The sequence below is a fragment of the Ylistrum balloti genome, unplaced genomic scaffold, assembly GCF_031769215.1.
Source record: "Ylistrum balloti isolate Yb309-2 unplaced genomic scaffold, AGI_CSIRO_Ybal_v1 Utg370240, whole genome shotgun sequence".
NCBI lineage: Eukaryota > Metazoa > Mollusca > Bivalvia > Pectinida > Pectinidae > Ylistrum > Ylistrum balloti.
In genome coordinates this window covers 139,214-376,223 of record NW_026782195.1, presented here as the reverse complement: position 1 = coordinate 376,223, position 237,010 = coordinate 139,214, and the positions used below count along the sequence as shown (strand labels likewise).

Sequence of the window (237,010 nt, the reverse complement as noted above, 5' to 3'; positions counted from 1 at the left end):
TGGTCTACTTCGTTGAGATGCTTCGTTCGTTCATGTATTGCTTTCATTTTGATTTTAGTTTTCTGCTCTCCTGTAAATAGAATACAAAAAAAATCTCCATCTAATTCAGTTAAATGTTTTAAAGTCAAATAGGATCGTTTTAATGGTAGAAACATGAGCTTTAATGGTGTTTGTATACAGGGCCATATGTTACCATTGACAGAGGTTGCGTTTAGTATCAGTATTTAACATAGGGCAATTTCAGAGACTTCAATTTAAATAAAAGATGTTTAACCACATAGTTAGATTAATTCATATCGTGTATGAACCAACCATTTGTTAACAATAGATGCCTGTAACATGCTGTTTGGATTCTGTTAACCGTGAGAGTCCATGGAAGACGCGCCATGAACCGATGTTACAAAGTAAACTCCAAATGACAACGTTGAGACAAAAGGTTTGCTGGCTACAAAGACAACAACATTCACAAAGGTGGCTAAAAAGACATCATTCATAAAGATATCTTTAGTTCAAGGCTAATGAGAGCTGTTGGTAAAATCGATATATATTTTCCCTACAGCATTCTACAAGCCTATTACTATATACACGCTTAACATTAAGATTAGTTAATTGAAGAAAATGGTATTTTATATTGAAGTTGAGATATGCAGCCATGCCAAAGTCATTGACACACACCGATATTAATGTGTTTTGTGTTTACAGATCGCGGCCGGACAAAGCAAAGGCAGGGCTGTTATCAACATCTCAACGAAATTGGAGAGACGTTATCAGTGTTCTCGCGGCCGAGACACGCCAATTGCTTCCAATTGCTTTACTGTCGCAAACGGGAGACAAACTCTGGAGAATAGGGACGCTCTCGCATTCTTTGATAACCCTTGAGATATGGAATTATTCTGTTAAGTTATCGACCGTCAGCTCTTCACTCACTTACACACCTTTCAAATATCCACGGTATGTTACTAACATTTAAAAACCTCCCATTCGTTAACTGGAAAACTTCGCTTAGATTATAAAGTTTAGACTACAAGCAATAGTCTTCTCGATAGCAAACCGAGTAATAATCTGTGTGAATTTTTATTCATACACACTGCTTCGTTGAAAAGTCAAGACATAAAACAAACTGAATTAAATTTAACAACCACTTGTCAAAACATTATTTGCGGAGGATAACATTTAAATCAGTGTTGACCATAACTTAATACAAAGTACTTGGAAATAAACCCCTGGACAAAGCCGCTAAGCCAATAACGAGTGAAACTGGATTTACAAAACAACTTCAACTAATCACTCAATTGTCCCCTTTGAGGACTTGTCAATTAGCCACTTTTTAGGGGCTGGACAAATAGGGAGTCCTGACGCCCGTTGCGAGTCAAAACAACTCCACGTGGATCTATAATACATTTCTCACGGCAGGTCCCCTCCTTATTTTTACACACGTTATCTTATACAAACAAATCTACAAGAGATGTAAAGGATCTGTGTACATATGTATATATTATTGATGACTGTAGAGTGTGTTTTAGGGGAACTATAAGACTTTTTTTTTATTACAAGGCGTTAAGAGTACCCAAACCCTGAATAAATCCAACAATAGGTACGTCCACTCACCTGATACTCCAATGGCTACTGAGCTAATTACAACGATAACTTGGAGACACCTGTAATAACAATTACGTATAATTAGAGGTTAAAAAGCAAACAATACATCTATGTAGACTGTTAAAAAGACAAGGTTTTTTTGATATGTTTGTAAACAGAAACCAACAGATATTTTTTACAAGTTCCAATTATCACCGGTGAAGTAATTTTATATCGATTTTCCTCGCGCAATGCAGTCAGGTCAAATATTATTATGGTTATAAGGTTCTTCTGCTCACATACTTCACAGTTTATATATATTTATATATATATATATATAATGCTTACAAATTCTTGCAGTTAGTACCTTAAACAGATATCTAGTAAGTAATGTAATGATGTCTAGTTAGTAATGTAATGATATCCTGTCAATAATATTTTGATGGTTTTATCACGAAAACATATATCACTGGTTAAGTATACGCTGAGATGGTACATCATATTGTATGTTGAATTACAATAATCACTCATAAATAAAAAAAAATATGCATCATTGTTCATAAAGTAAACTGACCATGAATTAATTTGTCATCTAAATTACAAGACAATACCTGTAATTTATACATGCTGAAATAAGAGAAGCGGACAACATAGTAACAAACTAGGAATCGTTATGTGTCGGTATCAGTATCGGCGACGATTTCAAATTCCTTAAATTTTGAGGTTTGAAGTTGTTTTCGATAAACAAATATAGTATATATGTTGTTGCGATGCTGATATTTCCAGTAAGTAAATAACATATGTATACTTACACAAACATGTTGTTTTTAAACTCCATGGTATTGTAGATCCAGAGTAACGCCACAATAAAGTACGTTGATCTTGTATGCTGACACTTTGAAATTATCACTTTTTCTGGTCATTGACGCAAGACATGTGTTCAAAATATAAATAGTTCTCGAGTAGTCAACAATGACTGTGATTGGCTATTCCGAGGGCATGTGATATCATAAACTTGCCATGGCATTCAGCTTACCTGGTGACCTCTACCTGACCGAGCACCTACCTGTCAGTACCAAATAGGAGTACAGGTCGCTAATTAGATCACATGACCCGCTCATAAAGATGTCGCTTTTAAAAATGTCATGCTAATTTGATAAACGATCATTATAATTATGATTATAAGTACTCATGATTTAAAAGAAAGCATCAGGATAGAGTTTGGATATAAAATTAACATGAAAGACAAGTGTACCGATCTTTAGGTTTCATTACATAATTTTATACAGAGTGAATGGCCCAAAACATCCTTTACGTCTACGCGTGATATTCGATTTTTTTTGTCTACACGTTACACTATTAAAGCAACTACAAATTATTTTTAATAACTTTTTTTTGTAAAGTTAAACAACGGAATATATATTGTTTCCATTACGGAAACATGACACAAGAAGAGAAAAAATGTTTAAAATGTACCCAAATGACACGATTATAACACTAGACTTCATCCACCTCCTCCTCATCATCATCATCACCATCATCATAATCATCATCATCACCACCACCACCACTACCACCATCATCATCATCCGTCACGGAACTGTAGATGGATCTTCTACAGTGTCCCGGCTTCACTAATTTGATGTTGTGTCTGTTAACTCTCTGCTTCTTTTTCCCTCCAACGTTCTATCACCCCACATTATCCTTCTTTTGATAAATCGATTAACGAAAATACATCTGCCAGATCACAACTTTTAAACAAATCCATAACTGTATGCTTATACAATATTTGTAAGTCACTTACTGTAAATGAAATATATATAATATGATATAGAGAACTGTCCACGCGGGCTTGTCATTGGTTCATTTGTCTTTTTGACAACAGAATATGTGTACTTAATTTGATGATCTAGAATTATCACTGTCTACCGAATCGCTTATTAAAAGGCTTAAAGATGACAAGCAACAATAATTTATCTCGTCTGCTGACCGACCGAAATGACCAGTAACTGCCAATCGAGGAGCGGTTCACGAGAACTTTGGTTCATAATAGGAGGTTATTTTTATCATGGACTGAGGTGTTTCGCAAAATGAGCATTGTAACGTAATCAATATCGAGATATAGATGAAATTGTGATCCGATTCACCCATTGAATAAAATCTTACCTCACATCACGTAAGTAAGAGAAAAGCCTAACTCAAAGGAATTCTTCTGAACTGATGTGATACTTTCTTATGGGCAATCGGCTAAAAAAAATCCTTCGGTAGAGGAAATTAATGAAACTGGCGCAAGATACCTCCATTCAGGAAGTCAATATGTTGATCCCTGTTTCCATGTGGAAAAATAACAGTTTTATCTTCGGTTATTTTCGTAATTATCATCAAGTCATCGAAACAAAAAAAAAACAAAAAAAGTCGATGTTAGTTCCGTCTACTATGTCTGCCTTAATATCATCACCAGTCGGAAATATTTAGATAATGTTGTCTTTTGCAAGATAAGCTTTGACAGGTACTGATATTGTCCGTGTGGTGATGGCATTGAAGACGCAAGTCACTATTTCCTTAATTTTATATGCATTTTTTTTAATACTTTGTATGATTTACACGTGAATTTTAATAAAAAAAACTATCTTATGGGGCGACAGTGATGTTTACTCATATGAAACTAATTGTAATATTGTGAGATATATTCAAAATCTATATTATCTCTTTTTTTATTCTATTCTTTCTATCCTGTCTTCTTATCTTTTCCTCCTTTTGACAAAAATGAAACCTACAATTGTACGTCTACGAATTACATATATGCAGTATATTAATTATTTGTAATTTCATTAATGGAGAATAGTTTTTAAGTTGTTAGAACTTGTCTCTGATCCATTTATTTCTGCTGATAATAAAATATGTTTAAATGAGGTTCTGATATATCCCGAATATGCAGGAATATCAGTATATATATGAGAGAGGGATAGGAAGGTGAAAGAAATACAAGATTTCATATATTATTGTTTAACATTTGTCTAATGATTTTATCAATTTGAGTAACAAAAATATGTTTTGATGGAATTCTATTTTCAACTGTTCTATTAATATGTTTTCGGTTTTAATTACGTTTTTTAAATACCCACTTTCCTTCCTTTAGTACATGTTAATTATGATATCTTTTAACCATGAGTTACTCCCCTTGTTGTAGTTCTCCTCAGTGTTTGTGTTATGGCGGCCGTTTAGAACAAGAATCGACACGATGTGAAAGAAAAACATTCGGATTTGTGAGTAATGCGCTATTTCATTTACTATTTCCAAGTCATTTTCATTTCATATAGAAATAAACTTGTACAATTACTTTGCGAGAGATGGAAATGACCGTAGAACAAGAACAATCGCTCAATCTATCTCTGATCCGATTACATATGTGATCTGTCAAACGAATAATACGCAAGAAAACAGCGGGCCTATATTGCTACATAATATATTGTGTACTTCGTGTGTGTAAATAGATGACAGGATGCGTCTGCATTTCGAGCAGAAACGAATATTTGAAACGTTATGGCTGATGTAAAGATATCCATCAATAACTCATGAACATAAGCTAGCTAGTGCAGCTATTTTTAGTACTCCCAGTGCCAACAGATCTATTTATGATATTTTAGGATCTAGACATAATGGTTCTACCAAAGGGAGGTGGTCTTCAGCGATTCCAATGGTTACAGAATTAATCAGTTTCTTGAAGTTTTGAATTTCTTCTTGCTCCTGCTCAGGAACCTTCTAAATCTACTCATTGTAATCAGCCATAACAAAGTACCAAACGAATTTAATAAAACCAAAGCAACACAAACGTCCCATTTTATCTTCTTCCAAAATGGAACTCTTAATGTAAAAAAATCACCACTACATAATAAGTGTATGACATGGTAGCACACTGCATGGTTACCGTAATTATTTTTATTGATGACCATGATTAACTTAAGAGGAAGATCAAATGTTAAAGACATTAAATGGACAGAATGCCTAGTGTATGTACTATTTGAAAATATGTGGAATTCATGGACACTGGTGTCACTAACTTTAGGGGTGTTGATGAGATAAAGTGGTGATGACATAACACCTACCTTACATGAGTTGATCAATGAGAATCACTTATTTTAAATCTAAATTTCTGTTATATTTTGTCAGAACTGTCCATGACTATACAAAGTTAAACATTTCTCACATGAGTAAATATTCTGTGTATACAAGACACATACCGGTATAACATGCCTGTATAAAGAGCTCTGTGGTATCTATCCAGAATATCTATTTTGTACCTTTGAAATACCACAAAAATATTTCCTGTAAAAAATCTGTTGAGGCAGGTACTGTTCACTAAATTTATTTTGCTGTATATTTTTTGCTTCCAGGATACCTTTTCCTTAGCAAACAAAAAGGAAGATGGATATCAAGCTTGAGATATTAGCCTCAAGTAGCATAAAGCGCAATAAGCCATGGCCTAAAATACAGTGGCTTGGACAGGTGAGCTTCTTTCATCAGTGTTAGTGTATGTAGTCTTTAGGCCTAAAGTATACAAAAAATATTCTCATATGATCTTAGAAATTTTGGAGAGATGAAATTTGGGAAGGCATAGTTTGATATTGGACAAATCAATTAATGCTACATATACTTGTACTTCATTCTCATATTTTTATCTTATCCATGTTGAAATTTATACTGTCCAAGTGTTACTATAATTAGATTGGATATCCAGATTTGTTATCATGCAGCATCTGAATTGAAGTATTTTGTTTTATTTGATTAATTTTTTCCAGCATTCATTCATCTCTTAGAAGTAAATTATTGTTCCTCTTTTCCTTCAGGAGCGTGAGAGTTTGTTTATGATAGACAATGAATTCCACAGAACCAGTGTACTTTATGTTCCATCAGGAAAAACGAAGAAGAAAATACCAAGATTGACTACATTGGTAGACAGCACAAAATGTGTTGGGACAACCAGAGATGGTAAGTGTTGTTTGATGAATGATTTTAAAATATTTCAACTTCAGAAAAAAAAATTGGGCATATTAAACCTTTAAATGGTGAGAAAGGAATTAGGAAAAATATTCTGATACAGGGGCTTTCAAGGAACTGCTTTGGTTTTTTTTTGCTCGTAGTTAGCCCCATTCATAACTGAATTTTATTTTAATTCCAAGCATTCTTACAAGAAAGATAAGTTACAAAATTTAGTTTAATTCTCCTTAGAACGCTTTCTAATTGGTCATGTATTCTCTCAACTAACAAATGAAGAGTTATACTAATTTGGTGAGACAATAAGCTGCAACCTTTCTGAAAAATACATATACTTCAAACTATGGTATATAAAGTTTGAAAAACTATGTTCTGACCTGTTTTGATAAATAAATCTTTATCTCTAAAATTGACTTTATCAAATATTTACAAATTGTGGTAAAAAGGTTTAGCTCACTTTGTGTAATATTGAAAATATATGATTTTATGCAGGTGCATATTTGATTGGATTGACTCACCATGGTGACATATTCTTCTGGCATAAGGACAGAGACATACTCAAGACCATCCGTGGCCTTGCTGGAATAGTTTCATCAGAGGAACTTCACGAAGGTAAATCAATTTTCAGTGCACAAGTTAATAAAGTTAATATACATTTCCTTTAAAAAATACATTAATTTGCTCATGATGTACTGTAAGTGTGGGATTCTACATTAATTCAACACAAAGCGATTAAGATCAAACTGGATTTCCTGTTCTTGTTTGCTTTCCCGACAACTAGCAGAAATTTAGAGTCCAGATTGCTGCACATAAAAAGAAGTCATGTATAAAGCCAAAGTACATGTATATGTTTGTTTTGAAGGAATTTAAATACCTAGTACATAAGTATTACCAGGTGTTAAAAATCAAGAAGACTTCAAAATTTAAGCAGACACTAGGCTAACTACATATCTGATTTGCTAATAAGTATCTGTTAATTGGTAATAATTCATATTATTTAAATGTAAATATATAACATAGATAAATGATAATTTGAGACATGAGAAACAATACTTATAAAACTCGGAAAACAAAGTGGAGCATTTTCCATAAGGGGAGATAATCTGAGATTGTTTAAAAATAATTGTAACACCTTTCCTTACAGAGCCATGTAAGCTGTTTGCCTCTGTTGACTGTCAGTATTTTCTCCTGGTCATTGGAACACAAAATCTCTTTGTCTGGAGGACAGAACAGAGTGAAGACATCTTGGAGTCCAAACTTCCTGAAGTGCAGGGGTCATGGAGCAAAGTTGCAATTCCAAATAATATTGACATTCCGCAATCTTGTCAAGAATGTGCTGAGTTTTCTATTGATGCTGTGTTTTTTCACCATGAGGTAAATGGCTTGGTCCTTCACAGTAAGCTTCTTATGAACTCTTATCATAGAAAATCAATCTAAAATCTTTCAGATTTTTTTAGCCTACCAGCTCACTGGTAGATTTTGAGGAATTATACTAGTGGAGCCTATATCTTAAATCAAAATTACAGAAAACCTTTGAATTTTTATATAGCCCTTTAACAACATTTACAGTTGGAACTAATGTACCAAGATATTTTACTGAAACTCTGTGCAATGCACTAAAGGTTAGACCCTTTGGATTTGTTTACAGAGCTTGGGGCACTGCTGTCAGATGTCGGTGGTTTATAATAAAGAACAAAGCCTGTGTATTATTTCCCTCTTGCTACGGTTTGGTACAGCTGCTGAATTCTACTCCAGCAAGTAAGTCACTGAAGAAGGGGCGGTTATCTTCTCCTGATAGTGACAACAGATTTATTCTGATTGACATATTTGATGTCGAAACACATATTTGAACATTTTTTTACAAAGAGAATTCCTTATGATGTATTATATGTTTTGAACTGATATGTATCAGATATAATGTTGAAGTATTGGATATGATAAACAAGGAGGATGTACGGTGATTCCTTTGGTACATTAAACCGTTTTCTTTTATAACAGGTCAGCACCATTCCAGGTGGAGTGGACAGTGATACAGTATCCTTTCAAACACATCCATCCCTCATATGAGCCTATCCGGTCTAAAGGAGCTTATGTGAATTGCTATGCTAACAATGGTCAGGTAGTAGCTGTAGCAGCTAATCAGAACACACCTGGCCACAGCAGCATGTTATTTGTTTCCCCTCTTACAGACACTGTCTTGGTGTCCGAGATGAAGGGTTGTGGGGTCAGAGATCGCTATTCAAAGATGGGCAGGTAAGATGTCAGGTTTTTAACTTTCTTCTCATGTCGATGGGATCAAATTTAATTACGATATTTGATAAATATATCCTACAGTTTGATCATCAAAAGTCGTAACCTGAGCGACCATGTGATTTTGATGAATGTTCCTGTTGTGATGGGATCAGAATGTACCACCAACGATGTATTTCATTTCCTTATATGACACATGTGTTTTGTGTGTATGTATTTCACTATCAGCAAAACTGTGTGACAATATTCATTTATGATGTCACATATTGTGTTTTCACACAAAATCTATGACATATTAGATTAGTTGTGTGATCTAAGGGTTGATATCTAAGAGTTCCTGATTGCAGTATGTACTGGCTGAATGAGATGACATGGACATGTGACGATTTGTTTGTGGCCTGTATGATGAACAGTGGTGCAGTGTGCCTCCTCAGTCGACTGGGCGAGCCAGTGTACCTAAGGACTCTTGGACAGTCCATAGAATTAGGTCCTGCATACTTCCTGCCTCTTCATCCATGTCAATATATCAGGTATGTCAATATAATTATGATGACATTTTGTTGTGAGAGTTGGTGATCAGAGTACACATGGGGTATTAGTATCCTGTAGATAGCAGGCAGAAAAAGTTCAGTAGCCTTTAATTGTCTGATATTTAATTGTAGTATTTTCAAATCTTTGAGAATGTGCTGTAAGAAGAGTGATTTATCTTAAGCTATGAAGAGTTAGATAAAGATGATATTGTCTTAAAGCAGGAATCCAGTGTTAATGAAGATAAAATCTTCATGAATGATGACTGATAACATCTGGATCATAATGAGGATGATGTAATTAATAAGCCACTAAAATGTCATTTAACAGTGATGTAAAATGTGAATGCTTCCAGAACTTTTAAGTAAAGCACTCAGAGTGCTGTATTGGAAGGGAGTGAGGAAGTACATGTTTTGATATTGTTAGAATAGAATTTATGATCCAAAATCTCTACTCTCACATCAGCTAAACATAAACGGAATAGAACCTAATGTTAACAATACTGTTACATTCAAATATGAACAAAGTAGAATCTGATATTAATCTTACTGTTACAGTAAGATTGATGATCCGCAGTCTTCACCCATCCACCAGCCGAACACCAACACTGATCCAATGAGACAGCGATTTTCTGTTTCCTCACATCCCAGTCTTCCTATAATCCTTTTCTCTGATGGCTTCATGGTAACCATCGCTCAGTTGCCGATGGACATGACTTGTCTGACTTTGATGAGAGATTTCGTCCTGTTCTCGTCCAAACATTTAAAGGATATGGCTAACCAGGAGAACCTAGCCTTGACACTAGCAGATGCCTATGGAATGCCATCCTCTAGAGGTACATGTTCGCTTTGGCATCCTATTGTAGACCATGGCTTAAGATTCATAAATCTAATAACTGTGATACTTCAGATCATTTGAATGCACATCATGTTTCAGAGATAACAGTTTTGGAAAGAAATTGTATTCACTCGGATAGAATTATATTTATCATGATGGGTTTATATAGAAAAATATTCAGCAGAGTGTGTTTGTCATTTTTTCTGATCAATTAAAAAATTTACTTAATGCATGTTAAAAATTCAGTAATTTTGAACATACACTTCATATGAATAAAGTTGTACAGGGATATTACGGTTCACGTGATTAATTTGTAATGTTTTCTCTGATTACAGAGGAGAAATCTGCTAGGTCAGTGAGAGATAGAAAAAAGATCCAATTTGAAGTGCCGGATGGAAACCTAAACACAACACAAGAGAGTGAGACAAGTTTCTTGGATGAGCAGCAGGATATGTTTCAGGGACTTACAGCAGGAAAGATTGCATTTGCGGAGACTGAGCTAACTGTGATAGATCCAACAGACTTGTCTGGACTGGACCAACTCAGCACAATGTCCAAACAACTAGATATTGCTGAAAGTTGTCTATTTAGTGCCTGGAAGCTGGCGGTGTCTTATCATGAACCATGGACAGTAGATGCCGAAAGTGTATCAAAAATCATTTGTAAAAACCTCATAAAACTGTTTGCAGTGCTGTTAGAATGTCCAGGTGTGGACAAGGTTTTAATGGAGTATCGTAAGGTTTCTCCATCAGCCCAGAATCCACGCCTCTCCACGCTCATCAATATGTACAGGAAGTGTATGGAACTGCTTCGCTTTGACATCCTCAACCAACATTTGATGCCAGTTACACTCCGATTTAGTCACCACACGCTAAACCTGGTGTTGAACAGTTCTGAACTACAGAAAACAGATCCACGATTAAAAACTTTGTCTGGATGTTATGCCCTGATGAAGTTTTCTGAGACAATTCTGAACCGTGTCTATGTTTGGGTGCCAAAGGATGTTGTGTACAGTGGTCTGCCACCAGAGTCAAGGAATGAACAAAAACACACATATGAACCTGCCATCTTGGTGAAGTCACAACTATCCCCGCGCTCAGCTTCCAAGGAGATCCAAACTAAGATTCAACAAGAAAGGACTAGGGGTGTGGTTCTTGACCAGCAGTCACAACTCCCCAGCAGAAGGTAACATGTCCTACCCTTGTAGTTACAGAGCTAGCTGGTATAACTGGTTACTTTTTTAATTCATTTAGCATAAATTTGAGATAATTAACTTCTATGATATAGTGTACATCTATATATAAAAATATTAGATAGTAGATAATATTGAATTATGCTTGGTGAAAGTATACTTAAACTAATCCTCAGAATACAGTGAGTAAGATTTGTTTTCCTAAGTCCTTTTCATCTTTATTTCTGAAAACAATGGGTCTGACAATATTTTCAGAAATTTTATGAATTCTGTCAAAATTTTTTTGAGTACAGGACTCGATTTTTAATGTCGATTTTTAATCTGTGATATTTTTATGTAAAACTTATATTATATCCACTCTTTAACTAGAAGTTTATGGATTCTTCCTATTTTCAACCCAACTTTTAAAATTAAAATCATTAAAATTATATGTAAATTTTTTGGAAACAAATTGGATCAGTTTTAATCGCTGTTATTTGTTATTTTTCCAGTAATTATGTATATGCTGCCTCCATATTCAGTGAACTTTCCCAAGGGTGATTATTGTTCCTGTGAAGGAAACTTTAAAGAATATCTGTGTAGTTGTGACCTTTCTCTGTTTTTTGTTTTTTGAACATGCCTGTGTTGAGTCATTAGTGACAACTGCCATTAATACCGGTGTGTTATATGCATCTGTGCATATGCGTAATGTTTTGATTGTGTTTTGATGTTAACAGTCTCACTATGTTCTTCAAAACCTTGAATTTAATACACATCATAAAGAATTATACATCTGATGTGAAATGGGAATAGGGCATTTGGTGATCTAATTTAAATTTGTGTGTTTTTTTCCCGTTTTTCAACCACTGTAATGCTGAAAATAATTGCACTCAATTTCCTTACCACTTTCTGTTATTACCTTCCTTAATTACCTACATAAGGATAAACTTTAGGCCATGAATCTGTGTTGAACGTATTGATTTACCATGATCAATCCTCTTTTCTTTTTTTGAATTGATTTTAGTTTTGTTTTATCACGACTTTAGAATTATAAGGAGTTTAAAACAACAGAAATCATACATTATGTTGTCAAAACTTGATGATTTCTGTGAAATTTGTTGAAAGTTATTGCTAGTATTATCTTGTATTTATATTATTTTATTTTATATTATTTACAGTATTGAAGATTATTGAAATCGAACACAAAACTGTTAAAGATTGTTGAACATCAAAGAAAATTTATTCAAATTTACATACATCTTTTTAGTGTAAGTTATCTCTGACACCCTGTGTGTGTTTTGGATCTTTAACAGGTAGAAGGCATTCATTGAATCTAGAAACATGATATCAGTTGTGATTGTTTGACACCAACATTGATTTTACTGCTTGTGTGCGAATTATCACTGGTGTCTATAACAACCAATGCACACAATAATCCATTGATTACACACAGTATGATACGTTAGCTACCCATATACCACAGTGTTGTTAACACAACTGTGTCATAAAACACACAATGATACAATTCATAACACATACACACTCTCCTTTGATAACACATTAACACACATACATCATTGATAATACTTGCACACCATATAACACACCACTATACATTTCATACCATCAATAACACATGTGTTACATCATTTCATTGTTGATAAGTTTTATAATTCTGACATACCATTCCAGGTTTGCTGATGTTTACACCATCAGCGTGTAAACCTGGACTTTCATTTCACATGTTATTCTATAATACCAGAGTACTTATATTAGTTTTCTTATCTGTAACTGTAAACAGACAACTGATATATGCAGTTAGAAATAAATCAGTCTCATCTATTTAGAACCTTTGATTAAATTTTGAGTCTCTATAATGTAGAAGTAAGAGTATATTACTGCAGCTATGTAAGATGGTGTAGCTAAATAAGTATACTGGTACATCAGCTATTTACTTATATAGTATGTAGGAAACTAGCATCAAATACAGGTAAGGCATGGTAAAGTTTAAGTGTTTATTTAAAATTTATATATTGATGTAATCAGTTATTGCAGTATCTTTCTATTGATGCTGTCACTACCGCTGTTGATTTCATAGAGAAAACAGGTGTACCTCAATAAGTTGATGAAGGTATAATACATTTAGTTGGTAAGGATGCGAGGTGATTGGGGTGTATCATGTTTAGTTGGTAAGGATGCGAGGTGATTGGGGTGTATCATGTTTAGTTGGTAAGGAGGCCTGGTGATTGGGTGTATCATGTTTAGTTGGTAAGGATGCCAGGTGATTGGGGTGTATCATGTTTAGTTGGTAAGGATGCCTGGTGATTGGGGTGTATCATGTTTAGTTGGTAAGGATGCCTGGTGATTGGGGTGTATCATGTTTAGTTGGTAAGGATGCCAGGTGATTGGGGTGTATCATGTTTAGTTGGTAAGGATGCCAGGTGATTGGGGTGTATCATGTTTAGTTGGTAAGGATGCCATGTGATTGGGGTGTATCATGTTTAGTTGGTAAGGATGCCAGGTAATTGGGGTGTATCATGTTTAGTTGGTAAGGAGGCCTGGTGATTGGGTGTATCATGTTTAGTTGGTAAGGATGCCTGGTGATTGGGGTGTATCATGTTTAGTTGGTAAGGATGCCTGGTGATTGGGGTGTATCATGTTTAGTTGGTAAGGATGCCTGGTGATTGGGATGTATCATGTTTAGTTGGTAAGGATGCCAGGTGATTGGGGTGTATCATGTTTAGTGGTAAGGATGCCAGGTGATTGGGTGTATCATGTTTAGTTGGTAAGGAGGCCTGGTGATTGGGTGTATCATGTTTAGTTGGTAAGGATGCCAGGTGATTGGGGTGTATCATGTTTAGTTGGTAAGGATGCCTGGTGATTGGGGTGTATCATGTTTAGTTGGTAAGGATGCCTGGTGATTGGGGTGTATCATGTTTAGTTGGTAAGGATGCCAGGTGATTGGGGTGTATCATGTTTAGTTGGTAAGGATGCCAGGTGATTGGGGTGTATCATGTTTAGTTGGTAAGGATGCCATGTGATTGGGGTGTATCATGTTTAGTTGGTAAGGATGCCATGTGATTGGGGTGTATCATGTTTAGTTGGTAAGGATGTGAGATGATCAAAGTGGTAGTTATACCAAGTTTAGTAATGAAGGATGCTGGCAATAAAAAATTGAGAAATCTGGACTTTGTACTGTAAAAAAATTCTATGGCACAGTAATAATTGTTGATGACATCCATGCTGATTCTGTTAATGATATCAGAGTTCATATCTAATAGCCCATCATTAACAAATTTAAAGTCATTTCTGGATCATGTATTCTCAAATTTGCTAGAAGAGTTAAGTTCATGCATTAAAATTTTCATGGTATCTAAATGATTTACAGTATTTACTTGAATTTTAGCATATTTTTGCAATTTGCTTAGAATTACCAAACTGAAGAAACGGGATAGGTTTGACTTAATATTATATGTTATTTTCATTCTCAATGCCCTTTTGATTTTGACTTCCGGTACTTCATCTATGTATATATATGTTACGTATAAAGATTGACACTTTCTCTTTCTACATTTGTACAATTGTACTAGTGTCCAGCTAAAAACATGTATAGGGAAACAAGCTTTCAATAAAATGCAAAAGAAGTTGTTACAAATTTCTGAACAATCAAGATATGTTTCTGAAATCCCTGAGAGTGCTTATATTGGAGTGTATATTCTTTCTCTGTCAAATCCATAAATCATTCTGAGACATGAACACAAAATGTTTAAAGGTAAAAAGATAATCAGATTTTAGACTCTAATTAATACAATGTGTGTGTTAAGTTCAAAAGCTTCAAATCACAATTACTATTCAGTCTTGAAACCATTTTGAATGTTCAGGACTTTAAATTTCCTTTTAAGAACAAAAGTGTATATGGCAAGTATAAATGAAAAAATGCATTGAAATATCTTATTTATGCCTTGAAATGTTAAGTGTATTGTATTTGAGGATTTACTACATAGCACAATATGTATGTAGCTTTTCCCCTTAAGTTGCACCCAAGTCTGTCTTAATTAGGATTATAAAGACAAATGTTATTGGACTTTTTGCACAAATATTTTTTTAAATAGATATATCACAGAGTGGTACATAGAAAAATGACAAAATATATAGAGTGTTCATAGTATGAATAGTATATAAACTATTTGACATACAGGTTGTGTGCAAGCTGGAAGCTGCTATATAAGTCTATGGTACAGCACCACACACAGCTTCAGGGTATGGATGGACAGCAGAAACAGGCAGAGCAGCTTGGTGGACTAATGTACACCATTCAACAGACTATTCAGCAAGTGGATGGAGGAGTTTCAAAACTCCCTTCCCCAAGGATCAATAAGGGTAAGTTTTCCATTCACGATGGGCGAATCAGGCTAGCTTCATAACTCCCCTTCCCATGGCTCAATCACTTCAATTTCAAAACAACAGTCAGGGTATGTTTCCTTTATATTCCCTGAGGGTCAATCATACAAGCTTCTTAACTCCCCAACATGGTCAATCAGTTCAATTTCAAAATTTACCTCCCACAAGGCAATAAGTGTAAGTTTCATATCCATTTCTGATGGTTAGTAAAAAAATTAGTTAAGTTTCAAAAGTTCCCAATCCAGGTATAATTGAAGTAAATTAAAAAGTTTTTTCCCTTAGTCTGAAATGGTCATGGGACAATATTCAATTTTTTTTTCTTTTCTTAAAGATCAAGGTGAATTAGAAATCTTCTCTTGGTGTCATAAACAGAAGACCTCCAGATCTTCCCACATTTAATTAGTTTCAGCATGACACTACCGAAATCAAAACACTTTATACAGAAATTAAAATTTCCGACTTTGTAAACAGACTGTCTAGTAAAGCAGGGGAAAAGCTTGTTATTGCATGATAACATATACCTGGGTGAAGCTAAACCCTGAGCAGCATAGACCATCAGCTTATACAAACTATATATTTATTTTTATTGAACATATGCTTTTTAATCTGTAAAAAACTTTCAAGTGAACATTCCTAGAAATTGATGTAACATCTCTTCCTTAACAGGTGATAGACTGAGTATGGATGGTGAACACACCATGGCTATAGAGTCATGGATAACACAACTTTCAAAGATGTCAGGTAAGGTTTACTACTGTATAATTTAACTTGTAGGGAAGGTAGGGGAGGATATAATGTTAGTGTAAACATCCTTATTTTTGTTTCAATAAAATTTGAGCACAGTATCAATTTTTAACAAATAGTGCTATGATTAATTTGCTAATTGGCAGTAATTTCTATATGAACAACATATGCAAATTGCAACTAACGCAATCATATCTTAGTGCAATAGAAATTTTTAGTGTGAAAAGTGTTATGATAATGATAAAATATGTACTAGTCCGTTTCCACCTCAAGACATATGTTGAGACTTTCTCAGTAGATTTGGTTCATATTTACCCAGTAGTGTAAACTATCATAGATAATGTCAAGTTCTACACCTGATCAGATTCTTGTTGGCATAAGAGCAGTGGTTTTCATGTTCAAAAAATATTTCCATGTTTGATATTTTGAAACTGAAAGTAAGCTGACAAGTTTTCCATAGGATGGAACATTTAAGGCATTTAAGGCATTGGTGGTAGTCAGAAGGAGCTTGTAGCCAGCCTATAAACTCCTAACTTTTCCTGTGCAAATAAAATGTCTGAAGTTAATTTATTTTTCTATATATTATTCAACTGTAATGTACACCTGTGAATGTTATTAGAGTTTGTTATAGTCCTGAGTTACTTCCCCTTGCAGACCACCCTGAGGATGTCCAGAAGATGAGTCGAATCCTGCACTCTGTTTTGTATACATATATCATTAAGGGACAACTAGCCAGAGGTCTGGACTTTGTGGACAGTCTGGTAATCCAGGCCAAAGTTAGTACCTATGTCTCTGAGCAGGATGACCGCTCCCTCATGATGACCATTGTCAGCCACTCTCTCAAAAAATCCTTAGTAAGTAATGTAACAGTGCCTTTATTGTGTAGAAAACATATGTGTGTCTTCTTGTACATGTAAAGTTTTTTGATAGATGAAATGTATGATGGGGAAATGAATTGGGGAAACAATTTTTTTTTTCAAATTCAAATGATTATAATCTGCATTCAGTACAATTTCAAAACTCCCGAGCGAGCTTGTGGTGTATCTTCTCTGATGTTTTATTTCTTTGACAGAATGGAAACCAGATGGTGCCTTGTATACGTAATCGTTGCATCAGACAGCTAGTGCAGACCATGGCCAGGTTCATGGCGGCCTACTTCAGTAACCAAACCATCTATGTCTTCCCTCCACATAACCCTCAGTCCCTGCCTGTCATACACATGGGACCAGTACAAATCAGTAAGTATAGTGGAGCCTGTCTGTACTGATCATACAACCCTCAGTCCCTGTCTGTCATACACTTGGAGCCAGTAAAAGTCAGTAAGTATAGTGGAGCCTGTCTGTACTGACCACACAACCCTCAGTCCCTGTCTGTCATACACATGCGGTCAGTAAAAGTCAGTAAGTATAGTGGAGCCTATCTGTACTGACCATACAACCATCAGTCCCTGCCTGTCATACATATGGGTCCAGTACAAATCAGTAAGTATAGTGGAGCCTGTCTGTACTGACCACACAACCCTCAGTCCCTGTCTGTCATACACATTGGGGCCAGTACAAGTCAGTGGAGTCTGTCTGTACTGAAAACATCACTATCTAACTACATCAAAGTGGATAAAACTGTAATTAATTGAATTTTATTTGAAAATTTTTAATACTGTAGACCAAATTTCTGGCAACTTAATGAAGTTGAAATCAGAATTAATAATTTTTTCAAATGAAGCTGATTTTCAAATGTTTTTTATCTTACCAAGGCAGCAGAATCCTTCCCAAGTACCATGAGGATATCACTAACTTGGTGAGACAGGAAGGACTGAGTCAGCAGTGGACCACAGAGCGTGTGGTGGAGTACCTCCTACTCAGTGGCCTTGTTTGTGAGTCTGTCTGGTTTGCTGACAAGATGGGGGATTGGAAGGCAGCTTTCCTTCTCTCAGTGGCCTGTACAGCCCATCACATTGTGGCTCCAAGACTTTACAAAAAGTATGTGGAATGTGGTTTGGTTAAAAATTCTAGTTTTTGTATATAAACTTGAGAACTGCTTTAAACTCCCAATGGTAATGATTTATCTTCACATTAATACATACATTATGTATGGTCATATACAATATTAGAGAGACTTTTTTAACTGTCATCTGTAGCTAGGTAATTCTTCTGGTAAGGAAATTGAGCTGGATCTTATTAGTAGAGAGATGTTGTTAAAGAATGATCAACAGATATTCAAATGGTTACTGGAATCTTTGTGATGCTTGTTGAAGAGATATTGCTTCTTATAATGATCAGTCAGTCTGTGAACCATACAAAACTTGTATCTGAATATATAGATAAGTATTTACAAGTTCCACCTACAAAATTCTGTTAAGATATATGTTTATATGGTAACCAGGAAGAAGAGGCCCCTGATGCTACCAGAAGAACTAAGTCCCACTGCCATACTCCAGGGGAAGCTTGAGGCCCTCATCCACCTTGATAAAAGAAAAGCTGGAGCTACTGTCAAACAGGAGGAAAAACGAGGTAAAGGAGCAAGTTACACACTTCATGTTTTCTTAAAGTGATGACCAATCTTCTTAGAAGCTATTTCAGATTCTTAGTTTTATGACTCCTGCCCCCCGTCCCCCTTCGTTTTTTCCTTAATCAGAGTAAGAACAGCAGAGTATATATAAACACCTAATCAATTGTATTTTTTGATACTGTTGCAGACTTTATCCCAATTGATAACGAGACCAACCTGGTGCAGCTGTCGCGGACGGTGGAGGATATACTGACTGCTGGGATCATTAGTGATGTAGAAACTGTGCCCTGGCTGATGTCAAGTCTGGTGGACAGACTCAAACATGTGGTTTCCAACCTCTCTCCACTGGTTCCCAAAGACTTCTACCTGCCAGCCCCTCCAGTATATTGTCCTCAGCCCTCGGAGGCTGACACGGTAACAGACGTATACTAATTTACCAACTCTTCTTCAGTGTAATTGTAATGACTGTTCAATTCTTTGTGATTTGAACACACTCTTTAACAGGAACGTGTAATATTAATTCATTTTAACTGAGAACTCACGTTTTTTTCTATAAAATTATAAAATTTGTTGCCCATGCTATTTCACAGGAGGACCATATAGTGTTACCTATTTGTGCATGTCCTCTTGCATGGTCATATCACATCCTGTTCCAAATGAATATCCAATCTCGATATTATTTCAATTGATTTGGTTTAGTTCACTTCATCATAACATCTGGCTTTTCAACTGATCACATTCTGGCTTGCAAAGGAGTAGGAGCTTATGTGTCTTACAAATATTTTTTAGTTTCTGATATGTATCTATGTATGCTTAGGAGACTGTTGGTTCCCATGAAGCCAAGAGAGAGAGGAAGCTGCGGTTTCAAATCTCATCACTGGTACAGCTGATTATGGTTATCATGGAGGCCTCCCATATCTCTCTTCCTGCTGCACGCTGGTACATACAGGAACTCTCAAAGGCCCAGACTAAAGCTCAACAGTTCAAGGTAAATACTATATGTTGGTCACATCAGCTTACTGGTACATACAGGAACTCTCAAAGGCCTAGACTTAAGCTCAACAATTCAAGGTAAATACTCTGTGTTTGTGACATCAGCTCACTGGTACATACTGAAATTCTTCAAACCGTAGAACGCTGGTCAACAGTTCAAGGTAAGTACACCATACTGGTCTCATCAGCTGACTGGCACATACTGAAATTCTCAAAACCTTAGAACACTGGTCAACAGTTCAAGATAAATACACTATACTGGTCACATCAGCTGACTGGTACATACAGAAACGGCTTAGTTGTTCAGAGTTTACATTCATAATATCTCTACTCATCATACTTGTACTCTTAAATTATTAGAATGCATTAAGGCAAAAATTAGACTCAGCTGTGCATAGAAAGTGTATCATTGGTTAAATTTTGATGATAGGGAGCTTAGCAGCATCAATTGGTAGATCATTGCGATTATATACTTATAATCGACAATTGTATGAACATGAGGAAATTTTTTCACTTGGTTGTGTATGTTAAGATTTGGATTGATGTAGGTATTTTAAACAAACTATGTGCTGAATGTGTAACATGTTTATTTTTTTGACAGGCAACAACTGAGGGGCCCTGTATAGAACTGCCTGAGGTCTTAGAGCAATACAAACAAAACAAGTCAGCGTTCAGTAAGATGCAGAAGGAGAAGTCGGTACGTCAGGTCGTCAACTGTTTCCGTGATTTCTGTACAATTCTGTGGCTTCTCCATGCTCGGGACAGAATGTCGAAACTACTGCGACAGCGAGAGGAGCGCATGAATGATGTCAAATACGAGGACTACATGAGAGTAAGTTTCTGTGATTCCAAGACTTTGATTGGAATATTTAAAACAAATTGAGATTTTTTAGTTTGGACAATTGAGATGTCCTACTCAGAATTTTTATTATTCTTAAGATTACCTTAAAAAAGCCATTACGTGACTTAATAGTCAGTAGAAAGCTACCTTGCTTTAGTAGTGTGACCATCTTAAACCATGTGCCACGATAAGGTTGATATTTTGAAAGTTTAGATTATGATTTTTGCATTGCCCCTGTTGTAGTGATTATTTCAGAATTTATCCTTCAAATTTAAATTTGAATTTTGTGAATTATAAGATGATTTATAACTCTTTAAGATATTGCCTGAAAAAAAGACTGAGATCAAATCCCTACTAAATTGAAACAGATATTTATGATAATGTTTTGTTGTATTACGACAGTTGAAAAATGTTCTACATTTGGTTTTAGGAGAGTTGGGAATCTAAAGAAGGTGAGAGCTGGGTAAAGGAGTGCTTCAGTAGCCTACAGTGGGCTGTCCACATGGCCGCATTCAGCAGGTTTCTACCAGACGAGGGATTTGTGTACAAAATCATTCTCTCACTACTCTCAGAACTTCCTCCAAATGAAGATACAGCTGACATATTAGCTGAGTTCTTTTATGATCCTGATAATTTGGATGCTGAAGTTCAGGAGAAATTGGACAAGTTGCTTGCTGTGTGGCAGGGTGTCTTTATAGAACCTGAGGATGATGGAAAGTCAGCGAGGCCTGAAGCTTCTCTTGATAACAATGATGATGAAAACGAGGGCAGAAAGTCAGTTACATTCTTACAAGTGTCACCTAGGGGGAAAATTCTGTCTGTGTATTTCTTCAAGCAGTGTGAAGTTGTTATGAAAGTGATGAAAAAGAAAGCTAAAATCTTTGGTAAGTTTGAAGAGTTTGTATATGACCGGTCAGGCAAAATCCATAAAACTGACAGTCTGAAAAGTAACGGCCACAAAAACAAGAATGGTTTCCATATTGGATGTCGACCTTTCGAAACTAAGACGTCATACCTGGAATTTTTGGACAATTTCTTCGACATTTGCTTTACAAAGATACTGGACACAGACACTGACCAGCACAAGTCTTTACCGTTATTATTGCCTTTCTCGGAAAGAGTTTGTGCAAGACAGTTTCGAGACATGGATGAAAAGTCGGGAACAACTATGCACAGTCGCCAATGTTTAGTTCCCATGACACCAACTCACAGAGCTGTCAAACGAACACAGAGTGAGTCAGTTTTACAGTCTAAGGGCTCTAAGATCAACCCCGACTTTTACAGAAGTGTCAGTGCAGTTGAACATAGCACAGGGGCAGATAACTCATCCGGACCTCCAAGTAGCAGACGGCAGTCCTCACCACATGGACGAGCAAATATGACGGACTTGGCCTCCAAATTTGCCCAGTCTGAGGACGCCTTGTATAAGGATTCTACTACACAGGAGGACTCTGGGCTGTTACTTGATGTGGACTTTGGTACCAAGTATCACCACCTGCAAAATCTGTTAGACTGGCTCTCTCACTGGGGAAATAAGAATCATTCTCTTGGGCTAAACTGGAAGAGGGAAAAAGACTTGGAGTTTCGTCCAGTTATGAAGATCAACGTTCCACCCACTCTTGTTGTACTTGGTCTATGGTTGGTTGAAAACAAGTACACTCCCTCAAAGAAAAAGGCAAGCCATAGTTCTGAAGGACAAAACCTGTCTGTGATTGAAGAGGACACGATAAAGACAAACAGAACAGATGTTGAGGCAGCATTGATCCAACAAACACAAGTCAAACAGGTCGAGGTATCAACAGGGTCAATGAGGTTAAGTAAGGACAAAAGTCAAAGGTCACCCACCAGACAGGAACTTGGTATGTCTTCAAGTATGAGGAGTTTCTCCTCACATCACACAGAAAATGAGTATGACCTTGAGACAGAGGAAGTACACACAGCTTATGAGAGAGTTTTAGATGGGTGAGTTAACAGTAAATGTCTTTCCCTCTCATTTCTTTTTCTTTGTTATTTCAAATGTCCTGTGTGAGAAAGTTCTATTTCAACTATTGTTGAGATAGAAGAAAATGAATTCTGTTTATGGTAATCAGATAAAATGTAAAACATGTAAACTCTAAGACATATGTTGCATTTTACAGGGACACCAAAGAAGAGAGCAGTTCCCTAGAAGTGAGTTCATTGGGCACAGATGAATATGAACCAGAAATGCGCCATACTCTGTCCATCATTAGAGGGTAAATATTTGTCTGTCCATCATTAGAGGGTAAATATTTGTCTGTCCATCGTTAGAGGGTAAATATTTGTCTGTCCATCATGAGAGGGTAAATATTTGTCTGTCCATCATTAGAGGGTAAATATTTGTCTGTCCATCATTAGAGGGTAAATATTTGTCTGTCCATCATTAGAGGGTAAATATTTGTCTGTCCATCATTAGAGAGTAAATATTTGTCTATCCATCATTAGAGGCTAGAAATATTTGTCTATCTATCATTAGAGGGTAAATATTTGTCTGTCCATCATTAGAGGGTAAATATTTGTCTATCCATCATTAGAGGGTAAATATTTGTCTGTCCATCATTAGAGGGTAAATATTTGTCTGTCCATCATTAGAGGGTAAATATTTGTCTATCTATCATTAGAGGGTAAATATTTGTATGTCCATCATTAGAGGGTAAATATTTTCTGTCCATCATTAAAGGGTAAATATTTGTCTGTCCATCATTAGAGGGTAAATATTTGTCTGTCCATCATTAGAGGGTAACTATTTGTCTGTCCATCATTAGAGGGTAAATATTTGTCTGTCCATCATTAGAGGGTAAATATTTTCTGTCCATCATTAGAGGGTAAATATTTGTATGTCCATCATTAGAGGGTAAATATTTGTCTGTCCATCATTAGAAGGTAAATATTTGTCTGTCCATCATTAGAGGGTAAATATTTGTCTGTCCATCATTAGAGGGTAAATATTTGTCTGTCCATCATTAGAGGGTAAATATTTTCTGTCCATCATTAGAGGGTAAATATTTGTCTGTCCATCATTAGAGGGTAAATATTTGTCTATCTATCATTAGAGGGTAAATATTTGTCTGTCCATCATTAGAGGGTAAATATTTGTCTGTCCATCATTAGAAGGTAAATATTTGTCTGTCCATCATTAGAGAGTAAATATTTGTCTGTCCATCATTAAGAGGATAAACATTTTCTGTCCATCTTTAGAGGGTAAATATTTTCTGTCCAGCATGAGAGGGTAAATATTTGTCTGTCCATCATTAGAGGGTAAATATTTGTCTGTCCATCATTAAAGGGTAAATATTTGTCTGTCCATCATTAGAGGGTAAATATTTTCTGTCCATCATTAGAGGGTAAATATTTGTATGTCCATCATTAGAGGGTAAATATTTTCTGTCCATCATTAAAGGGTAAATATTTGTCTGTCCATCATTAGAAGGTAAATATTTGTCTGTCCATCATTAGAGGGTAAATATTTGTCTGTCCATCATTAGAGGGTAAATATCTGTCTGTCCATCATTAGAGGGTAAATATTTTCTGTCCATCATTAGAGGGTAAATATTTTCTGTCCATCATTAGAGGGTAAATATTTGTCTGTCCATCAGTAGAAGGTAAATATTTGTCTGTCCATCATTAGAGGGTAAATATTGTCTGTCCATCATTAGAGGGTAACTATTTGTCTGTCCATCATTAGAGGGTAAATGTTTGTCTGTCCATCATTAGAGGGCAAATATTTGTATGTCCATCATTAGAGGGTAAATATTGTCTGTCCATCATTAGAGGGAAAATATTTCCATAATTTTTGGTCTCTAATCTTTGTTTTTATGAAGATGGTATGAAAAAGTTCTGTTAGACTGATACTATGATATTTGTAAATATCTGTCATTTTTTACATTGAAGATGAGTTTGTGACATGATTTACTGTGGAAAATGTTTCTGATCTGTTTAAAAATGAAATATCATTACAGGCCTAGAACGAGTCCTCAAAGGTCACGAAGGTCACTTCGACACACTAGTCCTGACTACAACCTGTCCTACTTGAATAGAATCCACAATTTCCAATCCCCTGACAGACAGCGTCAGCAATCTCCTCACACAAGCACTCCAAAGTCTCAACGGTCTATGCGACGCACTGGCTCTCCCAGGACTAGGTCATCTCGGGAACGTAACCAGGGAGATTTAGGTGGAGACCTCGCCTCACAGCTACAGGGCATAGTCAGGTCTGAACTGCGCCGAATAATGGAGGTAAGAACCAGTCAGACTGCTACCAAACAAAACAAATATGTGTGTAACCCTGTAAACAACATTAAGCCCATTTATTTAAAACTGAATGGCTATTTAAGAACAGTTTACTTGAAATAGGCAAATGGTATTCATTTATCCTGTATGTTTGTAGGTCCAACACACCAACATGCTGGCTATGATGGGAGCACTTGATGATCAGGACTATTCCCACACCCCTCCCCCACGGCGATATCCTCGTAGACCACAGTCCCAGTCTCCATCCCGCGGGGAGAGGCGGATGACAGAGAACCGAGGCACCAGTCCAATAAGAGGGTCGAGGGGTAATAGCCTTGATCGCAGCACCATGAGAATGGAGGAGCTTGATCATTCAAGCCGATCAAGGTCAGGGAAGAAAGGATCAGTCAGAGGAGCCCTGACAGAGTTAAAAGATTTACAAGGCAACACTGATAAGTCGAGGGTGCGGTCAGGAGGCAGGTCACCTTCAAGGAAAGAGAACCTTGACCAGTCAGAACTGAGACTAGGAGGGCCTGGCGGTAACAAAGAAATAAAAGAAAACATCAATGTACAGAATTCTCAGCAATATAGTAATGAGCCCATTCACTTCACTCCAAAATTTTTACGTATTCCAGCAGAGAGGGACATGAATGAAGACCAAATACGACTTCCGAGGATTCCCTCCCAGGCATGGAAGGAAAAGGATGATGAGTATGCAGATAAACAAGGAGAAAACATCAACATTCCTCTGCTCAATGTGCATGGAGCACATGTTCCATCTAGATTATTCCCAGGGGTGAACAAATTCCCTGGAGAACAGTTACCTCACTTAGCCTCACAGTATCCCCCATATGGACCCCCTCCACAATACTTCGAGAGTTACCTAACTCCAGATCAACAGAACCAATCTATTGGCATTCCATTGTTAAAAATGCCCAATGAAACAAAACCGTTTTTGGGCCCTCGACCAGAACCCAGTTTCGGAAGGTTATTGGCTCCACATCTGATTCTGGGTAGTGAACAAGAGAGACATCAACAGGAGATGGCGAAGCAGAAACATGCCAGAGAATTCCACAGACAGCAGGTAAATCAACCTTTAGATATTATGGAATTTTGTAAGGAGTTAATGTACCATGAATTATAATCCCTACATATACTGACAGAAATGCATTGTAATATTTTAAATTTACTTTGATGTCTGTTTGATGATCACTACCAAACTGGAATCAAATTCACATCCGGTGTTTAATCAAATTCACACCCATGGTTTCATCAAATTTACATACAGTGTTTAACAAAAGTCTTATCCAGTGTTCAATCAAATTCACATCCGGTGTTTAATCAAATTCACACCCATGGTTTCATCAAATTTACATACAGTGTTTAACAAAAGTCACATCCAGTGTTCAATCAAATTCACATCCGGTGTTTAATCAAAGCCACAACCAGTTTTCAATCAAATTCACACCCATGGTTTAATCAAATTTACATACAGTGTTTAACCAAAGTCACACCCAGTTTCAATCAAATCCACACACAGTGTTCAATCAAATTCACACTAATTGTTTAATCAAATTTACTTGCAGTGTTTAACCAAAGTCACACACAGTGTTTAATCAAGTTAACAGGCAGTCTTTAAATGGCTGACTATTCTACTGTTGTATTAATGCCAGTTTGGTTTCAAACTTGACCCTACGTATATAAGTTGGAAAATCTTGTTTCTCAATTGCTGTAAAATAAATATTTATTATTATTAATGAATGCAGAAATGTTTTAGTGACAATGTAAATTTTCATAGAAAGACAAATGCATGACTTATGAAATGCTATGTTTAAGAAAATGACTGAAAAATATTTCATATTTACAAGAATACTGGACATAATTAAAACATTAGATGTCATAAATGACAAAAAAAACCTTTCTTTAGGATAAATTGTACTGATATGAACTTTCCTGAATAAATTCAGATAATGAAATATTTTTACGTATTCTGCAATTTATAGTTTTGCATCTCTATAATTGTATATGCCACTTTTTAAACATCGTGGAGAATATTGATACAGATTCTTTGTCCTTAAGGTTGAAAATTTGGAGGAACTAGAGAAACAAAAATTTGGGGAAAATCTTCTCCATATTAATCTTAAACACCAGGAATTGAAAGAAAGGAAGGAAGGGGAGGCAAAAGCAAGGAAAAAACAGAAAAATAGAGATGTCATCTCAAGGTCTGAATCTCTGGAATCTGATACGAGACGTGCTAGAGTAAGTAATTGTATTATCTATATCGTCAGATTACACAATGGACATTTCATCACATCCATCATTTACATAACATCTTTAAGATTTTACAGTTCAAGTTTTGTGAAGTGAAAACGTCAGATTTTCAAATTTTCTACAAGATCTTTCTGACTTTTTCAATTAAATGTATAATTTTGAATAATCATTTGAAAGAAAAACTGATACTGTAGCCAACAATTTTTCTTTCTCCTCTCTTTACTAGTTTGGTATTTTTGGTATAAAAAAATGTCATATACTTGGCAAAATCTACATTCTATGCTTTCCAATGCATCAATATGACAAACATGACAACAACTTACATAGAACCTGGAATAACGATTAAACAATGGTGAATACCAAGATTACGGTAGGATTTCTTATAAAGTTGATAAAATGATTGCATAAAAACTTATGTTGTAGAAGAGACAATACAATTGATTTTTTACAGACACCAAGGAAGGTTGTTACTCCAAGAAAGGTTGTCACCCCAAGGAAATCTGTCACCCCTCGTGACAGAAGCAAAGAAGGTGAGGAGGAGGAAGAATTAGAGGAGGAAGAAAGTACAGATGTTATGGAGACTGGTGAGGATGTAGATGAATCCCTAGAAGAGGATGACGAGCCAGAAAGAATTCATGATGGTTATGCTATTAAACCAGGTTAGTCCTCATATAGTGTCTAACCATGGCGGTGTTAAATTTATTGACCTTGTAATGTGAAATATTTTCTTCAAGTATGTAACTATATATAGAATAGAAATTCTTATATCACAGGCAGTAGGTAATTCATGTGTGATGTTTTACACTGTCACCATTGTCAGACAAAGGACTGGTGTGAAGCGTATCAGTCTAACTTTTCGAGAGCAGGTTAGGGAAGCCATCTCGATATGCCCGAGCAGATCTGTTCTAAACAGGGATGAGGGAGAATTTTGCACACCTACAACTAGGTTTTGAACAAAGCGTAGCTGAAATGATTTTAAGGATAGTATATTTGTAATATACATATGTAATATCATTACACTATATCCACCTCAACATACATAGGATTATAGTCCTGTCAATTCATTTTGATGTGGAACACTCTATATGTTAATGCTAATATGTTCCACTTTTGTCACTTGTCTGAGAAAAGTGTCTTTATCAAATAGTCATGCAGAGTACATTAATTTCTCACTGGTTCTTGAATGAGAGCTTCTGTTTGATACTTTGACCTTCATTGCTTTCGTCCATGGTTAGATGTCAACCATCTTTACCTAGATTGTTTAATTCCAGGGTCATTTGATAACTACCTTGACCTTGATGAGAAGCTGGGTCCAGAGTCTGACACAAATGCCAGGATACAGTACAGAACAGCAATGATCCTGAAAAGACAGCGACAGAAACGCAAAAAGGTTCATTTGCAAATAAAAGATTATTCTACTACCCTTAGATGTTAAAGATATTGAAGTTACATATGATTTGTATCAAATAAAATATCTGAAGCACAATTGTGTCATATACACAAGCACCTTTTGTCACATTCTTCGTACAGGAAACTGAAATTCAAGTTGGTTTTGTTGTGTTGTTTTTCTGGTTCAGTGATATTTACATGGAAAAACTAACTAGTCAAAATTTTATTTTCAAAAATTGAAGAAACAATGTTTGATTGCAGAGTGTAGAATGCATTATATTTTTTGGAGAAAAATCCTTCTGTATTCCATTCTTTTTTGTTTGTATCAGGTTGACTTCTCTACGAACACCACAGAGTATGCTGATATTGGTATTGATGCTGATGAAGCATTTGAGAGTGTCAGGACTGCAGAGGCAGCAACCTCTATCACCAAAGATACAGGTATTGTTATCAAAAAGGTTTTACAAGTAAAACTACAGACACAGCAACCTCTATCACCAAAGACACAGATATTGTTACCAAAAAGGTTTTACAAGTAGAACTGAAGACACAGATATTGTTACTTAATAAGGCGTTACAAGTAGGTCAGTCAATGGTACACAGATTGTTTGTAGTTCATTAACAATAGAATTTATAAGATTCTTGGTTGTATAGAATTTATCACTGTGATTCTGGGTTGTATAGAATTTATAAGATTCTTGGTTGTATAGAATTTATCACTGTGATTCTGGGTTGTATAGAATTTATCACTGTGATTCTGGGTTGTATAGAATTTATCACTGTGATTCTGGGTTGTATAGAATTTATCACTGATTCTGGGTTGTATAGAATTTATCACTGTGATTCTGGGTTGGGTTGTATAGAATTTATCACTGATTCTGGGTTGTATAGAATTTATCACTGTGATTCTGGGTTGTATAGAATTTATCACTGTGATTCTGGGTTGTATAGAATTTATCACTGTGATTCTGGGTTGTATAGAATTTATCACTGTGATTCTGGGTTGTATAGAATTTATCACTGTGATTCTGGGTTGTATAGAATTGATTCTGGGTTGTATCAATTCTGGGTTGTATAGAATTTATCACTGTGATTCTGGGTTGTATAGAATTTATCACTGTGATTCTGGGTTGTATAGAATTTATCACTGTGATTCTGGGTTGTATAGAATTTATCACTGTGATTCTGGGTTGTATAGAATTTATCACTGTGATTCTGGGTTGTATAGAATTTATCACTGTGATTTTGGGTTGTATAGTATGTGATTCTGGAATTTATCACTGTGATTCTGGGTTGTATAGAATTTATCACTGTGATTCTGGGTTGTATAGAATTTATCACTGTGATTCTGGGTTGTATAGAATTTATCACTGTGATTCTGGGTTGTATAGAATTTATCACTGTGATTCTGGGTTGTATAGAATTTATCACTGTGATTCTGGGTTGTATAGAATTTATCACTGTGATTCTGGGTTGTATAGAATTTATCACTGTGATTCTGGGTTGTATAGAATTTATCACTGTGATTCTGGGTTGTATAGAATTTATCACTGTGATTCTGGGTTGTATAGAATTTATCACTGTGATTCTGGGTTGTATAGAATTTATCACTGTGATTCTGGGTTGTATAGAATTTATCACTGTGATTCTGGGTTGTATAGAATTTATCACTGTGATTCTGGGTTGTATAGAATTTATCACTGTGATTCTGGGTTGTATAGAATTTATCACTGTGATTCTGGGTTGTATAGAATTTATCACTGTGATTCTGGGTTGTATAGAATTTATCACTGTGATTCTGGGTTGTATAGAATTTATCACTGTGATTCTGGGTTGTATAGAATTTATCACTGTGATTCTGGGTTGTATAGAATTTATCACTGTGATTCTGGGTTGTATAGAATCTATCACTGTGATTCTGGGTTGTATAGAATTTATCACTGTGATTTTAGGTTGTATAGAATCTATCACTGTGATTCTGGGTTGTATAGAATTTATCACTGTGATTCTGGGTTGTATAGAATTTATCACTGTGATTCTGGGTTGTATAGAATTTATCACTGTGATTCTGGGTTGTATAGAATTTATCACTGTGATTCTGGGTTGTATAGAATTTATCACTGTGATTCTGGGATGTATAGAAGTTATCACTGTGATTCTGGGTTGTATAGAATTTATCACTGTGATTCTGGGTTGTATAGAATTTATCACTGTGATTCTGGGTTGTATAGAATTTATCACTGTGATTCTGGGTTGTATAGAATTTATCACTGTGATTCTGGGTTGTATAGAATTTATCACTGTGATTCTGGGTTGTATAGAATTTATCACTGTGATTCTGGGTTGTATAGAATTTATCACTGTGATAGAATTTATCTGGGTTGTATAGAATTTATCACTGTGATTCTGGGTTGTATAGAATTTATCACTGTGATTCTGGGTTGTATAGAATATATCACTGTGATTCTGGGTTGTATGTATAGAATTTTATCACTGTGATTCTGGGTTGTATAGAATTTATCACTGTGATTCTGGTTGTATAGAATTTATCACTGTGATTCTGGGTTGTATAGAATTTATCACTGTGATTTTAGGTTGTATAGAATTTATCACTGTGATTCTGGGTTGTATAGAATTTATCACTGTGATTCTGGGTTGTATAGAATTTATCACTGTGATTCTGGGTTGTATAGAATTTATCACTGTGATTCTGGGTTGTATAGAATTTATCACTGTGATTCTGGGTTGTATAGAATTTATTACTGTGATTCTGGGTTGTATAGAATTTATCACTGTGATTCTGGGTTGTATAGAATTTATCACTGTGATTCTGGGTTGTATAGAATTTATCACTGTGATTCTGGGTTGTATAGAATTTATCACTGTGATTCTGGGTTGTATAGAATTTATCACTGTGATTCTGGGTTGTATAGAATTTATCACTGTGATTCTGGGTTGTATAGGTTTCTGTATAGAATTTATCACTGTGATTCTGGGTTGTATAGAATTTATCACTGTGATTCTGGGTTGTATAGAATTTATCACTGTGATTCTGGGTTGTATAGAATTTATCACTGTGATTCTGGGTTGTATAGAATTTATCACTGTGATTCTGGGTTGTATAGAATTTATCACTGTGATTCTGGGTGATGTATAGAATTTATCACTGTGATTCTGGGTTGTATAGAATTTATCACTGTGATTCTGGGTTGTATAGAATTTATCACTGTGATTCTGGGTTGTATAGAATTTATCACTGTGATTCTGGGTTGTATAGAATTTATCACTGTGATTCTGGGTTGTATAGAATTTATCACTGTGATAGAATTTATCACTGTGATTCTGGGTTGTATAGAATTTATCACTGTGATTCTGGGTTGTATAGAATTTATCACTGTGATTCTGGGTTGTATAGAATTTATCACTGTGATTCTGGGTTGTATAGAATTTATCACTGTGATTCTGGGTTGTATAGAATTTATCACTGTGATTTTAGGTTGTATAGAATTTATCACTGTGATTCTGGGTTGTATAGAATTTATCACTGTGATTCTGGGTTGTATAGAATTTATCACTGTGATTCTGGGTTGTATAGAATTTATCACTGTGATTCTGGGTTGTATAGAATTTATCACTGTGATTCTGGGTTGTATAGAATTTATCACTGTGATTCTGGGTTGTATAGAATTTATCACTGTGTTGTAAAATTAATAAAATTAATAAGCAGAAAATGAATTAGACTTATTATTTGTTCATTCTAAAAATATCAGTATTTTATAGCGGTATTTTGTTTTACCTGTCCAGGTGTTGACCCGATCCAGGAAGCTATAGTTGAGTACAATCGGGCACGACAAGGTACTGCACTACCTCCAGACATCTATATGGGACTGCGGTTCGGGGACGGTGAGAACCAACCTATGTCAGATGTGGCACCTGACGGAAAGCAGGTATGATAATAATAGAATAGAAAATCATGGTTTGCTTTATAACATTAATGTTTCTGTAGAAAATTGGGATGATCTTGTAAACAAATATATTCTATTGTAATGCAGAATGGTTTTTAAGTCCCGTCATCATTTGATAGGGAGGAGAGGGTGTAATGTCTTATCCATGTCTATCTGTCTCGTCACATCCCTTCATATTTAGAATCAGTGTCATACCTTAAGAACAGATTTGGTTCATATCTAAATTAGTGTCATAACACCAAGTTCTACACCTTGAGGTGGTCAACAGTCAAGATTAAAGGATCAAAGGTCACATTTTTTAACATCAGAAAGTCCATCAATCAGTGATACTTATATGCATGGGTGATGGGGCATTCATGTCTTGCATTTTCTAGTTAAACAATAATTTTGATTCAGAGTCTCATATTATTATTTCATTTTCTCACAATATCTTGTAATAAATGAGAACAGGAATAATTGAGTGATACCATTTAAAGAATCCTGATTGGCCACACTTAGAACAAATGCATTCTATTAACAATTCTGCAAATCAAGATTGTATTCTGTATATATTAAAATATTGCTATTTTTTTACCTATAGGGTAAACCTAAGGGCCGTTCATACCTCAATGTGGTTGATTTGGATGCGGCAGCTGTCCTTAAAGATCTCCGAGCCATCAGAGACGAGGAGAAGGTACAGGAAGATTTGAGTCTACGTCCTACCTCTGAAACACTCATGTCTGCACGAGGTCATCAACAAGGCCAAGAGTTTAGCAATCTAGAATCATCACTTAGAGAAGCTTTGGAGCCACGAGCACCAGTCCGACCATTCAAGCAGGATGCAGTTACTGTCAGTATGTTCCAGCAGCACAGTGGTCCTGTTGGAGAAAGGTAAGTCCGCCCCAGTCTAATCTTCACACTTACCTATACAAATCCTCTTCATAAAATCAAATGGTATGTTATATATTTCACTAAACATATGTTTGTGAAAGTCTACTCTTTAAATTGATACCTAATCTCCTATTGCAGGGTGTCTGTGGCAGTTATGCCACGTGACAGTGTTGTGGACACACGTGCCGGTATTATACAACGCCTGCGGGACATGAACAGCCAGGCACTAGCTATTGACCAAATGTCCACCAAAATTGAGAGAGACTTCCAGACAACTCACATGGTCAGTAGGATACAGCTACGCATATGTAGTAGAAGTATATTTTTAGTCCAGCTTAATGAGATGATAATAGACTTTTCCAATTGTTTTTTGTCTTTAGTCAAACCTATCTGCAAACAGTTCTTGTTCCCTCTACTTTTGAAGAATAGATAAAAGGATTCTTATAAAACATTGATGGTGAGGTCTTTTAAAAGAATTTCGATATTTGAAAGTTTTTTTTTCATTTTTTCAAATAAGTACTAAATGTATTTTTTTGAAACCTCATGGACTTGCTCAGTATTTGTCATACTTTTGTTTGTGCCATATTTCAAGCTTGACCAGATGACAAGATTACTGATGGTCATTGTGAACACCATATGGAAGACCTTATCATTATCGCTGATGTAGGTATCTTGATACTTAGTGACTGATTGATGTATAGGTGTACAATAAATGTTTGTATTTGTAGATGCTAGACACATTAGAGAACTTGGTGGAGGTTGAAGAGCCTCAAGAGAGGGACAGGAGCCCCTCCCCATCTGGTAAGGCCAGTGCTAGGTCCGGAACTGTCAGTTCCAGGAGTCGTAGTCCTGGACCAAAAATGTCACACAGGTCACCGGAGGCTACAGCTCGCTCATCAAGTCGTAGTCCCGGTCCTAAAGTATCTCACAGGTCGCCAGAGGCTACAGCACGATCAGCACGGTCAGCACGGTCGACTGCTCTCTCAGACAGGAGGAGCCGAGGTGGGGAAAGGTATGGGTACTACTACATATATCAGCACCATGTTATTGAAAATAAAGGTATTTAAAATAGCATTGATTACATGGTGATTGATCTGTAAATACTGTGACAATACAGTTGATTACTGAAAATAAACAAATCATACGTACTCATTGATAATAAACATAGATATTTCTTAGATGTAGTTTCATCTTGACTTGGAAATGAAAAAATATGTTGTGAATTTCAGAAACAAAAAGAGAAGTGTTTCCGCTGGGGTTGATATTTTCTATCATGTGACAAATAAATGTCTATATTTTGATTTCTGTGTTACAGCCCTGATATGGTTCGAATGTCTGGGCTCTCCGGCATTAGTGACATCATCGGAGACATGGTCCAGCGAGGTGAAATTGACTTGGAAGATGCAGGTTACACACCCAAGGAGGCAGAGGAGTTTGCCAGGAAGGTCAAACTAAGGTAAGGAAATACTAACTCAGAGTCAAACTGAGATTGACTTGGAGGTCAGCCTGTCTAAGGTAAGGTCAAAGGTCAGACTTTTAGCCACAAAGATCAGCCTTAAGTGATCATCACAATCATACTGATATGAGGTGTAGAAAGTCAAAATTAGGTATTGTAGTTGTTCCTGGGGTTTTGATCTTGGATTCAAACCCTGGACTTTTTGCTTCTTGTTTGGTACTTTAAGGATTCAATGTTTTGAAAATTTCCAGTAATTTCATTTTTCAGCACTAGAATATGTTCCTCTTCAATGAAAATCCTCATCCTTTTGAAGAACAACCATGTTTTCAAAAGTAAGATCAAGGAGATTATTGTAAAAGACCCAGATTCCGGAAATTATCCCCTTTTTTTCTCATTTTCTGCATCGCAGGTATGATTTGATACAGTATATACCTGATGTAATAATTATTTTCACTGTTTCAGTGTGAGGAGTGGTCAATCACCAGACAGAGATCTCGTACAGAAAAGCCTCGAGTTACTGGAAAAAATGGGTGACAAGGTGAAGTCTGGAAAGGATGAGGAAGATGCAGAGAGGAAGGAAGAAATCAGGTCATGGATGAAGGACAAAAGAATTGCTCGTCAGGAAGAATACTTAAACAAGCTGGCAGAACTGCGGGAGCAAGAACATAACCCCTTCAAACCAAGCCAAGATACTAGTTTCAGGGTGAGTTAATTGGTTTTTTTTTCAAAAATTTTTAAATTCCTAACTTTGAGGTCTACAATGTAGAATTTTTGTTTTCGAATAAAACTCTGTAATTTCATTAATTCACAAACTTCTTGATATGTAAAACACCAAATTTGATCCATTTTTTCAAGGGCCCTGCAAATGAATTGAAAAAGGAGAGGAAGGCAACTGGAAAAGGAAATATGGACAAACGTCTTGAGGAGGCCCAAAGTCTTATCGCAGACATCATCACTGACAAGCCTAAACTCCCAAAACAAGTTCCAGGTCGAGAAATAAGTCCCAAGCGAAGTCGATTGGCCAAGGCTAAAATGGACTACAGTCCACAACGCAAAGCTATGACCCCAACACAGCCAATAAGACAGGTTAGTCCCAAACGACAGCCTGTCCAACATTCTCCAGATCGCAGAGACACCAGTCCTAAGAGGCAAACTGTTACTATAACAACAGACCTGCCCACAGAGTACAGGCCAGGTGTGACACAGAGTAGTAGGCGTATAGCCCATGATGACCTGCCAGCCAACCCTGTCAAGAGACAGGGAATCATGAAGCCTACAAGGGACTACAGTCCTCCAGAGGTCTCACGGGTACCCCCAGGAGTCCCAAGGCTGCAGCTGATAGATTCGGGAGAAATGTTACATAAAACCATGGAAACCACAGGTGGTAAGTCAGTTTGATGTTTGGATATTTCTCTGTTGTGATTTTTCCCTCTTATTGATGATATTCTGTGTACAGAAATTGAAGGCAAAATCGCAGTGTTAAACTCAGAACCTGCCTTTGTCTACAACAGGGATACCAGGTCAGTAAAAAAGTCAGAGAATTAGTGAAATGTCAGTGAAATCTCCTAATTCCAGCAAAGTCAGGGAAAAATTATTTTCGTGGTTGAACATCTCATTGTGACGAGAGCAATCTTTTAATTCAATAAAAAGATAAAAACACAAAATAACCCTTCCTAGCTTTCCTTGAATAAATTTTTAAGGTATGGGTGGACTGGACAGCTGTTGGGGCATATGTGGCATCGTTAAAATTAATCAATTTTTGTTAGGGAACAAAGTCAGGGAAAAGTCAGTGAACAGTCAGGGAGTTTCATGTTGTTATGTTGAGTATTATGTATTATATGTGTTTTCTAACATTGTCCTTACAAAGTGGAAATGTAATCTGTTGCTTGTGCTTTAGGTGAGATATCAGCTTATGCCAAGGCTGTTGAGGAAATGGAGGGTACTAAAAGTGATGATATGTTTATGTCCGAACGCTTCGTGCCTTCGCCTGAGCCACAACGTCAGTACAAACCAAAGCCATTCCACAAGATGGTTAGGGTCCAGAGACCAGAAATGACAAGGAAGTACCGCCAGGCCAAGTTAGCCCCTGTGGTCACAGAGGCTGACATCCAAGATTACCAGGATGATGACCTCGCCACGTCTAGATCTATGAATGAGTCAAAGGAACTGACGATACAGGAAAGACAGAAAATTTATGGTAAGGATATTTTTTATCCTTCCTTTATTGAAGTTTCTTCAAATTACCCTTTGTTTTTGGGTTAATTTTAAATTTTAAACTGTTTGGAAGACCTTGGCACTCATTTTTGGTTTTGTCAGTTGAAGATTGTTATTGTAATTTTCCTGTGAGTGCCGAGGTCTTCATACTGGCAATGAAGAAAACTGAGTAAAATTGCCTTAACGGATGGATTGTTACATTCTCACATTAATTATAGGTTCTAAGAGATTACCAGCTCCAAGTCGAATCCCTGTCGCCTCCCCACGAACTGTAAAGACCTATACAGAGCGACTGCAGGAGATGAAGTCTAAACAGCCAGCCTTCACTCAACCCATAATGCCACGCTCTCACCGACCAGGAGGAGGCTCAGGTAGGTAGCTGACTCTGGGGAGCATATTTAAGCGTCTACAGTGTAGTGTCATAGTTACATAATGTTTTATGATAGATAATGTTGTCCTGTTGTAGTTGAAAAATAATTTGATACATACTGATCCCAGCAAATTGATTGTTAACTGGTATATTTGGTCAATCACTTAAAATTGCTTTCGTTTTCAGCTAATATCTTATTATTATCAATCTGAAATGATGCTTAGGCATAGTTATGGGGCAAATTTATTTCTAACTGGATTTCTAGATTTCTTCACTTTTTGTAAAAAAAAAATAGTTTTAAGTATTTATCTTTGCACTGTAAAACTGATGCAATTTTATGATTTGATATATTTTTATCATTTGAAACATAAATTGAAATGCTGTAAGAAATGATAACCTGTCATCAATTGTCAAATGATGACTGCTTCCCAATGTGTGTGCCTGATCTCTGAAACATACACCCGCTAAACAACTCAATTCTTTGATAGAATTCAGGGAATGAAATTGGAGTCTTTGAGGTATTGTTTGTCTATAAAACAGTTTTATTGTAATATTGTTGCAGTGAGGAGTTCCCAGGTGACTAGTGGATCGCGGAAGAAGACTGGACCACCACACAAGCCACTCAGCTACGTTGAGCGGCTACAGAAACTCAGTGAGGGTACTCACAAACCAAGAGGTAAATTCTGTGTGTGGTATTTATCTTGTTAACAGATCTTGCACACGATCAAACCCAGGCATCTGAAAATATAATTAATGTTGTCCTTGGATTTGTCAGATGGATGTAAGATATTTAACTGCATGGAAACAATTCTTGATGCATTTGAACCCTTTTAATGTCACGTCTGTTAATGCCACGTTTTAGTTAATATCATGTTTTTTTGAAACACTTGTTTATTTTCTCCATATATATTTTATGTAATACTACACTGATAATATCACTTACTTTTGTATGAGTAATGCTTATTACCACTTCATTTTGTCAACATGGAAAACGTTGGTAAATTGGGGACAGACAACATGGTTTATACCCAAGGGTCAGTTGTCCTTGTACAAATGTGAAATTTTCTTCATTTACCACAGAATTCTTTTGGCATGTGACTGAAATAATCTCATTAAGGATGAAAATAATAATAAGTCCTCAAACTTGATGTTTTTTGTTTTGTTTAGCTGCCAGTGGAAGGGTGAAGACTGCCACTTTCATGAAGTCCCACAAGCCAATTCACAGACCAATGACTTATGCAGAACAACTGCAGTCCTTGCAGCCTAAACCAGGTTGGTTGAATTCTTCTCTTCTTACTATGCATACTCTAGCATGGTGACTGGGTTGCCGCTAATAGCAAAATCTGTTTCTTGTGTATGGTAATGAAAAAATTTTTCATTTCACTTCTTTCTGTCCTTAGTAGAAGATTCCATTTTATAATGTACTCTAATGAAACATTTATTTTTGTAACCCTTTAGAATAAATTGTTTTCACAAATCATTATAAAAAGTTTTGACAACATTTATAACAACTTAAAATTAATTTTGCTAAACTTTTTTTTAAATAGATCTTTTTAGTTTAAGCAAAACATTTTGTCCAGTATAGAAGCCATGTACAATTAATGATTTTTTTGTATCCTACTCAATTTTACAGTTAAGAAGATCTCACAAGCAAGAGGGCAGACTCGAATACGTCCCTACGCTGACCCATACAGAACGGAAATACCTGGAGAGGGAGACTCTGTACTCAGTGACTGGTCAGTGGATGACAATGTCAAACATTTGCTGTACGAGGATGACGCTAGTTCAGCAGTAAGTATACTGTATTATACCACTTTATCTAGAGTTATTGCCCTTTACGATTCATTGTATACAAAGTCACACTCGTTTACTATGGATTGGGTACAGAGTTAAAGCCACTAATTACTCACTATATGCAAAGTATTTGCCCTTTACTATTCACTATACATATACAGAGTTAATATCCCTTGCTATGCACAATATGCAGAATTGTGACCCTTTACTATTTACTATACAAAGTTATTGCCCTTTACCATACTCTGTTGTATACGCAATAATGGCTCATTAATATTTGCTATACAGTAATATGACCCATACTATATTCTATATACAGAGTTTCTGCCCTTTATCATTCACTGTATGCAATTTAACTGTCCATGGTTATCTTTTATGATCTGTTAGATGTTAAAATTTCTATGAGGATACCATTCAGGAAAGGAGAATGTTGCATATTTTAAATTAGAATTATTTTCCCTACAGTCTTTGTTAAGTTTTTATGCTCAAGTTTGAGATGTGGGAGTATGAATTGCACGTGAATAGGGGATATGGATTTCACAAGAAATATAGCACATGAAAATAAAGATAAAGTCATTTTAAAAAACAGGCAAGATTCTAAAAGTTCATTGAGTTCTTTGTTAGATTAATTTGTGTGAGAAATAATCACAACTTGTTTTATTCTCCTCTAGATGCCAGGCCATTCTGTTGACTACGCGATGTCACGAATGTCCGGTGTTGACTACCCAATGTCTGAAGGAGTTTCCGATTACTATGATGTGATTATGGACAGTAATGAGTATGTGGAGTCTGTAGATATTGACGAGATCAACAAGATTGCTTATGCTGCGTCTGTGAGCTCCGGTAGTGTTATGAGTGTGATCGACTGGGATGCCATTGACAACCTCATCTCAGACGTCAAGTAGAGATGTGACAAGCCAAGATTAGTGTGAATTTTTATCTAAGTGTAGTTTCATATAAACTTGGTCATCTCGGGTTCAAACCAGCGGGAGTGGCTACATATATAGTCTGATTACACAATTAAAAAAAAGATGGTTTACATGTGTAGAAAACTGCTAGAGGACTTATGGATATGATGAATAAATATATAGGGTAGAAGAATGGCATCTTGTGACACACACTAAATGTTGACACTTGTCTCTTGTCAACAATTTGGTGTTCATATCGGGTGAAAAAGCTATCTGTGATAATACAAGATACGATAGACATATCATATATATGATATAGTACCTGTACTGGATAAGATGTATGTTTCAGTGTATGTTTATGATGTATATATATGTTTGTATATATGTATGTATGGATGGATGTGTGTTGACGTTTGTTTTGTGGTAGATGTTATGATAAATAACCATTGGATTTTACATCTGTAAAATGTTCATTAGAAGCTGTGTAAAGTGATCCATCATAACCAGTTCAGCTTTTCGTTTAAGTTCTTCATCTTGGATTTTAAATTGAATGTATATTTCTTAGTAATCTGTATTATATATTACAGAGTATCGTTGAATATTTAAGCAGTAGATTCCGTCCTTTTTTGGTGTTTTATTGCTTCAAAGTTTTGTTCATTCCGTCCTTGTTTTGAAGTTTAGAACCATATTTTTGCATCAATCATGTTTGAAAAATCACATTTCATACATTACGCAAGAACACAATTAAGGTGTACGTTGTATTTATTAAATTTGATATGTATTTATATAATAATAAATATGAAAACAAAAAGAATATTTTGTTACAGTTATCTTTTCATATTTTGAAGACAAACAAGAACAACCAAGAGACTGTCTTATTTACATGAAGTCTTTTATGTCTGCTCCAGAATCATTTTTTACATTGAGCAAGGTTTCTGACAAATAAGTCAAGCCTTCTTTTGCGTAAAATTAACTTGCTCAGTGGTGCAAGCAATTTTGTCCAAGCGGTGATGTTAGCCCAGTGACTCAATGTTACTCCCAATACTCCTGGTCCAAGTGGTGATGTTAGCCCAGTGACTCAATGTTACTCCCAATACTCCTGGTCCAAGCGGTGATGTTAGCCCAGTGACTCAATGTTACTCCCAATACTCCTGGTCCCAGCAGTGGTTTTCTAACTGGGACTCCATGGTACTCTTAATACTCCTGGTCCCAGCAGTGATGTCCTCTCAATGACTAGATGTTACTCCCAATAATCCTGGTCTCAGCAGTGGTTTTCTAACTGTGACTCGATGTTATTCCCAACACTCTTGTTCCCAGTAGTGATGTTCTCGAGTGACTCAAAGTTACTCCCAATACTTCTGGTCCTTGTAGTGATGTCATCACAGTGACTAGATTTTAGATTTGCCCTCACAGTGACTCAATGTTACTCCCAATAATCTTGGTCCCATTAGTGGCTTTCTTACTGTGATTAGATTTACCCCCAATGCTTCTGGTTGAAGCAGTGAGGTTTTACTTGTGACTATATACGTTACCCCTATACTCATAATACCCAAAGTGTTGCTATCACAGCTTCGCCATAAAATAATCGATTTCAATCTTCTCTCGTTAATTTTTACAATCCGGATATTTCATTTATCCGTTTTCCATCTTACCTCACGTCTCTTACTTCCGTACACAACACACCATGGCGGTACTAAGTGGTAGCTCGACGTTCGCCAGTCGTATTTTATCGGCTGTCTTCTACGGTTCAGCTTCATTTTTCATCATTGTGTGCAACAAAGTGGTTTTAACAACATATCAGTAAGTTGTGGTTTAAATAGGCTGTATAGAGGGTAATTTTACTCACTCTTCTAATTCAAGTATCGTCGTAGTCATCAACTTGTTTCACTGGTTGGGAATATTAACTTCTGGTAATTTTGTGAATTGAGAGGGTGCGCTTGAACCGTAACGCATTCTCTCTACCCAGGAAATGAAAATGATGTAAACTTATCATGATAATGTTACACCAACGTATGAAAACAAAGATAAAGATGGTTAAGTGTTTTTCAATGTGTTACATTTTTATAAAACACACCTCACATTGCAATCTAATGAACAACCAGGTGGTATAAGTTCAATTGGACAATTATGATCGTCAAACAACGTCAGATGGTGGACTATTCAAATCCAATGTCTGTGGTCTATTTTCCGTTGTCTGTCTGGAAATATATTTTGTTATTATTTTTATTAAGGGGAACTGGATGGGTTTTTCTCAAATTTAATTCATATGTAGTCTTGTAGATTCCTCTTTGTCCCTTGTTGTGCCTCTTTGGTGTTTTGACTGATCAGAAAAAAACAAAACAGGCAACCTACTTGGATTTGGCAGAGACAGACAAGAGAAGGGAAAAGAGCAAACTTTTAAAGAACAAAAATAAGATCAAACAATGGTGCCATGATCCAATTGGGATCTCCTTTTTTATTTTGTTTTTTTCCAAACAACTTTGGATTTTGAGGTTCGTCTGGGTGCTACATTAAGTGTCAGACATTTGATATTAACAAACAGATGTCTGTCCAAATGAAACATTTGTCAACATCTAAAATGCCTCGTGTGTGTGGAACGACAGGAAACCTGGCTATATTTGTACAGGTACCATTACTCACAGAATATATCTGAAATGAGATGATTGTTATGCTCTGAGTTTAGAGGATGGATTTAAGTTCCAGTTTCTTAACTCAAAATGTTTATTAAAAAAAAATGTGGTTTCTGTAAGGCTAGCAGTTCTATTTTGAATGTTTCTTTGTTGTGTTCATTAAACATATTGTTAATTTATTCTTAATAAAATTGATTCCTTTCTCTATTTCATCAGGTTTCCATCTTTCCAAATTCTGGCTCTGGGACAGGTAAGAAATTCTTGAATTTTGTTTTCTTTTAACATGCCAGGTATACATGATAATTTTACACACATTAATACAATTGGTTTTGTTTTGGTGTAAAATCAGACATTTTTATTCTTGAGGTTTATCCTCAACTTCAATCAGACTCTACAAATTGTACATACAATGTACATATAGTATTTAGCTAGTTTAACACAAAAATGAAGTGAATTTTATGCAATTATGCCACCTGAAAAGGTTTAGCATTTCAACCACTTTTCATAGAGTTATTCCCCTTTTGTGTGAAAAAAATAAACATTTTTTGGTGTGGTTATGCATTTGTTAGTTGTCCAATGATTTTCTTTTTACATTTTTGTGATAAGCACCAATGCTATTTGAAGTTATTCCCTCTGAAGTGACTTTGCATTTGAACTTGTTTTTAGAGAGTTATGCCCTTATTCTGTTAAAAAAAAGTTTTGTCCAGTTGTGCATTCGCTCAAATTCCAATGGATTTCTTTTTTTAACATTTTGTGTTAAATGCCCATATCATATTGAGTTATGTCCCAAGGATGATTTTGGATTTTGACCCTTTTTAAAGGAATCATGCCCCTTTGAAATAAACTTTGTGATGCTTCCTCTAACTCTTCAACATTCTGTTTGAAGTACCAGTACCATATGGAGTTATTCCCCCTGATGTGATTTGGAATTCAACCCTTTTTCAGTGCGTTGGTTATACATTTTGTTAGAAGTGCCATTACATGTACCTTGTAGTTTGTGCTCCCCAAAGTGATTTTGCTGTGAAAAATGAACTTATTTAAGGCCTTGGGTAAAATAAAACAGCAGTTAATGACACAAAACCTGTATTGTCTCCTGAATATTAACATTCCAATAGACTTCCTTAAATCTTTACCTCGAGTGTCATTATTTACATAAAGACACATATGCTACCTGCTTTACAGAGTTCTGCCCCTTTATGTTAATTAAAACAAATATTGTCAACTCACAACTATACTTTTATGCACAATACAAATGTATATCTTCTAAAGAAAACACTTGGCAAAGCAATAAGTATACAGTTACCTGTCACGTTCTTAGTGACAGCTCTGGTTTCTTCTTCCTTGTTTGAAACATATTCTATATCAGCTTTGATGTTAAGTATAATAAAACACATTTATTTTTTTCATTTATCGTGTGAGTGAAAGTCTGTTTGATCGTTTTTATTCTGTCTGTTTTTAATTCGTTTACACTAATTTTAGTTTTATGAATTGATATAAGATGGACAATATTTACAGATGTTAACTGGTATTGTGCTGTTACTGGTTGGAAGACAGACTGGAATGGTACAGTTTCCAGGGCCCTCATTGGATGTAGTAAGAAAGGTATATGTCTGTCTAACCCTATAACACATACAACATGTATTGCATTATCACTATCTAACCCTATAACGATTACTACAAGTATTACTTTTGTCTCTATATAACCCTGTAACAAACACTATATGTATTACACTGTCACTAACTAACCCTATAACAAATACTATATGTATGACATTGTCTCTATCTAATCCTATGACAGATTTAAGATGTATTACTTATACCTTGTCACTAACTAACCCTATAACAAATACTACACATATTACATTTAGCAGTAGTTAGAGGCAGCTGAGGCCATATCAGAATTCATGATTCAGGTTCCAGTACACAAACACAAAGAAGATTTTAATTTTTCTGACTTAACGTTAATAGATCCATTAACTGTGTCAAGGTCAAAAGATTAGTTATCTGCCGTTTAGGACAGGGAAGATGATGAAATTGAGATAATTGTGTAACAGTGTTTTTGGCTTCAGACAAATTTGTTATACTTCCCTGTTGTTGTACATATATAGTTTTTCTCTGCAATCACATATATGCTCAGTGGCTACTGTGCACAATGTACTGAAATTTAGTAAGGGCCTTCAGTCGAAGGGATTATCAAGACACCTAAATTTACACTATTATTATCAGTTTTAGTTTATAACTTTGTATTTGTTTTATGTTCTTTGTATGTGATGTAATTTATGTAGTATTTGTGTCTTGATAAAGGGCCGATTGCCTGGAAAAATTGACTATTAACTTGTCTGTACGGTCGTTATTACTTCATTGATCATATATCTATTCCGGTAATATCCATCCAATGAACATTTGTTTGTTAGGATCCATTTTTAATGGAGGACAGTACCGTCAATATTACTTACTAGAAAGATTGTTATTTATTTGTTGCCTGGAGGAAATACTAAAACGCAGCAATCAGCGGAGTGTATCTCTGAAAAAAGATTTAATTTCCCTACAGGGCAATTTGTTGTGATAGTGTTTGTAGTCTTTTCTCTGAAAGTAGTGTCAGCAACTGATATTACTTACATTTTTCATTTTCTATTTTGAAAGTTATTTACACTTTTTGTATAATATCAGTGTAAAAAACTGTATTTTGATTTTGTAAATATAATGTAATTAATCATATTTATATTTATAGATAATTGTCCGATGCTAGATTATATCATAATTATAGTTAAGTTACTTTACATAAGTATGTCAGATATATGTAAGTTAATGTAAGAAATACTATTCTCTTTAGCCATATAAGATACATAGAAACATATTACATCATTTCATCTATCATGTTCTATCATATGTTGTTGCATATATTTAAGACCTTAATGAACCACACACTTAAGGTGTTATTGAACCACACACTTATTATTGAACCACACACTTATTATTGAACCACACACTTAAGATATTATTGAACCACACACTTAAGGTATTATTGAACCACACACTTATTATTGAACCACACACTTAAAATCTTATTGAACCACACACTTAAGATATTATTGAACCACACACTTAAGATATTATTGAACCACACACTTAAGGTATTATTGAACCACACACTTATTATTGAACCACACACTTATTATTGAACCACACACTGAAGATATTATTGAACCACACACTTATTATTGAACCACACACTTAAGGTGTTATTGAACCACACACTTATTATTGAACCACACACTTAAGATATTATTGAACCACACACTTATTATTGAACCACACACTTAAGGTGTTATTGAACCACACACTTATTATTGAACCACACACTTATTATTGAACCACACACTTATTATTGAACCACACACTTATTATTGAACCACACACTTAAGGTGTTATTGAACCACACACTTATTATTGAACCACACACTTATTATTGAACCACACACTTATTATTGAACCACACACTTATTATTGAACCACACGCTTATTATTGAACCACACATATTTTGAATCTTTTATTGAATCACACACTTATTATTGAACCACACACTTAAGATATTATTGAACCACACACTTATTATTGAACCACACACTTAAGGTGTTATTGAACCACACACTTATTATTGAACCACACACTTAAGGTGTTATTGAACCACACACTTATTATTGAACCACACACTTATTATTGAACCACACACTTATTATTGAACCACACACTTATTATTGAACCACACACTTAAGGTGTTATTGAACCACACACTTATTATTGAACCACACACTTATTATTGAACCACACACTTATTATTGAACCACACGCTTATTATTGAACCACACATATTTTGAATCTTTTATTGAATCACACACTTATTATTGAACCACACACTTAAGATATTATTGAACCACACACTTATTATTGAACCACACACTTAAGGTGTTATTGAACCACACACTTATTATTGAACCACACACTTATTATTGAACCACACACTTATTATTGAACCACACGCTTATTATTGAACCACACATATTTTGAATCTTTTATTGAATCACACACTTAAGGTGTTATTGAACCACACACTTATTATTGAACCACACACTTAAGGTGTTATTGAACCACACACTTATTATTGAACCACACATATTTTGAATCTTTTATTGAATCACACACTTTGAATCTTTTATTGAATCTCACACTTTGAATCTTTTATTGAATCACACACTTTTGATCTTCATCTGAGGTCAGCAATAAACTGAATGAAAACTACATTCATTATATGTGTGAAATGAAAGCATCAGTTGTAACTGAATATTTGATTGTATCAAAGTGTACAAATATTGTGTTTATCTGCTAGATCTGGCCTCTCCCTTTGATCTATATGGGCAACTTGGTGTTTGGATTGGGTGGAACAAAGAAACTAAAGTAAGTAAAACTACATATCTACTTGGTTGTTATGGGTTATCTAGAATGTTATGAATTGAACTTTAACCTTTGATATTTAAATTAATTTCATAACGAGGTAAAATTATGTTACTAAGTTAGTTATAATATATTTTTACCACTGAAGTCTTTAGGACATTTTTTGTTGTCATCTGCCACCACCATGTAGGATAGAAAACAAACTTTCAAAATGAGAGTATGTGTTGTGTTAAAACTAGACTGTCCTGTTGATATTTAGAAAAAAAATATTCTTATTTTATTTAAAGCTCCATCATATTAAACAATTATTAAAGATATATATTTAATATCATTAGATTGATACTAACCTGATATCACAGCATAATATTCTTACCAAGCAAGATTTGATTTGTTAAATGAATTTGGTTATTTTCCAGCTTGCCTATGTTCACCATTCTAAGAAGATTCTCCATCCTTTTTACGATGATAGCAGAGTATTTTGTATTAGGGTATGTAAATCAGGGATTTTTTCCTATTACAAATAATTATGTACCAGTAAGTTTTTAATAAACATCCCAGTCCAGTCACCCTGTTTCGGCTGTAGTAAGTTGTTAATAAACATCCCAGTCCAGTCACCCTGTTTCGGCTGTAGTAAGTTGTTAATAAACATCCCAGTCCAGTCACCCTGTTTCGGCTGTAGTAAGTTTTTAATAAATATCCCAGTCCAGCCACCCTGTTTCGGCTGTAGTAAGTTGTTAATAAACATCCCAGTCTAGTCACCCTGTTTCTGCTGTAGTAAGTTTTTAATAAATATCCCAGTCCAGTCACCCTGTTTCTGCTGTAGTAAGTTTTTAATGAACATCTCAGTCCAGTCACCCTGTTTCTGCTGTATTAAGTATTTAATAAACATCCCAGTCCTGTCACCCTGTTTCCACTGTAGTAAGTTTTTAATAAACATCCCAGTCCAGCCACCCTGTTTCTGCTGTCTAGATATTTTTATTCAGCAATAAGCCCATTTTGTTAATAGGATGCAGAAATGATTAAAGAACTCATGCCTTGTCAAAGTAAACAATTTCATGTTGTATACAACTAAAAATTATTAAGTGTGTTTTGGAGAAGATGTGATGCTAGAATCATCGGTCAAAGTTTCCAAGAAACATTTATGTGTTCTCCTCAATCTCCTGTTTTTTTAAAGACTATTGTTTCATTTACCCTCTTAATAAATGTAAACTTTATTTATTTTACAACCATTGTGAAACAAGTTATTTCAACTGATACTAATCACTCTTGTTGGCCTGGATGTAAGTGCGCGAGGGGTCTTAATATAGGAGGAAACCGGAGTACCCGGCGAAAACTCACGTAGTCAGACAGGTGACCCCTTACCTTTTCACGTCCATTCTGGGAATCGAACCCCTGACGACTAGGTGAAAGGCGAATGTGTTACCACTGTGCCACCCAGCCACATTAACGCTCTTAATAGTTAATGATGTTCAAGTATGTTTTTTTTCTTCAATTTTTCTAATATAAAGAGAAGAAAGAATTAAACATGTAATGATATAATCTGTTTCTCATGCATGTATTTCACCATAATAGTTTAAATGATGTACAGAAGCTGCAGGCAGAAATTTTCTCCAAACCAAGACCTTAAAGTTGCTACAGCATACTTTCTTCACTGAATGGAAAAAAGATTTGTCTGGTAATGCTTTCTGAGAGAAATGTAGCCCCTGCAGAAAGAAATGTTGATTTTATGCTAGTCCAATGCATTGGAATGGTGTTATCTATGTGGATAATCTGCCAGGTGAAGACATCCACACAAAACTATTTTGTCTGATTAATTGTACATACTGTTTGCACTTTTTTAGGCTCTCATTTTACTCTCATCATCAATTCCATAGTGTTTTGGTAACATGGTTGTAAACACTGCTATTTCAGGGTAAAGGCTCCCAAGGTGGTCCAGTTTTCTGTCTTTCTTATGATATTTGGTGCATTAGTAGCTGCGAGGTAAGTCATATACCACTCTATACCACTAACAGTTATCTAAAGGTTATTGATGTACCACAGTATACCACTGACAGTGATGTACCACAGTATACCACTGATAGTGATGTACCACAGTATACCACTGACAGTGATGTACCACATTATACCACTGATAGTGATGTATCACACTATACCACTGACAGTGATGTACCACAGTATACCACTGACAGTGATGTACCACAGTATACCACTGATAGTGATGTATCACACTATACCACTGACAGTGATGTATCACACTATACCACTGACAGTGATGTACCACAGTATACCACTGACAGTGATGTACCACAGTATACCACTGACAGTTATCTAAAGGTTATTGATGTACCACAGTATACCACTGACAGTGATGTACCACAGTATACCACTGACAGTTATCTAAAGGTTATTGATGTACCACAGTATACCACTGACAGTGATGTACCACAGTATACCACTGACAGTGATGTACCACAGTATACCACTGACAGTGATGTACCACAGTATACCACTGATAGTGATGTACCACAGTATACCACTGATAGTGATGTATCACAGTATACCACTGACAGTTATCTAAAGGTTATTGATGTACCACAGTATACCACTGATAGTGATGTACCACAGTATACCACTGACAGTTATCTAAAGGTTATTGATGTACCACAGTATACCACTGATAGTGATGTACCACAGTATACCACTGATAGTGATGTATCACAGTATACCACTGACAGTTATCTAAAGGTTATTGATGTACCACAGTATACCACTGATAGTGATGTACCACAGTATACCACTGATAGTGATGTATCACAGTATACCACTGACAGTTATCTAAAGGTTATTGATGTACCACAGTATACCACTGATAGTGATGTACCACAGTATACCACTGACAGTTATCTAAAGGTTATTGATGTACCACAGTATACCACTGATAGTGATGTACCACAGTATACCACTGATAGTGATGTATCACAGTATACCACTGACAGTTATCTAAAGGTTATTGATGTACCACAGTATACCACTGATAGTGATGTACCACAGTATACCACTGATAGTGATGTACCACAGTATACCACTTACAGTTATCTTAAGGTTATTGATGTACCACAGTATACCACTAACAGTTATCTTAAGGTTATTGATGTACCACACAGTTATCTAAAGGATAGTGATGTACCACAATATACCACTGACAGTGATGTACCACAGTATACCATTGATAGTGATGTACCACAGTATACCACTGACAGTGATGTACCACAGTATACCACTGACAGTGATGTACCACAGTATACCACTGATAGTGATGTATCACAGTATACCACTGACAGTGATGTACCACAGTATACCACTGACAGTGATGTACCACAGTATACCACTGACAGTGATGTACCACAGTATACCACTGATAGTGATGTACCACAGTATACCACTGACAGTGATGTACCACAGTATACCACTGATAGTGATGTACCACAGTATACCACTGACAGTTATCTAAGGTTAGTGATGTACCACAGTATACCACTGACAGTGATGTACCACAGTATACCACTGATAGTGATGTACCACAGTATACCACTGACAGTTATCTAAGGTTAGTGATGTACCACAGTATACCACTGACAGTGATGTACCACAGTATACCACTGATAGTGATGTACCACAGTATACCACTGATAGTGATGTACCACAGTATACCACTGATAGTGATGTACCACAGTATACCACTGACAGTTATCTAAGGTTAGTGATGTACCACAGTATACCACTGACAGTGATGTACCACAGTATACCACTGATAGTGATGTACCACAGTATACCACTGACAGTTATCTAAGGTTAGTGATGTACCACAGTATACCACTGACAGTGATGTACCACAGTATACCACTGATAGTGATGTACCACAGTATACCACTGATAGTGATGTACCACAGTATACCACTGATAGTGATGTACCACAGTATACCACTGACAGTTATCTAAGGTTAGTGATGTACCACAGTATACCACTGACAGTTATCTTAAGGTTATTGATGTACCACAGTATACCACTGACAGTGATGTACCACAGTATACCACTGACAGTGATGTACCACAGTATACCACTGACAGTGATGTACCACAGTATACCACTGACAGTGATGTACCACAGTATACCACTGACAGTGATGTACCACAGTATACCACTGACAGTGATGTACCACAGTATACCACTGACAGTGATGTACCACAGTATACCACTGACAGTGATGTACCACAGTATACCACTGATAGTGATGTACCACAGTATACCACTGACAGTGATGTACTATCCTTGAGGGATTCTCATCAAACTTTACCCACTTTTTAAGCATCAAAATATCTTGGACAACTAAGAGTTTCATGGTTGTTGAGTAAAGGTTAAGGTCACGGTTATTATTTTTTGAAAATCATAACGGTTACAGTGAAATAGCTTTTTGGGATCAGGAGGGGACATGGATTATTTTAGCAATACTAAGTATAACAATGACTTAGCTTTTGACCTGTTGTCAGTTCATCCTTTGAATTTTACAGTAATGACTTGACTTTTGACCTTTTGTCAGGTCATCCTTTGAATTTTACAGTAATGACTTGACTTTTGACCTTTTGTCAGTTCATCCTTTGAATTTTACAGTAATGACTTGACTTTTGACCTTTTGTCAGTTCATCCTTTGAATTTTACAGTAATGACTTGACTTTTGACCTTTTGTCAGTTCATCCTTTGAATTTTACAGTAATGACTTGACTTTTGACCTTTTGTCAGTTCATCCTTTGAATTTTACAGTAATGACTTGACTTTTGACCTTTTGTCAGTTCATCCTTTGAATTTTACAGTAATGACTTGACTTTTGACCTTTTGTCTGTTCATCCTTTGAATTTTACAGTGATGACTTGGCTTTTGACCTTTGGGGATACATCTTCATTCTTCTGAATGACTTTTTCACAGCAGCCAATGGAGTGTATACAAAGAAAAAACTAGATGCAAAGGTATTTGAAAAATAATGTGTGGATTTTTTACTGTTAAGTTTCACATAATGCAGGTTAATATCAGTTAATTAGTGATTAAATTTGTCATTTCATAATATTTGTGATGTAAGATTCTGTTAACAAGAACTAAGAGATATTAGTGATGTAAGATTCTGTTAACAAAAACTAAGAGATATTAGTAATGTAAGATTCTGTTAACAAAAACTAAGAGATATCAGTGATGTAAGATTCTGTTATGAGGAACTAAGAGATATCAGTGATGTAAGATTCTGTTAACAGGAACTAAGAGATATCAGTGATGTAAGATTCTGTTAACAAGAACTGTGGGATATTTGTGATGTAAGATTCTGTTAACAAGAACTGTGGGATATCAGTGATGTAAGAATTTAACTGAAAAATGATGATGTTATTTACACATTTGTAAGTGAGTTTCTGTTAACAAAATCTGACAATGTATTACAATATCAGTAGTAAAGTTAAGATTTTTTCAAAGGAAATAAAGATATGTCAGATTGTTGGTGCTAGATTTTGTTTAAAGAAAGAAATATGTGTGATAACATTTATAAAATAAAGATTGGGTCTGTTAACAGGACCTGGGCAAATATGGTTTACTCTTTTACAATGCCTTAATTATGCTGGTACCTGTGATGCTGATTGCACATATGAATGGAGAGTTTGACAAGGTAAGTAAATTTCATTGTTATAAGTATTTGTTGGTAAATAATATTATATAATTATCATAGTTAAAACATTCCTGTGACCAGACAGTATTAAAAATAAAGCCATGACACTTGGTCACACTTCATCACTTAACAGTGTTATAATGGATGTTCCAGAGCATTCATAACCATATGCTGCATTTACACTGTTGAGTGAACTTTGAACTTATCACATTTTAATCTGTTCCCTGTTTCGTACTTTCTTTATAAGAAAAAAAACATCTGATTTATAGAAATTATAGAAAAGTTCATTATTTCAAATTCTTATAAATCGAAGACCCTGTTTACTTCAAAGCATTTCTTCAGTCCCTTCAAAACTTCACACTAAACATTTGACTTCAATTAAAAAGAATAAATCCTGTCAACTTTAAGATGATGAGATTCGACTTTATGTAAAGCAAACAAATTTTAAGATTATGTTTAATGATATGAGGAGATTGACACGATCAGTTATTCATTTCATCCTAATTATCGTGTAAATGATATTCACAAAACATTACTGAATTTCCTATTTGATAAATAAATTTCAGGTTTTGACGTTTTTATGTGTGATCATGTTTATTGCTTTTAGGCCCTGGCATTTGACAGATGGGGTGAACACTGGTTTCAGCTACAGTTTATGATGTCTTGTGTAATGGGGTTTGTGCTTAACTACTCCGTAGTACTGTGTACCCAGCATAACTCAGCATTAACCACCACCATTGTGGGTGTTATCAAGGTAAAGTACACCCAGGTTTACTGTCCTAACCACCATAGTGTTATATAGGTAAAGTACACCCAGGTTTACTGTCCTAACCACCACCATAGTGTTATATAGGTAAAGTACACCAGGTTTACTGTCCTAACCACCACTATAGTGTTATATAGGTAAAGTACACCCAGGTTTACTGTCCTAACAACCACCATAGTGTTATATAGGTAAAGTACACCCAGGTTTACTGTCCTAACCACCACCATAGTGTTATATAGGTAAAGTACACCCAGGTTTACTGTCCTAACCACCACCATAGTGTTATATAGGTAAAGTACACCCAGGTTTACTGTCCTAACAACCACCATAGTGTTATATAGGTAAAGTACACCCAGGTTTACTGTCCTAACCACCACCATAGTGTTATATAGGTAAAGTACACCCAGGTTTACTGTCCTAACCACCACCATAGTGTTATATAGGTAAAGTACACCCAGGTTTACTGTCCTAACCACTATAGTGTTATATAGGTAAAGTACACCCAGGTTTACTGTCCTAACCACCATAGTGTTATATAGGTAAAGTACACCCAGGTTTACTGTCCTAACCACCATAGTGTTATATAGGTAAAGTACACCCAGGTTTACTGTCCTAACCACCATAGTGTTATATAGGTAAAGTACACCTAGGTTTACTGTCCTAACCACCACTATAGTGTTATATAGGTAAAGTACACCCAGGTTTACTGTCCTAACCACCATAGTGTTATATAGGTAAAGTACACCTAGGTTTACTGTCCTAACCACCACTATAGTGTTATATAGGTAAAGTACACCCAGGTTTACTGTCCTAACCACCATAGTGTTATATAGGTAAAGTACATCCAGGTTTACTGTCCTAACCACCACCATAGTGTTATATAGGTAAAGTATACCCAGGTTTACTGTCCTAACCACCACCATAGTGTTATATAGGTAAAGTACACCCAGGTTTACTGTCCTAACCACCACCATAGTGTTATATAGGTAAAGTACATCCAGGTTTACTGTCCTAACCATCACCATTGTGTTATATAATAAAGTAAACCCAGGTTTACTGTCCTAACCACCATAGTGTTATATAGGTAAAGTGTTACTGTCCTAACCACCACCATAGTGTTATATAGGTTAAGTACACCCAGGTTTACTGTCCTAACCACCACCATAGTGTTATATAGGTAAAGTACACCCAGGTTTATTGTCCTAACCACCACCATAGTGTTATATAGGTAAAGTACACCCCGGTTTACTGTCCTAACCACCATAGTGTTATATAGGTAAAGTACACCTAGGTTTACTGTCCTAACCACCACTATAGTGTTATATAGGTAAAGTACACCCAGGTTTACTGTCCTAACCACCATAGTGTTATATAGGTAAAGTACACCTAGGTTTACTGTCCTAACCACCACTATAGTGTTATATAGGTAAAGTACACCCAGGTTTACTGTCCTAACCACCATAGTGTTATATAGGTAAAGTACACCTAGGTTTACTGTCCTAACCACCACTATAGTGTTATATAGGTAAAGTACACCCAGGTTTACTGTCCTAACCACCATAGTGTTATATAGGTAAAGTACATCCAGGTTTACTGTCCTAACAACCACCATAGTGTTATATAGGTAAAGTATACCCAGGTTTACTGTCCTAACCACCACCATAGTGTTATATAGGTAAAGTACACCCAGGTTTACTGTCCTAACCACCACCATAGTGTTATATAGGTAAAGTACATCCAGGTTTACTGTCCTAACCATCACCATTGTGTTATATAATAAAGTAAACCCAGGTTTACTGTCCTAACCACCATAGTGTTATATAGGTAAAGTGTTACTGTCCTAACCACCACCATAGTGTTATATAGGTTAAGTACACCCAGGTTTACTGTCCTAACCACCACCATAGTGTTATATAGGTAAAGTACACCCAGGTTTATTGTCCTAACCACCACCATAGTGTTATATAGGTAAAGTACACCCCGGTTTACTGTCCTAACCACCACCATAGTGTTTTATAGGTAAAGTACACCCAGGTTTACTGTCCTAACCACTACATAGTGTTATATAGGTAAAGTACATCCAGATTTACTGTCCTTACCACCACATAGTGTTATATAGGTAAAGTACACCAAGGTTTACTGTCCTAACCATCACCATTGTGTTATATAACAAAGTACACCCAGGTTTACTGTCCTAACCACCATAGTGTTATATAGGTAAAGTGTTACTGTCCTAACCACTACCATAGTGTTATATAGGTAAAGTACACCCAGGTTTACTATCCTAACCACCACCATAGTGTTATATAGGTAAAATGTCTCTTCCCAACTGACGTCGCGCCCCAATACAATGTATACACACGTGTACAAATAGTTATTTGCAGTGACTGTTAATACTTTGTTATGATTTTCAAGAGAAAACTTTGTTTGCCAAACTGTAGTTCAGAAAATTCATTTTCTGTGTCAATTTTATGTTTAAATATGATTTTCATGTAAAATGGTGTCCTTGGAAGTACATGTACATTGTCAACGTTAATATTTTGACGAGAAATGCGAAAAAATATTTTTCATATATCAGAGTGTAGGATTAGATATTTCTACCTCAACATCACAAAATGTTGTGAAACCTTGAGCAAAGCCTGAGGTCTGACAACATTTTGTGACCTCTCGAGTGGAATATCCCATCCTACACCCTGACATCTGAAAGAATGTTTCAATGTCGTATTTACTTATTTATATTTATATTGTATAAACTCTTCAAATGTTTATACTTTATGGAACCTAGATAGAAACATTTATATTGTATTGAATCTATAAATATTTGTATTGTTTTGAATCTATAAATATTCATATTGTTTTGAATCTATAAATATTTATATTGTATTGAATCTATAAATATTTGTATTGTTTTGAATCTATAAATATTTGTATTGTTTTGAATCTATAAATATTTATATTGTTTTGAATCTATAAATATTTATATTGTTTTGAAACTATAAATATTTATATTGTATTGAATCTATAAATATTTGTATTGTTTTGAATCTATTATAAATATTTGTATTATATTGAATCTATAAATATCTATATTGTATGAACTCTATAGATGTTAACATTGTATTGACTATGTAAATTTTTATATCAATATATTGATGAATATTTACAATGTATTGACGTAAGTAAATCTTTGTCTACAGAATCTCTTAGTGACGTATATAGGCATGTTTCTGGGAGGTGATTACATATTCAGCATCATCAACTTTACTGGAATGAACATTAGGTAAGTGTGAATATTGTACTGTTCAAGGTTCAATTATAAATGATGATGTAATCTGTTAAGGACATAGGTCACTACAATACATTGGTTTGACCATTTGGACCATTCTTGGCCACAACAGTACATTGGTTTGACCATTTGGAACATTCTTGGCCACAACGGTACATTGGTTTAACCATTTGGAACATTCTTGGCCACAACGGTACATTGGTTTAACCATTTGGAACATTCTTGGCCACAACGGTACATTGGTTTAACCATTTGGAACATTCTTGGCCACAACGGTACATTGGTTTAACCATTTGGTCCAGGAATGGTTATTTATGAGATAAGAAAGGTCATTACAGATTTTATAAGCCAACCATCATCAGATGAAAAGTAAGGAATGGATCTCTCTCATATTTCATATGTAGGTTTCCCTTGGTCTCTAGTTGTGCCTATGTAATTTTGAGACTGATCAGAAAAATAAAATAGACGAAAGGTGGCCATCTTTGATTTTGACTTTGAAAGTTTGTTATTGCTATTTCTAAGAGAAGTACTGGATAGATCTTTCTTAAATTTCATATATAGGGTTTTTAGGTCCCTAGTTGTGTTTATTTGATTTTGGGACTGATCAGAAAAACAAAATGGCCGAGAGGCAGCCATCTTATATTTTTACTTCAAAAGATTGTTATCACTATTTCTAGAGAACTGCTGTATAGATCTGTCTCAAATTTCATATATAGGGCTTTTAGGTCCCTAGTTGTGTCTATTTGAGTTTGGGACTGACCAGATTTTGGATTTTGCCTTGTAAAGATTGTTATTGCTATTTCTTAAGAAGTGCTGAATGGATATCACCAAATTTCATATGTATGTTCCCTTTGGTCTCTCATTATATTGAGACTGATCAGAAGAAACAAAATGGCTTCCAGGTGGCCATTTTGGATTTTGCAGGTAAAGATTATCATAGCTATTTCTGCAAAGGAATGTTCAAATGTCTTATCATTAAGAGCAAAAACAGAGAAGAGAAAAGAAGGGAAAATATCCCAACTTTCAAAGAGCATATAAAGATCAAATGATAGTGGACGCCAAGATCCCTCTGGGATCTCTTGTATTGCTCTCTGATGACAAAGAATGTGGAGGTTAGGTAGGCAACTTTGTCACAATCCATGTCTGTAAATGTTGCATTTGAGACGACCTGTATGTCTGCTCAGATTGTAGGAACTGTAAGGCCTAGCGTGTTGCTTGAAATGATGTGTCTGGTATTAGAAAGTTATTTTCCTTTGTTGCAGCGTCACTGGAAGTCTGGTTTATAGTTATGTCACTTTCAAGAAACCAAGTGAAAAAAGGCCGGAAACATCAACAGAGAGCCAAAAGTCGGAGGTGGACATGGTATGACAGTCACTTCCCTGTATAGGCTGAACAACAAAAGATGTTTATGATTCATCTAGTCATGTATATCTGTTTATATGTATTAATTTGATGTCATGTTGAAAAATCAAAGTTTGCTTCCAATAAGCTTTCATCAGAAACAATGTAGTTGAGATGATCTGTATCTTTTATAAGCAATATAAACATCTGTGATAGCAGGAAATCCAGACACTTATTGTACTGTTTGGAGATCCTTCACTTATGGTACTTTACCAACAAAGGAAATCGACTATAATCATGTATAATCATGTGTCACTCATCTATTTTATGTTTACTGTTGGGCTGTTTAATTCAAAGAACGATAAACAACTGATGAAATATATTACAGAATGAAGTCAAAACTACAGGTAAGTAGTAGGTTACTGCTTCATAAACAAAGTTTATTCGCAGCTTTTTATGCCGGATTTTAGTTCTGAATGCTGGTTACACTGCATGTACTTGTTTGTTAGGGCACATCAATGTTATGGATGCCATATACCTGCAGTACTCAGGTTGCCTGTATATCTGTTTGTCCTTTTTTTGTTTTGTTCGGCATGATATTTCAAGTTCTGTGGAGCAATTGATTCCAAGTTTTACCCAATGCCCCTTGGAAAAAGCGCTTTGGTGAGAGTGATTTTATATACTGAGGTCAAAGGTCAAGGTCGCTTACTATAAATAGAAAATCAGTTTCTGCAAAATATCTGAAATTCTGTCTGGATGATAACACTGAAGACTTTCTCCAATGCTTCTTCAAAGGAAGTGCTTGCTTTTCATGTCCAGAGGTCAAAGTCATCATAACTATATATATAAAAACCCGAATGTTGATCTTGATATCAGTGGTAAATATTAGCTTGCTACATAATAGAGCATAATTGACTGAAATCAAATGAGAAATGATCTACCACAAATCAAAGTTCAAAGTCAAATTTGAAATATTTCAACTGGCAGATATTTTGTTATGACTTAATGAAGTCTGAAATCAAATGAAAAATCAACCAACCACATGTCAAGGTCATCAGATCAAAGGTCAAGGTCAAAGTTTTCTTTCATCATATGAAGGTTAAACATTAAATAGTTATAATACAGAAACAAAGTTTTGTATCTATCAAGCAATAGTCAAAAATTCAATATCAGTGTAACAGGTTTAGGGGAGGAGGGGCCTTCACGTGTCAGTACTTTACTTTACTTTGGTTTAACAAAGTTATCTCCCTTTGTTATGTTATATCCCTGTTAACCTCTCCATTGATTCAGTTGAATTTGGAATTTTTTAAATATCTCTCTGATACTGTATTTGGATGGATAATCTCACATGTTGTAATCTTCCCTCCTAAATTCCTGTTGTAATCTCTATTTTTAAAACGTGTTGTTATTTCTATTTTTAACAGTGATTTTATTTTCTTGTAATATCTCTTCTTCTCTTTAAAAATCCTCTTTTCAATAATAACCATCATTTAACCATTTAACTCCAATCATTAGCTCCCCTTTTTATCACCTATCATTACATCCCCTTTTCTTCACCAATCATTATCTCCCCTTTTTTAACTCAATCATTACCTCCCCTTTTTATCCCAATCATTACCTCCCCTTTTTATCTCCAATCATTACCTCCCCTTTTATCACCTATCATTATCTCCCCTTTTATAACTCCAATCATTAGCTCCCCTTTTTATCACCTATCATTATCTCCCCTTTTTTTAACTCAATCATTACTTTCCCTTTTTATCCAAATCATTATCTCCCCTTTTTATCTCCAATCATTACCTCCCCTTTTTATCACCTATCATTATGTCCCCTTTTATAACTCCAATCATTATCTCCCCTTTTTATCACCTATCATTATCTCCCCTTTTTTATCTCCAATCATTACCTCCCCTTTTTATCACCTATCATTATCTCCCCTTTTATAACTCCAATCATTACTTTCCCTTTTTATCCAAATCATTATCTCCCCTTTTTATCTCCAATCAATACCTCCCCTTTTTATCACCTATCATTATGTCCCCTTTTATAACTCCAATCATTATCTCCCCTTTTTATCACCTATCATTATCTCCCCTTTTTTATCTCCAATCATTACCTCCCCTTTTATCACCTTTCATTATCTCCCCTTTTATAACTCCAATCATTAGCTCCCCTTTTTATCACCTATCATTATCTCCCATTTTTTAACTCCAATTATTACCTCCCCTTTTTATCACCTATCATTATCTCCCCTTTTTTAACTCCAATCATTAGCTCCCCTTTTTATCATCTATCATTATCTCCCCTTTTTTACTCCAATCATGATCTTCCCTTTTAATCACTTATCATTATCTCCCCTTTTTTTACTCCAATCATTAGCTCCCCTTTTTATCACCTATCATTATCTCCCCTTTTTTTACTCCAATCATTACCTCCCCATTTTATCACCAATCATTACCTCCCCTTTTATTAGCAATCATTATCTCATCTTTTTAACACCAATCTGTACCTCCCCTTCTTAACATCAATTATTACCTTCCTGTTTTAACAACAGATATTACCTCCCCCTTTTCATTATCGCTATTATTTATTCTTATAGCTGTTTTTGCCAAGTAGTTATATGGTCAATGTACTGGCCACTTAGAGCCTTAATGTATGTCTATAGCTTGTAAGTTTATTGGTTTCAGTTTAAAGTATCAACCCTTTTATTTTTACAGGTATTGATCAAAACTGAACATTGAACATTGTATGATTGCTATTATCTACAGTTTGATTGTACTGTAAAGCAGCATTCTTTCACATGTGACTCTTTTCCTGAATATTGTGATAGAAATGAATTTGCCATGAATTAAGTACGGATGATGAATGATTAAAAGCAGAGTGCAGTATAGCTTACTTAATCAAAGTTAACGGCCATGAACTTGTTATGATGCAAAAGAAATCACAAAAGTTGGCATTCAGTTTATTTTGATATTGGAAATATTCTAAAGTAAATATATACTGTTGGTATCAAATATTTTGTGATGTCAAGGTATATGGATGTATGAAATATCTTCTATTGTCAAAGTTTATTGTTGGTATCAATTATGTTCTGATGTTATGACATATAGATAACATGACCTATTTTTGGAGGTCAGAGTATATGGTTGGTTTCAAATATTAGAACCAAATATTTTCTGATACCAAAGTAAAATATAGACATCAAATATCTTCTGATGTCAAGGTATACAGCTGGCGAAAATATTTCTTTGTCAAAGTAAATTGGTGCATCGGTGATGGCATCTGTATAAAACACTTTTGATATTTTTGTGTTTAATGTAGCTAGATATCAATACATATGTTTGCAGCAATAGACCAAAATTATATTTATAATGTAAATTTTTTTTTTGCAGATAGTGGATACCAGGGATGAATCAAATTTACTATTTAATAGTTAATGGGATCCAAGTGGTTGATCAACTAATACCATGTTTCTTAAATCAATTTTCATTTTATTTTTAGTGGGTCATGTTAATGGTTATTTCCATTTAAAATGGAAATGTAGTGTTTTTTTTACTTATTGATTTATTTATTCTTCTCAATGTATATTTTCTTTGTGTTCTTTTTTATTTGTTTATTTCTAGATAGGTTTAATGGGAATAGATACCTCTGGTATTCCTACAGTTATCCTACATATTAACCCTCTATCTCTTGTTATATAATATCTACTGTTATAGGTCCACATAACTCTATATAACATCTACTGTTATAGGTCCACATAACTCTGTATAATATCTACTGTTATAGGTCCACATAACACTATATAATATCTACTGTTATAGGTCCACATAACACTATATAATATATACTGTTATAGGTCCACTATATAATATCTACTGTTAAAGGTCCACATAACACTATATAATATCTACTGTTATAGGTCCACTATATAATATCTACTGTTATAGGTCCACATAACTCTGTATAATATCTACTGTTATAGGTCCACATAACACTATATAATATATACTGTTATAGGTCCACATAACACTATATAATATATACTGTTATAGGTCCACATAACTCTGTATAATATCTACTGTTATAGGTCCACATAACACTATATAATATATACTGTTATAGGTCCACATAACACTGTATAATATCTACTGTTATAGGTCCACTATATAATATCTACTGTTATAGGTCCACATAATTCTGTATAATATCTACTGTTATAGGTCCACGTAACACTATATAATATCTACTGTTATAGGTCCACATAACACTATATAATATCTACTGTTATAGGTCCACTATATAATATCTACTGTTATAGGTCCACATAACTGTATATAATATCTACTGTTATAGGTCCACATAATTCTGTATAATATCTACTGTTATAGGTCCACATAACGCTATATAATATCTACTGTTATAGGTCCACATAACACTATATAATATCTACTGTTATAGGTCCACATAACGCTATATAATATCTACTGTTATAGGTCCACTGTATAATATCTACTGTTATAGGTCCACATAACACTATATAATATCTACTGTTATAGGTCCACATAACACTATATAATATATACTGTTATAGGTCCACTTTATAATATCTACTGTTATAGGTCCACATAACACTATATAATATATACTGTTATAGGTCCACTATATAATATCTACTGTTATAGGTCCACATAACACTATATAATATATACTGTTATAGGTCCACATAACACTATATAATATCTACTGTTATAGGTCCACTATATAATATCTACTGTTATAGGTCCACATAACACTATATAATATCTACTGTTATAGGTCCACATAACACTATATAATATCTACTGTTATAGGTCCACTATATAATATCTACTGTTATAGGTCCACATAACACTATATAATATCTACTGTTATAGGTCCACATAACACTATATAATATCTACTGTTATAGGTCCACTATATAATATCTACTGTTATAGGTCCACATAACACTATATAATATCTACTGTTATAGGTCCACATAACACTATATAATATCTACTGTTATAGGTCCACATAACACTATGATATCTATTGTAAAAGTCCATTTAAATATTTTATGGTATTTTTACCAGTGCTGTGATTGATTACTATGCATAATACTTGTTAGAGAATGATGATTTTTACCTCACTGAGTTCCCACTGATGATCTTCATCTGATTGTTACATTATACAAGGGAATGCAGGTGATGATTAATAACATAAAACTTGTTTCAGTTTTATTTTGTTGATACAAACAGTTGTTGTTATATAGGTAAGATATATATAAGTGTCAATATCGAACAATAAAGGCTTTGTTGAGTGTGTTTAAAATGTATGTATTGTTGTGTAGGAGCTAGTACTTTTTATCAGTACAAGTAGGGAGTTTATGGAGATATTTTATACTGCCAAGATGTGATATAAGCCAGAAATAGAGAGAAGGTGATGCTTTCTTTGTATCATCACCTAATGTATTAATCCTGAAGAATTTCCTGTACATGTGAACATTTTTTGTATCCAGAATAATTTCCTGTATGCTTGAACCATTCTTTGTATCCAGAACTATTTCCTGTACATGTGAACCATTCTTTGTATCCAGAATAATTTCCTGTATGCTTGAACCATTCTTTGTATCCAGAACAATTTCCTGTATACTTGAACCATTCTTTGTATCCAGAATAATTTCCTGTATGCTTGAACCATTCTTTGTACCCAGAACAATTTCCTGTGCATGTGAACCATTCTTTGTATCCAGAACAATTTCCTGTGCATGTGAACCATTCTTTGTATCCAGAACAATTTCCTGTGCATGTGAACCATTCTTTGTATCCAGAACTATTTCCTGTGTGCTTGAACCATTCTTTGTATCCAGAACTATTTCCTGTATGCTTGAACCATTCTGTGTATCCAGAATAATTTCCTGTATGCTTGAACCATTCTGTGTATCCAGAACAATTTCCTGTATGCTTGAACCATTCTTTGTATCCAGAACTATTTCCTGTATGCTTGAACCATTCTTTGTATCCAGAACTATTTCCTGTATGCTTGAACCATTCTTTGTATCCAGAACAATTTCCTGTATGCTTGAACAATTATTTACATCTTGTACGGTTTCCTCTTTTAATTGCTCTTTATTTCTTGGTTGGCCCCTTTACTTCAATCGCCCTGCGTACTGGTGGGTATCCAAGCAAGGGATTTAAGGAACTTAATGAACTTGTCTTAAAAAGCACTGCATTGGCTCTATCTTAGTATCTATGTTGTATAATTTCTTGTACGAATGGACAATTCTTGTATCAAGAATAATTTCCAATTTGAGTGAACAATTCTTTGTATCCTGAATAATTTCCTGTACATGTGAACAATTCTTCATGAATGAACATAAAACTACTGATGGTGATACATTCTTTATTAGTTATAATGTGTTACATTCCCTCTTTAGTGAATTAAAACCTTTACCGTCATCAGCTGTTTCCAATAATGCTTGTCCATGTGTCCATTTTACTGTGTCTTAGTCACTGTGAACAATGTTACTGTTAGTTGATAATGAACGGTAAATCCTGTCTTACTATATACTATGTTGAAGGATGTTTTGAATGGTACCACCACAGTGAGAATGTTAGTGGAATAGTATCGAACAATCACAGCAGTTCTGATGAACTTTCATGAATTAATCAAACAGTTTTTTAAACAAGCATTTTGTGATTTTGTCATTCTATAAAATTTGCTGAAATATGAAGTGTACTAATATTTAGAATATTTTTTATTAATCATTTTATAATTGCCATTTCTTGCTTGTCGCTGATATTTATTCTGGAAATGTTGTGATGTACAGATACACACTTGTTGATATACTGTAAAATCAGCCATTTTCGTGGGGGATTTATTTTTGTTTATTTTTAGGAACATTATCCGGGAATTCATATGTACACAATTAGTTCAATTTAGTGTACATAGATTTAATGAGATACATTCATCCACAAAATTTTCTTAAAAACCACGAAAATTGTACCCTTCGAAAATGTATGATTGAATTGAAAGTTTTAAAATGAGTGCCATAAATAGATTTTGTGTGAATAATATCCTTGTTATATGGCATTTCACATTAGAAATGTTAATTATGAAGCTTAGTGAATATGATTGCTGTATATTGTCTTAAAAGTGTTTTTCAGTGAAAAATAAAAATACTTTAATTTTTGACACGAAGATTCAAGTAATCTGATTTGTAACCATGTGTTCAAAAATGCCTTCTTTGTAACATTTGAAGGGTGATTTTTATAATATCTGACATTTTTATATACCACTTCACCACAACAATATCACTGTCTGAAATTGGTTCAGAAACTATAATCCATGATTATGGGCCTTTTGCTACAAATTAAAACCTTTTTTCAAAAACACGCTTGTGAGTACTGTAGGGTGTACAGCGAGAGCTGGCATACAGTGTTAGCAGCTTGCAGCCTCCACTTCCAGCGCTGCCTTATAATTCACTCACCGCTGAATACACTGGAAGAAAGCATCTTGTCCAAGCATACAACACAGTATCTACTGGGTATCAAACTAGGGACCCTTCTATCATCAACCTTACGTCCTACTGCTAGACTGTTAACACATCCTGTGTACAGGGAACTCAGTTTGTAGGCACTGATATATTGTTCACACCAGAATAGACTTTAGTTATCAACAGTAAATCCATTGGTAATTTTTGTCAATAACGAAGTGATATTTCAGTTCCTTAATCAAAATGTTGTGACAAATGACAATTTTTACAATCAATTTTGAGCATAGCATAATAAGAGTATATTCTGTAGAGTAAAATCTCCAAACCTACCAGTATTTAACATTTTTTTCATTGAAATCCAATTTGAGTGTAACAAGTTTTGATCTAGTTTGTAATGAAGTCCCATTTAGTTCAAGTCTCACAGGGTTTAAGTTTACAGGATTCCTGTTCCTATCTTAATATTGTCTGTGTTTGTTTAAACATTGACTGTTTACTACATGGAAGTTTGACTTTGTCAGTATGGGTCAGGACCAGTGAGGTGTGTTGTTTGGTGATCGTCACGTTTGAGACTTATTGTATATGTGATGTCAGTGGTGGCATCTGTAACATTTTTACTATAGAAGTCGTCTTACTAGCCTTGGGTAGTGGAAATTTCCAGTTAAGTATAGAGTGTGACCGAAGGATCACTAGTTTGAACCCACCAGAGGCAGGGTGTTTTTCATACTTTTTATATTACACAACAATATCATTATCTATGATATATCTTTGTATCACTAATGTCATAGGTAAATGAATGGTAAGGTTATATGTCTAAATACAATGTAGTGCTATTATTCATGGACGGAATACAATATATAGTAAGCTGGAGATTTTACTGTCAGAAATACGGTATTTAGTGAGCTGTGTATAATATATAGTAACATGTGTTGTTTTTCACTGTCAAAAATACAATAAATAGTAAGCTGGATTATTTACTGTCAGATATACAGTATTTAGTAAGCTGTGTATAATATATAGTATCCTGTGTTGTTTTTCACTGTCAGAAATACAATAAATAGTAAGCTGGATTATTTACTGTCAAAAATATGATATATACTATAAGCTGTGTACAATATATAGTAAGCCGTGTTGTTACTGTCAAAAATATGATATATATTGTAAGCTGTGTACAATATATAGTAAGCCGTGTTGTTACTATCAACAAGAATTCCTCGGAACTGTATGTGTCGCCTGCATTAAGTGTCACGGTCACCCAGAAATCAAACTGGATGTCAAAACTAATCTGTACCCTTCTAACAAGAAGCCATATACTAAATGTCATTTCTATAACTCAAAGCATAAACCAAAGAAAATCCAAAGAACAATATTCTCAGGGAATGTTCTAAGTTCAAAGGGGCATAACTCTGCCAAGAAAGGTTACAGACAGCAGAAAACTTTGGTACGGACGCCGCCGATGCAGTGATCCATAAAGTGTCCGCCAGCTCTGCAGGCAACACAAAAATATGATATATATATTGTAAGCTGTGTACAATATATAGTAAGCTGTGTTGTTACTGTCAGAAATACAAGACATATTAATCTGTGGTTACTCTCTGTCAGATATATGATATATTGTAAGCTGTGTTGTTATTAACTGTCAGAAATACAGTATATTGTAATCAGTGTGCGATGTTACTGTCAGAAATACAATATATATTAATCTGTTGTTACTCTCTGTCAGGAATATGATATATTGTGAGCTGTGTTGTTATTAACTGTCAGAAATACAGTATATTGTAATCAGTGTACGATGTTACTGTCAGAAATATGTGAAGTAATCTGTTATTCACTGCCATGTTAGATTCACTTTGTTACATAAAACAGCTAATGTATAAATTTTTGTAACTGGGGGAGCTACTGATGAGCTCTGAGTACACCGAGATATGTTTGTTTTGTATCTAAATACAAATATTTTTCTATTGTTGTGAGATATGAATGCTTGTCACAGATGATTGCATGTATTGATTTTATGTGTATGTTTCAGACATTGTGAAAACACTTACTTATTGTTGACCTGGTAAGCTGCCAGATGTCAATGATTGCACCGATATTTGTATACAAAAAGTGATTACACATATGGGATATTTATCTTGGAAGGAAAAAGAGGGATCAGTTTATTTGGATGGGATATTTGAATCACCTTTATCAGTCTGTCCTAGAATGATACTTTTTATCGCTATATCTGGAGAAGTGCCAAAATCTACTTTTTCCTTAGTAGTGCATTGTCTGTTTAGGACTGATTGGAAAACAAAATGGCCAACAGGCAGCCATCTTGTATTTTGGTAGTATAGTAATAGTTGGGTTTTTTTTATCACTATTTCTGCAGAAGTACTGAAAGATCATTCTCAAATTCATTTGTAGGTTGCTCTTTGTCATTAGTTGCACATTGTCCATTTTGGAACTGACCAAAAAAATAAAATGACCCGACAGATGGCCATCCTGGATGTCCATTTTTGGACTGACCAGAAAAACAAAATGCCCGACAGACGACCAATGCGCATTTTGCGAGTAGTGGATTGATATTGCTATTTTGTGGAGATCCACTCACTACTAGTTGGATCATCCTCAAATTTCATATCTAGGTTCCCCATAATTCCTGATTCATTTTCCTTTTTCGAGAGGGAGAGAAAAAGGAGGACGACAGGTTGCCAATTAGACAGTTTGTTATTGCCATTTCTTGAAGTACTGGAGGACTATTTGTCTGCATAGTAATGCAGGTTTCCCTTCATGCCTTCCTGTATATGTTCAGTGTTCATAGAAAATAAGGGGATAAAAGATCAGACTAAGACCTAGTACAGACTGTGTGATGGCGAGCACCAAGATCCCTCTCTGATCTCTTTTTTTATTTTTCAAATATATTTTAATTTAATGAATAATTAAATGTAATATATGTTTGTCTTGTTATTTTTGTGTTACAAGATACAAAAGTATTGTTGAAAAAACGTTGGTCTCTGTTGAACTTAGACGACAGTTTTGGACAAAGATTTCTGTGTCATAATTTAACTTTCCAAGGGCACTTAAGTCTAAAACCCGGGCCCATATTGCCTCCTTACAAAATTTGCTTGCTTGAGATAACCTTCAGGCCTGCAGGTCTTTGGGCAATATGTGTAGCTGTTACACGTAATTGAAATTATCAGACATTGATACATCTCTTCATTAGAGACGATTTCTTGGTCTGAATGATTTTTAAGACAGAATATGATCTTGGCATCATTATTGCATCGCAAATAATGTAAAAAATGCATGTTTGTTCTGAGTTGTTTCTTTACAAAGTGCTCGTATTCAATGCTCAAATTTTCAGATTTTAAGTTTTCAGTTTACTAACTTAACAATAAAACAAGGCTGAGAAAAATGGTTTATTTCAAATACATATTCACATTCACAAGGTGTGTAATTCACATACATAAGAGTAAATGTAAACCAGCTTAGAGAGTAACTTTTATCTGCATACATGTACATATACTATGGTCATCAGACAGGTTCATACCTCCATGAACCACAGCTACATACATATACTATGGTCACTTGACAGGTTCATGACATCATGAACCACAGCTACATGCATATACTAAGGTCACCACAGCTGCAAAATATATAAATATACTGTGGCCACTTGACAGGTTCATACCTCCATGAACCACAGCTACATACATATACTATGGTTACTTGACAGGTTCATGACATCATGAACCACAGCTACATACATATCCTATGGTCATCGGACAGGTTCATACCTCCATGAACCACAGCTACATACATATACTATGGTCACCACAGCTGCAAAATATATACATATACTGTGGCCACTTGACATGTTCATACCTCCATGAACCACAGATACATGCATATACTATGTTCATGACATCATGAACCACAGGTACATACATATATACTTTGGTAACTTAACAGGTTCATGACACCATGAACCACATCTTCATACATATATACTTTGGTCACTTGACAGGTTCATGCCACCATGAACCACAGCTACATACATATACTGTGGTCAGCTGACAGGTTCATACCGTCATGAACCACAGCTACATACATATACTGTGGTCAGCTGACAGGTTCATACCATCATGAACCACAGCTATGTACATATACTGTAGTCAGCTGACAAGTTCATACCGTCATGAACCACAGCTACATACATATACTGTGGTCAGCTGACAAGTTCATACATCAATAAACCAAATGAATGAAGGTAAAACTGTTTACCCGTTCACAACTGATACAAGTTACAGACTTGCATCAGATCAGCTATTGGTCATGCCAGTAATATCTATAGCATTTCACAGGTAATTTTAAATTAAAAGCATAGTAAAAAAAATATCCTTACAAATAAATTACAGAAAAGAAAAAGGTTGATTACTAAGAGATCGACAGCACACCTAAATGGTTAACAGATGAATGTTGCAATTCAGTACATGAAAGGATAGAAAAAATTGGAAACACAGATACAGCTTATAAGAAGAAATTCAATGTTGGTGCAAGAGGCCCATGGATGTGCCCACACCACAGACAGAGAATATCAATTGTCCTTAAATCAGTTTGGGTGCATGACTTTGGTGTATTGTGGAACTCTATAATATACACATATTTACCAAGTAATAGTTCAGGCACAAATCAAAATGGCTGACACAAAAGATTACCATTGGGGAATGAAATACCAGGCAGTAAATATTTCTATTTTTAACCAGCTGTGATCATACAACTTATTTTATCCAAATCAACTTAGCATCCCTTCCAAACAAACTTCAGACCAATTCAGGACAACCTTTTTTTTTTTTTTTTTTGAGAAATCAGAATGTGAAATGATGAAAGATTTAACAAAGTGACGGAGGTCACATGATCATGTTAATCTTAGACAAAAATCATGTCAACAGGTCATGTTAACCTTTGAACCTTTGACAAAGATCAAAGGTCAACACATCATGTTAACCTTTGACAAAGATCAGAGGTCAAAAGATCACATAAACTTTTGGCTAAACAGACCTAAAAAGTACTAAACCACTATTGAGGTTTACATTTATAATCATGATAAATAACTAATGTGAATTACAGCAGATCTCCCTTAACAATGTTAGTTTACAGATCATGGAAGTTGTACACAACAGATACACTGACTAGTCAATTTACTTTTGATTCTTCTACAAAAATAATAAATCTCAATACATTTTATAACTTTCTCCATCAGACAATATGTTTTACAATCCTGAAAACAGTTAAACTCTGTCAGTAAATGTTACATTGATATATCATGTGCAAAAAAACATTTCAGCAAATAAAGGAATAGACTTATTTCGATACATTTACCATTATATAAATAAAATAATATTCAATATATGATGTAACTTTGATTTCATGTGAGAAGATGATGTACTGGTATTTCCCTGTAATTACAGTGAAACTGAGACTTCATCTTGAGAGATGTCATTTCAATCACATCCTCTTCCTAACTAAGTCTTCATAATCATTGCTAAGTTGTTTTGACCAATCATTGCAAACTTATTCAGACCAATCATAGCTAACTTGTTTTGACCAATCATTGCTAACTTATTCTGACCAGTCATTGATAACTTGTTTTGACCAATCATTGCTAACTTGATCTGACCAATCATTGCTAACTTGTTCTGACCAATCATTGCTAACTTGTTTTGACCAATCATTGCTAACTTGTTTTGACCAATCATTGCTAACTTGTTCTGACCAATCATTGCTAACTTGTTCTGACCAATCATAGCTAACTTGATCTGACTGACAATACTCACTTGATCTAACTAATCAGTGATAACTAAATATGATCAATGAACTGGAGAAAATATAGAATTAAGGGGTATCACAATTAAATTCACAGATGACAATATTGGCTGAGGCAAATACATTTTCAATAATATACATTACTACATAACTTCTGATTGTGGTGAGTATGACGTTAGTAAACAATTGACAATTTCTGACACAAGTCAGGGTGAAGGTATTGTGGCATCTGAGTGTCGAGTATTCTGACACAAATCAGTGAGTATGTAAAATTTGAGTATCGAGTATTCTGGAGCAATATTGTCTTTGAAAAATGTAATTTGCTAAAAACATATCTGGGCTCTAATTCACAGCATCCAAGCTGTGAGCGGCCAGAACAATCAAGACTACCCTGTAAAAGCCAATGTATAAGAGTGATCACATGACTCTTTGAAACTGTCACATGACCCTATAAAACTGTCACATGACCCTGTAAAACTATCACATGACCCTGTAAAACTGTCAAACCATTTGTAAAATAATGGCAACAAAGTGTTGTTACAGTAATATTTTTTGCATACAAACACCAACTGACATAATTGTCAACAAAACAAGATCCTGAAAAGGGGGGTGGGGGTGGGGGGGGGGGGGGTGTGGCAAGTGTTAAAACACACTTGCTTCAATACATTGACGCCGAGGTATGTAATTAAGGTGACAAGTAATTTTAAAGTTTTCCTATAACTCAATATCTTTTGTAAAAAAAAAAAAAAATGGAATAATTCATAAACCATTCCATCAGACAGTATTAATATTTCACCTTATTTCCACAAAAATATTCTTTGCAGATCACACCATGGAATACACTGATTAGCTGCAATGACAAAATATAGCTTGGTACTTTTATTTACACAAGGGATACATGTAGTAAGGTTGCCAAAATACACCGGCAAGCAATTTTTGGCATAGTGATAACATGGACCAGGTACACCTATTATACAATAGCATGGGTAGGTATAATACTAATGAAAGCTCATGTTATTGATGTACATAGTACATAAAATATTTAGAAAAGTAAATCTTAAGGAACTGCTGCCTGTATAGAAACCCTTCCTAGTAACCGGTATGTCCTTCACTAACCAGTACATATAAAACAATATCACCCTGTAGTTGTCAAAGTGGTGCCACCATATCAACATGACCCTCGATAACTATGCCAGGTTATAATGCTTCAGGCTTAGTAGAATTAAAACTAGATAGACAATACTGAAATTAAATGGTGTCATATATTTAAAAAAAAAAAAAAAAGTTGAAGAAATTAACTTTTTTTTTTTTTTTTAATAGTATAGTTGAGAAGTATTTGTTGATATGGTGAAACCCTTACAGAACACAAAACAAGGATTTAAGTCATCTATCAAGCTCAGAAACAGTTATTTCAAAACAAATAACTAGTCTGAAATACATTCAAATCAATGTCAAACATTTCAAAGTTTTCATTTTACAAAAAAGCAGAAAATATATTAAACCTTTATACACATATAACCAAGCACCAGTGATAAATGTAGCTAGCACTAACACTATGTTAAAAAAACAACCTGTGAATCAGCATTAAACATTTTATAGGACAGTGTAATAAACATATATTCTTTATAGACCAAAACCAAAACAATGTCTAAATGTTAAATGGCACATTTTAACTTGTAGTTCTTGTAGAAAAATATGAACATGTGTCTAAAAATTAAAATGACAGGTTTGCCTTCAATGTCACAAACTTTATTTTGACTTTCTAACTGACAAAAAAAAACAAAAAAACAATCGCATACTTCAATATTTAAAATGACAGGTTGTTCTTTGATTTTACAAACTTCATAAAGACCTGCACAGTACTTTTGAAAATGTTTAAGCTATAGTTAAGTATAAAGATTACTAAAACATTTGAGCAAGGGTTAAATATATATTTACATTATCGTACAACCTACAATAATTGTTACCACATGTTACCTACAAAACATCGATTGTTACAGTATGTCATCTTCTATGTTACAGTATTGTGGAGAACATGTGTGTTTCATATCATTTTTCATAAATTGTAATGTTGCCCTTGACCTTTGAACCTCGAAAATATAAGCTCTGTGGTATTTCTAAGAGTACATTTTCATTAAAATTGCATCCATTCCCAAAGAGATGAAGTCATTTTAGTAATGTAGAGGTGACTGTGTGGGGAGGATGAAAAATGTAATCCCCCAAAAAAGGTGGAAAATGCATAAAGAGGCTGTGGGGAGGAAGTGGGAGGGGAGTTTTGAGGAAGATATTCCAAACAGATTAACTGTTATCCATCCAAGTTTAATTTACATAGAATGATAGCATTATACAATATTATATATATTTATATATAAGACAGAAGGCATGCACAAAACTGAACCCATAGGTAGGGAATACTGTTATTCAACAACCTCACTGGTCCTATCTGTACCAAACCTGTCCTCCATAGGTAGGGAACACTGTTACCTAACTACCTCACTGGTCCTATCTGTACCAAACCTGTCCTCCATAGGTAGGGTACACTGATACCTAACTACCTCACTGGTCCTATCTGTACCAAACCTGTCCTCCATAGGTAGGGAACACTGTTACCTAACTACCTCACTGGTCCTATCTGTACCAAACCTGTCCTCCATAGGTAGGGAACACTGTTACCTAACTACCTCACTGGTCCTATCTGTACCAAACCTGTCCTCCATAGGTAGGGAACACTGTTACCTAACTACCTCACTGGTCCTATCTGTACCACGTAACTTTCTTCCTTCTCTGAAAAGTTTTGGTATAATGTTTGAAACAGATCATCAATGTTCTTCCCTTGCATTTTGAATCTGGAGATACAGTCAAAGTGTTCCCCTAACAATGTATCCATATAGAAATATAGGACAGTGCTTGAAAAGTGTCTTAAATTTCATCCATCTGGGGTGTATAGTACCCTCATTCAGGGGAAAATGAGAACACATCCCTCGTTGTTCTACATTTCACCAACACCTAAAATTCAATGATATTTGATTCCATACAGTTAGGTAAACATGCAACATTAAGTAAAACAACATTAAAAATGGCTTTGATGTAAAAAGTTAGACTAAAAATTTATCTCATTTATTCTTTAGAAACAAAAAAGGAAAAATGAAATAACTGTGTTTTGACATTCTGCTGAAAACATACATAACAACGTAATTTACACATAAATCAGGCAGGTGCTAGAATTTACCTTACTCTTTTACTCACTGAATTCAACGAAAAAATGTTGAGGTGAAGATTAATTAAGCAGTGTGTTAGAATATTGTTTAAGATGAACAACAACATGGGGGCGTTCACGGTGACTAAGAACTAAAAATTATCACTGAATAAAACTTCAGTATATATATATATATATTATACCATATTGAAAAAATAAGTATAGATCTGTGTCGATATCCAGACTCTGGCAGGCTAAGACCACTTGAATCTCCGATGAACTTGCTGAAAGAATAAATCATTGGCTGATTTGTAATAATTGCGCAGTTGAATTAGAACTTCCGGGTCAACAGCAGGGTGCTTGCGTCCCTTACTCTTTGACAAACACTTGGTCCTCTTCCCAAGTTCATCATCAAGTTTAAGACAATAGAAGCCTTTAGTTCGATTGAAAGTAAAGGTGTCTTTTGAAATTTTATGCTCCAAACCAAGAAAGGTTTCAACATTATAGATTTCCTGAAAAGGATCACGGATCAGTAAATCCCCATCCACGATATGAATCTGATTTAGTTGGAAGTGTTTAAGCCATCGATTCATGAAAATATAATAAAGTGATCGTTTAACTGGTTTGAAATTTTCATTCACTCCGTCTGTGTCCGGATCAATAACTTTTTCTTCAAAAGTCGGAAAATAGTCTTTTTTTGATGCAAGCTGTACGTAACTTGAGATGAGCCTCTGCACTGGCTCCCGGACCACTAAGATTAACTTAATGGAATTATTCATCTTGGCAATTCTCTCAGGAACTCTTAGGGTATGAAAATAAGCTGGTGTCTTCTCAATAGTAAGCTGATGTTTCAGAGAGTAGGGCATCTGTCTGCGGTAGAAATCCAATCCCTGACTATAGTTGACATTATCGTCGAAGAAATGCACCTCATACCCGGCGACGGCAACATCTGGGTGAAGCTGTAGGTACTGCAGAACGGCCCTTGTACCAGCCTTCCTCACCCCAATGATGATACAATGTGGAAGTACCTGGCGTGCCAAGGGACTGTGGGTAGTCACAACATTGTGAACTAGCGCAGAGTCTGTAGGTGTGAGGCACACACTACCTCGGAAGTCCCAGCCTCCATTCAGGCACGAAAGTGTCACAAACAGAACTGCCAATGCTGCTACCACTAAGAATGTAGCCAATCTGAAGCGGGAAAACCTGAGGCAGCTAGAGTTGGGTGAGACAGGGGGAGAAAGGTCATCCTGGGGAATAGGTTTGTAGTAGACAGTCATCACCTTTTTCTCAGGAGCCGCCTCCTGTAAACAAAAAAAAATATGAAGTGTCATAAAACATACAGAATAATCACTTTTTTTTTTAGCTATCAAAGATATTTAAATCATCTTTAAACGAGACAGTCCCATACACAGCCCTCCAAAAAAACTTCGACATTTTTTCAAATCTTCTAAATTTAATAAAACATGATTTTAAAAGTTAAGTCTGGCATTTTGTATTTAATAAAGTAAAACTCTTATTTTTTATTTGCAATGTATTGGTTTGTTGAAAGATAGAAATCCTATAATATATTTTGGTGATATTATATATCTTTTAAAGAAATTTCAATAATTCCTGAGAATTTTTTCATTGGAGAAAGATATTTTTCAATGAAACTTTGTTATTAAGGTAATTTCTAGTGACAAATTATCAAACAAAAAAACACCCTTTTTTTAGTTTTTTGGAACATTTCAGAAAATTAGTTGCACACTCTATTCTCCAAATTCTTTCATGGAGACAATGAATTTTGAAAGCATATATTCCATTATTACATATATACACTCTAAAATAACAATTCGAGACATTTTGGAAAGCAGTGTATGCTTCTGTCCATTTTATTTCTTCCTGTTGACCAAAATACCTAAAATTCTGTAGGAGTTATTTCCCTTTAACTAGAGTTATCACAGTTTTGTGTTCTTGGATAGCTAAAAGCCGATTTACTATACAATACACAATGCTGATATCAAACTATGCAATATTTCTTTGGAACTTTAACTTCATTTACACAATCAAATGTGTACCAGTCTTACAGGCAGCTACAGTGGTGTTGTATTGTTATAATGTAGTGAAATCACCTTTGAAAGTAGTCAAAAGTTTTTAAAAAGGTTATCTTATTATAATAGGTGTGAAACTTTTGAGATGTGAAGAAATTGCTTTGAAGTTCATTTTCATTATAAAAGTATCAATTGTTTATGGTTCTACTTAAGTAAAAAGCAGGATTGTCTCTATCACTTTTTTTTCAAAGTTTATATTTTCTTATTATTTTTTTTCCTATCCTCCAAAAAAGGGGGACTATGAGAAAATCTCAAAATCGTTTTCTTGAAATTTTTTTTCTATTTTTAAAATTCATGTTATATACAATAATTACATGTATTAAGTTTGAAGTACCATGGCATACCATGACGTAGCTGATCAGATTGTGACCTATATTCATGGAAACTGATGTTTTATGAAATAAAATATTACTTTTATTTTACAGAGTGGATCTATTATTTATAAACATTGTCTTGTATCAAAGTCAGTAGTGATGTTTTTGCCCAATATTCCGTGATTATTGAGTACTCTTGTTGACATGGCAAAAACTATGCAAAATTTATAACTGTATGCCATATGTTTTATGTATAGTTATTTTATATTCATAAATTTTCTATGGAGAGCAAAGGCTGTTCATAAAACATTCCAAGTCAAGAGTCAAATCAATATTCTGTACAGAAAAGGAATTCAGTGCAAATGTATGGCATTCTTTTTATTTCTGAAGCTTTGTAAAACATCCCTGGCAGTATATACCTATAACGGTAGTCACTTTTGTCTTACAGAAGTAATTACTGACCAGGAGGTCAGTTATTGTCTTATTTGAAATGATTACAGACCTCTTACATAGCTACATAACAGGTTTACCCTCAGAAGTGCGTAGTTGTTACCACCAGGAAATAAAGTATAATTATGTTGTCACAAAACTGTTTAAGTCATTCTCTATATCATAAAGAAAGTTAATAACAACACTCAAGAGAAGCCTAATTTAAACAATTTTCAATTGAATTCAGAACACTTTCCAATATCATGTACTCCACAAGAAAAAGAAAAAAAAAAATTTAAAAGAAAAACCTGTTTGAAAGCAATGACTTAATTTATCTTACGCAAAAATTCTGTTCAACTCACCATAACTTAAGTTATTTGTTAAAGACTTGATTGTTCTATAATATGAAACACTGTAAATAGGTTCTCAACCACGATGATAACTCATACCTTAACAAGCCTGGAGTCGACGTGGTCTTATAATTTACCCTTCTTATTACTTACGTAATTAATAATAAGAATTTAAATAAGTTGAAATGAACGACCTCATGGTGGTTTTAATTACCTTGGAAAAACATTACACACGCTAATTAAATTCAACTGATAGTGTCTTTAAAAGTCAAGAAAATTAAAGAAAAGCAGCCAACCTTGCTATTCTGTACCTAAGATAAATCAATTCTAATTATTATGTAGCTGTACAAGCCAAACAAAAGCAACCAAACACTGAACTACATTCTTATCATAATTCTTCACACTAACAAGGAATTCAGTTCATCATAATTCTTCACACTAACAAGGAATTCAGATTATCATAATTCTTCACACTAACAAGGAATTCTGTTATCATAATTCTTCACACTAACAAGGAATTCAGATTATCATAATTCTTCACACTAACAAGGAATTCAGATTATCATAATTCTTCACACTAACAAGGAATTCAGTTCATCATAATTCTTCACACTAACAAGGAATTCAGATTATCATAATTCTTCACACTAACAAGGAATTCAGATTATCATAATTCTTCACACTAACAAGGAATTCAGATTATCATCTTCACACTAATTCTTCACACACTAACAAGGAATTCATCATAATTCTTCACACTAACAAGAATTCAGATTATCATAATTCTTCACACTAACAAAGAATTCAGATTATCATAATTCTTCACACTAACAAGGAATTCAGTTATCATAATTCTTCACACTAACAAGGAATTCAGTTATCATAATTCTTCACACTAACAAAGAATTCAGTTTCATCATAATTCTTCACACTAACAAGGAATTCAGTTTATTAATTCTTCATCATTCAATTCTTTCACACTAACAAGGAATTCAGATTAGATTATCATAATTCTTCACACTAACAAGGAATTTCTTCACACTAACAAGGAATTCAGTTATCATAATTCTTCACACTAACAAAGAATTCAGATTATCATAATTCTTCACACTAACAAGGAATTCAGTTTATCATAATTCTTCACACTAACAAGGAATTCAGATTATCATAATTCTTCACACTAACAAGGAATTCAGTTTATCATAATTCTTCACACTAACAAGGAATTCAGTTCATCATAATTCTTCACACTAACAAGGAATTCTGTTTATCATAATTCTTCACACTAACAAGGAATTCAGTTCATCATAATTCTTCACACTAACAAGGAATTCAGTTTATCATAATTCTTCACACTAACAAGGAATTCAGTTATCATAATTCTTCACACTAACAAGGAATTCAGATTATCATAATTCTTCACACTAACAAGGAATTCAGTTATCATAATTCTTCACACTAACAAGGAATTCAGTTTATCATAATTCTTCACACTAACAAGGAATTCAGTTCATCATAATTCTTCACACTAACAAGGAATTCAGTTCATCATAATTCTTCACACTAACAAGGAATTCAGTTTATCATAATTCTTCACACTAACAAGGAATTCAGTTTATCATAATTCTTCACACTAACAAGGAATTCAGTTCACACTAACAAGGAATTCAGTTTTCATCATAATTCTTCACACTAACAAGGAATTCAGTTCTTCATCATAATTCTTCACACTAACAAGGAATTCAGTTTATCATAATTCTTCACACTAACAAGGAATTCAGATTATCATAATTCTTCACACTAACAAGGAATTCTGTTTATCATAATTCTTCACACTAACAAGGAATTCTGTTTATCATAATTCTTCACACTAACAAGGAATTCAGATTATCATAATTCTTCACACTAACAAGGAATTCTGTTTATCATAATTCTTCACACTAACAAGGAATTCTGTTTATCATAATTCTTCACACTAACAAGGAATTCAGTTTATCATAATTCTTCACACTAACAAGGAATTCTGTTTATCATAATTCTTCACACTAACAAGGAATTCACTTCATCATTATGCTTTATACTAACAAGAAATTTGTTTGTGCTGACTGATTTTAACAACTGCTGACAGAGTCATGTTAGTTATCATGGGATGGGCTTATTACAGGACATGGAATTCTTGTCAGATAAATAAGACAATGACCATCATCATTCATGACACCAGTTGTACAGATAAGATTAAAACTCTTAACTCTAGTTTGGAGTGTTAATAAAAATGAACATTAATTTCAATGAGTTTATAAGATTTAAAGATCTTAACACCGGGTTTAAAATTCTAAATTGTTACAGAAAGAAAAAAAAAATCAGAAAGCTAACAAACATTACATTTTTTTTAAAAACAGTATAATAGCTGGTTTCTATCAGAAAAATACCAATACACAAAAGTTTGATGGCTTCTCCAGCAAGACGTCTTACAACGGCAGCAAGCCTGTTGATATGTTACCATGACAGCTGAAATGACATGTTTGAAAACTGTATAATGGACCACACAGATATTCTTATTCTCCTCTATCTTTCATTGTTATTCAGAGTGTTACTTGGTGGCAACACATGCTGGTATTGTTCTTAGGAAACAAAGACAAGTCTAGAATAAATTGTCGGAGAAATTTTCACATAATAAACAATCTGTATGTTGCGTGGAAGATTCCTATCACTGCCAGACCCATTTATGCTAATCTCCAATTTATTTACATTTTAATTTGAATTTTCTCTCCAGCAACATTGTCTGATGCATTTTGTGTTTAATCTGTGGTTCATCAGGTTTATATCGACATCACCTGCTTCAAAACCAATACAGAATAAAGAATACAGAATAAAGAATATAGAATAAAGAATACTGTAACACTGATGTAGATACATGACCACTTCAATATGTATCAATTTATTCCAAGTAGATTTAAGTAGACTCAATAGACAGATTTACACTAGAGGTAAGACTGTTAAGTCAGTAGACAGATTTACACTAGAGTTGAGACTGTTAAGTCAGTAGACAGATTTACACTAGAGGTGAGACTGTTGAGTCAGTAGACAGATTTACACTAGAGGTGAGATGGTAAAGTCAGTAGACAGATTTACACTAGAGGTGAGATGGTAAAGTCAGTAGACAGATTTACACTAGAGGTGAGATGGTAAAGTCAGTAGACAGATTTACACTAGAGGTGAGACTGTTAAGTCAGTAGACAGATTTACACTAGAGGTGAGACTGTTAAGTCAGTAGACAGATTTACACTAGAGGTGAGATGGTAAAGTCAGTAGACAGATTTACACTAGAGGTGAGATGGTAAAGTCAGTAGACAGATTTACACTAGAGGTGAGATGGTAAAGTCAGTAGACAGATTTACACTAGAGGTGAGACTGTTGAGTCAGTAGACAGATTTACACTAGAGGTGAGACTGTTAAGTCAGTAGACAGATTTACACTAGAGGTGAAACTGTTAAGTCAGTAGACAGATTTACACTAGAGGTGAGACTGTTGAGTCAGTAGACAGATTTACACTAGAGGTGAGACTGTTGTGTCAGTAGACAGATTTACACTAGAGGTGAGACTGTTGTGTCAGTAGACAGATTTACACTAGAGGTGAGATGGTAAAGTCAGTAGACAGATTTACACTAGAGGTGAGACTGTTGTGTCAGTAGACAGATTTACACTAGAGGTGAGATGGTAAAGTCAGTAGACAGATTTACACTAGAGGTGAGACTGTTGAGTCAGTAGACAGATTTACACTAGAGGTGAGACTGTTGAGTCAGTAGACAGATTTACACTAGAGGTGAGACTGTTGAGTCAGTAGACAGATTTACACTAGAGGTGAGATGGTAAAGTCAGTAGACAGATTTACACTAGAGGTGAGATGGTAAAGTTAGTAGACAGATTTACACTAGAGGTGAGACTGTTAAGCCAGTAGACAGATTTGCACTAGAGGTGAGACTGTTGTGTCAGTAGACAGATTTACACTAGAGGTGAGACTGTTGAGTCAGTAGACAGATTTACACTAGAGGTGAGATGGTAAAGTCAGTAGACAGATTTACACTAGAGGTGAGATGGTAAAGTCAGTAGACAGATTTACACTAGAGGTGAGATGGTAAAGTCAGTAGACAGATTTACACTAGAGGTGAGACTGTTAAGCCAGTAGACAGATTTACACTAGAGGTGAGACTGTTAAGCCAGTAGACAGATTTACACTAGAGGTGAGACTGTTGTGTCAGTAGACAGATTTACACTAGAGGTGAAACTGTTAAGTCAGTAGACAGATTTACACTAGAGGTGAGACTGTTGTGTCAGTAGACAGATTTACACTAGAGGTGAGATGGTAAAGTCAGTAGACAGATTTACACTAGAGGTGAGATGGTAAAGTCAGTAGACAGATTTACACTAGAGGTGAGATGGTAAAGTCAGTGGACAGATTTACACTAGAGGTGAGACTGTTGTGTCAGTAGACAGATTTACACTAGAGGTGAGACTGTTGTGTCAGTAGACAGATTTACACTAGAGGTGAGACTGTTAAGTCAGTAGACAGATTTACACTAGAGGTGAGACTGTTAAGTCAGTAGACAGATTTACACTAGAGGTGAGACTGTTGAGTCAGTAGACAGATTTACACTAGAGGTGAGACTGTTGTGTCAGTAGACAGATTTACACTAGAGGTGAGATGGTAAAGTCAGTAGACAGATTTACACTAGAGGTGAGATGGTAAAGTCAGTAGACAGATTTACACTAGAGGTGAGATGGTAAAGTCAGTGGACAGATTTACACTAGAGGTGAGACTGTTGTGTCAGTAGACAGATTTACACTAGAGGTGAGACTGTTGAGTCAGTAGACAGATTTACACTAGAGGTGAGACTGTTGAGTCAGTAGACAGATTTACACTAGAGGTGAGACTGTTAAGTCAGTAGACAGATTTACACTAGAGGTGAGATGGTAAAGTCAGTGGACAGATTTACACTAGAGGTGAGACTGTTGAGTCAGTAGACAGATTTACACTAGAGGTGAGACTGTTAAGTCAGTAGACAGATTTACACTAGAGGTGAGACTGTTGTGTCAGTAGACAGATTTACACTAGAGGTGAGACTGTTGAGTCAGTAGACAGATTTACACTAGAGGTGAGATGGTAAAGTCAGTAGACAGATTTACACTAGAGGTGAGATGGTAAAGTCAGTAGACAGATTTACACTAGAGGTGAGACTGTTGAGTCAGTAGACAGATTTACACTAGAGGTGAGACTGTTGAGTCAGTAGACAGATTTACACTAGAGGTGAGACTGTTGAGTCAGTAGACAGATTTACACTAGAGGTGAGACTGTTGAGTCAGTAGACAGATTTACACTAGAGGTGAGACTGTTTACACCAGATGTTGGGGATTGGTCTGTACGTTAGGTCAGAAGACAGATTTACACCAGATGTTGGGGAATGGTCTGTATGTTAGGTCAGAAGACAGATTTACACTAAATGTTTGGTATTAGACTGTATGTTAAGTCAAATGACAGTTTTACACCAGATGTTGGGGAATGGTCTGTATGGTAAAACAGGAGACAGATTTACACTAAATGTTTGGTATTAGACTGTATGTTAAGTCAGATGACAGATTTACACCAGATGTTGGGGAATGGTCTGTATGTTTGGTCAGAAGACAGATTTACACTAAATGTTGTGTATTGGACTGTATGTTAAGTCAGATGACAGATTTACACCAGATGTTGAAATCAGAATATCTGTGAACTTTTGAGTAACCCTAGATTAGCGTGTACTTGTTTGTAGAACTCCAGCAAGCTTCCAAGGCGTAATGGATATAAAGTTGTCCCCATAGTGTCTGACAAGTGCCGTTAATCTACCAGGCAAGGACTTTCGTTGTGTCACCGCTGCGACCATAGAAGTATTGAAAGTATTGGATACAGAAAGGGCAAAGATCTCAACTAAAGCCAGCCTTATAAAACACTGGCTTTTAGGATGGGTCCACTTTCCTGTCTCTTCCCTTTTAAGTCAAAAGTACATCTCAACCAAACAGTTTCATCCAAAATACTCCTCTTGTTTACTGTGTATTTGATTTCTTAACCGTTTTTCATATTCAAACTTCACTTGATTTTTCAGGGATATAATATATTTTTTGAGAAAACAATAAAGTTGAAATGTGATTTTTCCTGTACTTAAATGGATATTATTACTGTGTTTCATATATGAAACAAATGATCCTGATGGATGTCACTTCTTCCCTTTGCGATCAGAAAAAACAACAAAAATGCTAAATGTTGTTCTAAAGTCTGTTATGTAAAATATTACCTGCTTTCAAAACTTATCATATTCTATTCCCTAACTGTCCTGTACTACCTTGTAGAAGGCCTGTCTCGACGGCAAATCAATTTGGCCATTTCCTTTATGAATATTCGTATCAATTTCATCCTATAAATAAATATGACACTTGCCTTAAAATGCTTTTGATATTTCAAATTATTGAACTTAAAACTTAACCTCAATTTTACTAAGCACTGACCGATGATCACTTTCACAAAACCTTCTATAAACAATATTCACTAAAGCTGAATCATAAATACTGGTAGCTGCTCAGAAAACGTTTTTATTTTTACCTTGTGTTAATGAAGTAACTGTGTTTCACCATTTTATTATTTATGATAATTTGTACATCAGGTAATTGATATATAAACTATGTCACTTAAAATGGGTGTGACAATTGTTGAACTTGTTATGTAAATATAGGAGTCCTGTGTATTTTCACTACACAGAGTCATTCAATGATAACACATCCCAGATATGCTGATTTCAGTAATTTATTGCAGTTGAATGACATCCGCATGATGGACGTTGTATATTTCGTATACATGTAACAATGAACAAGTTCAATAGGAGACAGCTTCATACATACACAGCACTTACATATATATCTCAGCAGTACAATCTAGCACTTCAAACTCTCAGAACGCTCACAAACCCTTGTTCATACTTCTGTGATAGAACTGGGATAGAATCAACATACATTTACAATTAGCAAGATATGTTCTTTATTCAGGACAATAACAATCAATCTAAAGCCACATAAAAACTGGACACTGACTGGACAATCAGTGATCTCTTAACGTTCTGGTATTTTTTCTGTAGGAATTCATTACAGCATGAACATTCAGTATAAAAAATCAAGTTTTCAATAAAACTTCGCCTGGATATTCAGAAATGAAAGGAAGGAATTTTTTCATTCTAATTGTCGGCACATTTCATTAAATGGGTAGGGCAACACTCTTTTTGCTATGGTACATTATACATAAACATTATCCTGTTTAATGAGATTTCAGACTCTAAAACGAACCTGATTACTTCAATGCCAATACAGAGAATCTCTAAGCGACTATTTAATGAAGACATACAGCTGATACAGGAAGAGAACAGTCATCAGTGCCAAAAAAATTGTACAAATTTCAATGATAGATTCTGTTAAACTGTTTTAAAAATACGGAAATGGAGAAAAAACAAATAAAGGAATTACAAAAAGGAAATTGTTGTTGAAGTTTGTAGTGATAAGGATGTTATGTACCACCGAAAGATAAATTTGTTCTGTGTCACATTCGTCATCATGATAACGATAATTTGACGTACATGCGGTATCTAACGCCAGGGGTGTGTCCCATCAGCTGTCATTCTTAGCAATGGCATTAACAGTCAATAATTGATAGCGAAAACATTGCAAAAAAGTTAATTCATATATCACTAATTATGCAGGATCTATCAAGAACGCTGGAGTCTATTGATAACTGATAACCAACAGATTCATCCTGCCAAAAATACATCAGTAATAATTTATCTTTCCAAATCATTTTTGATTTTGGAGACGAAACTGACGAGTAAGAATTTGACTGATCTGTGAGACCCTATGTTAAGTGTGTCACTAGATAGCAATCAAGGTTAAAACAATTTGAGCATGTCCTGATATGAAAACACATGGTATCTATGTATTAATCTAGATGGCAATAACTGCTGTAGTAATGCATCGATATACATATGTCCCCTCAGGTGAAATCAACAGACAGAAAGCTCATAAATCTCGAAACAAAATCTTAACGTCAGTGCATGTTTGAATACTTTTTATCTCCCTGTCCAACCTTTGACGTTCTTCAATATTTATTCTAAGGTACACTTTTATGTAAGTCAGATGTGAAGTCTAATAGAAACGTTATAGAAATTATCAATGTTAAAATACACATCTTCTTAAAAACCCTGAAAAAGTACACACACCCAGCCTACTCTCAGCATATCACAAGTAAACTACCCCTTTGAAATAAACCCAGCAAAAGTAAGACGTGATACACAAACGTTTTTTTTACAAGAACCATTGCATTGTGATGACTTTTCAAAACAACAGACTGAAAAACCTGATGCTCCTGTCGAAACAAAACACCAGAAAAGATCATTATGTGGAACGACCAACAAATGTTTAAAACAGATTCGGTTGTTAGGGCGTAAAGTCAACATGGTCAGAAATTGGGAATCTGGTGTGGTAGACATTCCCAATTTTTTCTAACATCAATACTACATTCATGTGTATAATAACAAAACTCATCTACTCAACTGTTTGTGAAAAGATATATGTATACAGTCTTAGAAAAAAAATCTCTGAACGGTGTTTATTTTGTTTTCGTTCTATTCTCTGTCTTCCTTCTTGTTTTAAGAGTTTGTTTCTATAAAAAAATTTACTTGGCTCAGTGTTTAAAAACTTTTTAAGAACATTTACAGTAGCTGATATAGTGTTATTGTTTGCCTTTTTCTGCAGCTGCTTGGAAACACTGAGCAATAAATGAGATTATCAGGTCGTGGCATATTATCTTTTACCAAAACCATGACATTAGTAGGTTTGTAATGAACGTTCTCTGTCAGATTTCTGACAAAGCGTGACCATACATCCAAGAAGTTGTGACATTTGATTTGGTTCCTAAATAACACGCAAGTTATGGGCGATGAATTGAGGGTCCAGGTTGGTGACAGTTAAGTGTGATGAAGAGAGAAGCACCAGGAGTAGTCTAGTTATCTTTAACAGACAATGACAAAGGAACATTCTCACTTTCACCATATTATTGACAAACCTGTATTGACATGATATATGGTACACCAATACCTGACTCGCAGATTGTCCTTCCTGCCTCTGTTACCAAATGACCTTAGCAGTTGTGAAGACATTCTCACCTGTCCAAATGTCTATCTAGATTTATTATTTTTCTTTTTTTTTTCTCATAGAATATAAAATAATAGTTACATACAATAAAACTAGACCTGGAAATGACTTTTAAAAAACCTGTCATACTTAGGTAATATGTATTGCAGTACTTCTACGCGGAGAAATAGAGGCCTGGGTGTTACTTCCTGAAAAAGTCAAATTGAGGTTATTTGAAAACAATTTTGTGATAAAGATGGAGGAACCGTAGTCAGTTTTGATAGATTTTTCCTGTAAACTTGCAGTGTCTGTTTATAATTTGATAGCCCATATAGCAATGACACAAGCTTTTAGTTCAAAGACATGAATCAAAACAGAAATACATTTTTCGTTTTTCACAAGATATCCATTTCTTAGCTCCACCAGAATCATTGGTGATCAATTTAACATTTCCTTTATTAGATGGCACCTATCCATTTCCTTGTGAAAGCACCTGCTAAAATCTGCTAATGTAATTACCACAACATAATAGTGATGGACAATGTTTGTAAAAACCTAACGAACTCTCTCTCCCGATGGACAATAATTAGTATTTCAACCATACACAGGTATTTTGTAATTCTTTTATCTGGCATGATTGTCTGTCTAACTTGTAAACAAGGAAATTCAATACGCTTGACAAATCCCTATTTGCCAGACAATTATAATGTATAGATAAGGGTTAACGCTGCAAAAATAATCTGACCCAAATAACAGCCAATAAGTTAATGGTATAAAAAATATCGCAGAAGCATAATGGGGTTATTCTATTAGATAATGGTTTCAGTAACAATAAACCCAGACAACATATCTTGTTGAACACATAGCAGATCATATCTCCCAGGCTGATTGATGCTTGGTTACACATCTAACACAGCCTCCGAATCCCTACAGTAGCAGAATTCAAACTCAGTGAGAATATATCTTGTGCATCAGTATGTTCCCTGACAACACAGATATATCTAAGAAGTATGTAATATATATCTCCGTGTGATCAAGATCATCAATCAATCAATGAATTACACGGAAATTTCAGATGAAATCAGGAGTTTGTATCTCAAAATAACAAACAACATGCAGTTACTTTCGAAAACAAAAAGTGCAACGGATGTTAAATTGAAAAAAAAATTTAGTTTTATATTCCTTTAAAAGAAATTTGCTTTCCGTTATAATGACATTCTAACTCTTGAAAAATGGAAAATTGTGTGTCAGACAAGTAACAAGAAGAAATATCATTGTTATAGAAGCACTTGTTTGTTTAACAGAGTCAGTTTTTCACAATCATACCGTTTGTTTTACTTATAAAAGCTATTCTAGAAAGGTACTGAAATGATCTGTGTGTGAGATATTAATTCCCTGGCCTGTTAAGACACCTAGATCTGAATTACTGTACACAGCTGCCGTTTCTTGTACAAATGGCTTGTATATTTCAACAACTGCCAAATAGTTGACAGCAAAATTTCTTTTCCATATAAAAACTCTAACACACACCTTGTAAGATGTTGAATGAACTATCACAGATTTGAGATTAATCAGTGGCAGAATGTTTCTTATCAAACCGTTACTTCACAACCTAATTCCCATTACTTAGAAAAACAGGATAAAATTTTCCATTTGTTATATGTCAAAGACAGAACAATTTCCGATAGCTACTGGGATTTGTTTCTTTCTAACTCTAAAGAAAATGATTTTTCAATTCATTTTCAAATGCACCTGACTTAATATTTCTATTATTGCCAAAAAGGGAATGTAAAATGAATCATTTCTTTAAGTGACAAAATTCTCTCTTGTTTTTCAGTTTTATTTTTGTGTGAGAGAAGTAATGTATCGCCACACATAGGTTTGTCACGAAACATTATGGATGATGACTGTCTATATATTTCAAGTGATTTTATTGTTTCGTAGGAAACTACCTTAAATGGTTTGGAAGGCAGTATTGAAAAAAGACGAAAAGAAATCCTACAACAGAACTAATTCATCGATCAGATCAGATACAGACATAGTTAATCAAATTCTACATTAGTAAAAACATAGAGTTGTTTGTTTCCTCGGAAAAAAGTTAGAAAGGTATAAAAAAAAATTATGACATTTGTGAAATATTAACCACAGAAAGAGTTAGACATACAGTGACCTTGAAGCATGTAGGACTTTTGTCAGATGATGCTTGTAGCACAATGCAATATACCACAGCTATAAACAGAACTTGAGGGACACCAGCTCAATATATTATAAAACACATGAAATTAGAGGGACCCAAGCTCTGGTTTTCGGACCAACATTATGAAGTGCCCAATAAAGTAAAATTGAATTTTTTTTTAGATGCAATATAATTTTACTTCTGTACCGTTATAATGAAGTAAATATGTAGTGTTTGTGATATCATATCGTCCTTCTACATGTCATCAGTGTCATACTAACAATACAAAGGAGAAACTGGTATTCAGCTGTTAGCTTTATCTCTATTAAACAGTACAACTTTTTAATCTCACGCTGCTTAAAACTAAAGTCAAGAAGCACAATTTATCCCGTATGAAGTCAATGCACATATGCGTCTTTGTTTTAATACCACAGAAGTATTTTAATTTTACAAATACATCTGGCAGAAATATCATATCATGGATACATGTTTTCCTTCATGTGATTTTTCTTGGATTGGTAGTTACACTGCCATGGTTAGCATCCCTACAGCTGACTGAGGTACAAACGAAAACCTCACATCTGTACACTGGTCTGTCACTAAATGTCTTTGAAGTGGTATCATATGATTATACAAGACTAGTATTTAGTAATTTTATATTGATTAAAGGTGATTATCATGCCAGACTGCATAACATTTCATCTATGTGAACAGTATATCACACTTGGCCCATTATCACACTGTCTCTATAAAACACACTACATACATACATTCTATCTCATCGTTATGATGAATTTATGAAAAATAATTTGTCTTGGGAATGAAAAATAAATAAGTTTTATGAAATTGAAATATTATTTAGGAAAAATTGGCACATTTTGAAGAGAATAGATATTTTTGAGCTGCCTTTTTTGAAGGTTTACAAACCTCTCCCTCACTTCCAGTTGAATGTCCTGTTAATCATTTGAAATAACAACTGATTGTGCGGCTTAAAGAAAGTACGTAATTTCTCCACAGCCACTGGGTCAGTGAAGGGGTGCCGCCTCCCCTTTGTAGCACCTAAACACTTTTCATGTCCTAATTTCATGCAATAAAATCCACGCGTTGAGTTATAATAAAAATGTTCTCGCGTGATCTTGTGCGGCAATCCAAGAAATTCCTCTACAAGAGAAATTTCCTCCCAAGGACGAACAATGAGGTTATCCCCATCCACTATGTGGAACTGGTCAGGGCGAAATACCTTCAGCCACCGCTCAAAGTGTTGGTGATAAATACTGATACGTACAGCCTTGTAGCGTGTATTTACCTCCCCAGTAGAAGGCTCAATAGCTAGGTTCTCCAGTTTGTCATGAACTTTCCCCTTAGCCTTTTTGTTGTAATACACTTGTGTGTAGTCAGATATCACTCGAACAGTTGGATTTCTAAGAAGTACAATAAGCTTGATTGAATTATTCATATTGGAGATTCTTTCTGGAACTTTTTCTGTGATGAAATAGCGTGGACTTTTCTCAATGGTGACTTGATCGGGGAAGGAGTAAGGCATTTGATTTCTGTACCAATCTATACCAAGATCATAGTTCATGTCATCATCAAAGTAGTGTACCTCATGATCGGCCGGCCTTATTTGTGGGTGAAGTCCCAAAAACTCCAGCATGGCTCGTGTGCCACATTTACGAACTCCAAATATAATAGAGTGAGGAAGTCTCTTTTCTGTTCCCGGGGGATGGAGCTTTTCTGTTCCCCATTCCTCCTCCTCGAGGAGTTTTCGAGCCCCAGCAACGGACAGCTCTTCATTTGAAGAGAGTCTACTTGCCCCCATTGACCTCCATACCACACTATTGCTATAGGCACTGAAGCACAACACGACACAAATCACACACATTAACATCCACAGTTGTCTGCCCCTGCCCTTCATTATGATGCATGCTGCATGAACCACACTGTTGACAAGACGAGACTTTGAGCACTCTCTTGAGGTCACATCAGCAGCAAAGATTTGGGGACAGTCCATGTAGATCCTGGAAGGTTGTAGTTCCATGGATGAGTATTTGGTTGACATACTGACTTAAAGCCGCCATCTGTAACACAGAACAAGAATGTTTAATAATTGGGTCACAGACCAACACCAAAAAAAAAAAATAAAACAATAATAAAATACATGATATATATGTCAGTGTGTGATGAGATATTTAAACAAACCAACAGCAATTGGACATAAATGTCATACCATTATACCATTACAACCACTAATTATACTATTAATGAATGGAGACTACAAACATTTTTGACAGAAATTAAACTGTAGTAGCTAATAATGGCTTAAGGATTACCTTAGTATTACTTTCTCCACTAAACAATGGGTTCTGTATGAAACAGATGTATAATGACCACTAAATCATCACATCGTCCTCCTCGTTAATGTCAGTCCCTATGTAAGGTCGCGACCTAGTCGTGACCTAGCTGTGACAGGGCAGGATCAGTACAGTACATAAAACTCTGCCCTATCACCATTACTCAATCATTAGAATTCATTTGTCGAGATTATACCAGTACGGCTCATCATATGCTAGTGACAAACCGACGACCTTTGACACCATTGAAACTTCTTCGCCGTTACATTCATACAAATTCAAAACTATTTATATTTAGGGAGATATATTTGTCTAGTTTCCATGGAGATATTTAAGGAGATATAGTAGACGTATAGTATCTTACCAGTATCTTATCAGGAAACACGTAACCAAATAGTACACAACAACCAGGATCTTCATGATGGATATGTAAACAACACATACATTCATAGTATACCACACACTTACGATAAACAGAACTATGCAGAGATTATCTTGTACAATATGATTACATCATCACGACAAGGAAATGACCTGCTGTATGTTCCACCCACACTTGTGCCTATAGATAGCCATGAGGAAACAAGTCCCTGAAGTCTCCATCATTTGTATGTTTAGATCTTATGACTTTTCCTATGTCAACACTTGAACACTCCTTCATGTAACTGTACATGTAGTTTGACATATCCTGTCCTTATCTAACAGCTATTTACGAGAGTGTTCAAAACTGAAAACTCCTTCCCCAAATATTGCCTGATCAAAGATTCAATGTTTTGGCAAATTACCTGCCAAAACACACAGATCACAAGTAGAGTCTATCGCACCATACTATCCAGATTTATTATACAGTATTTTAATGAAAGTTTCTATCTATAGAATCATGTAATCGTTCACATAATTTATTGGTGAAATAACTGTCGGTACGTCTTTTTTTCTTTTTCAAGATTATAAATCACATTTTATGGTTTCATCAAATTAAAACCGACAGTTCATTCAGATGACTAATATGTAATAAATATTAAGATTTCAAAAGAGTATAAGATATAAACCTAACCCTGCACTTCATTTTAGGAAATTGACAATTATGTGAACCTGAGGTCTACGTATATGGAGACAGGTGACCTACAGGCGTCTGTATCAACTTCTGATTGCAATCTTCGTAATAACAAAGCTGTATTTAATGTCGTGGCACCAGATTTTTATGAAGTAAAATCTTAATTGAGCTCCCGTTCCTGGTACCCTGACACAATTTAAAAGGGTACCTGTCAGCAGGCATTAGTTATCCCTTACACAAACTCATTAGTCTCTGCCAGGTAACTTGATAATTCATGTATTGGCTTAATAACTATAGAAAAGATTATGTGTTGGAAGCTGAACTGTATACAATGCCTGTGTACAGATCTGCTCCACAGTAAACACAGGTCCATGGTCGGACATGTTAGTAAATCACCTCTTATAAACCTGTACTCACAAAAACTCAAGAGCTGGCAATCAAATTTTAAATAACCCAGGAAAAGAAGTCCAACATTGAAAATAATATTAAACAAAATGTGAAATTTTAGAAATACCAAAAATATTAAGTGTTACCTTTGACAGGTAGCCTACAAAATAGTAATGTTCAGAGGAATACAAAAACTTGGTTAAAAGATAGTATTTTCTGTTCTAATGAAAGCAGATGTGATACATCACACAGATCCAAATGATGAAGATGAGCATATTACAGAGTATAATCATTACTTAAACATAGCAATCACAGCTCAACATTCAAAACCCAATTTCACCACCTACAAAAATATAAGCCATTCTTTATCACGCTATTTTGAACCTAACAAAAAATTGAGAAAAATATCATTAAATATTCTAATATATATGGATAAAATATTTAAATGTTGGTAAAGTTTTTCTTACATATAAATGTAAAATGTTCCTTCCATATGAAAACACTTCCAGCACTACTGCAATACTATGGATACAGAGGCTGATCACAAGCTCTCCATTACTACTGAAGCGGGCCTGATACTCTGAGCAAACTCTCCAGTGTGTCTGATACAGGGAGATAAGTATGGCAGTTGGCTGGTACCCATAGGTCAGCCTCATCTCAAGTACCTTACCACTAATTTTCATTGGATAACCATTAAATTGGATCCAAACAGATATTCACTATCAGTAGGCCCATTTTTTGGTTCTGGCCAATAAAACATCTACAAATTAACTGTCACAAATCTTGTCTGATTTCTAGAATATAAGAATTGTAAATTCGTCTAAGCATCATTTCATAGATCACTGATAGGGTACGCTAAAACATTGTGTATATCCTCTGGGACATATCAAAATGTCCTGTGTGTTGCCCCTGGGTTACAATGTCCTGTGTACTACCCTTGGGTCATAAATTTCTGTGTGTTGCCCCTAGGTTACTACAAATTTCTGCATGCTGCCCCTGGGTCATAACTTTCTGTGTGTTGCCCCTGGGTCATAATTTTCTGTGTACAATCCCTGGATTATAACTTTCAGTAAGTTTTGTAACTAAGGGTCACAACTTTTTGTGCACTGTTTCTGGGTTATAAACTTTCTGTGTGCTTTCTCAGAGTAACAACTTTCTGTTTGCGGTCCCAGGCCCTCACTTTCAGTGTGTTCTACCTGACCCAGTATTAACACAGATCATATGCCAATTGGCACTCATAAACTGTTCATTCATCACTTGGCAATCAGAGCCTTAAGACATATTTTTCAAATTTATATGAGTTGAATGAAATATGAATTCCATCTACTTACAAAATAATCCATTTTTGTTTGAACCTTAATAATCTTAAAATGGTTGCCTCAATCTCCCCTGCCTTACCTTAGATGTGTTCCTCACTATTAAGTGTGTGCTCCCTCCTATACTGAATATTTCTCCTTATATGACACACAACCATAACACAATCAACCAATACCCACACTGACGGCACGAACGGGAGAGAAGCGACTTTATATACATACCAGTGTTAAAGGGACAATTCCCATATTTTCTACCTGTAATCCCAGTTTCGATTACCTGGACTAAAAAGCAGGTGCTTTAAACATCATGAATGAGCAGAGATTAAAAAGCATTAGAACACCAATGTCAGCGAGTTGTGGCCTGGTATGATCCCTACACTCCGTGATCGTGATTAGTGACATCGGCACTGTCAGGTTTTTTTTTATGGATTATCTAGTTAATCTTTGTCTATTATCCTGTTAATCTCCTCCGTCCCTGATCCACATTCTAATTTAATAAATTCTCTTCTATATGACTTCTACTTAGAGTCTCTCATTTAGACTTTAATTCTGAAATGTCAAGAGATTAATAAATTCCAAAGATAATTCCACTGACAGAACTGAATACTACATAAATTTAATTGCCAGTTATTCGGGGATCAGAGGTGTTACAATTATTACCTACCGGGTGATAAATCACTTCAGAGCAGTTCTGCGCTGAGGACTGAAATCAGATTGTTATACAGGCAAACAGTATGTTGTTCATGTATTCGGCTCTAATTTGCTAATACTTTATACCTGAAATGATCTGATGCATGAGAAAATGATTTAGTGATAATGTGTCTGTACCTCTTGACTTCAGACTGACAGTGCGTATCACAACCTTCCTTTGTACATTGTTATGATATTGAAGCTGATTAGTATATATCTCACTTAACACATATCTTCAACTTGATTCCACTCCTAGACTGGTATTTCTGCCAATATATATATATATATCCACTAATACATAATCCCAGAAAAAGCTTAGTATTCAGACCATCCATTACTAACACAGGATTTCTTATATACTCACAAGAAAGTAAGGATCTGTGAATCTTGCAGGTCTCATGTCTGATCCAATAGTTTCAATACTATGACCTTCACCTCTGACTGTACATTTACAGAACTGTGACCTTGACCTCTGACTACATATTTACAGAGAACTGTGACCTTCACCTCTGACTGAACATTTACAGAAAACTGTGATTTCATCTCTGACTGAACATTTACAGAACTGTGACCTTGACCTCTGACTGAACATTTACAGAACTGTGACCTTCACCTTTGATTGAACAGTTCCAAAAGTTTTGATGAAATAGGTACAAAACTATGATCTCATCATAATGAGTTTAGCTGCAGGTATTTAAAAATATCTAAAATAAAACACATGAAATGCAGTCTATATATCAACCATTGCAAAGTCCTTCAGACCTTGCGGGTAAAAAATTAAGATTTTTTTTACATAAAACACTTTAACATGTACTGTTTAAAAAAGTTATAAATATTAGGAAAGGTAACAGTCTTCAGGCAGGTTTTTTTCAGAACAAAGAAAAACTTCAGTTTTGTATAATAAATAATTCTTAATGAAGATTCTAAGGCGAAAATGTTGGTAGGATTGTGTGGCTTAGAAGACTGTCAGAAAACGACCCCGTCCCCAATACACTACACAGGTGTTAGGTGTGACAACAGATCAAGGACCATTAACACTGACAGGTCAACAATATAGAAAAACAGCAAACAATCCACCTGACAAGGGCCCTATAATCCTCTAACACAGTTACACACTGGGCAGAGCTGACCATTGTCGTCGCTTATGTCACAATGGTCACTAAGTTTCTAGACTGGTCTTCAGAGTTCCAAGGCATTTTCTTACAAATAGCTACTCCACCAATTGGGGTCATATCTCAAGATACTTGAGATGTTGTTTTGCTCTTTAAAAGCTTGTAAAATAAACTATCTGACATGTTTGAATATGCAAATCGCTTAAATCCCAACAAAATTATTGAAACACATTATATTGATATTGGAATGAATACACACATTCATTACAGCTAGCACTGACACTAAGACCGTTTCAAAAGTATTATCAAGTTCTCTGGCTTGCTGATATGCTTAATCAGCAATTCTATGGTCCTTTACATGGCGAGAAAACGGAGTCGACATTTAAGTTCTAGGACAGATTCAGATACATCTACAGGTAGTTGTCTTCCCTGACTCTCTAATAAAGATGCAAATCTTTGTATAGCATGTTACGAACAGTGTAGAAGTATAAAAAGTATCAGATGTCCATAAGTCAAATGAATATAAAAACAAACTGGCTTAACCTCGACCATCATTGTGAAAGTTGGATTATGTTTCAAACAGAATATAAAGTTCCTGGTGCATTTATCAGGACTTTGTCTACAAACACTGAAATATCAGAAAACCTCCCCTTACCTGTAATTTACCTGTAATTTACCTGTACATTAGATTACTTGACTAATGAGACTTTTTTATGACCTATCTAATGCTCAGATGTAAATTATAGTATCCAGGTGCAGCCTTCGTTTTGATATAGCATACCTCCAGAAACTTGACCTAACCTCTGTGAAAAATGTCAATACATTTGGAAATTAAACAAACTACGCCTATCAAATGTTAGTGAAGAGAAGCAGTAACACAAGTCACCTGTATCTCAACAGGGAATCTAAATAGATTAATTCATGTCACTATTTTTTATGTTCAGGTAGAATATCTTGCATTACAACTACAAGCCAGAGTTACATTTTGATGGCAACTTGGTCAGATGATGTTTTTGTCTTTTAGTTATTCTCAGACAATGTGTTCATACAGACAGCAATAAACAAGAAACAACACCACAATATGGATATTTTTCTCTTGTTCAATAACCACACTTTGGCCTGTTCCTTCTATAAACAACACAATACCACTCTCTGGCCTGGTCCACCGACAAACAACATAACAACCCACACAAATTCTCTTTTCTTTCCCTTAAAAATCCTCGGACAAACCCTAGTTTCTTTGTACTGGGTAAAGCCCGTAAGTAACCATAGTAATTAGCTTTGACAACAGAAGAAACATTAACAGACATTTACAAAGATACACTGAGTATCAATGATAAGTCACCATAAGTACATTATCGTTTCCTTCTGTTTTAAAATCTAAATTTCAAAATCTGATCATGTATCAAAAGTCAATGACAAACACAGTTGTACAATACCCTGACAAACTGAATCAGATCAATCCAGCCTCCAATGGTTCATTACCACTTACATCAGAGCTAAGGTTAACTGTGTCATCTCCGCACCTTACACAAGCTTTGTCCTTGTAAATGACAACACTACTATAATTGCCATATTTACGATCTGGAGTTTTCTCAAGACACCATTCATCCAAACGATGATTATACATGCAATAATTTTCTCACGAATAGCAATTACATGTGCTGGCATCCTTCTGTAATTTTGATAGAGATGTTGGAAATATAAAGAAAATCAGTTTGTGTAAAACAGGTCCAGCATCTCTATATATTTCGTCAATACATTTGCCAGAATAATTAATTGGTCTCAGGACACAGAACTCCAGTAAATTGCTAACAGAAATCTTTCAGTTTGTATAACACTTAAATCTGTGAATTGTCAGTAAATCTTGCTAGAGAAATGTCAGGCAGCTTGTTTGAGCATGTGATGATTCCTCATAGAATTGCAAGTTACATCGAGCTAGAGCCATCAACGTCTACTTTACATCTAATAAACTAGCAATCCAGTCACCATCTAAAACTCCGATATGGTGATACTTAACTGGAAATATCCTTAGTAAAATTTTCTTAAACTAATTGATGATACATGAACGAGAACAGCAACACATCAAACAAACAAAAAGGATGGTATCACTTGAGAAATACAAAAAGAGTGGCAACACATCAGAAATACAAAGAGGATGGTAACACATCAGAAATACAAAGAGGATGGCAACACATCAGAAATACAAAGAGGATGGCAGCACATCAGAAATACAATAAGGATGGTGACACATCAGAAATACAAAGAGGATGGCAACACATCAGAAATACAAAGAGGATGGCAACACATCAGAAATACAAAGAGGATGGCAGCACATCAGAAATACAAAGAGGATGGCAACACATCAGAAATACAAAGAGGATGGCAACACATCAGAAATACAAAGAGGATGGCAACACATCAGAAATACAAAGAGGATGGCAACACATCAGAAATACAAAAAGGATCTCAACACATCAGAAATACAAAGAGGATGCCAACACATCAGAAATACAAAAAGGATCTCAACACATTAGAATATAAAAAGGATGGCAACACATCAGAAAAACAAAAAGGATGGCAACACTCCAGAAATACAAAAAGGATGGCAGCACATCAGAAATACAAAGAGGATGGCAACACATCAGAAATACAAAAAGGATGGCAACACACCAGAAATCTGAAAACAATTGCAACACACCAGAATACAAAAAGGATGGCAACACACCAGAAATACAAAAAGGATGGCAACACACCAGAAATACAAAAAGGATGGCAACACACCAGAAATCTGAAAACAATTGCAACACACCAGAAATACAAAAAGGATGGCAACACACCAGAAATCTGAAAACAATTGCAACACACCAGAAATACAAAAAGGATGGCAACACTCTAGAAATACAAAAAGGATGGCAACACACCAGAAATACAAAAAGGATGGCAACACACCAGAAATACAAAAAGGATGGCAACACACCAGAAATCTGAAAACAATTGCAACACACCAGAATACAAAAAGGATGACAAAAGAAAGAACTTAAACAGGATGAATGACATCAAGGAATATAGAAGTGTGACGTAAACGTTATTGACAGTTAACACATCAAATTTAACCAGAACAAGCAGGAATTGATGAATAAAATGCAAGTACACTTATTGACCTTATTGAAGTTCTCATTCAGTTTTTAATAAAATGTAAGCTCTTGACGCAAAACTTATTGACCTGCTTCAAATTCCAATAGTTCTAATAAACAAACATGAAAACAACTAATTGTAACTGACGATGGCATTCACAGAATCTATAATTTGTATCTGCCAATCTACATTTATCACCGGAAAATATTCTATAGAATCAATTTTAAAACCCATGAAGATTTGAGGCAATTTTCATGCCTGACCGATAAAGTGTAAAATAAGCTCAAACTTCTTACAAATTATAAAAAAAAAAAAAAAACTATATATATGGCAATCTCTCGAGAATATACAAGGCTTTTTCACTTTTCATTTATTTTTTTAGATATTGCTTTCATATCACCAATGTTCAGTCATTTTTACAAACTGGCAGCAGTATACATTTGAAGAATGTAGTTTTTTCTTCGATACTATGAATGATTTATATACACAGAATTTGCAAGTTATGTATCTCAAATGAAATAAAGCAGTTTCCAAATCTCCATGGTTCAACACAAATCTACATAAAATTCAATTTCTCAAGATGGAAAATAATTGAAACAGAACATATACACATTTGTACAGACTTACATGGATTGCCTGGAAGTAGGTATAAGAAATGTCAAACCTCTATACTTCTCCTGCTCCCTATCAATACCCTGGTAAATTCCCACGCCTAGTTTGTCACACAGCAGTTGCGTCCAACAATACTGGACTTGAGCACCCAACTAGCCACTGCCTGTCAAGTAGGACCTTTGTACTTTTCATTGGCTCATTATATAGGTCCATTCACTGGACCCGGGGAAGATACAATGCTTAGACTCCGCAAATTAATGGGGCTCAAACATAACAAACTAATGTCATGCAAAACCGACTTCAATTTGGTTTCCATTTATGCTTATATTGAGGACTGATTTGACTGAACCAATCGTTGGCCTTTAACCCTGGGAGAATGTAATTTAGAGACTATAAATAGCAAACTCTCTCCTGTTCACAAGTAATCTTATTTCGAATTTTCGAACTCTTCGCCATGCATGCCAAGCATTCAACATGCTTCAGTACCCAACAATAAGGAAATAGTGAAGCTTTCAAAATTGATAAACAATTTCCTAGTCTAGCCTTCTGTGTGCTAATTGTTGAGAAAATGAGGTAGTTGATAACTTTTTCTATCATTACTAAATTTTCAACTGTGTAGATAAATGATTAAAGGAAAAGATAGCATACATCAACAAGGGTAAGTTGTATCATTGTTAAGACAACAACATCCCTGACCGAGCAGCGTAATATAACACGCTTATCACCAGATCTACGGAGAATTGAGTCATGGCACGATTTTACACTTTTGCATCAATTACTTTCAGTGTTGAATAAGAGCTTTCCAAGGCTGCTTATTCATATACAAATCCAATTATTTCTATGAACAATACAGCGAAGAGAAGACTTTTCAGTTTCTGTATACCGTCATCCTAAGAGATTGTTAACACGTCTAAGATTAGCATGTACATACTCCTTATTTCAAATTTCATATCTTTTTCAAGGCTGTTTTCTGTAAAAAAAAGACAGCAAATAATTATTTTGAAAAAAAAATCCTGAAGATTCTCATATTTGGAAACTTTATCTTGGCATTGTGTAAACAGGTTATTTCAAATGAATACACAACAGGTTGATTATTCATTCAAATATTTACAAAATCTATGAGCACTCTCTATTGCCTGGCCCTCATCATAGATCTGACCCTTTAGGGTACTGACAATACTTTCTGGGTAAGAATTCAATCGTCTACTCCATCATTCTTTTAAGACATTTGCTACCTACCATTACACTATGAGCTTTCTGGAGCAAAGAGGTCTGTCAATTTTTTTATATTTTTTGGGGGCTTAAAGCACTAAAATTTCTGTGACTTTCAATCATACTTGTCAGTAAATTATTCAACAAATGATAAATACTGCAAAATGCATATGACTTCTGGAGTGTACTTGATTTTTATACATTATAGCAATGAATGTGTGCTGAAATGTTATTCAATCCATCACCATTTAAATAGCATTTTGTTATTCATCACATACAAACTTTACAAAAAACCCAAAGATAATACACTTGATATCTGAGGTAATAAAAGATATTGTGTAGAAACCTTGCATGAAACAGCAAAGGTCACATTTTGGGAATCACACAAATGCTTACAAAGTTTCTGACAACTATCCTTTAAAATGAAACATATATATATCAAGTTTTTGGTAGTTGTACTTTTAAATAAAATAAAAATTTTACATGGAGTCACCAACCTGGATCTCAAATTTACAGTACATCCAATGACATGGTCAGAGGTTTAGCACTCGTGAGACTTGGGCCAAACAGTGCTGTCAGGATTAATGCCTAAATCTAACCTTACCTGTCCTCCCCAGAGTAACATAACTGTTACAACAGCTCTCTTACATTCTATATCGTTGGCCAATCGCCTACCTACCACAAACAAAGGCCTTCCTACTCCCCTTCTTCTGATTTGATTATGGCAAGTAAAGACACAATCCAAATTACAGCTCCATCTCTTGTTTGGTTTGATTGATAACAGTGCTCAGTATGATCCACGAGTTCGGGACAGTGTAGACGATATATCCAAACATGTCAGAAATTATCTCCAAAACAGTGCAAAATAATTCTCTCCTTGAATGTATGTAGGATCATAATTAAACATTCTTCATTACGAGTTCTGTCCAAATTGCCAAGATGTAATGAAAGTACACATCTACACCTCCGCGGCCACTAGTGGAGGGAGAACTGGCAGGCTCGCATGTGAAGGCCCACTCTATTGTAACATCTCTCCTAACATCAATAGCCCATATTAACAAAGGTCTCCACTCAGTTTCACTTATACTTCAGTTACGGTATAGCACATTCAAACACACCTTCTGACAAGGTCGTTTTTATATAATCCCTGGTATTGAATATCAATATAACAGAAAATTATTACAATGTGGAAAGTTTGTATCATGAATTAACATAATAGCACGCCAATCACTTAACAGTATAACAACAACCTGGGACAACAGTGGCCAGCGCTGGAATAGTTAACCTCATACATAAAGTAATATTGACACACAACCTTGTATAGACTTTACATATCAATGCATTAAATGTGCTTTATATATTAGAAATATAAATATTGATTCTTGTGTCAGAAGCGTACATTACTTTAATTACCGTTGTCAACCACTCTACTCAATACGCGTCCGTTTGTTCAAAAAAAAAAAATCATATTCTGAAAAAGCTAATGTATATGATAATCAAAGAGCTGAGAGAAGATTAAAGCAGGTGAGAAAATTCACATGCTATTTCAACTTTTCATTGTAAATAATGCTGAATTTCATTTCCACTTAATTTTCACTTTTCCTTACATCTAATTACAGTTTGTTTTCCTGCCTTACACATCAATAAACACTTTAATATAATAATTAAATATGAATAATGACCAATTCAGCTCCGAAGTAATGCTGGTTGCAACATCTTGCTGGACAAATGAAGGGTGAAATGTTTACAGTGGCAAGCCCTGAATTGAGATGATATTGAGTATATAAACGAAGAAAAATATCAATAAATTGGTCTACTGTTATGATTCTTTAAAGGAAATGTGTGTCGAATCAGAAGTACACAGGATACTGCAGCTGGAGAAATGCATAGACACACCAATAAACCATCAAATCATTAGCCTTCTTGCCTGCTTAACCCCAAAATGTGTGAAGCAATGGTTTAACTGACATCTTCAAAATCATACAGAAATGTGTGAAAGTAATTAGTGATTTAAAAAGCATCAATAAAACGTTTTATCGACACTGTTTAATTTGGTGACGTTTTTTGACCACAAGGAAAGTACTGGCACCCAATTAAAAGTCCATAGCAGCATCAAGCTGACTGTGACTTAATCTACCAATATGCTTGATCAATAGCAAAAGTATTAAAGCTCCCAACATTAGCTAGTTATATTAAGTCTAACACCAGACATTGAGCAGAGCAGCGCACACACAATAATCCCCTTGTCAGTCGTCCATATGATCAATTATGACTTCTTGGGTGACAGATGTTTTTTTATATAATGCTGCCTTTGAATTATTTCAATATTCTGAAAACTTAAAGAAAGCTTTGCCAGTGATAGAATACCGTAGATCACTGTAAACATCATTGCTCTCTGTGGCAATTGCTTTATCTTACCACACAGTATTAACAGTCAATTCCATCAGCTTCAATTTAAGTCAGGCACAACATTTGTTAACCTGCTGTAATACTTACCATAATGGCATACTCTATAATGTTAAATTTCTCAGAACAATCATGAAAATTTCAATAGGAAATAATCTCCTTCAACAGATGTTGCAATAAGCCATCTTTTATTCATATACAATAGAAAACATCGTACATGTGTGAATTTCAAAACCTCAGCAGCCTTGGCTTCTCTTATCAACAACATTTCTCTGCTCAAGCCAAGGTTATCATTTACTTTTCTCTGTTTACAGTGGGATCAAGGTTATCGGCTGCTTTTCTCTGTATCTCTTTCCAGATATCCAACAGGCTAGAAGTTCAAAAGCATCATTAGCAGCGTTTCTCACATCTTCCAGTTTGACTCCATGGTATGCCATAGTTTTTGTGTGTTTAGAAAAAAAGTTCACAACGTTTTCACTGATTAGACATGAAATCCTTTTCTGTGTTACCAAAAAAATCTACAAGTACTTGAAAGCATGCTTTAGAATTGTTTTAAATACTGTATATAGAATAGAGGTCATAGCACTCAAAGTTTTAATGAAGTATACATCAACCTCCTTCTTTAGCACTTGGTGTAAAATCTATTTGAGGTCAAAGAATGATTTTTTTCATGATGAGTGTTTTTAATTTCAATATAGGAAACACAACTTTAAATGGCAAGTATCAGGTGATCACTTAGTTTTATGTGTTTTAGTATGATTAATTATGACATGAAGCAGGAGCACGTTTGTTGTGATCCCTAGGAAAGTTTATTTAATCAACAAATCACACTGCACCTACTGTCTTCATAAAAACTGCTAAACTAATTACAACATACAGGGAAAGGTTGGATTTTCGTCTGGTTGATCCTGTTCAATGATTGGCTGAAACAAAAAGATGGCCTTTTCAGCTGACAATGCAGTATAAAAAGAATTCATTTTGAAATTGTAAGAAAGTTTCCAGTTTCCAAGTACTTCAGCAATGCTTCCGGTCAGCGTATCTCAGGAAGTGGCAGATATTTTAGTCCAAACTTTGCTTGGAAATGAGTACAGATATCCCTGGGTATAAAAGACTTGCAACCTGTAAAACCGGCTGTTATTTCAACATTGACCGCCCGAAGTGAAAGTCGCCTGCCTATTGTATGATTACATGTACGCCTGACCCGCAAAGAGTGCACTCACATGAGAACTTTGAAGTTGCATGAAGATTAACAGTACTTCTCCGCTATCCAAAAATATATTTTAAAAAAATGTTATAAAACTGAAAACACAGCGAACTCATTGCAGTCCATGGCATATAACCTGAAACATGTGCCTATGCACTAAACTCTAGACACGACCAATTTCACTATGTCACTGAAGCGCTTGAAAAATGTCGTATAACATGCGACTATTATTTGTTTATGTTTTCTGAATCTTGGTCATGTAAATGCTTGATTAGCAAAACACATGCAAAGTGGTAAACTGTCAAAGATTGCGTAAACGTTGACTTGTGAATTCTTTTTTCTGAAAGAAATAAGTGGAAATAGTAAAGCTTATAACACAGGGATTTATGTCTGTATTCTGTAAAAAAAAAACCAATGTAGGATTTGCCATAGTTATTCATTTGTTGATATGTTGTGTTTTTTTCCCCTCTAAAACTCACGGATCAAAATGTGTTAATTGTAATGAGAAGATATACATGTATTTCTGTTATTTGGCTAATAATGTGTCTGTTTGTCATAGATATGTGTTCAATGTCCATTTACTTCCAGGTTCTTCAATCACTCAGAAGAAGGAAAAAAAAAATGGAAGTGAGTAAACGCTCTTATGCAATGTACCTATTAGTCGCGTTGCACCGTCATTACAATAATGACAACCTGTTATCTCACCTGACAGAAGATAGGCCTTTAATACACTGGAATGCCCATACATGTTTCCGAGCAATGCTTGGACTAAAATGTCTGCCACTTCCCAAGATAAAATGACCAAAGATATTGTTAGCTTAGGAGGGGAGGTCTTCGAAGCATTCTAAAAATAGATTTTTTTCATCTCAACACGAAAATTGTTTAACATGCATTGTCAGCTTTAAGCTTGAAAAGGATTCTGTAATATGTGTATTTAAGAGCGACTTTAACATATTTTATAAAAGAATGAAAAAATTATCTTAATGAATGTTTCCTGTATATACAGTAAATCAGGATAGAAGAAACACTATTAGTTCCATCTCCTGCCTAAAGACAATCTACGGAGTCAAGGTCATGGAAATGTTTTAAAACTCCTAATAGTGGTTTGTCATGGCTATTTACATCACTTCGTTGACCTTCACGTTTGTTTGAAATTCTAACCATGTCATTACCAAAGTCCTGTAGCTTGTTATAAGAGACATGGGGTGTAAAGTATGAGTGGTAAGTAGCCAGAGTTAATTATCTCCCCTGATAAGTGTCCAGTAGTTTGGGGACGGTTACCATCAAACAGATAGTTCTTGTGATAACATAATCACAATGGAAAGAGTCACTGTGTAACAGTAAAGACACATACTTCATCATATATATCACTGTAATCACAGCCGAAATAATACCCAGGTACCTAGGGATCTCACACACAACTACTGTCTAGACAAGGTCACTTAATTTTCTTAAAAGCTTGTAATTAACACTGCATGACTAAATATAACAGAAACATCAAAAAGTCTTTAACATTTTAAACAGCTATTATTAAATTCATCAGATGTAAAAATTTAGAAAAGTCAACATTATAATTATGTATGTAAAACAAAATGGGTTTCTCTTCTAGATTGCAAGGACAATAATTTGTTTAGTAGGTTCACAAATTTATAACACATTTGTCATCACTACTGTGTAAGTGGGGCATCAAACTGTGTACTATACATAAAGAGAGAGAGAGAGGTGGGATACAACATAGTCGGACAATGACTGTGTTTATCAGAGAGAAAACATATCAGGAAACGTTCCAACATACATGTTTATCTTACCAGTAACTGGTCCTTATGGGCCAAGGAAATTCTTCTATGGTCTCAGAGAGCCTACCAATAAATTGGTGATAATGGTCCCTGGGTGTCTACTAATAATACTCTGACACATATGGTTTCATGTTATAAGCTATTATGAGTAGTAGTTAATAAGTAAGTAGGACTAATGATTCATCAGATCCCAGACATAATTACATTTGTCAGGTCAAACACATGTAATGACTACGTCTTCAATGACTTACAGAAGACATGAAGCCACATACTGTAAGGCAGCCTTACTGACCTTTACTGACCAGTGGTCTTTTTGTATCTTACTGAATAACAGTCCTACTGACCACTACTGACCAGCAGTCCTATTGACTCACTGACCACCAGTCCTATTGACCCACAGTGACCAGCAGTCCTACTGACCACTACTGACCAGCGGTCCTATTGACCCACAGTGACCAGCAGTCCTACTGACCACTACTGACCACCAGTCCTATTGACCCACAGTGACCAGCAGTCCTACTGACCACCAGTCCTATTGACCCACAGTGACCAGCAGTCCTACTGACAACTACTGACCACCAGTCCTATTGAACCACAGTGACCAGCAGTCCTACTGACCACTACTGACCACCAGTCCTATTGACCCACAGTGACCAGCAGTCCTACTGACCACTACTGACCAGCAGTCCTATTGACCCACAGTGACCAGCAGTCCTACTGACCACTAATGACCACCAGTCCAATTGACCCTCAATGACCAGAAGTCCTACTGACTCAGTGACCAACAGTCCTATTGATCCACACTGACCTACAGTCCTACTGACTCAGTGACCAGCAGCCCTACGGAATTTTAATGACAGGCAGTTCCACTGACCATCACAGACAGCAAAGAATCATATCACAACCACAAGTCTGGATACCCAACATATATATAATTTTCAACTAAATAAACCTTTATATGCAAACCACTTCCTAATTGTGTGTTCATATTTAATCCAGACAATAATGGATGACAAAGCAGCCTTTAAGTATGTCTGTAAGCTAACAGACTCCAGCAAATTTCGACAAACAGCATGTACCAAGCAGGCATGTGATGAAATAATTACATAACCAGCAAAAACACTCCAATTTCATGACCTAGACCTTAATAATTTTTTTGTATTCTCTACTCCATGCCAATTAAGAAAATACCTACTAGATCAATACTTCCTGGTCTGAAAAACTCCGACATGTTTACTGATGAAAAAAGTTAACAAAACACAATGAAATAGGAATAGAATGCCACACACATATAGAAATTTGTGGAACTTTAATTTTACAAAATGGATCCAAAATACACATTATGCCTCTGAAAAGTTATCTGCCCTTTTTTAAAATAGTCTAATGAGATTAACAAGTCTGCCAAAGATAATAGCCTGGATATTTATAAGGCTGTGTGGTCCCATATATAGCTACATTTTACTCCAATCAAACTGTAGAAGATAATGTTAGCTTTGAGACTTAAAGGGGTCACCAACAAAGGATAACACAAACAGGAAACAGGAACAAGGCAGGGACATTAGATATATCCCGACATTTATCTGTCTGCCTGGTTAGCTTCTAAATCCACCTGTCAGCGTCAACAGAAACAATCCTACGCAACAACATCTAAATTATATATTTACATTAAATCTGCTATATTTTCTACTATTCAGCATATACAAAACACTTTATGACCTATCATTAAGTGCGGTACAGGTGACTTCTACAGGTGTTACATTTCTGACCCCCATCATTATCATACAGATTACCATATCCACATAGAACCAAATGACCACCGCCCTGTAATATCAAAACTGCACATATCAATCATGTTATAAAAAATCTCTTTCACACAGTTTTATTTCTCTTATTGGATGTGGGAAAGCTACAATTTCAATCTGCGTTTAGGATCAAAGGTTGCAATACTTTCACAAGTGCTTGACCTTTGGAACAAGATATGAGACTTTTAATCATAAACAGAAAGTGTCTGTGTTTATAGAAAAAAGAACCTTTCATTGCACTGAATGAAATAATAAAATCTGCTACACATTCTAATTAAAACTAGAAAGCAAGAAACACTGCTCGCCCAAGAGAACAACATCGAAAAAAAAGTAAGAAATCTTGATTACAAATACAGACAATGAGATGGTAAGGGACAATGAATATGCTCCTTCAGTATAATACTTTTATGTACAAAAGCTAACGCTGACTGTGACATTTTCTAGGGTTTATCCTGTAAAGGCATAAATTTTGTCAGCTTCATCCCAAGAACATATGATCTAAATATCTTGATGGTAGGCATGTTGATTAATCAGGAGTCATTATAGTGTTTTTTAACAGAATTGACCCCATGACCTTCAATACCGGTCAAAGTAATTTCTTTTCAAAAACTCAGTCCTATGGACCAGATAAGCTAATAATCAGAGGAGAAGATGATGGAAAGAGGAAATTCCAGACCTGATGATTGGAAAGAGGAAATTCCAGACATGATGATGGGAGGAGATGATTCCAGACCTGACTGAGTACTAAGTGTATTGGCATGGAGCATGCAACAGAAGGTCAGGAGAGCATTCACGTAATATCCATGTAATGAAGCCTCATTATCCGGGAAGCCACTGATGTAATATTGCCATTTTTTCAAAAACCAATTTCTGACTAAAAACTAAAATAGATCAATGCAATGATAATCGATGACAAGTAAGTGTATGGATAAACAGTAAATTACCAATCGTCAGATCACTGAAAGTCAATCAAGTTGATAAAAGAAAAAAAAAAACATCAATTCAAAAGTATTTAGTCTCCAACATTTCTGGGGCTTTAATCTCTTTTGCATGGCAGGAAAAGCTGGCAAAGACAGTTCCAACAAAAGCATGATGTACAATACCGGGACTAGAATATCTCTCCTGTAGTTGTGACGTCCCATGCTGAAATGCTATTAACTATAGCCTCCAAAGTTTGTGCTATTCAGCATCACACAGAAGATATTGTTATAGCTCCAGCATACAACATACAAACCTTTCTAAGAAGTGATAGCCCCATGAATCACTCCTCCCACTGACTCTTCTTTTATAGTAATTGTTCTTCATCTGTGATCTTGACACTTTTTATACAAAAACCTCATTAGAAGTTTAAGATTGCAATGTCATCAGGAAATTGAATCTAAAGGTTAGAAAAATGTACAATTGAAAGCTATTTCAATCACTGTTATGTAGAGGCTTGAAATTATAACTTGATTTAAATTTGTAAAAAATAACACTAGAATAAAAAAAATATGCAATCTCTCATGATAACCATGTAGAAATCACAGAACAATAAAATTTAGTCTCTCCTGAAAACCATGTATTAATCACAGAACAATAAAATTTAGTCTCTCCTGAAAACCATGTATTAATCACAGAACAATAAAATTTAGTCTCTCCTGAAAATCATGTATTTATCACAGAACAATAAAATTTAGTCTCTCCTGAAAATCATGTATTTATCACAGAACAATAAAATTCTGTTTCTCCTGAAATGCTTGTTCCAATCACAGAAGACTTAAATAGAGTTAAAGTGGTCAGTAAAAACACAAGAACAGAAGCTATTAACATCCAAACTGTAAACGTGATAACACCATACCAGTAGCTAACTGTGGTGGAGTTCTCATCATTGCTTGTTGACAGTCATTGATGACCCGAGTTAGCAGACTCGTTATTGCGTGTGACATTTGACTGACAATTTAGAAGCTTCCTTGGGTAGTCCTGATACCTTTCAAAATCTTTCTCAACTTGTCTAATGTCAGGTTTTAATAGAAAAGATTCAACTTCTGCTAACAGTGTAATTGTTCAATGTGCCAGTGTGAGGAAATGCTTTCACCATACTCAGAAAAAAACCAACAACTCTCAGTCAGAAATAAGATATCATGTCCTTGAATTAAAACTAATTATTTTTTAAAAGAAAAGCATCCCAAAGTGTATTATTTCAAAATCAGATGCATGTAATGATATGTATTAATCTCTTTAAAATGAATTAAAAACATGACAGCCAGCTGAAATTCAGCTGCATTACTTAATTAGTTTTGAGATTTTCAATAAAATTATCGAGTACTGCTTTCACTGCACAAAGGAGACAGAATCAAGACCAAACTATGAAACAGGGAGCGCTGTAGAAAAATTTAACCTTAAACCATTAGACAGGAATGATATAACAAACCAAGACCTCAAATTACTAGACAGGAAGTGATTTAGTAAACCTAGACCTCAAACCCCTGACAGGTGTGATTTAGTAAACCTTGATCTCAAACCACCAGACAGGAAGTGATTTAGTAAACCTCAACCTCAAACCACCAGACAGGAAGTGATTTAGTAAACCTAGATCTCTAACGACCAGACAGGAAGTGATTTAGTAAACCTAGATCTCTAACCACCAAACAGGAAGTGATTTAGTAAACCTAGACCTCAAACCCCTGACAGGAAGTGATTTAGTAAACCTGGACCTCAAACCACCAAACAGGAAGTGATATAGTAAACCTAAACCTCAAACCACCAGACAGGAAGTGATATAACAAACCAAGACCTCAAACCACCAGACAGGAAGTGAAATGGCAAATCTAGACCTCTAACCACCAAAGAAGTAATGTAGGGAACTTAAAGCAATATGGTAATCAGAGATTGGCACTTCTACAGAAAAGCAGTCTCAAAAACATTAATCTAATTGGTCAATAACATACCAACATTTTGTATGCTACAGCTGCTGGAGACAACATAATGTTTGTAATCTAGAAAATGTTAGGATATCTTTGACTAAATAAGATATATAAATGAACGTTAAGAAAACATCTTCCCAGTAAATGTACAGGTGTGCCTTGTTAGTGGACAGGAAATGGCATCTTTAATGAAGTACACACCTGTCGGAGGAGCCATGAGTCTTATAGTGTTAACACTAAGCTGTTTGTGGGCTGAATCCACCGTATATTTCTGTATTGTTACTGGGAGCAGAGTTATCATTACACATTTCTACTAATTCAAACTAACACTTCTGTATAAAACTTCACATTTACACTTTCTTAAAACTTATTGCACACATCACCAAACCAGTACAACCACTCTTTATTTCGATAATCTGATCAATTTTTCATGTATAAAAGAAAATCATTTCAGATAATGATATGTTCCAGTGGGAAATCCGTTGGAAACTTCTGAGTTGACCAGACAAGTTTGTAGTGTTTAGTTTACACAGAGGGCAATAACTCTGTAAACAATTATCAGATCAATATGTCTGATACACGGATATATATCTACACGTCATGTCAATAAACCCCCGAAGTTTACAGGCAATGGGAATCACATATATAAACCTCAGAATTCAATGGGGAATCATGTAGATAAATCTCAGAAATTAATGGGGAATCACGTAGATAAAACTCAGAAATTAATTGGGAATCATGTAGATAAACCTCAGAAATTAATCGGGAATCATGTAGATAAAACTCAGAAATTAATTGGGAATCATGTAGATAAACCTCAGAAATTAATTGGGAATCATGTAGATAAACCTCAGAAATTAATGGGGAATCATGTAGATAAACCTCAGAAATTAATTGGGAATCATGTAGATAAACCTCAGAAATTAATGGGGAATCATGTAGATAAACCTCAGAAATTAATTGGGAATCATGTAGATAAACCTCAGAAATTAATGGGGAATCATGTAGATAAACCTCAGAAATTAATGGGGAATCACAAAGATAAACCTCAGAAATTAATGGGGAATCATGTAGATAAACCTCAGAAATTAATGGGGAATCATGTAGATAAACCTCAGAAATTAATGGGGAATCATGTAGATAAACCTCAGAAATTAATGGGGGAATCATGTTGATAAACCTCAGAAATTAATGGGGAATCATGTAGATAAACCTCAGAAATTAATGGGGGATCATGTAGATAAACCTCAGAAATTAATGGGGAATCATGTAGATAAACCTCAGAAATTAATGGGGAATCATGTAGATAAACCTCAGAAATTAATGGGGAATCATGTAGATAAACCTCAGAAATTAATGGGGAATCATGTAGATAAACCTCAGAAATTAATGGGGAATCATGTAGATAAACCTCAGAAATTAATGGGGAATCATGTAGATAAACCTCAGAAATTAATGGGGAATCACGTAGATAAACCTCAGAAATGAATGGGGGAATCATGTTGATAAACCTCAGAAATTAATGGGGAATCATGTAGGTAAACCTCAGAAATTAATGGGGAATCATGTAGATAAACCTCAGAAATTAATGGGGAATCATGTAGATAAACCTCAGAAATTAATTGGGAATCATGTAGATAAACCTCAGAAATTAATCGGGAATCACACTAATTTTCATAGTTTAGTTCAAATCTTCCACAGATCACATAAATAGACCTTCAGTTCCCAAATTAGTCCATTAAAACACCATGGTTTCAGCTGCTGTTGTCCATGGACAAATTAGATTTAATTCTGAAATTGGGGCCAAAATTTGATCTCTTTTTTAATGAGGGAGAATTGCAAGTATGAATGATATTTATGAAACAATATGTGTGTTCTGTAGGAGGTAAAATGAACATTTATCCTATGAAATAACAGTATAAAAACACATTTTGGAAATGAAATACCTGTAAATCAATAAAAAAAAAAGTTTTGAGCAAATTAGATGAAAAGGAAGATGAGATGAAAGATTTAGAACTGCTCTTCCCAGCTGCTTTGTATCAATAGACCACCATGGAGGGCAGCGAAGGAGACCTTGACTTGAGAACAGCAGGACAGGAGAAATGTAAGACCTCCACGCTGTGAGTCATAGCCTTCTCACAGATACAATGCCATTTAAGAATGGAGGTTTCATATCAATCTTCACAGTGTCCTGTTAGAATAAATGGTATTTATATTTGTGTTAGATAGTTATTTGAGTTGATGTGAGGCTGTGGTTTTCAGAGTTCAGGGGATGATGGTGATACTCCTCTGTCGAGCTGACTGTTTATTTGGAAGACATGTCAAGAACATGATACAACTGTCCATCTATGGTAAAATTCTAGATGATAAGTCCAGTTCACCAAGCTACTTCTGAAGTCAGATATACACACACATTACCTTTGAAATATTCTAAGCTAAAAAGAAGATACCAGTTACCAAACAGCTGAGGCTTGTACTTTCAAAGTTGATTCACAAGTGAGACATATATCTACTATGAAAACAACTTGATAAGATTCGATAAAGCAAGCTTTTTATTCCATAAAAATATAAAAAGTATCTTTTTACAAGCACTAAGAATGAACATAATGTCTACTATTGGGATTTTACTCTGCCCAGATCAGCAATAACAGATCCTTCCTGGTCCTGTATGAAGGCCATGTTTGTCAATACAATTACCAACCATATGATACCAGCCAACCTATCGCAGTGTACGACCAACAGTTACACTATAAAAGAACTAGTTCCTAAAACAGGACTTTACATCAAATTTAAGCTGCCAATAATAACATGCAGTAAGCAATTTCAAGGAAAAACGTCGAATAAGTCTTTCACCCTAAAATCCATTTCCTAGATTATTTGACATTAAGTTGTAAGGTCTGCAATGTTCAGGAGCGCTTAATGTCAAACATTGCCGAGTGTTCTGGACATACTCAAGATAAACATGGTAATCTAGAAGAAAATTAGTCCACAAAGCTTTCAGAATCATTAACCCAGGAATCACTTATCCACGCCAAGGGAGCCATCATTATAATTTCATGAGAATAAATGTAATCAATTGTTTCTTCAACATTCCTGGCACATTTCCTGTGAAGTATTTACAGAATAAATGTAGTTATTCCATACTGCAACAATCAATAACATCTATTATAGCAGTGATTCCAATTACCACACAGAATCCTTTCACTACCTGTGACATACTGGCACATCTAAAACAATGTGGTTTTCACTCGACAGCGGTACTAGCTGCGTAATGAAGACAAATCTACGACACTCCTGTGATTTCATTTCTGTTGACCTTTTGGATGTATCAAATTAAGCATTACTATATTCAAGGTCATACCAATAATTATTTTTTTCCAGCATAACACTAAAATAATACCTTGGTTGTCGCGACAACGACCTCATATACAGACATGATTTCCTATGAATAAAATAGGCTCTAACTCAAGGTCATTAAGCATCCCATTGAAAAATCACTCCTAATGATTGACAAGAGCTCTTACCATTAACAGAAATACCTCACTACAGGACATTGCAGTATCCATCCAAACCGATGAATTTCCTCTTTCTTGAGGTAGCTGTCCTGCAGATTCTTTATGATAGAATTTCCATAAACTTCCTATAAAAGCTACCTTGACATAAAGCTGCCCACTGACTTTCTTCCACACAAGAAGATATCCCAGGGTTAGGTGTTACACATGTTACAAGGTCAATGAGCTGAAACTATGTAGGGGTGACTCAGTGATTGGTCATTTCACACCTTGACATCTGGATTACCGAGCAAATGACCAGTGTCCAAAGACCTGATAAAGGTATCAACTACGCTATCTAAGTAATCCCTGCATCAAACGCGATGGAGGGTTTCTTCTGATAAGGGGAATCCTTGGTCCTCCACCCCGGCCATGTAACATCAGCCTATCTCTGGATATGAGGTCTATATACTATTCTTTAATTCCATATTTCTAGTTCTGTTTACCCATCGAACCTCTGAAGATTACCAGCTTACAGAAGTATTTGATGTATTACAATGACACAAAACAAATATATCAGATCTGTCAGAAATATTCTTCTCATTCCATATGTAACAGAGATAATGTCAGGCTGATGAATGTTAGATGTGCCTGTTCTCTCCTTGTCATTTTAATAAAGCAAAAATTCCCAATTGTAAGACTGGTATTTCTAGTCAACCATAAACAATCCCTAAGACCATAGTTTTATAAAACATTAATGAAATCTTACAGCAATTCAGCGGAACAAACACCAATAAGAAGCCCATAGGCCTGAAGATTTCAGCTGGTATTTATCTCTACAGCACAGCTAATATCCTTAACATATTCCATACCATTAGATAAGAGCACATAATTGTGTCTGAAACTAGAACAGTTAAGTTTGTCAATTGCTTTCTTTAGAAAAGAGTCTAATTTTTCCCCATAGTGTCAATTTCTTCTCTGTAGCACGACTTTTGATTAGATTTTATCCTTTTTTACTATTTAGCCTCACTCATCTGTCTTCAGGTTCCAGCAGAAAACCGTTGTTTACACAACATTTGATTTTCTTGGCCAAAGGATGCTTCATCAATATATACTTGGTGAAATAGTTTTCTACGTTTAGTCTGGCCCTGTCACTTTAATTTGTTTCAGTGAGTTAACAACTTCCCTTCATCCAATATCAACTCATCACTTCTATCCAAATAGATGTTTCATGATAAATCAAGTCAAACTGCCCTGGAGAAGTAGACTTTGGATAAAATCTTGATAAAACGATAGATATACCAGGTAACACATAAACACACAAGCTATTTGTCTATGAATTAACAAAAGATGTCATTGTCAAGATATCACTGGTGACTACGTCACATCTTTCTGGGCTGGCTATTATGTATAAATAAAACTGGTGACAACCCTATATCTCTCTAGACCAGCGATCATGTCTAAATAAACCTGGTGACAACCCTACATCTCTCTAGACCAGCTATCATGTAGAAATAAACCTGGTGACAACCCTACATCTCTCTGGACCAGCTATCATGTCTAAATAAACCTGGTGACAACCCTACATCTCTCTAGACCAGCTATCATGTAGAAATAAACCCAGTGACAACCCTACATCTCTCTGGACCAGCTATCATGTTTAAATAAACCCGGTGACAACCCTACATCTCTCTGGACGAGCTATCATGTATTAATAAACCCGGTGACAGCCCTACACCTCTCTAGACCAGATAAATAAAATGTTTGTACAAATTTTAAAATTTTTCTGATACTGACCTACTGACTGACCTCCTCACACAATCCTGTCCAAGCACTGGATTCAGATCTTGAGAATATAATGTAGTATATACAAAAGCTGTTGGTGATCCTCATGCCTTGTGCCTATAACTGTACTTATATTACTTATGGTGTAAATCTGTAGTGTACTATTACATAATCACGCTGGCCAGATCATACTTAACAACAAGAAGGAAACAGCATCTGGTACATCTATGGTACTTACATACATGTATTCTGAATCATATCCTTGTGAGATTTTTCTAGTAGTTTGTCAATTCATTGCACTGTGTTTCACTCTGTTAGTTTCCAGTTTCTGCCTTGTCATAATAGCTCTTAAGTACTCCACACAAGTTGTAGCTAACTAGACTGCACTAAACTAAGGGTAGATATCATTCTCTTTCCCTTCTCAAGCATAACCTATTTATATTTTTTTTACCTCTGTTATGGTTAAGGTTGTAAGATACCCGTGTATTACAACACAGGTCATGTGATATGACAGCACAGATTATGAAGTAAGTACATTAATATCACAGACGGAAACCCATTGATCACTATGTCTAACATACCCAGGACATTGCATGAGTACATGCAACTCTGTGTTGTATCAATGTCAGCTTGGGATGTAATGACAAACACTATACAATAACTATCAGTAGATCATTAATATTTACTAAGTAAATTGATAAAACAAAACAGTTCAGAGATTTTACTCGATAATGTATAATAATGGGAAAACAGTTCCCCCTGAGAGGCTCTCTACGAGGGGTCACCTTGGACAGGTTTGGGAAGGTCTTTCTAGCAAGTTTTACTCTAAATTTTGCCAAAGTGTATAGCTTTTCCTGGCAGTTTACAGCTTTAAAATATTTTAACATAGTAACTACCAACACAATCTTTTATTTACACTCTGTGATCAAATTGCTTTAGCACCAATCGTTACTTCAGAAACAATTTTCTGAATGACATTTAAGGTCATAATGGTCATATGAAATAATACAACAGGTGTCCATAGTTAGTTTTCATTGCCTCTTTCTTCACCTCACATCATTGCAAATTACTTTCAACTCCAAATAATTATATTCTCAAAAGATATTTGAATTTTCACTGACCTATGGGGTTATACAAACATCATGTGTTCAGTTTACATATTAAAACGCACCTGTACAGGTATTTCAACCTGAATGAAAAGAGCTAGTTATCGTAATCGGGGGAACCATTTTCCGTACACAGCATTTGTACACAGATTCAAATTTGTTTTAATTTTTAAATGTTGATCATAAATCATCACACCTGCACAGATTTTCACAAATATTTTTCAAACGCTTTTATTTACAAGAGGCCCATAAGCATTAACGATCATCTGAAAATGAAAACCCAAATACACTGCAACAGTATTACTTGTAGTGAAAACCGTAATTTAAAATTTATTCAACAATATTGTTATTGTATCACTAGATTCGTTCTGAGAGTTTCCGTTCCATTCTTTAAGTAAAATGAGTAAAAAATCATGTAACAAAGGTGCCAAAAAATACAAATATTTTGTCGACTTTAATTCAGGAACATTACAACCAAATCTTAGCTATATGGCAGAGTGGAACTGCAGAAGTTTGAAAGACTCAAAAAAAGCAGCGACCATCTTGAAATTCTGACTGACTGGAAAAATAAAAACTTACCTGAATAATAACAATTTTTTATCCGCCCGAGGATTCTCCAAGGAAATCTTTAGTTCAGTTGTAATAGTGGAACTTTAAGTAAGTTTAAAATGTGTGTAGTACAAAAGGATTCGAGACTGTATAATTGTATTGCACAACTTCTGACCTAAAGCAGAAAAAGAACATTACTTTGTTCATAGGCTTCTCTAAACCCTTCAAATTATTGACAAATTCATTTTTTTTTTCTTATATGGTGTTCACACTGTTTTTTCTATATCAAAATCTCTAAATCTGAAAAAATATTTCACTGAAGTTTCGAACTGGGATAAAACTGGTCGTACCAGTAATACATTAGAAATACTACCTTAAACATGGTTTCTTTTCAACACAATCAAAACTCTTTTTTATTTCGTACAGATCTCTCTAGTTATCTTTTAATTACAATAGTTACATTTTTTACTTTAAGTTCTGCATCAGAAAAGGAACAGTTGTGTGTGTGAATCATTTGTAAATGTAGGAAGCCTCATCAATTTTACCCTCAGCAAATTGTGGAATTATCAAAAAAATACTCGGTAATTTGTTGCCAATTAATCAGACCGCGAGATAATTTAATAAAATGTTCACATCTGAAAACATGCCACAATGTTAATAATACTGTAATAAAACCATTCAAAATATTTGGAAACTGGCTCTCCATTAATTAGGCTGAAATTCGATAAAATAATAACTAATTGTTCTGTTTCTGATCGGAATGCCAGGCAACCACATAAAGCAAATATTTGGGTTCTTGAGGAAAAAAAAACTGAAGATGAAGACTATTTCCTGAAAATTCTGACAATTTTCCGCTTTATACAGCATCCATGATTTTTCCTACAGACAAATGATTTTGTTATGCCAACCTTGAAAATGATGACACCACTTCAATCTAAAGCATGCAAGAAATGCATTTTATTGCTATTTGATTTTAAGGAAGAAGTGAGAGTCAACAGTCTGCCTTAGAATTTTCTAACATCACATTTTTAGACCATCTTCTACAACCTAATCTCCTTCTCCTGGTGTTACTAGACTTTCCTCTACAATCTAATCTCCTTCCCCTGGTGTTACTAAGCCATCCTCTACAATCTAATCTCCGTCCCCTGGTGTTACTAGACCATCCTCTACAATCTTCTCTCTGTCCCCTGGTGTTACTAGCCCATCCTCTACAATCTAATCTCCTTCCCCTGGTGTTACTAGACTTTCCTCTACAATCTAATCTCCGTCCCCTGGTGTTACTAGACTTTCCTCTACAATCTAATCTCCTTCCCCTGGTGTTACTAGACCATCCTCTACAATCTAATCTCCTTCCCCTGGTGTTACTAGACTTTCCTCTACAATCTAATCTCCTTCCCCTGGTGTTACTAAGCCATCCTCTACAATCTAATCTCCTTCCCCTGGTGTTACTAGACTTTCCCCTACAATCTAATCTCCTTCCCCTGGTGTTACTAGACTTTCCCCTACAATCTAATCTCCTTCCCCTGGTGTTACTAGACCATCCTCTACAATCTAATCTCCTTCCCCTGGTGTTACTAGACCATCCTCTACAATCTAATCTCCTTCCCCTGGTGTTACTAGACTTTCCTCTACAATCTAATCTCCTTCCCCTGGTGTTACTAGACCATCCTCTACAATCTAATCTCCGTCCCCTGGTGTTACTAGACCATCCTCTACAATCTAATCTCCTTCCCCTGGTGTTACTAGACTTTCCTCTACAATCTAATCTCCTTCCCCTGGTCCCCTGGTGTTACTAGACCTCTACAATCTAATCTCCTTCTCCTTCCCCTGGTGTTATCCTCTACAATCTTCTCTCTGTCCCCTGGTGTTACTAGACCATCCTCTACAATCTAATCTCCTTCCCCTGGTGTTACTAGACCATCCTCTACAATCTAATCTCCTTCCCCTGGTGTTACTAGACCATCCTCTACAATCTAATCTCCTTCCCCTGGTGTTACTAGACTTTCCTCTACAATCTAATCTCCTCCTTCCCCTGGTGTTACCCCTGGTCTCCTTCCCCTGTGTTACTAGACCATCCTCTACAATCTAATCTCCTTCCCCTGGTGTTACTAGACCATCCTCTACAATCTACAATCTAATCTCCTTCCCCTGGTGTTACTAGACTTTCCCCTACAATCTAATCTCCTTCCCCTGGTGTTACTAGACCATCCTCTACAATCTAATCTCCTTCCCCTGGTGTTACTAGACTTTCCTCTACAATCTAATCTCCTTCCCCTGGTGTTACTAGACCATCCTCTACAATCTAATCTCCTTCCCCTGGTGTTACTAGACCATCCTCTACAATCTAATCTCCTTCCCCTGGTGTTACTAGACCATCCTCTACAATCTAATCTCCTTCCCCTGGTGTTACTAGACCTCTACAATCTAATCTCCTTCCCCTGGTGTTACTAGACTTTCCTCTACAATCTAATCTCCTTCCCCTGGTGTTACTAGACCATCCTCTACAATCTAATCTCCTTCCCCTGGTGTTACTAGACTTTCCCCTACAATCTAATCTCCGTCCCCTGGTGTTACTAGACCATCCTCTACAATCTAATCTCCTTCCCCTGGTGTTACCCCTGGTGTTACTAGACTTTCCTCTACAATCTAATCTCCTTCCCCTGGTGTTACTAGACCATCCTCTACAATCTAATCTCCTTCCCCTGGTGTTACTAAGCCATCCTCTACAATCTAATCTCCTTCCCCTGGTGTTACTAGACTTTCCTCTTCCCCTGGTGTTACTAGACTTTCCTCTACAATCTAATCTCCGTCCCCTGGTGTTACTAGACTTTCCTCTACAATCTAATCTCCGTCCCCTGGTGTTACTAGACCATCCTCTACAATCTAATCTCCTTCCCCTGGTGTTACTAGACCATCCTCTACAATCTAATCTCCTTCCCCTGGTGTTACTAGACCATCCTCTACAATCTAATCTCCTTTCTCTCTATTATATGATGAATCCTTGGCTCTGCAGTACATGGCTTATCCATGTCTCTCTTCTTTTGTTCTGAATGTCTTTCATTCTGCAACATTACATAGTCTACAACAGGCCCTAAAACATTTTCACTGTTTACATCATATTTTAGGACTTTCTTTGACCTTACTTAATTGGAGACAATAGCTATTGCATTCACACATGTATATTCCAATACTCACAAACAAATGCCTTATTAAAAAAGGAGTTAACCAACAACCATTTCCAACAAATATTTAAAACTCATCCACCCTAGTTTAACACTGAATTTGAAATCTTCCCCGATCAAACTCCTGATGCTATCCTCGTCCTAACCTCCAGCCCTCCCATCCTACCAAATAGCAATTCCAATCCTTACCTAATGCTAACACTTTACCAACTCCCATTTTTACTCAACGTCAGCTCTTTGTCAACTCCTTTCAAGCATCAATGTTAGCTTCTTGTCAACTCCAATACTCAACCAATGTCGACTCCTTGTCAACTCCCGTTCCTACTATGTCAGCTCCTTGTCAACTCCAATACTCAACCAATGTCGACTCCTTTTCAACTCCCGTTCCTACTATGTCAGCTCCTTGTCAACTCCAATACTCAACCAATGTTGATTTCTTGTCAACTCCCGTTCCTACTATGTCAGCTCCTTGTCAACTCCAATACTCAACCAATGTCGACTCCTTTTCAACTCCCGTTCCTATCCAATGTCAGCTCCTTGTCAACTCCAATACTCAACCAATGTCGACTCCTTTTCAACTCCCATTGCTATCCAATTTCAGATCCTTGTCAACTCCAATACTCAACCAATGTCGACTCCTTTTCAACTCCCGTTGCTATCCAATGTCAGCTCCTTGTGAACTTCCATCCCTAAATAACGTTAAGTCCCATCCGAACACAATGCCAGCTCCTCCACGACTTCCATTCCAAAAATCTAACTGTAACTCCCATCACCCATTCCAACTCAATAAAACAGTGAGTCGGTTAAATGAATAAAGATGGTTCTGTAATTGGAGGATAAATTGTTGTAGAGCTCACGATACACTTTAACTGTTAGTTAGTATGGGGAAATAGTCGATCACAATTTGTGATGAAGTACAACAGTCAAGTTTTCGCATCACTTCTGCATAATTGACCACCACAATTATTGAGCAGACTGCCTAACTGGACACACAAAGCAGGCAAAGTTACCAAAGACTTATAAATGGTCAGATCACGCTCTCCATTTCATTTCCTACAGCGATCCCACGTCAGATAAATATTACTGGTGTAACACCTTGACCAGGCATTCAAGCTCCTAAGTGAATCAGATATATTGTTTCTCACTTTCTCGGGTCCAGAGGGCTCCAACAAGGTGCCGTGTCTATCCTGCTCCATTCATGTGAGAGAAAAAGCTAATCAAATGCTAAAATTAGTTGCTGAAGAAAACTATAAATGGACAAGTTTGTTAGAGGAATGGAACTCTGGAGGAGACAGATGCCTTTAAATATAATAATATTCTTACAGACTATAACAGGAATAGTGTTAGATCAATATGATTGTGTCGCCACGGTTTGTGTTGTCCAATGACAATGAAGCCTGGACAATGTGCCCACAGCCCTTTTACACTGTAACATATGCAATAACCTGACAAAGTGCAACCTTTAAGCTGCCACTGGCATTTCCTCCAACATTCACACAATTTCTATTACATTGCCAACCTAGCAATTTTTCATGGATGAAAAAATAAGTAATTCCATTGTTTTATAAAGTAATAAGACAATATCAAATTATTTATAATTTATTTTCTCAGTAATTCTATCATAATCACATTTCCTGCTTGCAAATTTTCATCCATAATACATATTTTGTTTGAAGCAAATTGAATTTTCAAGAATCAATGTTTCATTAGTGGAAGAATGTCTCAGTATTAATGAAGGTGCCAGCAAAGATAACCTTATGCCGTCCTAACTTGCCGACACAATTCCTATGTAACAGTATGTTTGTAGTGACTAGTTTTTGATGAGGAGTATTGATGCGGACCTTTATTTGGAATGTTGATATGCTGCATGTTCAATGTAAATTTAAAGACAAATTAGATTTCAACAGAAAAGAATTGAAATTTAATTATAACTGGAATGATATAGGTATGTGTTCTGTTAAGTGTTGCATGTAAATTTAAAGACAAATATGGTTCCAACAGAAGAGTTGAAATGTAATTAGAACCAGGGTGATATAGGTATCTATGTCATACATGTATAGCCCCTATAGAACATTAGCCAGTTGGTTTACTCCTAATTATCTTTTATTTACCTCCACAGATCTAATAAGCAGTTCTCTGTAGCTATACATTACACATGCCTTCTACTACTTAGCCCTAAGTAAACCATCCAAAAATCCACAGAATACCTGTAGAATATGATGAAATTGACAAGTCTCTACAATCACATGTTGATGCGTTGTCGAATAACTATTTATAGGGCTCAATGAAAACTCTGAAATTGACATCTGATTGAGAGAGAGTGGCGTAAACCAGAGGTGACTAAAGATAAACAGAGTTAGGATAAAGAGATACCTTCGACAGACACCCTTCAATTTGTGGTGTTTTGTGTCCCTATAAAACGCTTAGCGATCAATGGTCCTCGGGTACCGCTGACCTAACTGCCACTTTACATGGATGTATAGTCTTCACTTTCCCCTATACCTATCCTGCTTCACAATTTACGAGAACAGGTGTACATCACTTAAATGGACAAAGGCACCGTTTTATCTCTATTCCTGTCCTGAAAGGCTTTAATTAAATAGGAAAAAAAATCAAACTCTGTTAATCCCTATATATCTACTACAGACATTTCAGCACCATATATAGACTGCAGCTTCAGTACAATTAGAAAATGACCACCAGCATGGCCAAGAAAAAAGTAGCAATAAATATCTGGTACCAACATACCTGATTTACTGGTATAGAGCTATCATAGCTTAGGGAGAATATCAGCTGAGATTCTACCAGTCATGGTTTGGATTGTTAATTCTCAAAATTTACATTAAAAGGAGACAGAGAACAGCCACAGAACAATAAAGAACAATTTTAACTGTGATAAGTATGGCTACAGAACCAGGGTACAATATCAACCGTGACAAGTATGGCCACAGAACCAGGGTACAATATCAACCGTGACAAGTATGGCCACAGAACCAGGGTACAATATCAACAGTGACAAGTATGGCCACAGAACCAGGGTACAATATCAACCGTGACAAGTATGGCCACAGAACCAGGGTACAATATCAACCCTGACAAGTATGGCCACAGAACCAGAGTACAATATCAACCATGACAAGTATGGCCACAGAACCAGGGTACAATATCAACCGTGACAAGTATGGCCACAGAACCAGGGTACAATATCAACCGTGACAAGTATGGCCACAGAACCAGGGTACAATATCAACAGTGACAAGTATGGCCACAGAACCAGGGTACAATATCAACCGTGACAAGTATGGCCACAGAACCAGGGTACAATATCAACCGTGACAAGTATGGCCACAGAACCAGGGTACAATATCAACCGTGACAAGTATGGCCACAGAACCAGGGTACAATATCAACCGTGACAAGTATGGCCACAGAACCAGGGTACAATATCAACCGTGACAAGTATGGCCACAGAACCAGGGTACAATATCAACCGTGACAAGTATGGCCACAGAACCAGGGTACAATATCAACCGTGACAAGTATGGCCACAGAACCAGGGTACAATATCAACCGTGACAAGTATGGCCACAGAACCAGGGTACAATATCAACCGTGACAAGTATGGCCACAGAACCAGGGTACAATATCAACAGTGACAAGTATGGCCACAGAACCAGGGTACAATATCAACCGTGACAAGTATGGCCACAGAACCAGGGTACAATATCAACCGTGACAAGTATGGCCACAGAACCAGGGTACAATATCAACACAAGTATGGCCACAGACAAGTATGGCCACAGAACCAGGGTACACAACCGTGACAAGTATGGCCACAGAACCAGGGTACAATATCAACCGTGACAAGTATGGCCACAGAACCAGGGTACAATATCAACCGTGACAAGTATGGCCACAGAACCTGGGTACAATATCAACCGTGACAAGTATGGCCACAGAACCAGGGTACAATATCAACCGTGACAAGTATGGCCACAGAACCAGGGTACAATATCAACCGTGACAAGTATGGCCACAGAACCAGGGTACAATATCAACCGTGACAAGTATGGCCACAGAACCAGGGTACAATATCAACCGTGACAAGTATGGCCACAGAACCAGGGTACAATATCAACCGTGACAAGTATGGCCACAGAACCAGGGTACAATCTCAACCGTGACAAGTATGGCCACAGATATCAACCGTGACAAGTATGGCCACAGAACCAGGGTACAATATCAACCGTGACAAGTATGGCCAAAGAACCAGGGTACAATATCAACCGTGACAAGTATGGCCACAGAACCAGGGTACAATATCAACCGTGACAAGTATGGCCACAGAACCAGGGTACAATATCAACCGTGACAAGTATGGCCACAGAACCAGAGTACAATATCAACTGTGACAAGTATGGCCACAGAACCAGGGTACAATATCAACCGTGACAAGTATGGCCACAGAACCAGGGTACAATATCAACCGTGACAAGTATGGCCACAGAACCAGGGTACAATATCAACCGTGACAAGTATGGCCACAGAACCAGGGTACAATATCAACCGTGACAAGTATGGCCACAGAACCAGGGTACAATATCAACCGTGACAAGTATGGCCACAGAACCAGGGTACAATATCAACCGTGACAAGTATGGCCACAGAACCAGGGTACAATATCAACCGTGACAAGTATGGCCACAGAACCAGGGTACAATATCAACCGTGACAAGTATGGCCACAGAACCAGGGTACAATATCAACCGTGACAAGTATGGCCACAGAACCAGGGTACAATATCAACCGTGACAAGTATGGCCACAGAACCAGGGTACAATATCAACCGTGACAAGTATGGCCACAGAACCAGGGTACAATATCAACTGTGACAAGTATGGCCACAGAACCAGGGTACAATATCAACCGTGACAAGTATGGCCACAGAACCAGGGTACAATATCAACTGTGACAAGTATGGCCACAGAACCAGGGTACAACATCAACCGTGACAAGTATGGCCACAGAACCAGGGTACAATATCAACCGTGACAAGTATGGCCACAGAACCAGGGTACAATATCAACCGTGACAAGTATGGCCACAGAACCAGGGTACAATATCAACCGTGACAAGTATGGCCACAGAACCAGGGTACAATATCAACCGTGACAAGTATGGCCACAGAACCAGGGTACAATATCAACCGTGACAAGTATGGCCACAGAACCTGGGTACAATATCAACTGTGACAAGTATGGCCACAGAACCAGGGTACAATATCAACAGTGACAAGTATGGCCACAGAACCAGGGTACAATATCAACCGTGACAAGTATGGCCACAGAACCAGGGTACAATATCAACCGTGACAAGTATGGCCACAGAACCAGGGTACAATATCAACAGTGACAAGTATGGCCACAGAACCAGGGTACAATATCAACCGTGACAAGTATGGCCACAGAACCAGGGTACAGTTTTCAAAATGATAAGTCATAACATTTTTCAATAGCTGATATCTGATGTATATATTTAATGCATATTTTTTATTTCAAATTCTTTCTTTTCAAATCGGCCTTTATTGCTTTTTCACCTGAATTCAGTCAAAAAAGGAAGCTATGAAATCTCAAAAATGAATGATTGCAGAGAATACACATTTCCATAATCTGATATCTGAAAGGAAGTGTCTTTTATTTATGAACAAGAAAGAGAAACACCATTTAAAATACACCAGAGCTCAAAGTATGGCATATGTATAACTGATAAAGCTTTGAAACCTAAGGTAGGTTTCCCATTAAAAACATATTATATCGCTATCAAATACTGCAATTTAATTTTTATATATTTTTTCCCCCTATTTCTGTCTTGAAATTTCTGTTTCGAAATATCAGTCTCCGTATTAGAAAGTGGTACACATACTGAAAAGATATAACGAGTTGAAAATATAATAACTTTTTTTTTCTGAATAAAAATCCCATGTATTGCATTTTGGCAAAGTGATAACAACATACTGTGAAATACCCATTAGTTGAACTGCACAAATCTAGTGTTTTATTAACAATTTTGCAATGCTTCTGTTGTTTATACAAGAGACCTATAGGCCTTACCAGTCCCCTAACAATGAAACAACTAGTATATTTGGACAATATATAACATACAAATTTGAATGAAATAAAAAAAATAAGAAACAAAACCTTACTATAACTCCAGGAACATGAACATCCTTTAACGTAAAATTAGACTGTCACCCCCTTCCAGCCCCACCCCCCCTACCCCCACCCCTCATCCCCTAAATGATGTTGGAATTCCTTAGGCATTACAGAGAAATAACATTTCCATGAATAAGGAAAAGTGTATGAAATGCACATCGCACAAAGCATGTTGTAAATAGGTCATCATAACCTGATTGGTCATTCTGATGACCTAAAAACTGGTGACTGCTTGTTTTCTTCCTATTGAGGAGTTAAAGACTTAAGTACACTATTATAATATTCAAATGCGTGGTACTATTATTAGAAGCAGACATCTCCTGATTAACATCCTACCTACAGATATAAAACATGATTAACACACAATATCAGCAAACAGCATTCCATGTCCTACATTTAAATGATATGATTTAAAATTCAAAATCAATATAGATTTAGTATATCCTGATTAAGGAAATACTGTTCCATTAAATGATTGTAGACAGAGTTTTCATGAGTGTAATGGGTTTTTGATAGAAATGCGTGGCTATGACAGGCAAAGATTTCTGATGATTTTACTAATTATATATAAATATACTGACGACAACTGTATTGAAATCAAAATCTAGTTCAATACAAAGGTGCCGTCCAACCCTGGGCCTTTATAAATCACTATTCTTATTTCAAATGTGATGATAAGATGACACTTCTACACAATCATCACACAAAAAAAGTTGAACAAGATTTTAATTAGGTGTACGAAGGTTATGGCTATTTACAGAGACTTTACGGGACGAACAGTCACGACAACCCACAGCCAGAGTGTTCCTAGTTCTGTCATTATCGCATCCAATCAGTCAATTAGGTGACAGGCCTAGCGACACACAGGAAACTGTATGTTGGTTTTTCACATCCCAACCATCCAGCTCTGTACTGATGGAGATTACTTTATCATTAGGTTTCGAGCACGCAAATCGGCAAATCGTAACCGGCAAAATCTGCACATCTGTCAATCAGAACAGTTTTCACGTTTTTACAACCCTGATAATTTCATAAGATGCTATCAACTTTTTCTGCATCAGGCAAGTTTACAGACAGGTAACACACCCAACATAGCCCTGACCTCAAAATCTCAAGGATTTTATATACATTACAATGTTTCTACTTAGTAAGGCAATTCACATTACCACAAAGAAGTGAAAAACTTATTGGGCCCTTAAGACATTTAGTTACATGCCAAAAGGCCAGGATATCTCAATTCCAGACCATTCACTGCAGAAAAAAAGTTTTAATCTTCTGGCACTTAATTTTTAATCAAGTGGAGACTGTGCCAATATTGGAGATGGGGATTCTGTCTGGACTAATGACATTATATTAGTAAGTAAAACCGATTATCCTTAGCTCTGCCTCTCAACGCTTCTTTCTTCAGAATGTAACCAGACTCTCTCAGCTACACCACCCTGTATCAAGTACCTCCCACTCAGAAACATCTCATTCCAGTATTTACTTTAAAATGGTGACACTTATTGCTGGGTGCCAAACCAAATTTCCTGACAGTGCTAAGTGAAGCGAACAGTAGATAAGGATGTTCTTCCCTCTCCTGCCTTCACTCTAATTTCTAATCCAGCCAGGGCTGATCTTTGACAGGGGTAAATCTATCACGCTGTGCTCTGTATAAATCTGGCTATTATAAACCATTATCTAGACAAATTGGTAAACAAACACTTACACACATCAAATTATTTCAAAATTCCTTAAACCTTCCCATATACCAATATCTCTATCTACAGATACTTTGCTTCCTGTAAGAATCTTTTTAATTCTCAATATCACCATTAAGACATTTAATCTTCTCTCTGTGTCACTTTCTTGAATGATTGTCTCAAAAATTTACTAACAGGGCTCTCAGTCAGCAAATCTATGTATGAATTCTCCTTTGTTTAATATCCTGATTTTTTCCCCGATACAGCATATAATGAAAAAAGGCTATTTTTCTCATCGATAAAAGTCCATTTCTTACATTTAAAATATAATGCAGACTGATACACATTCCAGTTTTACGAGGTAACAATCAGGCTCTGTTCTGTAGGCTTACAAGACATACTTACATGTATCAGTAAGTCAGGATAATGCTAGGATCTCAATCACTGCTTACTGGTTACAAATTACATCTGTTAAATGTTACTATAACCATAACAGGGGTGGACCAATGAAAAAAAAAATAAGGTTAAAAAAGTTAAGAAAAGGTTTACCAAGCCAACAAAGGAGGTAATTAACACCATCAAGTGAGATAACCCTACAGTATCAACATCATTATTGGTTGTTAAATATTTAAACTCACCAGAAACATCTGTAACATTTATCAAGTACTGCATGTGACAAGGGGTGACCCATCTAAAGATGCTGTGTGTGCACAACCAGTATTGAATCAATGATAACAAAGCTCAGCATCTGAATAGATTGTTGAGAGAATGAGGGTAACACCACTTTATACATACATGCAATGACAGCAAAAGGAAAGTCCAACAACCTTGAATTACAAGATTACACTTTTAAAACCATTTAATTTCTTTTGAATTAACACAAAAGACAAATAAACATGATCTGAAAGGGAGGTTATGTGGAGGCAGACCACCCTAACTGCAGTGGTCCTCAGCCACCACATTTAAATATGGTGAATGTTATGTGATTGTAATGGGACACGCTACAGATGTGCATCATCAAAGAAAAAGTGCTGAGTATTGTAATGGTCTGTCGTCATCTACACTACAGCTGTGAGCATTATAACTATTTTTGTTATTAACCTGAGTCAAGTACGTCTTTGTATTTGACAAAGCTGGAGCAAACTTAAGACATTTTTTAATCTGTTAACAACAGGACCATTTGAACAGATAGAGGATCTGAGCGTTCACAAAGTTACAATATTTTTGTCATTCCCATTATGATGTTATCACACACCACTTAACAGTTAAACTTATTTCTGCAATATTAGGTAGATGTTATGGAAATGACAGAATCATATCAATTAAAAAGACTTAACTTTACAGGTCTTATACTTGTACCTAATTTGCCATGCGCTTACATGAGCCGAACCAGAACCTTCTATATCCAGCCATGACCTGCCTGTAAACTGACCTATAGATGTTTACATGTATGGTTATACAGAAGTTGAAGACCTGCCTTTTTACGTGGCTGTACAAGTATAAACTATTGCTCCTAAATCTTACTTTCAATGCTGCTCTACACCATAATATACAGCCTCACAACTGAAGTAAAAAAAAGTCATTTCTCTGGTTCTCTGGTTGTATCCTTGGGCAAAACACTCTTCCCCTAATTGCTCTGGTCAAAATGACCTGGTTGTTCACAGAGCAACAAACCCAGTACAAAAAACCAGATTATCAGTGGAACTGATGAATGCTCCCCTAAATAACATTATATAGGACAAAATATTTTAACAAAGAAAAATAATTCTGTAATTAAGGGGTTGCAGGCCTTGAACTGGGTCTTCTGCACATTCTGTTAGTATGTTAATGTATACACCAAGTTTCATTATCCTAGTTTTAATGCAAGCAAAGCTATGCTCAAGATACAAAAGTTTAACAAAGGGCAATAACTCTGTACTGAGGGGTCATGGGCCCTGACTTCGCTACACTACACCTTATTTGTATGACTTGTGTATATGTCATGTTTCAATATCCTAGTTTAAATGCAGGCAAAGTAATGTGCTGGACACAAAATTTCAACAAAGGGCATTAACTCTGTAACTGAGGGATTGAGGGCCCTGAATTTGGTACACAGGACATTGTCTTAGCATGGTCTATACCTGGTCAGATAACTGAAAACTAAAACTAGAACACTGACAAGTCAGCAGGACTCCATTATAAAGTTACTATGATGTGACTTCAACCTTTTTTCTGTTGATTTCTTGTTTAATTGTGATCCACAATTTTTAATTTAACCTTGTATCATCCTTAATTCATCCTTGCTTTATTTCACCTTGTATCCTTGATTTCACCTTGTATCCTTAATTAATACTGTATCCTTAATTTAACCTTGTATCCTTCATTTAACATTGAATCCTGAATTTATCACTTTTTATTCTACAACTGTGACTATAGTAACTATAAATATGTACTTTTCTAGTTCTTTGATCCACGATTGTGTGACAGCCTTCTGCTTCTATTTTGATTAAAACAGAGTTGTTGCGGTTGCATAGATGTGAGTTTAGTGACAGTGATGTTTTTTTTGTCTCCAAACACAATGGGAATGATGTCTATCACCTCACGCCAAACAAATCCCACACTGACAAACTACGCCAACACAGAGTCCCTACTGGGGACAAAACTATATAAACATTTCTAGAAATGAAAGCAATGATTTAAATTTTTATTCTTTTGACTTTGAAGATTAATTGAAAACTTACACAGCTTCCCCAATAATCAGTCACATTTGACAGACCAAGCCTTCTAAAATTTCCTTTGCTTTGCCCCCCAACTTTCCACTGACAAGCTATCCCTGTTTCATCTAATAAACAAAATCTTCATTGAGCACCATAAACAAGTGTTATCTTCATTCTGGTGAACTTCCTTCTCTATCATTGTGCCAATTACTTAAACTGTGATAGATTCAGCCATGAATTAGATAGGTTTACTAATCAGGCCTTCTGCCTCAGGTTCTGTGAGCAGAATTGAAAACAAAACATTATGTAAAATTCATGATTGATCTGAACACCATTAAACCTAATCCATTAAGCTCTATGTTAAAAGTTTTGTTGAAATACCGCATGAAAAATATCGCGTACCTTGCTTGAGACTTTGATGTATGGAACAGTATGCCAAGGAGGTTCCTGATTCTGCTGGCCTGCATATCTGATTTTATTGCCTGTACTAATGAGGATTTGAATTTGGTGCACCTGAACAAACACTTAATATCCTAACCCAAAATAAAGACAGGGTATGGGATCAAACAACAAAAGGCCAACACCATGTCAGACAGCCAGTCAGAGATAAGGCAACACTTTGAAAAACATTCTTTATTCACCTGACTTCACTGTCATTCTATCAATCATTTTCCAATCACATGCAGTGTCTGATTTCAGGGTCTCAATCAAGGCCAATATACCAGGATCGTGTCAAATGGGCCGCGTCACAGTCTACACAGCGCTACACTTGTTGTTAAAACACAACTTTGTCACAATGTGAGCAACTGTAGGAACCCAATGACTTATGACTGGTTTTAGTTAATGAAACCTGTAGACTTGAGTGCTCCAATGTTGCCATTTAAATACATTTGATGAGAAATTAATGTTCTTGGTGTATATGTGTAGATGACCCTAACACTCCAATGCGATCCTTACATGCGAGAAGTTTACTAACCCAGTGAAGGAAGTAGCACAGAGCAGCAGTGTATGTGAGGGAACCTGGTGCTGATCATTGCTGATTGTTTCTGTCAAAAAGAACCCACCACACACCCACCTTTAATGGGTTACTAATGAAAACTAGTCACACCTGCAACCCTTCCTTGTTCATACCTGTATATTCTTATTTTTTTCCAGCTCATAAAACATGTGGAATACTTTAACCCAGCATTTGTAAATGTTATCACTTTTCGTCCAGGTTTGCGGAGACAAAAATTTCTTTGAACTGACACCTCAGTGCATGTATATCTGATATAAATTTCAAATTTGTAATCCTATATTATAGCTTTTTGACAGGTCTCCTAAAACAAAGTAAGTACAGGTACAAGTTCAGTAGCAGTGGTGACAGTCTATGATGGAGGTACTGTTAGGTATAGCCATGCTAGCTGTAATTCTACCAGCGGAGATTGTGACATGGAAACTAATGCTCCCCAATGGCTAAAACCATCTGTGAAATAAGACACCACATCAGATTTTCTATCAAACATGGCTTCAATACTTTTTTATATCTCTTACAGCACCATGCTATTTCTACCCTTTTATCTTCTGTTTCATCTACTGAATTGATTAGCTGATCCATTAATTTGATTTGTTTTCTGACTGGCCACACACACAACAATATAGTTCCTTCAGGGCTACATCAACTCTGTCAGAAATCTAAGGCTGCTCATGTCACCTTCAACTTATCAATCAATGTCCTGAATAAAGTGTCAGAATTCTAGCTTTAGTTTCAATTAAATGTCTTGACAAAACAATCTGCATTAAAATTTGTTGTTGAATAACAATGTTGTTTGGAAATCATGTTTCATTTTTGGGAAATTGTGGTGAGGTTCTATCGCCTTGTAAGATCTGTTATAGCTATGGAGATATTTGGTAAGGCTCTATTTCCAGCTAAGTTTTGTTAAAGCTATGAAGATCTTTGGTGAGGTTTTGTTGACAGCTAAGGTCTGTTATAGTTAAGGAGATCTGTGGTGAGGTTCTGTTGATAGCTAAGGTCTGTTTTAGTGAAGATCTGTGGTGAGGTTCTGTTGATAGCTAAGGTCTGTTATAGCTAAGGTCTGTTTTAGTGAAGGAGATCTGTGGTGAGGTTCTGTTGATAGCTAAGGTCTGTTTTAGTGAAGGAGATCTGTGGTGAGGTTCTGTTGATAGCTAAGGTCTGTTTTAGTGAAGGAGATCTGTGGTGAGGTTCTGTTGACAGCTAAGGTCTGTTATAGTTAAGGAGATCTGTGGTAAGGTTCTATACTAATTTAAGATTTGTTTTAGTAATGGAGATCTGCCATTAGATTAATTATTATAAATACTGTAACTGTATATATAGTGTTGATAACAGCCGAGTCCATACTTTAGAATGTAAGAATGATCATGTTCCTGCCAGCCCAGAAGAAATGTTGTTAATATTCCACAACAGAGTAGGTGACCCAGGAATGGCCAGTTTTTTATGTGAGAAATAATTGTTACATTGGAACCGGTCAGTAGCCATTAATCATATCTGCTAAAGTATACCCTGACTGTCATCTACATTAATTTGTATCCAAGCCAAACAGCTTCTCAATCTTAGCAAGGAGTAATTGTTTGAGTCAGTAACGTGACTATTAACTCACAAAATATACAGGGAAGTACCACACAGAGGCCATCAAATGATGAGGCAGTACCACATACAGACCATCAAATGTTGAGGTATGCCACACAGAGGCAAATGAGGAGGCAGTACCACACAGAGGCCATGAGGTAGTACCACACAGAGACCATCAAATGATGAGGAAGTACCACACAGAGACCATCAAATGATGAGGTAGTACCACACACAGACCATCAAATGATGAGGCAGTACCACATACAGACCATCATATGATGAGGCAGTACCACACAGAGGCCATTAAATGATGAGGTAGTACCATATACAGACCATCATATGATGAGGCAGTACCACACAGAGGCAAATGAGGAGGCAGTACCACACAGAGGCCATGAGGTAGTACCACACAGAGACCATCAAATGATGAGGTAGTACCACACAGAGACCATCAAATGATGAGGTATGCCACACAGAGGCCATCAAATGATGAGGCAGTACCACACAGAGACCATCAAATGATGAGGTATGCCACACAGAGGCCATCAAATGATGAGGCAGTACCACACAGAGACCATCAAATGATGAGGTAGTACCACACACAGACCATCAAATGATGAGGCAGTACCACATACAGACCATCATATGATGAGGCAGTACCACACAGAGGCCATTAAATGATGAGGTAGTACCATATACAGACCATCATATGATGAGGCAGTACCACACAAGAGGCAAATGAGGAGGCAGTACCACACAGAGGCCATGAGGTAGTACCACACAGAGACCATCATATGATGAGGTAGTACCACACAGAGACCATCAAATGATGAGGTATGCCACACAGAGGCCATCAAATGATGAGGCAGTACCACACAGAGACCATCAAATGATGAGGTAGTACCACATACAGACCATCAAATGATGAGGTAGTACCACATCCTTTATCTTATCCCTACAGTTAACACTATTCACTAAGCCATCTCCTGCAAAGTTTAGTGATACACACAATAGTTTTTATTAAAATATTGAAGATTGCTCTCTCCTAGCCCTGCTCCATACTTCTCCTTACACTGAATCACTGCCCTCTAAACTGGTCAGCAATGGTGTCTGTTCTACTGCCATATCTGTACCCCAGCAGTGCACTGCCCTCGCAGTGACACACAATGAAGGAGTGTCCTATCAAGGCCACTAGTGGAATCAGACTTCCCCAAACGTCAACACATCACTATGGGGAAATGTAGAGACAAAAAAAAGAAAAAAAATGGCATGAAATTTGAATTAAATGTGGAAAGGAAATTAACATGATTACACCACGCATGTAGAAATACAATGCTGCTACATTTTATAATTAAAAAAAAAAAGTTAAAGTTAAAATGAAAGAAATTTTGTTTTGCATTGAAAGAGGGTGATGGCCATGAAACTTCATCAGCAAAAAAAGAAAGGCATGTGGAGGTCACAGGGTCACGAAGACGGCAGCACCAACAGACTCTATATTACTTGTTAATGCACGTCAAGGTTAGAGAGTTTAAAAAAAGACAAACAAGTCTGAAATACGTGTTGTCATTAGGAACTTCTATAGTTTGCTATAGTTTGCTATATTTGACTAAAGTAGACATATGCCTAAATACTCCAATACAGACGTCCAACTTAAAAGTGAGACCAGATAGTGACTTTGATAATATTTTATCATTTACTGACAAAATCCCCAAGTTCTATTTGAAGGTTGCAGTAAGCACATATAAAGAATACCACTTACAACCCTGTGTAGTCTGGCATTGCCAACTTTTATTTCCTTACTCTCTAAATTATATACAAAATCAGCCTTGACAATTTAGTGGAGGTGGAGGGGGGGGGAGGGGTATATATTAATATATTTCAGTTATTTAAATCTGACAAAAATCCAGAAAACTTTCTAATAACTTATCAAATCCCTATCTACTTGACAAAAAATCTGAAAATAATTATGCATAAAAAAAATTGACATAGTAGTTAATGACTATCAGTCTTACTCATAGCATGATCTTTTCTGCTATAAACTGTTATCTACAGCAATTTTTTGCTGCAGATTTTCTGATGCCTGCTGGTCTTAGCCCATCTCCAATGATACAGACCTGGCACAAGCCATCTAAGTGGAAATGTCAGGCATAAGCCAGAGTCCTACTCTACATTGCCAATAATATCTTATCTCAATGCGTGTCATTTCAGAAAAATCACATACATGCAACATTTGTATCTATAACATATCTTCTTTTGACAAATCTCAAAAAATAACATGTCAAAATATTTCAAATTTTTACGAATTGGTTTTATTAACAAACATGCTATTTTAATGCTGTTCAGCTTATACGGGATTTCAAATGATATAACTCATCATGATACACACTCCTTCTTATACAACTGACCTAGTCAGAAAACATTTGATGGCATGTGTAATTTAAACATGAAGTATGTATCTGTTGTTGTGGTAAAGAATATTTTGCTGTGTTTGAAATGATTTTTAACATATATTACAAACATCGTGATAAAGAATAAAATTTAGGGACGATTAATCTTAACATTAATTCCGTTTATGCTTTATTTAATCAATCATTTATTTGTTTGATAGATTTGTGTCATAATATTTACAGAGGCCATGAGTAAACAAAATATTTTCAATAAAATCTTTCTAGTTTCAAATTTTGTTACCGAAAAGTGGAATGCATAACAAGTATGACATACAAGAAACAAGACAGTTAAGTGAATTAAACTCTTACCCACACACCACCTTCCCAAGATGAATCCCATCCACCAAGTATGAAGTTCCAGTGACTAGTAGTGTAGGATAAAGAGCCCCAACAAACAGGGATCCACACGTTACCTCTGACTCAAAGTCAGGAGGTGGACTTATTACAGGACATCAAAGTCAGGAGGTGGACTTATTACAGGACATCAAAGTCAGGAGGTGGACTTATTACAGGACATCAAAGTCAGGAGGTGGACTTATTACAGGACATCAAAGTCAGGAGGTGGACTTATTACAGGACAATACAGCCAGGGATCCACACATTACCTCTGACTCAAAGTCAGGAGGTGGACTTATTACAGGACATCAAAGTCAGGAGGTGGACTTATTACAGGACAATACAGCCAGGGATCCACACATTACCTCTGACTCAAAGTCAGGAGGTGGACTTTCCACACATTACCTCTGACTCAAAGTCAGGAGGTATATGACAGTAAAGTACTGTTAGCTGATAGTTCTAGTGAACAACAGTAAACATGGATGGGCTTATTATCAGGTAAGGGCTTATCACTTGATAAATATAGTATATATATTGGCTCCAAGCTATTCTATGTTATGGTCCATAAATTGTTCTCGTTCAATAAACAATAATAACATAACAGTTTTATGACTCATCCTATTATCTTTTGATATTTGATTTTACATTGAGATATAATTTAAGAAGATTTATGTCTTTTATATGAAGTAATGCTGAGTTTTTTCCTGTTCCATGTGTGCACAAGTCAGAAATATATGATGGAACTGTTAAGTCAAATAATTGCCTTCAATAAAACAGGCGGAAAATATTAATCTTATTTTCTAACCAATTCTGTCCTGAGGACAGTCGAATTACGCTGATTTACATCTCTCTGTTCACAGATCATAATTATTTCAGAACAGTCAATTTGCACAAATTTACATCACACTTCCGTTTTAAACAGATAACACTGATATTGTGTGAAAATATCTCCAATATTCAAACAGTTTCACATTCCTCATGCAATATCATGTAATACTCATCCCCAGGGGCTGCATTCCTTCCCTGGAGTTACAATATAATGCATCTAGGTGTTACGCAGGAGATATTTATATAACAAGGTGTCTACTCTGACATTTTATGCAGACACTTACTGTCAGGAGATATTTATATAACAAGGTGTCTACTCTGACATTGTATTGTAGACACCTACTATCAGGAGATATTTATATAACAAGGTGTCTACTCTGACATTGTATTGTAGACACCTACTATCAGGAGATATTTATATAACAAGGCGTCTACTCTGACATTGTATTGTAGACACCTATGATCAGGAGATATTTATATAACAAGGTGTCTACTCTGACATTGTATTGTAGACACTTACTATCAGGAGATATTTATATAACAAGGTGTCTACTCTGACATTGTATTGTAGACACCTACTATCAGGAGATATTTATATAACAAGGCGTCTACTCTGTCATTGTATTGTAGACACCTATGATCAGGAGATATTTATATAACAAGGTGTCTACTCTGACATTGTATTGCAGACACCTACTATCAGGAGATATTTATATAACAAGGTGTCTACTCTGACATTTATGTAAGAATCTACAACCAGGAGATATTTATATAACAAGGTGTCTACTCTGACATTTTATGTAGACACTTACTATCAGGAGATATTTATATAACAAGGTGTCTACTCTGACATTTTATGTAGACACTTACTATCAGGAGATATTTATATAACAAGGTGTCTACTCTGACATTGTATTGTAGACACTTACTATCATGAGATATTTATATAACAAGGTGTCTACTCTGACATTTTATGTAGATACCTACTATCAGGAGATATTTATATAACAAGGTGTCTACTCTGACATTGTATTGTAGACACTTACTATCAGGAGATATTTATATAACAAGGTGTCTACTCTGACATTGTATGGTAGATATCTACCAGGAGATATTTATATAACAAGGTGTCTACTCTGACATTGTATTGTAGACACTTACTATCAGGAGATATTTATATAACAAGGTGTCTACTCTGACAACTGATGAAGACACCTACTATCAGGAGATATTTATATAACAAGGTGTCTACTCTGACATTTTATGTAGATATCTACCAGGAGATATTTATATAACAAGGTGTCTACTCTGACATTGTATTGTAGACACTTACTATCAGGAGATATTTATATAACAAGGTGTCTACTCTGACATTTTATGTAGACACCTACTATCAGGAGATATTTATATAACAAGGTGTCTACTCTGACATTGTATGGTAGATATCTACCAGGAGATATTTATATAACAAGGTGTCTACTCTGACATTTTATGTAGAAATTTAAAAAAAAACCTGAACTAGAATAAACCCACCATTTCTCCTTAAATTCATATGACAATAAAGTGGAACTCCAAGTAAAAATCACAAGAAAACTATTGATCTTATAGAAACTAATTCAGCGACAAATTTGATAACTTTTGCAGCAAAATGTTCATCCTTAATGGAGCTGGATATATATAGTTATCAGGTAATCATTATTGTTGTTTCATTATCAGATTCAACAGCAGGCAAAACCAACATACCCTGTAGCCACAGACAAGATGACAATACTGATTGATGGGGTATGCCAGGAGGCAATCCTTTTCTGGCAGAAAAACATCATGTATATAGTACCAAGAGACAAAACGGTGGCTATGTGACAACATTGATTGAGGTAATGCTGTTAATCCCATAAAGAAACATTAGCTGGGCTCAATAAATAATGTTAGACATAGGTACCCTTATAGACCTATAAATTCTCAATTTTAATCTCCCAGGAGAAAACCAACATAGAGTTCTACAAATTTTTTTTTTTTTTTTTCGTGTGTGTTTGAGACATGTCTAAAATGGCCGAGTGATTGGAGGAAGGACCCAACTTATCACTAGAACAATCTGACTGCGTATACATTGATATTCCAGGACTAATAATGTTTTAAAGCTTTATTGCTGTGTCAACTCAAGACAGTTCATCATGTCAAATACAGCAAATGAAACACAGAACTGAGTAGCACTTTAGGGATTTATTCTAAATCCAAAACAGCACAGAGAACATAGAATTCTTGTAACACTCTGAAAGATTCCTCGGCTGCTTCAATACAATATATTTCATAATCTTAAAACAAATTCAAACAGATTCCAAGATACTATTTACAGATTAAGTTTGTTATTAAATTAGTATAATATAAAAATAATTACAAAAAAAACAAAAAAAAATTCCAATCCAATCCTGGGATGATACCAATTATGTGTGGATGTTACGTAATACTACAGCCAGAAGACTAAATTTGATTGGCGACAAACACCTGAGTGCAAGGGCCCCATACTGATGTAAGTCTTAATCAGGTAAAACTCATCAATCAATCTTTGTTGTAGATATCTTGTCACCTTCACCACATCTTCTGTACATTAATAAAAAAAAGTTTCAAGGGAGATAAATCTCCGATCAAACTATCTGCTTTTCAGAACAGAGGTAACTTAAGCCAAACAGCTTTAGATGAGTCTCATACACAATTAATAATATTGTCATTTTAAAATGAAATTTAAATAAATTTTTTAGATAACAGTATTTCTTGAGGTACTAATATTAAGAAGAATCCCAAAATTAAAAACTAAAAATACGCATCTATACCAATCAATTCAATATGTCATAAAAATAGATTAAACACCATTTCAAGATTGATGCGTGGAATTTCAAGAAATGTACATACAACACAAGATGCATTTTACAGAAATCCCAGATACAAAATGTATCAATCAGAGCGATTAAGTACATGTCAAAGTTATCCAATGTCAAGAAGGATTTATACAGTAATATAACTAATGCTTAAAGTTATCTAACATCAAGAAGGATTTATACAGTAATATAACTAATGCTGAAAGTTATCTAACGTCAAGACAAGATTTATACAATTATACACTCATGGGTCAAGGTCACCCATTGTCAAAACAGATCAAAAGTCATATAACTACCGGTCAAGAACAGACAATGTTGAGACAAATGCATAATTTTACAACCAAAGGTGAAGGTCACAAAATGTGGAGACAGATGCATACAGTAATACAACTATAGGTCAAGGTCACCCATTGTTGTGACTAATGCATACACTTAGACAACCATGGGTCAAGGTCACCCATTGTTGAGACAGATGCATACACTTATAAAACCATGGGTCAAGGTCACCCATTGTTGAGACAGATGCATACACTTATAAAACCATGGGTCAAGGTCACCCATTGTTGTGACTAATGCATACACTTATAAAACCATGGGTCAAGGTCACCCATTGTTGTGACTAATGCATACACTTAGACAACCATGGGTCAAGGTCACCCATTGTTGTGACTAATGCATACACTTAGACAACCATGGGTCAAGGTCACCCATTGTTGTGACTAATGCATACACTTATAAAACCATGGGTCAAGGTCACCCATTGTTGAGACAGATGCATACAACTAAAGGTCAAAGTCACCTAATGTCAAGACAGATATATAGATCTAATATAACTAAAGGCCAAGGTCAACCACTGTAAAGACAGATAGAAACAGTTATATAACTATAGGTCAAGGTCATCCAATTTTAGGACAGATGCCCATAGTTATACAACTACAGGCCAAAGTCACTTAATGTCAAGACAGATAAACTGAGTAATATCACTGAAGGTGAAGGTCACCAAATGTTGATGCAGATGCATACTTTTATACAACTCCTGCCAATCCTATTTGTCTCCAGGCCTCATATTCATGGAACCATGTAATCTATGAGAATATCCAAAACAAATTGCATCCAAACAACAGAAAAACATGTGCACCTGACACGAGCCTTACGCAAACAAAAGCCAGCACTATCTTCCATAGTGAACATCTATTTCCTGGATATGGCAGTTTCATTATAGACAGTTTGGAGTTGGGTTACATTGTAGACAATGTTGTCTGAATTCTAATCAACCACCTCTTCAAAACCTTGACAACACACAGACACAATAACTTCATTTCCTATTCCACACATCATACACAGCAATTTTCCATCAATAGCCAGTCGAAGATGCTCACAGCTTTTTGACATAAAAGCACAATTAAACAGTTTTCATTTCCAACAAATATTTAAAAAAAAATTATTTACGATATTTTTAGTTCAGATAATGAAGTTCAGTATCATATGTAATTACCTCTGAATGTAAAGACCTAATCAACATCCATTCTTTCCTACTAATTCATAGTAAATTGTAAATGATTTTGGTGATGTATCAGGTTTCCCGTGTAGAGCTTCATTTCCATCTTAACAATTGTGTAAACCAGAATCATCCATCATGGAACACTGAATTTCTCAGCCAAAGTACATCACAACAAAGACATCACTCACAAACACACTTTCATGGCTTACCTCTTGTAATTAAAAGCAGCTATTTCACTTTCTACCTAAAATGGAACTCTTCAGTCATAAAGGCAGTAAACAAGAACACAGATTGTCCATTAACAGTTGTCATTGATTTTTTTTTCCTGTTTTGCACTTTTTAACATTAATGTTCCTGAGATGAAGTGTAACTAAGCAAATGATTGAATAAAGTAATAAAGGTAAATAGCACTGAATGAGTTTATTATAGACTTTTCTCTACAATATCAGGAATACCAAATCGAAGTAAACCTGACAGCGTGAAAATGGCGTCTGATGGAGGGTACATATGACCAGCTAAGTACCTACAATACAATTAACAGGCAAGAAAGCTACTACAGTTCTGTCTTTTTTACTTATAAGCAAATCCAAGTTATGAAAGGGAATGTGACGTCCTTCTTGAACCACTTCCTACATTCTTCTTAAAACTCCATATATCATAACCTGAATCAAAATGTGGGTGGATGATATCCAATGAGGTATTACGTATCATGATGCTGTGTATTTTAGGAAATTAAGACAGCGACTGCTAGATTTATTATGAAGTCTGAAGCTAGTATATGTATTGTTGATGATGGAAATGTTTTCAGGAGAGACATCTAAATTACACACAAATACCAGTCCTACCACAGCAGCTGATCATGAGGATTAGAAAGACACTGGTAATACTTAGCAGACATAAAGATACAGATTTTGATGACAAATAGATGTAAGACCCTTGTTTATCACTTTTCATTAGAAAGTGGAATCTGGCTAAAACCAGGCTCTGTGCAATCCAGATATCTGCCTAATCAGGTCAAATAATTAAGTCCCAATTCCAATAATACTATAACAATGGACACTCTACAATCCGAAACTCTCTACAAAGTGGCCAAATTATTCGGTTCCGAAGGTGTCCAGTTTAGACAGATTCCATTGTATAGTTGTCTGACCTATCACACTACCCTGCTGGCCGGCTGACGGTGGTCATACAGAGTCTGTGAACTGTATCATAGCATTGAACTGACAGAAATCCAAGAATCATCCAACTGACAGGGAATTAGGCTGTTTGTCAACCTCAGTATTCCATGTAGGAGGAAAGATTTGATTTTTCACTGAAATCAGATTTTTTCTTTGAGATCAGACAGGTTTGAGGTTTGCTTAGCATCTGTATAACAGTGTCTATGGTTTTTAACACTATAAGTATCGTTTGTCTTTGATCTATTGCTTAATTCCTTTATCACCCACAGAAGATGCTGTTGCAACAGCCGGAAACTTTTTAACAGAAAATAGGTCAATGACGATAGGTCAGTGATGAGACAGATATTTAATAAAATCTTTTTAAAAAATGACCATACCACCCAGAAAGCAGCATGTTTACTATGTGGGAGGTAAATGGTGTCTGCCCTCCCTCACTTTTACAAGTTCAAAACTAGGCATCAAATGGTGCAATTTGAGCATGTAAGTTGAGTCCTTAAGGACCAATTAGCAGCTGTTGCTTTTTTCTCCTTTTTCTTATTTTTCTATACTAAAGAAAGATTGAAAAGTAAAAAAACATGGCCCTCCCCTCCAGAAGAAGTGGCATGAAACTGCACCAATTGACCTGGTGGCTCACCACTTGTTGCGAGGGACAAAGTGGCTGGTTAATCCTGGCCTAATGGGTTTTATTCAGTATTTATGTTAAACAAGCCGTGACCCTTTCTCGAGCAATCAACAGCTTCCTCTACTATTTAACAAACCCTAAAAGATTGGGGACAAAAAATATGACAAATTCTATCTATACAGTGATGGGTGATAATGGCGTTTTAATTTCTGACATTTGCCATAGTAGTTTTAGGGTAATGCATAATTATTGGCAAAAACGTATTTCATAACAATCCAATCATCTTGTTCACCACCATAGCAGATATAGAATTTCAAGCCGTTTGCTTGACATTTAAATGCTGACTGTATACCAGCACAAGTGAGAACTACACATTTTTTGTCAATATCCAAAGAAATTATAAAACAGATGAAACATGAAGTTCTTCCATTAACACCTAGAATTTTAACAGAAGAGGATGTCAACAAATACAACATTTTCGATACATTTCACAAAACACGAAATTGCAAATAATTACAAATATCTATGAACTGCCAGCACCTTAGATACTTTACTTAAGTTATAGGAAATATCCATGTAATTACACAGTGTACATCAATGTAAATACACAGTGCTGTGTACTTACAGGGTACATCAATGTTAATAGACAGTCCTGTGTACTTATAGGGTACGTCAATGTTAATAGACAGTCCTGTGTACTTACAGGGTACATCAATGTTAATACACAGTCCTGTGTACTTAAAGGGTACATCAATGTTAATAGACAGTCCTGCGTACTTATAGGGTACGTCAATGTTAATAGACAGTCCTGCGTACTTTTAGGGTACATCAATGTAAATACACAGTCCTGTGTACTTATAGGGTACATCAATGTAAATACACAATCCTGATGTAGGGTACATCAATGTAGATACACAGTCCTGTGTACTTATAGGGTACATCCATGTAAATACACAGTCCTGTGTACTTATAGGGTACATCAATGTAAAGATTGTTCAATGTAATTATGGGGTACATCAATGTAAAGAAAATTCAATGTAATTATGGGGTACATCAATGTAAAGATTGTTCAATGTAATTATGGGGTACATCAATGTAAAGATTGTTCAATGTAGTTATGAGGTACATCAATGTGAAGATTGTTCAATGTAATTATGAGGTACATCAATGTAAAGATTGTTCAATGTAATTATGGGGTACATCAATGTAAAGATTGTTCAATGTAATTATGGGGTACATCAATATAAAGATTGTTCAATGTAATTATGGGGTACATCAATGTAAAGAAAATTCAATGTAATTATGGGGTACATCAATGTAAAGATTGTTCAATGTAATTATAGGGTACATCAATATAAAGATTGTTCAATGTAATTATGGGGTACATCAATGTAAAGATTGTTCAATGTAGTTATGAGGTACATCAATGTGAAGATTGTTCAATGTAATTATGAGGTACATCAATGTAAAGATTGTTCAATGTAGTTATGGGGTACATCAATGTAAAAATTGTTCAATGTAGTTGTGGGGAACATCAATGTAAAGATTGTTCAATGTAGTTATGGGGTACATCAATGTAAAAATTGTTCAATGTAGTTGTGGGGAACATCAATGTAAAGATTGTTCAATGTAGTTATGGGGTACATCAATGTAAAGATTGTTCAATGTAATTATGAGGTACATCAATGTAAAGATTGTTCAATGTAATTATGGGGTACATCAATGTAAAGATTGTTCAATGTAATTATGGGGTACATCAATATAAAGATTGTTCAATGTAATTATGGGGTACATCAATGTAAAGATTGTTCAATGTAATTATGGGGTACATCAATGTAAAGATTGTTCAATGTAATTATGGGGTACATCAATGTAAAGATTGTTCAATGTAATTATGGGGTACATCAATGTAAAGATTGTTCAATGTAGTTATGAGGTACATCAATGTGAAGATTGTTCAATGTAATTATGAGGTACATCAATGTAAAGATTGTTCAATGTAATTATGGGGTACATCAATGTAAAGATTGTTCAATGTAATTATGGGGTACATCAATATAAAGATTGTTCAATGTAATTATGGGGTACATCAATGTAAAGAAAATTCAATGTAATTATGGGGTACATCAATGTAAAGATTGTTCAATGTAATTATGGGGTACATCAATGTAAAGAAAATTCAATGTAATTATGGGGTACATCAATGTAAAGATTGTTCAATGTAATTATGGGGTACATCAATGTAAAGATTGTTCAATGTAGTTATGAGGTACATCAATGTGAAGATTGTTCAATGTAATTATGAGGTACATCAATGTAAAGATTGTTCAATGTAATTATGGGGTACATCAATGTAAAGATTGTTCAATGTAATTATGGGGTACATCAATATAAAGATTGTTCAATGTAATTATGGGGTACATCAATGTAAAGAAAATTCAATGTAATTATGGGGTACATCAATGTAAAGATTGTTCAATGTAATTATAGGGTACATCAATATAAAGATTGTTCAATGTAATTATGGGGTACATCAATGTAAAGATTGTTCAATGTAGTTATGGGGTACATCAATGTAAAGATTGTTCAATGTAATTATGAGGTACATCAATGTAAAAATTGTTCAATGTAGTTGTGGGGAACATCAATGTAAAGATTGTTCAATGTAGTTATGGGGTACATCAATGTAAAAATTGTTCAATGTAGTTGTGGGGAACATCAATGTAAAGATTGTTCAATGTAGTTATGGGGTACATCAATGTAAAGATTGTTCAATGTAATTATGAGGTACATCAATGTAAAGATTGTTCAATGTAATTATGGGGTACATCAATGTAAAGATTGTTCAATGTAATTATGGGGTACATCAATATAAAGATTGTTCAATGTAATTATGGGGTACATCAATGTAAAGATTGTTCAATGTAATTATGGGGTACATCAATGTAAAGATTGTTCAATGTAATTATGGGGTACATCAATGTAAAGATTGTTCAATGAAATTATGGGGTACATCAATGTAAAGATTGTTCAATGTAGTTATGAGGTACATCAATGTGAAGATTGTTCAATGTAATTATGAGGTACATCAATGAAAACATTGTTCAAGGACAGTATGCTGTATAGCAATGTAAAGATTGTTCAATGTAATTATGGGGTACATCAATATAAAGATTGTTCAATGTAATTATGGGGTACATCAATGTAAAGAAAATTCAATGTAATTATGGGGTACATCAATGTAAAGATTGTTCAATGTAATTATAGGGTACATCAATATAAAGATTGTTCAATGTAATTATGGGGTACATCAATGTAAAGATTGTTCAATGTAGTTATGAGGTACATCAATGTGAAGATTGTTCAATGTAATTATGAGGTACATCAATGTAAAGATTGTTCAATGTAGTTATGGGGTACATCAATGTAAAAATTGTTCAATGTAGTTGTGGGGAACATCAATGTAAAGATTGTTCAATGTAGTTATGGGGTACATCAATGTAAAAATTGTTCAATGTAATTATGGGGTACATCAATGTAAAGATTGTTCAATGTAGTTATGGGGTACATCAATGTAAAGATTGTTCAATGTAATTATGAGGTACATCAATGTAAAGATTGTTCAATGTAATTATGGGGTACATCAATGTAAAGATTGTTCAATGTAATTATGGGGTACATCAATATAAAGATTGTTCAATGTAATTATGGGGTACATCAATGTAAAGATTGTTCAATGTAATTATGGGGTACATCAATGTAAAGATTGTTCAATGTAATTATGGGGTACATCAATGTAAAGAAAATTCAATGTAATTATGGGGTACATCAATGTAAAGATTGTTCAATGTAGTTATGGGGTACATCAATGTAAAGATTGTTCAATGTAATTATGTGGTACATCAATGTAAAGATTGTTCAATGTAATTACGGGGTACATCAATATAAAGATTGTTCAATGTAGTTATGGGGTACATCAATGTAAAGATTGTTCAATGTAATTATGTGGTACATCAATGTAAAGATTGTTCAATGTAATTACGGGGTACATCAATATAAAGATTGTTCAATGTAGTTATGGGGTACATCAATGTAAAGATTGTTCAATGTAGTTATGAGGTACATCAATGAATAAACAATGTCCCAAAGTTATTGGTATTGTTCAAAAGACACAAGTTAATAGCACCTTTTAATACAAATTAAGTGTTAGATAAAGTAAAGCCAATTAATGAATTAAACTGCATCATACAGCTGTTTCATCCTTCCTTTTAGGGACTCACTCATCAGTGAAGCTAAGAGCTTAAATTTTAAAGCCAATGAGGTGACTTGAGGAAAATCCAACATGATCTTGATTGAAGGAAATCAAAATCGAGATTGGTTTATCAACTACATCTGAAAATGTCACACAGGAAAAAAAAACATTTTGACCTTTATGCTGGTCTTACCTTCACTGACATCTAGCAACAAAAGTTATTGGTATCAAAACTGGGCTGAATCCAGTCAGTTTGTTGGTATTCTGTGTACTCTAGATGTGATATTACCGTATGGGATTTTACATTATCTAATAATTCTCCACAACATACAAACCAAAAGGTTCAGAGATATCCCCATTGATTACTGCTGCTCTTCTTAACAGCATCACACAAGTACATGTACATCCCTAACAGGCTGTGCCAGTGTGCCAGTCATTAAAATATGATTTATAATCAAAGGCTAAAACCAGAGTTGTGTTGCAATTTATTATAGCTACTGTAATTCTAATGTTTAAAAGTACAGCTTATCACAATTCACACATGTTAAATAGCAGTTGTCAAGTTCTAAGAATAAATGTATTTCTTGAGATGAAACCTCATATAAAATAGCCATTTACTCTTATCAACATGGTTATTAGACAATGGTGTTCACAAATTGAATGAGATGCCGGTATTTATTAAGTACCACTAAAAATTTTAAGTCAGATTTTTTTTTTTTTAATTTAACACATTAATACAGCAATTTCTGAATTTAATATGTATTTCTCTCAGAAAGTATCTATAGATGCTTTCAAGAGTAGGTATCTATAAAAAGATATCTTTGTTATATTACATTAAGACATCCTTATAATTCAAATAAGTGCGACCGAGAGAAACCACAGGTCCCAACAGTCATAGGTAACATATTACTTATAAATACTTGAAATACTTAAGAATGAAATTTAGGGACTGAAAAATGTGTTGATCTACCTCAAATTATATGGGTCACCTGTTAATTTTAATGTTATCTCTGATAGTCGATCTAGCTAACAAGTAGAGGCCAGAGCCGTGGAGTCCTCAAGTAAAAAAGGATATCCATTGTTGCAAAACTACCGTAAAATACAGCGCTGTCTGACACTACAACTCGAGTGATATCACTTTAGACCTCTGTCCTTGGTGTTAACAAATCAAGTACACATGGAGTGAAGGGGCTTTGTCAGGAATGTCCTGGACCACATTGTTCTTGTTTGTGTAATCACTGTTAGCTTTGTGTTAATATCGTCAATGTGAAAAATCTTTAAAATTTTCTCTTTCAGTGCTAGAATATTCTGTTTGTTCCTTCAGGTTTACTTTTCACTGCTTCTCAATTTACTTTGGCAAGTTTGACAAATGACTTTCCCTTTATGAACATATCGGATCCCTCGACACTGTAAATTGACAGTCTAGTGAATAGTATTGGGAAAGCCGATTGGATATTGTCTTTTTAGCCAAACAAATGACACGAAAACACTGTTAACCCCTAAATTCTCTGCGTACGTTCATTTTTCTTTTCTGACAGACACCTTGTTTCTAATTCAATTCTCCAAAGATTTGTTCTCTGAGCTAAAAACAATTACTATTGTAAACAAGGAGATTGAGTTAAGGTAACGTAACTATTGCTAAATCTCATAATTTGGCGCCACACCAACAATTACACCGAGATTTTTAAAACTTTCCATTAATTTTCAAAGAAAGAAAATCAATTATTGACAACCAAGCAAAAATCAAACATCTGAAATTGCAGAAACATGCTGATAAGAAATGAAATCAATCTTTCCATGTTCATCAATCATGGCGTTTATTACTAGTATAGATATCAACATCTAGTTCTCCTCACTATCTGATCACATAGTAGCATCACGTTGGTTTTAATTACCATTTACAATGCTTCATTAGAAAAGAAGATAACAATATCCTTCATTTCTTTTTCTGTTGATACCATCTAAATAAATACAATATATTCTAGTCTTGATTTGGCCTTTTGATAAGACCTTGTTATAAAACCTGTGTATTCTGACTTCTTATCCAGTCCGCTGTTTTATAAAACCTGTGTAACCTGACTTCTTATCCAGTCTACTGTTTTATAAAACCTGTGTATTCTGACTTCTTATCCAGTCTGCTGTTTTATAAAACCTGTGTATTCTGACTTCTTATCCAGCCTACTGTTTTATAAAACCTGTATAATCTGACTTCTTATCCAGTCTGCTGTTTTATAAAACCTGTGTATTCTGACTTCTTATCCAGTCTGCTGTTTTATAAAACCTGTGTATTCTGACTTCTTATCCAGTCTGCTGTTTTATAAAACCTGTGTATTCTGACTTTTTATCCAGTCTGCTGTTTTATCAAACCTGTGTAATCTGACTTCTTTTCCAGCCAATTTTTTTTATAAAACCTTTGTAATCTGACTTTTCATCAGCCCATTTTTTTTATAAAACCTGTGTAATCTGACTTTTCATCCTGCCAGTTACATTTTCCAGTGATGTGTCCTAGTTAGCTTGCAGTAAAGAACAGTTGCTCCCTGGCATAGTGAATATCCCAAGAGGCTTGTATGACATGTAGTACAGTTCAAATATTGTATATTCAGTTGACAGGTCAGCTAAACTAACACTATCTTGATATTAATTTTCTGTTTTCCACTTAACAGATGTGATATTTGAACAAACCACTTCACACCCAATTGTCATATCCAATGTTTTTTATTGAAAGACCCTTGTACTAGGTCAACCATTTTAATTTGTTTACCTGACCAGGTCACCAAGACTCTTGTCTGTAACAATATTTGACATATTAAGAACAGCTAATTTCTGTACCATGTCACCACCTTAATAAAACCAATAATTTCATCCTTTATCTAGAATATATATCTAATGTTCTAAACAAATGTAATAAAGCTTTCACAGAATGTATGTAGATATCAAGTTCATCAAAAACTGTCTTAGTACAACTTTGTCAGTAAAGTCTGTAGATGTCAAGTTCATCAAAAACTGTCTTAGTACAACTTTGTCAGTAAAGTCTGTAGATATCAATCTCACCAAGAACTTTGTCAGAAAGGTCTGTAGATACCAACTTCATCAAGAACGTTCACAGAAGACCCAAAGACTAGTGAATTTGAACATAAACTGTAATTAAAGATTCTGCATGTACATAACTTCTGTAAAATTTGTAAGAAGACTTGAAATTCTCGGAAATATCAGAGTCAATAATACAGTAATTTGACCATAAAAATTTTCTTCATAAATTGTTCTTGTCACTTCTGTCTACTGCATCTTTATCATTAGCAATCAAAGCTGTATGTAGCAGGACAGGTGAGGTTGCAACATCACACTAAATGTCAGTCTCTCAAGAAGACTACCATGTGACCTATGCCAGAGTAAAAGATAGGTCACATGTTAAATAGAGTTGTGATAACATTTACAATCTTAAAAACTAGCATTCTTAACTGGTAACATTTTAACTTATTACAACCACCCAAAAAGATCATTATTCATTAAGGGTTGTCTCAACTAATTAGAAACATTATTATTTAACGAGAGGCCCAAGGGGCCTTAACGGTCACCTGAGGAATATATGTCAATAACCTGGGGATTTTAAAATGTTGCAAAAATGTAACAACACTTGTGCAGGACCATGTGTAAAACATCTGTACCAAGTTTGAACATGACCCACCCAATGGTTCTTGAGAGGAAGTCCATAATGCCAAACAGAGGCCAGGGTGGCCATCTTGGATTTTGAATCACCTCAAAAAGTTAAAACACTTGCCAGGACCTTGTGTAGAACATTTGTATCAAGTTTCCCCTTTTCCCTGGGGCCCCTATTGGGGCCACGCCCTTTTTCTTTGCGGCTTCCCATGCTGATGCTTTGTGCCAAATTTGGTCAATATCCATCCACTGGTTCTTGAGAAGTAATCATTTAATGAAGGTTTTACATATGGCCCCTTTTACACCCCTTATGGGCCCCAAAGGGGACATTATCACTTTTTTCAACATAATTTCATATGTCCTTCACTAAGGGATACTTTCTTACAAATTTGGTTGAAATCGGTCAAAGTTGAATTTTCGAGCCTTTTGAGTGCCCCCTAGTGGGGCCGTTTTTGACCCAATTTTTTTTCCATTCGCAAACTTTGTAAACCTTGCCATAAGGACCCTTGATATCAAATATGAATTTAATCTGACTGTTGGTTCATGAGAAGAAGATTTTTAAAGATTTACCTAATTTTACCCCCTTTTCCCCCCTCCTGTAGCCCCTATTGGGGCCACACCCTTTTTCTTCGCAAACTTGAAGCAACTTCCCATGGGGATGCTTTGTGCCAAGTTTGGTCAAAATCCATTTAGTGGTTCTTGAGAAGAAGTCAAATATGTGAAAAGTTAACGATGTACGATGCACAAAGCACGACGACAGACAAATCATGATGGCAATAGGTCACCATGAGCCTTCGGCTCAGGCGACCTAAAAAAAAATAAAGATCCTGTTCTGGTTATTTCAGCTCATAACAAACATTCCAAAGAACAGGATTCTCTACTTAACATTTTACAACATCGCAATTACTGAGAAGATCTGTATCCTTCTTGTGACAAACATACAGGAGATCAAGATTCTAGTGGTTACTTTACAATATAACAAACATACAAATGATAGGGGTCTCTGTTCAGTGCTGGTATCCCTATATCAACACAGACAAGATCATTGAGTTACTGGTCAGTTTATTGCCAGCTGACTATGATGAGTGGTCATCTGGGTAATTTCAATTGTCAGTCAGACTCCAGGACAAGTGGTCAAAGCTGAAATTCTGGTACTTATGCCTCATTTATCAGTTAACAAGCCAGACAGCAATATTTCATTCCTTGAACTTCAAGGAAATTGAAAATGAGTTATCATTAAAATGACACTTACTCTAAATTTTATCAATAACTGTGTGATTATTTCATGTATGAACAAATTGATATAAATTACCCTTTCATTAAGAGGCCAGTGCAGAAATTATACTTGCATGCTAAGAAACAATTATATGTGTGTACAATCTGTAGTGGACAGGTTTCTATTCTTGGTACCTGCATATTAAGATTATAATAAGGAAAACACCCTACTAGAAAAATTAATGGCTGTTAAAGTATTACCATTACTGGTACCAGACAGAGGTTGTAATAGACACTGAATGTAAATATTTCAGATACCACACAGAGGTTGTAATAGACACTGAATGTAAATATTACAGGTACCAGACAGAGGTTGTAATAGACACTGAATGTAAATATTACAGGTACCACACAGAGGTTGTAATAGACACTGAATGTAAATATTACAGATACCACACAGAGGTTGTAATAGACACCAAGTGTAAATATTACAGGTACCAGACAGAGGTTGTAATAGACACTGAATGTTAATATTACAGGTACCAGACAGAGGTTGTAATAGACACTGAATGTAAATATTACAGGTACCAGAGAGAGGTTGTAATAGACACTGAATGTAAATATTACAGGTACCACACAGAGAGAGAAGTGTAAATATTACAGTAATTGTAATAGACACTGAATGTTAATATTACAGGTACCACACACTGAATGTAAATATTACAGGTACCACACAGAGGTTGTAATAGACACTGAATGTAAATATTACAGATACCACACAGAGGTTGTAATAGACACCAAGTGTAAATATTAACAGTACCAGACAGTGGTAGAGTAATCCTGAAATATCTATAGATTTGTAAAAGGCTGTAGAATCAGAAGTCTACCTTAAAATTTGTAATGATATGCTAGATTAATGCTATAGAATACATCCATGCACTCTTATGGCCACGGGGAGCTTGGCAATACCATTGTGGTAGCCTTACATGGTAGATTGTAACTATTGCTGAAGCCCATGACGAACGCCACAGCATAAACAGTGCCTTGTATAATCAGTGATAATTGTCACCAGATATTAATTTGTTCACTGATTCTAATTTATTATTCATTCCCAATTCAATCATAACATTGCAGCCAGACTAAAACCCAACACACAGATTGTATTGATTGCAGAAATATAACCAAAATGTAGGCTGATTGTTCACACCAGCATTAATTAAAGCTCTACTGTCAAATACCAACAAGTGTGAACCAACGATTTTTATATCATATCGGTCGGTCTTCTACATCTTTATAACATCCTCCGGAGTTATCAATAGACTTTTCTGGTCGGTAGATAAAACAGGTACAGATCTATACAACATAAATATCGGTATAACAAAATACAACTCTGTATCACAAGGATATTATACCCAGGGCGATCGACATAATGGACGGGAAAATTAATGATAACTTATGAGTTCAAATACTCCAAAGTGTAGTCCTGAAAGGAAGTGTGTATAGTCTGTGACTTACAGTGTTCGAAGATGTAGGCCTGAAAAGGTGGAAAAGTCGACATAGACAGAAAAGTACTGATAGTCTGTGATATAAAATACTCCAAGATGTAGGCCTGAAAAGGTGGAAAAGTCGACTTAGACAGAAAATTACTGATAGTCTGTGATTTAAAATACTCCAAGATGTAGGCCTGAAAAGGTGGAAAAGTCGACTTAGACAGAAAATTACTGATAGTCTGTGATTTAAAATACTCCAAGATGTAGGCCTGAAAAGGTGGAAAAGTCGACATAGACAGAAAAGTACTGATAGTCTGTGATTTAAAATACTCCAAGATGTAGGCCTGAAAAGGTGGAAAAGTCGACTTAGACAGAAAAGTACTGATAGTCTGTGATTTAAAATACTCCAAGATGTAGGCCTGAAAAGGTGGAAAAGTCGACTTAGACAGAAAAGTACTGATAGTCTGTGATTTAAAATACTCCAAGATGTAGGCCTGAAAAGGTGGAAAAGTCGACTTAGACAGAAAAGTACTGATAGTCTGTGATTTAAAATACTCCAAGATGTAGGCCTGAAAAGGTGGAAAAGTCGACTTAGACAGAAAAGTACTGATAGTCTGTGATTTAAAATACTCCAAGATGTAGGCCTGAAAAGGTGGAAAAGTCGACTTAGACAGAAAAGTACTGATAGTCTGTGATTTAAAATACTCCAAGATGTAGGCCTGAAAAGGTGGAAAAGTCGACTTAGACAGAAAAGTACTGATAGTCTGTGATTTAAAATACTCCAAGATGTAGGCCTGAAAAGGTGGAAAAGTCGACTTAGACAGAAAAGTACTGATAGTCTGTGATTTAAAATACTACAAGATGTAGGCCTGAAAAGGTGGAAAAGTCGACTTAGACAGAAAAGTACTGATAGTCTGTGATTTAAAATACTCCAAGATGTAGGCCTGAAAAGGTGGAAAAGTCAACTTAGACAGAAAATTACTGATAGTCTGTGATTTAAAATACTCCAAGATGTAGGCCTGAAAAGGTGGAAAAGTCAACTTAGACAGAAAATTACTGATAGTCTGTGATTTAAAATACTCCAAGATGTAGGCCTAAAAAGGTGGAAAAGTCGACTTAAGACAAAAAAAGTAGTGATAGTCTGTGATTTAAAATATGTTGTGACATCATTAACCAGTCCTATGGTATTTAAATAACGTCAAATTTTCATGGACAGGCAGATGTAATTTATTTGGTCTTAACACGTGATAGCCATGTTATTCAATGAATGCATGCACACATGAGTCACACGTCTATGGCCAATTGTGACAAGTATAACATCACAATGGAAACCTTAGATATAGACCCAAGATGACTTCAAGAAAAGTAGCACGATTTCTGCAACATTTACAAAAATAGTGGATCTCTCAATTAAAAGATTATGTTAAATTTGTTTCTTATTCATATATAAAGTATGAAACGTGTTACAAATTTTTCACAAAATTTAATATTCATTTTGAAATGAAATTTTGAGCCTTAAGTCAGTGCCTACAGACTCCAATTTTCGATTAACCCTCCATAAACACTAAAACAAGGAATAAGGCTCTTCCTACAGCCACGTGATTTTCTTTTTGTTCCACATACAACTCACCTAAACATGGACTTCCTGTATACAAATTGATTTTTATCTAAAACAAGTTTACAGAGCATCAAGCCAAATCCTGGCCATTTACTTCTTATTACTTACTGTACAGATACAGCAATAATGTTCCTTGTAATAATCGTGTATGTAAAGGTTTAATGCTAGCCAAGTCCTCATTATAACTGTCTTAAGGTTGTGTTTTGTCTCCCCAGGATCCTGTCCTCCGCCATAAAAAATCCATAAAACATTCAATTGATGACATAAAGAGTATTTGGAATAACAACACCTCGGTGGAGCAGAATCCTGCTCTCTCTGTCGGCCATGATCAATGAAAAGAAAAATCTTACATCATCGTTCAGGAAACTGTGTGGGGAGAAATATGTAATTATGTATGTATATCAATGCATAATCAGAGCATGGAATCTACATAAGCTAAGAAACCTTTGAATAAAAATTTATGAACTAAATTCAGTAATTTCAAACGAGTCTCTCTACACCAAAATCACACAAAACCAAATATTGTATACATTCAATCAGAACAAAGCGATAATTTTTGTATGAAAATACATCTTGTTAACAATATTTAAAGATCATCAATTTCATCAGAGCTGCACTTAAAACTTACTAGAATTTCTGCTTATCATACAGATTGCTTTTTGGTTGTCCACCAATTGTAAATAAAATATCACTGTTGACATGGATAATCTTTGTAACTGTTATGGTAGACACAGATAAACTTTGTAACTGTTATGGTAGACACAGATAAACTTTGTAACTGTTATGGTAGACATAGATAACCTTTGTAACTGTTATGGTAGACATAGATAACCTTTGTAACTGTTATGGTAGACATAATTTTTTGTAACTGTTATGGTAGACATTGATAAACTTCGTAACTGTTTTGGTAGACATAGATAACCTTTGTAACTGTTTTGGTAGACATAAACTTAGTAATTGTTTTGGTAGACATAAACTTTGTAACTGTTATGGTAGACATAGATAAAAACTTTGTAACTGTTATGGTAGACATAGATAAACTTTGTAACTGTTATGGTAGACATAAACTTTGTAACTGTTTAGGTAGACATAAACTTTGTAACTGTTTAGGTAGACATAAACTTTGTAACTGTTTAGGTAGACATAAACTTTGTAACTGTTATGATAGACATAGATAAACTTTGTAACTGTTATGGTAGACATAGATAAACTTTGTAACTGTTATGGTAGACATAGATAAACTTTGTAACTGTTATGGTAGACATAGATAAACTTTGTAACTGTTATGGTAGACATAGATAAACTTTGTAACTGTTATGGTAGACATAAACTTTGTAACTGTTACATACGTAAATATGTTGTAAATCTTTATGGTGATTTGGATGAGAACAAATATAAGTCAGTATCTGGATTCTAGAGTGATTCCTATTAACGCATTTTTGACTTTATCAAAACTGAAAGACATATTGTCTTTCTTGCCTGGATGTTTTTTCCAAAGTTTGGATGTTACAAGTCATTTGATCAGGTCAGATAGAGGCCAGTGCTGGGCAAATAAAGACATCACAATCGAAATACGGCAAATACCAAAGTTTATCTAGGAAGGAAAGATTTATCACAAAGCCTGGCACTTTGATGGCAAGCATTAGTTTGCCTGGTGATGGTCTAAATCTGGTGGTAACAGGGATCACCTCCAGACCTTCCTACATCCAGTCAACCAATCACAAGGGCCAAGGCATATCTTACTTCAAACAGGCCTCAAAATGGTTGTTTATAAACAAAATACCAAGCAACATTCTTCAGCCACTGATTGCTAAGTTAAGATAACCTCCTTACAGTTTCATTCCAACATCAGGGTAAAAAAAATCTGAATTAGGAACCCTGATACACAAATCTTTCTGATACTGAAGATAGCCTATTCACCTTAACAGAAATTGTTTTAATCTTTAATTAGACTTGCACAAGTCATTAATTATTCCATTTTCTTTTTGTCAAATTCCCAAAAATTTAACAGTTAATTTCAACTTTGATTTGTGATAAAAAATATTTAAGTATATGATTCTGTATATCTTACTAAATCATTAATGTATTAAAATTTTGCAATCTGTGTCAAACAATTGGCTGTACATCAACATTAGCTAGGTCTCCCAAAAACTCAACGTCAGCAAACACAATTGAAATATTCATGTACGTTTTACTTCATTTCAAACACAAAATAAACATATGCCTTGAACTGTATACTGAAAGTTTCAATTTTCAATTTACCAAGTTCAACAACAATGCTAACTTTAAACAAGATGATATATTGATTAAAATAGTGACTCACATTTGCAGAAGCTAGCATTTTTCACAGTCAATACCGTATTATAACAGTTATTTTCATTTGCCTTGTTTATTTGTTCTACTGGCTACTGGCACATGTTCATGTTGATTTACAATTTTTTTTAGACTGAAAACAAACATTTTTGTAATCTTTGTCAAAGACAGAATAAACAGTAGGAAATAGATTATGGCACAATGTGGATGAAAAACAATACTTCTTAAAAAGAAATATGGTTAGTAAAATAATTGTCAGGAAATGTGAACAGATGTGGCTCGGCTGTCACGGGAGGGTGTAACCTTATTAAGAAGATGTCTACTGAACTATCTGGGGAACAACAGTCTATGTTGTGTGTCTGTAGTCTATAGTATTCAGTGTCTGTTTATATTGTTAATGTTTGTTGTAGGGCAATAGTCTATATGTCTGTTTGTAGTGTCTATATTTAATGTTGCATGTCTATGTGTCTGTCTGTGGTGTCTATGTTTAATGTTGTGTGTCTATGTGTCTGTCTGTGGTGTCTATGTTTAACATTGTGTGTCTATGTGTCTGTCTGTGGTGTCTATGTTTAATGTTGTGTGTCGATGTGTCTGTCTCTGTCTGTAGTGTCTATGTTTAACATTGTGTGTCTATGTGTCTGTCTGTGGTGTCTATGTTTAATGTTGTGTGTCTATATGTCTGTCTGTAGTGCCTATATTTAACATTGTGTATCGATGTGTCTGTCTGTGGTATTTATGTCTTATGTTGTGTGTCTTGCCTATGTGTCTGCAGAGTCTATGTTTAATGTTATGTGTCTAGGCTGTGTCTGTCTGAATTGTCTATTTTTAATGTTAAGCGTCTTGCCTATGTGTCCATATATAGTATTTATGTTTAACATTATGTGTCTAGGTTGTGTCTGTAGAGGCTATTTTGTCTGTTTGTAGTGTCTATGTTTAATGTATATATATATATATATATCTGTTTGTGTGTTTTAGTATGTGTGTCTTTAGTGAATTACCATATCCGTACAGCAGGGTAAACAAGATCTGTCACACTAGAACTAGATGAACAAGATCTGTCACATCAGTATAGGATAAGCAAGATCTGTCACATCAGTACAGGATAAGCAAGATCTGTCACATCAGTACAGGATAAGCAAGATTTGTCACATCAGTACAGGATAAGCAAGATCTGTCACATCAGTACAGGATAAGCAAGATTTGTCACACCAGTACAGGATAAGCAAGATTTGTCACACCAGTACTGGGTAAACAAGATTTGTCACACCAGTACTGGGTAAACAAGATTCCTCACACCTGTACAGGAATATCAAGATCAAGTGCAAAGAGGGTAAAAAAATCTGTCACACCAGTTTACGGTAAAGCATCATCTCAAATTTGTTGGACAAAATATTTGATATAGTAATTAAATACTGTAGTTATTCTGCGTGGAGGAAGACAGCTGGGACCAGGAAGACCTTACTTCATGCCAGCGGATCTTCACCCTCAGAGATAGGGAAACTGTTCTGATAGTTACAGGGATAACACAGGTCTTTGAATTACCCTCACCCAGGTGAAAATTGAATTAGAAGACTACCATTATAGAGCCCAGGAGGTAAGCGATGCTCAGGCTAATGAAAGAGTCTTGTATCATAGCCAGCATTTCAATAGAGTGTTTCCTTGTTTTAGGGCCTATGTACTATTCTGATACAGACAGGGCATGTTTGTTTTATCCTGCGAAGAGGACATTTCATCATAACTAAGACACTTCGTTTTTTTTGAATTGGTACAAACCAATTGGCAGCCATATGTTTACTTGTCTAGAACAATGGCCGTCCCAAGTTGGAGTTCAGTTCTAACAGATTGTTCAGCATTCCGGGAGAAGAAACAAGCTGTAGATTCCATCATTCTGTGTGTTGAGGTACCATTGTTCTGTGTGTATCACAGGGGCAATAATTACACTGGATCAGTACAAGTCTATATGTCATTGTCAGCCAAACTTGGGCCAACAGATGGCTAAATCATCACTTCTATGATGTCATAAGCTGTTTGTCATTTTTTGTCTGATTGCGCACTTTCTTTTTCAAGAGTATGTTTACAACAAATAAGATTTGTATATCACTTCAAGTTTACTCACATAAATAAAAAAAAAATGAAAAGCCCATTCTATTTGGCAACCTTTAAAAAAAAACTATTTCCATGCATCTTAATGGTGATAAAAGCAAAGTGTTTTTTGAAGTAATAATAACAAAATATCCACTGTTACAGGTGATGATAGAGTCACCAATAAACTGATATGTTCCGAGATACCAAGTGCCATTACTATGACAACAAATAATGGCTGTTGCCCTAGTGATAAAGACTGGTTAACGGACAAAAATATAACTAAGTATAGCTTTTGTAGCTGACTTTACCTTTAAAAAGCATTTAGTATTAAATTTGAGCGATGGTATGGAAAAGTGCTTTTCACTAGAAGATAGAGGACATGTTATAAAAGTCAATTTTGGGAAATTCAACAACGTATGATTCATCGCTCAACCCGACATTAAATCGGATTCAAGAATTTGTCAATGATAGACCACATTCGGCAGCATATATATAAAGCTTAAGAGTTTGTCTCCTAAATATTATATATAAACTTACATTTATTAAATTGAAATTGAATATAATAACAACAAAGCAAAAACAGCTTTCCTGAAAAGTATCACAAAACAGATAAATCAAACTCACAGGTGGTTTTAAAGATTCTCTCTGTTATAGGCAAAACTAATCAGCCAGATCAGGGTAAAGTCACCCTGATATTGTAGTAGATTGACCACGGTTAGAAGTTGACTGTTAGCCATCTGTTTCGTCTAAATTCTGGTCTCTACGTTAATAATTTAATGAGTTTTCCCCTACCAGGAAGTCCAACTATCTAGCCACCACCCAAAATAGGTAGACTTAATTGTAGTGCTCATTACACACTGCCATAGACTGTTAACTAGATATCAGGGCTGATTTATGACAGGTTATTTATGACACTCTGTTTCTGATAATAATTTGCCAGGATCGGAGCTTAGATTCTATGGCCAGGACTGATAGGGTTCCCAGTTTTACTTTGATACACGATATTGTTGGAAATTAACCAGAAGTCAATAACAAATTAACTGCATTTCAGGTTAACTTCTAAGTGACTTCTGGACTTCAGAAGTCCAATTCAGGCTAACCTGGAATGGCATCAACCTGGCCTGACGTTGACCAGAAGTTTAATTACAAGTTAACCTGAAATGAAGTTAACTTGATCTCAAGTTAACCAGAAGTCCAATGCTAGCTAACTTGGAATGGCATCTACCTGGGCTTAAGTTGACAAGATTCCTGCTGAATCAGGGTGTTTTCTCAACAATAACTACATAACGATTATTGTATTGTTTCGAATATCGATGACAGTACTAATTAAACACATGGTGTAGTTCTAATTGGTTATTGTGAAATAATTTTCAGGCTGTGACACTTGACTTTAGTGTTACTTTTTATGCCATCACTTGTCAAGTTTCTTCAACGTCTCAGCATTAGACATAGTTAAGTCATATAACAGAATTCTTCTTGCAGGTAAACTTCCTCAATGTTCTATTATGAAGAAAACTCTGCCATGTTCCTTCTAACCACTAACAGCTCTATCTCATCTCTGGCCCCAGAAAACTCTGCCATGTTCCTCCTAACCACTAACAGTTCTAGCTCATCTCTGGCCCCAGAAAACTCTGCCATGTTCCTCCTAACCACTAACAGTTCTATCTCATCTCTGGCCCCAGTTATAAGGCATCAAGCTAAATACTGAGATGTTCTGATAAAGGGTCCTACATGCATGACTTCCATTTGATTTCTATACAGGAAGATCTCTCTGATATACTCAGTATCAAGCTCCATCCTTACAAGAAGTAAAAAAAAAAAAAAAATTCAGATCAGTTTACTATATGTGATTGGTACCTTGACTTCTAGATATTTTTTGATTGGACAGTATGTAAGAAATGATGTACTTTTGCTATTTCTGTATTTTCCCTCCAGGATTCAATACTAATCTATTTGCAAATTGAGTTTCCTTGTGTCTTGTACAGCATTTCAAATGTAGATTGCATTTACTGACTTATTCCAACATGTTTAATACATCAAGCACAAGTCTACATACTGTGGCTGTCCTAATACCTGCAATAGTCAAGACCTAGGCCAATAAGCTATAGGTGACATTAACAATGGCTGCTTGGCTCCCGTCACATAAACCAGGATGATTGACGGTAAATCTGCAAGATCTGTATCCACATCCTGTTATGTTTGACAAGTACGTAGAGTAAAAGAAAGGGTGTCCACTTACCCAACACAGCTTGCACAGGAACACATGTTGGTGGATATATAAACAAAATGCCTGTATGACCACCAAGTCTGTGTCAATGATTGGACGTATAATAAATTACACAATGATACGCACAGCAGCCATGGCCGGGCACAAAGTTCTAGGTACAGCCAACTATAAACACTAGAGAAGTTTGAAGCAATGAGAAACTCTGTATACTGTTTACAGTGGGTGAGATGGTATGCTCTGTTTCACATATTCCCCTCCTTACCAGCCCCCCCTCCTTGCAGGTTACCCTTGCCTCCTCACCAGCTTAATCTTTGATACAAAAGTCATTGGCATGCACAAAGGAATATCTGAAATACGACCTTCAATGTTCATTTCATAACATCTTTAGATGATTTCCTTTCACTTGCAGGAGTAATATTGCATTGTAAATTTAGACAAAGAACAAAACTTTTCATCAACACATTTTGAGCGTTTTGTTAAACCTACCAATAATAAAACACTTCTACGACCACTATACCAATATGATGTTTTAACTAATTAGCTAATTAACAAGTTTCAATAATCCTGTTAATTATTTTGTATCAACCCACACAAGTTTTGAGAGCTCCTCCCAGGCATATTGTGGCAGTTTTAATGATTTGTTAGTGTAGTAATAGTGTATTGATATATTGCTTGTGTCCTACCCAGAGCACACCTCTTCTATCTCCCTACAATGAGACTTTAAGGCTTCAGGCACATGATAATTTGTATTGTTTTTATTCTTTAAATTCAATAAGAGAACATTCCCATCAATACACATGTACCAGTATTTCAGAGAGAACATCAGTTAGTATGCGACCAAAAGTGCACCAGTATTCTTTCTGGTCATACTCAAACGAGTCTAGTAGTTTTCTTTTCTAGAGTAAATTACTTTCACTGTCTAAGTTCCAACACGATTAAAATCTAGCAGTTCTAATGGTTTTACTGACATTTTTCCACTATTAACACCTGTAGACTAATTCACTTTGTTGTTTTCACTCTAAAAAGCTTTCCAAATACCAATCTAGCAGATTTGTATTTACTGATCAAAGAATTCAAACAAGGCACCTGATGGGTCAAAACACTGGTATCTAATGCACAGAGAGGGTATTTGGTGGAGTAGTTCAAGGGAAATAATCAACATGAACCTTAAGAGTTATCTCCCTTCAGAAGAAAACATTCTAGGGTTCACCTATAATAATGATGTATAATGGCAAATCAATATACATCTCTTTGATTTTTATATCCAGAATACAACATTATATAGAATACAAATTTTATATAGAATACAATGTTATACAGAATACAATGTTATACATAATACAATGTTATACAGAATACGATGTTGAGGATGTACTCCTCTGATGGGAGATTAATCTGACATTTTGAAAAAATTTCTCTTGTTTACTGCATTTTTGACGGCAAAGTTAACCGCATGATTTGGTTAATACATCAACACTAAAATACTTCTCTTGAGTAAACTCTTGAAGTCTTAGGTAGGATTCATCTAAATTTTGCAAGAATTACCAACACAAATAAAAAGATTTTAAATGAGTAAATTCCAACATGGTGACCATTTTCCCAGATTTTTAGGACCCGAAAATAAATGTTTCAGCTTGCGTCTTGATCTTGGAAAAACTGGTTACTTGGGTTAAAATTGTGTAAAATAAAGCACTTAGAACTTAATCATGAGAAGTATCCTTGAACATTTCTCTATCAAAACTTTATTATTAGAGGATGGTCACATTAAAGTCATTTTGGAACATTTCAATTTTTTGGTAGCTATGCAATTTAAAGCTCTTAAATCGAATGAAAACTTGGTATTTTCATGTTGTTTTATACTTCATATCCAAGTATAATACCCTTACTTTGTAATGAAAGATGAAAGATTTATTTTGAAAAAAAGGTTGCAGGGAAAATAACAGAGATTGTCTGTTATTTTGGGGAAGAAAAGAATAATAAATGAAAACGAATAATTTCATGTTGCACCTATACTGACACCTATAATGGAAAAGGGAGTACAGCAACATATCGGTTTTTTTTAACTTTTAATCTACTTTCTCAAGTCAAATCTTTCCAAACATCATCATCAGAAAAAAAGTTTAAAACTGGATTTTTTTTAATTCTCAGAACACATCATGAAGTTTCTACGAAAATAATTTTGAATTCCTTAAAAACAGAAGAAAATGGGTGGACACCCAACTTCAAATCATCAGTAGATATTTCAATGGTATAGTATGGAGGCAGGGTTGCTCAACAGTCTGTAAATCTGAAGCATTAGAAATTTATTGACTGGTGATAGGTACAGTTATTACCCCAAGTTCTACAGTAAGATCTAGTCTTAGGTAGGTTAACTGTTCCCTTCAGCACATCACACTGCTGCTACACAGCATCGACACAAAATACAACATTCACAGTCAATCCATCTTAGTATAAAATAGACCTTCAGCTCGAAAATTCCATTAAGCAACTTCTTTGTTTCATTTAATGACTATAGCATGATCATCTATTTCAATTTTCTACCAAATATCAGGATTTCTTCCCATTTGATTTAAGTTTGCAACATTCCTAACAGAGTCTAGAACTCATGACATCTAAATCCACCTGTCAACAGAAGTGAATTACTTTAAAATGAATACTGTTCAAAGACTATAATTGGCACAATGCTTAGGGAAATACACTTTAGCAAGGAAAGTTCCTTTTACAATACACAGGAGCTGATGTTTAGTAACATTATTTAAGAGATTTCACATCTTTACCTTAATCTGTTCAAATGGAAAGAGTGAATCTCTTTTCTTTAAAATCTCTGTTGCTAACAACTTCATAAGTTGGACATCATAAATTTGAGATTTCACATAATCAACATTTGGTAATATTTTTTTAAGTCTGAGTGGTCAAGATTTCTCAAGAGATTTATTTTAAACAAGTCATGTTACAGTCAGCAAACATCAGTTTATCAGTATACCATAAGTACAGGGAACCTTTAGAGCAGATACAAAAAAAAACACACATCAGAGATATGGAAAACAGCAGAGTAACTCCAAAGTATTTAGAAACAAAGAAAATAGCAGAGTGGCTCCATAGGAGTCAAACATAAATTAGACACATGGAAAACAGCAAAGAGACTCCAAAAGACCAGGAAATCAAAAACATGTGAAAAAGCAGTGAGATTCAAAAGGACATAAAGACAAATTTGAGACATAGAAAACAGCAGAAAGCTCTAAAAATTAGAGGTGTGGAAAAAAGGGTGGGCGCAAGTAACATAACAGGAAACTTCCAAAGAACTTTGAAACAAACCAGACCATAAAAACATTTAGAAGTTTCCTGAAGTTATGGAAACAAATCAGAGAACGTGAAAAGCTGCCAGGAGACAATGAAACTGTGAGTCTACAATGAAATCTGACCTCTAGAAATCAGTATAACGTTTATGACTAAACTGGGTTAAATGCCAACTCTCGAAAATACCAAGCCAAAAAAAATATATACCAGTACATACTAGAAAGACAAAACATATGAATCTCCAACCCCTAAATCATCATATAAAATGTTAAAATACAACTGATTCATGATGGCTGTCACACAACCCTGCTAAACAAAGCATTGGACATTGAGCCCCTGTAATAGATTGTCCTACCCCTGCAACTTAATGCCACAATGGTCAACATATATACTGCATTCGGAAATATCACAGCTTGAATTTCAGAAACTCATAAAATATTCATACTTTTATTGTACGGCAATTGTCCACATCAACTGAACCAGTCCATTTACTGCACATTGGTGACATATGATATTTTCCGACATTTTAATGTTTTCTACTAATCATTAATTCTGTGGATGTGATGCAAACACGTCAGAAGGAAATTATAACCAGTATTTCCACTTAATTCATTGTGGTACTGAATTCCAATGGGTTTTCCTATAATGCAATGTATTGTGTTAAATACAATAATTATTTTATTGAGAAATAAAAAAAATTGAATATTAGCAAAGGTAGTGCACTATCAACTAGTGTTTTCAATAATCTATATAATCCACCATCGCAACAGCTCCTCAACATTTGACAATCGTGATAGGATTTCACAGTTTATGTCCTGAACCAGGTGACACACCAAGGCGAAGTCAATAATGTTATGTTTGATCACATTTTAGTGTAAGAGGTGAGAAAAATATAAAAATCATTACAAAGGTATCAGGGTAGGAAATTCCTCTCTCAGCTGAGGAACTCACTAATCTAACCCAAATGTTTTGATAAGATTTTTGTATCTCTATTGATAATGTACAATCGACTCTTTTCATCTCTAACATTTCTAGAAAATCAAAATATACAAATTAACATTTGTTTAATGGTATATATCAGAAATATGATAAACAGTTACTACAATTATTTCTTTTATGAACCAACATTTTCAATTGTAATGACTCTCCAACAAGCTGTCCAGTCTTGCCTATAAAACAAGGTTGGATTGTCAAGACAAGTGCCCTTTAACCATATCTTGGCTTCTTCAGATCTGTAATCCCTGAGACTTGGACACTAAATTGTGGGGAGGAAACCCATCAGTTTTGGATGTAAAATCATTACATACAATGACAGGGGAAGTTAATGTGGGGAAAATTACACGACATGGTGATTATACATAGAGTTTATGATACAGTATGAACAAACTTATGAAGACATTTGTTTCCTGTTCCTATTGATCACAGCTCGTACATTTGGTTTTTCCAGCAATGCTTTATACCAATAATAAGCTAGCAGTGCTTGACGCCGAGTCCACAAGTCCCCGAGCTCTGGAAACAGACATCTTCATTATCAGTCAAATGTACCCGTGGGAAAAATAAACGGTCTTTTACTTTTTATTTTGTTTTACAGATTTTCAGTAACTCCGGAGCTTAATAGTGCATTGATTTTTTTAACTATACAACCACAGTTTCTTTTTCTTAAAATTGTAGAGTAAAGAAAAACCCCAAGAAACCAACTCAATGTAATATGCCCAAGCTTAGAATGAAATATTTATCGGTTTCCTTGTTTTTAAGTGAAACTTAACAATAAAAACAAAACATTACAACGTAACATGTCCTACTAAATGATTAAATATTTATTGGTTTCAACATTCTCCGTCGAAACTTAACGATATTCACGAAACATAATTGACCTTAAGACATTCCCATCAAAACTTGAATTTCATTATTAACATTTTAATTAAAACTGCACATAAAGGAAACTGATTACAAATCCAATTTCTTATTAAACGTTTTACTGAACATCAGCTTTCAAGATTAGTTCAAACTGGACTAATTTTTTTTTTTTTTTTCCCCTACCTTTTGAGCAGACATTATCTTGATCAAAATTGATTCCGTTTTTATTTACGGAGTCAATAGATCAAGAGGAGGTGTGGGAAAAATGGTGAGACAGGTAACAGATCTATAGAGGGTATGAGTGAAGATTTGGAGACAGATAACATAAGAGATCTAGAGAAGGGATTAAAGAAGATGATGAGACAGATAACAGATCTAGAGAAGGGATAAGTGATGGTGCTGAGACAGATAACAGATCTAGAGAAGGGAAGAGTGAAGATTTGGAGACAGATAACAGATCTAGAGAAGGGATAAGTGAAGATTTAGAGACAGGTAACAGATCTAGAGAAGGGATGAGTAAAGATTTGGAGACAGATAACAGATCTAGAGAAGGGATGAGTGAAGATTTAGAGACAGGTAACAGATCTAGAGAAGGGATGAGTAGACAGGTAACAGATCTAGAGAAGGGAAGAGTGAAGATTTAGAGACAGGTAACAGATCAGAAAGGGCTAGAGAGGGGTTGAGTGAAGGTGATGAGACAGATAACAGATTGAGAGAAGGGCTGGGTGAAGACGGTAAGACAGATAACTTTACACTTTATAGAAACTGACTATAACCTGTACCCCTAAACCTCCTACCATCCACTCTCCTCCTCCTCCCATGGAAATAAATCTTCTAAAGCAACAAGCTGGCCAATCAGGTGACAGATTGAGTAGACAGGCAATCAAAAGCCAGTGTATGACTGCTGATGCTGGAAAGATAAAGTCATGTGGTGGGACACCAATGCTGGGGGTTAGAGGCATGCTTGTCTGGGATAACCTATACCATCCCACCAGGATATATCAAGGTCACCAATACTCTTTAAGATGAGTGTTGTATGGTATTCAAGTGGTGCTTCACCTTGGGTTTACAAACTGCCCAAACCATAAACTTTAATAACAAGTGTTTAAAGACCTAATAAAAAACACATGGCATATATACAGAGGCAAGACTCATTTACCGGTTGGGTTGAAGTAATGAATAAATACAATCTTTAAGAATCAACAAAATTGTGGTGCTGGCTTCCTATATATAATAAATGTTCTCAAGGTTTGGTCACTAAAACAAGAGTCATACTGAATGAGAAACAGATGAAGAAACACACAGACTGTTTCTCAGAATCTGTGGAAGAATAGAAACGTTATCATCATTTACACATTAAATATTCACATGATCAAAATGAATTTGAATTCCATTACAGATCTCAACCATGTAACTATTTTTTTTTTTTACTCTCTACAAATAAATGACTACATACATCAACGTCAAGTGTCTATCATTCCTGCCAACCAGCACGACCGTGTACTGCCGTAGTATTGACAACGGTAAGGAAGTCAGATGGATTGAACTGTCATAGAGGTGCACACAGTCCCACATCAGCATGGCAGGGTTACATAACATGTAATTAAATGCTGTACAGAAGGATCACTTAATAACTATTGTGATTCCACAAAACTGAACCCATCATTCACTTTATTAAACCCGTTAAACTGATACTTGAAATAGCATTAATGCATTTGAAATCATGTAAATTTTTTTTTATCTAAAAATCTTGAAATGTTTCTGGTAATTTTTAACACAGATGTAAGAGCTTTATCCCTACATTCCACTCTCATGAGCACTTCTATATAACTTCACCATTTCAATGTATCGCTTCTTAAGAATTTGATGGAAAATGATAGTTGCAAGCAGAAAGCTAGTCTAAATATGGGGCTCCCAACTCATATTGAATTTCTAAAGATTTCTTCTTGTGTTGTCCTCATTATCACACAAAAAAAATAAAAGTGAAACATTAAAATTGCAAGATAAGGAAATTTTTTGTTTCAAATATATCCTTGAAAACTAAATCTAGTTTACGAAAATGGCTTATATATGAAGTCAAGTAAAGGATAAATGACATATCTAATAAATGCTAGTTGAATAATTATAATGACAAAAAATGTCACTACCTCATAAATGAGAGATTTTGTAGCACATATATGGCATCTAAAGTAAATTTTAACAAGCAAAATCTTTCCAATTAAAACTACTGAATACATCAATAATGTTTTTTAGAGTATTGCACAAGAGTTGTGTTTCATTGGAATTAATGTATACTGACAGTCACACACAGTCTACAGGTCTACAGACAGTCACATACAGTGAACAGGTCTACAGACAGTCACACACAGTGTACAGGTCTACACACAGTGTACAGGTCTACAGACAATCACACAGTGTACAGGTCTACAGACAGTCACACACAGTGTACAGGTCTACAGACAGTCACAGACAGTGTACAGGTCTACAGACAGTCACACACAGTGTACAGGTCTACACACAGTGTACAGGTCTACAGACAATCACACAGTGTACAGGTCTACAGACAGTCACATACAGTGTACAGGTCTACAGACAGTCACACACAGTGTACAGGTCTACACACAGTGTACAGGTCTACAGACAATCACACAGTGTACAGGTCTACAGACAGTCACACACAGTGTACAGGTCTACAGACAGTCACATACAGTGTACAGGTCTACAGACAGTCACACACAGTGTACAGGTCTACACACAGTGTACAGGTCTACAGACAATCACACAGTGTACAGGTCTACAGACAGTCACATACAGTGTACAGGTCTACAGACAGTCACACACAGTGTACAGGTCTACACACAGTGTACAGGTCTACAGACAGTCACACACAGTGTACAGGTCTACAGACAGTCACACACGGTGTACAGATTTATATCTACAATGACATCCATGCATGTGCACACACATTGACACTCGAGAGAATTGGCCAGTGTCGCTGTACATGTCACTCACTGTATTTGAGAAGAAATTTGATCTGACATGAAGCAAGTTTGTAGGACATCAAAGGTCCCTTTTTTTCTTCCCTACAGAATTTCCATTACTGTAAACAGAAGTTTTATCCTCCTGTGGTACTTCATTTCACTCTTTGACAGGATTCCCCCTCCAAGGCTCTTTGTTCAACACAAATAAAAGCTGTGTCTTACATCATTTTTCACTTGGACTGTGATCAGTTGACATTAATTTCTGACAGTACGCTGTAGATTTACACTGGCAGAAACATGGATAAAACAAAGCCATATCTATGCAGGCCCCCTAACCAGAATCTGCTACCCTGGTAATGAGCTGTCGCCTCACACCAATACACACAGCAGTTATCCAGTCTCTGTGTAAACCATTTCCTTGTTCTGTCAATAACTGAATGATGAATCAGCATTCCATTTTCATAAAACAACTTTTTTTAATCAAATCAGATATTTTTTCATTAAATTGCTGTACAATGCCATTCTTCGACATTCTCTTTCACATGCATCAATATGATGAAGGTCAAATAGGTCACCATTCATGAATTTAGAATTTAAACTTTTCCAAAATACATGGACCAGGTACTTGTTAATTCAAAATAATGTCATGCTCCACAAAATATATTGACTATACTTCTGTGTCTGATGGCATTCTGGTAGCTCAGTTATATGCTGAAGTACAGCTTGTATTCTCTCAATTTACAGACCCGCAATCCTCAGGGAGCTTGCCCATGTTCAGAAGCCTAAGAAAAGTGCTAAAACATTTAACAATCGCTTCAAGCTGCTGTTTCTGGTGAATAATTTGGATTATTGAAATTAAAGACAGTTTTGATGATTAACTAATAATTAAGTCTAAAATATCCAAACTGTGGAGATTGGAAAGGATTTTAATGAGATGAATAAATGATATATACAAACCAAAAGCTGAAAGAGTCCAGGACAAATGTTATTACTTTTAACTTATTATTATAAATAATATAAATAAAACAGCATGTCATTCCAGATGGAACTATATAGACTATAATGTGACCAGAACAGGAACTATATAGAGTATAGTGTGACCAGAACAGGAACTATATAGAGTATAGTGTGACCAGAACAGGAACTATATAGACCAGAACAGGAACTATATAGACTATAATGTGACCAGAACAGGAACTATATAGAGTATAGTGTGACCAGAACAGGAACTATATAGAGTATAGTGTGACCAGAACAGGAACTATATAGAGTATAGTGTGACCAGAACAGGAACTATATAGAGTATAGTGTGACCAGAACAGGAACTATATAGACTATAGTGTGACCAGAACAGGAACTATATAGAGTATAGTGTGACCAGAACAGGAACTATATAGAGTATAGTGTGACCAGAACAGGAACTATATAGACTATAGTGTGACCAGAACAGGAACTATATAGAGTATAGTGTGACCAGAACAGGAACTATATAGAGTATAGTGTGACCAGAACAGGAACTATATAGAGTATAGTGTGACCAGAACAGGAACTATATAGAGTATAGTGTGACCAGAACAGGAACTATATAGAGTATAGTGTGACCAGAACAGGAACTATATAGAGTATAGTGTGACCAGAACAGGAACTATATAGAGTATAGTGTGACCAGAACAGGAACTATATAGAGTATAGTGTGACCAGAACAGAAACTATATAGACTATAATGTGACCAGAACAGGAACTATGTAGAGTCTGACCAGAGTGTGACAAAAAAATTCCATGTGGAAGATTACATTCATTCTAAGGCATGTCCACCTGTTTTTCAAAATGAAATAGAAAACCTATACAGTACATCTATTTCATCTGTTATATTGGCAACTAGTCTCTTAGAATGATTGGTCTACCTGCGTTTTTCTGTATGAATACGAGCTCATCTTTAAACATTGTTGTTACAAAGGTAAACATGACAGATCATTCAGGCCAAACTATACAACGGGTAACCTCCTAGGGATATTTTGAACTCCAGGATATTTTACTGTCAAATGATAGCGTCCAGTTGGAAGCAGTATATACTGAGGACATTTTTGACCCTTGACTGATCAGCAGGACCCTGTTTTGATCTAGTCGTATATTCCTCACACTCACCTGTCACTCCTTTAATCCTCACACAATGTCGGTGAGATGTGAGGTTTGATACATCACACTTCCCCCAATATATACTCATTATGTCCATAACACTGATAAAAGCTATATGGGTCCAGTCCTCAATATAATTCTCCAACATTTTTCATTACAGTCTTTAAAATGTCAAAGCAAAAATAATTTGTTACCCTGATAACAACAGCAACAATAGTGTTGATGACAAAGGAACTGTGCCACAGGCAACAGAGTGCCAATGTTGCTTCGCTTATAACTTCAATCAAACCCTGACCCGCATTGACAGGGGACACAAGTGTTGAGGAACTATCACAACTGATCAAGAATAAGGTCTTATCTAAACACATCAGTGCTTGTTTATGCACCCTCTACACCACACTGTCTGGGTTGATCAAACTGTTTTGTCTTTGTTACAATAAAACAACTTAATCTCTTTCAAGTACAATGTGTATGCACTTTGTAAACCTGCAAGACATGACGAGTTCATTATTGGTATTTTTTTTACATGATTCCTACTTCAGAAAGTGCTCTGTCTTAAACTAACATAAGTATGTTTGGTAAAATTTGAAAATATTTAGATTCAACATTCTTTAACAATGAAGAAGATGAAGGTACTCTGACAAAACAATTTTTCTAACATTGCAAGAAATGATGTTCCCTTGAAGTGATTATAATAACATGTGTTGTACATGTATTACTAATAGAAATGATAACAATGGACTCTGCAGTGACTGTTTCCTGACATAAACTAAACATGATCAACAGTGACTGTTTCCTGACATAAACTAAACATGATCAACAGTGACTGTTTCCTGACATAAACTATACATGATCAACAGTGACTGTTTCCTGACATAAACTAAACATGATCAACAGTGACTGTTTCCTGACATAAACTATATATGATCAACAGTGACTGTTTCCTGACATAAACTAAACATGATCAACAGTGACTGTTTCCTGACATAAACTAAACATGATCAACAGTGACTGTTTCCCTCTCCTCCCATTTTACCTGGTACCGGACATAAATCTATATATGTTATCAACAGTGACTGTTTCGTTTCCCTCCAATCCCTAACTGGTACCTTGACACAGACCCCTTGATACACATGGCAATAACGTAGTGCTCTCCCCGTTGAATGCTCTGATAAATGATATTGTGTAATTTTCCCACTTTCTCTTCCTTTTGTTGCTGGGTAACAAACCTCGACAGATATGATCAGATGTTTTTATTACAGCCCTGGGTGAGATCTTACGGCAACAAAAGCCTTTGTTACAGAATAAGATACATTGTAACTTAATTTGTCAGGTAGATCTACCCGAGAAAGATGATCTCATCAGTAAGAAAGGTGACTATAGATTTCTACTGACAGAGATAATAGCCTCATATTTCAGTTCACAGGCCAGCACAATGGAACAGGACTGGGGCTGTCCCCTTGTGTAACCCTCAGTTCCTTCCCCTGACTTATGGACAGTACTACCACCCAACAAAGTCATTTGTCCATTGATACTGATCCATACCCTTACTTAACTAACACACTAGGATATATGTCACTAGGTTATGAATGAAATGATTTAGCCAAAGCGACCTCATCATTCATCCTTTGACCTGTATGACCTTTTCTGTTATAGAAGAAGGTCTGTCAGAAGCTAAGGTTAATAATATCAAGATTAATAATACTGATGTCATCGTCCTGTTACAGCAGTAGGTAGATAATACTGATGACATCGTCCTGTTACAGCAGTAGGTAGATAATACTGATGACATCGTCCTGTTACAGCAGTAGGTAGATAATACTGATGACATCGTCCTGTTACAGCAGTGGGTAGATAATACTGATGACATCGTCCTGTTACAGCAGTAGGTAGATAATACTGATGACATCGTCCTGTTACAGCAGTAGGTAGATAATACTGATGACATCATCCTGTTACAGCAGTAGGTAGATAATACTGATGACATCATCCTGTTACATCGGTACATCGGTACATCGGTAGGTTAATGATACTGATGGCATTGTCCGTTATAGCATTGCTGCATTTTCAAAGTGAAAATCGTCCTGAAGCAGTGGGTAGATACACACTGATGGATAGTGTTACAGCAGTAGGTCAAAGTTATTCTTGACATCATCCTGTTTGTTACTAACACTTGACATCATCCTGTTACAGAAAATGTAAGGTAAATATGTGACATCATCCTGTTACATCGGTAAGTAAATAATTACATGGGTTTGTTGCTGCATTTTCAAAGTGAAAATGCCTGAATTAGCACACACTGATGGATAGTGTTGAAAGACAGATCAAAGTTATTCTTAGGATTTCAAGTCTTGGTTTGTTACTCAACACTTGCTTCTTCCTTAATGAAAATGTAAGGTCAAAATGTCACTTGCTTGGATTCAGGTAAGTAAATAATTACATGGGTTTGTTTACTCAAATACTTATCACTCTTGTTTAAGGATTAGACGTGAGGATACCATGGGATTGGGTCTTGCTGATTCACAACCATAAACAAGTTTTACATTTACTTGTGCACAGTAACATGTCATGATAAAAACAATAATTTTAATGGCGACTTGTTATAGTGACCTCGTTGAAGACTTGTGTAAAGTAACATGTCATGATAGACATCTCTAATGGTGACTTGTGTACAGTAGCCTTGTTGTAGACTTGTGTAAAGTAACATATCATGATAGACATCTCTAATAGTGACCTGTATACAGTAGCCTTGTTGTAGACTTGTGTAAAGTAACATGTCATGATAGACATCTCTAATGGTGACGTGTATACAGAAGCCTTGTTGTAGACTTGTGTAAAGTAACATGTCATGATAGACATCTCTAATGGTGACGTGTATACAGAAGCCTTGTTGTAGACTTGTGTAAAGTAACATGTCATGATAGACATCTCTAATGGTGACGTGTATACAGAAGCCTTGTTGTATACTTGTGTAAAGTAACATGTCATGATAGACATCTCTAATGGTGACTTGTGAACAGTAGCCTTGTTGTAGACCCCTCAGTGATCATTATGAACTCATTAATGTAAAATATTTTAGTTAGGAATTGGGTAATGCATCTTATCATTTTATTTCTAGATTCCATTAGGGTACAGATATAAAAATATAACTAAAATCTATCAATATTAATTTTGTACCATGTCAATGATGCCAGTAAAATGAGAAAACATTCTACAAGTGGATGGCTATCTATACATAGTCACGGCTGTATTATTGCAGCTCAAATAACGTTATTGTCCGAATGCAGACAAATAAAGACATAAATAATCTTATAACAAGCAAACAGCTCTGCTAGGTCTTAAATGACAACTAAATACACAATCTATTGGACACTTTAATACCATTGAAAAAATCCTGGCCAATTTACTTTCGCAAACCCAATGACCATAGACAATGGGATAAGGAATCTGTCCATTAGTTGTCCATGCTATCTGATGACCGTAGTGTATGGTCTGTTAAAGTGTAGCAATCAATAGCCACATCACATATTCATAAGTTAGTTCATCTCACATCTCTATCTTCATCACACCACATTTATCAGGGACACTTAAAGCTAGGAATCTGTTAGTTGTAATATGTCAACCTCTCACATTAATTGGTGAGTTTAGCCTGGCAAATCGATACATCAATTCCACCGTACAGATTAGAACATGTAGTTGGTGTATAAATGTACCACCTACGACTTCAGCCAATCAAAGGTTAGACGCCAATCAGCAGCCAGGTCCAATCCAATTACATACCCACGATCCCTCACACACAGAGTTCCTCAGTATGTTTTTTTTTTTTTCTAAAAATGACAGATTTATTAAAAGAACATAATCTATACTGATTACTCTGTACCAGTAGGAAGATTGGAAGAACCAGTCAGGTACAATATTACTATAAACAAGAGTTAAAGCAAGGCTTCCAAATGTCAAACAGGAGCTGTAGCAGATCCATAATATAATACAGAGGAGATGCAGCACATTTCTCATACAACACACAGGAGTTGTCCCTAATACCATACACTGCAAATGTCCCCAATACAGATGTCCCCAATACTGTACACTGCAAATGTCCCCAATACAGATGTCCCTAATACTGTACACTGCAAATTTCCCTAATACCATACACTGCAAATGTCCCCAATACAGATGTCCCCAATACTGTACACTGCAAATGTCCCCAATACAGATGTCCCCAATACCGTACACTGCAAATGTCCCCAATACAGATGTCCCCAATACCATACACTGCAAATGTCCCCAATACAGATGTCCCCAATACCATACACTGCAAATGTCCCCATTACAGATGTCCCCAATACCATACACTGCAAATGTCCCCATTACAGATGTCCCCAATACCATACACTGCAAATGTCCCCAATACAGATGTCCCCAATACCATACACTGCAAATGTCCCCAATACAGATGTCCCCAATACCATACACTGCAAATGTCCCCAATACAGATGTCCCCAATACCATACACTGCAAATGTCCCCAATACAGATGTCCCCAATACCATACACTGCAAATGTCCCCAATACAATACACAGGAGCTACAACAGACCCACAATACAATACACAGGAGCTATAACAGACCCACAATACAATACACAGGAGCTATAACAGACCCACAATACCATACACAGGAGCTATAACAGACCCACAGACCCACAATACAATACACAAGGGATGTAGTAAGGTCTATCAATTGATATATGTGATCCTTCACATTATTCCATTTAGGAAAAAGGACAGGAAAAGGGCATGGGTTCTGGAGCCAAGACCGATAGATTTAAAAATTCCTGCTTTCACCATTTTGGATTTTACAAGGCAACATCAAAATAAGATTCGAGAGTTTTTTTGTTTTTTTTTTATTTGAATTTGACTACTGAAATTCATGCATGATATAACTACCATGAAAGCCATATAATAGGCAGGGGTAAAAATACAAGATATCTTTCAGGTCAACATAAAAGTATTCTCCCTCTAAACTAAAACTGAAATACGGGCCCGTTTTTACTGCCCTGACTTACTGATTTATAGCTGTTCACTTATCAGTGGACATAAAATATACAAATGGCAAGCTCCTAGCTGAATTATATTGAATTATGGAAGGGTACTGCATGCAGAAGTGATCAAACAGTAGATTGTCACTGGAAGCAGAACTATCTATAGGGCAGGGTGACCTTCATAAATTCTCATCAATACTTGTTACACAGATTGTCTATCTCACTGAAGAGAAAATGGATTTTCAACCATTAATTTTTTTCACACCTATTAATCGAGCTTATGAATATGATACTAGTTAAATATCACAGAACGCTAATTTTTATGATTCCATAATCCACCGGTAAATACGTCTTTCTTGTATCAATAAACTATTTATTTTAAGATTCAAGCTCCGAACATTTTTTGAGTAAATAAATCAAAGAACAAAAATCATTTTCACCACTTTAGAGGGTTTCTCTGTATTTCTATAACAACCTGAAACAAGGTGTTAACTTCCTTGATTTGGAACCATCGTTTTGTGGGATTTACTAGTAAACATTACAATCTCTGGCAAAAAGTCTAGTTTGTCTGCAAAACCAGTTCAGATTTTCTGTAAAATTCTCCATTAAATGAAAAACATATCTGAATGCTGAAAGAAAACCTGAAAAAATTGCAACATAACAAAAATTTCTGAATTTTTTTCCGACACAATTCTAACAAGGAATGGAAGCATGTTAAAGACTTTTTCTTGTATCATTATATATTGATATATATACTTATGGACAGGTAGTATAACCTTGAATCACATATTCCAACCTTAACATATTCTCCACCATCAATATTGTACTAGGAGATAAAAAACGTGACGACAATCTATGGTTGGATGAGTTAGCTAGAGTACTAGGGTGTAGAAAAACCTCAAGAAAGTACCAACATAGCACCATAATCATAATTCAAACCCAAATTCCACAAAACTAACGCAAAATATGAATATGGAGACTCCCGAAAAGAATAAGATCAGGTGTTCCGGAAGATTAAGCTTCATCTGCTTCATCGACGACATGAAAAATCTTTGTCAGTCCAGGTAAGTAATGTTATGTTCTCGAATGAGAACAAGGTATACAACAATGGAACCAACAAGCAAACTAACGAGCATTAAATGTGTCCAGTTTCATGCCACAGAAAGAAAGTTTATCAAAGAAACAATCACTGATTCTAAACTTGGTTTTACATCACAAACAATTTAACAATTGGAGAAGGTGAGATAATTCAATAATTTGTGTTTCCTGTTTAACGATATTTGATACAATTTATTTTACTTGTAGGTATATATACAACATCATATACATTGTGTATATTAATATCATTCTTGGGAGTCATTTACTGCAAAACAACCTAACACACATGGTCCTTATCTGTGCTCTGTTTCTCAATAAATTTAAATTTTAATCCTAATTCTCTTAGACACAAATTGTCTCGACTCAATTAATTTTCCATGAATACCAGTATTCTACCTGATGAAACATCTTTCAGCAGCTCCATTAAAGTACATCAGTATTCCAGGCCACCATGGTTCTCCTTTGAAATATTCATAACAGGACATGGGGATCAGACTAGATAGGGGAATCTCATGGCAGTGTGGAAGGAGATCTGCTCCATTTTCCCATTCATCTGTTATTTATAGTAAAAATGGCAATCTTTTGAAACATTAATTGCGTGGTGATGATGGGTTTAGTGGATAAAACAAAAAAAAATGTATTTTTAAGATTTCCATTTGTGAAAGTGCAAATGGACTGGTGCAATCTTTATTTTCAGCATAGCTTCACTTTTTACAAAATTACCTTATATTTCTTGTTTCTAACAGACAGGACGCTTTTTGTTAATTAACTTCCTTCACTATAAAAATCCCAAGCTGCACCATGTGCTCATTATACTTTTTCTGATTTCAATTTATTTTGAACAACAGCAGTATGGTCAAAGGGAAACAACTCTTACTAAACAGAAAAGATCACCCTGAAAAGGCCACATGACTTGCTCAAACTTCAAATTGCTGAAATCACTTGATATTTCCTTAACTTTGATTGAAGTAGTACCAAAACTATTTAAAGACAAACAAAAACCCACTAAAATAATGATTTAATACAGAAAAGGGTAATTGTCAATAGGCATACAGATGTGAAAATGATTTAACTTTCAGGCTCCTTAAAACCACTTTTTACTGTTGAATTTGAAAGGCTATGACCAGATATTTGACACTGCTACAGTTTACAACACTGAAAATCAATCTGAAGTTAAAACTCTTGTTTATATAATACACACAAAAACATGCTGTGGTGAAAACAATATTTCCTTTATTTTAGCAAATCATATCATAAACTTGTATTATGACCCAAGTAAAAGAAAAAAGTCCCTAAGAAATTAACCGAAACTAAAAAATATATAATATTTGAAGCCTCTGTATACATGTATGAACTCTTGTAATCTCTGAGACTAAAAAAAATCAAAGTCTCCTTTATGAAAGATCTGATATGATTACATCTTAATACACACCCACTTTTCAACAGTTGAGGAAAGTAATGTATAATAGTGTCTGAGAAAAGCCACAAGTTGTATATACAATGTGTAACCTGGTGCCAATCTACAAACTATATCTGTGGCCTCAGCAAACTTTAAATACATCTCTCCCAAGTCAGTCTACCAGCCTGTTTATACAAGCAGAAGATTGCTATCTGAAATAGGAAATGAACACTTCACAGATTCAAGTTTAAAATTGTTTTTTATGACGATGCCGTCTATCTGAAGCAGGTTGAACTCTAATCCGTTTCTCTGCCCTTTGTTCTACTTGGGGACTTAGGCCCTGAGAATTACATCTATCACTGTTCACTCAGTTACTGAAATACCAGCTCCATAGTAATTTCAGTCATTTTAGAAATGTCTTCATCTTGAAAGTAATTCTATGTAATTTTCGTCCTATTTTATGTTAAATGCGTTGAATAATACCTATCTACAAACTCCTATGTAAACTTGATCACTCTGCAGCACCATAAAATCTATATCTCATTAAATTCTAGGGTTTCTTTTTGTTGTTCTTTACATTTTCCCAAGTGCCATTTTATCACAGCTTGAAAAGAAAATTTAAAAGATAAATAAAGCTTCCCTCTTAAGATCTTAAAGATTATATCTTCGCTCACATTATTTTCGATTTTCAAACTTATAGCAATCCCCTTTCATCAGTTCTTAACTTTCTGTTTCCATAATGTAACAGATATATACATACACCATCTTGTAGAGTTTCTTATTGATTCTTAGCCTTTAGGCTTCATATAGCTATCAAAGTACCACAACCTTTATAACCCACCAATCATAAATACAGCATAACAACCCATTTACCTCACCCAAGTATCACAACTTTTATAACCCACCAATCATAAATACAGCATAACAACCCATCACCTCACCAAAGTATACAACCTATAACCCACCAATCATAAATACAGCATAACAACCCATTTACCTCACCCAAGTATCACAACCGTTATAACCCACCAATCATAAATACAGCATAATAACCCATCTACCTCACCAAAGTATCAAACCTGTATAACCCACCAATCATAAATACAGCATAACAACCCATCTACCTCACCAAAGTACCACAATCTTTATAACCCACCAATCATAAATACAGCATAACAACCCATCTACCTCACCAAAGTACCACAATCTTTATAACCCACCAATCATAAATACAGCATAACAACCCATTTACCTCACCCAAGTATCACAACCGTTATAACCCACCAATCATAAATACAGCATAATAACCCATTTACCTCACCCAAGTATCACAACCTGTATAACCCACCAATCATAAATACAGCATAATAACCCATTTACCTCACCCAAGTATCACAACCTTTATAACCCACCAATCATAAATACAGCATAACAACCCATCTACCTCACCCAAGTAGAAAACTATAACCCACCAATCATAAATACAGCATAATAACCCATTTACCTCACCCAAGTATCACAACCTGTATAACCCACCAATCATAAATACAGCATAACAACCCATTTACCTCACCCAAGTATCACAACTTTTATAACCCACCAATCATAAATACAGCATAACAACCCATCTACCTCACCAAAGTATCACAACCTTTATAACCCACCAATCATAAATACAGCATAACAACCCATTTACCTCACCCAAGTATCACAACCGTTATAACCCACCAATCATAAATACAGCATAATAACCCATCTACCTCACCAAAGTATCACAACCTGTATAACCCACCAATCATAAATACAGCATAACAACCCATCTACCTCACCAAAGTACCACAATCTTTATAACCCACCAATCATAAATACAGCATAACAACCCATCTACCTCACCAAAGTACCACAATCTTTATAACCCACCAATCATAAATACAGCATAATAACAACCATAACCCACCAATCATAAATACAGCATAATAACCCATTTACCTCACCCAAGTATCACAACCTGTATAACCCACCAATCATAAATACAGCATAATAACCCATTTACCTCACCCAAGTATCACAACCTTTATAACCCACCAATCATAAATACAGCATAACAACCCATCTACCTCACCCAAGTATCACAACCTGTATAACCCACCAATCATAAATACAGCATAATAACCCATTTACCTCACCCAAGTAGAAAACTATAACATAACAACCCATTTACCTCACCCAAGTATCACAACCTCTTCAACCCATCTATCATAACTACAGCATAACAACCCGTTTATCTCACCAAAGTATCACAACCTCTTGAACCTGACTATCATAACTACAGCATAACAACCCGTTTATCTCACCAAAGTATCACAACCTCTTCAACCTGACTATCATAACTACAGCATAACAACCCGTTTATCTCACCAAAGTATCACAACCTCTTCAACCCACTAATAACTACAGCATAACAACCCGTTTATCACCAAAGTATCACAACCTCTTCAACCCATCTATCATAACTACAGCATAACAACCCGTTTATCTCACCAAAGTATCACAACCTCTTCAACCTGACTATCATAACTACAGCATAACAACCCGTTTATCTCACCAAAGTATCACAACCTCTTCAACCTGACTATCATAACTACAGCATAACAACCCGTTTATCTCACCAAAGTATCACAACCTCTTCAACCCATCTATCATAACTACAGCATAACAACCCGTTTGTCTCACCAAAGTATCACAACCTCTTCAACCTGACTATCATAACTACAGCATAACAACCCGTTTATCTCACCAAAGTATCACAACCTCTTCAACCTGACTATCATAACTACAGCATAACAACCCGTTTATCTCACCAAAGTATCACAACCTCTTCAACCTGACTGTCATAACTACAGCATAACAACCCGTTTATCTCACCAAAGTATCACAACCTCTTCAACCTGACTATCATAACTACAGCATAACAACCCGTTTATCTCACCAAAGTATCACAAACTCTTCAACCCATCTATCATAACTACAGCATAACAACCCGTTTGTCTCACCCAAGTAGATAACTTCAGCATAACAACCCGTTTATATCACCAAAGTATCACAGCCTCTTCATGTTTGTGTGATTTTGGCACTGTTGCATTTTGGGGATAAAGCATTGTCATGGTTTTCAAAGTTTTGTTGAAGTTGGATAATCTTTTTCTTGAAAAAAAAAAGAAGAAAAAAAAATTCCAACAAAGGGGTATAACTCCACATGAAATGTTGGTGATTGAGCTAAACATGATTAATTGGATCAGTCAAAATCGAACGATGAAAATATTTTCTTCATAACAACTTCATATAATAGACACATCAGAGAAAATAATGGAAATATTTTCTTCCTAACGATTTTTATACATTTGTTTTATCGCAGAAAAAACCAGAAACAAGATAAAATGAATGCTCTGTGGAAAAGACATGAAAAATGGGATGGTCACATCATGTCCATTAATTGTTGTCTGTGTATGAGGTCTCATTATTCATATAAAAAACAGCTCTGACCCTGTACACTTAAATGTATACTTGAAACGTATGTATCTGGCAGCTTGCTTAGTCACATGGACAGATGTCCTTAATGGTGAATCCTTGTTCTGGCTGATACCTAAAGTGTAACAGATGTTCTGGTGGAAAACAACATGAAAACCAGCCACTTACATCAAGCCGAAGCTAACATATGAATTCTCTTCTAATTAGGCTTCTAATCCACTTTGAGCATTATCCAATATTAATTTGACAAAATGTGAAAAAAGAAAAGGAAATTGGTTTTTTTTTTATCTTTACCCTAATGTGTAACTGACCTACCTGGTGTCAATAAAAAAATGTTTGATTTAAACAAATTTTGTTTGCTTATTTGCCAAAATAAATGTTTTAATCATGAAACTATAGCTGGCCAAGTAAATCTTCAAACTTGAAGTATTCATACTGGAAATTTGAGAATGGGATCCTTTAAGGCTGAGCGTTTTATTCTGTCTTTCCTTCAAGGTAGATCCGTTGGAATCAGTAATACATAAACAGGTGTAGGATAGAAGTGAGATGTGGAGATGAAACAAGACCACTTGTTTATTTGTAGAACTCAGTGTAATACATGTTTATATGCTGGAGGTGAGGAATGGGACATATATAGAACAGGATAGAGAGTTGGAGGAAGGGAATACAGTGTATATATTTGTCCAAAGCAGAAGGTGTGGATGGAGGATACAGAGGTGAGATATAGGTAGGAGGAACAAGGCTATTTTTATCCTCCATGGTCTTGGAAAACATTATTTATTTAAATTTTTTTGGATTCTTTTTTTTATTTGAATAAATAAAAAAATAAATTGGAGAATATGTAGAGGCTTCATGTCCAGCTAGTCGACTACCAAGTGGTCAATACATGTGTCTAACAATCCCCATCATCAATTCTGTAGTTGTGCACCTTTATCCTTCATACCTGACCAGAAATCTCGTGAAACAAGGTAAAACGTGTTACCTTGAATACTCCAATCAATCTTCAGACATGCACTGTGTATATGGTATTTGAAAGTTATCTGTGTTATACTGGAATTCAATAGCTGACATGTGACAATGATAGAGGACACTGCCATATATCAGTCAGAAAACAGGCGTAGCCAATACATCTCGCAGCAATACCAGACCATCAGCCAACCTGTAGAGAGAGACTGCAGCATCAAAATACAAAGTTTTGTCTAAATCAACATGTAATCGATAGTAAGGACTGAGGGTTAGGTGTATATATATATATATGGGGAAAGGAAGGTTACAGATAGTAGTCAGTACAGCAAGATTATAGAGATAATTACAGCGTAATTGTAACATATGATCAGGTAATTACTGATACATATGTCTCTAGTATACCAATAATGTCAGTCGTTAAAACCTTCAAACTAAAACAAGCGTTATTTATGTGCCAAATTCACACAAAAAATCAATTAAAACAAAATATTCATTCAATAATAAATTGGAAAATGTTCAAAAGAAGTCATGTTTCATTGTCCTGATGAAAGCCTGACATGCGTTCCTCGCTGTCCACACTTACATATACTACACGACACCAAAAAAAAAGCTTTTTAAAGGTTCGTGTATTGGTAATTTGCAGGCATAAACGAGAGATATTTGTTATATACAACTACTGTATTCTTCATCTACACAACGATTACTATAACGTACCCCTCTGACTACGACGTCTGGTAGATTACTACATGTTGAGTAAGATGGTACGTAGGTGTAATATCATTATCTAGGGGGGAAATCAATGATAATCACTTTATCTTGCAGTAGTGTAATAAAACCTTGTGTTTTAATCTCATAAGACTTCTATAGATAAACCTGGCTTGAACATTAGTTGCAGAAGGCAGGCAAAGTCAATCGCCATGGAAACATGATATGTTCATTTCATGCAACCGTTTCTTAAAAACAAAAAACTGACGTCTCTTGACAATCAAACAAAATGTTTGACATAATTACCATGTTTAAAAAAACATTACAAGAAAACTACAAATACATGCTACTGATTTGTATGGGGATAATATTCATGGGAAAACACTTTAATGACAACACACCTTCTAACGGTCCATTGAATGTGTTTTACTGCTTTTCAAATGATGTCAAAGTTTTCAAAGCATATGCAGCTTCATTAATCTTATCCATTTTTAATTCCAAATAAAAAAATCTTTTTTGTTTTAAGTGTGATTCTATTAAGTTCACTGGATTCAAAAGACACCTATGCATAACTTCATGTTATGATCAATTTGAAAGCATGTATATTGCTAATGTATATCCACTACAGAGTGGAGAGAGGAACAGATCTCCCCTGTAAAAGAGACAGGCAAGACCATGTGTTTTAAATCAAGAAAATTTAGGATATCTAGTGCCAGGGTACTTTTCTAATTCTGCATAAAAACCCTGCAGTTGGTCAATCAGAGAGATAGGTAATGCTGTTAACATGTAAACATCACACACGCTACCACAGAAAACTGCTTCATACAACATCACAGCTGATCTGATGATACCAGTTTGTGTTTCAATACCAAGATACCTCTAATGTGCTTCATCTTCTGTGTAAACAGAGAGTTACAGAGATTCTGATATATTGTGTATGCTGCATGTAGCATGTAGACCAATTACCTCTCTTTATATTATCACAACAATTACACTACCGATCTGTAACTTATACAATCACAACAACCATTAATACGAATATTTACAAATCTTGCGACAACTGCTTGTATTATAAGGACAACTATCATCTAATGTTAGGTCAGAGCAATTCAAGGAATGTAGAGCTGCTTAGTACTACCCTCAAGTTTTTAACAGACTATCTCCACGGCTTGACAAGACTGTCGAACTGTGCTCAATTGCGTTCTTTTTCTACGCGTTCCTCATAAACACTGATACCTATCTTTCCTTGTACAAAGTGAACTGTTTTATTTATGACTGTTACAGTATACCCAGCTGAATGGAAACCAGCACAAAGGAAGGTATTTCTTGGAGATTGTTAGGTTTTACATCATATGAACTAACTAGGTCTTGAACTTAACTGACTTCTTCAGACGATCTGATGTACAAAAAATAAATTGAAATCAGCTTTCTTAAGAAAACCATCTTTCTGGGAAACATCTGTCAAGCTATTGATGTCCCCTGGTTTTATAAGTATTAGACTTGATATTATATCTGGCAGCCAATCAGAATGTCACTCCCTTTTACTGACAGACGGACCAACGTGTAGATATCTTTCCCAGAACCATTTGTCTGGTATAAGGACATTTAAATTATTTTTTATATATTTTTCTCACACACACATACACATTGTTGAGAAGAAATTATCTTGATATTTTCAGCCTGATTGGAGCAGAATAAACTCCCATATCACTGGCGGACCATATCATCCTCTTGTACATTCAAGATAAACACATATATAGATTTATATCAGTCATCTGCATTTTCAATTTTTTGTTTGTGTTATCTTCACAGATCTTTCACAGCATAATGTATTTGAGCACACACAGACAGGCAGCCTACAACTAAGTAAAAGACACCTGTTTACACTTTAAACTAATAAACATGTACTTTAAACAAAAATTCAAATTAAAGTTTGATAAATATCATTTGAGTGTTGATGGTTTGTTTTGTTTTTCTTTTTTTCTGTTTAGATTAATTGATCTTTCTAGAATTGAATACTGGATAGTACTGTGTTGTGTGGTGATAACATAGGAAGTAACACTACAGCAGAATTGTTCCAGAGGGACTGAGCATAATGGGTTTAGTACCAGTCAGAAAATCAACACAAGTACAGTTCCTGAGCAAAAACTCTAGAACATTAATCTTAATGATAACTTCTCAGTCTATATACAGTATAGAGTCCATAGACAGCTGTAGATAACCACACTTCTCAGTCTATATACTGTATAGAGTCCATAGACAGCTGTAGATAACCACACTTCTCAGTCTATATACTGTATAGAGTCCATAGACAGCTCTAGATAACCAAACTTCTCAGTCTATATACTGTATAGAGTCCATAGACAGCTGTAGATAACCACACTTCTCAGTCTATATACTGTATAGAGTCCATAGACAGCTCTAGATAACCACACTTCTCAGTCTATATACTGTATAGAGTCTACAGACAGCTCTAGATAACCAAACTTCTCTATATACAGTCTATATACCAAACTTCTGTATATACTGATAGTCCATAGACAGCTCTAGATAAAAAAACATAACAGTCTATATACTGTATAGAGTCCATAGACAGCTCTAGATAACCAAACCTAGCAGTCTATATACAGTATAGAGTCCATACACAGCTCTAGATAACCAAACATAACAGTCTATATACTGTACAGAGTCCATAGACAGCTCTAGATAACCACACTTCTCAGTCTATATACTGTATAGAGTCCATTGACAGCTGTAGATAACCACAATTCTCAGTCTATATACTGTATAGAGTCCATAGACAGCTCTAGATAACCAAACCTACCAGTCTATATACTGTATAGAGTCCACAGACAGCTGTAGATAACCACACTTCTCAGTCTATATACTGTAGAGTCCATAGACAGCTCTAGATAACCAAACTTCTCAGTCTATATACTGTATAGAGTCCATAGACAGCTCTAGATAACCAAACTTCTCAGTCTATATACTGTATAGAGTCCATAGACAGCTCTAGATAACCAAACATAACAGTCTATATACTGTATAGAGTCCATAGACAGCTCTAGATAACCAAACTTCTCAGTCTATATACTGTATAGAGTCTCAGTCTATATACTGTATAGAGTCTACAGACAGCTCTAGATAACCAAACTTAACAGTCTATATACTGTATTGAGTCCATAGACAGCTCTAGATAACCAAACTTCTCAGTCTATATACTGTATAGAGTCCATAGACAGCTCTAGATAACCAAACCTAGCAGTCTATATACTGTATAGAGTCCATAGACAGCTCTAGATAACCAAACTTCTCAGTCTATATACTGTATAGAGTCCATAGACAGCTCTAGATAACCACACTTCTCAGTCTATATACTGTATAGGGTCCATAGACAGCTCTAGATAACCAAACATAACAGTCTATATACTGTATAGAGTCCATAGACAGCTCTAGATAACCAAACCTACCAGTCTATTTACTGTACAGAGTCCATAGACAGCTGTAGATAACCAAACTTCTCAGTCTATATACTGTATAGAGTCTACAGACAGCTCTAGATAACCACACTTCTCAGTCTATATACTGTATAGAGTCCATAGACAGCTCTAGATAACCAAACCTAGCAGTCTATATACTGTATAGAGTCCATAGACAGCTCTAGATAACCAAACCTACCAGTCTATATACTGTATAGGGTCCATAGACAGCTGTAGATAACCAAACTTCTCAGTCTATATACTGTATAGAGTCCATAGACAGCTCTAGATAACCAAACATAACAGTCTATATACTGTATAGAGTCCATAGACAGCTCTAGATAACCAAACTTCTCAGTCTATATACTGTATAGAGTCTACAGACAGCTCTAGATAACCAAACTTAACAGTCTATATACTGTATTGAGTCCATAGACAGCTCTAGATAACCAAACTTCTCAGTCTATATACTGTATAGAGTCCATAGACAGCTCTAGATAACCAAACCTAGATATACTGTATAGAGTCCATAGACAGCTCTAATAACCACAGTCTATATACTGTATAAGTCCATATCTAGATAACCACACTTCTCAGTATACTTTTCCATAATGATAGACAGCTTTCATTTTGATATGGCATCTAATATTAACAAAATTTGATATGGCAAACCTGAATATACTGTAAACAAAATTTTCTCTTTATCTCAGCAATGATAGAATTTTTTTTAAGAAAGTGTGAATCTTTGTAAATATTTGCTACCCTTATTCAAGTCATTGTAAGAATGGTTAGGGACTGTGTTAATGTCATTAAAATTGCTGCTTTTTAATCTTCTTCATTAAAAACATAAAACTTTTTACAAAGATAACAGAGTACTATAATATGTAAGGCTATATATAGTAACAGTCAGTGAAGTTTGTTAAATTTGACTTTCACTTGGATATATATGTAGTAGTTAGTGTCTGGTTTTTATTTTATCGTACTGATTAGGTTTGTCTTTAAATCAGGAGCGCCACCTGTATCTCACTTCACACCTCTTATCTCCCCTTTCTAATCTCTTTATATCTGGCATTTTCAGTCCACCTGCCAGACACTTAACAACAACTGCAGTTATCAAAACTGGAACTAGAAAATGGATAACAGGACTGTAGAGGGATTGTGGGACCACTGTTGTTGTGTGTTGTTTATCAGTGAGAAAGTGTTTGTTACAATACAGGACTGTAGAGGGATTGTGGGACCACTGTTGTTGTGTGTTGTTTATCAGTGAGAAAGTGTTTGTTACAATACAGGACTGTAGAGGGATTGTGGGACCACTGTTGTGTGTTGTTTATCAGTGAGAAAGTGTTTGTTACAATACAGGACTGTAGAGGGATTGTGGGACCACTGTTGTTGTGTGTTGTTTATCAGTGAGAAAGTGTTACAATACAGGACTGTAGAGGGATTGTGGGACGCCTATTGTTGTGTGTTGTTTATCAGTGAGAAAGTGTTTGTTACAATACAGGACTGTAGAGGGATTGTAGGACACCTGTTGTTGTGTGTTGTTTATCAGTGAGAAAGTGTTACAATACAGGACTGTAGAGGGATTGTGGGACCACTGTTGTTGTGTGTTGTTTATCAGTGAGAAAGTGTTTGTTACAATACAGGACTGTAGAGGGATTGTGGGACCACTGTTGTTGTGTGTTGTTTCTCAGTGAGAAAGTGTTTGTTATAATACAGGACTGTAGTGGGATTGTGTGACCACTGTTGTTGTGTGTTGGTTATCAGTGGGAAAGTGTTTGTTACAATACAGGACTGTAGAGGGATTGTGGGACGCCTGTTGTTGTGTGTTGTTTATCAGTGAGAAAGTGTTTGTTACAATACAGGACTGTAGAGGGATTGTGGGACCACTGTTGTTGTGTGTTGTTTATCAGTGGGAAAGTTTTTGTTACAATACAGGACTGTAGAGGGATTGTGTGACCACTGTTGTTGTGTGTTGTTTATCAGTGAGAAAGTGTTTGTTACAATACAGGACTGTAGAGGGATTGTGGGACCACTGTTGTTGTGTGTTGTTTATCAGTGAGAAAGTGTTTGTTACAATACAGGAATGTAGAGGGATTGTGGGACCACTGTTGTTGTGTGTTGTTTATCAGTGAGAAAGAGTTTGTTACAATACAGGACTGTAGAGGGATTGTGGGACCACTGTTGTTGTGTGTTGTATGTCAGTGAGAAAGTGTTTGTTACAATACAGGACTGTAGAGGGATTGTGGGACGCCTGTTGTTGTGTGTTGTTTATCAGTGAGAAAGTGTTACAATACAGGACTGTAGAGGGATTGTGGGACCACTGTTGTTGTGTGTTGTTTCTCAGTGAGAAAGTGTTTGTTATAATACAGGACTGTAGTGGGATTGTGTGACCACTGTTGTTGTGTGTTGTTTATCAGTGAGAAAGTGTTTGTTACAATACAGGACTGTAGAGGGATTGTGGGACCACTGTTGTTGTGTGTTGTTTATCAGTGAGAAAGAGTTTGTTACAATACAGGACTGTAGAGGGATTGTGGGACCACTGTTGTTGTGTGTTGTATGTCAGTGAGAAAGTGTTTGTTACAATACAGGACTGTAGAGGGATTGTGGGACGCCTGTTGTTGTGTGTTGTTTATCAGTGAGAAAGTGTTACAATACAGGACTGTAGAGGGATTGTGGGACCACTGTTGTTGTGTGTTGTTTCTCAGTGAGAAAGTGTTTGTTATAATACAGGACTGTAGAGGGATTGTGGGACCACTGTTGTTGTGTGTTGTTTCTCAGTGAGAAAGTGTTTGTTATAATACAGGACTGTAGAGGGATTGTGGGACCACTGTTGTTGTGTGTTGTTTATCAGTGAGAAAGTGTTTGTTACAATACAGGACTGTAGTGTAATTACACTTTTTTATTTCATTTTTGCATTTTTTATATTCAGTAAACAACAACTGTATCAATATCGTTGACAAGAGGATGAACAGACATCAGCATACAGGCCCTTTAGGAACTAACTTATAAACACAGTATCGTTGACAAGAGGATGAACAGACATCAGCATACAGGCCCTTTAGGAGCTAACTTATAAACACAGTATCGTTGACAAGAGGATGAACAGACATCAGCATACAGGCCCTTTAGGAACTAACTTATAAACACAGTATGTTGACAAGAGGATGAACAGACATCAGCATACCTTTAGGAACTAACATATTAACATAGTATCTGGGTCCTTACTATGGTTAAATGACAATTAAGACAAACTTTTTCCTTCAAACAATATACTTCATACTTTTACTATAATCTTGCCAGAAACATGAAAGGTTTTTTCAGTTATGTCTCAAGGTGAATAACATACCACACTACTTATTCAGAATATCATTCCTGGTGAACACAATAAATGGCCGTTTTGTTTGCCTTCGGTGCAAAAGCATGAGCTCTTCGAGCAAAAAAAAATACAGTAAGTGATTTTAATTCCGTTTTTCGTAGATTTTACAAAAACCAAATGCAATGACGTTACTTATGGCATATTCAAGTTAAATCTCTATTACTGTCAGTTAAGAGCAATAAATCCTGCACTTTAATCTACCTTCACATAAAAATGCTGCACCATATCACTCAGAAAAAGAATGAAATTCAAGAAATGACCTGTAACAGACTTCCCGTAATATAGATGATAATTTTTTTTACAAATAACTTCTTGCAAATCTTTCTCTGGATGCAGGTTTAAATCCTCATTAGTTAGTTTACAAAACTTTTGGCTCCCTGTGAGTTTTTCTGACTTTCAGAATGGACACATATGAGTAGACATTTTTTATCAACAACAACATAACATAGCTCATTGTACTATACTGTTAGGTTCTGATTTATAGTACAATCCCTCCGGAGGATCACGCTGTAACACTCATTTTTATACTGATGTAACATATAACACACATTACCGGCCATTTCTGTTTGGCTATTAAATGGCTACAATTATATATGCTGCTTGAACCATTTTAACAACTATATACATCTGTTTGCTGTGTAGGACTACTTCATTGACCTAATATGTAAACTTTGTCATTTGCCTCAGACTTCATGTAAACCCTTATATTACACTGTACCATTAGCCTCTCACATGATTTCATATACACACATATAACAATTTGCCATTTCTCTAATTGGTTTCCATGACAATGGTTGTATTTCCATCAGATATCTTGAATGATGGCTATTATTTCCTTCACATTTATTTCACAATTCACATTCTCAAATCACATTATATACAATATCATCATTGGCACTGCATACCGAAGAAAAACTCTTCACATTCAACCTTGACTGATGAACAATAAAAGATGGCCAGGTGTTTGAAGTTTGATATAAATTCCTCAACGAATGAAGCACTTACAAGGATTTTCTGAAAATTGTAATTGTTACCTTGACCCTACCATTCTGAAACTCAAACTCATCCAAGATGTTTTGTATATATGTTCTTTAAGTTACGACAATAAATATGATACTCTTACAGACAAGTACTGTATACTCGTCTCACTTCATGAATACCTTACAATTATCACATCTCTAACTAATGGTATTGGAAAAGTTTCTGCAAATCAACACATCAAAATCATGAAATATGAAAATACGTTTTAAGTACAGGGATACTTTCAACTATTACCACTAGAGTGTTTCAGTACATGACTTTATTGACTTATCTTAACTTTAAGTAACCGTATCTTATATTATATGTAGGTTATGTATATTCACTCACCTGTCTATCTGGCACCTGTTCTTCATTTCTTCTCCACTAGCGATAACCAGTCACAGCATTTTCTTCTTTTGTCAAAACAGCCGCACATTTATTCAAACTTTTGCTAATGTTTCGAATTTCCGTTATTTAAGTAATAAAATGTATTGATTATTTTTCAGTGTGTATTTCTGAGAAAAGTCGTTTTCAGATATCACTGATTGTTATCTCATTGTTTAGAACTATGAAATCTCCATGTTTTATTTGCGAATGTCATATGTCATATTTCAACATTAATTGCATAACTTATAATATGATGAATTTACTTCACAGAATTTGTCAAAATTATCTTACAATAAAGAAATAATTTACATAAAGTAAAGTATATTTACGTCTATAGGCAATCATAGGCTTATTAAATCTACCTCATATTTTACATCTACATGTAAGTTCGTGATACAAAGACATAAATGATTTATATCTGGAGAAACATCATACATTTATGCACATTCATGCAAGCAAGATTAGTGTAAATTTGCCGGGTTTTTCGCAGAATAGTGAAAATAATTCTTATAGATCTTACTCAAAAGCAGAAATTTACTGGGTTATATATTACACATATATTGCCATTTACTTTGAATCACTAGTTTATTCCATTATCAACAGTTTTATTTCGAGGAAATTCCAGAAGTTTTTACATTTGATAAACCTAATTAAGTATTTTAGTCCACGCCCTACATCTAGTATCTACCTAATTGAGTACTAAATACATTTTATGTGGTCAATTCATATTTTTATAAGATAAAATTTATTTTATCACAATGTCATGCATTTTCAAAAACGTAAAAGTACATCAGTCAACCTAGAAAGAATTTCGAGATATTATATCTACAAGTATTTAACACCTGAATTAAATGTAGTAATAATTCAACTATAAGTTACCTGTTATACATGTGTACTTTCTAAGCAGAGGGTTAATATGCCTGGATTTGAACCTGCATATGCATTCTATCATAAGAAATGTATGACAATGGTTTATGTCCATTCTAAGATTAATGAGGCCATAAATAACAGTTTGTCAGTCTTTCTTTGCAGTATACCACAATGATCTCAAATATTATGCTAATATTGTATACATTTACGATGCAAATAAGAAAGATCAAAGTAGTTCTATGTTAACAGTGATAATTACAAGTTTATGCTTTACAAATAATTCACAGGGTAAAAAAAAAGGCTGTTTCCCCAAACTAAACTGTGACTTATTTTTCCCAGATTGTAAGGAAAAATTGGGAATATTTTGTTTATTCCGAATCTATACAGGCACCAAATGCAGCTTTACAATTCTGGTAGAAAGAAAAGGTGACCTAATTAAATCCTGTACTGAAGTATTTGTACTACCACAATATCAATTATTTAAGAATGAAAAATACTGCCATACTATCAATATCTTAATCCAAACTCAAAACCAAAGAAATAAGGGGGAAACATCTATTTAAGAAAGAAATGGAAATCCTTGAAAAAATTCAAAGAAAATAAGACCTGGTGTTCTGGAAGGGAAAGTGGCTTCTACTTCATCAGTGACATGCAACCTGGAAATCTTTATCAATCTATATATAGCTTTCTATACTTAACATATCTTTATAAGTGAGTATATAATGTGTATCTTGATATTTCACAGACATCTACCAGTCATTCATTAATGTTTATCAAATTATCTTCAATACATCTTTATCCATGTCTTTACGAACCTTTACCAGTCAATCATTAACGTTTATCAAACTATCTTTCATACTTCTTTATTTGTGTCTTTACTAACCTTTACCGGTCAATCATTAATGTTTATCTAACTATCTTTCACACTTATTTATTTGTGTCTTTACTAACCTTTACCGGTCAATCATTAATATTTATCTATCTTTCACACTTATTTATTTGTGTCTTTACTAACCTTTACCGGTCAATCATTAATGTTTATCACACTTATTTATTTGTGTCTTTACTAACCTTTACCGGTAAATCATTAATGTTTATCAAACTATCTTTCATACATCTTTATCCATGTCTTCACGAACCTTTACCAGTCAATCATTAATGTTTATCTAACTATCTTTCACACTTATTTATTTGTGTCTTTACCGGTCAATCAAAAGTGTTTATCAAACTATATTTCACACATCTTTATCAGTGCCTCATTAATGTCTGGGTCTTTCTTTGTGAGTCAATGATGTTTATCTAATTATTTCATTTACCTTTATCACTATCTGTGCATCAACATTTATCTTAATATTTGATATACCTTTATCAGTAAGTTAATAATATAAATTTCACCTACCTTTATTAGTCCTTTCACCCATCTAAACACCTGAAGATTGTTCGTCATCAAAACAGCTTCTCAGTTATCAGCTACCACACAGTTTAAATTCCAATTGAAGATGTACTTTGTTGCTGCTTAGACAGCCAAGAATTCTCTGCAGTAGTGTATCTGGAATATAGAAAATCCTTATAGACAACACAGAGAACTTATCTCATTAATTATTGACAAATAAAACAGTAGCTTTAACAAACAAAACTGTAGCTTTTACACAGAAATTTTTAATTTGCATCCACCTCTTTTTTTCTTTTTTAATTTTTTAAGAAAATCTGTAATGTGATGACGAGTGATGAAGTATCATTATAATTACCCTGGTCTATAAGCGGATGTCTGCACAGCATCACTAAACACTTTAATACTTAATCAATACATTTTTCAATTAAGTTCCACATCCTAATAATAACTTTTCTCCACAACACACTTTAGAGCTGCTGTATGTCATGTTTAATCGAGATGAAGCATTCCCTATGCACATGCTTTTTCAATATTAATCCTCTTTGCTAGCACACAATATATTGGGGAGTTAACCCTTGGGACATAAAATGTATTGTCTGTATCTGTACATGGGCAATTTTTTATGACATCTGTGAGTTCATAAGGTTTTGTATCTCTATACATAATAACTCATTATAACAGTTTATGCATGACCACTAAAGTACATCAATGTCCTTTATAACTGAACCTACTTCATGTTTTCACTACATGTGTTATCAAGGGGTTAAGGAGATATTGTTCCCGGTTTTGTTGGTGACTATACACAGTAATGCTGCCACGCATAATTATGCTTAATATTTCATGTTTTGTTGTGGTATATGTGTTACTGGTAATTTGTTCATAATGGGGAAAATGGTCTTGAAATCCTGCCAAAACAACTTTTGTTTGCACTGTTGTTTTCACCTTTTTTTTAAAATATTAATAAGGTATAACATAGGTATGTAACAGAAAAAGATTCAAACACTGGAATTTTAGACAGATGCTCTTACCATCAGCTGGTCAAGTTCTACAACACAGATGTATTTCACTTTTATCCAAAACCCAAAAAGTTGAAAGACTGATTGTCAGCACCACAAGTACAGTAACAGAAGAAGCATAATGCATAACAAACAAGGATTCTAAGCCAACCTCCGACCTTCTGATACACACCAACCACTGATCTGTTCTACACTGAACAAGTATCGTAACAGAAGAAACATAATTTCATATGTAACAAACAAGGATTCAAACCCATGACCTCTAACCTCCTGATCCACACCAACCACTGATATGCTTTGTCAGCTATAGTCACCAATGTACCTACACTAAACATTTTGGTACTGCAATATTAAGACTATCCATGCCACAAAATTTTGCTTTCAAGTATAATCCTGGAGGGAATGAAGAAGCCCTGGGCCCCTCAAAACTGAATTGAATACTAAAGCAATAGGACTTCAATAGGACATGTTTATAGACTCATCAAAGTTGGTGATGTAAAATACTAAGTAGATCCCCTATATTAAATGATCCATTTCCCCCTGGAATAATTGCAAAAGTGAAGCATCATGAAGTGCAAGTCTCCCATCCATTATTTTTGAAATCTTATTTTCAACAAGTTTCTTTTTGTATTAACCCAAACTTGTTTCTTTCTCTATTACATTACATGCTAAGCAGAATAAAACCTCAATCTTCTTTATTCCTGATGCCAAATGAACCTCTGAATATACCAATAAATGATCTTCTTTTATCAAAATTTTAAAAAAATTTAAAAGGATGATTTATCCATTAAATTTTTAATAATAAAGAAAAATAAAATGTTTAAGTATACTTCGCATATCAGTTTCAGACCCCTTAAGAATCGTATCAAGATGGTAATGCTACATCAAAGAATTTCAACCAAACAAATACATAAATATACAGAAATGTGTTCATACTTTGAAATTTATTAATAAAGTGACCAGCGAAAAGCCAGTTATATATATTTCTAAAAGATATCCACAAATACGACCTCAAGTTTGCTCCTCTGAAATGACAGACATACTGCATGTATCAGAAATGTGACTGCACTTTTGTTTCTGGTGACATCAATGAATCACAGAGATGAATTACCGGTAGTCACAGCCTCGCATTGAACTAGAAGTCCATAAATCTCATATATGAAATTATTACTAAGAATTGGAATGACATTTCCATGAAAAAGGAAAATCAAAATAAAATCACATTAAGAAAATGGTGGATATTGATATTTGCCTCTTAGTGTTCTCAAATAAGCCATATTTCTTACTAAACTTTTTTTTTCTTCTCTTTTTTTTTTTTTAAACACAAATTATTTAATCAAGGTTTGCTTTTCATATGACAGTATTTAACTCAATGGCGAATGCAAATCAGAAATGAGTCATCAAAAGTGATAAATTCCACATCAATATTTTCCAATATTAGATGTGCATGTTTTGATTTTCATAGCAGTAAATAATGCAAGGAGGTGTGGCCTTCTAACCGTGGTCAATAGTTACTCCCTCTTAAGACCAGAACAAAATAATGGCTGGCATCTGAGGATGAATTGATGGGCTTTTTCATGACATAATATGGGATATTTGACATGTAAAAATTGAGCATAAAGAAAAACTATCCAATGGAATTTAATACTCAAAGTATTTCTCTTTCTGGAAATGAGACATATGCATGCTACAGTAACCAATATCAACTGTACTATAGGTCACGTAGGTCAATAGTTCATTTAATACAGTTTGACGAAATAATATGTAAAACAGACCCATTGTCGAGACAATCCCATACCTGTATGATGAATGGATGAGATTAAGAAGTAATAAAAACTTATAATGACACGAAATATTTGTATAAACTATAAAACTAAAATATAGCAAATCAAGAAAGCACCTGGATGCTAAAGTCCTATCTCCTCTCTGACCTCTGGTTTCATTTTCTTTTCTTTTTTTTTTAAAAGATTTTTATCTTCATATTTATCATCAATCACAACTTTTCTCAAAATACCATATCATTGTAAAACTCAAGAAACCGGTATGCGTGACACTTGTTCCGGAAGCAAATATGAAACAAAACAACCATTTCAAAAGACTTGTAGTGCTATAGCCCTGTAAAATCTTGACATATTGAGAATAATAATATGCTTTATATCCCACCTTGGACTACCCGTATCAGTATTATTACAGACTATGTGATGCTGAACATATTCATAACATCAACATGCATCTCACCAGACGTCTTGAAATCCGGTGCTTGTCAGATTTGAATGCATAATTGGAAGTATGCAAGTAAATTGCTGCAAGTGAATATAATCATACTTACTTACACCTTTACGTAAATACACAAAACTGTTTCATTCCATAACAATCACAGTAAAATCCATAAACAAATATATCGGTGAGAGTAACTTGACCTCCTATTCATTTCTACCGGAAATAACCTCACAGCCTCCTTTTCAACTCAAGACGTTTTCCGGTAGACATCATTGTAAGAAATGTACCACTCATAACTTTGAAATCAGCTGACATCAGCTTACTTTTTCACTTTTAAAGATTGTTGATTTGGATATGAATTAAACGCACATCTCTGAATATGATTTTTTGTTTATTTTATTTCAGAAGGACGTCCGTATTTGAAAAATGGCGTCGGATACGGAAGGGTAATGAACAGTTTTCACGTGTTACAAATGACTTTTCTGTGAACTGGTAGTTTATAATTGATTGTATACATCTGTTCTGCTGTAAATTATGCTGGCATAATAATACTGGTTATCCATTATACTTGACCAAATGCTTTCAAAGCTGCTGCTGAGTCTCAACCTTAGCCATATCTGATCACGATCTTTTCAAAGTTGTCCATGTTCCTAGTGAAAAAAACTCGATGGTACGGTTCGCAGGTTACAATCGGAAGAAAATTAAAATTGAGCTATGAACATTAATGTGTAAATTGTTTTTAATGTTACAAGACTGGTACCAGCTTCGTCTGCCAATACACGCTTACATACAAAATAGTAAAATCGGATACCAAATCTGAATAAACGCATGTAACATGCACATGATTAATCTTAAATGTAGTGTTAAGAGTGATCATTTCCTGACAGGAGGTTTACGTTTATGCCCTTTTATACAGTGAAATGTATACCAAATCAAAGAAAAAATATTTATCTGTTGATTCAAACCACTCTTGGCAAGTTATCTCAAATGGTCAAGTGACCTTGCATGTTATCAAAAATTGTGTTGTTTTTTCTAGTCTGACATAGTTACTTTTTAGTAGTTGGAGTGTATTGACAGATTAGGCAGGAAGGAACCTGTGGTTACAATAAGTTTATTATATGCCTGTATACATAAGTTACCAAATCATAGACAAAAAATAAGCCATGGGAATTTGATCAAACTGGACATTAGTTGCTATGAAACAACTATAGAGTATTTGATAAACATGGTCCATGTCAATTCTTTGTGTTGGGGTGTAGGATAGGGATATTCAACTAGAGGGGTCAGAAAATGCTGCAACACCTGAGGCTTTGCTGAAGGTTTTACCACATTTGCTGACCTCTGATGTAAGAGATTTTAGCCCACCGGTCTGGACCATCATCTGTCCGTAAATAGTGTTTGTTTTTGCTATTTCTTGAGAAGTACTGAATGGTTCTTTAAAATTGCATATGTAGGTTCCCTTTGGACTCTAGTTGTGCCTGTTTAATTTTTGGACTGATAAAAAGACAAAATGGCAGACAGACAGCCATCTTGGATTTTTTCAATTAAGTTTGTTATCGCTATTTCTTGAAAAGCAGAAGATGGATCTCTCAAATTTCATATATATGTTCCCCTTGGAGTAAATGGTGTCATGCAATGTACCTATTAGTCAAGTTGCGCTGACATTGAAATAACTTGTTTGACCGGTTGCAGGCCTTTGATACCCTCGAATGCTGGTATACAGACATTCCACTTCCTTGGATACATTGATATGAAGATATTGTTAGCTTAGCATGGAGTTTTCAGAAGCATTCTAAAACAAACTTCTTTTTTTATCTCGGCATGTAATTTTTTTAATTAGTATTGCCAGCTTTAATCCACTAACAAATTTTAAGAGTTTAGAACTTATTGTAATTGAAAAAACTATTTGCCAGAATAGTAAGTCACCAAACACAAAATAATCAAATTTGTAAATACAAATTTTTTATTTATTTATTTTTTTTTTCTAAATGATGTTGGATTAATGTGAAACGTTTTCTATTTCTTGATTAACAGAGATGATGTACCAACTGCAGGAGGTTCCATGGACATCTACACTGCCCTGCAGGAGGTTCTCAAAACTGCACTTATCCATGACGGCCTTGCCAGGGGACTTCATGAGTGTGCCAAAGCCTTGGACAAGTAGGCATTTGTTTCTTTCCACTTGGGATTTGAGAAATGACAATTGTCACATTTGACATGTGAAGGCATAAATTTCTGTGGTAAAATCACAATAAATGTAGAGTTGAAATTTTGTTCAATTCAATGCCTATTTCCTCATTTTATATATAGCAAAAATGGAATGCAAAGAAATGTCTCTTTATAAATATTTCATTGATGTATTTGGCAACCCCACAGAGCATTCCTTTTCAAAACACTGGTGGGAGAACCAACAAGCATTTGAAGTAACATTCACCAAATATCTTCCAAAAGAAGGAACCTAGTTCCTTTTAATTTCTGAAATGAAAAAATAACCAAGTTTTGATGGTTAAGCTGACAACAATGAAAGTGGATGCAGTCTCATTTTATCGTTTTGTCATTTTTCCAGACGACAGGCTCATATGTGCATTTTGGCCAACAACTGCGATGAAGCTATGTACGTCAAACTTGTGGAGGCCCTTTGTGCTGAACATGGAATCAACATCATGAAGGTGTGTGGGCTTGGATGAACAATTTTATTTAGATACATTAAGACAATATTACATCAGTTCTCTAGTTTTCACTCTTGCAGTGTGAGGAAGGAAAGTTAGGTATCCTCATGCTTTCAATTTCATGCTTGACAAGAAAGCAAAAATGTCTTCATTTGACATCAATTTCGATAAAGAAATTGATGTAATAGCAAAAATGCATTGGAAGTGTGATCTTTAAGAAATTAGAAAAGAAACCTTTGTTTTGATGCAACTTTTCAGCAGAATCCCCATCCCTCAATCCAAACAAAAAAGAGATTAGAGGTTTGGCAGTTATAGGGGGAAAATGTGAAATAAGGCCACAGAAGCAGCTGTTTACTTTAACCTGACAAACTTGAAGGCCCACTTTATCCTTTATAAAATTGTATAAAACCAGACTGCTTACCTTCCATCCTTTTCTAGGTATGTTTGTGGATATGAATTTAAAGATGCAATACTGTTACATGATGATAACCAATGCTCCCTCTTCTGAGAGACATGAGGATATGCATAACCAGTTGGTTACCTGAAGATGGCAATATTGTGTATTCAGGGGCAAGATGAATTCCAAAATTGCTTTATTTTCTATTCTCATGTGTAGGTTTTCATGGATTAAAAAAATCTTGGTCCTCCGAACCAATTCACGTAATATCCTCAATGATTGTGACTGGTTTTCCTTGCAGACTTTCTTCACCACCAAAGTCATTTGTTTCCCTCGGGGCTTTGTAATAAAAGCTTGTGCTTTGTTTTGTTGTTGACTTACATGCAATATTAGATAATGATTACTGATTTTTGAGTAGGAGGAGGGGAGGGAGGAATATAGATTAAAATGTCTTTAGTTTGAGATTGAGGAAGATCTCACAACAGAAGAAATAAAAATCAAAACTATGCTGATATTGGAAGAATAGATTTTTAATATGTTGCCTATATAATTGCTTTCATGTGATGAGAACCAATGCTCCCTCTTCTGAGAGACATGAGGATGTGCATAACCAGTTGGTTACCTGAAGATTGCAATATTGTGTATTTAGGGGCAAGTGGAATCCTAGAATTGGTTTATTTTTTATTTTCATGTGCAGGTTTTTATGGATAAAAGAAGTCTTCATCGTCCTAACCAATTCAAATCACATTCACAATGATTGAGATTGGTTTTCCATGCAGATTTCTTTTGACCACCATAGTCATTTGTTCCCATCAGGGCTTTGTGATAAAGGCTATTGTGCTTCGCTTTGTTGTCAACTTGTGTCTAACATTAAATAATGATCACTGATTTTTGAGAAGGAGGGTTGGGATATAGATTAAAAGATCTTTAGTTTGAGATTGAGGAAAATCTCGCATCAGAAGATATAATCAAATCTATGCTGATATTTGAAGTATAGATTTTCAAAATATTACCCAGATAATTGCTTTCATGTGATGATAACCAATGCTCCCTCTTCTGAGAGACATGAGGATGTGCATAACCAGTTGGTTACCTGAAGATTGCAATATTGGTAGAAGAGATAGTCTAATTTTCCTACTATAGTTAACATAGCACAATATGACCAGATGACTTGGTGGTTACCTTAGAACATGAATTGTAGATCACACTCACATTTAACTTCTTACAGGTAGAATTAGTCAATTTTTTTCCAGTTTTGTGAAGTGCTCATGTTTTTCCTATGTGAAAAGAAAGAAATCCTAAAAATGGACAAATCTAACTAAAGATATCAATGTAATTTGCTTTTTTTTTTTTTTTTTTTTCTTTTTTTTTTGTCATTTTGTTAATTGAAGATTTACAAGTAAGTCTTGCACAGTAAGAATTAGATCTATCAAGTATCAAAACTTAAAATGTATGAAATGCTTCTGTGTGATGAGAACCAATGCTCCCTCTTCTGAGAGATATGAGGAAGTGCATAACCAGTTGGTTACCTGAAGATGGCATCCAAGATGGAACATATTTTATACTTTGAAATTATCAGATATTGAATATTTTTTTCCTTTGGAGAAGTTTACTTTGAAATATTTCTGACTTGAAATTTCTAAAAGGGATCCTTGTGAAGAAGGCCATCATGTATAACCAATGGTGAATTATTTGTTTGTTCATTCATAACAGCAGATTTATGATTTCATATCATGTTAACTACACAGTAATGTTACTGGTGTGAGAAAGTCATTTATTGTTGTCACATGATGAGAACCAATGCTCCCTCTTCTGAGAGATATGAGGACATGCATAACCAGTTGGTTACCTGAAAACAACACACAAAATATACAAAATTAACAATACATGTATTATACTCTGATGCTTGTATTTGACTTCTTGTAAGTGAAATTGTTCAGTTATTCCCATTTCCAGGTTTCTCCTTATTTTAAATGGACATTTTATTTTCTAATGTTGGCAGGTTGATGATAACAAAAAGCTGGGAGAATGGGCTGGACTTTGTAAGATTGACAAGGAGGGAAAAGCCAGAAAGGTGGTAGGCTGCAGCTGTGTAGTCGTCAGGGTAATTATTCGACTTTGTCTTTTTAAGCAGCTTTACAGACTATGTATATTAAAGTAGCTATACAGACAGTGCTTGTTAAAGTAGCTGTACAGACAGTGTCTATTTAAGCAGCTGTACAGACTATGTATATTAAAGTAGCTATACAGACAGTGCTTGTTAAAGTAGCTGTACAGACAGTGTCTATTTAAGCAGCTTTACAGACTATGTATATTAAAGTAGCTATACAGACAGTGCTTGTTAAAGTAGCTGTACAGACAGTGTCTATTTAAGCAGCTTTACAGACTATGTATATTAAAGTAGCTATACAGACAGTGCTTGTTAAAGTAGCTGTACAGACAGTGTCTATTTAAGCAGCTTTACAGACTATGTATATTAAAGTAGCTATACAGACAGTGCTTGTTAAAGTAGCTGTACAGACAGTGTCTATTTAAGCAGCTTTACAGACTATGTATATTAAAGTAGCTATACAGACAGTGCTTGTTAAAGTAGCTGTACAGACAGTGTCTATTTAAGCAGCTTTACAGACTATGTATATTAAAGTAGCTATACAGACAGTGCTTGTTAAAGTAGCTGTACAGACAGTGTCTATTTAAGCAGCTTTACAGACTATGTATATTAAAGTAGCTATACAGACAGTGCTTGTTAAAGTAGCTGTACAGACAGTGTCTATTTAAGCAGCTTTACAGACTATGTATATTAAAGTAGCTATACAGACAGTGCTTGTTGAAGTAGCTGTACAGACAGTGTCTATTTAAGCAGCTTTACAGACTATGTATATTAAAGTAGCTATACAGACAGTGCTTGTTAAAGTAGCTGTACAGACAGTGTCTATTTAAGCAGCTGTACAGACTATGTATATTAAAGTAGCTATACAGACAGTGCTTGTTAAAGTAGCTGTACAGACAGTGTCTATTTAAGCAGCTGTACAGACTATGTATATTAAAGTAGCTATACAGACAGTGCTTGTTAAAGTAGCTATACAGACAGTGCTTGTTAAAGTAGCTGTACAGACAGTGTCTATTTAAGCAGCTGTACAGACTATGTATATTAAAGTAGCTATACAGACAGTGCTTGTTAAAGTAGCTGTACAGACGGTGTCTATTTAAGCAGCTGTACAGACGGTGTCTATTTAAGCAGCTATACATACCATGTATATTAAAGTAGCTGTACAGACAGTCTTTGTGATTGTTTGAAGTTCAGTTATATAAGATGCTATTAATTCAATAAAAGTCTAGTGTTATTTCACAGAAAAATTCAAGCTATATTTATAAATGAAAAATAGAAGTGAACACTACAAAAAATGTCTGGTGAACTAGATTGTGATATATTCATTAGTATTTCTTATTTGCGATTTCAGGATTACGGAAAAGAATCCCAGGCTCTGGATGTGATGAATGAATACTTCAGGTCAAAAAACAAGTAAACAACAGAAAACAGAAACTGCCAGCAGACATGTGAATAAAAGTGCAGTTTTGAGAAAAAAATGGAAATTGTTTCTTTTGTTAAGAAAAAAGACCACCAAGAGATAGGGTTGGTTGAACTAGGGTTTTTTACCCCACAGCCCGAAAGGGTGTGGGGTATTGTGATCACGCACGGCGTCCGTCCGTCCACAATTGCATGCCGCTTATTATCTCCAAAACTACATCACCAATCATCACCATTTTCACTGGGGATGTTGGGCCAATGGACACAACCCTATTGTTTTTCGTCACAGCGTGATATCCAATATGGCGGTTACGGGCGCCATCTTGAATTTGCATTCGGCTCATTATTTCAAGAATGACAACACCGGTGGTCACCATTTTCACTGAAGATGTTGGGCCTATTGACCTATACAACCCTATTGTTTTTCGTCGTTGCCCAATATTGAATATGGCGGTTACGGCCGCCATCTTGAATTTGCATTCCACCCATTATCTCAAGAATGTCTGATGAGAACAAGAACTGAAACTTCCGTTGGTCAATAGACCCAACATCTCCAATGAAAATGGAGATTTGCAGTGATGTCGTGACATAATGAGCGGAAAGCAAATGCCAACAAAAATCTACAGGCTTATTAGCGTCCGTAGAACCAAAATGCTCAGTGAAAATGGTGATCTCCGGTGATCTCATTCTAGAGATAACTTTCCACTTACTCCAACCATACATTTCCAACTTTATGATAAGGCTGTGGGATATTGCCCGCCTTTGCGGAGCTATTTTTTCATGAGTTAATCAGCATTGGTTACTTTGTCATAGTGTGTTACACACTAGTTCTGAATGACATATCAGGGGTACCGGTATTTCTAGGGTATTAGGAACTGACTTTGCCATCAGCACATTTCATACTTCTGACCTCAATATACAAAGGAGGACATTGACAGTGGTATCACTGGGTAATATTTCTAGTCCCATCTGTTGGATAGCTTTTCAAATGTAACTTCTTACCAATGTCTGACAGAAATGAGTGTTTGTACTGCATATACTTCAGAAGGGATATCCTGAAACATTTAGGACTACTGCTATTTATAACTTCTAAAGGGATATTCCTGAAACATCAGCAACTACTGCTATTTATAACTACAGGAGGAGTACTCCAGAAACTTATTCACAGCTACATCTGTACTTATCTTTAACTACTGAAGAAACATTAGTCAATAGCTACATATATATTTATCATGTACTGATGAAATATTCCTGAAACCTCATTTAAAGTGTTTATAGGTATTCCATTTTAAGCTTCAATGGATATTCAAGGTGACTGCCACCAACAGCCACATTAGATTTCAAATTTTGTTTACCAAATCCTTGCATTCATCCCGGAGAGTCTATTGTAATATGAATTTTAACTTTTCGTCCACCATTATGGTCATGCCTGTTTCTGTATGATTCATCGCTAATCAAATGGAGTTATTCCCCTTAGTCCAAGTACCCGTTCTACTGTGACTATAGAAGATAGTATTTCAGTCACCAAAACTTTTGGGGACATTGAAGTTGAACCTTGAATTCTTGAGATATTTAATTGGTAGTAATTGAGCCATCAGCTCCTTTACAAACTAATATAAAAATTTTTAATTGTTTTTAGGTTTCCCACAAAGTGGGCTGGATAGTGTATCTGACTTTTCATTGAAAATTATTTGTGCAGCTTTGGTGTATGTTGTTGATGTTCAAGAGTAATTGCCCTTTGGATTGCTGGTACTGAATTTGAACAGACATGATGGCTGTAGGAGGATACAGAACCAGATGTGATGGCTCTGACCAGTCGTACTACAAATTTGCAGGATGGCAGAAGACTACAAAGTCTCAAGTCACCTATTTTTCACGACCTTGTGTGTATCTGTTGAATTTGTATCCAAAAGAATTGATGATGCTGCCTTCTCTAGAACCAAATTTGATGACATTTGCAGATTTGCAGGCTTCAAGTCTTTTGGTGCATTGGAGGGAAGTGTCTTTAACCAAAGTTGTGAATTCTACAACCTACAATCATTATGTTTAGTGGAGATAGGGTGGAGTTAGTAATAATTTATACCGGAAAATAACACTTGGGTACATTTTGTCAAATTCTCATGCAAATGATTCAAATTTTGTTTGCATGGAATGGCAGTTTCATGATCTGCACTTTTTGACTTTGACTAACTCTCAGGGTGGAGGTCTGTCAAACTAGCTGTCTGAAACTTCAAAAATCTTTTCCTTCAGACACAAGTATGTTAGAATCATATACTTCCAAATTTGGAAGGGTTTTCTGGTACATTACCAAAATTTTGATGACCTGGAACAACTTGCACGATTTCCATGGTGTTTGTCAGTGACAATATGTGTATGTAATACTTGTCAATGAGACGTCTAATTCCACCATGTTTTACACTCAAATGAAGTAAACCAATTCCTTATAATTTGTCTTTTTTGGAGTTTGCCCCCTCGCATAGGCAAGCCAGGAACAAAAGCAACTAATTCAGACTTTGTTGGATGACAGCATTATGATTCATTCATGGTTAGAATTCTTATAATCATTGTAAGACGATAGCTTGATGGTATGGACATTTTAACCCTGGCAGAGGGGCAGGGCCAATAGGAGTAAGATAGGAGCAAATTCAAAATAAAAAACCCCTTTTAACTCAGTTATGGTAGAATCAAATGCTGTTTAAGATGGAAGGGTCTTGCAGTGTTTTAGAAGAATTATGTATAAGATGACTCCAGAGTCTCACGTGGGGACGACATACTGTAGTTATGTAGGAAAACTCTGTTTCTGAGCAAATTTTTTTAAAATTTAAACTTGATTATAGTCCTTAACATCAGATGTCGGTTGATGTTATGCTCATTTTACATCAGCATAATATATACAATGTGTTAACACAATTATTTCTATGATATTATGGGACTCAAGTGACTATTGAGGCCCGTGGCCTTCTTGACCAGCATTTGTGTACTCAAGATTGTAGTTAATCCAAAAAGTCCTGTTGATTCATTACCTTCTAATACATTCTTTACCTCAACCCAAAAATGCTTCATACTGGCAATTTCTCTGATGAAGTTAACATAGTCATTTAAATCAGGTTGTGAGTTACAAGTTTTACTATGGTATAAAATTTCCTGTCCTTCTGTTCTTTGAAATTTGCTACAAATATCCGCAGCCAAAATAGCTCATACATGTTGCATTACTGAATTTTGCAGTTATTTTTGACAGAGTTATGCCCCTTTTATTGGCAAATTTGAGCATTGTGTAGAAAAAGAAAGAACCATTTTGAGACAGTTTGGGTGGTTGGGCCTAACCAGGGTCTGGTCGACTCATCATGCTGCACATTGTTGTTGCGCCCTCACTGCTAAATCTGCTGCGTCACTGTGGGCAGTGATGCCTATCTTTCTCCCGTCACAATGTGTGTAGCACTGTGTCTGTGCTGTTCTAACCGTGACACAAGAAGCAAAAGGATTTTAAGTATATTACAGGTCTTTCCTGTAAACCTGTATTTTATTGCAAAATAAGGGCATTGTGTACAAATGCAAGTAATATTCAATTATTTATTCAAATTTTGTTGACTTAATCACCATGACATGAAATAGCATTTTTCTGAACAACAATTTCATTTGAAAAGAGTTACTGCCTCTTGATTTTATAATATCAATTAACATTGTCCAGAGATCCCCTCTCTCAGTTTTCAATCTATTCCTTTTAAACTTGGTAGGCTTAATTACTGTGACATGAAGTTGTACAGCAGACTTATTCAGTAATTTCTTAAAGGAGTTATTGCCCTTTAAGGGTTTTTCCTTAAGCATTTTTTTTTTTTTTTTTTTGTATGGAGATCACCTCCCTCAGTTTTATTACCAGTTTGCTGAACCTTGGTAGCCATTAAGCATAACTTAAAATTGTGTAATGCTCAATGGATTCTGATTTTCCATTTTTGGCCTTGGAGTTATTGCCTTTTGTTTTTTTTCTACATTTTTAACTTTGTAGACTTAAAAAGCACAACATGAGATTGTGTTCTCATTAACAGCATTTTGATTCAACAATAGCTCATGAAGTTTTTATCTATTGTTCTTTTCAGTATTTCAATCTTGTTCAGATTTCTTTCCTTTTCCACACATTTGTGTAGAACTTGATATGCTTTAATTTGTTATCAAAATAAAACAGCTCATAACAACATTTCAACATTTGTGACCTTTTCCATACAAGTCCTGAATTTTTCTGGGCCTGGCATATATTGGTCCAGTCTTATTATTCTTAACCACCCTGTAATCAAAGACAACAATATATTGAACTCTACGAAGTATTTAGTCCCAGTGGGCCTTTTCTTTTGAATTGCATCATCATTAATTGTCACATACCAGGTACAGAAATATAATCCTGGGCACAGTACTTAGTTTAAATGGTCTAGTGCAAGATTTAATTACTGTATATAAAAATCATATAAAAGAACATCTGTTTGATGAAAACTTTTTATTGTTGCATCATTTGACTTGTTAAATGGGATAAGTAGACTGGTTAAAGTAGTTAAACCAGTTTGTCAGACCTGCCCTCTTTGTCTTCATATTGTTATAGGTATTTTTTAGGTCCTTACAATTGATGCTCTCCTACTCTGGAATTTGATACTAAGTAAAGATTTGTTTGTATGAGTATCATCCTTTTAACCTTTATACATAAACATCTCCATTGATGGTTAAGATAACAAAAATACACCTGTATATTTTTCTAGAACCAGTTCTATAAGAACGAGGCTAATGCAAGATTTATTGTTATGTTCTGCACAACTACTTATCAAATTGAGGACATAACTCATTTCACAACTATCTTGTGATTTGTTATTATATCATATTGTACTGATCATTCTTACAAAGTATATCAATGATTTTAACATCTGACCAGGTGCTCATATCACTAAAAAAATTAGGTCCTTACAACATTAACACTGCACTCCGGTTTAAGCTGAGACTTAAGATGCTCATATTACTAACACTGGAGCCCATCTGGAGCAAAGCTTGAGTTTTAGCACTTGTTTATTACCAGGTGCCCTCATCGCTAACAAGATGAGGTATCCACATCAACATTGAGTCCAGTTTATGCCAAGACTTGAGGTGGCCACATTGCTACCCTGGAGTTTGTCTCAAGCAAAGTTTGAATTTTGACACATGTCCAAAGACCAGATAACCACATCACTAACAAGATCATGTCCCCACATCACAAATGCTTAAGACCTGTTTAATTTAAAAGCTGAGTTTGAGTTTTGGCACCCATATTATCGTAAAAATACTTGAGAAAAGTTTGAGTAAGTCCATGATATCCTTAACTTGAGCACTAATAGACTTATAAAGTCTATACTTGATGATGGTTGGATGTGATATTCAATTAACTTGTATTAAATTCACTGTTTCTATTGGAGAGAAAGTGCCACTTTTACATAGGATCTGAGACAGCATTTTTCACTTCAACTGTCTTCATCCTTGAAACTTCTGTTTGTTATGATGTTTCAATATTCAATAAACATTGTATCTATTCCACTTACTATAACTTGTTAGTCCAAGGGATGGGGGCTGGGGGCAGGACTATAGTTTTGCATTGCGTCCGTCCTGCTAGCATTTTGTGCAGGGCTACTGGAACTTCATAATTGGGGTATGGTTTCATCTAGGTGAGGCAGTCTGTAATGTATCAAAAATAGGCTATTCTGACCTACATTTTGACCCTTGACCTACATCAAATAAAAAGTTGGTCCTGTCTCTATCTCCTAAACTACTAGTCACTAGAACTTAATACTTGATGTATGGGTTCACCTTGGTGAGGTCCTGAGGTTGTTTATCCTAACAGTCTTAAAAGGATTAGGAAAAAAGAAAAGAATTTTACTATATGAATAAATATCTGTAAATCAATGATGATGATTGAATTTCTTTTTGCCAAGCTCAGATCTTGTGCAAGAAAATCATAGTACTGGTTATAAAAAGTTCTTAATTTTCAGCACACCATCATCAGATGATGGGCTATTCAAATCGACCTTCATCAGTGGCACATCATCTGTAATTTTTTTTGTTTTGTTATTGCCATTTCTTGAGATGTACATAAAAGATTTTTCTCAAATTTTATTTGTTGGCTCCCCTTGGTATCAGAAAAACAATATGGCTGACAGGTGGCCATCTTGGATTTTTAGAATGAAATTTGTATTCGTTATTTCTTAAAAATGTATTGGAAGGGTATCTCTCAAATTTCATGAGTAGATACTCATTGGTCCCTTGTGTCAATTTCATTTCGGGATTGATCAGAAAAACAAAATGGCTGAGAGGTGACACATCTTTGATTTAGCAGTTAGATATATAATTATTGGTATTTCTGCAAAGGAATGCTCAAATTTTGTATCATTAGGAGCAAAAAACTGAGGATAAATGAGAAAAGAATGGAAAATATCCAACTTTGAAAGAACAATTAAAGATCAAACAATGATGGGTGCCAAGATCCCTCTAGGATTTCAAAGTGTTTATCAGGAGAGAGGAAAATATTTCCCTCGACTGTTTGATCACTTGGTACTTCAGTCTTTGACTAATTTTTCATGCTCTTACTGAAACACCTAACAAGAATATTCATTGTAATTTTATGTTTGGAGCAACAACAAATTATGCTTTTTTTAGTCTAATTTCTGTGGTGTTATTTCAGAATTTTCCTTTAAATGGTTGTGTTTGTTTAAATATTCATCACTGTTTTTCAGAACGCACAAATGTAAGTTGCCTGTGATCATGTGGACGGGAATGTTATATGGTATATTTTACCATAGTGTTATAAAAAGGAATGGTTTATATCATAGAGAGTAGGTGGGCCTATAATCTGCTCTCTGTAATCAGGCATGAATTTCAATGATAAATTTTTAACTGGTTAAAAATCCATTAAAGTTTTTGTATTCTCATTATCAATTACAGATGCATATAATTGGGTGAACAGAAAATAAAATGAAAAAATAGGGGTAATATGGATTTTATTGATAAAAGGAAAAAAATTTGTAGTGAATAGCGTGCGAAAACCAATTACAAGATTTGGAATGTTGTACTTTGTATATTCAGGAAGGGAATTAACGAAGGCAATACAAAATGTAGATTTATGTATAAAGGCTATTCATTCAACAGAAAACGTATTGTGGTAAAGTGTTTATTGGGTATGGTCTGGATATATTCTGGGCAAAATGAGAAGATTTTCAAATGTTGACTGCATAATATGGGAAAAAGCATTGAGACCTGTGAACGTCCAAAGTATTGATGTCAGCTTGAGTTTGTTTACTTGATATTTAGCTCCATGAACAACCATTGTGATTTTGAGACAATTTTTCATTAGTAGTTGGTGACAACCTCACTGAACACCATGTGGGAAGCGTGTCACATGTCATGCAGTTCAAATCTGAATGTCAAGGTAATTAGAAATAGCAATCTAGATTTACAGATCAAATTCAATTTTATACATCTTGATTGAAGGCAGTTGTTGGGAAGTGTTATTAAAGTTAGGACATCAAAGATCCAACTGCAAGGAAGACACCTCTAGATGGCATACGATTGGCTACAAGAAGACTCTGCCTCACAACGACTGACTGTGCATGAGAGGATAAACCCAGCCAACGAAAAAATGAAAATCTAACTTCATGCAGAGGAATATCACCAAATAAATGCTTTTAAATTGTTGTTTTGTCCATTTTCAGTAGATCAATTTCATTTTTCTGATTAAATAATCCCTATACTTTTGCTGAAGTAGTTGGTTATTGTTGACAAACAAATAGTGGTTACTAAGTGTTTTCCCAGAAGTACATGTGCTCACTACTCTCACTAATTAGGTTGAGAATGAAAAGATAGCATCAACCCAGTGGGTTTTATACCATTAATCTTTAATAATTAATTGGAATCAATGATATTGATAAGTGTGAAAAAGCAAATCCATAATGGTTTTGATTTCTGATCCTACTCAATATTTCATTACCATCATGTTTGATAGAAACACGAAATCGATGAGTCAGTGATGAATTATCTCTTATGCTACAAGATACAACCTGGGGCATCCGTTATCTGCCCATCCATACAGGTAAAATGGCTTTAAGGACACTCCATTGTTGTACCAAGCGGTAATTGCTGGTCGATGTCATTGCTCAGTAATTGATTTTTGCCAGCTTTGTTGGCCTTGTTAGCAGCTTGTCCAGCTGTCTTGACCTCTGATGGATATATTTATTGACCCTTATGGGCTATCATTGTGTTTTGCAGAAAGAATCGTGTAGTTAACCAGGATATTCACACTGGAATGATCGAGGACCTACCAGTGATGTGGAACATCATGATCAACACAGTAAAAGTAAGTTTGTATATCATCTGTAAACTTTGAATTATTTTACACAGAATTCCATATCAGTACATATACCCTGATATTCTATAAAAAAAAAAAAAAAAACCAGCTTTAACAATCACCTGGATCAGATGTACCAGTTGTCAGAAGGGTTCTTACTTTCCACAACTGTATATTTTTTTTTGTGGTAGTCTATCGACCACGACAATGGAAAAAAATGTGGATGGCTATAAAGGGAGAGCAATTAGGACTAAAATACCAAGAAAGCAATAGCTATTATTGTGATCAGCTAGCAATTTATTTCATGATGAATGTCTAGGTTACAGTTTTTACAAGGACAACATCCAAGGTGATGCATGTACTAGGGTTGTCCAGAGACTTGGCAGCCTATTAGTGATATGGTACTGATATTCTGTAGAAACATTTATGAAGACTGAACATTATTGTTGAGAGATGAAATGACATTATTCTAAGTTTTTGCTTAGAACGATTAACAATGTTTACATACTTGGAAAAGTTATATCTTGTTGATATGGAGAAAAAGATTTTTTTCATTACCAGTAGTTAGTTTCCTGTGAAGCAGAATTAGGCAGGCCTTATTTCATGGTTACAACATCGGTCTTGACCTTGGGTGGGATATTCCTTATGTAGTCTAGTACATTTTCCTATCTTGTCACATTGTGTTTGTTAGCAGCCCTTGTTTCCAATTGTATTTAATTATATGCACTTAGCAATGGAAATCCCAAATCAGGTTTGTATATGGTGTTTTCATCATGTTAAAGACTTAGATATTGGAGTAAGGAGATGAGTGTTTAGTGGAACTGGGCCAGGTGAGTATAGGCAACCCACTGGAAGAGAGCATCTTTGCAGGTTTCAAATGTTCAGGTGAATTTGAATCCTTGTTTTGATGTTTCAATTTTTTTTTTTTCTACAAGCCAACAAAAGAACATAAAACGTTCACTAGTATTCAACAAATCATTATAGAATTCTGTTTTAGATAATGACAAAATAAGTCACATGAGAGCCATAATCATAATGTTCACTCGCCATCTGTTTCACTCTCGGTAACTTTGTAAAGAAGTATACTTGTGATCATGATCCGCTTTATTCCGTTCCTGTAGTCGAGTGACGACGATTGTTGTAGAGGTAGATAGGTGTTGGGGAAAATCTGATTAGCTCATATATAATATTGACAAGAACTGTTGCCTATCGTGCAGACACCTCAGAAGAGTTCCTTACAATTCTAGAACCTGTTGACTGTATCGTGTGATTACTGGGTGTTATACCTTTGTGAATGTCCCGGATTGTACCTGGTGTCCACACAGGTGATATAAGTAGATCAGATGGTGGGAAGTCCTGGCAGGAGAAACACCGAGCTGTCAATCTGCCTTAGGTAGGTAGTTATTAGTGCTCCATCAATTATAGGCATGTGGTACACAACAATGACAGGTGGAGTAAACATCTTATCCAGGTATTGTACAGGTGAAAATCCAGACAAAACAGTATATTCCTTAACGAATCTGGTGAAGTTTGGATGATGTAAGTATAATATTTTGTGCCAGACAATTCATATTATTTACATTCGGGTAAAATTATTTTAGAAGGTAACACAACATACGGTTTTACTTGGAACTTAAGACCTTGTCCCATAGTGACCATTCTAATAGTATCGCTTAAAAGTGAGTTAAAATTGATATTTTATTTCAAACTTTAACAATTTAAAAATGTATTGTATATCCAAGCCTCTGAGTTGGATGCCATTGAATGAAGCTGATTGTGTCTATCATTAATCAACCAAAACTACTTTCTATGTATATTGGACATTGATATCATGTACATTCTCTGTAAATCATCTTCCTTGATCGTCTGTCTAGATATATTCTGAAGGAAAAAGTTACTGATTTGAAAAGAAAAACAAATTGTTTTTAAGCACTGTTGGAGTGCTATTATCATGGCTTATCTAGAGATTAAATTTTAGATAAGTATCAAACAGAGGGTGTAGCAAACATGTAGGACAACTAGGGTTTGATTGTCAGGTTCTCTAGGTATTCTGGTCTGTGTAAGAAACAATACTACGGGGTATTATTAGAAATCACAAATTCTGTGTCTGTAAAACTCTTCTCCTGCATCCAAGTCCCAGCATGCATCTGTGTAAACTAACAAGCTTGAAACTGATGAAAAATAGATGAACAAATTTATTTTGTATTTGTTTTAAAAGAAATTACAGTAAGGAAGACTAGATGGTTCACAATTTTTTTCTTTGTATAAATGTAGATTAGAGAGAGCTGTTTTAGTGTTTTAGTAAAAAGCTGGTTGAGGAAAAGAAATGAATTTATAGTGTATCTGAAAAGACTATAGGGTTGTTTGATTATTTGTCTTATTCAGAAAAGTTCAAGGGCATCTGTTTGAATAAGTTAAAATTGGTTCTTTGATGGAATTGGATTTCTTTACATGTATAACAGGAAGGAAGTTATGTACAGACACGTTTGATTTAAGGATTTAAATTTAATTATGTATATGATTTTGGGAGAAAAATCCAGTTTATGCTATATGGTCTGTAATAGCAGCGTCACCCCTTTAATCATCACAGAGGGTTCTATACAACCTCCAGGTCCCCAGTGTATAGACATGTAGGTAACACCGCGAGATAAAAGATTTCCCGATAGCCTGTAGTGCTGATAGTGTTTACCTGTTCTAGAGGAGATAAAGTCCTGCCAATGTTTCTTACCTACTCTGTCAATGATAGTATCGGTTGATCGAAAGTCCATTCCTTTGTTACGGTTGTCAGTGATCATGTTCTTATGTAACAAACATGTTACCTGATACATGTCAAGTTTGTCATTGTCAATACAATTTTCCTGGTTGGAATGCACATGTATTTCCATTTTACTGGAAACAATGCATGCTTTCTCTCCAAGGACGAGAAAAGACAAATGTTAGAATATATATCTGGTGCATCACATGTATAAATTTCCTTTAAAGCGTATTTCTCATTTAATCTTTAAAAAAAATTGTCTTTCTATAAGGATCTCCGTGTTTTAGTATATCACATTCTACCTTTGAGTGGCTATGTGTAGGTATATCATATTGAGATATGCATCTCTACTATCTAATACGAATCTTAAGATCTGTCAAAAGATAAACCGAAACCTGAAAATTGTGATGTATTCATTTCATTGGATATTTCCTGCTTGGTAAGATGAGTGGCTGAGATGTCAATGCTATTTTCCCTAAGCCGTGTTATACTGCACTGATCAAATATTGAATAAAACCCTGATCAATTATTGAATAGAACTTTTTTTCACCTATAATTCACAAATATTAACATACAGGGAATTCAGCTAACACCTGTATATTGTATATCTATAAACAAAGTAATTTTTTTCATGGTGTATATCCTTTTTATCTATATAATTAACATGGTTATTAAATCACTCGTTTGATATAGTGTCTGTGAAACGGAGTACATATGACAATCTACATAAAACATATAGATGTCTTTTAATAAGTATCAATTAAGTTAAATATGTTAATACCTTACACAAGCTTTTCTTCAGGTAGCTAACATGTTTAGGTCAAGATCACTACATTATTTTGCATTTTATAAAATCACGTTTTCAGAGACTTTGAAAAAAATAAAAATGAAGATCGCCGACTCTCATATCAGACGTTGTTAGGCTCAGTTTTCATGGTTATTTTTAAAAAATCATAATTTCATTGACACAATGATTTCATAATTAAGAAATACTTCATATGTCCTACGTACTAGAGTCAAGCTCACTATTGGCTCATCACTAGTTTTCTTTCATCTTTTTGTAACTCCATCTCATCCTGTTACATATTTGACGTAATACTAGTCACGAATAATAATTTTCGGATTTCTATTTTTTTTTTTTTTATAAATTTTTCTGACAAATTTGTACAATTCAACATTACCAAAAATGTTCTCGTCCACTCCAGAAAAGATTTCTATATCTCTTTGCCTTGCTTTCTTGGTTTAAAACCAGTAATTGTTTTTGTGATATGTCCACATATTTCCATAAAGTCAGCCTGGTACACATTGCTTTACTTCTTTCCTTAATCTGACTTATAATTGGATTTTAGGTGACTGTACCAGGATTTACCGATTAAACACTAAATAGCGCCTTTTACCAGCAAGTTAAGAACACTGAATTAGTCATGCTGATTAAACACATGTATTGTAAACACGCATCACATTCATATGTAATCTTGTCAGAAATGGACGCATTACAAGCCCTTTTAAACCGGTCATTTTCTAATGGTTTTGGAACTGACCAATGCAGAGCCATTGACAAGGGATTTGTGAATTCAAAAACAGAGTCCTTAAGCTTCTAAACAGCTGAAAAACTGTTCTATCATACCTGGGATAAGGAGACTTACACATTTAAAACTACATTTGTGTATAACTCTTATAGGCCATGACATGTTCAGACTGAGAGGAAATTAGGCTAATTCAGACCCTAGAAAGGGTATTGGACAATCCATTTAGAGTCAGGCAGCCATTGGAGAACCAGACAGTAGACAGGGATATAGTTTGTTCTCACTCCACTAACACACAGGACTTTCTTGATTTTCTTCAATCACACAAAAAGGGATAAAAACAAACTCCAGGTAAGTCAAAATTTTCTTAAAATGAGAATGATAATGACAGGTACGAGTAGACAAATAATTTGACTTCACAAGGAAAATTAAAAATCTTTACAAATCTTGTCAAATTACTTTTAAGATTTTAACGAGTTTTGTTGTCATCCACATAGAACAGTGCTGACAAACATGTTACACTCACTGTGGAATTACAATATATAATGTGCTTGTAAAGCATTTTTACTTGTTTCTTAATAAGAAGTTTGTATTTAAAATTTGTTTACCAATATGAAACACCTTTATTAAGAAATTTAATTCTAAAATTCACTTGATTTTAATCAAGACCTAAGTATGCTTTTCTTTCTATTTGATTTTAATGTTTATCTTGCTTTCGAGATAAACATTTGAAGCTTTTAAAGTTTTCTTTTTTTTTTCGTTTTACATTTTTTGTAACTTTAAATGAAATTAAATTCTTTACATTCTATGAACTTTTAATAATTGGTATGTACAGCATATAAAGCAAATTCGGCACTTTTATGTTTACTGTATCGATAAGTGAGACGGACGCAATTTTTACGATATACTTACAGTTGTTTGTAGGTTAAACATTAATGTTGTGGAGTATTTAATGACAGCTTACAATACAGTGACATAATCATGTATATTGAACAAAGTGTCAGCATTATGTTGATGTCCTCTACAGAAATTGATTCATTAATATTCACAAAAGATCTTTTGATTTGTCTGGTCTGGCCACTGGAACTAACTTCAGTGAAATAAAATTAACAGAAATTGGTCATAATCGATAAATTTTGGGACCAAAATGAGTGGCTGCATGTCGTGTTGCTTGTGACTGTTACAAAACAGTTATTATCGGTAGAGGATTGCTATAAACAAATTGCTTGAACAAGTCTGACCGAACATTAAACATTTCCTGTGTTGTGTGACATTTTATCTTCTTTCCTTTTCACCATAGTCAGGGATTCAAATTTAATCCTCAATAAAATCTCATGTTACTCCACTTTATTTCTTCAAGTAATTTGTTCAAATATTTACAAATGTCACTTCATCAGCATAAATATTCAGATTTACCAACCCCGTTTCAAACACGACAGCTACATAATTGATCTTTATAGCACTTATCCCTGTAAAGGTGATGGTGGGGCTCCTTGTAATGTGACTGGGTACCCTTGGTACAGGGTAAGTACTTGTACAGTGTGACGTTATCAATAGCAATGATTTTACAAGTAGTACTCCTAGAGATATTAGTATCAAAATGTCTTCACACATACTCACAAACATGATAAGATTATTAGAAGGAATTCGGTCTGAAATTATATTCAGGAAGTCAAATATATTTGTGTATTGTATGTGATCTGGACAACACATTGTCAGAGTGGTCTGGGCTACATACTTGTCAGTCTGGCCTGGACTTCACACTGTTGTCAGTCTGGCCTGGACTTCACACTGTTGTCAGTCTGGCCTGGACTTCCTACTGTTGTCAGTCTGGCCTGGACTTCATACTGTTGTCAGTCTGGCCTGGACTTCCTACTGTTGTCAGTCTGGCCTGGACTACACACAGTTGTCAGTCTGGCCTGGACTACACACAGTTGTCAGTCTGGCCTGGACTACACAATGTTGTCAGTCTGGCCTGGACTACACACTGTTGTCAGTCTGGCCTGGACTACACACTGTTGTCAGTCTGGCCTGGACTACACACAGTTGTCAGTCTGGCCTGGACTACACAATGTGGTCAGTCTGGCCTGGACTACACACTGATATCAGTCTGGCCTGGACTACACAATGTTGTCAACCCTTGACCTTTGGTGTTAGACTGGCCAACTATTTGTGTTATGTCCTCTACATATGTACAAGAGAAACAGGACAAATGGTTATTAATCATACATTTTGATGTGGAGAGTGATTATAACTTTGACAAGTGGATCTGATACCAATCCCCAGCTCCAAGTAAATTCTTCAGATACCTCATTAATATGTACAGGAACAACTAGAGGTAGATTACAATGAAACTTTTGTGGTGAAAATCTACAACAGACAGAGAAGCTTATTTATATACTTGTTCAACATGTTTGTCTACTTTTGTGTCAATATTTGAACTGACACAAAATGGATACAAATGTAGTGGTAAATTAAAGCTATTTATGGTGTAGTAGCCACAGGCTATTTCATCCTTTATACCTATGTATATAGTTTATCTAGACACCTGTATACAGGTAGGATTATATATGTCATGTCCAGTTCACGTTTGAAGTTAATATTAGTTCAATCATTTGAATTCTTAATCCATTCATATTTAAAGAAGTATTGGGTCAAATACCAATGTTAATCAGAAATGTCCTGAATTGGCCGAGGCTCGGTGGAAATCCCTTCTGGAACTACGTCAATATACTATAACAAGGATATTGAACTGGACATGAGGTGACCCGAGTTTTCAAAGAAGGATGATCACATACTGCCAAATACATTAAATCAATTTTTTTTGACACGCTCAAAAGCAGTTGTTACATCTAAGAATGTAATAAAATTGATTTTTTTCATGTATTTATTTGATTTATTTAATAATGTACTTATTACCCGAGTAGGAGATAAATAAATAAATAAATTTCAGCTTACAGTTGTACATGCAGCATATTAATAAATTCTACTGATGTTTAATTTCCACCTTGTCTATATAGATAATAGTTAGCATGTACTATTTAAATAGCATACGTGCAGCTTGTTACTGATAAAAAAACTGTCATGATGTGTATGACCTTCTACAAAATAAAATTAACAAACTGATTCCTTATGAAAAGGTAAGGAGTCACCTGCCTGACCATAAGGGTTTTTCCTTAAGTACAGTGGTGTCCCCGCTCAGTTCCTCATGAGCTTACATCTTGGCCAACAAGAGTGATTGATTAGCAGGTGGATATCTGAATTCAGTTTTTGGCATTTGTTGTGAAATAAGAAATAAATTAAGCGATGACATGTCACTGTATATATATATATCTTCAACAAGGATATACCCTATAGCGATAAGCTTTGTGAACTCGTCTCAGTACCCAGAGGCTAAAAATCCTCTAACAGCCTTAAATTATCAACCATTTACGCCACTGAGACCAATTTTAACACATTTACGACAAATTTATGACAGCAATGACATTACTTCTTCTAAAGACACTTTTTTATTAGAATATCTCTATATATTCACGGTAATTTCCTTTTGAAGGGCGGAAAATTAAATAATATCTCGGGTATAAATCCCGAGAAAGTCACAGTTTGGATTTTGATATTCATTATTACTTTCTATTCTAGCATTACAGTAATGTTATCACACCCCTGACTTACCGGGGCACGCCAGACTTCTGGTTATTAGTCAAATACATGTAGTCTTTGAAGAAGGCTGTTGACAATAGACAGCACTTGCACATTTTAAAACATCTTTCATTGAAAAAAAAAGTTCAAAGTAAAATGTTGAGTATGATTTAAAACATTAAGTGAAAAATCTGATGTTTTATGAGAGATATATTATATGAATGTAAGATCACTGGTTGCTATGGAAACATAATACATTAATGATATTTATAGAGGAATATTAGATTATGAGAAAATGATTTAAATCCAAACAATCCACAGATTCAAAGTGACACAAGGTTTATTGTATGTTAATTTTTCAACCTAAAAAAATCCATGATTAACCAATCAGACATCAGACGCTAAAGTTTGGGTTTGAGGGATATGCCAGGATTCTGAAATTTTCTAAGACCAGGTCTGTTTCCTGGCCAAAGTGATTAAGCTGAGGGAAATTAGGCCTGGTCAAGGGGAAACCTGAAATATTCTATATTGTTGATGTTCATGCTTCATTAAGGAACTACTGACCATGACCAAGACAAATATAAAATTGTGGATAGGTAGTCAGACCTCTTCAGAATATATATATATACTTATTCAAAGTAAAACATTTCTTGTGGAGGCACTGAGTATCAGTTGTAAATGTAACTTTGAAAAGAAATATTTTCTTAACCAATATCACATTTGAAAAAATATTTTACCTGTCTTGAGAGTTCGACCTGTCTAAAATATATTATACACTGTAGAGAATGATAATGTATTTCATCTGACATCAAAGATATGTCTTATATCTGACCTGTATTTTTTTATATTAAAGTCTTTGTTTAGGAATTTTAGTGCTGTCCAAATTGAATGTTGACTGACAGAAATGTGACTGTTAATCTCCTGTATCTGAATTGATCAGTCTGGACGGGAGACATTGTTTAGGGGTGTGGATCAGCACGGGTAATAGGTGTCTGTATAGCTGAGTGGTATCAGTTGGATTTAGATCACTACTGTGTTATGTCACTCTGGGATTATCAGGACTTCAGGAACTAATGGGGATCAGCTGTCTGATACAAGGGCAAGCTCTGTGTACCTTACAGACGAATCAGCTGTAGAGAGCTCAGTCTGACCATAGACAGGTCAGACATATATTCACAGTGAAATATACCTCACAGACAGGTCACACATATAGACTTAGTCACAGTGTAATATACCTCAAAGACAGGTCACACATATAGTCACAGTGAAATATGCCTCACAGACAGGTCACACATATAGACTTAGTCACAGTGTAATGTTCCTCACAGACAGGTCACACATATAGACTTAGTCACAGTGTAATGTACCTCACAGACAGGTCACACATATAGTCACAGTGTAATATACCCCACAGACAGGTCACACATATAGACTTAGTCACAGTGTAATGTACCTCACAGACAGGTCACACATATAGACTTAGTCACAGTGTAATGTACCTCACAGACAGGTCACACATATCGTTACAGTATAATATACCTCACAGACAGGTCAGACATTCAGACTTAGTCACATTTAAATATGTACATTGTAGACACATAGACATTGTCACAGTTTAAACACAAGAAGTTGCAATTTTAACTCCCGCTGTTTGTAACTTACAATATATATTGTACCAAATTTCTTTTAGAAAATTACGGTAGGAGGTAATAATATTTTGATATCCTGATTAAATCTAAAATATTTCAACATGGTGATAATTGATTGCTTGTTCTTGCCCGTGCTTCATGTAGACTCGTAAAATAGGAGCATTTAATGTCATGCATCATTAGGCAATAGATCCATTAGGTATCACATTAATTTAGTGTACTTCGGGCTCACCTAATTTGAACCAGTTGACGTAGGTGCCATACTGACACTGTTGAAAGGTGTTTAACTGGTCGGTGTGTCACTATAAGCTAGTGTCAGAACGGTAGGTGGAATTTACTAATTAACCTATACATCTGTGGTAGGTAAAATATTGCTCGTTAATAGTCACAGTTAAAGACCTATGTAGTTTACAGTGACCACATGCACAGACAACAGATCAGGTAAAAATATTTTATTTTAACAGTATTATTTTTCAAATTTCATAAAAGTTTGTGGAATAACAACTTTTGTGGTACACTTTAATTTTTCTTTTCTTTGATATCATTTAAATGTTTCAAAATTAAAAATGACTTTTAAATCGAAACGTTGATTGAAATGTAACCTGCAGAGACTAACAAGATAATATTATATTTATCATATATCTTTTTAAAAAGAATTTAATACTTCTTTATAATTGGGCAAATAAAAACAGGAAATCGATATCAGCTGACTAATCAATAGTGAAATCACATATCAAATTCTCAACATTCTGAAATATTTGAAAACCAGATACTACATGTTATTCCAGGGAATGTTAAGTTAGAAATTATTTGTATTTTTTTTAACATTTGATTTTTAAATTAATTTAAGTCCCGAGAGTTTTAGAATTGTGGCATGTGGATGTCATTGATTTTTAAATTAATTTAAATCCCGAGAATTTTAGAATTGTGGCACGTGGATGTCATTTGCATTTTAAGCATTAACTATAAATTACTCTTGAATGTACAAATGTAAGTTTATAGATTTAAATCTGTTTCTACAGAACCAATAGTTTCAAATCATGTAACCTGGATATTTAAATACTGTACAAATAGTTATTAGATTCCAGAACAGTTCTAATGCTGTACTGGTCTTCAGCTATAACAGTCCACATTACTAAAGTTTACAATGCTGTAGGTGGATTTGTGGCAACAAATATACAGAATTTGTCTGGTTTTACTTATTCAGTCATCAAGCTGTCCCATTTATCTGAAATCTACCTTTGCCACAGTAATAATGTTGGATTTGTGTGTTTATTGAAAAATGTTTCAATAAAAAAAGAAAAATTTGGGACTAAATCCTTCACCTAGACCTGACTTGATATTGCTTTGGAGTATTAACTATAACAGTATGTGGAGTATTTACATTGAATTAATTCAGTTTCTGATAATCTCATGCTTTATTCTGTTTAATCATTCGTGAGTTCAAAGAAAGTGGGACTTAAACCTATTCATGTAAAATTTAGATAATATATACGGAAATGTTTGACCTCCGTAACTTTTAAGTAGCGTGTACAAATAAGCAAGTGAACCAAGGTATGACATTGGTTAAGCCTACCGCTGAATGAACATCTTCTTATTCAAACACAAACCAAGCGATTTTTATTCTTCACCTCCTTGAGCTTAAAATTGACAAACTTTTGATAGTGTGGTGTAGAAGTGTTATCTCTAAGTGAGAGTACTATAGACCAACTTTTACTAAGTTGGCTAATGTATTGATAAACTTGGGATTTATCTGTTTAGTACTCCAGTGTACCACATTTCGTGTTGGGTATTGGACTATATTGAAAATCAGAGAGGAATTTCCTTAAAAGTCAACATTCACATAGGTTTGTGTACAATTTTACTCTTGTTGTTTCTACATTTAAAAAAGATGTAGTTTTTCTTACCTCTTAAAAAATAACTTTCTCATTGTAACCTATCTCAGTATGGGGATATATTGAATTCAGGATGTTTATATTTTTCACTATTACAGCTGAATTAAGACTTAGTGTAATTGATAAAGTTTCTTTAATTGAACGGTTTCTTGATACAATTTACCTTGATAATTTGACTGGATTTCAAACTAAATCACTTGAGTAATGGACACTGATGTATTTTTGTAAAAGAGTAATGGACACTGATGTATTTTAGTAACAGAGTAATGGACACTGATGTATTTTAGTAACAGATTAATGGACACTGATATATTGTAGTAACAGAGTAATGGAAACTGATATATTATAGTAACTATTTCTGTGGTAGAGGATGTATTCATATCTGGGTAAACACAAAAGTGTGTCATCTCTAGGACACAAAAAATTCTGTAACATATATTAGCATGGTTTTATGCAGAAATATCTTTTAATTGATAAATGATTAACTTAAATAGATTTTTGGATGTTTTTAATATCAATTGTCTTCATTATCATTGTGTACTTTTTTTCTTGAAATCTGAAAAATAACATGTAAAACTGCACTAAACATGAAGCTTTAAACCTACTGCTTATACAAACATTTATATTTGTTTATCATTTTTCCAGTTTTAAAGCATCCAATTGAAGGAGGTGTATTTGTTGGTGGATCAGTGTCAGAGGGAAGCTTGGAGCAGCCTACAGGTAAGCTGTGCTATTGATTTCTATTAGGATTAGTTTCTAACTGAAAAGAATTTATTACTCATAAAAATCTGTTTGATGAATTATTGATGTTTCACGAAGAACGTGGAATTTACTTCTAGAGACCTCATGTATTCAAATTGTGTAGTCAGAAATCATAAATAACCTATAAATTTTCTATATGTATTCTCCACATTTAAAGTCTTATTTATCAATGAGGTTACAGCACCATTTTCAAAAATTTTGAATAATGGCTGTGACATAAAAAGATTTCACCGCTTTCTGTTTGACACACCAGTTAAAACATCCCATAGTTTGATAACTTTATTTTCGTAAGATATTGCCTGTTGTAATGTGTTCTAAACATGAAACTGAGTAAATCCCATTCTCCCCCCATAAAAAAAAAAAAAAAAAACACACATACAAAAGTTTTATTTTCAGAATGGCAATTCTTTCGGTTATCATTCCTGTCCTCTATAAGTTGAGACAGCTGGGAATTTTAAAATGTGTTGTACGAATGAGGCAGAGAGTCAAATACTTGGTAACATATGAGAAACCCATTTTTATAGCTGGATGGACTTTAATAATTAGGTACCAAGTAATTGATATCGAACGACCACAAAGAAACAGAGGACAATTGCCCAACAAAATATTTGTTATAATGTTTGATGATTTCTTTGATAAGGGATGGTGGCCTTAGATAAAGTTACAAACGGTTTATGAAATGTAGGTATGTACAAGGATTGGTGTGAACTGTTTGGAGTTAGACAAACACCTGTCCGTTTTTCTACCTGTGATGCCTGATCCTACCCTTGCCTTTCCCCTGCTTTGATGTTTGTAAATATTGACCCACCTGAGTTAGCGATCGCTGTACACCAATTATTTGATACAGAGGGTACATATAGCAGGTGAAGTTATACACCCGGTCACGACATCCACATACCACAGTGTTAAAGGTTACTATCACAACAATAAATGACTGCTGTGTCTTTTTGCAAACTTTGGCAACATGGACTGATAAATTGCCTACATGTCAAAGGTCAAAGTTAACATATTTTTATAAACCTGTAAAAACTTTTGACAGGATGTATTAAATGGTAGGACATTGTCCTTTGGTTAAAGTTTTGTTTGTCAAGAAAACTCCTTTCCCAGTATTTAATTCCTTTTTTATTTAAAAGTTAGTAGACGTTATGACTATGACATGAAGTTGTGTTGCCCTGATCAGTATTTAAATTCAAGGGGGTTCAGGGAGAATTTTGTTCTTTTCAGCATTTTGTTCTTTGCTTTAAAGATTTTTCTCACGATTTTAAGTCGTTGAAACTTTGACAGTTTTTTGAAGGTTATTGCTCTATGTTGTTTTTTAGTATTTTATTTTCATTTTTTTTTTATTGTGTTGTAAATCTCCTTCCTCAGTTTTCGATCTTTCTTTTTATTTTTCTTTTCTTTTTGTTTTCTTTCTTTCTTTCTTCCTTTCTCTCTCTCTCTCTCTCTCTTTCATTCTTTCTTTCTTTCTCTCTCTCTCTCTCTCTCTTTCGTTCTTTCTTTCTCTCTCTCTTTCGTTCTTTCTTTCTTTCTTTCTTTCTCTCTCTTTCTTTCGTTCTTTCTTTCTTTCTTTCTCTCTCAGTCTCTCTCTCTCTCTTTCTTTCTTTCTCTCTCTCTTTCTTTTCTTTCTTTCTTTCTTTCTTCTTTCTTTTAATTAACCTCAAATCATAATTTTACATGACAAATGAGGATGTCAACAAATGATTTAAACAACATGGTGTAGTCAACATGATATACAAAAAAAATAGTTGAAATTTCATTACAGTTGTAACATTTTAAGTGTTTGCCCAGAACTTCAGAATATGAGCTATTAATTTACATAGCTTTACAGTACATTGTTATCTGTAGTTGTTATCAAGCTAACAAACTTATACATAGCTGGAACAGTAGACACTATCAATATATAGGCGTCTAGTATCAGAACAGTGGACACTATCAATATATAGGCGTCTAGTATCAGAACAGTGGACACTATCAATATATAGGCGTCTAGTATCAGAACAGTAGACACTATCAATATATAGGCGTCTAGTATCAGAACAGTAGACACTATCAATATATAGGCGTCTAGTATCAGAACAGTAGACACTATCAATATATAGGCGTCTAGTATCAGAACAGTAGACACTATCAATATATAGGCATCTAGTATCAGAACAGTAGACACTATCAATATATAGGTGTCTAGTATCAGAACAGTAGACACTATCAATATATAGGCATCTAGTATCAGAAAGAAGTTTTTTAACCTCACATCTTGGAAGCTTGGCAGACTTTATGATAATAACAGGAATTTCTCAGTAACGTTTTGATGGGATTCTTACTGTTAAATGTCTATAGTATTATTTTGGTTATGCTATTTCACTTTGGCATGGGACAGGATGGGCATATATTGTTCCACCCAGCAGTATTGTTGAATTTTCATCTCATATAAGATGTACCTGGTATTTAATTTTTCAATGTTTTTACCAAAGTTTGAACTAAGGACTGTAATAGCTCAATTGTATTAGAAAATAAGTGCATACCTAACCTCAGGTGAAGATGTGAGGTACATAGTTCAATGTATCTACCAGGCAGTCAAGAAATGGACTGGGCCACGCTGATGTGACTGTTCAGTGGGCAAGACACTTTAACCCCTAATTGCTCTGAACAACATGTGACGGGCCTTCCTCATGTTATTTAGTGAGTTAGCCACCAACTACAAAAGGAGACCCTGCCTCAAAATGATTCTGGTTGTTTATAGATGATTTAACCCAGCAAATAAACAACTCTGAGAACTCTGATTTATTAAACTGAAGTTTCATCAACAGTTAGGTTTTGTATCACACCTTTATAACCTTCAAAGTCACCTTTTGTAGAATAGAAATAATTTATCATTTTCATGCAATTATCAGTTTACATATATTTCTGAATCAATCATCACTTTTCTACATGTAATTGATTTAACAGCTGTGGTTCTGGTTTTTTTTTTCAATAGATATTTTATCAAGCTGAATTTTTTTGTTGCGATAGAAAGACTGGTCCATGGTTTTGTTATCAGATCTTCTATCTCCACATCAAGTGTTTTCTGTGGTTTCGGGTGTAAATGGAATATTTCAGAGTTTGACACAGGAATTTATCAGCTAAAAGGTTCAGACATTTATGTGTGATGTCATTCATTGTTCAGAATTAAAATCATTCAAGCCTACAATATTCGGATATTCGTGGGATGGGATAAATAGCCAGGCTAATGGACCGTGGATTTCAATTACGCCAGGTAACCGCTACAATACAGAAATATCTACTTCACAAGGTAACAGGCTGCAAAGACAAATCGCTGGCCTGCTTAGATTGATTTGTCTAGTTCTGGGGAAATACAGGTTGTACTGGAGTGGTTATAATTAGTAATTTTTCATTGATTGCTGCCTGTGGCACTGTAAACAGGTCATTCCTTTGGTAATCAGGATGAAAATTGTAAAGCTATTTGTTGACTCTATAGAACTGTCAGGACTTGATTCAGCTTTGTTTATTTTGTTGTAACAACTTGTGAAGTGACAATAGGAACTGTGTGCCTGTTACCTGTACAGGTTAATTACGACAAGAACCCTCAGGTAGTGTCAAAGGTGTTGTGAGCATTCCTGACTAACAGATGGATTGGGACTCAAGTGCATAGGTGCCTGAATCAGGTAGAACGTTTAGAGGAAAACTTACTTATACAACCAGAGACATTAATGTGGTCCTCAGACCAACTCAGGACAGCGGTAGACTATAATATGGAATAGGGTTTACAAACTTACCTCTAAGAAACCTGCATGATATAGGTATGTATTGTGTTTGTACTTACATAGTATCAATTATGAATTTTCAGTTCCTTACAAATACAAATACAAAGACTTGACTATGGAATATGTTTTACAAACTTACCTCTAAGAAACCTGCATGATATAGGTTGTATTGTGTTTGTACTTACATTATAGTATCAATTATGAATTTTCCCTTACAAATACAAATACAAAGACTTGACTATGGAATATGTTTTACAAACTTACCTCTAAGACCTCTTCATGATATAGGTATGTATTGTGTTTGTACTTACATAGTATCAATTATGAATTTTCAGTTCCTTACAAATACAAATACAAAGACTTGACTATGGAATATGTTTTACAAACTTACCTCTAAGAAACCTGCATGATATAGGTATGTATTGTGTTTGTACTTACATTATAGTATCAATTATGAATTTTCAGTTCCTTACAAATACAAATACAAAGACTTGACTATGGAATATGTTTTACAAACTTACCTCTAAGACCTCTTCATGATATAGGTATGTATTGTGTTTGTACTTACATAGTATCAATTATGAATTTTCAGTTCCTTACAAATTTATGAAAATGATATAGGGGATTTTTTTTATAGATTTGTGAGACAACTTTACGGCATTTTATTTTATATGCCCGATATCAAAGACGTACAGGTGTAAAAATACAAGTTTCCTACGTATGCGACTACTGTTAACCATGTTTATTTCGACATCACAAAATGTCATGACACCAAGATTATAGTATAAATGAAAAATCACTTAATATCTCTATAATGATGTAGAATCAGACAAATTACAAAAAATTAATAATATTAATTTTAAAAGTGAGCATAACATTTAGATCTATTTACATGAACAGGTTACTAATAGTTCTGCATGGTATATTAATTTTAATGACTTGTATTAAAGTTTACACATCTATAATACAAATCAACAGGAATAGATAAGATTTAGTAGAGCAGAAAATGAAATAAGTTATAGATATGAAAATATGATTAAAAATCAATCAAGAAAACAATTTATCAATATTAGTGGTTACTGGAGTAAGTGATAATGATTTGATAGATTTTCATGCATTGTAAAAGTGCATTGAATTAAAAAAAACATTTAAAGAAGCTTTGTTTGTGATAACAACTACAAGGAAATAGCAATTATTTTGTATGAAAAGTCACTGAAAAATTCTGTCATGTTATACCTGACGAGAACGTATGACGTTTAAAGTCCAAAAATTTCTTTTATCCTACAGGAAATAATTATGTCCATCTAAACCTTCAGTACGTGGTTTTGAAAGAAAATCCCAATTAAAAACTCCATGATATTGTGATATCATGTCACCTTAATATGACAAGATTTTAAATGAAATTTGTACTTCGGAACCTATTCTTTTCACTCTGATTGAAAAGCTGAATTATGAAAACTCGTTAAGGTGATAGGAAAAGCTCCTGATCATTAAAGCTTGAAATTTTTAAAGGTTGGGTAGCTATATCACACCCAACAGAGAACGCTGGAGTATAGTAAACTATACATAAATCAATGTTTAATCAAGGATCGCACACCGTGTTAGGTACAGCATACTAGCTTGGTCAGGTACGGCACACTGGCTTGGCCAGGTACTGCACACTAGCTCTGTCAGGTATGACACACTAGCTTGGTCAGGTACAGCACACTCACTGGGTCAGGTACAGCACACTAGCTTGGTCAGGTACAGCACACTCGCTTTGTCAGGTACGACACACTAGCTTGGTCAGGTACGGCACACTAGCTCGGCCAGGTACTGCACACTAGCTTGGTCAGGTACGACACACTAGCTCGGTCACGGCACACTAGCTCGGTCAGGTACGGCACACTAGCTCGGTCAGGTACAACACACTAGCTCGGTCAGGTACGGCACACTAGCTCGGTCAGGTACGGCACACTCACTTGATCAGGTACGGCACACTAGCTCGGTCAGGTACTGCACACTAGCTTGGTCAGGTACGGCATACTGGCTTGGTCAGGTACCGCACATAGCTTGGTCAGGTAGACATACTAGCTTGGTCAGGTACGGCACACTAGCTCGATCAGACAAAGGGCACTTTGCTCGGTCATCTACAGAACACTAGCTCAGTCAGGAACTGCACACTAGCTTGGTCAGGTAACGCACATAGCTTGGTCAGGTACAACACACAAGCTCGGTCATATATGGTACACAAGCTCGATCAGGTACGGCACACTAACTCGGTCAGGTACGGCACTCTAACTCGGTCAGGTACGACACACTAACTCGGTCAGGTACGGCACTCTAACTCGGTCAGGTACTGCACACTAACTCAGTCAGATACGGCACACTAACTCGGTCAGGTACGGCACTCTAACTCGGTCAGGTACTGCACACTAACTCGGTCAGGTAAGGCACACTTGATGATCAGGTAATACACACTAATACTGACCAATTATTAGTAGAGTAGAAAATGGTCAGTTATCACACACTAGATCAGTCAGGTGCATATGTACCATACTCTAGTTCTGTCAGGTACAGCACACTCATACTGGCCAATTATTGGTAGATAGAAAATGGTCAGGTATCATATACTAGTCCATGTAATGTAAGCCTATCTGTTAGTGGAGTAGGTTACCTATCACAGTTTGTGGGAAGTCATAGGGGCACCTGTCACAAGGCACCTTTTCAATCAGAATACCTTAAAAGACAGATCTGGGTCCTGGTAGGCCCCACACAGTGATTTCTATAGTTTGTTACCATGCTAAAGAATTCAATTATATCGTAAACATTGACAGGCCTTTTCCATGGAATATTTTATCATATTCTGTATAAGGACAAACTGGGCCAAGTTTGACCATTCTCCTCCAAGTCCACTCCAAAATGGACTTCATATTGGGTTCTGATATCTGACTTTACAAATATCAGGTATGATAAGAGATTTAACTATTATACAAATTAATTGAGTCTATTTTGTAAGTATGTTAACATCATTGGTATATTAACTCTGTCATTGTCAACAAGTTGTGTTTGTCCTCTCGTGCTGTCTGTCTGTAGTTTGTTGTGTGTGTGTCCCCTCCTGCTGTCTGTCTGTAGTTTGTTGTGTGTCGTCTCCTGCTATCTGTCTGTAGTTTGTTGTGTGTGTCCTCTCCTGCTGTCTGTAGTTTGTTGTGTCTGCATTTCATGCTGTCTGTCTGTAGTCTGTTGTGTGTGTCCTCTCCTGCTGTCTGTCTGTAGTTTGTTGTGTCTGCATCTCATGCTGTCTGTCTGTAGTTTGTTGTGTGTGTCCTCTCCTGCTGTCTGTATGTAGTTTGTTGTGTCTGCATCTCATGCTGTCTGTCTGTAGTCTGTTGTGTGTGTCCTCTCCTGCTGTCTGTCTGTAGTTTGTTGTGTCCGCATCTCATGCTGTCTGTCTGTAGTTTGTTGTGTGTGTCCTCATGCTGTCTGTCTATGGTTTGTTGTACATATCCCCTCATGCTGTCTGTCTGTGGTTTGTTGTACATATCCCCTCATGCTGTCTGTTTCGATAGTTTTATCTTTCACAGTATATAAAATATACATAGAGATAACAAAACCTACAAGTAAGGATATATCAGGTGATCTTTTATTGATCTGAGTCTGAGATATATAATGTTGGAGAATTGAGAAATTCCACAATGAAGGTATACACTGAACCAGAATAGCATTAAACCCAGCACGTTGTGACATATCTTACCTCTCACAGTGATCATGAGTTCACTACCTCTTTTATAGTAGCTGTTTCCTTTCCTTTTTATTTGAAACTACCTGGTTCTGAATATATCATCGACAAAGCAATATTCTTTATGGGGTCAGAATTCTATTTTTCTAACATTGTGAGATTTTTTGTTCTCATCCAACGTACTTCTTTCCTAACTAAATTACATTCTTTTGTTAAGTCCTCGCCATCACACATGTGTTGTGTGGTGGTAAGTCCTCGCCATCACACATGTGTTGTGTGGTGGTAAGTCCTCACCATCACACGTGTGTTGAGTGGTGGTAAGTCCTCTCCATCACACATGTGTTGTGTGGTGGTAAGTCCTCACCATCACACGTGTGTTGCGTGGTAGTAAGTCCTCGCCATCACACATGTGTTGTGTGGTGTTAAGTCCTCGCCATCACACATGTGTTCAGTTATGATAAGTCCTCCCATCACACATGTGTTGAGTGGTGGTAAGTCCTCTCCATCACACGTGTGTTGTGTGGTGGTAAGTCCTCGCCATCACACATGTGTTCAGTTATGATAAGTCCTCCCATCACACATGTGTTGAGTGGTGGTAAGTCCTCTCCATCACACGTGTGTTGTGTGGTGGTAAGTCCTCTCCATCACACATGTGTTGGGTGGAGTTAAGTCCTCGCCATCACACATTTGTTGCGTGACGGTAAGTCCTCCCCATCACCTGGGTATTATATTACTGACTTCATGACCAGGACAAATATCTGTATTCTTAGTGATAATAGATATTTTTTTATTGGTATCAGTGTTGGTGTCCTTGATGGATCTTTTCTAAACATAAAAGTTAAACGATGTTTATTAACAATATAAAGTTACTCATGACTACAAAATTGATATGTAGAACTCCACAATCAAACTAAGAGTTCACAAGTTCAACTGTGTGACCTTGAGAACTGAGATGCTTCAGAAGTTACTCATTATATATACAGGTGTATCTGATAATCTGTTTTTGTCAATTTCCATTTTCTAACCAGGTTAGTGATGGTTCATTGTTGAAACTGTATCTGTACTGTGACGACCACAGATAAGGGAGATGGGTTTTCCTTAACCATTACACTTTGACTTTTCAATCAAAATTTACATTACATTGCACATACTTGTGAAGAGTAATATCTCATGGAGGTGTATTTAAAAGGGAGCAAAATATTTAGATATAGAAAACTTGACATTTACTCGTACTGAAGCAGTTCCTCAGTACAATCTGCAAAAGTGAAACCAGTTATGTTGATTTTAAGGGTTCGAAATTCATTGAAACGAATAGATGATAAAAAGATTGCAAGATTTATTCATCCTTAAATGGAATTTGATTGTAAATGTTATCAATGTTATGGTGTTCTATTTATTTGTGGAATTTTATTACCAAGTATTGTGAAAGGAAACTAATGTGACAGTTTCTCTAAGGCTACTTGCGAAAGTGAAATTCATGGGAGATCACAGTGTTAAGCGTAAATTAGCGGACATTTAACAGCAGGAGACGTTCAGTCTGGTGATATATGGTCATGTGTGTATACACTTAATGGCCAACTCAGGTGGACATGGGTTTCACCGTAGTGGACGAAACATCTTTGTACTCATGAGCCTCTCAAGTTATGTTTTAACTTTAAGATATTGCTGAGAACCGCCACTTTTACTTACAGTATATGTTGCAGATTTCGATCACTTATTAAAGGTGAATGAACGTGGTGCACAACTTAATCATTGTTGTTTGGCCGTTTTGTATGCCTATAACAATGATTACTAGGATAGAATTACAGAGATTAGTGAGGGCGGTGCTCGTATCCTGTAACATTTAAATAACATTTCTACAATAAAAACTGCTGAACAGATTTATTGGAACAGATAGATTGTTCATGATCAAAACCAATGAATTTTGAATGCTTTAAATATTTTTTTGGTAAGGTTTCACTAAAATCTTTATCACAGCACAATAAGCATTGTTATTGAACTGAAAGGATATTTGACTGGTTTTTTTGAGGAGGTCTACACTATCAGGACATAACTTGAGTGTTGGTTAGAGTGGTGACAGGTGGAATTTGTTTATTGTTCA

General features: G+C 35.2%; 5 protein-coding genes across 8 annotated transcripts; 3 read left to right on the top strand and 2 right to left on the bottom strand.

The window, feature by feature from the left end:
* The first annotated feature begins 4,831 nt into the window (after positions 1-4,831).
* LOC132552173 (ciliogenesis and planar polarity effector 1-like) lies at positions 4,832-41,065 on the top strand. Its single transcript, XM_060216318.1, has 40 exons — positions 4,832-4,844; positions 5,973-6,084; positions 6,426-6,567; positions 7,066-7,185; positions 7,718-7,947; positions 8,222-8,331; positions 8,572-8,826; positions 9,171-9,353; positions 9,909-10,186; positions 10,524-11,373; positions 15,558-15,739; positions 16,427-16,501; positions 17,159-17,358; positions 17,577-17,746; positions 18,262-18,483; positions 18,887-19,014; positions 19,200-19,426; positions 19,830-20,000; positions 20,607-20,837; positions 21,277-22,808; positions 22,985-23,080; positions 24,830-25,100; positions 25,252-26,178; positions 27,174-27,353; positions 27,817-28,024; positions 28,637-28,755; positions 29,084-29,195; positions 32,559-32,701; positions 33,300-33,589; positions 33,728-33,872; positions 34,318-34,601; positions 34,905-35,045; positions 35,508-35,748; positions 35,901-36,429; positions 36,943-37,242; positions 37,478-37,630; positions 38,192-38,305; positions 38,797-38,901; positions 39,263-39,420; positions 40,095-41,065. Exons 2-40 carry the CDS (start codon positions 6,004-6,006, stop codon positions 40,326-40,328), a joined length of 10,137 nt encoding a protein of 3,378 aa, XP_060072301.1. The 5' UTR covers positions 4,832-4,844; positions 5,973-6,003; the 3' UTR covers positions 40,329-41,065.
* A 950-nt stretch (positions 41,066-42,015) lies between these two features.
* Positions 42,016-61,977, top strand: LOC132552175 (UDP-N-acetylglucosamine/UDP-glucose/GDP-mannose transporter-like). Its single transcript, XM_060216319.1, has 13 exons — positions 42,016-42,131; positions 43,178-43,211; positions 44,477-44,563; positions 47,350-47,417; positions 47,831-47,902; positions 49,326-49,394; positions 52,334-52,436; positions 53,027-53,119; positions 53,727-53,873; positions 57,083-57,165; positions 58,434-58,533; positions 58,901-58,919; positions 61,905-61,977. The coding sequence occupies exons 1-13, from the start codon at positions 42,016-42,018 to the stop codon at positions 61,922-61,924; spliced, it is 1,011 nt and encodes a 336-aa protein (XP_060072302.1). The 3' UTR covers positions 61,925-61,977.
* A 7,429-nt stretch (positions 61,978-69,406) lies between these two features.
* LOC132552185 (heparan sulfate glucosamine 3-O-sulfotransferase 1-like) lies at positions 69,407-200,425 on the bottom strand. The gene is made up of 3 exons (XM_060216332.1): positions 200,375-200,425; positions 197,036-197,185; positions 69,407-76,324 (listed from the first exon to the last, which is right to left on the bottom strand). Exons 2-3 carry the CDS (start codon positions 197,081-197,083, stop codon positions 75,278-75,280), a joined length of 1,095 nt encoding a protein of 364 aa, XP_060072315.1. The 5' UTR covers positions 197,084-197,185; positions 200,375-200,425; the 3' UTR covers positions 69,407-75,277.
* LOC132552178 (heparan sulfate glucosamine 3-O-sulfotransferase 5-like) lies at positions 85,025-163,570 on the bottom strand. 4 transcript variants are annotated; one of them, XM_060216324.1, is made up of 2 exons: positions 163,514-163,570; positions 85,025-91,661 (listed from the first exon to the last, which is right to left on the bottom strand). In XM_060216324.1, the coding sequence occupies exon 2, from the start codon at positions 91,640-91,642 to the stop codon at positions 90,518-90,520; it is 1,125 nt and encodes a 374-aa protein (XP_060072307.1). In that variant the 5' UTR covers positions 91,643-91,661; positions 163,514-163,570; the 3' UTR covers positions 85,025-90,517. The 4 variants fall into 4 exon arrangements, with proteins under 4 accessions (XP_060072307.1, XP_060072306.1, XP_060072308.1 ...); XM_060216323.1 differs by lacking the exon at positions 163,514-163,570 and adding an exon at positions 116,855-116,926; XM_060216325.1 differs by lacking the exon at positions 163,514-163,570 and adding an exon at positions 102,135-102,190.
* Positions 200,426-200,510: 85 nt separating the features above from the next.
* LOC132552179 (small ribosomal subunit protein eS12-like) lies at positions 200,511-206,919 on the top strand. Its single transcript, XM_060216326.1, has 6 exons — positions 200,511-200,539; positions 200,671-200,711; positions 202,300-202,425; positions 202,832-202,934; positions 205,334-205,435; positions 206,793-206,919. The coding sequence occupies exons 2-6, from the start codon at positions 200,692-200,694 to the stop codon at positions 206,856-206,858; spliced, it is 417 nt and encodes a 138-aa protein (XP_060072309.1). The 5' UTR covers positions 200,511-200,539; positions 200,671-200,691; the 3' UTR covers positions 206,859-206,919.
* Positions 206,920-237,010: the final 30,091 nt, after the last annotated feature.

Bases quoted from the DNA above. Each gene is read 5' to 3' on its own strand.
- LOC132552178 (XM_060216324.1), bottom strand. From the start codon at position 91,642: ATGTCAACCAAATACTCATCCATGGAACTACAACCTTCCAGGATCTAC.
- LOC132552173 (XM_060216318.1), top strand. From the start codon at position 6,004: ATGGATATCAAGCTTGAGATATTAGCCTCAAGTAGCATAAAGCGCAAT. The intron at 6,085-6,425 runs GTGAGCTTCTTT...CTTTTCCTTCAG, and splicing joins AAATACAGTGGCTTGGACAG to GAGCGTGAGAGTTTGTTTAT. The intron at 27,354-27,816 runs GTAAGTAATTGT...GATTTTTTACAG, and splicing joins CTGATACGAGACGTGCTAGA to ACACCAAGGAAGGTTGTTAC.
- LOC132552179 (XM_060216326.1), top strand. From the start codon at position 200,692: ATGGCGTCGGATACGGAAGG. The intron at 202,426-202,831 runs GTAGGCATTTGT...TCATTTTTCCAG, and splicing joins TGTGCCAAAGCCTTGGACAA to ACGACAGGCTCATATGTGCA. The intron at 205,436-206,792 runs GTAATTATTCGA...TTGCGATTTCAG, and splicing joins GCAGCTGTGTAGTCGTCAGG to GATTACGGAAAAGAATCCCA.
- LOC132552175 (XM_060216319.1), top strand. From the start codon at position 42,016: ATGGCGGTACTAAGTGGTAGCTCGACGTTCGCCAGTCGTATTTTATCG. The intron at 42,132-43,177 runs GTAAGTTGTGGT...CTATTTCATCAG, and splicing joins GTGGTTTTAACAACATATCA to GTTTCCATCTTTCCAAATTC. The intron at 57,166-58,433 runs GTAAGTGTGAAT...CCTTTGTTGCAG, and splicing joins TTTACTGGAATGAACATTAG to CGTCACTGGAAGTCTGGTTT.
- LOC132552185 (XM_060216332.1), bottom strand. From the start codon at position 197,083: ATGACGAACAATCTTCAGGTGTTTAGATGGGTGAAAGGACTAATAAAG. The intron at 76,325-197,035 runs GTAGGTGAAATT...TTTTGTTTACAG, and splicing joins GGGTGAAAGGACTAATAAAG to GAGGCGGCTCCTGAGAAAAA.